The 226,960-nt window shown below is 40.2% G+C and overlaps 4 protein-coding genes and 1 long non-coding RNA gene across 12 annotated transcripts; 3 read left to right on the top strand and 2 right to left on the bottom strand.

The window, feature by feature from the left end:
- Positions 1 to 22,266: 22,266 nt before the first annotated feature.
- Positions 22,267 to 38,962, bottom strand: FRZB (frizzled related protein). Its single transcript, XM_057412215.1, has 6 exons — positions 38,462 to 38,962; positions 30,290 to 30,337; positions 27,440 to 27,505; positions 25,273 to 25,477; positions 24,977 to 25,040; positions 22,267 to 23,257 (listed from the first exon to the last, which is right to left on the bottom strand). Exons 1-6 carry the CDS (start codon positions 38,913 to 38,915, stop codon positions 23,147 to 23,149), a joined length of 948 nt encoding a protein of 315 aa, XP_057268198.1. The 5' UTR covers positions 38,916 to 38,962; the 3' UTR covers positions 22,267 to 23,146.
- Positions 38,963 to 53,606: 14,644 nt separating this feature from the next.
- Positions 53,607 to 114,844, bottom strand: NCKAP1 (NCK associated protein 1). Of its 7 annotated transcripts, none has more exons than XM_057412206.1 (32): positions 114,651 to 114,844; positions 103,335 to 103,352; positions 102,101 to 102,211; positions 91,581 to 91,673; positions 91,347 to 91,403; positions 90,259 to 90,401; positions 90,080 to 90,170; positions 88,100 to 88,237; positions 86,958 to 87,006; positions 86,329 to 86,485; positions 85,755 to 85,811; positions 85,129 to 85,225; positions 84,796 to 84,902; positions 83,528 to 83,660; positions 81,511 to 81,592; positions 81,013 to 81,071; positions 80,119 to 80,264; positions 79,497 to 79,629; positions 77,641 to 77,760; positions 77,212 to 77,351; positions 75,959 to 76,090; positions 73,680 to 73,898; positions 73,212 to 73,342; positions 72,726 to 72,823; positions 67,949 to 68,042; positions 67,108 to 67,190; positions 66,567 to 66,647; positions 62,887 to 62,980; positions 61,263 to 61,379; positions 57,778 to 57,887; positions 55,252 to 55,341; positions 53,607 to 54,673 (listed from the first exon to the last, which is right to left on the bottom strand). In XM_057412206.1, the coding sequence occupies exons 1-32, from the start codon at positions 114,756 to 114,758 to the stop codon at positions 54,557 to 54,559; spliced, it is 3,405 nt and encodes a 1,134-aa protein (XP_057268189.1). In that variant the 5' UTR covers positions 114,759 to 114,844; the 3' UTR covers positions 53,607 to 54,556. The 7 variants fall into 7 exon arrangements, with proteins under 7 accessions (XP_057268189.1, XP_057268190.1, XP_057268196.1 ...); XM_057412207.1 differs by having other exon boundaries at positions 91,581 to 91,667; XM_057412213.1 differs by lacking the exon at positions 75,959 to 76,090.
- Positions 70,376 to 136,596, top strand: LOC130600699 (uncharacterized). Its single transcript, XR_008972517.1, has 2 exons — positions 70,376 to 70,621; positions 136,282 to 136,596. It is a non-coding gene; the product is annotated as an uncharacterized LOC130600699 (long non-coding RNA).
- DUSP19 (dual specificity phosphatase 19) lies at positions 128,800 to 135,710 on the top strand. Its single transcript, XM_057412226.1, has 4 exons — positions 128,800 to 129,072; positions 129,240 to 129,286; positions 130,293 to 130,445; positions 135,193 to 135,710. The coding sequence occupies exons 1-4, from the start codon at positions 128,847 to 128,849 to the stop codon at positions 135,412 to 135,414; spliced, it is 648 nt and encodes a 215-aa protein (XP_057268209.1). The 5' UTR covers positions 128,800 to 128,846; the 3' UTR covers positions 135,415 to 135,710.
- Positions 136,597 to 138,826: 2,230 nt separating the features above from the next.
- NUP35 (nucleoporin 35) lies at positions 138,827 to 161,281 on the top strand. Of its 2 annotated transcripts, XR_008972514.1 has the most exons (10): positions 138,827 to 139,018; positions 141,065 to 141,192; positions 142,782 to 142,842; positions 143,406 to 143,547; positions 143,917 to 143,986; positions 144,077 to 144,205; positions 145,675 to 145,842; positions 146,171 to 146,310; positions 154,821 to 154,936; positions 161,156 to 161,281. XR_008972514.1 is itself a non-coding variant. In XM_057412214.1 (8 exons), exons 1-8 carry the CDS (start codon positions 138,859 to 138,861, stop codon positions 146,246 to 146,248), a joined length of 936 nt encoding a protein of 311 aa, XP_057268197.1. In that variant the 5' UTR covers positions 138,827 to 138,858; the 3' UTR covers positions 146,249 to 146,810. The 2 variants fall into 2 exon arrangements, 1 of the variants encoding a protein (XP_057268197.1); XM_057412214.1 differs by lacking the exons at positions 154,821 to 154,936; positions 161,156 to 161,281 and having other exon boundaries at positions 146,171 to 146,810.
- The last annotated feature ends 65,679 nt before the right edge of the window (positions 161,282 to 226,960 follow it).

Genomic DNA, 226,960 nt, shown 5'->3' with positions numbered 1-226,960 from the left:
CCCTTGATGTGCTTGGGATGGGTCTGGGATCTGGGAAAGCTGGAGATGTTTCTCCCTTGTACCCACAGGGATTATTTTAAATGGGTCTTTCTTGTTTCAGCTGTTTTGAGTTGATTTGAAGGGCAGTAGGAAATCAAGTAGTAAATGTTCAGTTCATAGTCTGTGCCCATGATTTTCCTGTTCTAATGAGAACACAAAGGTGTGAACTCCGCACACAAACACTCAGATCTGATGCCACAAATCCCAAAGACTATGGTGTGTGAGGTGACTCTGGGCACCCCACAGACGCTGCTCACCACTAGCCCTCCCTGTGTATCGCTGCTGAGGAGACACTTTGAAATGCTGTTTCTGCTCCCTTTTGCTCCAAGGGTGCTGAGGGCCTGACTGAGAAGGCAGCCCTGGAGATGGCAGTTGCTCGGTTCCAGCTGCAGCTGATTGTAGGTTTCAGAGTGCCCAGCAGGTCCTTATCACCCCTATGGTGTCACCTGAAGCCTCCCCAGCCACACACCTTTCTCCATTGTCCCTACCTCTGTATTTAAGCTCAGGTCAGGGTCTGCTTTTCATTTCCCTGACAGCTGTGTTATACATCTTTTGTTTTTGTATTTAATTGGTGTATTCATTTTCTGTCTTTATTGCAAGAGTGCTGTTGGGCTGCCTTTAACTCCTGTTTAGGTACTGTGGGGTTGTGAATATGGGGGACAGTCTCTGTTTTCCTGCTGTCCTTTAGTTTAAGGTTTTTTGTTTTCTGATTTCATTGCCATTTGCCTGCATTGCTGAGCTGGTACCAGTATGTGATTTCATAGGGGTTTTGATTCTATTGCCTAATACAAGAAGGCTGGAGCATCGTTTTTTTTAACACATGCTGGTTAACTTTTGCCATACTGATTGCACCTAGAAATGCGCAGTTTGCTCACAGCACAATGGCAGAGCTTCTTGTTATCCTATCTCTGGTAAGCTACTTATCTTTTTAAGCCTAGTTCAGATTAAAGGGGCTCTTCTGGTGACCTACCTGTACCTATGGAGGGGATGATAGGAGACGTCCTGAGAGTAAGGACATTTTTTCCAGTTGAAGTCAGAGTTGAAGCTTGTGTTCTTGCTCTGTATGTGGAGATGTAAGTAGGGTCTGGAGCACTCACTGTCATTCCTGAGATTCCTTTCCTCTACCCATAATCTGTATGAGGAGGGAGAAAGCGTGCAGTGATAATGGTGGGATGACTATTACCAATTCTGATACGAGGTCTGGATTTTGGGGGAGGCAGGAACAGGAAAGGCAAAACCTGCCATCCCAGATACAAAGGCCACCTACACCTAGTTTAACCTGGGCTATACAGACTATTCTTTCACCTTCTGCCTCCTGCCATGGAATTTTAGGTGGCAAAGCAAGGGTGGATTGCCATGTTGGTGGCACTGTTCCAGAGCTCACCATGTGTAGGTGATGCCCAGTACTAGCTTTCTGTCCTGGCACTTTAGGCTTAGCATCAGGGTCTGGACATTCACACTTAGGGAGCTGGTTTCTGGGGCACCTGAGTGCACTCAGTGTAGGCAGTACACAGATAGACTTTAACGTGCCTAAGCAAGGGTGGATTCCCGTGTCGGTGGCACTGTTCTGGTGGTCACCATGTGTAGGTGATGCCCCACACCAGCTTTCTGTCCAGATACAGGCACTTTAGGCTTAGGAGCCAGGGCTGAACATTTGCACTTTGGGAGTTCTGCACCCTTTCTACAGGTCAACAACCTGATGCCGATTGCAAGTGACCAGTTGTGTCCTTTTGCAACTGGTGGTATTCTTCATGAGTCTGCGCAACTCACTGTGAATTATGTGAACATCCCAAACTTCATGGGCTCCTTACAGTTTTTTTTAGGCTTGCCTGTTCAATCTGGCAGGCTGCAGATTGCAGTTACATGCATGTTATTGCTGCATATATCTAACCTTTCCCTAGAAGACCCCCAGGTAAACTCTGCAACTCCATAGCAAGTAGCCTGCTACTCTCACTTTGGATTACTGGAGCCAGTTATGTTGGCTTCAAAGGATGGGGAAAATACAGTTCCTGCAAAGGAATCGATAATATTGAGGGCTAAAGGGCAACCAGTGTTTGAGTATTAGAGAAAAAGAGGGAATAGGGTGGATTTCATAAAATTTCCAGAAATTTTACCAGGCTAATAAGAATTTCACAGAAAACAAACCAAAACAAACCCCACCAAGTAATATTTTAATATTTCAATGGAAATAGAGCAAGTATCTGCTATTTCAAGTTCAGGAAACAATCTTGCAGTTGAACAAACAAGAAAATGATCATTTACACACATAGACCTAAGCATCTGTTGGCTATAGATAAACTACAGTGGGACTAGAAGTTTCCCTGCATCATCTTCTTGAGCAACAGGAAAGTGTGAGCTTGCAGAGGAAAGCAGTCATGTTTCCTGGGTTGTGAAAATAACATAATGGAAAGGGATACATAGCCCACTACAAAGAGAGAGGGGACATCTCAGAAGGGGACAAAATAGCAGTAAGGTTATAGTGGTCTGACTTGAATAGTAGGCAGGAACTGAAGGTCTGTTTTCCCACTATTAGGAGAACTATAAATAAGGAAGTTCGGAGCATTAGCACACCAGAGCAGGCAGAGTACTTGAAAGAGAGTTGGGTTTGTGGAGGTACAGGAAATATTCACATTTCAAGCTATTACAAACTTATTAATTAAATACCATAACATATACTTATGTCTCTTCATTTATATCCACCACCTTAGATTATAGATGTAGCTACAGGTAAGCAAGTAAAGGAAATTTGTAACATTAACAACAGAAGTAGATATTTCAAGCAAACTTCCGAATGGCCTGTGCTCAGTATGTAGCTTTTTTTCCCTGTATCTGTATCCTATTTCAAGGGTGAATCTGTTCCAGCAGTCTGGTACAGAATTCATCTGGGAAATGCTGGAGGAAAGTCTAATATTGCAAGTATTTTTGTTCACCCATCCTCTTTAGTTCCTGTTACTTGCCTGCAGAATTGGGTCTTAAGTTATGTTAAAAGTATTAATAACCCCAATGTATCTTCTCTTGCTGCTTAAATAACTGGAATTCCAAACAATGGTCACATCAGAAAGTTTGCCCCTTTCTTGCCTGGATAAATAAGGAAAACTGTTGATTTTCAGCAACTGCACAGTGTCACACCCCTGCCGCATGTCATTTCTCAGCGCTAAGGAAAATGCAGAATAAGGCTGCATTGACTGCTGCTGCCCTTGAGCCATCACATGTTATCTCAGGCTGTATTTAAGGATAAAGCAGGAGGAGGAGCCTACGTGCTGCTTTCACAGCTCTGTAGTGCACTGAAGGTAACTGCTTATATTGAATCGTAGCGATGGACCCCATCACCTCACTGCTTTGGAAGATCAGTCCAGTTTCATGTTTGCTTTACTTTTTTCTGGGGGGTAGGACAGCATTAAGGTTTGAATGCAATGTTAGAAACTAAAAAATTATTTTTTTCTTCATGTGACTTTTAGCCTGAAATAAAGTATTTCTTTCAACTTCACTTGTTATACAAAGATATTCACAAATATATTTTACCTGCACTGTTTATTACAAATCCAGTTACACCATAACATTAGATGAGATATAGCATTTGGCAGGCTTTAGAAGACCACAGATGACAGATACAATAAACTGTTGTCACTATGAGGATGGTCAGACACTGGAGCAGACTGCAGAATCTCCATCCTTGGAAATGTGCAAAACTCTAGCGGACAAACTCTTGAACAACCTGATCTAACCAGATTTAGATGACTTCCAGTGGTCCCTTCATTCCTATTATTCTACTTTTCTGTTGATTTCAGACATTGGTAGGAGTTCCCCAAAAACATAAGAGAAAGTTTCACAAAGGCTGAGCTCATTGATAACTTCCTGAGAGTAAGAAAAAGCCAAAATATGGGATGGCACTTAGTTACTAGGAGGCTCCCCTTTGTTAGAAGGTGAACTAAGTGCTGGCACGTAGTCCTTTATGTACCACACTTCCTGCAGGAAAGCAAATCATAATCATAGATGTTCTCATGCACAAGGATAGTTCCTGCATCTCTGTTTGGACCCTATCATGTAAATACTCTTACTACCCTAAGAAGATAATTAAGCATAAAAGAGGTCATAACTGCCAATTCAGATACCTGAGCCTACCTAGTAGAACACATTGGAAAAGAAGATGCTTTGTATGGCAAGGTGTCTCCAAATTTCTAAATTCATCCTATTTATGTACTTGAGAGTGGTTTTCCTGCACTGTTTACAAGCTGCCAATGGGAACTTACCTGCATTATTTTTGAAAGAATGAAAGGAATTAAGAATAAGAAGCTTTTGGGGCTTGGAATTTCCCTGTTCTTGGGACCGCTCAAAAATCCTTGGCTTCCAGTCAATTCCTGCTCTTATGGTGAAACCAGGAAAGTAAAATTTAAAAATTGATTTCTAACACAGATGTAACAAAAAAAAAAAAACAGAAACAAACAAACAAACAAAACCCCAAACAAACAACGCACAAAAAAAAAGGAAAGAAAGTTCTAATAGAAAAAAGCACTTGGCTATATTTTTGTAGTGTTGCTCTGAAACACTGATCTTCTGGACTCATAATTCACTTGAGAAAGGCTATTTTGTGTTTGCTGTGTCTCCATCAGTAACTTATCAATAATGTTACAGTAGTAGAACAATACTATAACTTGGCAGGAAACACTTATTAGCCAATACATTTCCTCAAAACTACAAAAGTTCCCTTTTTCCATGTTGGAACAACCCCCTATTGTGACTTTTTTCATTCCATGACAAGCAGCAAAGGCAGGGAAGACCTTGCTGGAGGTTCATAGCAGGGCCAATTAGGTGAAGAGCTTTCAGCTTGGGTCTTTCTTCTCCCTTCCATACCTCATTCAAGTTGTGAGCCAGAAGTCTGTCTGCCCAATGAAATATTACCATTTGGATGGCCCAGGAAAGATGACCTGGCTGTACTCCCATTGAGTTAGTCCAATAATATGGCTCTGACATCTTCTCTGGAGAAAGAATCACACATGTAGGAACAGGCAGCCATTCAGACATGTAAAAGGAAACACAAAGCTAGGCATTCTCCTTGAAAACTCAGGTTAAAAAAGAGAAATTTGCCTCCCAGCTAAGCCTTTAACTTGTAGCGTATCCCACAGTCTTCCCCAGCTATCTAAAGGGCAGAACTTCTAATGAGGTCATTTGGGAATGCATAGTTAGAATATTTTTTAATCTCTGTGCTTAAAAGTAGATTTGTTTTCTTAACAAGTGCTCTTTCATCAACCTGATGTGCAACATCCATAAAGACTGACCTATTTTCAAACCCAATTTGAGTCGATCAGAGTCTCTATACAAGTTAGATCAAGTAATCTTCCAAAATATAGTTAACAGAAGTAAGATAAACAGCATCTCCCAAGTCTTTGGAAAGTATGATGCATCTCTGGTTTATGCACTTATTTCCCTCTAAAGAGATTACAACACAGAATGAATAGTTAATATGGATTCTTAACCAATATATTACTCAGTTTGTTTGAAAGGTTCATTTTCTATTATGATGTATCCTGCTGACAAATTTCAAGTAGGCAGAATTCAGGAATGTTTTTGGGAGTTAGGAAAGGGTAAACGTGTGTCCTTTCTGTGCATCCAAGAGTCTGGATATTTTCATTCTGCCCAGCTTTATTAAAGGAGAAAAAAACCACTGACAAACACCACCACCAAAACACAAAAAACCAGCACCAAAACCCAACATCAACAATAAAACTAAACAAAAAACCCACCCCAAAAATCCCACTGCAACACACATGGGACACTGTATTAAAAACCCCAAAGAAACAACAAAAAAACCTTAGTAGGAAAAACACACTGAAAACCCCAACCCCTCCTATTCCAAGAATATCAAGACTGTTAATAAGTGGCAACATTAAACAAGAAGATTATTATTATTAACAGAAATGTCATCTTCTTGGCTCATATGGACCTTATTTACCATGTAGTATCTACATTAAGTGTAGCATAGACATTAGGCATCCTGAGAAATGTGAACAAGGTGACACTGGGTAGAACTGGAGAACTTTGTGTTGTCTCCTTTCTTTCACTAAATTCTGAATGTTATTACTGATGCTTTGTATTAAACAGATAAAGAGAATAAAATTCTCAGTGCTAGACACCAAGACTCACCATGAAACAGCTAAGGCATTCTTAACTTCCTCACATTAAGATTCAGAGCAGAGTAGGAAATGGTGAAGAACCTACAGACAGCATAAAGACTTTTTTGCCTTTACAAACATAACTGAGAACCAAGAGTTAAGTTTTCTACTCTATTTCACCAGACAGTCGTTATCATTAGTTTTGGCATGGCTCCTTCCCACAACTTTACTTTTTCCAATAAATAAATATATTTTACCACAGTGCTGTCACTGTATTTATCATATCACTAGGATGTACCACTTCAAAATTAAATAGAAAGCAACTGTAAATAAAGCTACAATTATAACAAGAGCTCCTAGCACTTACTTAGGTCCTTTAGACCCTGGTCTGAAACCCACCTCAGTAATGAGAGTCTTAAGGAACCTTAAGCTTCATCTTCTGGAGCACAGTGTCAGTATCAGTTGTGGTAGTGCAATGTCAACCATAGAATCATAGAATAGTTAGGGTTAGAAAGGACCTTAACATCACCTAGTTCCAGCCCCCCTGCCATGGGCAGGGACACCTCACACTAAAACCATGTTAGAGAATTAAATATTCCCATCACTTCCCATAATGAATCCTCACAGTAATTAACCACTTTCAATACTATTTATCCGTGTTCACTCTGGAGAGAGAAAAGAACTTGCTATTGTTTAATAGAAGCTATGGATCAAGACCAGATTTTTCTACAATTATTTCATATTGTCTTTAATTTTTTGAGGTTTTAGCTTATAAGCATCTGAGATGCTGGGAATTAGGTATGACCTATATGAACTATACCATATATACCATATATGAGTTAGATATAGTCTTGCTCAGCCTACTTTGCATTAACTTTGTACACCAGTTTCACTGCACAGCCATCTTCAACGTTGCCCTCCAAAATGCACCTTACAAAGTGTCCAGTTTTCATCAGTTCACACTGAATTAGCATCCTACTTTCCACCCTACACCTTAAAACTCATCCTTCCTCTTAAAAAAAAACACCCAACCAACAAATTCCTGTGTGAAAATCTCCACAGAAGAATTCTACTATCAGCAAGCTTCTACATGAAAACCTCCAGCATAATTCCCTACCATCAACACATTCTTATCAGACAACTTCACATTACCACAAAGATTCCCACTCGAAAAACATCTGGAAACAACGCTCCACTGTCCCAATAAAAGCTAACCCAACCCCAATGCTGAGTGCAAACTTAAAACCAGGAGCACACTGTGATTATGTTGGCATGTGTTAACGCAGAGCTGGGTTTGAAAGCTGCCAGTTGTGTGCCTTACAGCTTCACATGGCATTCGGTATAACATCAGTATTTGCACTATATCAGCATTTGTGGCTCCTACCAGAACTTCTGCTTGCATTACAAGCCTGTAGACCCATACCCCAAGCAGAGAAATGTCCCTGCGCATCTGAAAAGGTGCAAGTAACATGCAAATTCAGCATATTCAGAACTTCATAGCCACAGTCGCAAAAATTATCATCATCATCATCATGAAATTAGAGCAAAACCGTCAGTTCACCCTGTTAAGGTTCCCTGGCTCTGGTGCTCACACACAGACCCTCCAACACTGAATACTGCTCTCACTGCAGAAGGTGAGAATTGCAGAAATATAGTTAAAAAAACATAACCACTCCATGATTCTATGAAAAAACCCAAACCAAACAAGAAGTGACACAGCTGTGAGCCAAACCTGATGCTGTTTTACGAGACTAGAACTGGCAGTAATTTCTGGGTCACTTTCAGGAACAACATTTGCAAGCTTGATAAAACATTTATAGCTTCTCTAGCAGAGGATTCTCATTCCTACAGACCTTTACCACTGATGAAAGCACATGGCCCAAACACACCATCATAAAGCAAACAAAAAAACCCTAATCAGTATACTCCATTCTAAGGTACTCACTTTTTGTTACTGCAGGAGGCAAAACACAGCTGTGCCCTAACAGCTTCATTTTACCAAACTCTATAACGACTTTCCCCTTTTTCTTTCCCTGAACTACTGGGAGGGCCAGTAATGGGCCACAGCTTGTGGCATTTAATTTTATGCTGCTTCTGGCATAACAGGGCAGCTGCAGCCCTTGCTTCACTTTGGGCACAATTTAATTAGCTCTGATGCTTTGGGTGTAATTACAGCTTACAGTTGATTTTTCTGTTTTTTTTTAAGGAATTATTAACAAACAACAAATTCTCTCTCACTGTGAAAGGAGATGTGAATATTAAAGTTGTTTAGTCTGGAGAAGTTGTTTAGTCTGGAGAAGTTGTTTAGTCTAGCTTGGGGGACACCTTATTGCTCTCTACAAGAAGGGTGGAGCCAGGAGGTGCCTGGTCTCTTCTCCCAAGAAACAAGTGATGGGACAAGAAGAATCAGCCTCAAGCTGCACCAGAGGAAGTTTAGACTGGAGACTAGGAAAAATTTCTTCGCTGAAAGGGCTGTCAAGCATTGGAACAGGCTGTCCAGGGTCGTGGTAGAATTCCATCCCTGGAGGTATTTATAAGAAGTGTAGATGCCCTTAGTGACATGGTTTAGTGGTGGACTTGGTAGTCCTGGGGGAACAGTTGGACTTGATAATCTTAAAGATCTTTTCCAGCCTAGTTGATTTTGTGGTTCATTAAAAAGGGTACACTGGTAACCTAAAGAAAGCTTATACTTCAGGAAGATACTGCTCATCATCATATGATGCTATGCAGGCAAATATCCCTGGTAAGCTCACTGGGGCTTGTCCCTTCCTTGGGGAATGGTGCAAGCAGTAAGACACAAGCCTAGAGGCCCACAGTGTAGATACAGAGTTGGAGTTTTCTATATCCCTTTGGTTTACAGGCTTGCCAGACAAGGAAATGCACAGTACTGGTCATAACTTTAAAAAATCATGCTTGTAATTTTCAAGAGAGCCTGAAAATACTGAAAAATAGCATTTCAGTGGCTCTGTTATCATTGTAGAGGTATGGAAAACACTTCCCATGCTAATAATGCTCACCATTCAAAGCACTTTGCTATTTAACTGAGAATTTCAAGTATGCTCAAGATACTGCAGCCTAAACCTCTTCCTTTAGGCAGAGCTGACTGCTATCTCTGAGGACACATCCTTCTGTGATTAAATATATCAGTGTACAGGAAAACCTCCCACCTTGTTACTGCTCTGGCTTTTGTGAATGGAGCAGAAAACGCTGTTTGCCTACCCTGAAGTCACAAAGCCCCATTGTGTGGCATGGATAAATGAAACTCTTGAGAGGGAATGAGCTGTTTCTTATTTTACTGACAGCTGCTAAGAGTCCCAGTTAACAGCACAATGCTGGCACAAGCTAGCACACATCCTAAAATCCACATTATAATAAAAATTTGAAATGAATATTGTAGCAAAATGCTGTCTTACATTTTTAATACATGTAAGCTGTCTTACATTTTTAATACATGTAAGCTAAAAAAAAAGTGTTGTTTTTTTTTTCTTTCTGAGGCAAATTGTTAATTAATAATCACTAAAATTAATACTTACATTAATAAATAGCACTGAACCTTGAGGTTCCTAAATAGGCATCTGGGAAGCCACTGTTTGAAATACCTATTTCCAGGCTGCCAGTCCATTTGGGAGACAGTGGGTGAAGTTTGCCAACCAGAAAGCTCACCTCCACACAGAAAAAGTGTGCAGTTTATTGGCATTTCAATGTAATGCTCTCTCATTATCCAATTATACTTTATTTTGAGACAATCTTCCGTGACAATAGTTCATTGTGAAAACTTCACTGCCTGGACACACTTCCATTTGGTCAACATTTTTGCTAGAAGTGATAGAATCATTTAGGTTAGAAGGGACCTTTAATATCATAAATGATTGTAGATATTGTAAAAACAGGATTAGGAAAAAAAAATCTCTTCTCTTTATACGGAGACTTGTTAGCATGTGGCCTTTTCAGATGCAAGCAGTTCCATTGTGATAAACTGGCATTAACATCTAACAACACTACTAGCTTCTGCTTCTGTTTTTCACTTTGGATGCCCATCAAAGTGATATTACTGATTTGAAACAGCACTGCCTCATTTTGAGGCTGGTAGCTATGTTATGTTAGGCATTTTTTGTCGTATCACATCATTACCACAGAAATCAATTTTTAAAAAAATCATATTTTTTACATGATAAATCCAGTCTTCATCATGAAGGTATAGTCCTCATCAGAGTTCAGCTGCTTTACACTTCCAGATACCACTTTTGAACTGTGTGAGATCTTTCTTCTTCATTCAAAGTGACATTCAGCTAATATTTATTAACTTTTCCACTGAAAACAGAAACTCTTCACTTGCAGACACTGCAAACTTTATATATACGTATGTATGCATAAAAGACCCTGCATGTATATAGCTTAAAGCTTGATTCCCTGTTACTCCAGTTTTACATTTGCCTTCATTTTGCTCAGCATCCAGCAAATTCAAAGGAAGCCAAAGAAAACCAGTAATACTTGTATCAAGATTTTAATTTTTTTATTTAATTTATCCAACCTTTTTGCCATGAAATGAACCATTGTACCTGTGGGCAACGTACAACCCAAAGCAGCTTTAACAGTCTGTAACATGTCATGTGGGAATGTAATAAACTTTTTTACTTACCCAGGTAAGCAATACCGCAGAGACATATGCATTGATTTAATATATATCCTTAATACCTGGCACAGCAATGGTAACTCCTGTTAGATTTCTGCCTTGGTTAAACAAGCAGGCAGACATGAGATTCCTAAGATGAGCCTTCAGGTCGTGCAGCAGAATGTAAGGAGACAGTTTAACTCTCTAGCAAGTGATTTTCCATTCTTGGCACCAGGCACTGTTCCAGGAATAACCCTGTGGTTTCTCCCCAGAATCTTTGCAAAGATGTGCATCTTTTGGTGATTCACAAGCTAGTTTTTTCCTGGATTTTGCTGCCTGCAGGGTTATGAAGGCATTTTCCTAATTGGTTCTCTGGCATCCTTGGGAGAGACAGCAGGTAGCCCACAACTAAGTTTGTGTAGCTTAAGACGATAGTTTTAGCTGTCTGTTTTGCTTTGGTTAGCATTGACTTTGCAATGGCCAAGCACAGAAAGCCTGCAAGATGGAAATGGCTTAGCAGTAGAGGAGCAGGCATGCATATGGATAAGACTAACTAGGATATTTCAGAAGTATTGCAGGGTCCTACTAAACCTCGTATTCTTTAGATCCAGCTCATTGCATAAGACAAACCCCAACACATCATTAGCTGGATGCACCAGTCAAAAAGTCAACTAGAATTCATTAAGTTCTGCTATTTAAAACTAGCTTTCTTATTTAAATGAGATAGGTCAGCACACATTTGTTCGGATTGCTCCATTAGTTTCCTATAAAACTACAACTGCTACAACTAAATTTTGAATGTAGGTTGGTATTTGACTGTAAAGTCCTTGATGCTGAAGGTGTCACTTTAACTGTGCCTGGTACTACAGGATGTTGTCTGGGGTCCACTGCAAGGTAAGTAAGGGGTTTGATAAATAAATTTCTTCTCTATATTAGTTTGACACCTGAATGTGGAAAAAGACAAACAGTTCATAGTAAAGAGATCTGGAAATAGGGAGATCATTTCCTTCTTCCAGCAGAGGCTGTGCTCATACTTTAACTGCTTTCTTATGGAAGCTTCTTGGACCCCTGCCAGTGGTTTATTAAGGGTATTAGGACTTCTGGCAACAGTCCTTGCAGAATCTAAGTGAAGTCTGAGGCAGTGAGGTTTGGCTGTAGTGCCAGTGTTGATTATCTTGTTGACTTACTTTGCCTTCCTGGAAAGGAGCATGATACAGTGAGACACTGATGTAATAAACCCCTACCTTATTATGGCTGGGATTTTATCCCACCCAGAGCTCACTGCCATTTATCTTCAAGTTGCCTGCATAGTGCATCACTCATGCTAAGTGATTCTGCCCCGAGATATATATCCACCTCTTTCCCAACTCCCTTAGTCCCCCAGCCATCAGCTTTTGTGAGCCTTGAAGTCCCAAAGGAGACCTGTGCTAAACATTAACCCTTCCCTTTCCACAAAACATAAAACCCAACAACTTTACCGCATGTCAAAGTCCTTATAAAACACACACCTGACATACAGCAGCACTGGGGCCAGTTTTGGATGTGCTTCAATGATGAAACTTACTTTTTATTACACATCAGTGTAAGTAATAGATTGGCAAAATTCAAACTAACCTCACAGGTCTGAATCTGATTTGTTGGAGTTGCACACATCCCTGGGTTAATGTATTACCATGTAATTTCTTACCCCAGTTTCAGACTGGGCTACACCATTTCAAGCCACATCACAATTTTCTTCTATTTTCAAAAAAGCATGTTTTCCAAAATTAATGGACTTTTCATCTGAAAGATATGCTTTACTCTCAAAGCTCTGTGGCTAATACATAGAGCTTTCACAGAATGATTCACAGTTTGTTCTTTAACTGACTGTTGGAGATAGGTCTTTAAAGGTTTTGCATAATTTTTTTGTCTAAAAAGCTAAAATCTATCCTCAAAAGTATGGAATTTAAGGGGATTTTAACCTGAACCATGTAACTTACAACAACATGAAGCGAATCTACATCAGTTGTGTTTATAGGTGGAAGTGTCTTCCACATACCACCAAAGCATATCAAATAACCCGTTATGAAACAGTTTCAGAATCAGCCACAGTCCAAATAAACATTCTTAGAATATGATCAGCTTAAGCTGTTTAAAATACTGGGCATGTGGAAGTCATCAAACACTGACATCAGATGGAAATCAAGCTTCTCTTCTGAAAGAGCGAAACACAGGGTAGGTCTTAGTGTAAGATCAGCAACTTTTCTGGGCTGTTTCCTGCTCTGAAATGATTTAGAAAATGCTTTTAAAAAGCGTCATAGACATCCAGAAGGGTTCTATAAAGTGTTGTCAAACTGTTTGTATCATTTTGTCACATACTAGGGTGGCTACTTTAAAAAGAACAATGCAAATAGGAAAAACCCCCACTGTCAAACAGAAATCAGCCCTAAAACATACATGAGACTCAACAGAATAGGTCAGCATGGAAAGCCCACTACAAGCATGCCAGCAGACCCCAAAGGACCTCTCTAGCATTTTGCTGGACAGAATACCTGGCAAAAGCATGTCTTTGACAATGATGCACATTTCTCTTCCTGCAGAAATTTAATTAGATGTGTTTTCCATGAGTGACAATGTGATATTTGAGGATACCTGTGGATAATAGAAGCAGTGAATACCCTTTACAGGCATACCCTGCATCTCTTAAGAAGCTGTAAGGGGAAGAAATTTAGAAACATTTGGGACATAAAAATATTTGTAATAAATTAGTTTAAGGTGATTAGAAACACAACAGTGATGATGACCTCCTCTGTAGCGTCTGATGCTCAATGATACGATTCCTTTGATGCCCATGCAAAAAGTCCACTGCGGGATGATTTTTTTCCTAATCAGAAAAGTGAAAGGAAATATTTATTCATCTTCTTAATGGCAACACACAAAAACCTCTTAGTTGAGTTACAGAGGAAGGCAATATGCCCTTCAGCTCTTCTAGAAGATAGTATGCTACCAGGCTTTTCCTCCGAGCCACAGATGATATTCCGAGCCTGAGGACATGCCTGCCTCTGCCTCCCTGACACATTTGTGCCATTCAGCTCCATTCAGTGCAGCATTTACTGGGCTGAACAACATTGGAAAGACAGGACATCACACAGCAGAAGTGGATTTATATATCTAGTCCCCAGCTTTATTAGTCCCCTCCCCACCACATCCTCCTTCACCCTGGCTTGCAGATGAAGCCTGGGGTGTTACTCCTGCAGCTGTTAATGGCCATGAGCAGAGCAGAGGAGCAGAAGCCAGGATCCAGCTGTGGGTTGCAGCTGTGCAGGGCAGAGGAGGATTCCTGTGTGGCCTAGGAATAACCATAGAGGGAATTGCCCAGGAGAGGATGAGAGGTGCAATATGGAAGATGCATTGCTGAAAAAAAATGTAGTGGAGCACATGGAACTAAGGGGAGAGATATGAAGTGCTGGTGGAGGGTAGGGATGGCAAAAAAGGAGAGGGAAAACTGCTTCAAAGCCTGCAATGCTTTGGTGAACAGTGCATTAAGAGATCCCCAAGGGGTTGAATGAGATCCTTGACTGGGGAGGGAGCACCAACTAAGAGCAGTGACAGGGAAAGCGGTTTGTTAAATAGGTTTTCCATGAACATACCAGCAAAGACAGAAATAACCTGACATTTACCTTCTCAGCCTTCCAGGAACAAAGTACTCTGAAATCCAGCTGAAGGCAGAGATATGTCTCCTGTCTCCTCTGGATGGCAAATCTGTTAGCAAAGATGTGTATCTTTCTTCTAGCACATGGAGGCTATGAATTAATTCTCCATGGTTGATTCAACCCTCTAACTCTGCAAAAATGCCTGCGCTAAAACTAAGAATTTCCTTGCTCCCAGGCAGAAAAGGTTAACTCCTTCCTTGCTGAAACTGCAACCTTTAAAAACCAACATTGAGTTTCAGATAGATTCAGGCCAATCAGCAGGAGCAGAAAAAAAGCTTTGGACAGACTTTAAAGCATGTGTTGAATTTGATTTTTGGAACAGAGGAGTTCTTCAAAGTTACTTGCTGGTTACACAGAATGCTGCAGGACTTGGTATCACTTGTAAACTATTCTACAGCAGTAGGGGAGGAAGAGTTTCCTCTGTAATAGAGGGTGGTTTCAGACATGCCCAAGTGGTGGCTCAAACAAGCAACAAATTCCATCCTTTTTTTCTTGCAAATGCCTGAAATCACATAGGATGCCCAACTGTCTTGTGTGGCTGATGCTTGGATATTTCCCATTATTTCTATTCATCCCATTCACAGATCACTGGAGAAACTTCCTCCTATCTGACAAGTGGTGCCTGAAGAAAACAAATGAACTCTCCTGGAGCCAAACATCTGACTGGTCTCAGAAGGACAGGGAATGGCAAGAAAACCCCTACCTCCAAGCACATGGGCTGGCACAGTAAAGCAGTGTGAAACCTATTCACCATTGGGTTCATCCTGCATATTCTCCAGGAGCCCTCACAAAGCCTTAATTACAAACGTAAATCTAAATTCTCAAAAAGATGGGGAAGCAAATCATGAGGAAGGACATCAAAAGTGGAAAAGAATTTTAGCTTAAGGGAGACAAACAGCCTTCTGGGAATTAACAGAGACTTTACAGTGGATAAGAGAGGGTTACCCGGGATTCAACATGAAAAGTCAAGGATTAAAGGACTTTGAGTTAACCTTTTTTCAGGAATGTGGGCATCAGCACTTGCTTCTCATTTATTGTGTGATTTTAAGTAGGGAAGGACCAAAAGCCTGACCTTCAGGGCCATTTAAGGTAAACCAGCACGTTTTGGCTGTACATGGAAGGCGTGAGAACATTTTGGGCTCCAGCTGATGCCAGGCGGTTGTCACAGCAGCCACGTGCTGGATGGATGGGAACTTCTCTGCAGCAGAACTTGTAGCCTGAAGAGCCTCCCCAACCCCATCCAGAGCTGGCCCTCCTGACAGCTGCAGATGCATAGTGACATTAAACAAGAATGAATGTGCTAAAACCATGGATTGAAATTCAACCGGCAAACGCTAGCTTTTTTTTTTTTTTTTTTTTTTTTTGTCTTTTTTCTTTTTCCTTAGTGGTATGTTAAGAACATCCTGTGCTGTGTTTTGTACTGGAGAAGAAACTGTCCATGCTGAGCAATGGTACTCAGTACTTACTCATCAGCTGAAAGGCTTCTTCTCACACTGTGGTATTTAAGGCTGCCCAATACTTCTAATAACACCCAGCTCTCCATTGCCAAGATGTAAGCCCTGAGCTGAAATATTTAGCAACTGAATAGCTGCACAGACTGAAACATTAAATATCATCTGGTTTTGGGCTGGGGTTGTTTTGTTTTGCTCTGGTTTCAGACACAGTCATTTCCAGGGGCAAAGCTAGGGAAGAATGCTTTGTCCACCCACACAGGCAAGGAGAAGCCAGACCTCTCTCAGCAGCTCCAGCACTTTCATTCCTTTGCAGTCTGGAGTGGGGGGAGAAATCTGACATTAAATCCTGAGGGCTGCCGCAAGGTCAGTGATATACCAAGAGCTGCTGAGCATTTTTGTTTAAATTCTCCAAAGATCAAGCAGATTTCCCTGTAACTGATACACTTTCAAACCACCTTGAAAGGAGACAGAAGGCAATGGAAGGAAGCAAATGTCCCTGGTATGCATCAGCCTGCGGCAGGAGGCTTGACTCCAGCCGCAGGGATGGGGGACAATGAACGGAAGAAAGGGAGATAAGCAGCCAGGAAACAGCAGGGAAGAGTGAGTCAGAAAGACACACAGTGCAGAAAGGGAGAGGTGAGAGAGGAAAAGCAAGACCAGCATCCAGCGGTGAACAGGAGGGAAGCCCACATCAGAGAGGAAGCCCTCAGGAAACATTGGATAGGATGTAGGAGCAAGGCTGCTGGGATAAAGGCTCCAGGAGGCCAGGGGGAGCAGGAAAACAACACTGGGAAAGGGGAGCAGAGGGACTAGAAGCTTCTCTGTGTAGTCCCTGGAGCATGGGATGGAGAAGCCTGGTTATCCCTTCACTCAGACAAACAACCTCCCAGAAGGAAAAGCTGGAACAAGCCGGGATTATGGATGGAAGACCTGCTGACCAGTGTCCATTTAGGGATACTCAGTCTGGGACAAATAAAAATAGGTGGTGCAGATTTGCCTGTCTCAGCAAAGAAAGGGCCATAAGAAGTCACACCACCTGAGCCAGAAATGGGTCCATACTGAGGACAAAGATGTTCAGTCTTTCCACTGGACCATATAGGATCACATAACCAAAATCTCTCCAAGTCTCCTATTTTAAACCCTAGATAGCCACACACAAATCTTTGTATGGGGAGGACAGATTTGCTATGTTAAGTGTTCAACATTTAGGAAGTCCTAATGTTAGAGCTGTTGATGGTTTGTGCATTCAGTCCCACTATATTCACTTGTGATGGCATGATGCTGTCTTACAGTAACATTATCTCATCTGTGGAAACCTGAATTTTTTAACTACTCGGCACCTCCTGAGGCTGCTGAAAACCCACCCATTGCACAGCATTTTGGTGGCATTCTCAGTGGCAAAATTACTCACAGGAATGAACAACTTTATCTTCCGTGAGAAATTATCATCCAGAAAGCTAAACTGAAACCCCCAGAAATACCCCATAGCTGCAGGGACCCAGTTTGAGGCAGAATGTTTCAGAGTCTCACATTTTTACTGCATTTCACATATAGGATGTGGAAGGTTACTCCTTTATTCTTGCAAGCATATGGCATCTTCTGCCCAGGAATGGAGATGTGGTGCATCACTTGCCGTTCACAGTGCATTGCTTGGGAAAGGTGCTCAAGAGCAGAGCCACATCTCACCCCCGTCTCCCTTCAGTATCGCCCATTAAAGTGAGTGAGGTGGCAGCTGACTGGCCTGAAGCACCATATCTGCCAGCACAGGATTACTCTAAATGAATAATCTCTCCTGCACGACAAGGCTTATTTGGGCCTTGTGTAGGCATTAAGAGCTGCTCTGTGAAGTAGTTATTCGGTTTTCCATGACCAACCTTGGATTGCAACGGCGGGTTTAGTTGGTGCTGACATGGAGTCTTTCCCCTGGGTTTTACTGCATAACCTGGGCTCATTCATAGGGAATTGCTGAGGGAGTCATTCAGCCTCAGAATTTCCTATGTCCTCACCTGCCCTATTTCATAACCATAGAGAAGCTGCCCATCAAAATAGCTACGGCTCCTAACGTGGTGCGGCTGATTCTGCATCTATAACATTCCACCAGGATGAGCTGAAAAATCGGGGTGTACTTTACGTCCAGGAAGAATTGTGCAAGGCAGCTCCAGGTTTGGAGCATGGGCTGATGCTCTTCAGAGGTTAGGAAGTATGGAAAGAACTAGACACTGATTAATCCAGCGCTCAGGGGAGTGGGGTTGCCATCCCCAGGGTGACGGGTCAGAGGGGCTATCAACTGCTGCAGACGATGCGGTTACAAACAGCTTTCTGGATGTGTTACTATTTGGTGTTGTCCTTGTTAATACTCTGATGCAGTAACCATTCAGGAATGCATCTTATGCATTATCTCTATTCTATATCCTCAGGAAAGGGCAACTGTATTGCAGGGATGGTATCACTTTGTTCTTCTTCTGTTCATTCATTTTATGTTGAAGGCTTGCAAAGCACCGGTGTGAAGAAAAAGGTAGACATGGCTTATATGCAGCAGGACAGCAATTGTCACCAGAGCCTGCATCTACCCGTGCTTCAGCATCACTGTCCAAAGGAAATAATAATCAAGTAACCTGTACCATATGACGGTGAGAATGAAAATCCCCCTATATGGATTACAAAGCTCTCTCCTGCGGGACAGGGAGCTGTTGTACTGTCATACAGATGAAGCAAAGGACTTCTTTTAAGTTACACAGCAGCACTGCCAGAGTGGGAAGAAAAGCCCGGCATCCCAAGTCTATGTGCTCCACAGACTATCAGGACTGCACTGTGAGCAGACATGACCAGCTGACATGAAATTTATTTCATGTGAGGGAAGAGAAACAGCTAATAGCCAGTAAATCTCTCCCATACAGCTGGATTTAAGTGTCACCAGCTGTATTACTTCCACAGTGCATAATATTCATTTATTCATTCATTCTTACTATGTCGTTGACTTACCTGCCTAATTTATAATATACAAACCCTTTAAGGAGTGGATTTTGGTATCTTACAGGACAGCAGCAATGAGCAGGGGAACCAGACAATGGCACTGGCAGCCCTGCAGAGATGAGGACCCTTGCAGCCTGCTTTTTTCCAGCAGGCACTGGATTCACCCAGGGTGTAACTCAGAGCATACATATTTCATCCCATCATCAATGTTATGTTTGACTAACACTTTTCTCAAGCTTGATACACTAGAATCTTATAGCCCTCCCCAATTCCAGCTGAGTTCTATTACATGAGCTGTTTGATATCCTCCCTTTAAAACTGCTGACATCCTTCCCTTGCCCTCGCTCCCTGTCCCTTCCCCAGGGATGTTGATCTTGCATTTTTCTCTGAACAAAGGCTTTCTGAAAGCAGGAGCACCCCCGGCTGCCTCCTGATACTGGCTCCCCCTGCAACCCTGCTCAACTGAATTGTGCTCTTCTCATTAGCATCAATGTAAAAGTTGTTCTCACCCTATAGACTCTGCTTATTATTGGCTTTAACAGAAGGAATTGTACACCTAAATAACAACACCCAGGCTGAAATCAAGTTCTGTTGTTTCCTTCCTATTGCTAACATGTCCAGAGCAGATTTATTAAAACCAGGAGTCAACCCCTGGAGAAGCTAGAGACATTGCCTGTGAATACACAACTTTGGTGTTTGTTCCTCCTGCCTCCTCCTCTGCTGAGCTGCCTTCTGATAAGCAACTTGCCAGGGTAATTATCCACAGAGATTTTAAGCTGCATGTTTTTCTCTCTCTGGGCTAATATAACCCAGATGTGGGAAAGGCATGGTTTTAATCAGTCCTTCCATACATCCCATGACACTTGGTCACATGTGCACGTGTAGGTATTTGCATCACCCAGTAAAATAACTAGATTGTACACAATTAACAAGCTGGCTGTCACATACCATTTAGTTTGCCCTTCTTTTTTAGGAGTTTAGTACTGCCTTTGAACAAATTAGTTCTGCAATGAAACAAGTAAATACTCCTAATGATTATACAGTACTCTTTCCATAGCTACAAAAGTTTTTCTAATAGATTGACTATGACCTTCAAGTAGTTTCACTGCAGGTAAAAAGGGAAGGTTAAAAGCTATATAAACGTATACAGACAACATATAAGAGCTTGGGAAACAGGTAAACCAGCGTTCTTCCAGCACTTGGACAGTCATTTAAGGGAGACACACTGTCAGAGCCCATATTAGAAGTGCTCTATAACCATCCAGGGTCTTTTTTTCCCGAAGCCAGTGATGAAGCCAGACTCTACGGAGAACAGAGCCCTGCATGAACTGCAGGGTCACTTACTAGCACCACACTGAACAGCACAGGAATGACAGCTGCTTCTCTTCCCTGGTAACACCCATGGCCAGATGATGTTTTGGCAGGTTTGCTCCCAGACGACTCCTCCTCCAGTACAAATACTCTCAATATCAAACTCAGATCCAGAAAGTTAAAGGAATCAGCTCAATACACATGGGTTCACATGGATTCCCATGGATTCCCAGCCATTCCAGCACTTGCTGCATGGGAAACCCCTACACGTAACAGCCCCAGACAAGATGTTCCTCACCCACCATCCATCTCAGGCGACTGCTGCCAAGACCTTGACCTTACAGAAGTGAATGCATCTCAGCAAGCTACCCTTACCTCTTCAACTGCTCCCTTAGCTGAGGGAAGAGTCAGGTAACCAAGCCTCCTGGCTGACATAGTGCAGAGAGGAGCAAACCCACCACTAGCACCACTGCTGTCCTTCAGAGGAAGCCACATCACCCTCTCCTCCTCACTGGGGATGCAAAAGACCAGCAGTCAGTGACATCAAAAACACCTGCTTCATCTTCTGGTCAGCAGCTTGTTGATCACATGAAGAACGGGCACGAGTTTCAGCCTAGCAAATAAAACATTAAGGACTTGCAGATGATCAGAAACCAGTTCACATCAGGAGATAAAGTAGATCTATTTCTTTCCTTTAACCCTAGCAAGGGGAAAAAAAATATGAAGCAAGAGTATTTTACTTTAAGAGAGGACTGAAGTAGATTCTGAATGGGAAGCAGGACCTTTACAAATAATTTGAGTAAAACATTACCTGTTAGCAGAAACTGATGTGCCTTGAGTGCACGACTGGGGTGACAGAGAGGGGAGGCAAAAAGCAAAGCTCAGCACAACTTGGGGAAGATAAAAAGGATAACATTTACACCATAGACTCCAATTCTAAATTAGGTCTTGGGTCGAGAATTGAGTCTTGACCTAAAACCTAATTAAGCGAGATGTAAAATAACAACCTGCTTTCTTCAGAAGGATCAGAAAATGGGGACAGGAGGACAGCAGTAAACAAGATTAATCAGAAGTTTGGTTTTCTTGGCTTTTTGTACAGCAGATTTTCCTTCTCTCATTAAATGTCTGCTATTCACTGATTTCTCAAAAAGAGAATAACTAAGTCCAAAGCTCAATAATTAAATATCCTTGACTATTGGCTTCATAGGACTTGCTGCTTCAGGGATGATCCTGACCTTGCCATGCCTACTGTGACCATCACAGGCCTGCTTGCTGCTAGTGTGGCTGGAAAACAAAGGAACCAGGAAAGAGAGCAGATGAAAACAGAAACACCAAGCCACAAAGCTCAAGATGCATCACAATGATGTTTCTAAATGCCAATAGCTTTGTTGTTGTTGTTTAAATAATTTTCATTCTTCTAATTCAGCTTCTGCTTTGAAGTCCTTCTGCTGCTTCCAAGCCAGCTTGTTGCAGCACCCTAAGCAAACACTGAACTAGGCAGAGGATTAATATTCCACTGCTAGCCTTTAGAGCCATCTTTCCCCTAAGTTACCTCCTCATTTTTAATTACCAAAAATAAAATAAAATTTAAAAAAATCAGTATTGCAGGAAACAGTTCTATGCTTCAACTTGTTTGGTTGACAGCCCAGTGGAAAACTTGTGGTTATTAACTGAAATATTAAACCAGCATGATTCTAAATATTCCCAGATATTTCTGTGTTTACTTATTATCATCATATTTTCAAAATACCTAACAATTCAATACTGTCTTCTTAATGAAAGGCAGCCCTAATGCACCTGAGACAATACTGACAGGTAGAACCCAACAGCCATTTACATCTTGGAGTGGGTTCCCCTCTGTAGATAGACTGCAGCAAAGAGGGCTGCTCTTTTACTTACCTGATTTTGATTTCTTTTAAACATGGGAAAATAGGAAAACAGATTATTTCCAATATGTTGACTCTGCAAAAAAAAAATCTATAAAAGCACAAGAATTAAGTTTTTTTCCGCTTTTTTATATTTTCAACTGTAATATAAAAATATGATGTTGATTCAAAAGTCAGAGAAGGTCCATGTTGATAACTACAATTCTTTTATTGGACATATTTTACTGAGCATTGAACACTTGTTTATGTAGGCACAGATTTAAGAATAAACCACAAAATCGAAAGGATAAAGTGCAGACCTGTACTGATAAGCAGGCCTGGTAAAGTCAGTATACTCTTTCAACTCAGCAGAGAAAAGAAAGAAAAAGGGGGAAAAAACTGCCATTATAAGAGAAGTATATTATAAATTACATTCTGTGGTAGGAGAACTATACAACCTTTCCTGTGAGGTCCACAGCACTGGAAGACTCAAGTCCCCTGTGTACAAGCACACTGAGTTTGTCACAGGAAATATCTTAAGACTCTGACTTACACAAGTCGTTCCTTTATATGAAAACTTAAAAGGATATTGATTAAAACAGTTCTCTTAACATCATTTCTTTATATATTTCAGAATAGAAAATTATGCACTCGAACAACCTCCCCCCAACAAAATGTTTCAGCAAATAGTGATTAAGAATGAATGAAAGCAGAAGTGAGTGCAAGCCATGACTTTAAGCGATGGTCTTTGCTAGATTTCATTCCTGCTTACATCTGAATTTTCTCATTAAGAAGATTCAGAAATAAAATGGTAAATTGGACATATCCTTGTCTTTCCCCATCTCATAAGGGCAGTTTTCTACAGCTATTAGTAACAGCAAAAAAAATATATATTTCCAGAGCTTGCACAAATAAAAAAAAAATAAAAATGCAGAAAACAAGAGGGAGAATAAAAACTAATATAACCTAAAACATTATTTTGTAGTAAACAATAGAATATAACGTGCAATAGTGCAATTTCTCCTTTGCTGCTCCAACAATGAAGTCTTGGTAGATAGTCCACTGCAAGTCAAGGTACGGCATTCCACATCTAACTACGTGCTTGTCGGGCACTGCTGGGTTTGCCAGGCTTTGGAGCCAAGTCACTGTGTCCAGGCTCTCCCTTCCCCTTCCCGAGGTGGTGGAGTTTCTGATCCCAGCGCTGCATATTGAAAGGCAAAGAAATTACTAAAGAGATTGCAAAAGAAAAACTAAGTAAGTAACTTGTATGTAAATCAACTTCATGTCTTTACAACAGCAGCAACAAAACATAAACCTTTGCTGTTTCCACTGTGTTAGCCTGGAGGAATGCGAGGTCACTGGTAAATAGAAAAACCAACTCCTCGCTTTCTTGTACCCTCTGTGAATGAAAGGTTCTGGTGTCCCCAACATAAGAAGAACATGGAGCTGTGGGAGCAAGTCAAGAGAAGGCCACGAGGATGATCACTGGAGAAGCTCCCATATGAAGACAGGCTGAGAAAGTTGGGGCTCTCCAGCCTGGAGAAGAGAAGGCTGCGTGGAGACCTCATAGCAGCCTTCCAGTATCTGAAGGGGGCTACAAAGATACCAGAGGGGGACTCTTCATCAGGAACTGTAGCAATCGGACAAGGGGTGATAGGTTCAAACTTAAGCAGGGGAGATTTAGGTTAGATATAAGGAAAGAAGTTCTTCCATGTGAGGGTGCTGAGGTGCTGGCACAGGGTGCCCAGAGAAGCTGTGGCTGCCCCATCCCTGGCAGTGTTCAAGGCCAAGTTGGACACAGGGGCTTGGAGCAACCTGGTCTAGTGGAAGGTGTCCTTGCCTGTAGCAGGGGCTTGGAACTGGATGATCTTAAGGTCCCTTCCAACCTGAATGATTCTATGATTCTCCAAGTGAGAAAATAACTGAGTTCCAGAAAAAAAAAAAAAAGTAACCAACAAACGACACTGCCACTTGAGACCTAAAACTAAACAGAAGTCAGCCCACAGTGGTAATGTAGTACTCTGCGGCCCTGGATTTTGTGAGGTTCTGCCAAATCAAACAACAATTTGAGTAAGATCTTCATATCTTTTCACTCATGTCATCTCTGTTGATGTGACAAATTCGCACACAGAGAAAATCCTGCATTTGTAATCAGAACAGTATTTTCCTGCCAGTCACCATTATCGCTCTTGAAAAAAGTGTTGAGTGGAAGAGGAGACTGGTTTGCACTGGCACAACCATTAGGTCAAATCAACAGCAGAGCAGTTAGGTCAAAGTAAGAATATTCTGTGTAAAGTGACAATCCTAACAACATTGAAGTCATCTGCTGTTCATCAAAACATAAAAAGGAAATCCTTCCAGATCTTGCAAGGCATTAGAATACATTTAAATTAGAAAACATTAAAATACATTTTCATATATTGCTTGCATTTGAGCTCATTGCTTCCAATTCACCATGACATGACTACCTTACCATGAACCTCATTCATCTAAGCCAGGAAAGTAAATTTAAAATAGCTGCTAATCCACACAATTTGGTAAATGTACTGTATTTAAATAAATTACACTAAAAAGTGTAATTTTGTCTTGTTCTGGGAAACACTTGTAAAGCCCTTTTTTAATTAATCAGTATCACAATCCCAATGAAACAGGCCTGTGTTGCAGAATTCACAGCTTGCCTACAGAGATAAAACACTCCCACTGTTTGTTTTTTGAGACAGGTTTTGATTGCTGATGCACTAGTGTATTTTGGATAATTCAGTGTATCTCTTCAGTTCATTCAGCACACATTTCTACATAATATAGCAAATAACACACAAAGTTAACTTTTAATGTGTACTTTGTTCCCTCATTTTGAAAAGATTAGGTAAATGGTTCACGGTATCTGCTACAATTGACTTTTGGTGAGGTATTTTCTTACCTTTACTTTTTTACCAAGACGATCCTTCCATTTCTCAGCTATGGAGCCTTCCACCAAGAGTAACCTACACAACAGAGACAACCAGTTACTCCATCAACAGGCACACACAAGCTATACAACCCAATATATGCAAGACTAAGATCTGTGTACCTGAAGAGACCCCTGTGCCCCACTGAATACCATTAAGGAGATGTAAAGAGTCTCACCAAGTTTCCCTTTCCTGGTGGCTCGGAAGTTCAGCTTTATTGGCAAGGAAACAAACAACAAATATGCTCCAAGGACAATCAGAAAGTTACCTGGAGCGCTCCTCGTCTTCATAGCCCATAATGATGTACTCTTCGTTGGCACTGAGTGGTGGGCACAGGCAGCCGGAGTTTGTGTGGAGGTTTACAGTGTCCTTTGGGATATTCACCAGCGAAGATTTTAGGATCTCCTTTACTTCCACTACTGCAGTGACGTCGTGACATTTAGTCTTCACCTCCTTCACTTTAGCCCGAATGACTGGGAAAAAGTCACAAAGAGTGTAGTTAGCAGCAGCAGATAATGCAGGTCACCCCTAAGCCATTCTTGGTGATCTCTAGGATTAGTCTTTTGCATGGTCTATTATCTAAAGCTCAGCTGAACTCCAGCAATGTCCCTGCCCCCATCACTTTATTACTTCATCCTCTACTAATACAGTCCAGGTAGCTTAGTATATCTCATAATAGTACTCCCATGAGCAAGAGTTACATATCAGTTGAATTATGTCCTGGTTAAGTTGGGCTTTAACTTTAGCATCCCTTCTTCTTTGCCATTTCCCTTTTAAATATATTTTATTCATTCCTTATAGAATCTCCTTCTCCCTCAGGCTGTCACTGCTCCTTCTTGACTGCTTGCAGTACAAGGGACCAAACTTTATTTGTCACTCTCAGCCTTTCATGAAACATGAATGTGCATTAAAACTTCCCACATCTCATCCAACTACTGCTGGATGACAAGCCCTTACCTTTTTTTTCTCTCTCCAGTGACCCAGCACCAATCTGCTCTGCTCTTTATGAGCTCCAAATGCTCCTGATCTTGACCTGATGACCTGTCTAATTGTTTCCTCCCTCACCCTTTCTTTTTGCCTTAAGTTGCATAGAAAGAAAGTTGCCTTTCACAGGGAACACTTTTCATTCTTTCATGGTCACCAAGTGAACTGATACTACATGCAAATGCAAAGCCAATCCAGAGGTCATGCTCTAGAGAATGCCACATCTTTCACAAATAGCAGATTCCCTGGATACCAAATTTCTTCCAATCTATGTGAAAAAGGTATTATGGGAGAAAACCATGGACTTACACATCTTCTTTCTTCACATGCATTGCCCATAAAGACCATCAACTACCATGTATTGCAACCACATTAAATATAGCTGTCAACAATTAATTAGTTGTGCATTTAATATACACAATTTATCCCAAGTGATTCACTTCCTTAAAGCCTTTTAAGATTTTGAAACAAAGTCTTGCTGTGGTTCACAGTAATTTCAAATGCATTTTGAAGCCTCTTTAATTTCAAGAGCTTGACAAGATGGGCAGTAGCATTGTCAGTGACTTTGTACCGTGTGCGGGTACTAGTCAATTTGTAATAAAACAACATAAAACCAACTAGTCATCTAAAAAAACCATTGATGTCTGAATAATATCATAATATTTTTAGCTTTTAATAGGATCTATTTTTAAAAGAAGTTTATCTGACCATAGTTGCATAAATGCATAATCTTAATAAATATTACATAATCTCTACCATTTAAATGAAGTCTTTAAGTTCACTGAGCTTAAGGGTATTCACATCATTAATGGGAAAAAGGATGGGCCTGATTGTTCAGTTCCTGCAACATGTATTCATTGGCTTCATTGACTTAATTGACTTAAAATAGTATGAAGAAAAGTAGCAGCCTGGACCTTTCATATGCCTGAAGACCAGGACAGTCTGGACAACAAAAGATATAATATGCACTTTTACAGATGTTACTGACAGCACAACAGGTGCTTGCTGCTGGCTCTGATATGCAAGAAAGAAAGAACCTTGTATGCCTGTTAGATCCCATGGTGAGTTTGCAGGCACACAAGTGAGTAAAAACATCCTTTCCTGCAAAAGCAGGGCATACAGGAGCTGGAAATCAAAGAGACAGTTCAGACACAGCAGCCCACAATGTCATTTTTGTCATATCCCCTTTCACACTAAAGAAGTGCATGAATCCCAGCTGCCTGTGCTGACACTGAAATAACACTCAACGTCAACAAAGATACTCTTTCACTAACACTAAGCTAATCCCCTCCAACCTTCTTACTTGGACATGTTTTGGGCCACATCCTCCATCTGTAATAAGTGCCATTGGATTTGCTATCAGTAACTGGGACCAGAGGCTTTTTTAATGAGAATCTTCCCCTTACTGTAGCCTTAAAAATGTTGGGAGCTGGCCATGCAGCTGTTCTTACCGTAGTTATAGTTGTTGCGTAGGTAGGTCTTCTGGGTCGCTTTTATAGGCTTGCATTTGCAGCGCTCTGCAAAATCAGACAGTTTCGTTCAGCATGAAAAGAGCACATGTTCAGTGACCATCCCTCTCAAGCTCACTCCTAACAAAACAACTTCTTTATTACAGGAAAGTGAAATATTAAAAACCACAGGGCATTCCTGAGCTGTTCTGTTGGAAGATGTTGTGGAACTCATGATTGGAAGATGTTGAGGTCTCATGTACCTCAAAGGTTTCCAGGAGAAAACTTGACATGCTGAAATTTAAGAAACCAAACTAAACTACTTCAACCAACTAACCCTGTAACACAAAGACAAAAAGACTTGGGAGTATGAAGGGACAAAATCTTCCACTTTAGGGCAATTCAAGGTTCAGTCTTGGTCTCTTCTGTGCTTGCAGGAGCTGCAGCTCTACATCCTTCTCTCTTCAGTATTGCACTTACTGAATGCCCTCCTTTCTGCATTTTTAATTGCACAGGCTGTAATACAGACACAGAAAGCAAATACTATGACAAAGCATGACTCGACATTTGATTGGAGACTACATAGCTCAGCTCAGTTTAGCAAACTGGGATATTCTGGCCAGCAGGCCTTCACTGTAAGGAACAGGACTTTTGTGGCTAATTCTCAACATACATTCCATCTTTGGAGTTGTATACTGTAAGATTTCCTACAGTGGCACAGCCCCTTTATAAGTTGTCCAAGAACTACAGTCAACAGATGAAGCATGTTGGAGCATAGTGGGACCAAGTGGCTCCCTGCTCCGAACACTTCTGGGATGGTCCCAACTAAATGGAACCTCAACTATGTCCCTTCAGCAGTGTCTGGCAGGAGGTTCAAGACAGACTGAGTTTAAGAGGTTGAACAGCTTCACTTTACTATTTCAGGTGTTTGGTGTCACCTTTGATCCTGCTCTGGACTCTTCCTCAATTTTTGTGTAAATTTTACACAGTTTTATTATCACCCAGAACCTCAGGTTGAATTAAAATAGAAGCATTATTAGGCCATCCCTATGGTGGTAAGGATGGCCTTCAAAAGGTAAATCAAATGAGCACTGTTGAAGCAGCATTTCCAGTGGTGCAGCTTCCAGACAGCTGGGAACTATAATGGAGGTAAAAACATTTTCATTAGTGCCCAGGGAGTGCTCATGCTGAAGCTCCAGGCTCATGTGTTCATTAACACCACCAATACTGCATGGCTATTGTTCTAAAGCAAATATTTACTTATTTCAACCTAGTGTCTAAGTGGAGTTTGGCGGAGCCATTTCAAACAGCAGGCCCCAGTATTACTTGATCATCTATTTTGACATTTGACTTAATATTTAATTGGAAGTAGACGTAATGCAGCCTATTTCTATACACCATCATGCTAAAATACCAATGCATATAAGCTAGTGATTTAGTTAAATCTCAATGCATATAAGCTAGTGATTTAGTTAAATCTAACATGAAGAGTCTGAAAAAGAACTTTTTTTTGCTACATAAGATTCTTGCATATTAAAAAAAAAATAAATGAATCTTGGTTATGGACTTCTCAAATCATTATTTTCTATTGAAAGAATTTTTGTAGCTGAAAATACAAAAAGAAGAAAACAAAACAGGAAAAGAGAAGAACATTTCTGAAGAAGAGTGTATTGTTTCCTTGAATTTCAAACACATCCTCAGGAATCTACATATAGAGTCCTACAGACTTCAGCTTTTGTATGAGTCTTTATTACAATAACAAAGGCAACGAACGGAAGTGATTTTTGGCTTCCCTTCTGCCTCTGGGAGCTCATGCATACTTTAGGCCAAAGTATGCCCTGTTTTATAAGCTGCCTTGAAACAGACCATAAAAGATGTGCTCCTATGACCTACACTTCCACAGGCATCTCAGCATTCAAGTCCAACAAGTCGTACATTTCAATGTTCTCCTGCTCTACAGTACTTTGCTCTATGGCACAAGTAGTATAAACCAGTCTAAATTACAAGCCAAGAATACACAGCCTGAAATTTCCCTTAATTTTAAGATTACCCTCAAATTTCCCTTAATTTTAAGATGGCATTGGAGTATTTTTATTAATTTTTTTTAGTCTTGTTATAGAAACAAATTGTAGACCTGCCTGTGTTTTTAAAGAAGGGTAACTCCTAGCTGCCCCAATGCTTTTCAAATTTACACTTCAAAGAACTTTACAAAACGCTGCATTATATCTAATTACTATCTAGACATACAGAAACTAACACAGAGTCACTTGCCAAGGTCAGTTATAAAGTCAATTTTAGAGGTAGAACCAGCTCCTCTCTCCCAGTTTCTGTTTCAGTGACGTTCAAAGAAAGCACAATGTGAGTATTAGAGAACATATATTTGATCAGTGCCTGTTTCTGGCAAAGCTGACTTTTTCTCAGGTTAATGGGAGTTTTGCCATTAGCTACAGAGTGTCAAACTTAACCCACAAGTTTTAAGTCAGAATTAGCCATTATCTTCTCTGGTTTTGCCCAGTGAAAATCCATTTAGTGATTATTCTCACTGTTCAGTACAAAATGTTTCATGAAATCAGCACAGCCCTCTTGATTTGTTGTAGATTTTGCCCTGACAAAAGCAGAAGAGAAAAGCACTAAACGGTGGGCTAAAGAGTTAACTGAGTTGTGGACCTCTTGGTCCACAGGATGAGAAGCCCCAACTCTCACCTGCCCATGGGATACACAAAAGAACAATGTATAGGATTCCCAGACAAGATAGAGTATTTAAACAACACCCAATACCCCTCTTACTTAATCAAATATTAAAGAGATGGAAAAACTATAGCTTGTTATGCAGCTTTATTAATGTCTACTTACCAATGCCGGCGCCTCTACAATTGCCATTATTGGAATCCATAGGGAAATCTGGCATGTATATAAAGAAATGTTAGTATTTTTAATTTGGTATTACTTCAATATACCCACATTGTCATCTTTTCTTATTCTCCAATATTTTGTATATTAAAACGTCATCACTTAATTAATAAACAGATTGTAACGATCTACAGGCCAGCCTGTTAAAGTTGACATGTTATCTTATCTGAACTTCACCCAAATCCAGCACATGATGTTAAATGCTTTCGCAAATTAAATATCCCATTTCTACTAGGGGAGGATGAGGATGGAAATTTATAGCATGTCTACAAAAAGTATGTGTACTGTTTGCATTTAATTAGATGATGAAGGAGAAATTACTTTTGGTTTGTTTTTTGGGTTACTGAGGAAATCAAACCAACCAACCACAATCACATCATTGAAGCAACTGCCAAGGCAAATGTTTCAGACCTTTCCCTTCCCCTCAGTTTAAAAACATGCTGATTAGTTTGAAGGACAGATAAGGAACAGAAGGAAAAAAAGGCACTATGTCCAAAGCACTGCTTTTAGACACATTCGTAAGTGGAATGTGTCCCACATTAGTAAAATGCCCCATTTCAAACCTATTGTTTATTAAATCATACAATTTAATGGATTTATACATACACTTAATGATAAAAACCAAGTATGTTAATGCATAGAATGTTGTACAAGTTAAGGGGAAAAAAATTCAAGAGAAACAAGATTTGAGAGAGCCAGTATACTTTATTAAAATGATACATAAAATGGGAAAACAAATGAGCTTGCAAAGGAAGAGCATTTCTTTAAGTTTGCATGCCCAAATGTTTATGCAGGCTTTTTGCAGTTCTGGAAGCTGGTATCGTACAAACATCATGTTTATTATATCCTTATATGATCCCTCACACAACACCACTGCTTTTACAATACAGGACAAATGAATACCTGACCGTGCAACAAAAGCTCCTCTCTTGCAGCTTGAGCTGTAAGGATCTGGCCGTAAGACAGCCCAGGACACTGATAATACTTGGTATAGGTGAAGGTATAGGTTTAGATGTGTGAGCTAAGTTTTAAGGGCTGAGGCCATCATTTAATCACAAATTCTGTAAATATATATTTAAAATACCTGCTTACAAGAAATCTACTATTACTTACTTAATCTTCTAATTTGGCCAAACTTCTTTTTTAAAAAAATATTAAAAACCTCCACCGTAATACATATAAAACTACTCACAGCATCATGAAACTTCCTTTACATAAATGGGGATATGACTAAATGACAGGGCAAGAGAAAATCTGAAAAACAACTAATTCCCTCACTAACATAATAATTAACTTCAGAAAAATTCAGACCTCAAGCATAACTATTCATACCAACATAAAGAACAAAGGATATAGAAAATAGCATAGAATAGATGCTCTTATGTCCAATATCCTGTTGCTAATAAAAAAATTCACATCAATTTTCTTCCAAAGAAAGTTCCAAACTACCACAAGATTTTAGTTTATAGAACAAGCCCAACATTTTCATGAAGCCGGCTTGGTCTTTGGTTAGCAGGTACTTCCATGGCAGCTGTAAGGCTTCCCCATGCTGCCTTGTACCAAACCAAATTACACACGCTAATTCCTACTTACTGCACCTAAGCTATTCTCACATTAAAATATCCCTGTTGTTATCACTGCTATTTAAAAATTGTGACCTCTACCATTATTATAAGATTGAAAAAAAGAGGTCTTCATCAAATTTAAATGTTTTTTATGCTGCATCAGGTGCTTTCTGGTATTCCAGGACATGAAGAGAGTAGAATTTAAACGGTTTTCCTCTTGCAAATGGTAACTAAAAGGATGACCACAATTATTCTCATTCTTCCTCTCCTGGACCAATCCTCTGTTGCCCTGTTCATTTAGACAAATTGTAGCTTTAAACCTGCAATTCCTTTTGACATAGTAAAAGCACAAGAGAGCGCTTGGGTCCATACACTGACCATCCTCCCATCTGCTCCCACTGCAGACAGAAGCCTGTAAAACCTCCAAGCCACCAACCAGGAGAGGTGCCTCTACCTCTCCATGTGCCTAAAACTGTCCTGAGATGTTTCATCACTCCCTGGGCATTCAAGACCCCTGCAGAGAAAGCTCTCCACATTCACTGCTCGCCTCATTTGGTTGTCTTAGCCAGCTTCTCAGGTTGCCTTCAAGGCTGCCTGATTTTGCATATGGACAAGGCAACCCTTTCTGGTGCTTCGTGTGGCCCAGCAAGCTACAATTCCTACCAAAACAGATACTTCAGTTATGAACAAAAGGATGGTTTGTTCACACCTTCAAGGCATATTCCCAATGTAAATAAAATGGTTACTGGGGTGTCCTGGTTTCGGTGCAGAAAAAATCTTCATCAGCAGAGGAGCCATGGGAAAGTATCATATTAAATGTTTTACATCTTTACATCCACAGAGAGAACATGGAAGGATAAAGAAGCCCTGAAGTGAACTCTCCCCTCCTAAATCATGGCTGATCGAAGTAGTCACGGCTTTACGATATTCAAGCAAACCAAGTCAAGTCACTCTGGAAGTACAACTCAAAATCAACCAGAGCCCAGTAAGGGGGTCACAGTCTTCCCTGGCCACACCTGGATGTACGATACCCATGTGTCTTGGCTGAAGAACTGTCCTTCAAACTCACACCAATGCAAGGAGGACTGGTAAACACTTAACACACCCAATATAAACCTGGTCCTGCAAACAAACACAGAACTAAACTGCTTTCCACCAGAAGCTGATTTCCACTCCTAGGTACACCACTCATTGTATTTGTACCAAATTACAACATGCCAGAACCTCAACCCATTCCTAATTCTGCAGTAATTCATTCATTCACCAGGTCACTCATCCTGCCCCAAACCAGAGGTTGCAGATATCTGATGAAGCAGCTGGTTGTGCAACAGGAGCAATTCAGACATGGTGTTCAGAACAGCTTTTAATGGAAACAGCTGCCACTTCAGATCCTGTATGTAGGCTATGGTATACAAGATGCTGTGCTCTGCAACTGTGGCAGGGTGTCTGTCAATGACGAAGGAGTAAACAGGTACTGATACGTTGTGTCATGATTCATTTCCCTGCTTATGAGGGCTTGGGCGAGTCAAGCACTGACCTTGCCTTGATGCTTACCTTTCCTAGCACATTCATCCTTATTTAGGGAGCAGTTTCTGCTGATAAAAGAGTGAGCTTGTGGAGGGGACCGGTGACCTCCACCACTGTACGACACGTCTTGGGAAAGGCTTCCCATCTCCCTGATCCTTCCCCTAGTCAAGCTCATACCAGCTGGTCCCTTCTCAGAGGGAACAGATGGGAAAAGGGTCTTGGGCCAGTACCGCCACCACAAAATCCCACTCCGTGACCCCAGCAGGCTAAGGGGCAGAGACCTCTCTCCATCAGGAGATGCACACTGCTCATTCTTCCAGTTGTAATGCAGATGGGGGTAAGGAGGGAGGAAAGAAAGCTATTTTTAAAGATAAACCACTGACTTCCTATTGTTCCACTTCTCCTCAGAGGCGACCTCTGTGCCAAGTCTTGTCTGTGCAAAACAATCTTTCTGAAAGAAGTATCTGTCACTGATGATCAGCAGGATTGCCAAAGAGGAAGTATTATCCAGAGTTGCAATCCAAAGGCTTCCTATTAAATGTTGTTTAAGAGGAGGGGGAAAAATCCGAACTGTTTTTTTCCAATAAGCCATTTTCATTAACTGCTTTTCAGAGGGATGCTATGTAAAACACCGTAATCAACCAAGCAAAAAACCCAAAGAAACCACTAACTCATCCAGGCAGACAGGCAGGTACGGAGGACTTGAACTACACAGAGTAATCACGGATTAATATGATTCTATAAATATTTATATGATTATGGGTTTATATAGGTTTATTTTACCTTAAAATAAGATTTCAGAAAAAATGTCTCCATCACTAGAATAATATTTCATTTTCTTTAATGTTTAAGGGTAGCTTTTATTTTTTTTCCAAGAAATCCAAGAGTTCTCCTCAGCCATCCTATGACAGTCACCCTAAATGGCTCAGACACTATCTATACATGGTTGATACCTTGTGATGCTGCTTCTCCTTTCTCCAACATCTCGCTGATGTGTCTTCAAGCTATTTTTCTACCTAAATAAGATATGGTGGCACAGACCCAACAGACAGATTTGTTCTCCAGTATACATGGTACCGATCACACTGCTCTGGTCTTACTGATAGTTGCCTCTTCAGAACAGAAATAAACATGTTGCTTGAGTTATAAACACTCTGATAGACAGTATAGCCAAGCACACGTGCTTAAGTGCTTTCCTGAATCAGCATTCCAACACCAATGATGGCTGTGGTCAGGCTGGTCATTTATTATGTGTAATATCACAGACGGGTCCCAGTGCTGAAATTTTAGATTCAAGACAGTATTTCTATCTGCACTTCTTGCTGCTTTACAGACTAAAGATCTGACAGGACCCTGAACAAAGGAAGCAGATAACCTGATAGATGTAAGGAGTCGTCAGCTTACGCACACAGAGGCTGAAATATATGGAGCAAGCAAACGGGACATCTTGCAGATGAAGACAGCTTGAACCAATGTCTGCTAGCAGAACTGCTTTCATCCTCAAAAGCATGGGACAGAGATGCAGGATCAAAGCTATAGGAGACATCAGACATCAGCATGCAGCAATCTGACATTTGGGATGTTAACGTATTGTCAAGAGACATTTTCAGCCTCCATCCTGGCCTATGATTTGTTGGATCCTCCACAAAAAGCCACAACAATCAGTGTTACCTGCCTCCAGCACATTCATACCAAACCTGGAGCATCCCTCTGCTGCCTGGCTGTAAAGGAACCTGGGTGTTTCCCAGAGATAATGAAAAGTCAAGCTTCCCACATGACATTTGAAGGTGGTCTCTGTAACTTGAGGAACTTCAGCCCCCCAGATCCCTGTTGCAGTACACCAGCTCACACTCGTTCTGGAAACCAGCACAAGCTATCCCTCTAACCAAGCCTTAAATAAGCAGTGGCTTGTTTAGACACAGCAGAGGCCACTCATCCCTTTCAATGAGTGAGCAGCCCTGAAGAACACTATAGAATGTCATTTGTTCCTGCAAAGAGGAAGTCTTAGATCTTAACACCCAGGCTGCACTTGGGAAGAGGTTCCAGAGGATGTTTGTGGAGGAATCACAACCTGTGCCCCAATAGCCAAAAGGAAATCTCTTGCTGGGATTTGCCACAGATTTTATAAACCACAGTTTCTCCACATTTTGCAACAATCTATTGGGCACGGGGAATGCACCTCACCAGAGGGGAGCTTCTCATCTTTTACTGCAACGTTAGCCAAAAAAGTCAAATGAACTTCAAACAATCTTCAACTTGGCATCACTGAAATAAGAGTCAAGAGCAATTACTTTAATTTTCATGAGCATCTGTACAACCTCTTCCTGGGCACAGAGGAGCAGATGGCAACTGACCCAGCATGATGTCCACCCATTGCAGCTTCCAGCAGGCCACTCAACCTGACTCTGCATACAGCTAAACCATGCACCTGGAAAGACGTATAGTCTAATATTGGAAAGGGAATGGAAACTGGGCTTCCTAAACCCCTGCACCTGCTCCAACAAGGACAAACATCTGGCAAACATCCTTCAGGCTGCTGCCTTACGGAAGGGACTAGATAAATGCATTAACTCTCACCAGTACTAATGTACAGACCTCAAAAGGAAAGGAAACAGTAGACTCCTGTTAACTTTGCAGGTAGCTAAAAATTGAAGAAAAATTGAGGTTTCACTTCTGAAGAATAAAAGGACTCTCTTCTACAACAGAAACCCATGAAACAATGGATTTGTAGTTCTGCCTGCTCTGTGAGATGGCGTTTACAGACAGCACGAGGAGCAGGAGTGCTCAGGAGATAAAACAAGAGCAGGTATTCTGTACGCTCCCCATTAGGCAGCTGGTTATTCGTGTCTTCTACTTGGCTGTAATCCTTTATTTGTAGAATTGAATTTGGAAGTGTTCACCTTACTTCTTCCTAGAACAGGAATCCTTCACTCTTCTTTCTAAGGAGCAGTTTTAGTCCCTCAAGAAGGATTCTTTCAGTCTGGTGCATAATGCAACAGTTCAAAATTTTCAGCCCAGAAATGAGAATGTCATCAGGTTCTCATTCACTGAAAGAGAGTTTTCATGGATCCAGCCCTGGAATCCCTCAAAGAGGGTATTGTACGGCTGAGGTCCTCAGAAATAGGTAACTTGGGGGCAATTTTAGCCAAACTTCCTCCCTCCAGATTTGAATGTGATTGCTTTCAGATCGCTGAAGACCTGCCAAGCCTCGCACAGTCTGGAGCCATTTTTAAGGTGGTTTTGAAAGCACCTCAATGCTGTGGAGAAAGGTGCTCCGTGTTCAAAGCCACACTGCCCCAAAACATCACAGCAGGTCTGCTTCCCCCAGAGAGCAGCAACAGCAGTGAGGGAGCTGCAGGCAAAAATAGCTGGTTGGGTTCACAGGCTGGGGACAACTGTGGGGGAAGGAAGGATGGAAAGGTGTGAGGAGAGCAGTTAGAAGAGTTAAGAGAGAAACAGTAGTAACCACTGGAGATACCAGCGTGTATAGTCACCAAGATGACCGGAGATACCAGCGTGTATAGTCACCGAGATGAGACCTCAAGAGGTAGAGAGGTGAACTTGATAGAGTCAGAGAAGGAATGGGGTTAGTCTGGCCTACAAATAAATGAGGAAGAGTGGAAAGAGCAGCTTACCTGGGAAGGCTGAGCTGGGGAGCACAGTCAGGAAATTGAAGCGTGAGGTTTCGTTAGGAAAGGAAAACAGGAATTACAGTGTTTGGCACTGCTGGCAGTGGGATACATAAAGCATTTGGTAATGGGACAGAAGCACAGTCAAATACTGTGCTGTGCATAACATGGTAAAAAACCCCTTTCATTCACAGGCCACTGCTGGGGAAGGATAGAGAGGTGGGATGGTGGGATCCACTGCCCAGAGTTCCCACAGCCTGGCAGCACAAGGAGCCTGCAGGGTGTGTGGGTGCTGCTCTGCCTCAGGCTCCAGCCCCCCATGCGCCAGTTTTGCTCACCCACTCCTGTGACGGAGAGGTCCAGCAGACCCACCAACACTACAGCTTTGCAGCATGGAAATGGAGCTTGGTTCCACCAGCAGCAAATGCTTTCCTCGAGTAAGACAGGAACTGTGGTCATTTTGTAAAGGTCAAAGCTCACTCGGGATAACAGCAGATGCTCCTGGCTCCTAGTACCCATAGACGGCAGCTGGACACCTGGCATCAGCCAGCCTGTGGGACCACAATGAGTGCAGCCAGTGAGACAGACGCAGAAAAAATGCCATGGGGCTCCAACAGCCCCTTGGAGGCTGCAGGGGTCAGGTACCACCAGAGCTGCCTCAGTGCTGGAGGCAGCTAAGAATGAGTAGTAGTGGAAGGCTGCATCTCAGCTGGCTTCCTCTTTAGACTGTAACTTGTGAGCCCAGGGACCTAATGGGGAACCTGTGCTGTAACTGTGCCTCCAACGCCGACCCCAAAGATGAGCTTGTTTTCTGCCCATCAGCTGTGCACCTCCAGCACTGGCACGGGAGGAGGCTGAGGGGACCATGTCCTTCACTGGACACGGCTCCTTCCAACAACCCGCCTGCTGCGCCCAGGGCGTGATGGCCGGGGGGGAGCAGCCCCTCTGGGGTGGTGAGTGGCCGGGGATGCGCCAGGGGCTGCTGTGAAGGCCATCACACCGCTCCCGGGCGGCTCTGTCTTCCGAACAGGCACCGCTGCCGGCGGAACAGCAGCACGGGGCATCGAGACACTTCCCGTTTGCACGGAACGAGGGTTGCCGCTCCCGCACTTTTAAGGGTTCCCCGCCACGACGGCAGGGCTGTCACCTGACACACACCCTCCATCCCAAGAGCAAAACTTTTCCAGCAGCGATGAGGCTGGTGAAAGCGGAGAGAGAAGAGAGAAGCGTATGTGCGTGGGCAGAACACAGGCTCGGAGAAAGCCTGAAAGAGCGGAGAGGACAGGACCCCCCGGGCGGGCTCCCCTCCCTCCCTCCCTCCCTCCCTCCCTCCCTCCCACTCGCCGGCGCCCATTGTCCGGACTGGCGGGCACAGAGCGGTCCTGTGAACTCACCGGCGCCCTCGGCGGTGACGATGGCCTCAGGGGAGATGCAGACGCCGCGGTCGTAGAGCGGGAGCTCGTCGCAGGCCAGGCTCTCGGGCCAGGCGTGGCGGTACCGGACGAGGACGGGCTCGCAGCCAGCGCGGGCGCGCTCGCACACTGACTTGCAGGGCTTGATGGGCTCGTGTTGGAAGTCGATGGTGCAGATGGGCGCGTACATGGCGCAGAGAAAGAAGAGGAGGTCGGGACTGCAGTTGGTGCCCAGCAGCCCCTCGAACTGCTCCATGGCCAGCACGGCATTGGCCTGCGTGCTGTGGTGCAGGTGGTTCGGCATCTTGGTCATGTTCCAGGGCAGCGGCTTGCACAGCGGGATGCGCACCGGCTCGCAGGCCGCCGCCCGCCCCGCCGGCGCCCGGCCCAGCACCAGCAGCCCGGCCAGGGCTAGCACCGGCAGACCCTGCCACATGCCCCCGCCGCGCCGCGCCGCGCCCAGCGCAGCGGAGGGGCCGAGCGGCCAGACCTCGGCGCGGGGGGCGGCTCCTCCGGCCGCGGCGCCCGCGCTGCCCCCGGCGCCCCGCCCGCAGACCGGCCCCTCCGCGCCGGGCGGGACGGGACGGGACGGGGGGGGGTGCTGCCGGGCCCGCCTCTGCCCTCCGGCCGCGCCGGGCAGCCCTGCGCCGACCCGCAGCCTGGCACCGAACAAAGGAGAGGTGCTCGGCGCCGGGCATGGACGGGAAAGAGTCCCTGTGCGGTGTGAATGGGCTAGCGGGTTTACACTGAAACAGGGGAAGTTCAGGTTAGGTATAAGGCAGAAGCTTTTTACTGTGAGGGTGGTGAGGCACTGGCGCAGGCTGCTCAAAGAAATGGTAAATACTCCATCCCTGGCAGTGTTCAAGGCCAGCCTGGACAGAGCCAGTCTGGTGTGAGGCATCCCTGCCCGTAGCAGGGGGTTGGAACTGGATAATCTTCCCTTTTTTTCCAACCCTAAACATTCTATGGTCATACATCCCTCTAAGGCAGACATACCTCCCATCCTCTTGGAACAGTAAGCACTTGCTTCAAGAAAACGCTAAAAACGTTGCTGAGAACATAGACACAAACACAGTGATTTCAGATCAGTCTCCCATATTCACATATTATTTGGAAGTGCTGAATACAGTTCTGGGGTCACTGGCGTAAGAAGAACATGGAGCTCTTGGAGCAAGTCCAGACAAGGCCACGAGGACGATCAGGGGTTGGAGCAGCTCCCATACAAAGACAGGTTGAGAGCACTGGGGCTGTTGAGCCTGGAGAAGAGAAGCTGCACGGAGACTTCATAGCAGCCTATGGGCATGAGAGATGGGGCAGCCACGGTTTTTCTGGGCAACCTGTGCCTCACCCCCATCACAGGAAGTTTCTTCCTTATATCTAGTCTATATCTACAACTGCAAATACTTTCTCAGTACAGCAAATGCTGACATCCCACAAACTCATGAGCACTAACGTATGTTCCAATGAGATCTGCCTTTAAATCTTTCAGCATCAGTGTGAAGGTACCTCCTGTGCATTTAGCTGGCAAATTATTACCTACCTGGTGCCAAAATTTCACCTCTGACTGAAACTTGGCAAATGCAATCTGGCTACTGACCTGGAACACTGTCGTTTTTACCAAATACCTATACTTCAATGTCTGCTGAGTTATCTGCTGTTACACAGAAGCACTACAGTCAGCCTCGACACCTTTTTAAACTGGTGAGAAGGCTGGTAAAGAAAGAAAAGGGGCAATGAAGAGGAGAGCCTGTGGTTCCATGCTATAAATACATGGTTGTAGTGCTTTGGAGAGGTTACCTTAGGGAAAATGAAGTGGCTGGAGCAAAAGAGCAAAGAAAGAACCTGCTCTCTGCCTTCACATGCAGTTGCTGCAAAAACACTGGAACTGTTAACCGGAGCTAAAATGAGGAACATGGAGTTCATTTGATAGCTGAGCTGCGTGCTGCAGCATCTAGAATTTGGCATCAGCCTCAAAATACTGTATGGGAGAGGTCAAACCCACCACCCCCATTTGGCAGAGGGAGAGGGGAAAAGTTTTGCTCCCCACTGTCCAGGCTGCCTGCTCCTGTACCATGCAGCCCTGGGGGTGCACGCTATCCAGATGACCACAGGTGGTACGCAGGTTCGCACCCAAAGTTCATATACAGGCACAAAGGTTGGCAGGAAAGTAGCTTTTACTGTGGATGCCCCCACACTGCTGATAGGAATTGCATCCCCTTGGAAAAGGCTACCCAAAGAAGTGGTAAATCCCTGGCAGTGCTCAAGGCCAGGTTGGACAGAGCCTTGGGTGACATGGCAGGGGGGCTGGAACTGGGTGATCTTAAGGTCCTTTACAGCCCAAACCATTCTGCGATTTTCTGATTTCGGAGGAAAACAAAATCTCTTTCTACAGCTTGCATCAGCAAGGGCAATGTTAAACTGATAACGATCAGATCCCTAATCTGGTACACCTCCAACAGGGGTTAGTCAAATTATTGTATTATCATTGTATAAGCTTGATGTCCTGTAAGACTAGCAAGAATGTCTTCATAAAAGCATGCCCAAACAGCATTTTGGGATGAGCACTGCCTGCCTGCAAGTTTCCTGGTGGGCTTTGAGGGGGTGGTACCGACCTATACATTTAAAGAATAATAATATAACCAATACTATCACACAGACTCATTTCCTAGAACAATCAAGTCCTTGGTGGAGCTGAGGAAGCAGGCAAGGATTTATCCCTCATATGAAAGTTACAGAAAGAGTTTGTTGTTGTTATTATGCCCCACAAGAATCACAGTAACCCACAGCAGTGCAGACCACAGCCCGGAGCCACGCTGCCTCAGTTGCTCATCTATAACCCACTGGAAAAACAACTCAGTGGCTTTGCAGCGGCACAAGGATGGATTTCTGTGGGACGTGGCTGGATAACACTCACAGCCGGGGGGTGTCCAAGTGACTTTATTTGGGAACAGAAACAGAGCAGCATGAGGAGGGCTCCAGAGAACATATAATGGGATTGAGGACTTTGTTCTTTGTACCCTTCCCCAAAAGGAGACAGAGTAAGGAGCTACTTCCAGACAGCTGTCATTAATTAATTCCTTCACTGTTTTTTCCTTAAGGAGTGTCTACTCTCTCCCCACCCCACTTGTTTTTCTCTCGGGGAACTTGGGTAAACAGCAAGGGGCTTTAGAAGCTGGAGCTGGTTTTATGAGATGCTCTGATGCCCAGCTCAGCTGGTAGAACTGTGCATTACCAAAGCTTCACCACTTAAAATACAGAAATGCGCATATTTTAAATTTAAGCTGGAAGAACTACATTCTGAACAGAAATATTACCTTGTTAAAACTGAAATTCAAACCCTTCCTTGTACCAGTAAGAAACACATACAGGTTTGGCCAAGAGAAATGGGTTGTAGCCAGGGCATGCACCTGTGTGTGTTTGTTGGCATAAGTTCTGTCTTCAAGTGCCTCAGTATCCCTTCAGGTATATGAAACATCCCCATATATACATCCCAGCAGCTTACTCTCTGGGGCAGGAGGTGTTCATAGGCCAGAGAAGGCACAGGGATGACAAGAGCCCAGCATCTACTCTGGCTTGGGGCACAGTTCAGCAGATCAACAAATCTGTAGTTACATTTCAAAGGGGAATGATGCTTAGTAGATACCGTGGATGTTCTAAACCCTACTGGCACCATAGCGCAGAGCCTGTGATAGGCTGCAAGCTCTAGGTGACATTATTGTCAGTCACCTTTTCCCTTTCAGTTTCTTGTTCTGCCAGACCCTTCAGACCAGCAACCAGAGTTCAGAGAAGACACAGGCTCATCCTATGTTTGGTGAGCTTCCTGTCATCTTCCTGCTTTGGGCTGCACAGGGGGCTGCTGTTTATAAACCAGGCACTGTTTTATGGTCTGCTCCTGCCCATTCCAAATGGAAAATGAAAACATGACCATAGCTATTCAGACTGTTCCTAAGGAGAAAACTAGCTGAGATAAAAATACTACTTCAGAACAGGTTTGTGCTTTCCTGAACCTTTCTATAGCAATCTCAGGATTACATAGAGTTTAATTTGCTTACATGCACTGCTTTGAAAAAACAAACACAAAGCCACAAACAAAAAAAAAAACCAAGAAACTCACCAAAACCAACCCCTAAAATAGTTTGTGCACAGCTGTTACTAAAACCATAAAATCATTGACTTACAGAGTCATAAAAATGGGATTTATTGTACATTTCTTGTTCCAGCCCAGGTCTTGTTCCAGCTCTCTCAGGTAGAGAAAACACATGGGACTATTAACTTACTTAATCATCTTTCAGGCTTCTCAGTGGATGACTTGGAAGTAGAGGGGAAGAAGAAGAGGTTCTTTTAATGCAGCCTTTCAGACTTGTAATTTTGGGGGGCTGTTTTGATTAGACAGCTCATTATTAACTAGCCCATGCCCTCAGGGGCTGCATACCTCGTAGAATGATACATTCATATTAATATTGCTCACATTACCTACCTCTTGAAGTCCCAGCAAAAAACAAGCCAACCATATTCACCCAGTATTTTGCATCCTATGTAAAATTAATAGTATGGCTAGGAAAATATGTTGGTTTACCTTTAAGTACAAAGAAGTCCAACTCACATGCATTTCAAAGACAAAATGATGCCAACAGCAATTCCATTTCATATTACCTATTACAGGCATTCAGTCTGCCGACACAAACTCACTTGTGTTTCACTTGTACACATCTCCCACGGCAGCCTCATTTTGCAGGGTGAATTAGTTTGCTGCTTGGGTTTCTCCCAGATTTTTGAGGCCATGGCAGGGTTTACAGCATCTTGATACTGAAGTCTGGTACCTGCAATGCTGATTTCCCACCTGGATGTTGGAACTTGTATTGGTGATCCTGGAGGAAGGCACAGCCCTGTTTATTGAAAGTGGTTTGTGCTTCTCAAAGCACTCAGGCATAGTTAAAAGCAAAGGACAAAAAGCTGAACCTCCTGACATGCCTTTGCAATCCTCCTTTGAGTCCTCCCAGCTCATTTTCTCTGCAATATATTGTGCAAATCTGAGCACAAGTGATGATAGTGGAAGAGAAACGCTCCTGTTTCTTGTTTAGCTGAGATCAGGATGTCCACAACTTTCCTCATCCCTTGGTTTAGCATGCATTAAGTGCACAATCAAGCAAAAGCCATGGATGGAACTTCCATCTTTTCCTCTGGGAGAGCACATCTTAAATTCAGAGGAAATATTTCTATCTATAGTTGCTAAATCCATGAGCATTGCACCAAAGTCAGAATTCATACCAGAGAGCTTTTTATTGTTACTAATCTTTAATTCATCTGATTATCACATCCCCTGTAATTCTCTCTTCTTTGTAGAGAAATTGCCTACAACCTGTGATCCCATTCAGAACTACGTTTTCACATTTCAAAATGCAGAAAAGCAGAAGTACTTCTGCATAGCATCATCTATGCAGCTCTGTTTCCATTTAAGTCAGAAGCTGTGCATAAAGCCATGCTGGAGCCAAGCGTGTGATCACGGATAAGCTCAGGAGAGAGCAGGACCTAAGACTGGGAAAGCATTTGCCTGTGTTTCAGAGCAAAGTAGCTCCATTTCCACTTAATTCCACCATTCCTCTGTGTTAATATAGCAATTCCCCAGTGCAGAGATGAAGAACAACCATCTACAGTCACTCAACTGTACTGACTGAAATGTAATTGATGTCCTGATGGCAGTTCTGGTGCTTGTAGGGGCAGACCTGCTGCTGCATCGCAGTATTGATGCTCAAGTATTGCTGACTGGGAGCTAGCCTCCATGGTAGTACTATGTACAGGTGTTCAATTTAAGCAGGCATTCAATTTGTTATTCTAATGCGACAAATTATTACACTGTATTGGGGTGACCATGCAGATAATGAAAATGACGTCATTTGCTCTCACTGTGGGCCATTCAGGTCCAACAGAATCCACTGAACCCTGAGTTACAGTTGCCTCCAGATGGAGCATTTAAGGCAAAAGAAACCCACAACCCCTGCAAAGCTCTATAATACCGTATACATTATGCAGCATTTCTAATCTGACCTCTGCAGAAAAAATTTGAGATGCCCAGCTTAGAGGCCATAATGACTCCGAATTTAGTTACACCATAAATCAACTATTTCAGATTTACAGCCTCTCCCATTGCATGGCCCAAGTCTGCCCTTGCTCCCACTTACCCAGATTTATTAGCAGTATTAAGCACCAAATCACACCCATGCCTAAAAATAAGCCCTGCACAAGCAGCTGAGTTTTACAGGGACAGCTAGTATCGCCAGGTGCTGAAACTCAGTCTCACCCCTGATTGTGGTGGGAGCTGATTGGGTTTGACATGCTCTAGGATCAAGCATTACCTATAAACAGACGCCAACACAGTTCATGTGTTTTTTACTTCTGTTTTTAGCAGTTACTGGTGAGATCACAAAGGGCTCTAGGGGAACCTCAGCAAATTCAGGAAGAGAAACATCACCTTTCCTGAGGGCTTTTGCTCCCACCTGCAAGCCACACAAACAGCAGATGCTGCAAGCAGCTGAAAACTCTGAAATCAAATCCTGTAAAAACAATTCCACTTGAAGTCAACACACACATTTAACTCTTCCCAGTCCAGATTCCCAGCTGCTTGAGGTGCGTGCCTCACTTGCTCCATCAGACCCATGCAGCAGGAACCACACAGAGTCAGTGGTGCTTTCCAGATGAGGAGCTCCTCAATGCTAATTTTTAACCTCAAAGCTCAGGTTCTTGCCTTGTTTCTGATTTACTGGAAAGCTTTAAATTTGGGCAGAGTTGCTGAGGCTGCAGCTGTGACTTTGTATTTCACCAATTCATTCTTCTGTAAGGTATCACAGTATGCTAGAGATTGGAAGGGACCTCAAAAGATCATCTAGTCCAATACCCCTGCCGGAGCAGGAACACCTAGATAATGTTACACAGGAATGTGTCCAGGCGGGTTTTGAACGTCTCCAGGGAAGGAGACTCCACAACCTCCCTGGGCAGCCTGTTCCAGTGTTCCGTCACCCTCACTGAGAAGAAGTTTCTTCTCAAGTTTAAGCGGAACCTCTTGTGTTCCAGTTTGTGCCCATTACCCCTTGTCCTATCATTGTTTGGCACTGAGTAGAGCCTGGCTCCATCCTCGTGACACTCCCCCTTTATATATCTATAGACACTTATAAGGTCACCCCTCAGTCTCCTCTTCTCCAAACTATAGAGACCCAGCTCCCTCAGTCTTTCCTCATAAGGGAGATGCTCCACTCCCTTAATCACCTTAGTTGCCCTGCGCTGGACTCTCTCCAGCAGCTCCCTGTCCTTCTTGAACTGAGGGGCCCAGAACTGGACACAATATTCCAGATGCGGTCTCACCAGGGCAGAGTAGAGGGGAAGGAGGACCTCTCTCGACCTACTAACCACCCCCCTTCTAATACACCCCAGGATGCCACTGGCCTTCTTGGCCACAAGGGCACAGTGTTGGCTCATGGGCATCCTGGCGTCCACTAGGACCCCCAGGTCCCTCTCCCCCACACTGCTCTCTAACAGGTCGTTCCCCAACCTATACTGGAACCTGGGGTTGTTCCTGCCCAGATGCAGGACTCTACACTTTCCCTTGTTATATTTCACCAAGTTATTCCCTGCTCAACTCTCCAGCCTGTCCAGGTCTCGCTGGATGGCAGCACAGCCTTCTGGCGTGTCAGCCACTCCTCCCAGCTTAGTGTCATCAGCAAACTTGCTGATAGTACACTCAATTCCCTCATCTAAATCATTGATGAATATATTAAATAATACCAGTCCCAGTACTGACCCTTGAGGCACTCCACTAGTTACAGGCCTCCAACTAGACTCAGCCCTATAGACTACAACTCTCTGGCTTCTCTCCTTCAGCCAGTTCGCAGTCCACCTCACTACCTGATCATCCAGTCCACACTTCCTCAATTTAGCTGTGAGGATGCTGTTGGGAGACTGTGTCAAATGCTTTGCTGGAGTCAAGGGAGACCACATCCACTGCTCTGCCATCATCCATCCACCGTGTTATTTCCTCATAAAAGGCTAAGAGATTGGTCAAACATGATTTCCCCTTGGTGAAGCCATGTTGACTGCCCCTCGTAACCCTCTTATCCTTGATATGCCTTAAGATGGCACCAAGGATAAGGTGTTCCATCACTTTCCCAGGGATGGAGGTGAGGCTGACCGGTCTATAGTTACCCAGGTCCTCCTTCTTGCCCTTTTTGAAGACTGGAGTGACATTTGCTTTCCTCCAGTCCTCAGGCACCTCTCCCGTTTCCCAAGACTTGGTAAAGATGATGGAGAGTGGGTATAGAAATGTATATATATAAAAATAGGTACAGAAAGACTCCTCAAAATTAAGGAAGAGCTGGTGGTCTATAAGCACGTAGAATCATAAAATAATTAGGTTTGGAAAGGACCTTAAGATCATCTAGTTCCAACCCCCTGCCATGGCCAGGGACACCTCACACTAAACCATGTCACCCAAGGCTCTGGCCAACCTGGCCTTGAACACCTCCAGGGTTGGAGCATTCACAACTTCCTTGGGCAACCCATTCCAGTGCCTCACCACCCTAACAGGAAAGAACTTCTTCCTCATATCCAATCAAAAGTTCCTCTGCTTAAGTTTGAACCTGTTACCCCTTGTCCTATCACTACACTCCCTAATGAAGAGTCCCTCCCCAGCATCCCTGTAGGCCCCCTTCAGATAATGGAAGGCTGCTAGGAGGTCTCCACGCAGCCTTCTCTTCTCCAGGCTGAACAGCCCCAACTTTCTCAGCCTATCTTCATACAGGAGGTGCTCCAGTCCCCTTACCATCCTCGTGGCCTCCTCTGGACTTGTTCCAGCAGTTCCATGTCCCTTTTATGCTGAGGACACCAGAACTGCACACAATACTCCAAGTGAGGTCTCATAAGAGCAAAGTAGAGGGGCAGGATCACCTCCTTTGACCTGCTGGTCACGCTCCTTTTGATGCATCCCAGGATACGGTTGGCTTTCTGGGCTGCGAGCGCACACTGAATCTGGCTCATGTTCATTTTCTCATCAACCAACACCCCCAAGTCCTTCTCCTCAGGGCTGCTCTGAATCTCTTCTCTGCCCAACCTGTAGCTGTGCCTGGGATTGCTCCAACCCAGGTGTAGGACCTTGCACTTGGCATGGTTAAACTTCATAAGATTGGCATCAGCCCACCTCACAAGCATGTCAATGTCCCTCTGGATGGCATTCCTTCCCTCCAGTGTATCAACCAAACCACACAGCTTGGTGTCATCGGCAAACTTGCTGAGGGCGCACTCAATCCCACTGTCCATGTCAGTGACGAAGATGTTAAACAAGACCGGTCCCAACACCGATCCCTGAGGGGCGCCACTCGTTACTGGTCTCCAGCCGGACACTGAGCCATTGACCACAACTCTTTGTGTGTGGCCATCCAGCCAGTTCTTTATCCACCGAGTGGTCCATCCATCAAATTGATGTCTCTCCAGTTTAGAGACAAGGATGTTGTGGGGGACAGTGTCAAACGCTTTGCACAAGTCCAGGTAGATGACGTCAACTGCTCTACCCCTGTCCATTAGTTCTGTAGCCCCATCGTAGAAGGCCACCAAATTGGTCAGGCAGGATTTCCCCTTAGTGAAGCCATGCTGGCTGTCACCAAGCACCTTGTTGATTTTCATGTGCCTTAGCATGCCTTCCAGGAGAATCTGCTCCAAGATTTTGCCAGGCACAGAGGTGAGACTGACTGGTCTGTAGTACCCTAGGTCACCCATTTTCCCCTTCTTGAAAATGGGGGTTGTATTTCCCTTTTTCCAGTTGTCGGGAACTTCACCTGACTGCCATGATTTTTTAAATGTGATGGACAGTGGCTTAGCAACTTCATTCGCCAGCTCCTTCAGGACCCGCGGATGGATTTCATCAGGTCCCATGGACTTGTCCACATTCAGGTTCCTAAGATGGTCTCGAACCAGATCCTCTCCTACGGTGGGACTAGAGTTAAGTGTGAAGTCATTACATAATAACATAATCCACAGCCCAGCTTAAAGTAAGTGCCCAGCCTCTCCCCAGAACCTTATTTTTCTGCAGAACCTTTTCATTGCTCACCAGATCTTTTATCCCTTGGCTGCAGTCTACAGCATTCAGCACAACCAGTGATTTACAGTCACTTCCAGGTATGCAGTGGGCCATGCTAAAGCTCTTCCTCCCCAGAAAGAAGTTATTTAGGGGATATTTTGGGAGCCTTGGGACTTTCTGATCATAGTTCATAATCTCCACAACGTTTTAGCTGAGGCGGAATAAAAATCATGCCCTAAAAATTATTAATGTGTTTATCTTCATCCAGTTCCCTGATGATTTAAAAAAAATAAAAATGGGGGGGTGGTGTTGAGAACTGAACGTGTTGAAGTTACTTCTCAACAAACTTCCGTATCTCAACTAATACCAAGGCAAAAAGCTAGTAGCATTTTCTCAGCAAGTATTTATAAGATTTGAAGCGTGGCCATTTCTCTGTCCCTGCCCTAGCATTGATTTCACAGGATCCATAAAACTAACCTCTCAACAAGCTTTTCTCAAGCCAGGCTGTTGTTTTGTTTCCCACGTTTACAGACTGTCCATTCAACAATGCTGCTCTTCTCCTCTCCCCAAAACCATAGGCTCACTTACTAATACTGGAAGCACAACTCCTTTAGCAGTAGAGCTCACAAACATACACACAAGAATCTGCAAGTTTGACTGGACAGGAACAAACCTCATCAAGGTTTTGTGACTTAGAAAAGCTTACTTATTTTACCTGCTTGCCAAGAACTAATTTAACACCTGGTGAGTTCCTCCTCTGATGCCAGGGGTGTCTGTCACCACACTGGTATCATTCGAACACAAGTTTAGAGGAAGACATTTTCCAGTACCGCAAGATGGTTTATTGGTAGCTTTCCTCAGGGAGAAGGCAGCATGTTTTCCCTGCTTTGCTTCTCAGCTCCAGTGCTTTTGCAACTACCCACATGCTCCAGCATCCAGCAGCATGTATCATGGTTTAGAGATGGTCCTCAGGGGTTATCAGTGGCTTTAGTTTCATGCAGATCTAGAAGTTGAGGTCCAGGTACCTAAGCACCACGCCAGAGGCTATGTCTACTCACTGTTCTCCACCCCCATCACCTTCCTGAAAAATTAGAACATTGAGACACAACTTTTCCTTTTTGCTGCTTGGATCTGGGATTTTGAGCAGCTCTAACGTGATGTTGGTTTGAAATGCCCCAGGATCCTTCTTCAAAGGCATCTGATACCTACTGCAGCTATGCTAGTGTCAGCTTGGCCAGTGCAATCCACACGGGATGGTGTCTTATCTCCACCAGCTGAAGTGATCAATTAAACCCCGATGAACTCTGATCCCACACAGCCCTTAGCAAATGGTTGTGACAACTTTCAACCAGTGCCTGTGCCAGCACAGGTTAGCCAGCAAACAATTAGTATTATATGACAAATGCAATATTACAGTCTTGTCACTATGGTTTCCCTCTGAACTTTAACTAGGTGCAAATTCATCTATTGTCTTGGCATTCAGAACAGAATTGTTATGAGAACAGAGGTACAATTATTTCCTGAAGAAAGTCACCTCTAAAGCAAGTGTCAGAGGCTCAGCCCATTTTCTCAGCTGCTTTTTGGCTATTTGAAGTACTTTGTTATCCAAATTAACTGCTGAGATGAACTATTTCACCTACCTGGTCTCATTGTAACACTAAACATCATTCTTCCATTTCGAAGACATAAACAGAACCAAATCCAAACAGCACAGACCATCTTCAGTATTTCACAGTAACAAGCATGAGATGTTCATGACCAGCCTTGCTGACTCCCATCTTAGCAAACACATACTCACACTAAGGTGCCTTACTCAAAGTTTTATACTTTCAGGCATCCTTTGTCCTTATTTAAATGATCTTAAAGCTGAATGCCTTTTGTACAGAGTGGAAAACAGATGACACCCAAGAATTTTAAATGCAATTCTGACATCTGGGATTTCAATATAGACTGAATCCATGAAGCGTCAAAGACAAGTTCAGAATTACTAAATGGACTGAGAGTCACTGAGCATCTTCCCCAACTTTTCTGAGCATGCTTAGCACCACTTTCCACTCTCCCATTACTTCCCTTTTCACTCCTCTTTTCTATTGCCATAATTAGCACAAAAGTAATTTACAGTACATTCTTGGTTTTACTTCTCTTGCGCAAGGAATGGTTTCCTTGTTAGTCTGCTGTGTCCTAATTATACATTATAATTCAATTTTTATTTAGAAATAATGCTGCTCTTTCCAAGTCTTCTGCTCTCCGCATTGGCTCCATCGAGTTCACCTCAAACAACTTAAATCCCTTTGTGTTATGGCAAGTTCAACACAGGCTTTTCATTCCAATACCAATATTTTCTATTACAGAACTGTGCAAGACACACTGACACTATATCCAGGGAGCAAGTCATTTTGACCTAGTAACACTAGGAACAGCACAACTAACAGCAAATGAATATGGTTTTGCACACAGGTCAGGGGGCCATTTTCATTTTGTTTTGTGATAGTACAAATACTTACAGACTTTATAGCATGATGAAGAACAAAAGCTTACAAGAATGGGTCAGTTGAAGTGAAAACTTGTTATTTCAGGGGAGGATTTACCTTTATCAGAAATTATTAAAAAATTGTACTTGAAATGAAGAAAACCAGAATTTCAGTGTTTTTGAAAACTGGTTATTTGACAACATGGAAAAGTGTGGTCCTTATCCATGAAACCAAACATGTGGCTGTCTTTTAAGTTACGTTGCTCTGCACAGCCAGCTGTATTGGTGTTTCAGGGCTAGCCACGAGGACTGACATGAAAGCAGTTTCCCTGTATTCATTCAGTCCTTAAGTGAATGCAACTACCATAAATTACTTCTGTAGTATTTGAAGTGTATTAGAGTTAAAAGCTGTTTGCTCTGAGTTTGCTTCTGCTTGATGGAGCCATTCACCAAAAAACATTATAGCGCTAGTTCAGACAAAGCCAAACTTACAGAGCTTTAAAAGTTACTGGTAAGTAACTCAGAGCATTTTAGTCTGAAACACAAATGCTACATCACAGGACCAGGGAAACTTTTGGCAAAAATACAGTTCAGAGGCAAGGCGTACTTACTGTCAAGAATTCTTGACTCTGGAATGGATAAGCTCCGAAGTCATACAAGTCCACGATGACCTGCTGAAGAAGACTCCTATCTTTCCTCAAATCATCAGCCTCATGTCAACATTTTCTGGGGAGAATGCCATTCCCCAGTACATCAAAGCCAGTCTAATCCAAGTGTCTCCACTCTGGTTACCAACTCCTTTTCATATCTACAGAACAAATAGCTACAGCAACAAAATATTAAGAGTAGCCCTTGTTTTCATTGGCAATGTTTTGTCCCAATGCACACATCTTTTTAAGTTATAAAAACAGCATTCTGGGCAGCAACAGGACATTCTTCTTCCATGCTCTCTCTCAGATGAGGCAGAGCTCTCCCCCATGGGTAGACATTTGATCCAAAGTGTCTCCGTATGGGCCCAGCTCAGCCATCTTAGCTTCATGCTCCAGAAATTACAAACACTTCTGGAAAGGCACCAAAGGCCACCTGAGATGACTCAATGTACTATGCCAGCAGTTGAACTTACCAAGTTGTGGACATGGTGTTGCTGGCTCTGGAAGAAGAATTCCTTCTCTACCTTCTTCCCCAACAAACTTGGTTTAGAAGACCGTTTCTGTCGGGCATGGACACAGGTTTGACCTGAGGACTATGCCTGATGGGCTGAACGCTAAATAGCTCTGGAGTAGCTCAGCTGAAACCAGAAATAACAAAAATACAGCAGAGAATAAGAAGCAAGGACACCCTTCCAACTCACCCCCTTCTAAAACCCAACCAAGACATGGAGGAGTCCACACAATTCTCCCCCAGTTTCCCTCCCCATTTTCTGGTTCGGTGCTGAGAGCGCTCCCAGTTCTTGCAGGAAGGGTGGTTTAGAAAGGCATCATCTTAGGCATTTGTGTGCCAGGCAGCATAGCAAAAATCATGTCAGAGATCCCGCAGGAACTACTGAATCTAAAAGGTTCATGACTAATCTCATCTCTGTTAGAAGCAGCTTCTTGCAGAGATTCTGCACTTGCTACCTGTTTGTCAGAGATCACCTATTTTCTAGGCTTAGTTCAGTGATACCTTAGACAGTGGAAAGCTGACAGGGCCCTGAGGTCAATGACCAAATACAACTGCTTTGTACTTAGAAAGATTAAAGACACAAAGAAGGCTATTTCTTAAAGCTGAGTTTTTCAAGAGTCAGTCCTGAAACAGGCATTATTTTTCCACAAAAGGATACATTACAATCAAAATCTTAATTAAAATCAAGACATTTGAACGTATTAGATCATAAATATTACAGAATAGAACTCTCAAGTCTTGCTTTTGACCCAAGTTCTTTATAAGCAAACTTATTTGTTATGGTACAAAATTATCAATTTAAAAACTCCATGGTTATAACATAAAATGCATTAATTAGAAAAAATATAGATGTACTGTCTTACTTCCTCAGGACAATTTTATTCCAGTGCTTTCTTCCTCTGGACAGAGGAAGCTATTGTAACTGAGCACACTACAGCTCTTTCATAACAGAAAAAGTTACCAGCATGCACAGAAACTGCATCAAAAACAGGAGCTCTATACAACTGTCCAGAGCCTGTTGAGAAACACACTGCTTTTATATGCTGGGGACTGAAGAGCACAACCATCTGTCAGCTTTCAGGCTAAATGAGCCAATGCTCTCCTGCATGCCAATTTGCACCACTGACAGAAAAAGGCCTATTGTAGATCTGCTTCAGGAATGCCTGATGTTACACTTTTAGCAACACTCTCCTGTTTTGTGATCAATTTAAGTTTTATACTTTAACAATACACTTATTTCTATGGGTACAACTGGCATCACTATGTACTGTATAAAGCTTTTTCTCACTTTATTATGCAAAATTAAGATTCAAAGAACAACGGCACTAAACTGACACTTTTTACATTGTTTTTAGTTCCTTCTTCCAACTTTTTGCAAGATTCACTATCGCAGAAGCCAAAAGGGGAAGGATTAAAAGAAGCCTTTGCATAAAAGCTCTAAGAGTTGATATTTAATGAGCTGTGAGATATAAATCAATGAACAGTATAGTTTAAGCTTAAAATACCAGGATAACATTTATATTAAAAATAATTCACCTACAGATAATACAGTCTAGTGTTTATTGTATGTTATGGAAGGTACACCTGAATTTCAAAAATTTAAAACATATAAAAAGTGGTTAAGGGCTAACATTTTATCAACATGTGATAACTGTGTAAGAATGTTTATTATACAGCAGGGTACAATGGTAGTGTTAATGCCAACAGGGCACCACAGAAGTTAGTTAAAAAAAAAATTCCACTATGCTTTATACAAACAACATCACTTGCTGTTGTTTAAGAGTATTGGGAGAGGATCTGTTGGGTGGATAAGCAGGTCCTAGAGCATTTGTAATGTTAGATAGTGTCAGTATGTAGATTGGTGAATGTTTCAAAATAAAGCTAGAAATGCTGTAATTACTTCACAGAAATACACATCCAATATTTGTTTTCAAGAAGAACAATAGGTACAAGATTATAACTCTCCCTATATGAAATAATTTACACACAGATGAAAGCTACACTATCCAAAATAATCACTAAATACATTTTTCTTCTGGGAAATAAACAAGCAATTTTTGTTTTGCATGATCAATATCAAAAAACATATAGCAGAAGTAGTATCTTTTAAACATAACTGATGCTCTAAAGTTAAAAAAAAATAGAACAAAATAAAAGTAGTGAGAAAAGAGATTTTCCATGAATGTGCAACCTAAAATCAACCAAGCTTATATTTTGCAGTACAACCATAATAAGAAACCACTGATCAGAAATACAACTTTATGGAAAAAAGTTTATAATCCACAAAACTGTTCATCAGGCCATGAAGTAAAATAGCTCCACAGTTTACAGATAAAACTGAGGCCACACAGACGCGTGCTATGTCTTATCTCCACTAAGTAGATCCTTAGGCAGAGGATGTGACGCTTTGTTTGTAGACAGCATGGTATGCATTTCTCAGCAAGACGTAAGGGAAACAAGACTCCAAGAGATCCATTGTTAGGAAGGGAGACTCCTGCACAATCTGAAACACACCAGAAATACAAGGTTTTGCAGAACACCTTCCACTGCCTGTTGCTGATAATCTATTTCATGCAGATACTTCTGGTCTGCACCACACCACCACTCATGTTTCACAGCAAAAAGAAATAACACAAAGTTTAAATGCTGGGGAAAAACACAGTGCTACAAACTCACTGCTTCTCAAAGCTAGTCATCAAGCTTTCCTGCATATACAGCACTTCTGCCATTCCCAGAAGATACAGAATACTGAAAGGAAAACAGAGAGGTTTCTCTCCCACACACTCTGAACAGTGCTTCCTGTGTGTGAAATTTCATTTTAACATTGTATGTCGTAAGTGAACAATGAAAATGGTCTGAACAATGTCATACAATGTTCTAGGCAACAAAGGTACAAATGTGTGTCTGTGGTGGGGGAATGAAAAATATTAATTCCTGACATTAGAATGCTGGGAAGAACGACATAATTATTTCTACTGGTTCATGAGCTACAACCAAGGTGACACCTAATCCCCCCTTGTTAAATGATGCAATGCAGAGCCTGCTCCTTCAGTTAGTAACACAGGCAGAACAAACACTTACCATGTCTAGTAGTAGGTAAACAGATTCTCTGTTCCTCGTAGTAGTTTTGTCCGTCTCCTGGCCAATCTTCAGTAGACTAGAGGATGCAAGCTACATGAAATGCATATTTTAAAGGAATAAAACAATGTGTTGATCAGTTTCTGTTGTTTTGTTACACACACACACACACACACACACACACACACACACACACACACACACACACACACACACACACACACACACTACCTTTCTAAAGAAACCAATACCCCAGCCAGTGGATGCCAAGTTGTACTAGCAACAACCAAGGACAGTAAGCCTGAGCACACAAACAATCACCAAGCTTTAGTCTCAGTGAGCCATTTTTGTTTATTTCTAGTAGTGCTATCATTACAAGTATATGCTATTCTAATAGAAAAAGTGACAGAATTAATTGTGAAGAACTGTTCACTGTAATCACTGGTTGACCATTACAAAGTCTACTGAAATCAATGACAGAACTCCCACAGGATCAGGATCTTGCTTCTTCTGTCATTCCCAATATGCAGGTAAACTTACTGCATTTTCGTAAGTTTTGAAGAGACTCAAGTTTCTAACTGTTTGAAGTTAAACTCATTTTGCAATAGAAGATTGACTTCTACTTCCTAAGCTGTATTTTCAACTGAGGAAATGTCATCCTAAATGTAAACGGATAGTATTTTATCAGACCATGAGCAACCCCACAGCTACTAGTTTTAGGAGATATCCTAGAAACTCTAACATGTACTTAGGTATTTACAAGTTCAGGGTGACAGAATATGGTAAACTAGGTAATTTGCAGATGTTTTTTTTCTATATTTAATTAACTTTGATAGGAAGGTGGATCATTTCCTGCTGTACATTTTCCTCCTGAGACACGTTTTATTTCAGACTAACAGTAAGTGATACATAAAAGGTGCTAGAAAAGAAAGATTAACAAAATATCTGAAGGATCAAGTCATGGTCTGTACAGTAAAAGCAGTGGTCTGAAACCAGTTCGTAAACACTGAAAAAATGCAAACCTTATACCAGAAGTGTTTAAATCACATGGAACTATACTGGTTTTCTTCACTTGTCAAATGCATGCAACTTGACACAACCATTTGTCCTTCATCCTTTAAAGCCAGCAGTTGTATTAGACAAGGTGAACAGCAAAAGGTTTTTTCTTTTTTTACAAAAATGCAATGAGCGAAAGAACCTTTTAAGTAGAATTAAAGAAAAGGAAAAAAATGTCTTTCTGTGGACTTCTAGGGACAGACAGTTGCCATTATCCCACCCTCTTAAGTGTGTAAGGCATCTAAAATGAAGAGGTGATATTTTTTCACATTTCAAGGCCAAACAGCAAAAATCAAGAATCACTCAAGATCAGTAGTAATTTTTAGAAATTCAAGTGAAGCTGCTGTTTTAGCCTTTAGTGTCCCTTTGAGTACTGACTAATTAAGAGCCACTTGAAAAATTCTGTTTCTGCCAGCACACAAAAAAAATATTGCAAATGCATCACCACCACCTAAAGGGTTTTGATTTTTTTTTTTCTAAGGATTCCAGCAGCTTTCATTTTTAACCTTCTCTGAAGCATACAAATTCCTCTTCCCAAGTATCCCCATAACATCCTGCTATCAGAGAGTTACTGTTTCAGAAGGGCAGACATGTCAAAAGGTACAAACTCAAGAGCCACTCTGGAGTTACCATCCTTGAAAAAGTGAGCTAGAGTCCAACCCATCATGCAAAAAAGTCTGCTAGACAGAATCTTGATTTTATATGCACTGTACATTTCTTTTTCCAATCAAGGACCACATAATGTAAGAGCCAGTATATGCTAAAATACTAAAGATTATATTAAAATAAAAATTGTGACACTTGTACTGATTTGCTGCTGTTACCTTCCAATACCCCACAGAGCTGACTATTGCTAAAGGACTGCTACTCAATTTAATCTACATATTGATCTGCATTAATAATAATTATGTTGTTTTGTTACACACACACACACAATATTAATAATAATTAATAATGATTATCTCTTGTGCACCAAACCCAGATTTATATGAAATCACCTACACTGTGTCCTAAATTAGCATTACATTTTCTACTTGAATTTCAAATACTTCCTGAAGTCAACAGATATTTTTCTTGTTAAGATATGAATTTTACCCTATTGTCAGACCAAAAGCTTACTCACACCTGATTTTCTCCTAGTCAAAAATCAACACTTTATTATACAATAACTTTAGTTTCTCTGCCATCTGTAACAACAGGAAACTAAGTAACATGACAGACATTATGAAGCAGTACTGTTATTGGAGCAAATGCTGGTAAATTAATAATCATTCATGCTAATCTAAACCTTTATAGTATGCCTCTGTGATTAAGATTACTCATGGCTGATTGCCACTGTAAAGCTAACATTTGCCATGACAAACACATGCAAAATTTCATGACAGATTATGTATGGATTGAGGGGCATTAGGGGGCAAGAGTTTGTTCCCCTCTTTTTGGACAGGGTAGCTCTAGAAATGAAATTATACATACGGCCAAAAATTCTTTCAGACGGTCTTCAATGCTTCCCTTGTGGATGGTAAATAATGCTGCAGCAATCTGGTTGATAGCTTTTGCCAAGCAATGAATGTTGTTGCAATGCCCTGAACAAAAACATACAAATCACCTCAGCATTATGCTTGAAAGTAACAGTATGCTTTGGAAAACATCATGGAAAAGTAAATGAACTTGTCACAATGAAAAATAAATGTTTAGCATCTTACACAACGGGAGCAAAGCACTCTTTCACACTGAACTTGGCAACAGTTAAGCTACTAGAAGTACAGATCTCCCTTCTGAATGCTGTAATGGTCACAACAACCTGACAAAGATCTCTGTGGTTTTTAGAAATTAGGAAACATAGTATCTAGGAGGTTTATTTGTTTTCTACAAAACTTGAGAGTATTACCACTTGACTAGGCTAAAACGCCAAGTGGCAAGCAGGACTTTTTCAAGCTAAATTGGCTATTTTTCTTTCCTCTGTGTAGATGAACATGGCATGATGCCCAGACAGCATTCACCCAAGACACCTACAAGAACTGGAGAACAAAATTGTTGAATTGCTCATTGCCATGCATAACATCTTGCCTAAAATTCACCCAGGCTTCAGACGCCTGGGGTATGATTAGATTATACCAGTTTTCAAAGACAGCAGAACAACTGCTCCTCAGTAAGTATCTCTTCCAGGCAAAGTTAAGTCAAATCTACCACTTTAAAACAAAACTAATAAACACCTGGGCAAGTACCTTGTGATAGTGCTAGCGTATGGAAAAAAGGTGGTCTCTGAAGGAGCTAACAAGTATTCATGCACTCAAGCATTGCTGGTTTTTACCAGTTTTTTCTGACCACTGCTGAGCACTGAACTCTTTTTCATTCAGTCATTTATCTTAACTCCAAAATCCCACTTAAACAACAAGGTCAGTAGACCCCATCACTCTACACATGAAAAATGATCACTATTGTTACTGAAAATGAATTTTTTCTGTCATTTTATTGCCCAGTTTACTCAGCATCATAATAATATCTACCTGCAGCTCTTCACTCCTCTAACACTCTCAATAACTTTATATGACACCAACATTTTCTCACCTCACTGTTCAGCCCCTGTTCCGGCTGCCTATGAATATGCTGATTAGTAGGTCCCAATGAGCATCTCTGTGGATCTCCACCAGCAGTCCCCCTTGTTCCCCCCTCCCTCCCAGCTGATACTCCTATTCCATCTCCTATTTTTAATTAAATATTGCTGCATGAATATACTAGTCCAAAAAAGAATCACAGAATCCCTTTCCTTCTACATCAGTCAAGAACACCTGTAGTGCTTGATTCTGCTGATACAAATTTGAATTTGTTTTTTGAGTGGCTGGCTTTTTTTAAGTGACTTCATTTTTTATGTCACAGACTGTAGTCTGCAAGGGAATTCAGCTGAGGAACTGTTGTCTTCCAACAGCTTTCAAGTCTTTCAACAACTATGTCTCTTGCAGACCAAGGTCATATTCTAGCCTCTAGACAACAAATTAGTTCTCTAGCCTGACATTTGACTAGCAGTTCAGACTTCTTACAGGGAACAAAAGAGTCTGAGCCTTTATCTGGAGTTAGTAGAAGAAACAGGCTTAATCTTGAAGTAGGCAGAGAGAACACAGACATTGCTGAAACTGTCTAAGAACTGTTTGTATTCGGGAGGTATGCTTGCCAGATTAGAAGGCTGAAACTCCTTCAAATCCGTGACTTGTTCATGGATAAATTCAGGATTTCTCCAGGGAATTTTACTTCATAAAAAGCAGCATTTATGAAGTTCTCATTCTGGAAACAGCATCTATATTAAGTATCTAAAGCCAAGTGTTCTACAGTAACGGCAAAACACAAGAAAAAGTAGTCTCATGCAAGGCAGCCAGGACTGACAAGGTCTATCCCACTGGTTCAGTTAGTTTTGTAGAGTTAACAGATTTTATGCATTCCTTTTGCCAGACTCTTTCCTCTCAATAGATAAGAGCCCACTCAGGAAAGAATTCCATAGTACAGAGGCCACATGTCATAAAACCAGTAGCAACTCCTAACACAGGCTTATTTGAGTTCTAGATGTTACTTCTCTCCAGTCACAGTTTTGAGATCTTAACAACTGTACTTTTAGAACCCACTTGAAAACAAGGCTTTACCTGACTTCATGTTAAGTTACTGCATGTAAATAAAATCACAGAAACTGGAATATTTAAGCTACATGAAACAAAACAGACAGAAGATAAGAATTATATGTTGTTTCAGCCTGCTAAGAACCTGAGGGCTAAGATGGTCTTTGGAAGAGAGGAAGCCTGAGGAAGATGAGCCTGCATGAGTTCTTACCTGCTGGAGAACCTTACTCATGTGAGGTGCTGAGGGCTGAATGTGAAAATGTAATCACTGTTAAAAACCTTTAGTACTGTCCCCCTGGGCCATTTTTGAGACCCTGCAGTAGGTAAGATGCTTTTGAAGGAGAAACTGGTGCCACAAAGTGCTTCCAGGGGATTTATTTTACAAAACTATGAAGCAGTAGTATTTAAGAGATGCGCTCTTGAATCAAGTTCATTTGGAGTTAACAGATTCCTAATCTCTCAAAGTGAAGAATACAATTAACCCCCATTTAAGAAAACAATCTTGGGTCTCTCAAAAAAAGTGTTTTTAATATTACACTAAGTGACACAGAAGGCTTTCGGAAGTTCTGGTACTTTAAATTTTCAGAAGTTCAGACATTCTTTGAGAGCTAAATTTTGACTGGATTAAAAATAATGCAACCTGAAAGAAAAAAAAAAAAAGTAGTAGAAAAAAACATGCTGTACCCAGTAAATGGCTGCAGAATAAACATGGTCTTTTATGCAAGCCGTGATACACATCACAAAGAAAATAGCTTGGACATCTCAAAGGTGACTTTTGTATGTGTTGGAACAGCTTTGTCAGTCCTTTTTTTCAACTTAGTCTGTGGATTACATGCAAAGAATTTCCTTGAGGCAAAGATTTTATTTTTAATAAGGAAGTTGACCTACTCTTAGGATATAATCCTGTTATATACAGCTTTCACCTTCCAGATTCTGTTTTAAAAAAATTATGCTTACTAATATGAACAGTTTTAAATATAGGAAAGATTCCTTGTATGACTGGCCCAAAGCCAATGTAAAGATTATTCAAACATCTACACTAACTAGTCTCACACTAACTAGTGTGGAATGTATACTCTAGCAATTCCACACACTAGGATGAGACTGCCCCCTACAGTTTTTTGACTGTTCTTATAATTTCAAGTGGAAGACTTGTTTTTCATATAAAGTTACCTTAAATAAGAGTTGAGTAAATGCTTTTTAAAGTAACTTTCAGACAAACTTTCCTGGATAAGGGCTAATTTAACTGGGTGTTGCATTTTATTCACTACAAAACATAATATTTAAAGCAAACGTATTCAAGAAACTACCAGGACTATTATGAAGGAACCATCACAGCTGAATCCACATTACCTTCAATGGCGGGGCTATACTGAGACATCACATTACTAGCCAAAGTCGGCAAGGAGACTGCCACAAAGACCATGAGAAGGCAAGCAATCTTATATTCTTCTTCTGGACTAATGTTTTCTAAAAACACAAAAACAATAAAGCTCTTTTAATTAAAAAAGTAACTTGCAGTATTTCCTTTCAACTGCAGGAAGTTCAGAATGTAAAATTTTGACAAAACTGAAATGTAAACCCAAGAACAACAAACTCAGTGTTTGTATTGTGAAAGGAGGAATATTATGTCAGTCTTGCCAAAAGACACAGGGTAGACACCTTTAAAAATTTTCCAGTTTGTTATCTATAAGAATGAAGGCAAGCTGCTACCACCCTAGCACTTCTAACAATTTAGTTACTAAGATTTTAATAGGCTGAGCAGAATGGTATTTTTTCATGTGCTTTGAGGTGAGCATTACTCTGGCAGTCTCTCTTTGGTGAATGAGCAGGTGATATGCACTCACCTCAATTCACACTAAAACCTTGTTTTCAAGAACAGCAGCATCACCATGCACAAGAATGAGATTACTTTCAGAAAAAGTAAACAGTTGGTGAAATACAGTACTCTTATCTGTGTAAACTGAATTACTAAAAACCAAGTATCTCAAACTGCAAAGGTAAGAATCAAAATATGAACTCATAACCCATCATGAAAATACACAGAAATTCCCTTTTTCACCCAGCTTAAACATTTCACAGCTAAACCACAGTGAAAATAATCTATTTTAAATGGTATTTCAGATTCTAGTTATCTTACAAAGAGACACCTACTTATATTATGCACATAATCGATATAAAATACACTTTTTTTGAGGTACACAAAGAAATTGTGCTTGACATTCAAGTTTGAATATTAAAATGCTGCTTGAAATTAGCAGTGTTTTCTGCTCCCAAAAGATCTACTACTAAAGCAAGAAAAAACATTCATGATCTGATAACATTAACTTTCCATTACACACAGTGGGAAAAACAAACAATAAAGTAAAAAAAGCTGAAGACTGTCAGAGAGCACTTAAGAGTCTTAATTCATGCCTTCAAACCTGCCAGAGTAAACAAAACTGAAAAATTTAGACAGTGGTGCTTTAAAGTGAGAGGAAGCACTATACATGTCAGAACATTAATATGTTTATTTTAACATGTTTCCCCTTGTCAGCTCCATGTTAACACTTGCATAACACAGTGCACGAAGAGCAGCACTCTGGCATTTCAGATCCCAATATCTACTTACCTGACACAGACCTATTACACATCTGTAACAAAACTAATCATGTCCATAACTATTTACAATAGCGTCCTATTTTCATTGTCCTTAGATTACAGCAGTTTCCACCATTAGCTATCGAACAACTTCAACATGTACCCATCATGTATTTCTGGGTCAACAAGTTGATTTGGATGTGGTTGAGAAGATCCTCAAGCTAACACATCAGTAAGCAGCAGGCTTACATGTTCTTCTGCCATTTATAAAGTCTAAAGGAATATAAAGGACTCAAGATACAGATGTCTCCTCCCAGCATCTGAAACTTCTATGCCTTAGTGCATTTTTTTTTTCCTCCCTCTATTCTAACATGTTTTTTAATTTGGAACTTCCTACCTGATTTTTGGGAAGACAGTGCTACGACCAAGGCAGGATCAATCTCACAAGGCAATCCAGCAGCTGATGACAGTTCATATACATTCATTGCCACCTGAGGACCAGAAGAAAGGTAAGTACAACACTGAATGCTTTTGTGTAAACGTGATCAATCTGTCATGTTTAAAACGTTCATGTTAGTGTCTGAGGCACGGAGGAATTGCAGATACTTGGCTATATAAAGGTAAAGAGACTCTAGATTTTGGTTGTTTCTAACCTACACTGAACAGCTGGGTCAGTACTTTGAGTATTTTGTACTTTGAGTAGTTTTTACTTTTGAGTATTTTTTAGTACTTTGAGTATTAGATTTTCTTTTTGTCAAGCCAAACAAAGCTTGTATAATTTTCAACACTACCTCTAAAGCAAACATCCTGACTTTGAATCAGCCATTTCTACATATTTCTTTACTGTTCAAAAGAAACTAACATTTTCTTTACTAGATCTAAAGTATCAGCTAACCTCTGCAAATACAGCATTTTTAGACAAAAACCAAAAGTCAATCTAGTGAAAAAGTGAGGCAGAAATCTTACAACAGTCAAATTTCATATACATTCAGTGTCCAGGAATTCCAAGTGCCAAGAATTAGACTCTACGTGGCCCCAACAATAACATCTTGAAATGTATTCCATTTTCCACAGCGCATCCCAGGCTGTATCTTTCATTGCTATTAACAAATGTTCCACAGTTCTCTTTTCCCAATTTACATCTTGGACAATATATCTGAAGCTGTAGCTCAGCAGAATCTCTGAAAAAGCAACTTTACACCAATTACAAAAGACTACAGGGAATGTAAGCAATGTGTCTTATATGTGAGACGTGTTACACTTTGCCCATAAATCCTCACATATAGCTCTATCAGTTGCACATAGGAGATACTGTGCAGACTAACCTTATCCGTGTGCTTTAGCCTGGCTACTCAAGGACAAGTTCTGATATGAAAAGCACACAATATGAAAAGTATTGTTTAGTAAATGCTATGCCACCAGCAGGGCTTATCATATTAGCCTGGGTACAGTCCTGCATTAAAAGAATTACAGAGCATCCGGACAGGAGCTAATTCACAATGAAGTGGCTAATGAGCAAGAGTGGAACAAATGCAAGCCTGCTTCTAAAAGCCTGTGTAGACATCCCAATAATTTAATATTAAAAACCCCAAGTAAACAAAAGGAGAAGAAACCCCCATTTCACCAGTTACCCCAAATCGTAAGTTTCAGGGACACCAAAATAGGAATAAGACTTCATAAAATACATTCATTGGATATGAAAATAAAAATAACATTTCGTAACAAGTATTTATTCCATCAACAGCTTTAAAGCTATTCACGCTCTGCTTGGTAAATTCAGTACATAGGAAATTACTAAGTCCTAAAATATGCCCAATTACAACTTATTGGGCAATTATCCCAGTAAGCTGTATATTGTACAAAGCCTTATAAAGATCTGTCTGTTGACATGCTTTCATTTAAGTGAAAAAACCCAACCCTGACTTATTGTCCTAAAAGAAGCCTTTGTTGCCTACAACTGTACTGCTGTATGAGAAAAGGCCAGGAGAAAGCTCAATGAACTGCCGATTGTCCACAGGGCTTAATTGTTAGCAGGCTCATAGCACAGCTCTGGCCCTTCCAACAGGATGTTTTCAAGACAAAGCTTGGGCAGAGTGGCTGGGTAGCACATGTCAGAGTTCCCAGTATTCCCAGCAGGCACTACGGACAAGATTACATAGGTTTGGCTCCTTCTCCATGCACAGTCCTCCAATGTTATCCAGCAAGCTATGTACTCTCAAACAAGCTTACATGGCATCATGCCACACCACAAGACATGACATCTGTGTTGGTATCATGCAACCAGCCTGGTGGACTGTACGACAGCACTCATTTGTTTGAGACACTTGGAGCTAGGAAACATACACACACAAAGTATATTCAGAAATCACAGCAGAACTACAGCAGACTCAGAGAGGGCCAACAGCCAGATACTACATGAAGCAGACAACTAGGTGGTGCTACGAAGCAGAGAACAGTCCTCAGCATGGTTTCATTTACAATTAGATAGCTTTTTTTCCCATCCAATTGTTTCAGTGACTTCCCCAAAGAGAAGCAGCAAATACTATACTTTTTCATACCTGCTGACACAAATGAGTTCAGTGGTATCTTTAGAGATCCACTGAGATGTTTCAAGTTATCTGTTGGCATCAGCTTAAAAATATTAATGGTAAAATACTGCCTTCAATGATTAGTATTGCAGCCTTTACCCCACCGTATCTTTCAGCACCCCTTTGATACCACAGGGTGTCTAGTAGGAGGTATGGAGGTCTTTCTAAAAATATCAAGCAAAGCAAGCAGTGAATTTCCCTTCTCATTTCTTTTGCATACTGATTCCTCAAGTTCAATAACGGAACAGGATGTTTTGGTGATCAGTGATTTTCCCTGTAACTAAAGGCGAGAATTACAAAAAGGCTGAGAAGTGGAAAGGAACTTACATAATTTAGATACAATTTTTATCATGAGCCAGTATCCTCTAAGTTTAATTTTCCATTGCATTTCCACAGAATTCCTCTACTATTATATGAAATCCAGTCTTTTCTGGGACATCAAACATTTATGGCCGATTTATCAGCATTGTGAGTTTCAAAGAGCACACGATAATATTTGGGAATGAAATAGCACACATGAAGTTTCAGTAACTTATATTTTTCATGCAATCTCTGACTCATTTTCAAGACAGACTGCCAAACCCTCTTCTGAAATCATGAGGCCTACAATAATGGACTTGAACTTTTACAGAGGGGAAAGATGTTTTCTATTTAGTGAATCTTCATACCCAAGAGAACTGTAGTTTCTTTCCTCAAGAGTAAACTGCAACACGTAAACCTGAACTTCAGGAATAACAATATATTCCGTTGCTCAAAACCCATACTTCGTTCAAGAGCAGACTTTTGAAACTTGTTTCTGTGGAAGTGAATCAAGAGTTGCACAACGTATATCCCACTACCCATTTTCCGCAAATCAAACTGCCATGATACCATTACCATTAAGAACCCTGCAAATCTTCATAGGCCATATGACAATAACAGATTAAAAATCAGCTAGGCTTCAGGTACCGTGCGTACCTCTCCAAGAGCCATGTGATGTAATGGCACAGGTTTCTGGATTGAAACATGCTACCATTCAGAAGCAAAGCACCTGATTTAGGCTGCTAACTTTTTTTCCCAAACATTTTAGACAGTGAGCTCATACATATTTTTAATTTAATGTCAAAATCAGACTTGCAGCTTTACACGCATAGAGCTCCAACCACAGAGTCCTTGAAACATCTAGTTTTACCAGTTATGCTGCTCACAGTAAGAAGCAGCTCAGTGTTGTTCTATCACTTAGTCATAATAAATTTCTGTTCTTAGTTCTTTCCATCAGAGTTTTCAAATGTGGTCACAACCAGAGACTCGTGCTTACCCTATCAGTTATTTGTTGGGTTTTATTCCCCAGAACAGTAGGAGGCTGCAGATGCAGGACTACTTAGCAGTTTGTAAGAAAAGGGTGTTCTTTGTTTTTTTGATTTTTCACACCAAGCATGGAAGTCTTGCCCCTTAAGTATTTTCAGTAAGCTCCAAAAATGACTCCATCACCCTCTAGGCCAAACATTACCTTCATGTCAGTCTCTCTTGGAATGTGATCTTTAAAGTCCTCGATGGAACTTACAAGGAAAGGAATGTGGTACGATAAGACCTAAGAGAGACAAACACAAAATGAGAAAAAATACTTCCCATGTTAATGGTCAATTAGACACTACCATTACCTTACTGGACTAGAATTTTTTTGAGTTTTTATTTTACACATTAATTTGGTTTTAGATTTAAGACATTAAAGCCTAATAAACACAAAATCAAGCTGTTTGCAAACAAAGGGAAATGAAAGCTTTTAAAAGGTACTAAAGACAGAAAACACTGAGGCATGCTCAAACTAAAACCTGTATGTTTTAACGTAACATTTCTCTGAACAGTACTCAAAAAATAGATTCTCCCATCCCCAACTTCCAGTTTAGAGTTCAGTTATGACTGAGTATTGCCATTTTACCCACATACCAACCTCTTAAGAGGTAGAGTTTCTAAACAGTGAAGCTTCAAATACCCTGTAATTCCATTAAACCCAATGAAACTTATTCAGAACGTATTCAGTTATTTCTTACATCTCTAAGTGCTTCCTGTGCCAAGGACCGAAAAGACAAGATAACACCAATAATTGTCATTCTCTTCAGAACACTGTCAACAGCTGAAAAGAGAACAACAGTGAACAAGAACATGTTGATCTTTACAAGCTCAATAATTCAAAAACCAGAAAGAAAACATTCACCGAAATACTGAAAAAGGAAAGGTACTTAAACAATGGCATTCCTTAAAAGTGCTAAAATAAACAGTGCTAAAGCACGTTTTTATAGCTGAGTTGACAATGGGATTTTCAGAATACCACTGTTAACCACTTACTGGAATAAGCCTCCTTAACATGCAGCTGACAATACTGGATGCTAACATTAGTTCTGTGTTTTCTTGAGGCCAAAAATGTCTACAATAATTATTTTCATTTAAAATGTTTATGTTAATTACCTGTTAAAGCCCTTAAAAATAATGCAGTAATTTACACTGTGTTGCAATCAGAACAGAAACCTGTGTCAAAAAAACCTGTTTTATATTTGTTTTCTACAGCCATACACCTCATTTGCAGATCACTGCTGTTACAGCTACGTGTTATCATTCCTGAAAAGCCACTCAAAGCTCACCACTACTATAATGCCCTAATTAACACTAAATCTCATTAACTAAATTAGCACTAATTAACACTAAATCTCATTTTGCCTGTATATGAAAAGACTAGAAAATTTTTAAAAGATGAACTGGTTTATATGACTGCGCTTTTTTTTTTTGGTGTTTTAGTATACCTGATACAGAAAAGCAATTTTTCTTATTTTCTTTACAAAGGGCAAGATAAAAACACAATTCTGTATCCTTATTAGGACCCTGCTAGTTACCCACATGATAATCTTTTAAAGAGTGCTGCCATCTGGTCTGGCTTGTCGAAGCTGGTCCTCATTTGTGTGAGAACTTCAACATTCTCCACCACAAGTTTCTAAAAAGAAGAAAGGATTCAGGTCAGCTATACATTTGAGCATGTTAAAAGGATAAATAAACTGTGTCGGATGTTTCAGTCTGGCACAGAGACAACCAAACTCATGGAATACAGATGTTTTCTAATGGGACTACAATATCAGTATTATCACCAGGCACTACTCAACACAAAAGCAAGCTCTGAAATAAAATGCAGAGGATTAGATACCCCTTGGAACATGATATTTATATTCAACAATGTGTAGAACTTCTTAAAGCAAGGGATTGAAGCTCAGTGAAACAAGTCAACATCTCCTCACGCTATTCAGCTTTTTATAAGAAGAGTATACATATATCAAGAAATATAGAGATTCACAAAATAATCCATTCTTCTGGATTGCTCTTTCCACTAGTTATGCTGTAAGGATTAGAAATTTAATGGTAGTAAAGTTGAAAAATGGCATTAAGAATGTAAGAGTCAGATTGTTACATCTTAGTGCAGTTTACTTGAAATTTTCTTCCACTAAAATGTAAAATAAAAACAAAGACATTCATTCAAGTTCCAACACCTTAGCCTGAAACAGTTAAATTCAAGTGCAATATTCTTCATGTCAGTTTGACCGAAAGAGAATGCATGTCTGTTTCCAATTTGTAACTGCTCTCATTCATGCCACTTGGGGTAAATTCGGTAACTTTCCTAAGATCATTCTCCAAATATGTATCAGATTTAAATTTAAATTACAGAGATTGAATAATCACATCTATAAAATGTCAGATCCAAAATGGGTTTCTTGCTAACTGAGGAATTTACGTTGTGCCAAGTAGTATTTCTAAATCTCTTGAAGCAAGAAACAGTACTTTATTCTTACATAAAAATATTTTTTAGTTTGAATGCAAAGTATTCTATTTCAGAAGTGGAAAACATTATCTCTGTTTAGGTAGAGGACAACCAGCAGTCAAGAAAATGTAGGTATCTTGCGTGTTTTTAAGCATTAAATGAAGTGTTTCCTTTCATTTTAGTGCTTTGTATACTAAACAGTATCAACAGAAAAGAACTGAAAGATAGAGGAAGAAAACAAGATATTCTGGATTGGGGAGGATCCTCCAAAGTGATTATTAATAGTTTTCTTTTTCAAGTAGGTGGGTTCCCATATATCTTAATTACCAGGCAGCACAAAGGGAGCAATGAAAAGGGATCAGGAAGAATCTCATGTACATCAAACATATAGGCCACTATAAGCATGGCACATAAGATATATCATATAAAAATCTAATAGAAGACATAGCTGCACAAACCTACTACTAAGGATCCAAGAGTGTCTGATATGTGATAGTTCTACCTGCTTTAATAGTTTTATTTTACTTCACTTCAACCCACGCTGAAAACAGGGCAGAACATAGCAACTGGCAAGCAGGGAAATTAATTTTAGATTAAGTATTCCTATGACTACAGAAAGAGTAAAAAACAATGCAACTTCAATTATAATGCTGCTGTGAAAGCAGTGGTGGTCTATGTTTACCCCCATCTCCCAGTCAAGCAGCCTGCGCAAAGCAAATCTGTCCAACAGCACAGACCTCTCGGATTCATTGTGTCATGGTCGTGCTATTACCATATGCTCAAATGTACTCATAATCCACCCTGTCTTCCCACTTTTATCTTTCTTGTCTTCAGTAAGAAGCAAGGATAGAAGTAACCTATACAAGATGTAGCAAACTAGCCACCTCCAAGAACGTGTGCACATGTGCACGCAGACACAAAAGATGTACTTCTATGCTGAAAGCTAAAGTGATACTGGTGTGCACTGAAATAAAGATGGTCAATTTTAAACCAACTGATGTATCGGAAGTTGGCAGAAGTGCCACATTTAATTTAAATCCCACAAAGCTCTCCAGAATGCAAGACTGAAGGCAACAGCCCACGCACATTGTTACTGAGTCAAGCTTTCAGCTTTACCAGCGTATTAGTTTAAGGTTTAAAAGGAATGGGCTGAATACAGTTTGAGTAGTTACTTAAATGAGGCAAACTTTCTCTCCTTGCCCCAGTCTTAAAACTTCAGAAATAAAACCAACACCTGGTCCCACAGCAGGAAGCAAAGCAAGCATGTTGAACCCTACTCTTAATAAACTCCTTATTCTATCCTCTTGTTGCTTCCTTCTCCCAAACACAGATGTTTCTCAGTGCTCTTTTGCTAAGCCAAATGCATCTCAGCCAAACAGACGAACATTTTATTACTTAATTTTTTCTCTCCAAATATGTAGTCATGTGCATGGGGATCTACATTATGTTCTGCTTATCCTTAGCAGCACCAGAAAAAAAGCACAAAAATACTACTTAAAGTTGCTTTTTTAAAAAAAGAAAAAAAATCTACAGTATCAGTCGTGCTGGTTTTGAGGATGTATGACAACTCCACAGGGAGTGAACAAACACTTGCCTTCAAAAGTAAACAGGGGAGATTTACATTAGATGTAAGGAAGAAGTTCTTCCCTGTGAGGGTGCTGAGGCGCTGGCACAGGGTGCCCAGAGAAGCTGTGGCTGCTCCATCCCTGGCAGTGCTCAAGGCCAGGTTGGACGGGGCTTGGAGCAACCTGCTCTAGTGGAAGGTGTCCCTGCCCATGGCAGGGGGTTAGAACTGGGTGAGCTTTAAGGTCCCTTCCAATTCAAACTGGTCTGTGGTTCTATGAAACACAGCAGCAGCCAACTAACAGCTACCCAATGGCTTTGTGTTCTACTTGAAATGCAACAGATATCAATTTATGCATGACCGGGAGTTACAAAATTTAACTGTAAAAACAGTGTTGTCACCTGGAGAGTCTTATCCTGAAACTCAAAAATTGGACTGTAATCAACTGCCCTGGCTGGCTGGTCATTCAGGTATCTGCACACTCTTCTGCAGTGGCTTGGAAAACATGAGCAGCCCCTTTCCTTGAGCTGTGACACTGAATAAAGGCTTCAAATCATTTAGGGCATCCTACATCCTAGCAACTCAGCAGCACTGAAATTCACAGTGTTTACAGAGAAAACAAGATCTTTGAAACTATAAAATTGGATATATTAAAACCACACACCTTTAAAGGCCCAGTATGTTAGTAATAATAAATTGTTGAAGAAAAAAAAGAAAGAGAAGGTTCATTAGATCTCTTAAGCATTCTGAACTGAACATGAGCCAGCAGTGTTTGCTCACAGCCCAGAAAGCCAACCGTATCCTGAGCTGCATCAAAACAAGCATGACCAGCAGGTCGAAGGAGGCGATCCTGCCCCTCTGCTCTTGTGAGACCTCACTTGGAGTACTGTGTACAGTTCTGGTGTCCTCAACATAGGGACATGGAGCTGTTGGAGCAAGCCAGTGGAGGCCATGAGCATGATAAGGGGACTCAAGCACATCTCATATGAAGACAGGCTGAGAGAGTTGGAGCTGTTCAGCCTGGAAGAGGGAAGGCTGGATGGAGACCTCATAGCAGCCTTCGAATATCTGAAGGGGGCCTACAAGGATGCTGGAGAAGGACTCTTCATCAGGCATTGTAGTGACCAAGCAAGGGGTTTAAACTTAAACAGAGGAAATTCAGGTTAGACATTAGGAACAAGCTCTTTACTGTGAAGGTGGTGAGGCACTGGAATGGGTTGCCCAAGGAAGCTGTGAATGCTCCATCCACTGCAGAGATCAAGGCCAGATTGGGCGGAGCCCTGGGTGTTTTTAGTGTGAGGTGTGCCTTCCCATTGCAGGGGGGTTGGAACTGGAAGAGCTTTAAGGTCCCTTCCAAACCAACCATTCTGTGATTTATGTGTATTTTTTAAACAGCGTGTATGAATCATTACAAAAATGCCCTTATTGTAATAAGGGTTTAAATAAATTAAAAATTATGAGCTGTAATACCATCTTGGAATTTAATTCAGAACTGGCACTAAAGTCAGCCAAAAGCAAATACGTGCTTAGTGACATTTTTATAGTATGACTATCCAGGGATAGTAGTACACGTTATTAAATCTATTAAAACCTCTTTCCAAAAAAAGTTAAAGAGGCACCAAGTGCTTCCTTTGTCATTATTTGCTGTTCTGAGTATACATGCAACTAGCTTCCCTGACATGTCCATACTTCCCGTATTTTTTCATAGCACCAAGTTTATCATTTGTTGGTGTTGCTGAGACAATCAGGTTATTATTTATCAGAATACAGACAATTATAATAAATTGATACACCTCAGCCAGAGCAAAAGATGTATCTAAACCCAAGGAAAAATAACAAAGAAAAAAGACCTGAAGTCTCCCATCCATGCAAACTGAACAGCAGGTGCTAACACGCATGGTAAAGAAAGTAAGTCCTTATAGATGACTGACACATGAGATTTTCATGCTGATTTTTGAGAATCAACAACTTGAGCAGGTGCTTCACAAGTGCCTGGAGATATTGAAAAGCCTATCTCTTCCCACTGGTGATACAAAGAGACTTGACTCCTAACTTAGGGTATCCAAGGTAGAAATCAACAGAGCTTGCATGATGTCCTGTCCATTCACCTGCTGAAGACTCTGGGATACACACATACACATGCAAGTGTACTACAAAGTAAGAGTAAAATTCACAGTTTTATCCGTTTGCTTGATGCAGTCATTTCACAAAGATGGACTGCAGAAACACAGCTATGGAATATCCTAAAGGAAGCTTAAACGGACAACTACTCGCCTTCCCACCCACCAACTTCTCAAGGTTACCTTAAGCTCAGCAACCTGTGAAGAAATGTGCCACATCAGACTTTCACTTAGGAACTTCATGCCATATGGTCCCAGAAGTTCAGAAAGGGCTCTCATTTCTGAGAAATAAACAAAATGTTCTACTTCAAACATTCCTTCAATTATTTGATGCTTATCATTTATCTAGCACTTATATTTTAACTGCAAAAGTATTTTACCACAAAATAGAACTTCAGATATGAGAACCTGTAACATAACTGAAGCAGCAGCCAACAACACATCGTAGGCCTATCTCTGTAAAATAAATGCAACAACCATATTTTGATCAAAAACAGGAAAAGCAAACTCCCTTGAGACATTGAGGCAGCATGAATAGAAAGTATTTTAAATACTACTGAAGGTTACGAAATACTCTCTGTAATAGAATGCTCTAGCAGTAGCTGTTATTCCAAATACTCAAGCACAGGGTAACTATCCCTCACATGCAGTGGAAATATCAAAGTTTACCTGATATGTCAGAGTACTCCTCAGCATTAAATGTCAGCTCATTTTCTGTAGGCAAATTCACAAATGCTTTCATGGCTGGAAAATAGGCTATGTGACCATTGCTGACTTGCCGTAGCAAAGTTTCCAAATACCTTGGCAGAAAGGGAAGAAGTTTTAGATGAAAAGACACATGCTCACCAATACTGTATAGAGGTGAAGTGTGTTCGTTTGAAAATGGACAGCAAAGCCTGTAAACTAAAGTTTTACTTTCATAGTTCAACTGTTATCTGTATCTTACTCTACATTTCCCCCCTATAAAACATACATTTCACAACATGCAAACCCGGAAGTGCTTTATAAGGTAATGGGAGAAGTAAACTCAAGTTGCAAACTTAAGAACATTTCTAACTCCACTTCTCCAATTGCAGACATTTTATTAAATAAAAATAATATAAAAATATGTTACAAGTGTTCATATAAATTACTTACCAATTTGTGTACAGACTGGTAATGGTTGGCTCACCATGACTATCTAAATGCTGGGTTTGCTGAAGCAGAACATTGTTAAATACTCGTGTGATGTCGATCTGTACATAATTTTCTATTGACTGGAGGACTGTCATATAGGCTCTTACACTGGTTAACAGCTCTGAAGGCTTTGCAATCTCTTGTGTTGCTTGATTATACATAGTCATTCCAACAATTGACCTTAGAGAAACAAATTGCATTTATTAAAATTCAGAGACAAAGATGCAGCTATAAAAACGATTTTGTATTCAAAGCTTTTACCTGAAAACATACTACACCAGCACTTTTAAAATTAGCTCTAGATGCTGAAGACAAGTGTATTTGTGGTTCCAGCAAAAATTTCATGACACTGAGATATTCACCAAGCATTTTTTAAATAAAACTTTACCCATATATGTAAGGGCAATCCACAACATGGAAGACCTATTTATCAAAGTAGTTGTTAATATAGTAAAGGTCTTTTTAAATGCAAAACTTCCAGGAAATGTAAAATCAATGACGTATTAAAGTGTTCAAAGCATAGTAACTAATGCAAAAATTCTTTGACCACAGTTGCTGTCGTAGTTTTAGTTTGAAGTATCTGTCAAAAAATCATATAATTACGTACTGAAAACATTCAAAGCAAATCTAGCTTGTGTTGCTTTGCGCAAGTATTTAGAGGCATGTCTTACTATTTCGTAATAATAACTGTGCCTACTGTATTTGGGCACCTAAACAAAGGCACAGACCATACCACCGAATCTCCTTTCTGCCCCAGCTCACACAGTATTAAAAAAAACCAAAACAACAAAAAAAAAAAAAAACCCTTGAAAGATCCCTCGAAAGATCCCTTCTGCAATACAGATAAGCTTTCCTAGAGCATCCTTTTTTCTCGTTTTAATTACATTTTAACTGTTCTAAATAACTTTTCGGAAACAATACTTGTAGCATTCATTTTAGGGTTATAATGGTCTCAGACTTTCAGAACTAAGCTCCTGAATGGTGTGTACTTTTCTAAGGCAGAACAGCAACTACAACAACAAAAAGAAATCAGTACCTTCATCAGAGGTGAACAGAAGAGTTATTCTAGAGGAGGAGATGAGCTTATTTAATTAAATTTTTGTTTGGAAATGCGTATTTTCACAAGTTTCTCTTGTTTTAAAATCAATTCAAAATTGTTACAATTACAAGATCAAGTAGCATAATAATAATCTCTAGTCCTATCATACATAAAAGAGCAGGTTAAAACAGGAAACAAAAAAAACCTCCTAACACTAAACCACAATTTATTCAAAAGTCAACTGTAAACCTCTGGAAGAAATGACACTTAAATAGCTGAAAATAATTATAAAGGAACATTTACTCTGTTTGGCTTGTGAGTCAGGGCTGAAGCCACAGGCTTCAGATTTTCAGAGACTGCTTTCCTTTTCCTTGCCTCATGAACAAAATGAGATTTTTCAGCCAACCTCCCCCTCAAATTAAAAAAATACGCACAAGTGACCACCACTGGTTTAAATTCACAAATCTGAAGATTACAGCTGACTTCTTCTAAAGCCGTGAAGTTATCTTCATTTTATGCCACCCTGTCTTATGCGAAAGATGAAGTGCTCTAATGACCTAATACTATGTCTTGATAATTAAAACTTATGTCTCATGCTCTGCTCGAAAAATATATGCCTAGCAATCCTTGGCGTAAAATACAACTATTTGATTGTTGGCTGTTTTAATATGAAATCCTCTCCAGAAATTGCCATTTGTCTATTTCTGTAAGTAGCAATGGGAAGATCAAGGTAAAAACACAGGAATATCAACTGGCAACACTTTTTTATTTTAAGAAAAAAGGTAATTAAAATATCCTTTAATTTGGCCTTGCCAGGTCTTGGGTTCTCATTTTTAGATATCCTTTCTGCAAGCCAGTAAACTCAAACACTTAAGACAACCCAGCACTGTGCAAAAGAATAGTGGGAAGAGAGTCCTTACACATGCCTAAAAATAGGCATCACCAAATCCTACAAAATACTCAGGACAAGGAATGCAGGATCAGACTGTTAAACAGGTGACATGTATTTCAACATATTTTGTTTTACAATAGGAACTATTGCATGTGTGCACATACAACTTAACTCATATAGCTGGGATTTCACTTCCAAGTTTCACTATCCACCTTTAAAAACTAGTTTTATGTAGTAAGTATACAACACTTCCAACAGCAAATCAGTAAAGACTTATCTTGTATAGGAATACTTCACAATATTTCTTACTTGGTAAAGCGGATTTCCAGGTGAGATGTTAAATACTCTCTTGGTGTAAACGTGTGTTCCCAAACCACCATGTTGGGTACGTAATTGATAGAGAAGCAGAGCTCAGAAAGTGCAGTGTGCAGTTTGTCCAGGCTTTAAGAACAGGCAACAAGAAATCAAATATTTAAAGAAACATTATGGAAAGTACATGCTGGATGTAGGACACCAAAGAGCAGGTACGGCTCTAACTCCTCCTTTCAGTATCTTTTTCTGCTTTCAGACACTTTTCTAGCTTACTTAAAAAACAGCATTTTGGGTAAGAATGCATCCTACAGCTGCATACTGATTTGCATCACATAGAGTGATGCCAGATATATATACATATTTTTCCCCTCAAAAAACAACAGTCTGCAAAGGTGTTTTTTCCTAAGTGAGCTGAGCAATACAGTAATTATTGCTACTAGCTACTAAGAACGTAAAAATATCGGGGAAGGAATCTTAAGCTACAGTAAATTCTTTTCCCTCAACTTCTCCAGTCTTCACAGCTCACTGATGGTTGGCTGTTGCAACTGAGCAAAATCACTTCCTTTTCAGCAGTGTGTGTGCTTAGGCACTGCCAGCCACAGCACTAAATGTTTATTGCTTCCTTTTCTTAGATTCCTTCCTCTTCATACTTTTATAACTCTGATCTCTTCTAACAATTATCTTCTACCTTTTCCTCCCCTATCATCTCTTACACCCCAAACTGTAGGAATTAATCTTTCCTCTTATCTCTTTCAGGTGGTTTTTTTTTCTGGTTCTGTTATCAATTTGCTGGTGTTTTCAATTCTTCTCTAGCCACCAAAAAGGAAACCTCCAGCTGGTACAGGCACTGGAGCCCAAATGCATCCCAGCAGCTGAAGGCAGCAAACAGCCTTTTGGCAGCACTTCCAGCCCAGAGTGTGCATTACCTGGTTAACCCAGTTAAAGCAAGGCAGAAACCATCCACTCCTTGGACTCTCACAAAAATTAGTATGAATACACAGGAAACCTAGCTACAGCACTGGGATCCTTTCTGCTCAGGAAAGGAAACAGCCAAGGGATAAATTCAATGCATAATAGAATGCAGTCTCTATACAAGTAACAGACGCATCATATACTCACAAACTACAAAGCTGTTGTATTTACAGACAGTTAAACTCACCCAAATACATTAAGCAAGAAGCATTCAATATGCAGAACATACATATTTTGACTTGGTATTCAAGGTGAAAGGAACTGAAGAGGCAGCTTACTTTGTCACAACCAATCTATTTTTCCTCATGCTTTCTACTCCTGGTTTCTCCCTTTCGGGTTCTCCTTTCTTTCCGGTCTGTTTTTTTGACTTTTTGTTCACTGCTTGACTGATTGTTTTGGCACAATGCTTTGGCAGCAACTAGCAAACAAAAAGAAAGAGCCCCTCCAAATTAAAATCCATCTTTTCAGCAACCATGACATAGAAAATAAGCTTATGGTACAGGTGGAGATTTCACCACACAGGTAGCGCATTCTTCCTTGGACTAGTAACTAATTCTAGTACTAAAGTATTCCTCAAATCACCTATTTTATATACAGAAAAACTTCCCCAAAATGGGGGCAGGGAGGGAAGGCAAGCAGGAAGTAGAACCATAAAAATTCAGAAAGTTGAACAGAGAAAAATCTTAAAAGGAAACACAACTACTCACCTGATCACTCAGTGTACATTGTTCTGTGCAAATGTCTGTGATAAGATTTCGAGCTTGCTTAGCCATTTCATCCAAGAACATGTTGCACAAGGAAAGACTACGATCTCCAATATGATGTCGCTGTTAAAGAAGGAAACAAAAGGAAGCCTGATGGTCAGTTTCCCATTAGTCCTGGACTGAAAATAACAGTTCATTAAATCATATAACAATGGTATGAGAAATTATAAACTTATTAGCCCTCAATCTCAGCTCCAGGTTTTTTTTCTTTTGAAGTAACCATAGCATTTTCAAAGTCATGGACATGGCATATTATCACTAAAAATATTCTGCTTACTATATTTTGCAAAATACTTTCTGGAAAAGGGGCAAGTAAATTTTAAAAAGTAGGATTTCCTGGTTAATTTTGGACCAGATCTAGTTTAACGTATTCCATCCCCAAGGTTTCTGTTTAATCTCCTCTTCATTAATTTGTACCAGTACTAAATCTAGAAGAAAAAGAACATGAAACTTAAGTTGTAGTAAAAGCACAATGCCCTTCACACCACTGAAAAATAAGTAAATAAAATAAATAAAAATATCAATAATGAAGCCCTCCTGCATTCACTTCTGGATTTAGTTTGTCACTGGATCTGCACAAGCATAGTCTGTGCTTCACTAAAATCCTTCTTTCACCACCCAGGTTTGCTTTCTAACAGACACACCACCACACATGGTACACACTACAGCAAAGATTATTTTCCAGAATGATAATAATTACCAAGTTATACAATTCAGATATTGAATTCAAAGTTCTGCTGGCTGTGGCAGAATGTGCTTGCTGCAGCTGAATTCACAGTAACTAGTGTACGGGGCATTTTGGCTACTAATTCCTTACTGTTATTAGAATTGTTCTGAAAGACATTTCTTGTCCTGAAGGGAAGCTTTCCTGGAATCTTTTTAGGGTTTCTCTAGTATAAATAGAGTTTGCAGCTGTTTAAAGCAAAGTATACAGAGAAAATAATGATCTAGTCATACACTGAGATGGAGCTCAACAGAAGAGGATTTAATGTTTTAGTATGAAAAACCACATCATGCATATTACAATAGTTTTTATTCATCTAATTGAGATGAGCATTGCTAAGAATGAAACCACACTTTCATGAGCACTACACAAAACTGGTGAAGTTAACTCCCAGAGTAATTCCAAAGTCAATGGACATACAGGAAATGTACTAAAGGATCAATTTCATTACAACAAGAATAGAAAGAATTTCCTCAGAATTAAACTACTTCCTTTAACAAACAGTCCATTTCTTTCAGCAATACTCTGCATTTTTTCCTTTGTAGTTCTAACCAAGGAGGACTTGCATTACCTAGTTCTTACCAAAACAAGTGCCTGCATTACACCATATATCACTTGGGATTATTCTTTTTTGTTATAATTTTTTTAATCTTATTAAAGAAACGTTATTTAGAACAAGCCATACAGGACTCCCAACTTCCTATTTCCTTTTTCTAACTAGGAGCTTATAAACCACTTGAAAGCAAAACTGCTGCTTATAACTTTCAATAGGCATATGGGATTTATTAGCATCTAAGCCTGAATGACCCCAGAAAAGTCATCTAACCTTTGGACCTTAGCTTAATTTCTCTTTAGCGCAAAGATAATAATGCTTACTCATTTCAGAAAAGGATTTTGAGATCAGTGGATGGAGAACCACATAAGAAAGTATTGACTTATTTTACCTCCCTTTTTACCACTCTCCTCCCTTGAATCTTATCATACTGAAACAAATACCTTCTTGCAGTGTTCAGCTCTGGTCCTCTCTACTTTCAAAAGAGATGAAAATAACTAAGACAATATATTTAAAAATTACCTCTTCTGGGCACAGCTCATGGGTACAGCTCATAAAATGAGTACAAAGCAGTGGGAATGCAATTGAGTATCTTGACTGAGATGGAAGCTCCAAACACTGCTGAAACATCTTCTCAAAAGCACGACTATAAAAACTGATCAGAAATAGACATTTAAATGGAATATATACACACTTTTGCTGCAAACGAAGTCTGCTTCACATGCAAACATACTATTTGTGTCAAATTTGTGGTTATACCAAAAGCCATATCATGCTTTTGAAGTTGTTTATTATCTGCTTCTGCTTCTTACATATTTTACTTGCATTTCTCTATTACCATCATATTTTCACTCTGATGGTTGCCACACAAGCACTGCAAAAAAACTTGCACATTTTGCAAAAACATATTAAGGAACAATCTGCAAATGACTCCAGACAAATTATGTGACTGCTTGGAGAATCCCTGTGACAGTTCTTCAGAAATAGCTTCATTTGATAAAATTAATTCTAATGGAAACTAGAAAGTCTCATTGATTCTCCCACTGGCCTATCTTCCTACCAAGTCTGCTATTTAAAAATGACACTTGCAAGGACAAACCAAACAATAAATAATAAAAAGCTTCTAGTCAGATTAGTAACATACCAAAATATAGAAAGATCTGAGGTTTCGACCAACATCTCCACCAAAGAATCCACCATTTTTGTGTGGAAGATGATTGTGTTCATCATCTTTCCTAGTTCTCTATGGTCTGCAAGACCAAGTGAAGCTTTAGAAACACTGGTGTAGGCCTAGAAAGACACAAGAAAAATGTTAAGATTGCATCTACAGCTGCCTTTTTTGCAAATTCCTTGTTATTGCCCAATACAAATGTTAAATGTTGACTATGCTATGCATAGGACACCTGTGTACTTCAAGACCATGGACAGACTATTTTATCTTTCCACTACAGCTTAAGAGCAAATTGCCTTTCAGTTGAGTCTCTGAACGTCACCCGAATACGACACCAATTCACAGATAAACCGCGGAACAAATTTATTGACAAAGCACTAACATGCACTTGTGAGCCCCCACTTTAACCACCAGGTTTTGCGAGGCAAGAAAATGTGTATTTTGAAAATATAAGAATAACGTGTCTACCAAAACTTGATACACTTGCTTTACAGTCTCAACAGTACACATACACATATCCCCTCTTTATAAAGTGGGGATATTGTTACTGCAATACACAGGAGTGATCTCACTGAACAGCCTCTACCTTCCCCTGGCTGGGCACAGCCTGTACAGTGCGCAGTCATCAACTGCTCATCCTCAAAACAGAACTGTTACAAACACCTCAAAGAATGACTTATAAAAAGCACACAATGCAGACAGCTACAAAATGTAGCAAATTATCTGTTTAAGTAATTGCCTGATTTTAAATAAATAGGTTCTTAGCCTGTCACCCACTTGCAGTGAGAGTAATCTAGAAGAGCAGTAATTTATTAAACATTTTAGTTTTAAGTTAGGAAAGTGTCACACATACTTACAAAGACTTACCTGCAATCTAAACCAATCTAGTCTCATTCCTCTGAAGTCAAACACCTCTCCATCCTCAACTGCATCACAGAAAAAAATATAGAACATACAACCTTTAGAAAAACAAACTAAAAATTCCGATACGCTGTATCAGACCTTCTAAGAAACCCGAAAGTACTCAATCATTACTTGGGTGCTGAACCCCATGCATTTATCTACAAATTTCAGTCCAGCACAGCCATGCTAACAGAAGTCAAAATATTTAGATGAAGATGTGTGGGACATGCTTTCTAAATTAAAGGTAGGACTGCTTCCCAATAGCATTCTTCAAAAGCTCTGCCTATATAGAACTGCCCTGGGAAAGGGACACAACAAGCAGATATTGTCACAAACAAGAAACATGGGAACAAATTCAGTTTATGCAAGTTATCTCCTTCTACTGGTGGCATGAGACAAAAAGAGATGAAGCTTCCCAGAGGAATCTGCTATTCTGTTACCATTTTCCCAAGCTAAACTTACCTTGTTTCACACTTAGTGAAGTCATTGTGTTCACAAAAGACGACATGATAATTGATTCATCCTCTGGGCACACTGAAAGATTCTAAAATAAATGGTGTTGCTATTATTATTTAAAACTTGGTTTACAAAACAATGTCAATACCCATGCCCTATTTATCAGCTGTGCTCTGAAATGTACAAAAATTTACACAATTAAATTAATCCACAGAATATTTCAAATGGTGCTATTTAACAGCTTTCACTTTTCAACTCATTGCTTGATGACAGGAAAGCTTGCTTCCAAACCAATATCTGCTCAAAATTGAAATATCTGTCAGCAAACGTGCTCATGCACTTTTACACTGCTGTCACTTACAAACTGGACACCAAATATTTTCCTGTTACACAGCAGACACCAAACATTTTTCTGACCTCTACAGGCACCTGATTTGTCTGCAAAGAAAACTGGCTGTGGCAGGATATAGCGGAGCCCACATCAGCATTGCTTTGCTTCCCACAAGGCCCCCTCTCAGCAGTTTTATTACTAACCTTGACTTCAGTGACTGATACCACCTGAAATATTTTGTCAAAGTTTGCCACTTTTACAAAATGCAACAGTTCACAAAAAAGCAATTTCAGCAACTAATAATATCATATTTCTATTAAATAATATAATACAGAAATTTCTCATAATTCCAGCTGTGACCAATACTTTGATGTAAAGGCTGAAAAAAATCCAAGTTGTCACTCAACCATCTGTCTAGTCTTGTGTTGGATACATGTTATGAATTAATTACAACTAAAATTCAAGCCATCTTTTCCCCTCATTTTAGTGTGATCCTAAGGATTAGCCTATCAAGACAGAACACTTGTGTCACTTGTAAGCTTCTAGAAGTCATTGACTAAATCCAGAAAGTAATTTCCCCAGAAATCAATGGTAAGTGTAAAAAATACTTAATTCTGTCACTCAAACATCTATTAATATGTAAGTATTAAGAGTTATAAGGATAAAATACCAAGCCACTTTTTTTTTAGTATTGAAAGTAAACCCAAGAATTCAGCTACATTTTGTAATTTATACAGTGATACAAACTGGTATTTCAGCTGTTTAAACAGATTGTTTAACTGAACAGTAATTTAGTTCCACCTTCTAGTAATTGATGGAATGCCTAAAGTGAGAAATTGATTTCTGAACCCAACATAAAAAGCTTACAGGACACACTCGTCAAGTTTGAGTAGCTCAGCTAGGCGGGAAATTTGGGCTCCATCTGGTGGTCGCTACAGATTAAAACTAAAACAGGTCAGAAGGCCCATCATACGTTTGTCAGGCTAAGCAAGGAAAGTTTTCAAGTTCCTTTAGTGGCCATACCTGTTTCATTGTCTCTAAACATACATACATACATTGTCTCTAAACATACATACATACATACATACAATAGTTTGGGTTGGAAGGGACCCTAAAGATCATCCAGTTCCAACACCCTGCCAAAGGGCAGAGACGAGCCCCATACAACCTGGGCTTGAATACTGCCAGGGATGGGGCAGCCACAGCTTCTCTGGGCACCCTGTGCCAGCACCTCAGCACCCTCACAGGGAACAACTTCTGCCTGAAATCTCATCTCAATCTCCTCTCTGGCAGGTTAAAGCCAATCCCCCTTGTCCTGTCCCTACAGGCCCTTGTCCAAAGCCCCTCTCCAGGTTTCTTGTAGCCCTTTTAGACACTGGGAGCTGCCCTAAGGTCTTCTCGGAGCCTTCTCTTCTCCAGGCTGAACAAGCCCAGCTCTCTCTGCCTGTCTCCAGAGCAGAGGTGCCTCAGCCCTCTGGACTTGCTCAAGCAGGTCTGTGTCCCTCTTGTGTTATGTTTACAGCAATCAAAGGTACAACTCTCAATTCCAGCATTAAACAGGAAGTTAATTTGCCATATTCCATAGTGTTCATCAAAATCTACAAACCAGAATGTGTTTCATAAAGTCATTCTGGACAAAGAAAAACCTTTACAGTTTGCATTTGAGAACCCAAACCCCCAGTCTTGTCATACCTGAACAAGCTCATTCAAGACCACTGCATCAAAGCCAGAGAGATACTGCACATAGTATCTCTGCATCACAGGTCCATATTTTCGCACATGTGCTCTGAGCTCCTCCATGTAGAATATTAGCTCGGCTATGTGTCTAGGCAAGAAGACGAGGAAAACCTTACAAATATGAAACACCCAAAATATGAAAACCTATTTGTATCAGTGGAATACTTCTCAAGAGGATTTCCTCTTATACCTGGCTTTTAAAACTATTTATTAACAGGTAATTGCTGTATGAAAATACCTTTTAACATTGTAAAATAAGTTTTCATAGACAATTTTCTCTGCAAGGTAAAATCCACTCAACAGGAGGTAAGTTAACAGGATACTATCATGATAATCCTCAAAGGTTTGTATAACTATTCATATAATATTTTGAATAAGAAGTGCTTTTATAACACTCAATTTGAAAAAATTTGCAGTTTTTCCTCAAAAAGAAATTAAATCTGAAAATTACTACTGTAATAGCCACTTTTCAGGTTTTTATTTTCTTTTTTTTTTTAACCATGAGGATGGTTAAATACTTGCACAGGCTGGTTCAGAGCAGGTTTGGGACCTCCATCCCTCCCTACCACCTAAAGTCCAGTGAAGAAACCACAACGTTATTACAATCACAAATAGCCATGTGATTGTCACTTGTTTAAATTCCTGCCATCAATACAGCCATTCAGGCTGATCTTGTGTTCAATAACCTTGAGAACTCAAAGATAACCAAACAGGCTTTCTGTCTATCCATATTTGTAAGATCTCATCATCCCATTTTTTATTTTTAGCTTGTTTATGATGACACTAATGCTGTATTACATAAATCTTACCAGATTTAAAAGCCAGTTTTACTACAAGAGACATTTTACAAATCGACAAATCAAGCTTTTTGACAGTTTCCTTCCCTCCACCATTGACTTGCCCAAAGCAAAAATCACTGAAAACACATGATAAAGCTTTAATTTTGCTTATTCTGGGGAAAAAACACATTCAACTTTTATACAGTATTTTTATTTCATAATTAAATTTTCTGCAGAGAATGAATTTTCACTGATGTGCTCCATTTTCTAGTAGAATACTTGAAGTTTTCTGGTTTGATGGGAAGCTTAATATTTCCATATTAGGATTTTTTGAACAGTCCCAACTCTTCCATACAGGCAACCTTCTCTGAGATTTTCTCTTCAAATGCATTTTTTTCTGTGACTTCTCAAAAATTTAAGGTATCACACTAAAAATTAACATACTTATCTATGAAATCATCTGCGCTCTTCTTTGGCATATTATCTGCATGACGAAGAAGCCAAATAATTTCATCACGAGCAAAGGATAATGCCATAAATACAAAAAGTGCCTGAAAAAACAGAAATTGTTCAGAAGTTTATAGATCCATGCAACAGCTGGACAGCTTGTATACACTAAGAGTCAACCAGACTCTAAACCCAAATATCTTAAAACCTAGGTAGGTTTCTCAGAGTAAAGTGCATGTTTTCCCCTGCCCCCATACAGATTAAGTGGCATATTATCATTGACACACAGACTGTAGGATTGCATAAACGCAAAACAAAAACCACAATTACCTTGGGACCCAACAAGCCTGGCTGATCAGATAGGACAGTAGCCAGTTCTTTGAGTGCAGAACGTAAAAACTTGCGTCTCTCTCTATGCATTGAACCGCTGCATCAAAAGAGCAAACCGAGACATCATCCGATGTGCTAACAACAGAAGATTTGATTTTTTCCAAACATGTAAGCCCAAGCATAGGCAACTCATATTATACCAGCTTCTAAAGTTCACTATTTCAAAGGATGTGGCTCAATTAAAATTGGCACCCCCATCCCCAAGACCGTATATTCCTGAAGTCTGGTAACTTTAAAATCCAAGTTCTCTGCCCCTGCTCTGTGATGTGCATTTGACTCCACTAAAACATTTCTGTTTTAACTGCATTAAGTAATTAGATAAAAAGAAACTGGAGAAAAAAACTAAATGTATCCATCTGATAATTTGAAAAATAATCTAAAACTTTGTAAGTTAAATCAATAACATCATTAAGCAAATCCAGATTTAAAACATCAGTACATTATATCATTTGAAAATGGGCAACTAAGCACTCAAGAAACCATTCCTTATAGCTTCAGACATTCTTTACAGCTTTAAGAAAATCAACACTAAAATATGACAGAAAACTTTGTATAGAGACACTTACGCATGCGAAACAGCAGCTTCTTTGCATTCCCTGATGTCATTAATACGCTTGTTGTAGCTGCAAGTGAAAAACAATCCAATACCATAGTAAGTACCAGTAGCACAAGTTAGCAAGGGCCAATTGGGATGAACTGCAACGCCACAGCATGCAAGATACAGCAAAAAGCTCACAGGAGGCTTATTTCCCTGAACAGAGCACACTGGTAGAAGTCTCAGCTCTGTTTCTGAGTTTTCATATATTACAGCAACACGCAATTTTTCAAGCAAACTGTACATTCATTTCTCTTCACTAGATTAAGATTTGTGGACTTTTGCCATTTCAGACTGATTCTTCAGACTGCCTCATAACTGAGATTAAAAAAAAAAAAAAAAAAGACATGATCGTTATGAAATCAGGCTCCTGAAAGTTACACGTTGAAGAAACAATCAGGATATTAAGCAAAAACATTTGTGTGCTAACTATCCTTAAGCAGACTTTACATGAAGTCAAAGCAACATTTTCAAAACAGTTCTTCAAGGAATTTTTAATTTTTAACAGAAGTTCTGAAAGGTGAAAAAAAAAGAAAAGAACATACCCTCGTATGTTTACAAACAAGTCTTCAGCAGCTTTGTGAATATGGAATACTTCATCTCTAAACAGAGCCAAACAAGAGCTGCTTTGAAGTGCAAGTTTCCAAAGGTTCAAAGCTGTAGCATCACTATTTAGGATTCCATGGCACAAAATAAATCCAACTTCAGAAGTCACATTGATGTATGTCACAAACCAGATGCACAAAGACAGTGAGAGAACAGACATTGTTATGTGTTTTCTCTTGAACAGTTCAAACAGCTAATTAATAATCAGTTTAATGGATAACATCGTTTTATATATTAAAAAAACACCCCACACTGTTCTAGTGGAGGTATTTTTGTAATGTTTTTGTAAAATGAATTATTTCATGCTGATTCTACTTGGCTATTTTCATCAGGTTTACTAAAGCACTCACTTCTAGTGAAAGTCTGTACTAAACTGATGACAAACTTGGTTTCAGCAGCACTTGCTGAATTCTAAACTTTACTGCAGGTAAAAGTATGGTACATGAGATTTGATCAAGTTCTCTAGAATCTCAGTAAAACAGCTTTTGTACAGTACAGAAAAGTTATCTTTTCAATGTTAACTGATTTTTAAAAAAACAACCATGAGCTGTTTCAGAATGTTACTCACAAATGATCCATTTTTCCATTGCATCCAGAGAGAGGTATTCACATGGCATCTGTTGGAAAAGCAGTAATTTGTAGAAAACTGATTACGTAAAAGACAATACATTTCACAAGAAGTACTTTTTAGAAAAAAGGGACAAGTAAATCCTTAAATGCTAAGTAATCATGAAAGACTGCTGCTGATTACTAACAAGACTCTGTTTCGTCTCTTTAGAACTGAGGGTTTCAACATTAAATGAGCTTCCATACCTTGAAGTAGACAGTGAACTGATCTTGACAAATTAGTTTTGACAAACACTGTATTTAAGAGCAAAAGGCTTGTGATGTATACTAATCACAACCTGACAGCTATTAATGCTTGAATTCTTTCACAATGATTATACAAATATAGAATGATTAGGGGTGGAAAGGACCTTAAGACTTTTCATATCACAGCTGAAGCAGCAAATGCAAACAGTCAAAATTTAAAAGAATTAGCTCCATTTTCATCTGTTGGTCCACAGACATCTGAGACAGCACACATGGTCTCTTCCTTCACAACTGCAGAAGTTAACATCGTTTCCCTTCATCATTTGATCATCAAATACTGGAAATGAAGGCATGAGCTAAAGCAATAGAAGCTTTAATTAATGCAAGAAATTTTTTTCTCTGTATTCTCCAAAACAGCCTATTTACTTCTCTGATTAAAACCCACACAGAATCATAGGACCAACTAGGTTGGAAAAGACCTTTAAGATCAGCAAGTCCAGCCACTCCCCCAGGACTGCCAAGTCCACCACTAAACCATGTCACTATAAACACTGTCCTTTACTATTGTAGTGTTTCTAACGCATATATCATTTTACCCATATGGAGCTCTATAAATACCATTACACGGTAAATCATATCTGCATAAGATTAATCTTACGTTATTCTTGTAACAGAAGAGAATAATGGATGTTATTCAGAAGAGAATAACGGATGTTATTCTCATCACAGAAGAGAATAACGGATGTTATTCTCATCACAGAAGAGAATAATGGATCTGGGTTTTGGCTTTTCGTGGTTTACAGATAAAGGTAATGAAACGGAAAATTAAAACACCCCCACGTTATTTCACAGAAAACTGCCTAACTTTATCATACAGCGCAAATTAAAAGGCCATACTGTGTCAGACTGTGCAGGATTAAGCATTGTACTGGGGGCACTGATGAGGCTCAGTAGCTGTGCGTTTCTCCACTGGTCAGCTGAGAGATTTCTTCGAGGGTAAACCATCTGGAGTGAAATCAGAGCATCTGAAAGGGACTAAAAATAAGACCAATGTTGAGTTGAGGTCCAAAGGACATGGGAGGGCGGGAGGAATCAATCATGGAAACAAATCTGTGACACACAACTGCAAGTTGTTCATTATTTATTCAAGCATCCCAATTACTGTGTTATTCCCTTCTCTGCCACTTCATTTAGTATGTCCTTTCCTCTTTGCTAGCAAATTAGAATTATTTTGAGCAGATACTTCTTACAGGAGACCCTGGCAGCAGATTAAGCTTCTTATCTGAGTTAAGTGTGGTCCTACCTGTTTCCCTGCCTTTTGCATCAATACTGGTACATGTTTGAGTCCTCAGGGAGCCAGGTCTAAGTGCTAAGCCAGCAGAAAAGATCACCCAGGGAGGCGAGGGATTCATCTGCTGAAGCTAATTTAAAAGACTAAACAACTGTCATGTCTTCTGCAAACTAGTGAGATGGATGAAAAGGACAACTTCAGTGTGCAGTTCCATGAGAGTGCAGCCTAAGAATGTGTTTCTATAGCACAGTGCCTGAAGGTATCCCTGACCCCAATTTATACCTCCAGTACAGGATAAGCAGAAAAGCAAATGAAAATGACTGAAGAATGGCTTTACAAACATTAAGGGAATGGACTGGTCCACTATTAAACAAGAGCATAAACAAACAAAATGCTAAAAAGTAAAGCATCTTTCCTAACAGTGCAAAAGAAAAGATTAATTGCAAATGAGATCCTTAGCTGAGTAAGTCTTAAGGCAGGAATCATCCAGAGGAAAGTAAAAAAAATCTGATTATTTAGACAAATGAGATATATTCAAAACTGTTTGACTTCAGACGACTGAGAGAAGTAGCTGGGAATCTCTCTGAAGTTCTAGTTACTACCTTGAAAAATTTAAGGAAATTAAGAAAAAAATATCAAGACTAGAGAAGAAAAAACAACCAGTACCTAAACTTCAAAACAGGAACAAACAAACACAAACCTTAAAATCTTTAGGCAATAATTTAGCATTTAACTTCAATTCCTGCCAAAGATTCCAAAATAAGGTGTTAGGGAATCAATTTGCAAGCACCTAGAAAATAACACCACTATAAACAACAGTCAGTCAGTACTGATCAAACAAATCTGGTTTCCTCTGACAGACAGAGTAGCAAGCCTGGTGGACAAATGGGAAGTGATAAGCAGGATAAGCCTTGCCGAAGTCAACGAATGGATCAGTCTCTTTTCCAAGGTATTCTCATATGAAGATACAGTGTAGATATACCATCACAGAACTGCAGCACAATCAGCTGCGTAAGAGTGCAAGCTTAAAAGCATTTGTAAAGGCTAAAGGGATTGGGTTCATTTAACTTGGTGAAGTCAACTGAGCATGATACTCAGCTAAGCTTTTGAGTGTAGGAGCTATTATTCAAGAGGCAGAGGTGATATCTAGGATCCCCAGTTCAAGGAAAGCCGAAGCAAAAGCCCTCAGGTTACAAAGCAGAAAAACACATTCATCTAGGATGGTAAACTAGCAAAAATCTGGTTTCATAGAAACATTTGCAATCTCTTTCATTTCAAGCTACAAGCTAAAACAGAACATGCATGCAGGTATTCACAGATGATCCAGAACTAATTTTTAATCAATTGTTAATCCTTAGAAAATGAAACAGAATCTTACCAATGGGTCTTAACATTGCTGTGTTTCTATAGGTTCTGTTATTTAACAGGATATCAATCCCCAGCCTCAGACAACCATTATAAATAAGAATTTAAACTTTATACCTAATGGCCTTTGACAAAACACAGGATTATTATCTTGCTTATTCATATTTTTATCTCTGCTTCTCTCAGTTAAGGTTAAGTGCCTGTGAAAAGTTGTTACATACTTTACTGTGAGGTACAAATTCCTCCATCATTTTCTTTAAAGGATTTTCATAATCCACAATCATCTGGCCAAGGCGTGGATATTCTCTGTCACTAAAAGCAACAACAAACAATTCACTCAGGTGCAGCTGTTACTATTATTACTATCCCTATACACGTCACTTCTGTAACAGATTTTTACCTTGCTCCATGTGTCATTTCATGGGCATAGTTATACAATCCAATGATAGCCTTCCTTTCTTCAATTCGAGACAGCAATATCATCAGAGTTGTGTAGGTTATAATCAAATCTAGGTAGTTCTTTGTTAAATCAAAGTTTACAGTCTGGAGATAAAAAACAGTGAATCATAACTCCCAAACTTTTAGAAACAAGCACAAAACTTTTTCTTTACCTTATCGCTTATTTTCAGCATTTTTTAAATACAATGGACTGTCCTGGACAAAAGTTTTTTCCTGGTTGCATACAGACCTTCATATTGTCCTCATTTATTCACTCAGATCTTCAGAACTGTTTGCATTCATGAAAGCAAGCATGCACATAAATCCTTCCAGGCTTACATGTCACAGGTTAGCTGACAGATAGTAAAACTTCTTCTGGATGCAACTAAACAGTCATAAAGTGCCTTGCCTATGAATTATTTTTAAATATGACTTGATAACATAAAAAGCTAGCATATATCCCACCAGCATGGTAATATCATCCCATAGGATATATACTCGCTTCTCTTTCATATTATGAGCTTAAGTGAGCCAAATTTAGAATAATGGCTAAAAGTAACAAGGTGACATTATACATAATAAGAAAGCTAAACCCATGAGGAAAAGGTGTTTGAGGTGGTTTTTTGGTTTAGTGGCTTGTTTTGTTTTTTTTTTTTAAATGTATATAGCTACTCTTGTATGTATTTTAGCCAATGCCAGAAGTGACATCCTCACACAGCTTAGGTGGACACCAGTAATATTACTGCCTTGTGGCTTAAGCATACATACAGCAGTAAACCCCCAAAATTAACTTGCAGATGCAACAAAGCAAAAATTACAGAAAGATATGTATGTCTGGTAACAGACAATGCTGTCCATAGCAGCTTGTTTCAGACAGTATCATCTGATTTCAAGCTGTTATACAAGTTAGAGATGTAATGATTACCGTGGTTTTATTTCTCCTGCATTTATAATTAGAGCCCAAGAAACTAAGTCCATTCAATTCTCCACACAGGGCTCTGATTCGAAGTGTTTTAAGAGACACTTGAAAATTTAAACCCAGAAACTTACAATATCAAAGAAGACTTGGCAAGCATCAATAGTGTTCAGCAGCTCACAAACATGGTCCTTGAAAAACAAAGGAATAACCTCAGTTTAAAACGATCTAAGTAAATCACTTTACTATGCTTAGTGATGGAGATCGATTTTTTATTTTAAGAACTGAGCTACAAGTTCAACTATTTTACCAATAAAAAGACAGAAAACTGATGTGACAGAACAACTGCTGTATTTCTAACACCTTACCTTAAATTCCATAACATCAACAAAGGTGAAGTAGTATAATGCCAGGTTCTTCAGAATCTCTGATTTTTCTTTCTGGAGCTGAGCAAGCTGTTGCTAAAAGAAAAACATAAACATGCACACTGTTCTTAGAAGACCTGGAGAAGCCTGCTGAAAAATAATACCTGTGAAGCGCAGAGTAACCACCAGGCTATGCAAAGAAGCCTTAACATGGTTTTCTAAGGCTGAGGTTCTGTGTCTCAAATCCACACAGAGTTCTCAGAACAGATCATTTTAACAGCTGCCAACTACGCTTGGAGATAAAAGTCAAATTAGTACACATTAGTACCAAAGTCATACTGTTTAGCTCTGCAAGAGATGAAAATGGGTTGTTAGGAAAACAGTGCTACCATATGTAGAATTAGCCAAAGCAGAACAGTACATGAGCACAAATCAGCATGACAAGAAAAAAAAAAAAAAATAGTGACAATGTTACTTGAGGTGGGAGAAAAGGTGGCAGGTTACAAACTTGACTACAGAAAAACATTATGCTTTTAAATTCTGAACTTACCAAAAAGAATATCCAGGCAAAGCCACGTTAAGCATGCAAAATAAAATGTAGATACAAACGTAAAATACAGTAACGGTTCTTTGACCAGTTCCATATAAACACAATAATACATTCAAACAAAAGCAACAAAATAAAGAAACAAAAGAAGCAGCAAAACACTAGCATTAGACACTGGTGGATAAAATGGAAAAGGCAAATGTGAATACAAAGGCATTAAGATAGTTCACGTGGATTGCTTTATATGACTGAATTTCCATATTTATCAAAATTTGCTGCAGGAACCAGAGATCACTGAATCACAATTAATAACACACAAAAAGCAGCTGTTACTCAACAGCCATTCTGTTTATGTATGCATTAGTCTCGCAGCACTGCAAGAATACAGTTATTTAACTTGAAATATACAGCTACAAATTAAAGTCTCTTTCCTGATAAATGAACTGGGTTAAAGCAGTCGTAACACTGGCAAGAAAAAGTGCTCTCCGAAAAGCAGCAAGACTTTAAATTAAAGACCAATCAAGTTAAACAGGATTTCCTTCTCAGTGAGAGAAATCAATTACAATTAAGATTAAGATGTTTCAAATTGGTTAGCTTGTTTTCAGGAGAGGTTAGAAGGGAATACGCTTCTTCATCTCTCACTCCTTGTAAAGCTGTGCTCTTGCTTTTATGTGAAGCACTAAAATGACTCTAAATTAAAAAAGACTGCCTGGACCACTACTGCATATCGTATATAAGATAATTTTTGCTTATTTCCTCTGATTTTTTTAAAGGTGATAATGATTTTTAGAAGCCTTGAGCCATAAGATTTCCATTATAGCCAAGGAAGACCAGCATACAGAGTTATGAATTAGAATGATCACATCACGAAATACTCCTGCTTTCTCTTAAACCAGTACAAAGGATTTTACTCTCAACACCGACTTCAAATGCCTACCCTATATAATATTAAGTTTCCCTCACACAGTCATCAGCTGTGGCTTAAATGAAAAATGGGTGCACGTATACGTTTATTTTGTAACTTCTCCTGATAACCACATGCACTAGGAAATAGGATATTTCCACGTAAACTGCTGCTGTGCAAAACCTGTCTTCAAACGTTAAATGCCTCGTGTTCAGAGAGCGGAGCACCCAGCATCATCATGTGCAGAGCCTGGAGCTCCTGCAGCTCTGCACAGCTCTGGTACACTTCCAGGTAAACTGGTGTCTACACTTGGGAGCTCCCCACAGCAAAGAGCATTTTGTACCTTCAGAGCTGCTTCGGCAGTCAACAGTTCTTACACAATGAACATTCATTAACTAAGATGCTTTGTTTTAATCTTCACCCTGGTCCTATGGCTTAAAGGGTTTCTTGCAGCTGGTTTGTTTTCAGAACAGTTGAGCAGAAATAACAATTTGTTTCTGTGCAACCAACACAAGTGGGAATGGGATGAATTTGAGAAGTCATCTCACGAATTTTCAGGAGCAGACCACATGGCATTATTCAGAAATAACACTAATTCTAGTGTAGAGTAGAAGACAAAACCAGAGCTCACATTACAACTGCACATAATGCCTTAACTTTTTTCCTACTGCAATCCTAACTCATACTAAGCAAGGTGTAATGCTAAGTGAGACTATCAAGCCTTCTGCTGCTCTGGAGACAGGCTGAGAGAGCTGGGCTTGTTCAGCCTGGAGAAGAGAAGGCTCCAGGAGACCTTAGAGCAGCTCCCAGTGCCTAAAGGGGCTACAAGAAACCTGGAGAGGGACTTTGGACAAGGGCCTGCAGCAACAGGACAGGGAAGAATGGCTTTAAACTCACAGAGGGTAGATTTAGGTTAGATTTAAGGAAGAAATTCTTCCCTGTGAAAGCAGTGAGATGCTGGCACAGGGTGCCCTGAGAGGCTGTGGCTGCCCCATGTATAGAGTTAAGGTGGTCATTCTTGGGGTGCTAAGGTGTCAGTGAACTTTGATATTAATATTTTAAATAGAACACATCAATTCTCATGACAAATCAGCACAGACCAAATAGCTCAATTCATACAGGACAGCCTGTATGTGACGTTTAAAAGTGCAGCTTACAGCATGTAGTGTCTTGGATGTTTGCATTTTATCACTCAAGAATGTGGGTGTAGCTCTTTCCACAGCCACTGCAACAAAACTTTAGATTACTAATTTCCTAACAGCTGTTTAGAAATAGCTGGTGCTATTGAGGCTTTTTTCCTTACCTTGCAATTCATTATGAGCAAACATTTCTGCTTTCAGTATTCAACAAGTTTTAAAATAGGATAAGCGGAAGAAACAACTCTTATAACATTACTACCATCAAAACATTATTTTCCCTATAGCTAACCATGCCTTGCTGATGGGTCAGACCGAAGTGTTTTAACTGTTCTTAAAGAAACTGAAGTGAATTCACCAAGAAGGCCAATGATATTTTTGTTGAATGAAGTGAATCAGATTTAAGACATATGAAAAGCTGTAGAAATTTCAGAATAGTGCAAGATTTAAAAAAAAATAAAAATTATTTTGTCTATTAAATACCACATCTCTGATCACATAAATACTATATATAAATCAGGACTTTAAATACCAGAGAGCAAAGCTGACACTTTGCCAAGCAGGTTATCTACAAGAGAAGGAACTGATTTTTACTAAGCTGTCTTGTGCCCTATCTTCTTCACATGAAGTCCCCAAAATTTTTACACAACTGGTTAGGTACACAAAGTACATTAGAAGAAGTACGTTAATAGAAGCCCAAACCAAGTAAGAAAATGCAAGACAGCCTCAACTTAAAGCTTACATGAACACAATGGCTTGGAGACAAGCAAGCAATGGCTCAAAGACAAGAAAACAATGAAAATGTTACCAGTGTTAATCAACTTATTTAGTATGAATGTTCAGGAAAAGTATGAGATAACTAGAAATGGTTGTTCAGAGGATTTTAATGTGTGGCAAACCAGATGGTAACTGCAGCTGCATAACTATTTTATCAAAATTATTAGACTGATAGCAGTAGTATGTAAACAAATATCTTATTTCATGGTCCAGGAACAGACTGTAGGTATCGGAATTTTCTCCTTGTATCACTGTGATTTTTTTCCCAGCAAGTATATGATTATTAAACACTTGCATTTGATTTCTACAAACCAACACCATATATATCACCATGTCCTCGGAGAAGACACCATCAACCTCATCTTACTAGCTGTAATACAAGACCCCAAAAGCAATACTACAAACTGACTGTTAAAATTCTGGGAATAGGGGTAAATAATCACTGCCAACTATTCTTACTGTCATTTATTATCCTCACTATGCTTGCCACCTGTAGATTCTTCAAATGAAGATTTTTTTAAATTCAACTCATCTGAACAAAGCTCTGTGCCTACAAAATCCATAGCAGAACAAAAGGGAGAGAGATGGATCTAATTAAATAAAGAGAATTAGGTTGAAGTTCAGTAAAGTAACTGTACAATGATGTCCTTGGTTTCTTACTTCCAATTAAAAGCAGCTTCTGAAGTGACATGCTGCATATGAAAAGATGTAATAGAATATTTAACTAACTGATGTATTTCTACAGCATGATCTACTTTTGGTTTGTTTTCAGGTTTCTAGCACTAAGTTAACTATTCTGAAAAGGAAATTGCCACTCAGGTCTCTCCGCAACTGTTCCTAGGGTGGTCCAGGTTATTAATCATGGCAGACAACTGGAACACTGATCGACCTGTCAGTCATAAGCAACAGCTCCTCCATTCTCTTTCTTTTGCATTAATTCATACAGCAATTCCTACATTAGGCTCATCACATATGATCATATCATACAAGCTTTGGTCACAGGTCTTGACATGTTCCAGGTGACTATTCAGAGAATGAAAGTCTCATCTGCGCTACTCTATAAATAAAAATGTTTTGGACATACTTTTGTAGCTGCCTGCATTCTTACATTTCTGTCATGAAATCATGAAAGAACTATTCATTTAAAATGCACAAAAACTAACTTTGGAATGGCATCTTAGAAACACTGCTTAACTAAAACACTGTTCAGGTATTAATGAGCGGGGTTTGTTTCTTTGTTTTTTAATGGCCTAAAGCTGTCAATCATCAAATCAAAAAGTCTTCATGGATGAAGCGAAGAGGTTAAGTATTACACACATTCATTCCTTTGCAGGTATTGCTTATACTATTAAGCAACAAGAGTGAGTACGTGACCGGTATGCCTTGGCGAGTAATTCACATGGGCTGATCCAATTTATAGAGGTGTACTACGATGATTTATTACAAATAATTATGAAAATTAAATGGTATTTCGATGCTACTCCATCTCACATTCATACACAATCATGGTTTAAGCCATGAATATAAACATCACTGTTGACAGCATTTAGGATTTTGAAAAAATGTATGTTACATTAATTACTTATAAGTTACATTATGAGTTTTGTTTGGCAAAACATTTTAAAGAGGTCTCATGCTTTCACATTACCATTTGGAATCGCAGTGAAAAAATGCTCACTTTCAAATGACTATAGGCTGAAAACGTTTACATACTACTCTCTGATTATATTACAGTGCAAGTCATTTTAGGCTGCAAAGTCATTCTTATGCAGAAGACTGAAGACATACGTGCTACTGCATAGGAAATCAAAACAGCAGGTGTGATTGTATCCGGACACAGCATTAGCAGAGCAATTTCAATTCTGAGTGACTTTTTAGTAAAAAAGTAGATAAAATTTTATTTATTGCAGATATCTTGCAGTTTCTTCTCAGGCACAACTGCTTGTACAAAGCTGAACAGGGACTAATTTCTCATCAGATGGCTCTACTTATGTAGGGGTTAACTCCCATAACCTAAATCAGTGCCCCAGTAAGTTTTGGAAAAATCAACCTCATTTGTGGTTCCTTCAGCACTGTAAATTCCTTGAGCAGCAGCAGAGTTGAACAGGCAGCTATGCACAAAAAGCATGGCATACTCTTACCTGATCAGGATTTTAGTCTTCATGGCCAGGAGGCCAGTTTGTTTTATGGCGGAATATGGGTTTTTATTGCTTAAGCAAGCAGTAAGTTATCTGAAAAATCAAGTCTCCCATACAAGAAACATAGCACTCTAGAAATCTGGAGAAAAATATTAACAGTTCACTGATTTGGGGGATTTAAGTGACTTAAGTCACTCTTAAGAAACCAGCTACCACAGTAGTAATCACCACATAATTTCCTCAAAAATAAAACTATCATGTCCTAGCGAAAAAGTTTTACCAATGCATGAGGCAGAACAGTCAAGACTCCAATGCTATTTTTCCCCTGAAGAGAATTCCCCCTGAAGAGAATTCCCCCTGAAGAGAATTCCCCCTGAAGAGAATTCCCCCTGAAGAGAATTCCCCCTGAAGAGAATTCCCCCTGAAGAGAATTCCCCCTGAAGAGAATTCCCCCTGAAGAGAATTCCCCCTGAAGAGAATTCCCCCTGAAGAGAATTCCCCCTGAAGAGAATTCCCCCTGAAGAGAATTCCCCCTGAAGAGAATTCCCCCTGAAGAGAATTCCCCCTGAAGAGAATTCCCCCTGAAGAGAATTCCCCCTGAAGAGAATTCCCCCTGAAGAGAATTCCCCCTGAAGAGAATTCCCCCTGAAGAGAATTCCCCCTGAAGAGAATTCCCCCTGAAGAGAATTTCTGTATCTTTACAAACACCGAGCAAATTCCAAAATTAAAAGCTTCATTAGAAACAAGCAAAGGAAGAGCATTTTCCTTTAGGCACTGGACCCCTTGCAGGGGCTGAAAGGAGTACTTTTAAAGGTAAGTTACTTGTATTTAGTTAAGTGCTTTGAAAAAGAATAATTACTGCAACCACCTATCCCAAATTAAAATCGAGATTGGTTATAAAGTGTGCATTTCAGACATTTTATTATAAAAGAAAGCGTTTAATAAAAGCATGCTTTAATGCGTTCCGATAAAGCTTGGGCCAAGGTGGTCCAGCCACTCTGTGCCCACAATGCCTCTCCCACACTCAGCTCATTTGCTATGCAACCAGCTCACTGTGGAAGACAGTAAGCAGACCAGGCATACATACTTGCATCTTAAAGGAAAAAGCTAACACTCTCAAGAAGTAAAAATGTAAAAGTGAACTAATTCATATCTACAGATATAAGCCAGGCAGGCTGGAGACACTTGCACTGCTTCTATGTACTTTACTCCCATATGATCTTATTTCCAGTCTCCCTTGACACAATATAGCAGAAAAATGTTGCAGTTAAATCAGGTAACTAAACCCTCAAAATATTAACTCCTAAGAAACTGAATGTGCAGTCAATGCATTAACACAAAAGTACTGGGAAGACAGCTACTAGAAAGAAGATGAAGATTAGTAGTATCTGGAAAACACAGATACTTCTCCCACTAAGCACTGACTTAGAAACTTCTGAGTGACGCTTCACTTGCCTGCTCACCACCAAGCAATGACTAAGCCTCAACTTCTCCAAGAGACATTTAAAAATATAGCAAGTTTTCCTACAGGAAAACTCCTGAGGAGCAAGCCGACTGAAAGAAAAACATACGTTCAAGAAAGAAGGCAGAAATTCTCACTACTTCCTACCTGTGGTGTTTTAGAAACACAAAGACACAGAGCTTGACCTGTGCATGCAGCAGATTTTCAAGACCCTACCCACTATCAAAAAACAATCTACTACTTTTCTCTCAGCATCTCCAATGCTCCATTGTGAAGTATTATTCTGGTTTTGCAATGGCATTAAATAGTTGGATTGACTAAGAAGAGAGAACCTTTTAGCTCACTTTTTCGTTGTTGTTTGGTATGTGCTCTTTAGATTTCCGTGGTGATAACCTTGCCTGTATGGCTTAAAGGAGGATGAGGTCTACAAATCCTTCAGAAAAATCAGGCTGCTTTCACGTCCCTTACTTTGGAACTTTACTTCTGAAGATAGTGAAGGAAACTCAGTAAAAATAAGCGTTACCCTGAGTACTAGCACAATCGGATCACTGATATGACCAAGAACAAAGGCACTATAAAGCTTTTTGGAAGGCTTTTCCAGCTTGGAAGGCTTTTTCAAAACAAAGTTTTAGTCAGTTTAAAATAATTATAAATACTAAAGTTTCCCAGACACTGAAGATGGGAACTGTATAATAATAAAAAGTTATCTTTTCCAAACAGGACTTTAAAATGTTGGTTTCTCACTTTGTCAATCCTTCCATTATTTTTCTATACATACATACCATATCCTCTGCAAGTTATTTCATACACTATTAAGCAATACTGTATTGCTGGCCAACATTGTTAACAGTTGATTTAAGAGCTCAGTCATCAAACTGCACATTTTCAAGGTTATATGGTACATAATGGTGATTGGAGAAGAAAGGGCAAGTGTAAGACCACATGGACTGCTCTCAGACAACAGGAGAGAGCGAGTTATGAACTGATGAGGTCCAGAGTTATCTATAATCGACTCTTTGGAAGATGAACTACTCTATATTATTTTTCAGCCTCATCAACAAGGATTCATCAGGCACATCATTGTTTGAACTGCTCATAAACTTGAACTCTTGGTACAATTTTGAAGCCCAGCGATTGCCAGACATTGCTCTAGTTTGACTCAGCATGCCAAATTCTGAAGGAGGAACAAAAAACCAGGAGCTGTATTTTTTTGTGAATAAAGATGTAAAAGCCGTCATCAGCAAACATCACAAAATCACTTGTCTTAAAGGAATAAAAATGCAGGCTTTTCAAGATAACTGATTACAGAAAACACTGCTCATACTCTTCGATAAAACCTGTTATTCACCTCCAAGACAAAACACTGTAAATGCCCATACCTGAGAAAAAAAACAAACAGCTAAAAGTGGGTTAAAAGTAAAAATCAAGAAAGCAGGCACAGCCTATTCTCTAACTGAATGCAAGCTTGTTTGGTAACATCACCTACGGACATGTCAATAGGTCCTACTAACTGCATAAATGCATAATGCTAAGCAATGATGACTGCTGCAGTTGAATGCACAAAAGCCAAAGCCTCTCACAGAAAGGCTGTCCTGGAATTTTCACTGCAAGGAGGAAACAGGTTATGATTTCTCAACAACTTCCCCATCTGTAATCTCCCATAATAGCTCATTAACTGATGTGCCCTGTCCCAGTAAGCTTCTTGTCCTTTTAAGTCTCAGATCCACTGTTTCCTTACTGAAGGAACTCCTTGGTGTGCCCTAATACATGGAGGGCTGGTTGTTTGCAAGTGGTAGGAGGAAGACAAGGGAAGGGCAAGGAGGGGAACATATTCCTGACCAGGAGCTAGATGCTTACAACTTCTTGAAGCTAAGGTTTACAAATGAAAATCGATCTGAGATCAAACTAGAACTTTCTCTGCATATGGTATCGCTTGTCTCATCAGGAATATGTTCTGGGTAAAGGTTTCTTTTAGGAGATACAACTAAGACAAGCGAACTGCCACCAGCTCTCACTCCATGGAGGGAAACCCCAGCTGCTTATTGCTAGAACTCAAAATCCCTACTTTTAAGCTGTGACCATACATGAGGAGGGTAGGCTTTTGATAATTTTAATAAATGCAAGCCTGGCTGGCTCATGGTAAATAAACACAAAGGAATGACAAAACATTACGAGCATAAGCTTTTCCATAATTTTCACAGTACCAAATCCTTAAGTATCTGTCATTAGTTTAGCTCCAAATTCATAATCAACAACCAAAACACATATAGAGCATACATGCAACTGCATTAAATAAATTTTATGTCTATAATTTTTCATTAATAGATCTGCCACTGAAGCTTACAGAATGTAAGCTTCTGTAGAAGCATTTACCAAACATAGAAGTATTTACCAAATGTAGAAGTATTTACCAAACGCTACTTAAGGATTGACTATTTTTACATAAATTTTATAAGGAATTTGCCATCTTTGTTTACTAACACAATCAAATCCAATACAAAGATGGGCAACATCAAACATGTACCAGTTTTAAAGTGCACTGTCACTGAAACTGTTTCCTCCATAAGGGAAGGTTTTTCTCTTCTTTTTTTCCCCCACTGGCATTACTGAAGACATTGCATAAAAATTCTAGTTGGTATTGTAAAATAAATTAATTATTTCAGCTACCATTCAGCAGAAACCTGAATGCTTAAAGCATGCCTAAACCTCTCAAGCACACATGCAAGTAGCTGCATGCAGGGAACATGCAAACCCAACACCTACCTCCACTTTCCACCTTTGGAATAAAATGTGATCAGGTAAAACAAACATCTTTTTCCCTTGACTTCCAAATTGAAATAGAGAAACAAGCGTGTACCACCTGCCAAAATGCCTGCCTGTAATCCAGTAATTGCCTCTAAAGGATACATGTCAAATTCAGCAATACTGAATCCCTCAGAGGGTGAAAAATAATTTCCTATTGCAACTGAACTCGCTACACCTGAAGAAGAAACCATTATATTCCTGTATTGTTGTACTTCAACAAGGTTTCTCCTTATGTACTAAAGCATTCTCTATTCCCACAGGGACTGACCCCATACACAAGGGCACCTGTAAGGCACATGCACCTCTGAAGTACTAACACATTTTTCCACTTTGCCGTCAGGTGTCTTTTCTTGATCTGCTGGACAGGTCTCTTCACTAATCAAGTTACGCCACTTCCCTCTTCTGCAATCAGTCTGGTCACCAAGGATTTCTGCTATCTAAGTGAGGCATGACTTTTACAAGGATTAAATTCATTTCACAGTTCTTTGACATGGAACAGAAGAGAGCAGGCAAAGAGAAAATGAGAAAGTGTCCTAAGGTAAAAGAAAATGACTCAGACTTACAGTATACTACACTCTCTTTGGAGACAGCTCTTTCTGAAGTACCCTGTCAAGACATTTTATTCAACTACTATACTCCAAACGCAACTGTTGACATCAGATACTTCATAAGAACACATAAACCCTCACAGATTTGAGCACCAAGTGCCAAAGGACATTGAGAAAAATATGTATATAGCCATTTGGTTACTTACATTGTTGTTGCGTGTTTCTACTGCTGGGAACTTCCTGACTATGAATTTGACAGCAGATTCCAGGTTTTTGTCAATAAGATAGGATGGTTTAGCTTTGGGGTCACCGCATGCCTATAAAAAAATACAATAAAAAAATGAAGTAAAACCAGAGTCATTCATCTAAAGCTAAGTGAAAGTTGCAAGTCTGAAGACAAAATAGAAAGATTCTTTTTTTGTTTGATTTTAGTGAGCAGGTGATAAAATGGAAGGCAAAGTGCAGGGACTGTCACAGCTGAAATATGCAATGGGAAACAGTACAGAGATGCTCTTCTACTGAAAAAGATGCATGGAAGTATCAAAGCAGTTAGTGCAGAACAGCAGTGAGGGAAAACACTCAATCCTAAAAGAAGGAGGAAAAAAAAAGGTTTCCTTTTAATGCTATTCCTGGTTTGAGGTAGTGTTGTATTCATCTGGAGTTAAACTGTTAGAAAATTCAATCATGTCATCATCTGTGGAGGACAGTGCTGGGCACAGTAAATGATTCAAATATCCTTTGTGAAACAAAGCTAAGAGCCCCACCACCAATCTGCATTTAGTTTCTCTTTAAATTGTTAACTGCAAGACAATTTTCCATCTCACAATAAAACCACCAGTACTTCCTAAAGTATCCTAGTTCCTTGGATTAAGAAGTCAGGGTTTGCCGATTTTCTTTACTCCTACTGTAGCATAGCATAGGCTGCGTTTTAAAAGCAGCAATCACTAAATTTCATTAAATTCTGATTTGAACAGAAGTCACAACTAAGTGTCAGGACTCTTAAATAACTTATATAGACACATCAGAACAGCTGCTGTGGACAAAGGACCGAGGAAGCACCTACTTTTGCCAGCTATAGTGCATGGTGTCAGACACACTACTCAACTACGCTGACCAGCGAGCCATGCTATACCATTTAGTTTGGAGAAACATATTAAAAGCAGTGCTACTTACATGACAAGATTTGTGTTCAAATCGTATTTTCTCTCAAAGATTCATTTAGTTTTATAGTCCTCAGGGATTTGCAAAAGAGTTAAGTGTCTCATGCAAAACTAAATTACATCCTAGGCACTTCTACGCTCAAATGACAGCTCGTTAAAGAACTTTTCCACACTGATTTCTATGACCAAGTTGTGGACCGTAGAGACAGAAGTCATGGAGTATGAGACCGATTCTGAAAGCGGGCAAGCGGGCAAAGGGAAGGTGAAAAGCTTTGCAAACCTTCCAAACTTGTCCTTGCTGGGAAAGCAGTGCAATAAAAAGAGAGAAAAATTACATATAAACAAATTACTCTTAACTTCTAAAATATGTTACATTTAAGTGAACTAATAGACTACTACCTACATCCAAGAGAACATAATGACCATCTGTTACCTAAGCAGAATACTTTCTACAGGGTGGTGATTATTCTGACACAATCAACTCTGCACAACAGTAAAATTCTAGTAAGTGCTATGTATATACTGAGACATGTAACTTCGAATAGTACTTCCAAACTAAGTTCACGTAGGGAGAGGAAAAAAAAATAAAATAATGTTTTAACAGACACCACATGCAACTACAGGGGGGAAAAACGGAGAGAAACTCAGTGAAGTTTTTACATACCTGAAAAAGAAACGGTAGCCAAGAAAAAAAAAAACAAAAACACAAAAGTCATTATTTTAATTTTCTAAAATTCCTACTGGCAGTACATGACCATCATGATGTATGCTAATGTACTACTCTAATAGCAGAACTTCCCCATTTGCTTATTTCCCCACAAAAAAAATACTGTATTTATAATGAAAATAAACTCAGCAACATCCACAGTATCAGTTAGATATTAAATAGTTGCTTTGATATTCTTACAGCAGCAAACAACGTGTGCCACAAAAGATCTGTTCTTTACACACTTTAGTCTTCACACAGTTTCAAAACTAAAAAATTATACTGTAAATAGGCATCAGAAAATTAAACAGTGTGCTTCAAACTGATGAAGTCTTAATTTAACCAGACATCATGGGTTTGTCAGAATCTGTCAGATTAATTTGTTGTCCAAAAGAAAGATTACAAACTAAGAAAACACCCTTATAAAAAACATAGATTTGTGGCCTGTTAAATTCCAAAATGGTTGCTGCTAGGAGGCAAGAAATCTGTCACTGCTGACTTCCTGAATTTTTCAGGCTGAATTCAAACACTAGCAAATAAACTCCTTACTCTTCCTAGCAACGGATGGTTTTCCTCCTATAAATCAGCTTTTCAATATGTTTACTAAAAATTATGCTCTCCCCAAGCCCTTACACATAGATCATTCACACAGACATCTGAAAACACAAACATGCACATCCTCTTGTGCCTTCAGGGGCTCACTTCCCATAGATGATGAATATTATTACCAGTCTAACTGGCAATCCCCTCAATACATCTGAATATGCAAGACAGTGCTTTGCTCCTTCCCCTTGTTTGTTTGCTAACATTACACTTAAAGCAACCATAATTCTTCCCACTAATAAACTACTACATATTGTTCCATACATAAGAAAGAAAACTGCTGCAAGATGTAAAAGGTTAAAGGTATCCTTCATACATTTCAAAGAAAGCTGTACAAGCCTACCTATGTGGAATAGAAAGAAGAAAAGTCACCACTAAATTAGTGGGTTAATTCTTTTTCCATTCCTCTCCCATATTCCACAGCAGCTCAGCTCCTTTCTAAGAACCAATATTATTTGATTACCAGCTGTTGCAGCATCAGTACCATTTTCATCCATGCTGTTACCTGCATTTAGTATAACATATGAAACACTCTACATAAGCTAAACCTTTCCTACATGGCAAACAGACCTATGAAGCTCTAGCTCACTATGGCTTACTCCAGAAAGCATAAAAGAATGAAAATAAAAACCCCAACCCCTGCACTTTCACACAAATGTTGTAAGGCACATAACCAGATTTTGCACTGTAGAAAGAACAAAGACATTGAGGGCAATAGTCTTAGAATACAGGCAAGAAAGGTAGCTTTTGCTTTTAATAGCTGTATTAGTCAATAAAAAACCCTCTTGTCACTACTGTAATACATTATATTGTGTATATTTATAACATACATGTATATGCATAATATATATGTGCGTGTATATATATAATATAACGTAATACATTGCGGTACAGCATACGAAGATAACTTTGCCATATACAGCTCCCTAGTATTCACACAAGTCTTTGGAATCAGCCAAATGCAGTAGCCTTTTCACAATCAGCCTCAAATATCACTGCTTCCCCTAAGTGGGCTGCAGCAACTTTCTTCATTTCTTACCTTTTTAAAATAAAACCAGAATGGCCATATTTTTTGAGCATTAGGAAGAAAACCAATGTTCTTATTAATGCAGCATTCATGAAATACAGCTCTGAAGCTATGGAATTCCATCTGCTTCAGCCCTGAAATATTATACTGGAAGAATCTCTCAGCAGTCATCTCTAAATTCCTTTGTATATTACTGAACAGCTGTCAACCAGTTATGCTGATGATGCAAAGCTACTGTTGGAGACTAACCTAAGTAATTAAAATAACAAAAAAAGACTCAATCACTGGTTTTCTATCAGGTTACACAGCATTTTTTCCCACAGCACTTTAGAATGGAAGTTGAATAAGCTCTCAACTAAGAGAGCATATATAATTCTGTGTATTCAACTCTTAACAAGAACAATACAATTTCTATGGCTAAGAGATTCGTTGTCCAGAATATTCACTTGCAATCATATGTACAGGTCATCAAACTTCAGAGAGATCAGACTACATGTACTGTTTAGAGATGCTTCACTATCCCATATGTTTTGAACTAAAGCAGCATTTTCCTAACCTCTCTAATAATCTAGATAACTACATTAAATAAAACATTTAACATTTTACTCCCTACTTGAGGGCAGAGGATGTTGGAGGAGAACAACCACCCCCAAAAAATCCATCACCAAAATTACTACATATATCCAGCTGATGTGACATGAATAAAAAGCAAGCTTATGTCCAGGTACAGTTGTTGAAAGTCAGAACCACAGTACAGCATACAGGGTGCAAACTTGCCTTTACAACACCTAAATTGCTTTCTTTTACTTAAACATGACACATGTCCTTGAGTAAGAACACTGGAAAGTACTGGCCAAGTTACATGGTATAGTATGATTAAAAAAAAATCACCAACAAAATAACAACCTAAATGTGTTACTACATTATGGAAATACAGTAATATAATTAAGTCCAACCTATTCCAAATTATTAGCAGGGCTGCTTCCCAATAAAGGGGAGACAAGGCCACTTGACTCAATAATGTCCTATTTTCATCCCCCAAAACTCCTACATCAGCAGATGATCACAAAACATGTCATATTTTGCAGCAATGTAACTTGACTGCAGAGTCAAGATAAAACACTGCTGAGTACAGTTCCACTGGACAGTATCAACATATACTGAAATAGTGAACAAATCCCCTTATCTTCAAATTTCATTTACAAATGAGTCTGCACTAAAAAAAACATGAATTTAACCAGTAAATTGATAGAAGTTCAATAACAATAAAATGTATGCCATCCCCGAGCTGGTAATTTTCAGCTGTAAATGGAAACACACTAAGACTTCTCAAATTAAAAAAAAATGAGAAAAGCTTCTTTATGTACCATTTATAGTTTACTACAGCATATTCTCTTAACACTCAAAAAAGACACACAGAGTAAAACTGCTCTTCTTCTCTTGTAGTAGCTGCTGGCATAAAAGACTTCACCCTAAAATGCAGCTGTAAGTTTGCCTGGTTTGAGGGTATGCATCTTATAAATTATACTAAATAATACATGGCAAACAAACATTCAAAGAGACAGGTTCATTATTAGCTCTAGATTTCTGCAGGATAAACCGCATTATTTATTCTCTTTCCATTGTGCATTTAAAATAATGAGATTACCAACTGACAATCTCTAATTTTTAGAAAGCAAAAACTACAGAGAGAGAAAGGTGAGTAATCAGTGAAGACTGAATTCTTTGAATAGTGAATATGTAAGGAAACTGTTCAAACTGTATTTGTCTTAATATCTCTGACCAAGCCTAAAGTAATGGCTTTGCTGTATTTTAGGTTTTGAGGAAGCTTAAGTTTATTATTAACAGGCTAGTCCCAGATAAGCTTTGTGAATGAAGCCTTGTCCCTTCCTAATAGTTATGTAAGCAGATGCAACTCAGTCAGTCACACATGGACAAATTACTAGAGTACAGTTTAATACTTTTGACAGCTAAAATTTAATGTTCCTATACCAGTATCACTTGGATAATCTTGTACTAACTACATAACTTTACTGATGTATGCAGTTACATAAACAATATTTGTACAAAAAGTAAACCTGTATTTTGATAGATAAACTGTAATATTAAAATTCAACCAGAACTGTATTGCTCCCATGATCCAAGAAGGATCTGGAATCAGAAGAAAGTCTCTAACTAATTTTCATAGTCTCTATAGGCATTGGACATATCAAAAATATAGCTCAAAATTATTATAAATTTAATAGCTATTGCATTTTACATGCACTAAGGTTCAAAAGTGTGAAAGATTTCATATTAATTCAAAATTACAATTAAAGGTGTTAAAAGTTAGTCCAGTGTCTCCTAGAGCTAAGCAAGCCATCTTCTCCACCATTACTCGTTATTTGGTGTGTCCTGAACCCCAAAGTATATACTTTTTTTTAAATTCTAGTGTATCTCTACTCCAAGATCAAACCCATTACAATGTAAATTCACGTGAAATCAGAAGATAACAACAGAAAGAACCTTGAGAAACTGCCTACCCTACTTTCCAGTTCCAAGGCAGCCTTGACTGTATCTGTGTCACTCCTGGGAGATGCCTGCCAACTCGTTACTTGCAGGTCTCCAATAGGCTACATTCAAAAACATTCTCACAGTCTTGTACTGTATCTAAAAATCTTTTCCATTAGAAAGTTCTCAGATCTAACCAACTTGTTCCACTACAATTTAATCCACCACTTCTTTACATCTGTGGCCATAAGGAATTGCAAGAACTATACAGCAGTCCTTAACTACTTAAGAACTTGTACCACTTATTAATTTACTTTAAAAAAAGTTTTCCATATTCTTAACAGGTAAAATTTTCTGCTCCACTGGTCTTTCTTATTATTATGCTCTGGACTTTCTCCACATCTCTCTCGAAAAGTGCATCAGATCAGCTTCATTGCGGATGAGTCTCAACACATACCATACAGAAGAAAAGGATTACTCTCCTCTGTCTTCAGACTACCTTGCTGACACATCTATAAAACCTCATGTCATCCCTGGTATTTTGCAGTGACACTTAGCTGGCTCACCTTTGCCCTGGCAGGTGAAATGCAAAGGTGTCCTGGGTTCAGCAGTAGCAGGCATTTTTCTCCTTCTTAGTAACTGGTGCACTGCTGTGGTTTTGACTTTCAGCCTGGAAACAGTGCTGATAACACCGATGTTTTTAGTTGCTGCTTAGTAATGTTTGCGTTGACCAAGGACTTTGTGAGTCTCGTGCTCTGCCAGGGAGGAGGGGAAGCTGGGAGGAAGCAGAGACAGGACACCGGACCAAGGAGGTATTCCATACCACAGCACATCATGCCCGCTATATAAACTGGGGGCAGTTACCCAGAAGGGTTAGATCACTGCTTGGTCACACTGGGTATCAGTTGGCGGGTGGTGAGTGGTTGTATTCTCTTCCCTTGTTATTTCCCTTATCATTATTATTACTGGTGGTAGCAGCAGTGATTTGTGTTATACCTCAGTTACTGGACTGTTCTTACCTCAACCCGTGGGAGTTAAATTCTTTCGATTCTCCTCCCCATCCCTCCGGGATCAGGGGGAGGAAGCAAGGGGAAGTGAGGAAGTGAGAGAGCGGCTGTGTGGTTTCTGAGTGACAGGCTGGGCTTAAACCACGACAAAACAAAAAATGAAGGTTTCACCACCACAAAACTTTCCCTAAAGAAACTCCTTAATAAAATAAACCAAGGCAATGCCCTCTCTATTCTGAATCTAAAATGGGAACTGAATTCAGATGCATCTCCTGTGCATATGATCTTAAAAACCTAAAATTGGATTTAGTTTTGTGTCAACATAAGACAGGGCAAAGAGTAGTAACTGGGGGGTGGGGAGGAGGTAATTCCTGTAAATGAAGAAACAATGAAAAAGAATTCTGGCCATCTACACTCGATGCAAAAGGATAAATCCACCTGGTTTTCTCTCTGTGTATTTTAGAAGGTATCATGGGACACTTTTATATTATATGAAAAAGCCATATTGTTTCTTTACAAAATTAGTTTCTCTTCCAAGTTAAAAATATAATGTAACCTGGTATCATCAATGTGACATGGTACTTGTGTTTGCTTCCTGAGTCAAGGAATTTGTTTCATTTTTAGTTGACAGCACTTACTGTGACTTTGTTTAGGACTTTCTCCTCCTACCAGTGGGACACTATTCTCAGCCATTCCTCCAAGATCACAGGCACAAACAGATGAACATAGACTGTCATCTTAATCTTTCAAGAACTGCTAACATGTATCAAGCACTGGAAGCAATACTGCCCCACCCTAAGATGCTTCCTGATAACCTGAAGACATCATCTGTTCTTTCCAATACCAACCATCCAATTCAAAAGGTATTTGTGAGCTTTACCCCCCAGCTCAAAGCTCTGCACTCCAGCTCAGAGTCAAGAGGGTGATCTAATCCTACACCCTTCCAAACTTCAGAGCTCTGCAGATCAGAAACTTCCCCTCCTTCTGCCAGCCACCTAAAATCTCTCCTACTTTCTCCTGAAGAACCACTTTGGTGCCTGAGCAGAACAGTGCATTTCATCCACTGGTTCTATTCAAACCACTAATCAAACCACCAACTGGCTTTTACAACTGTCCCTGCAATGTTTAGGCTTTGTCAAGTCTTCTCCAGCCCAGTATCAGAATCTTTGGAAGCTTTTTTTCTTCATCCTTATCTCAGAAGCAGCATAAAAGACTAGTGAATTAAGATGTGACTTCTATTCAGCCTTGGCTGGTCAACTTACCATTTACCACAGCAAACTCGATGCAGGCCCTTTTTCCCCTCACAGCATATGCCCTCCCTTGTTCTTTTGAAAAGGGCATGTACTTTAACTGTGTCCTGGGTTCAGCAATAGCAGTCATTTTTCTCCTTCTTGGTAGCTGGTGCAGTGCTGTGTTTTTGACTTTCGGCTCGGGAACAGAGCTGATAACAAGGATGTTTTGGTTTGGCCAAGGACTTTGTGAGCCTCATGCTCTGCCAGGGAGGAGGGGAAGCCAGGAGGAAGCAGAGACAGGACACCTGACCCAAACTGACCAAAGAGGTATTCCACACCACAGCACATCATGCCCAGGATGTAACTGAGAGTTAGCTGGAAGGACTGGGAGACTGCGGGGTTGGAGGAGGTATCGGTTGGAACTTGGTCGGGCTCGGGGGGGGGGGGGGGCAAGGTATCAGTTGGCTGGTGGTGAGGTGATGTATTCTCTTCTCTTGTTATTTCCTTTATCATTATTATTATTGGTGGTAGCAGTAGTGATTTATGTTATACCTTAGTTACTAAACTGTTCTTATCTCAATCCATGGGAGTTGCATTCTTTTCGATTCTCCTCTTGTCCCTCCGGGAGTAGGGAGAGGGAAAGAAGGGGGAGAGTGAGTGAAGGAGCCCTCTGCCTGGTTTTAAACCACGACAAACTGATACAGAAGAGAAAGTAAACAGGGAAAATGAGAAGTGCTCAGTCTTTACAATGGCCAACAGTAACATCCTCAATACATGTAAAAATCCAATATTCCCACTACTGCATCTTTAAAGAACTAACTGGCAACTAATCACCTGCTAAATGATTTTAAATGTGGCTTCATACAAAGTTATGTGGTGCTCACAATAGGTTTTGGGACAACATTTTTTGTTTGGAAAGATAAAGATCAAGTCAGCTAAAGCCCCTGCAAATACTTACTCTGCTCCTTATCTATGACTTCTGTTTTGTTATGCAGTTTATATCTAAGAATTAGTTTAAGTTTCTCATTCTCCAGATTCCATATAATCATCAGAATTTTGAAAGTCAAAAGAATTTATGACATTTTAAGAAAAAAATTTTCACAAAACCATAAAACCTGCACCGTGAAGAACAGCAGGACATTGCTAACAAAGCAATTAATGCTAAATACAGACTCACCGTGTCTGAATAACGTATAATCTAAATAATTCAAAACCTCAACTTTCACCCCTAGCAGTTGTGTTTACAATAGCAGTACTCTGACATTCAGCAAAAGCGCACTCTTGGTTTGCTCCAGCTAAATCTCTACTTCTGGTATTTTAAGATGAAATCTTTTATTGTAAATACTTCCCAGTGTGCAAGTGCTTTATAAACAAACAGAAGACAGGCCCACAGAAAACAAGATTATTTCTCTGCCACCACTCTTGAACAATACTTATTTGACAGTACTGACAATGTTACACAAAGCTTACCAACACCATCTCGGTCTGCTCTGAAAGCTAACGACAAAATCCAACCTTCATCTGAGCCAGGATATCATTAAAAGATCCTGCTGTCTTTGATTTATACAAGTTTAGTCATAGGCAAGTGATGACAGAAGAGTTACACGGTAAATTATAATACAGTTGCTAGCCTGAGTAACCAAGGATGAATTCTTTAAAAGTAGAAGGTACAAACCAGGAGAGAAACCACAATGGCAGGATTCCCAAGTTTGGGACTAATACAGTACAAAAGACAGCCGAAAGCAGACAGCAAACAATCATCCTTCAAAACAACAGCAGCAACAAAAATTCTACCTACAATGAATTTTGTCTCAACATCCACCATTACCTTAGTAACTCTACTTTTCACGTTTTCCGTGTCACTCTCTCAGGAAAAACTCTATCCATTCATATACTCTAGCTTAAAGCCAGCAAGCTTTAAACTATTTCAGAAGGCAGCAACATCATAGAATTTCAGTAAACAGGAAATGATGAACAATGTACAGCTATAAGCACAATGACATCAAACCTCAAACTTATACAGGAAGACAAAGTATAAGTTTCTAACTGCTTTTAACAACTTCAGCAATTCCTTGGGAAGTAAAGTTTTCCTGTTTGGATTTTAACAGTCAACAAAATTCTTGCTCCATTAAAATCTCTACTCCCTAGATAGTATGTAGAGCAATCTGTAAGGCAGCCTACAAATACTTCACTTCTCATTTCCTCTTATTAAAAATAGTCTTAACCATTTCCTTTAACCGCAATACCACATATTGTGCGGTTATCTCTAGTTTCGAGATCATCTTCAATGGAGGAAGCTATGTAAACCTTCAACAGCAGTTTTGGAATTGACTTTTTAGAGGGGGAAGAAGTATGTATATGGCGAAATAAAGAAAACCAAAGTGTTCCAAGCAGCCAGCTATGCTGCTGCTTGGCTGAAAAGAGATTCCCAAAAAAACACAGTGATCAATCGCAAGACATCGAGGGTTTACCATCAGACCTAGCCAGTTACCACTGGCAAGCAATGCTGACTGCAGCTTAAGAAAACAACTATTTGAATCACAAATCACTACATAGATACACAGAGCTGTGGCTGGGACACCTCCAGGTTTGTAAAACTGTATGCTACACAATAATCAAGCTGCTTGGCCACGCCTCTTTTTTCTCTGTAAGAACTATGCAATTTCGGATTCACGTCATAGCATCTGCAGGAATACTGGTAACACTTCCAATGCTGATGCTCCCCTACTGAGAACCTATCCATTTGAAGCACTTCACTGGCACACGTAACAGCAGAAGCAGCTACCACCATATGCGCAAATTTGCCCAGGACTCTGCCATCTAAGCATGCCAGCAAAAATGTATGTGTAGGCACTGGACCACTCAACACAAGTGTTCCCAAATCAGAACACTGGTTATGAAAATAAGAGCCCAAAATGGGTAAGACACAGCTGTATATCAAGACGAGGTATGATTCTTCCTGTCTCGTTTCCTGCCTTCTCCCCCCCAAACCCTGCTGTGCTCAGCCTGTTCTTCATCTGGGGTATTTTTCTCAAAGCAGAACAAGCGCACACACAAATGACTCTCCTGATTTTACTTCCTCCATAAATAAGGAATTTGTTTTATGTAACAAGAGAATCTCACTTTTAACAATTATTAAGCATACAAAACCACAAACTAAAAGGGACCTCGCTTCTATTTCAGAAAGACAGGAATTAGAAATAATTTAGTTTAAATAATTTATTTCTGTCAGTGAAGATTTGCAAAATACCTCAAGTGTACATGAACTACTGACATTGCTTTGGATCAACACTGACTTCTGAATACTTCAATCATTTCTTTTATTTCCTGTAAACACCACCTTAATTAAAATCAACACTGCACCTGGTACAGCTAAGTAGCTCTTACTGCTTCTGGAGTGCCAGTCTCCCATATGAGCAAAGCAACCTGACAAAGCACATCCTTGAGGTCAGATCTGTTTGGCAGGATGACCCCTGGCAGAAGCCTGGCTTCAGAAGTAATCAGGTAAACACCTAAGCCTCCTCTCTCTGCTATTGCTACAAGTGCAGCATGTGAATGGAACAAAAATTGTAACAGGCTAAACCTGCTCACTGCTTGAGTGGAATAACTAATATTTTCTTTAAATTAATAAACTCTCAGAAATAACTGCGTTCAAATCAAACCAATAAAATCCTAACCTATCCATTGCTGTAAGTGGATTGAGCAGCTGTACACATTCAGATGACGGATAGCACGTTAGGAAAATTAAGCCTGTAAGGATGTATGAAGGACCTGGAGCAGGGGCTGGCCATGAACTACGTTCTTCCCTATGGGAAAGCACACCGATTACCCTCCGGAAGAGAAATCAACCAAGCTGGGAGGCGTACCCCGTCCTCCCCGTCACTACCGAGACCCGCCGAACCACCTCACCTAGGCTAACTCCGATATTCTCCATTTCGTGAAAGGGGGGAGCAGCTCTGGCACCCACGGCAGCTTCAAACATCTGCTCCATCTCACGCCAGGAGCTGCTAAGCAACCGCGCGCCTCGAACTTATTGAAATTAAACTTACTAATTTTACCCCAAATCCTTCCCTTCGGTGTCTCAACGCGGCGTGGGAAAGCCCGTGCCGAGCAGCCCACTCCCACCTCCCGTGACTCACGCTTGGCGGGGCGGGAGCGGCTCCGGGCGGCACCGGCTGTCTCGGGGAACAGGCCTGGCTTAGGCCCCGCAGCGGGGGGAGCCAGGCCTGCGGGCGCTCCGCAGCACCGGGCCTCCCTTCCTACAGCCCGCCAAGTAGGGAAGCCCCGGCCGTGCCCCTCGCCGCCCCACAGGCGGCGCAGCGTCGTGCCGGGTCGGAGCTCCCGACCGCCCCGGCAGCTCCCCGCCCTGCCCGTCGGGCCCCGCCGCTAGGCCGCAGCCCGGCCGGGTCAGCCGCAAGCGGCGCAATGCCGGTGGAGCGCCGGGCTGGCTAGGGCCCGGCGGGGAGGCAGCGGCGGCGGAGATCGCGCCGGAGCGGTTCCACCCCCCGCCTCCCCGCCGGGGCCCCCGCACCTTCTTGATGTTGTAGAGGCGGGTGAGCATGCCGACGCCCCTGTCGTTCAGGATGGTGAGCTTCTCCGCCAGCTTTTGCTGGCTCGGCTGCAGCACGGACCGCGACATCCTGCCCCGGAGCACTCCGCGCCGCAGCCAGCCCGGGACCCGCCGCTCGCAGCCCCGCCGTGGCGCGGCCGCCGGCCCGGCGCTACCGCCTCGCCGCCACCGGCCTCCCTCGCTGCGGCCTCCGCGGGGCGTGGCCACGGCGGGGCGGCACAAGTCACGTGAGAGGTTCTCGGGCGCCCTCTGCCGGCGCCGCCCGGGATGTCAGCGCTCCGTGCCCCCGGAAGCGCCTCCACAGCGGGCAACCACCGAGCGCCGACGAGGGGGTCCCTACAGGTGGTGGCGAGTCATAGATCCATAGAATCAACCGGGTTGGAAAATACCTTTAAGATCATCAAGCCCAACCGTTCCCCAGCACTGCCAAGGCCACCACTAACCCATGGCACTGAGGCCGTGTCTCCACGGTGTGTGAACACTTGCAGGGACGGTGACTCCAGCCCTCCCCTGGGCAGCCTGTTCCAATGCCTGAGCACCCTGTGGGGAAGCAATTGTTCCTAATATCTAGTCTGAACCTCCTGGTGCAGCTTAAAGCCATTACCCTCTTGTCCTAAAGTCCACGGCTGGCTGCTTTAGCTGTGGTTTTTAACAGCAGACCCATTGAGCTGCGTTGCAGGTGGAGCCCCAAGGTGTGTGTGAAGAATATCCATTTTTCTTCAAGGTTAATTACAGAACCTCTCTGTAGGATTTTTTTTTTTTTAATCAACTGCAATCGAGATCTGAAGCTCAGAAAAGCATTGCACAACTATCATCATTCAGCGACCTTCCACCACTTGTGCAGCCAGACAGGGGCTCTTCACCAGGTGACTGTAGCGACAGGACAAGGGGTAATGGGTTCAAACTTAAACAAGGGAAGTTCAGGTGAGCTCTTAGGCAGAAGCTCTTCCCTGTGAGGCTGCTGAGGTGCTGGCACAGGGTGCCCAAAGAAGCTGTGGCTGCCCCATCCCTGGCAGTGTTCAAGGCCAGGTTGAACACAGGGGCTTGCAGTAACCTGCTCTAGTGGAAGGTGTCCCTGCCCATGGCAGGGAGTTTGGACTGGATGAGCTTTAAGGTCCCTTCCAACCCAAACCAGTCTGTGGTTCTATGAAATACCATTTCATCAATTAGATGAGTCACTTTTCTTTTTTTTTCTCTTGAAGCCACAGGAGCAAAAGCATAGATCTTTAAGAAACAGTGGTTATTTCCATGCTCTGAATGTCAATGAAAGGCTTCCATGAGAGCTACTCGTCACCACAACCTGGTACTGAAACAGTTGCATTGCTGAGCTGCCAGCACAGCCAGCTGGCATGCAGGGCTCCTGACTGCAGTTACTGGGAGATAGGCTTCAGAATCAACCTTCTAATCTCTTTTATTTTTTTCTATAGTGGCACTACCATCTGTGCCTTTTCTTGCATGTTAATACTTTTATTTAATTTTCAGGTTGCATTTTCACGTTAGAAATCAGAATCAGAGGATATCCATCCTTTAGTGTTTTTAAACTAATAGATTTTTAGAAACCATAGAAATGAATGTGAGAAGCCTAACTGTAATTAAATTACTAGCCTCCTCCATTTTTAGCAGTTACAAGATAATTTATGATTAAGAATGAAACCAGGAAGCAAGAACTTGGGAGTTTCAATCTGAAGTCTGCTATTGACTCATTCTTTGGCCTTTATCAGATGATTTTCTGCCTCAGCTTTGTGTCCAAGAGTCAGGAATACCTGTCAACAATGCTGTAATGCTTGATTAGGTTAGACCTGACCTTTCACTACTGGAGTCAATGGAAAACATTAGAAGCATTCAGATAGCTGTTTAAATTTATAAAGCATAAAATGTTATGTAATGTCACAGTATTTAATGTATAATATCTATAGTAATATTTTTTACATAAAACATCTTCCATTATTATTTTTTTTAAATATCAAATATAATCTTTCTAGTTGCAATTTAGATGTTTCCCATGGAGTTGCACTGCAAACTAAGAACAAATACTACTACTGAGAGCAATTTTTTTGTTTCTCACCTACAGCTAAAACAACAGCAGCCAATTCTTAATTCCACATCCAATTATTTCTTTAGCCATACTGAATCTTCTAGAAGTTTCAAACATTAACAATCACAGAATTTGTAATTTACATAGAGCCAAGCACATGGAATATCAGCATTGTGACATTGTATTGGGCATTTTTGTGCATCATATTAAATCATCTATGATCTAATATCCCAATCTTCCTTCCTCTGGATTTAGTAGAAAGACTATGGATTACAGTGGAGTCAAAGTAACTTGGTTTTGATTAAGTTTGGGCTTACAGAGCTCACTGGAGGCCCTTCAAGCTCTCTGTAGCTACTAATATAGTTTTCAATGTGAAAACAATCACAGTTGCTCTCTGCTCTGCACAGATGACAGGTTGAGGCACAGAAGGGAAAAACGACTCTCTCTTTTGTAGTAATGACAGAGCATCCTGTTTTTAACTCCCACGCTATTCATAAGGCTGTTTACAAGATCTTATAATAAGGAGCACCTCTGGTTGCTATAATTTTTTAATCAAATGGTGGGTGCTGAGTTAGCTGCCTTTCTTGAAAACATATTGAATATTGGAATAGGGAAAGGATCAGTATCAGTAAACAAGAACTTCTGATACTAGCAATTTTTGCTCCTATGCAGCCATACGGACCTAATGCTAAATAGATTATCTGAATCGCCACTGTAATGTGGTTAGCCAGAGTATTAACAGTAGTCTTCTAACATGCAAGCAGACACATTAAGACAAAAAATAATCCGTTTATATACAGCCTGACCAGTAGACCAGATGTTTTCAAGTACAGAGTTTCCCCTACCACACTTTATGAAGTGAGGGCTTTTCAGCAAAGGTATCAGCAAGGTACCAAGACCTGATTAGGAATGGAAGGCACACCACATCTCAACTCCAATAAGGACATGGAAAGAGAGTTCAAAACTCAGCATCAGAAGATGCTACTGCTCATGGGGACACAAGATACTGCTGATGAATTAACTGGCAGCATCTTGCACATCTAAACGTAAGGACTGGTGTCAAGCTTGGAACTACAAAGCATGTGTTTTTTTCCTCTTGCTTTTAAACACTTAATGCTTATTAGAAGGAGAAAATGTGCACATCTAGAGAAGATACAGTATAGCTGAAATTAGGTTTCATAGAAAGCACATCAAAAACACTTGGAAACCTTTGCTAAATATGAAAAGAGAAATCTCAGTAACAGAAAACAGACATCACCCAGACAAATTTTGTTAACATGAACGCATGTATTTAAGCAGTCAACAGTTTTGTCATCATTTTAATGGTGGTTGGGTAAAGCCCATGCTGTCATACTACTTCTGCTGCTACAACTTTATGTAGAAACTGCAAGAGTACATACAGGTTTTTGGCAGGAAGATTTATTTAGATTATAAAAACATCTGCATTGTATAATCTGGGCTCACCAGTCTAGCAGCAAGCCTAACAACCAAGTGGAAATACAAGCTTTGTCAGTAACAGCATAGCTCTTACAGGTGTGGCAAAATTAAATGAAGGGAAGAATTAGGCTGACAATTATCTTTAAAAGACATGACTACTATTGGCTTGAGGATTTATTAATGATTAACATTTAAACAGCTTTCTATATTTATTCCAGACATATGAGTTTAGGGCAAGTTCCAAACAGCACTTAGATTGGGGTGGAGCTCAGGTCTGGTCCTTTTAAAGTTAACTTTCTGGTCCATTTGGGGTTTAATTGTGCTATTCGCTATGGGGCTTTCAGACAGTAACGAAAATGCTATTTGAGAAGCTTCAATAGAATAATCACCAAGTTGCTACACATGTATCAACACTACTGGGTGTTCAGTGAAGCACACGAACAGTATATAAAGTTTTTTAGCATTGCGACCTTGTGTAATGGACAATTTACTTCTGCAGAGTAGACTGTATTGCAACTTAAGTATTTACCACACATCAAGCTTACATTTCTGTAGAAGTATTTCTCTTATATGCATTACTTTTCCTGTGTGCATTTTTTCCTGCATTGGTTTAACTTCTTCTGTTCTGGGGACTATTGAAAACTCCATGACCAGTCAGTGAAATGGCAGCTATCAGGACCTGCACTCTCCGTAAGTGATATAGCACAGTCCACTGCATAACTTCCGCCCCTTTGGCCAACAGAAGCAATTTTTACACACTCATTTTGTTTAGTATTTCCTTTTCAGGTAGAAACAATTCAAAACACAAAGCCAAACTGTTACTTGAACAGATCTGACTTTTTAAATGGTCATCATAATCACAATTATTTGGCTCATGCCATAGTATTTATTGTTAATAATTCATAAATATTTTTTACATTGTTAAACTTGTATGTAAAAGCACAGAATCTGAAAACTTTACCACACAAAGTCTGTAATATTGCTTAGATCACCTGTAAAACTAATAAATAGGATTGAACAAACACAGTTGCCTTTCTCAGGCAGACTTTTAATCTTATCTGAAGCAGCAACAGGTTCAAAAGACCTATTATCCCCACTAAACCTAGCTGACAGATTCATTATATTTTAATCTATAATTTTCTTGATTAATCCAAACCTTTTTCATTATTTAATCTGTCATGAAGCCAGTAGGTCTGCCATTTCCCATGTTCTCCTTTTTCCCCTCTCTAAAGGTATTTTAATCTATTGTCTCATTAGCATGCAAGTTCATATGTGTGCCACCTCCCTGTTCAATTTTGTGCAAGTCCTTCTAGCTGAGGCTGTATACGACATACAGCAGTTGCTCAGAGATACCAGGCCTTTGAACTTAAAAGAACATGAACATTGGAGAGAGGTAACATAAAAGAGCTGTGCAAAGCCAGGCTGAAACAGAAGGTGACTACTACAGCGGTGATTTTCTCATGCGCTGCAGAAACCTGCTCATTTGAGAATGCATGAGCACTTTTGCTCATACTGGAGGGACAAGTATGATAAGCATGTTCCAGAACTTCTAGTCTGACACTGTGCAAATGAGCCTTGATCAGTAGAGAAGGAGGTTGCTAGCAACACTTAAGAGCTAGCTTTCTCCATGTGTCCCAGGTTCATGACTAACCAGTAATCAAATGTCAGTCTGGTGGCTATGGAAGTTTGTGACAGCAGGAAGAAAGTTGGTTACCTGTGAGCTATCAGCATGGGTAAACAGAGTAAACTTAGAAAAGTATTGGTGGGCTAAGAGTTGTCTTGTTTCAGCCTGGAGCAGTGATTACTTTTCACACAGAGGTGGAAGCAAGATAGCAGATTAGATCCAGTTGTGTAGTTCCAGAGTCAGGATTGCAGTTAGCTCTTGCAGAGACCATTAAGCAAATGGATTAAAGTTTTCTTGTTGGCTATGAAACAAAGCTTAGGAGGGCTGGCAGAATGAGTCACCCAACTCAAATTAAGGTCTTGACCTGGTATGGGTGTTGACCTTAAATTAGGGATTACATCACCAGCTTTAAGAACATCCTGGTAAATACTGAAATCAGAAAAGGCACTGGATTAGGAGTCCACCTAGATTAGAAATCACATTTTAATTGCAGTTTCCTTACAGGCTGAAGAGTCAAGAAGAACTAACAGTGATCTTCAAGATGTCTGTGAGGCCCCTAGATAGAGACAGGATGCCTAATGTGGTTACAAATCTTTATCATACAGATGAGTTAGCCTATGCTAACTGCCCACTGACCAGACTAAATCATGAGTGATCAGTGTGCAAAGAATGATCTCTGCTGTCTTTGAAAGGGGGATGTGGTCAGAAACTGATGTGTTGATGCTGGAATAAAGATGACAGCTAGTCGAACAAGACCTATCAAGGTGGTCCTGCACACAGAAAAATTGTGGGGCTTCTGTTGGCCATGCATCTTCATCTATCTACAGAGCCTTCTCTGGCAGTCACATACAAGCTCACGTGTCCTGACCTAATTTAGCCTTTGTTAAACTTCTCGGATAAATGGGGTAACACCATGGACTAATGATTGGCTATAGTTATGAATGTACAAAAATAACCTATTAGAGGTTTCTTTGTCTCCTCTCTTCCTCTCAGCAGAAACCAGGGGAATAGCATGTACCTCTTTAAATGCAATAGCCTTACAGTCCATCCAGCAAAGATTAAGAAAGAAGTCCTCTGCCTTAAACTCACCCTATATTTAGGGGAGGAAAATTTTATCCAAGGAACACCCATAGAATAAAAGGTTTTCCCCTGCACTGTTTCTAGGAATTAATTTACCAGTCAGTGGGGATCCTGAATAGTGATTACAGCAAAAATCAAGCTAAAATGTTCCCTTTAAAAGTCTGAGGTTTACATTTGACAGAAAAGGCCAGCTGTAGATTTCTATAGATAAAATATCCCCCAAATAATGATAGATGCATCTGTCTCAGTCCTCACAGCAAAAATAAATGCCAGCAGTATTGCTTTCTTTGATGACACATGCAGTATCACATTACAAACTTAGTTACAATGGTAGTATCATCAATAATATTGACTAATAAGGCTTTACTCTCTCACCTCTAATTTGTATTCTCTTACAGTTCACAAATACAGCCTCTTTGGTCAGGGATTTTATGTAATTAAATATGAAGTGATTTTATGTAATTTTTAAAGTTTATAATGCTAAGTTTACTCATTTTTATTACTCACTAGACCAGAAAGAAAATAAAACCAAGAACTTGGTCAGACCAAAAGCCCACCCAGCTCAGCACCCTGTCTCTATCCAGTGGCCAAAGAACAGAGCACTAAGGAAGAGTGTCAGAACAGGGAAGCACATTCCACTGCTTCTGCAGAATGTACTCCCAGACACCAACGGTTTTGTGGCTCAGGGGCTTTATGAGCCAGAGACACTGTCTTGCATTTAGTACCTGTTGATCTACTTCTCTTCTGTAAATATGCCCATTGCCTTTTGAACCCATTAAAGCTTTTAGGATTCTGTAAGCAAAGGCTCACTTAGCTTAACTGTATCTTGTATATAGGAATTTGAAGAAATAACCTAGGTCAGCTCCTGCCTGCTAGATTGGTATTTTGAGAGGCAAAGGAAAATTAGATCTCACCTTGTTAGTGAGAGGGAAGTTATTAGAGAGCCATGCGCTGGCTGGATCTGGCTATAGACGCCGAATGAGATAGGGCACAAATAGCTTAATTTTCTTTCCCTGCCTGCAGGGAATTTCTTCCCACACACAAGCAAGTAAGTAAATGCAATACTAGCAGTGTGCTAAGGCAAAAGAAAGGGCATGCAGAGGAACTGTATTCTCCAATATTATTATTTTTTCGGGAAATGAAGTGCTATGCTGATGCATGTTCCACATCACCTTAATCCCTACTTACAGAAGGTATCTCTTCAGGGTAAACAGTAAGAATAGGTCCTACTTGCAGGTCAGGCTAGGCTCATATACAAAATAATTCTCCTACTGCCTTGGGTTTATGATCCTGACTAGAAGGTCTAATGGCTTCCTTCTGGAACTCTGTGAAGCTAGAAAAACTTACTATGCATTCTGGTAAAAATTGTAACAATATTTTGTTATGCCTGTGGAAGCTACACATAAGCAAAATGTACACATAAGACGCTATGAGAACTCTGAAATAAACTTTGAATTTACCTTCTTTATTTTTAACTTTCCAGGTTGTAGGCTTGGTCTTTGCTGCAAGAGAAACTTCTGGGGACTTTTGCTCTAAAGTAGCTTTCATGTCTTTGACCACTGAAATAAATCTATAGAGAAACAGGAAGTTTGGGAGGCAGATTAATTTCGTTTGTGCAGAAGTAGGCACAACTTTGCAGAAGCTGCACTGCAAAATGGAAATTGCTCTTTTGAGTGTTCAGATAAAAAGCCAAATCATGAGTAGTCATAATGGTGAGCCATTGAAAAATCATAATTTTACCTTTAACTTCACCCCTGCCCCTTAAAAAAGGAGAAAGAAAAACATACTTTGCATTTCAAAGGACTTGAAGAGATAATAGAAGCTCACCTGTTTCTCTTGAAAAGCTCAGATTTTTCTGTTATCTTTTTAAAGGTCCTGACCTTTACAGGTTCTTTTCAGGCTGTACTGCAATGTTCATCTTAAGTAGTATTTTTTCTGAAGTGAAGGTAATCTGAAAATGAAATAACACAGAAATGATGGACAACAACTGCCTGGGTGACTGATGGTCTATGCTATCTGTTGAATTACCCATCACTCCTTCACAGAGCAGCTGGCCTGACTGGAAGGTGTTTTGGATGTGTACATTTGTGTTAAAATGGGTCATATTTTTATAGTCTCTTACTAGACTGTTCCGTTCCCTGATTAACTTTGCCTGTGTTCCTACTACTGAGCTGACATACCTGGTTTTACACCTAGGTTCATGAGCACATTAACATTATGCATATATATATATATATATAATTTTATAGAGAGATATATATATTTGCTCAGACATGGCTGCACTGGAGAAGAGAAACCTGAGTGCAAACAGGAGTGGAATTCAGATCCTATTTACATAACACAAACATAAGTTGTGCCAGATCTTCCTCACACCAACAGATCCCCAGGGATACTCCCTATGTCTATTTGTTAAACATTTCAGGTTTGCCTTCTACCCTGTTCCTCAATGCTCATTATTCAACATAATCCGTGACGCACTATAAAAAGATACATCTTTAGATCAGTGAATCAGCCTGCTTATTTGCATGGATTACTCACGAAGTGTGGTGAGAGCAGAGAGGAATGTCCTGATAAGTGTTTGTAGGGCCATGGCTTTGGTTATGGGCAGGGGTTTGCCTCTGGGGAGATTTCCCTGCAGCAATATGAGATGATATGCCAGTGGAAATACCACTGTTTCAGGCTAGCTTTGTAAGAACAAGCTAACAATGCTGCCTGAAATAAATAAATAAATAAATAAATAAATAAATAAATAAATAAATAAATAAATAAATAAATAAGAGAAGCTGCCTACCCTTCAGGCCAGGGATAGAAGACAGTGTTTGGAAGATGTAAGTGGCGAGGAGAAGCAGACAGGCCAACCCAATATGGGTGATAAGCAACTTCTACTTTATTTGTGACGCAGTTCACACATATATAGGAGTGGTATTCAGCCACTCCTTCTTGGCACAACAGTATTGGTTAGCCCCCCACAGCTTCCTCCACATTCTCCTCCCAGGTCTGGTCTCCGGCTACCTGTGGGGGCCACCCCCTGCCTTGCTTGCACAGTCCTCCAGAACTCTATGGTCCTGCTCTTAGAGTCATTCTGCAACAGGAAGAGGTCCACATACTTACCAATATTCTTAGGAGCAACCACTGGGCCTCTGTTCACAGCCTTTTGCAGCATGGACTGGGTTTTCTTACGCATGTTGTCAGACGCAGATCACCAACTCAGTCTCTCAGGCTACAGACTCAAAGGCTTGAGGAACTGTCTTTATTTCCAGGCTTGGCCAAGATGCATCCTTTGCTCTTAGCTGAAGAAACACGACATAGGTAAAACCAGTAAGAATGATGCAGCATACATTAGAATATTATACATATATTAGAAGCATAGCATTAATGGATGTTTCAATTTGTATGTTAAAGGGGTATAGGAAGAGAGAATATGTAAATGTGTACTTAGGATATATACTACTTCTTACAATGGGAAATCTTCTGCAGCAGTAAATGAGCACCACAATTATGCAGAACTAAAGCACTCCAAAAATTCAAGATGACTCCTACCACCTCTGGTCTCATCCTGTTCTCACACACAAGGAAAGGTGAGTTGTTCAGTGAATGTGTCTAGAACATCTCATGTTACAAACTGGCAGTGACAGAAACCCAGCAACAAACCAACACCTTACACTGAAGCTGGGCTCACTAACAAACAGGTCACAATACGTGTAACTACAGCAGTGCATATAGGAATGCGCTGTCAACTTTTTGTTTTGGTAACTTCTGTACACAGCCTTCATCATGATCCTGCTTCCCATAACTTTCTCCATTTGGACCAGCTACTATGCCAACACTTTTTAAATGCCATGTGCTTAACAATTTACCCCTGCCTTCACCCCTACTTTCTGCTATCCTAGAAGACAAAAACCTCAGTGATGTAGTGGTTTCAGCACACATAACTGAGAACCCTTGTGGACTTTTTGCTCTTCACTATATTCAGTTCCAGAAGAGGCCTTGCTACAAACTCATCCTTACCCATAAAAAGATATTCCAAGATTTTGTCTAGACTTTGGTAGCTTTTTAAGGTCATAAGTTTCACTTTCCAGTTAGGGTGCCACTTAAGACAGATTTTCCAGGCACGTTACTGGTATCAGGATGAAAGAGGTAGTATCTGCAGTCTTGTTGAGGATATGAGATGAAGGTACAGAACCAAGCGGAAAAGAGGGTAAGTCATTCTCCATCAATGTAACTCTTGCTTTGCTTTGACTCTAGAACATTTCCTTCTGTGCCCATCAGAAGCCTAAAGACAAGCAGACAAGCCTAAAGGGTGGAAAACACAAGGATGAGAACAAATGCATGGTTGTCTTTCAGCTGAAACCTCTCTACACGGGTGAAATGGCATGGAGCACAGGCACATGCCAAGAAAATGCCTGTGAAGGGAAATGTGAGCATGTCATGCACCAGCCATGCTTCTGTGTACCATCTTGCTCTGTTGCTTAGGGTGTGAATGATCCTGAGCTTGTGCCTCCAAACTGCTTGCTTTTTCAGAAACAGAAAAGACAGGAAGAGTAGGCACCACATCTTGACAGCTTTGCAAAGCTGGAGCTTAGACTCTGTCAGGTAGGGGCTTCCATGCTGTGTGCGGGACATTCTGGAGTGTGTAAGGCAGACTAGTCGTTGCTAGAAGTGCTTATTTGTGTGCTGGCATAAATGGTGGAGAACTAGTTACTAAGTCAGGAGGCTACTCCCACTCAAGTCAGAATGGACAGGAGCTGCCTGTCCCAAGGGGACCAAGTACCACGGAGTGCTTTGAGAAGAGTTGAACAATTTAAGCTTTAAGCTATTCTTTGTCCTTGTTTCAAGTATGACATCATCTTCCTTAGATACTGTCATCCCCAAAGAGCACAATGCACTTCCAAAAAGGCTTACTGGAATTTTATACAATAGCATTATTTCTATTTTAAATACCTCTTGATGCATGCTATGGTCACGCCTGCCTTTCTCATCACCAACACTATATTCATGATTCATTGTCACCCTGTGACCAACTGCTGCACACAATTATTTTAACCTCAGTTATTTTCAGCTAATGAACATACAGTCTGGAGCAGAGGCTTGTATTATTAGTTAGATATTAACTGACAGTATTTTGATTTTTGCCCCATTTCTCTTATTCCTCAAAATAATCTGGTTACTTCAGTTTGAAATGTGAAGTAATTAGTATACTAATTAGGGTCTGAGTCTGTTTCAGTCAAATTACTGACATAAGCCATTGACTCAATTTTTGGTGCATTTTGCAATCAAGTTCAACCCTTCAGCATGCATTTTTCAGAGTGCAAGGCTGGTTTCTCTAAGTCAGCTATCTGGAATGTCTGGTTATCATTTCTCTCATAAAAGCTAGCTCTTTTGCACTGATGATTACAGGCAGTAGCTGGACCAAAATGAATAGTGGAAGGAAACAAAGGCAACAGAAAGATAATATATCATCATATGAGCTAAGTGTGTATGAGCTGCTTTCTGTAATAATTAGCGCCCATGTTAGTTTTTGCCCACTAGAACAGGTTCTGCTGAATTTCTTGGCAGATGAAACAGAAGAACCTTGAACTTAAAAATGACTTAAACTCTACTGCGTTTGCATTGGTAGATAGCTTATTCAAACCCTGAAGATCCAGCAATACCATAAATGCATTCAGCTAATGAAGAGGAGACAGCACCTGGCTCCTGCTGTATCTTTGGAAGTATCTTCTACCCTCAGCAAAGCACGCAAGAAGAAGCATTTATCTGTGAACTGAGATCCCAGTTTTAAACTCTACTCTCATTATTATCTTCTCTTCCATCTTGTGATGGAAAGTATGAACAATTTAACAGTAGCATATAAATGCCTGTATCACAAAAAAAGTGTCTGAATATTCAGGCTAGATCTAATACTTGTGATATGGACACACTAATAATAATGTACTAACTCTGCATATATACATCTACAGAATACTTGGATTTCAGGGATAACAGTAGTACAGATTTCATGTCCAGCAGGGACCCCTGGCTTTTAAGGTAGTTGTAACAATGATAAACATTCCTAACAGAGAATTGAATCTACTACTTCGGGATCAGCTGCCTTTCTCTGTCCACACATATTGCAGACTCTTCCTCAGAGGTTAAGGAACAACAGATAATTGTATTATTACCTTCAATGGTAAGCATTTTACAGATCTGTCACAGCTTAGTCTTGCAAACACTCACACATATCCCCATTCTTGTACAGGACAGAAGCTGGTTAAAAAGCACATCCCACAGCCTTGCTACTCTAGACAGCCTCCTGGGCCTGGACTGCAAGCCAGTTCTGCTCAGGCCTTGCCAGTTTCCTGGCACATGAGGCTCCCTGCATTCCCACAGGATACCAGCTTTTCTTGTTTTTTCCTACAGGCAGCAGTAGCAAGCCAATGCAGGCTGAAAACCAGCCATAAAATTCTATGCAGTTGCTGTCTTAACATGGACCTAAAGCTCTCTGTTGCTTTCTTGGGATCAACTACATCAAAATTATTGATTAGACATTTCCAAAAACTTCTTAAACTTGGTTTAACTTTACATTGTTTTAACTGCTAAGAGCCACAGTCCACTTTCATAAAGGCTACTGAGTACACATCTACCATAAAGAAAGTTACAAGAATGCCTACTTGTATTTAAAATTTCATTTTTGTTGCAGACAGTGATTACTGAGAATCACGTTTTGTCCTGGAGCTTCTGTCTTGCACCTTTGCTACTTCAATCTCTGATTCAGCCAACATCTCTGTTCTGTTCCTCCCCCTGCCCTAAGCATCTTCCTTGATTTTATCTCTTGGTTTAGACTCCTGCTTTTCCAGGCAGTGTGTAAGGTATTCTGCCTTTTTCGTTTGAACTTGATTTTTTGTCTAATTCCCATCAGAAGACTGTCTCTGGCATTCCTGGAAAAACTTTTGTTCTTGCCGTTTCTAACATCGCTGCTTCTAAAATTGACAATGCATCTGCAGACCTCTTTACATGGAACTAAGGTGCCTTTGTTCTGTACTGCGTTCTAGCAATTATCACAAGATCTTTTCACAGTCATCATACCCTGCCAGCACAGCTTTGAGGAATATTATAACATCAGAGGGGATGTACTGTAGTAACACATCTTTATTCCAAAACCAGCATGAAGGAATCTAAATCCCCCAACATGTATTTGTTACAATTTGTATTTAATTCAGATTATATTTAAGGCATGATTTAACAGCATTACCTTTCTACTCCACAAACAAAAATTTTCCATACTCATATGCTAGCTGCATTAACACTACAAACAGCACTTTATAGACAACACATGTAAACGTGGACATTCAGTGGCTGGGGAATAAAGGAAAAACAAGCTCACCTTGCCTCCTTTTTATTCCTATGCTGCTTTAATGGTATCTGCTACGTTCTTCGCTGGCACACCAAACCCCTAGAAATAATAATTTAAAAATATAAATTTACCCCCTCCCAAAGCTTTAGCTGAACCCAAAACTTTCTCCCAGGCTTGTAAGTGCTAAACAAAAATCAGTGACAAATCTGCGACTGACCTCACCACAAACAAGACCGCACTCGAGGGCGGCCCCAGCGCCTCGCAGGGAGTTCTGTGGCACACCGGCAGCTCCGAGGGCATGAGCAAATGCGGACGGGACAGGGACCGGGACAGGGACAGGGACCGGGACGGGGACCGGGACGGGGACCGGGACGGGGACCGGGACGGGGGCCGGGACGGAGACCGGGACGGGGACCGGGACAGGGTCTGCCACTGGCACCGACAGACCTATACCTACACCCCCGCCACTGCCCCTTCACTGCCCTCCCAGCCCCTGCGCACCGAGGCACCGCCCCCGAGAGGCCGGCAGCCAATGGGGGCTGCCCGCGCTCTACCAATCGCGGCTCGCCTGGCAGGGGGGCTGGAGGCTGGTTCTGCTCGGCCTATGCGGTAACGTGCGGTCAGTCGCGGGTGACCGGCTGTGTCTGGGCTATGCACTCCCTTGCCCAGGAAATCCGCAGCTTCTCCAGAGACAACCTGCGTAAGCAACGCACCCGCGTAACGACGCTAACCGGCAGGAGGATCATCGAGACGTGGCGTGGAGCCTGCTTACACGTGGAGGAGGAGGAGGCGGCGGCGGCGCCCGGCGGTAGCGGCTATGTGCAGGACCTCAGCGCCGACCTGCAGGTCGGCGTCGTAAAGCCCTGGCTGCTGCTGGGTGAGTGCGGCCGGGGGGCGGTGGCTGCGCGCCTCGTCCCTCCTGACCGGGCCGCGGTCCGGGGCCCGCCGCTCGTTTGCCCCGACGAGCCAGCGCTCGCTGCGGGGAGCGAGCCCGAGGGCCTGCCGGTTTGGTTTGGCGTAGCGACCGGCGCGATTTCTTCCCAGGGTCGCAGGATGCTGCTCACGACCTGGAGACGATGAAAAAGCATAAGGTAACGTAACACGGAAGTCGAAACGCCTCTCGCGTAGTGCTTGTTGGTGCGTTTACGTTAAAAAGTCTGAAATATCCCTAAGAAAAATTATATTACATTTTAATTTTTAAAAGGCTGCTGCTTTGCAGGGATATGGATGCCTACGAGCTTCACCAGAAGCTGGAATACTTTGCTGCAAGAGTGTTGACTGTTCAGAGATGTTTAACGGCAGGCGTTTCAGCTCCGGACACCGAGCAGTGTCAGGCCTCCCTGCCTTGTGGGGCGGGGTGAAAGAAGGAAAACAAAGCAGCAGCTCTAAGTCTGTCCTGAACTTTGGACTTCTTACTCTTCTGTGTTACAGTAACGGGGTGATAAGGCCTTCGGACAGTGGTGCTTCTGCAGGACAGGGAGTGTGCACCAGTCTGGCATCTGGTGCCATCTAAGTGTCACTTCTTCATTGTAAGTTAAAATAACCCACGACCTGGCCGTAGCCTGAACAGGGCAAAGATGACAGGAGGCCAGAGGTGGTCTCACCTGACAAGCGCAGGTATAGTTTACTCTGAAATCCTTCTGCTGCACTGGCAAGTACTGGTTAGTTCCTCAGCAGAAAGCCTGAAGCTGATGGGTTAGGGCAGGCTTGAGATCTGGGGGATTGCTGGGTGGTCCGCGCTCTCATTCCTGTTGCTTTCTATTTTCCACCTGTGTGTTGAGAACTCCCTTTTCTGTTGAAAATCCGTACTTTAGTCTGTGTTTGGGTGAGGGCAAATCTTTTAATTTCCTCTCAAAACCCCAAAGAAACTGAAATTTATCATAGTATATGTTAACGTGCATTAAAACTTTGCATGGAGAAAAGCATACCATAGACAGCATATGTATGTAAAACTGAACATTGCAGTTGCGTAAGGTACAGTCTATGTATGCCTTAAGAAGAATTCATCTCTGCTATTGCTCATTTTGCCTGCTATCATCAGAAAATGCCCATTTCTGTTTTTTTTTTTTTTTTTTTTTTTTTCCTTTTTTGACTCAGGTTACTCATGTTCTAAATGTGGCATATGGAGTGCAAAATGCCTTCCTTGATGACTTTATATACAAGACCATTTCTATTCTGGACCTCCCAGAAACTGATATTATCTCTTATTTCCCAGAGTGTTTTGAGTTTATTGAGAAAGCCAAGATACAGGTACGGTATATCAATTATTGATGTTAGTAGTTATCGTGTTTGGATTATTTATTACACTGTTTAAAATCTAAAGCAGCTTCTTTTGTCAAAAAAAAAGTATGGTACCAAAATCATAGTTTTGCCACTGCCTTTTTAAATTTTAAATTGAGAATCTAAGCAATTTCTAAGCATTTGTAGAGATGTGGCACTGCTTTAACCCCCATTCTCTCCAGCACTGTTTTTTCAGGATGACTGTCTTACATGTTTTAGAGAAATGCTTCCTTAATACAGTAGTACCAATGGCTGACTTTAGATAAAGAAATCACAATCTAAGTCCAAGTCACTGCATCTGACAGAGGAAAAAGATGAAACGTGACTTTCTATCTGTCCATCGGGGATGTTGTTTTGAAGTAGAAGCAAGCCTGACAGGGCTTTTACATATCTGTGTGGTTTGTCAGCAGTAGTCTGCCATTCTTGTGCTTTCCCCTGGATCATCCATCGAGTTGTGAATCCACATACAATTACATACCAAGACTGTCAGAGAATGTTAAGTAGTCTTGGAGCCAGTCTGGGATTTAACTGCTAACAAAAGACATGACCTAGGGAATGGGGTGAAGGAACTCCTTCTGGGGTTGCTTGGCAGACTTGTCTATTCCTAAGACCATCCCTGACTTCTATTTGTTAAATTCCAGCTCACTGTGTAATTTGTGACAACTGTTGCTTTGGTATCAAAACTATGACTTGACAACCAAACCTTATTGCATGTTATTCCACCATATCTACCATATTCATTATTTATGTAGGTGTGGATAAAAGCAGATAATCTTGCCCCAGCTTTCTTGGTGTCACACAATGTTCTTTCCTTCTTTCATTTATTATTTACAAGCTATGTGATCCACATTGTCACTTAATGACCTCTTCAAGGTTTCTAGTTACGGTTTCAACTTCATTTCAAAATGGGACTTGCCATTCATAACTGCGTAGTGTTGCCTTCTGCCTCTGATGCTTGTTTTCCAGTTACTATTTTGTAAGCTATGTAGTTTTCCTGAAAAGTTTTATAGCAATGTTATTAGTTTTCTAATGGGAGAGTTGGGTGAAAGAGCAGGTAATTGATGGAATAGATGGCTTCCAGGATCACTTTACAAAGCATGTAACAGTAGTATGTGGATATGGATTTCTGGATGGTTTGAATCACTTTATTTGCTTTGTTAAAATAGTGTTAAAAGATCTTATGAGAAATTATATCATGAAGTGCTCTTCAAGTAATCATGAGCTACTACTGTTTCATTTCCTTATATGGGGGAGGGAGAGGTGCTCACTGATGAGTATGTGAGCACTTGAATTTGAGAATGCAAATATAGACTGTACTGTTGAGTAAGTCACTGCCAGCTGGTAGTTGTAATAGGATTGACTTTTACTAAAATGGTAACTGCTAAAGTATGTGCACATCATGGTAAAATTCTGATACTGATCAGAGCTCACCTTCTAGGCTCCAAACTGGCAGGCAGATTTTCCATTACCCATGTCAGATCACAGTGCTGTGAATAAAGGATTTCTTTTTTATCTTTCTGTTTAATATCAAATAATAAAACCTCTAAAATCTTGTTCTTCCAGGGAAGAGATCTTGGCTCATTCATGAACATCTCTCCTTATTGCTCCCTCTCTTCCTCCTAAAGAAAAAGCCCTAGCACCACTGTAAAGTGGATCCCTAAGGAACTACATTAGTTTATGGCTCTTCACCAAAAGCTTTATCCTTTTTTTTTAATTTCTTTCCTTGGTGAGGCTTTTTGCTCACTGTGTATAATCACTGTATAATAACTTTTCTCTTGGTGGAAGGTGATTTTGCTTCCCTCTGTATAAAAATTGTTAAAAAAACCCTTGGTCTTGAATCTTCAGAAGTTCTTGCAAGACCATGGACAATTTCTGGGTAGGCAAAGATTAGGCTAAATGGATCACAGCAAGGAGTTCCCAGTAAATAGATTGATGACATACTTTCAATCTGTTTTTCAATTTTATATTGTATTAACATCTAATACAAAATTAGTTAAGAATTACATGCCAAATTAATCTTTGTATAAAGAAACAACAGAGTTTATCAAAGGAAGATAAATGTTCTCAGTATTAAATTTGATTTTGTTGTTGCCCATGTTCATTCATGTTCAGTAATTTTGAGGTCTGTTGCATGGATATCACTATATAATTTTTGGCAATTTTCATGTTTTAAGCCAAGCTGGTAACTCAGAACCACGCAGCTGCTTGCTCATTCTCCCCCTTTTTCCCCCTCCTGCTCCCAGAGGGATGGGGAGAAGAATCCAAAGAATGTAAATCCCACTGGTTGAGACAAGAACAGTCCAGTAACTAAGGTACAATAAAAATCTACTACTGCTACCACCAATAATAATAATGACAAGGGGAATAACAAGGGGAGAGAATATAAAACTAAAAGGGAAAAAGGAAAAGAAACCAGTAAACACAAGCAGTGCACAACACAGTTGCTCACCACCCACTGACCGATACCCAGCCCAACGCGAGCAGTGATCTGGGCCTTCCAGTAACTCCCCCCAGTTTATATACTGGGCTTGATGTGCTGTGGTATGGAATACTTTGGCTAGTTTTGGTCTCTGCTTCCTCCTGGCTTCCTGTGCCCCTCCTCACTGGCAGAACATGAGACTGAAAAGTCCTTGATTGCAGTAAACATTACTTAGCAACAAGTAAAAACATAGGTGTATTTGTCAGCATTGTTTTCAGGCTAAAGTTGAAAAACAGAGCACTGCCCCAGCTACTAAGGAGAAAATTGACTACTGCTGCTGAACCCAGGATGGCAATGTACAACAGAACAGTCAAAAAAAACCCAAACAAAACAACCTTAAAAGAAATGTGAAAGAGGAGAATAGAGCATGAACTGTGAAATGAGAAATAATCACTTTTGGTGCTTATTTTTTACCCTGAGTGCCGCTGGTAGATAATTGATTTTGATTATGGTATGTCTGAAATAACTTCCATTAGATCAGTAAAAACTACTCCAGACCTACAGTGGATAAGCCTCATAATTTGCTTCATTAGCAGTGGCATAAATACAATTTTTAATGTCATCATTTTCATGTCCTTATTATAAAGGAGATAGTAGATTTACACATCACCACCAGCACTTCCTCAGGTAGTTGAAATAACATGTATGAGTCTGTTGTCTGCTCTGCTGTAGTCTCTGACTGGGAAGCATGCCCCTGTGAATGTAAGAAGGGGAATGATTGTTAACAGTTTCCAGCAGGCAGTGCAAACGGGATGTGATTTCCATTGCAAAAAAGGGTGGTACTGTCATTCATTGTGCTGGGGTGCAGGAGTTTAAATTCAGCTCCTAGCTCTGCCATAATCTTATAGTGTTAACTTGAGCAAGTCATTCTTCTAGTCTCAGCTTGGCATTCCTTCAACAAGGATATTAACACTCAATTTCTTACATTTTTTTGTGTTAGTATTTAAATGGAAAAAATTTTGGAGCAGGAATTATTTTCTGCTCTGTGTGTTTGTTAATATACCAGATAATTGCAACTCCTCAGTCTGTAACATAACCCATCAAGTTCCTAGAGAGAAACCCTGGTGGTTATAAGGTCTCTTTTACCGCTGGGTAAAATGCCCTATGAATAATTTCTGCCTGTTAGGGCAGACAGAGCAGGCTATTTGTATCTTGAATATATATGTTTAGCCTCAAGTTTCTGAGCACATTTTGTCATGTTTCAGTATCTTTCTTCAGAATATGGATGTGCTAGGGGCTTGGGGGAATTTTATTGTGAGAGAGGCATTTGCAGACAGTTTGGGCCAGGCCTTTTCCAGGACACAATCTGATGTACAGACATGAAGCCTGGGCATTGGACATGTCACCTAAGCCACACTAGGTCAGTCTTATTGTCTTTGGGTTAACTCAGACCCATTATTTCTTAATGAAGACACTTTCAGTGTCTTTCTAGAGTCATTCAGCTGTCTCAAAGATTGTGTGAGAAATGCTGAAGATAAATCCATTAATTTTATAGATAATTCATGAGAAGCCTGAATAATTCATGGTGATTCATGAGAACCCCAGGAGAAACATTTCTGAATTTGTGGGAGGTTCAGTAGTTTTGGATTCTGCACCTTGGCCCTCAGTTAAAAGGACCCTAGTTGTACCGGTTGCTACAGTGTACCAGCAGTGTGACTGGACAGTAGATATTTGTTGCAAGTTACACCCTGTCTTTTCTGATATTTCTGTTCCTATGCATGATCCTGTTTATCCAGAACCTTCACTGAAGAGCTTCAGAGTATTCAAGAAGCATGAAACTACAAGATGTTCTAAAATCTGCCTCTGTTCCTAGCTATTTGCTGCCTTGCCATGTTTTTAACCTGGTAACAAAAAAGTCAAGTTTCTTTCCTTATTGCTAATGGCATTATTTTAAAATTGGCAGTCAGTTACATCAGGTATCTTAGTATCCCAGCTGTCTGCAGTTTGCCTTTTACATGAGGGGGCTGCTGCAAGGTCTTGGGGAAAGGCACAGAGGAATGTTTTTTTAGTTCTAAGTTATGAATTAGATTTGAAGTATTGGGTAATTATAAAGTGGCTTTGGTTAGAAAAATACTTATTTTGGGGCTTGTATATTTGTGTTTGGTGTGTGTAAATATTTGCTCTGAGCTCAGCCAGGAGCTTTTAGTAGGTCTAAATAGACCTTTAAATATTGTTTCTAATACTTGTTGCTATCTGTTTAATGAATATTCCAGCTTATGTTTCATTTGTTTCTTGAAGGATGGTGTGGTGCTGGTCCACTGTAATGCAGGAGTCTCCCGTGCAGCAGCAGTAGTCATTGGTTTCCTAATGAATTCAGAAAGACTGAGTTTTGCTAGAGCCTTTTCCTTGGTGAAAAGTGCAAGACCTGTGGCTTGTCCAAATCCCGGCTTCATGGAGCAGCTACACAAGTACCAGGAACAGAATATAAAGGCAAATGGAAGCATAAATGATCACAACTGATCAAAAGGGAGAAGCAAAACAATCTGCTTTGACTATACAGTAACATATGTTGGATGTACTTTAATATGTCATTTTGCAGTTCACTTTCACATATGGATTTTAAAGTCTTTACATACTTAGGTTTTTTTCTTACCCCGCTTTGACCCCTTTTTTTTCACCATGTAGTCTGAAGGCCAAATGGTATTCCACTGACTTCAGAGGTGATTTTGGGCAAGAACAAGCTCTGCATTGAGTACTAATAAAAAGACAAAGTTCAATTTTCCTCGAAATATTAGAAAAAAAACAACCCAGAATTATGGTTTTGGTTGTTTTGTTTTTTTTGTTGTTGTTGTTGTTTTTGTTTTTTTATTTGACCATAGAATCATAGAACAATTTGGGTTGGAAAGGACCTTAAGATCATCTAGTTCCAACCCCATCATAAAATGCAAGAAATAGAGAAAGGAAATAAAATAACTGAGATAAGTTGTCCTGTTCACTTTAATACTAAACCAAATGTCTGCATTGTAGTTGGTTGTAAAAGCTAGATAATAAAATGCTGATACTATAAAGTACCTTGATACTGGATTTTAAATTTATACTGCAACTAAAGAGTATTTAATTAAATTTTGTGTAACCATTAAATGTTTTTAGAAATTAAAACAGATGGCCTTTTGAGGATGCTCAAAATATGTAGGATGCTTTAATGCTTCATGTCTTTTTCTCATCAGTGCCCGCACCAGGCTATCAGGGATTTTTAGTGGATTATTTTGGTGGAGATACAAAATGTGTTTATAATGACCTATCTCTGACTCACTGCTACTACCTTTTCTTTGCATTTGATCTTCATGCCAGGTTGGATGGGCTTGGAGCAACCTGGTCTAATGGAAGGTGTCCCTGCCCATGGCAGGGGTTGGAACTGGATGAGCTTTAAGGTCCCTTCCAACCCAAACCAGTCTGGATTCTGTAATGCTGTGATTAATTTGCATTCCCTCACTCCATTTTATATCCAATATAAAGAACAGACATCATAGCATTGGTACTGTTGATCCTCCTGACAGGTCTTGGGCTGGAATTACTGTATTAAGATGGCATGGTTTTATTTTGTTTTAATGTATCTGTAAAAGATGCTAATATTTTTATGGCCTTTATGCCAGTTCCAAATTATTTGATATATTAATATGCAATAAATTAAAAAGAACACTGTGTCTGGATTTTTTTTGTACTGAAGTGATTTGTTAAGCATGCTTTCATTATGTGAAATACAAACTCACTCCTCTAAACAAGATAACAAGGTTTGGTTTTATTGAGGGACAAAGTCAATAAAGCAGAAGCAACAGCGCTGGGCGCATGACCGTAGCCAGAGGCACAAATGATTAGTATTTGTTAAGGTTAATATACTTTCACTATTGCATTAGTCACGTACATATTCCTAATTCCCACGTATAGGCGGGGGGGGGGGGGGGGGGATATCATAACTAGCTCCAGGAACTTATTGTCATAAGTCTCCTCCTCTTCTCACTTGCTCTGCGGTGATTGTGGGCAGGGGTCTTGCGGATGAAGTAAGCAGTCTTCCTCTTGTGAGTAGGGGGTCTTCAGGATGAAGTAAGCAGTCTTCCTCACAGTATACTTTTCACCTTTTAGTTTACTTAGGTTGTAGAAAGAAAACGTTTATGTTGTAAGTCTGTGGAATGTAGTGGCCCCACTAAACACGAGTTAATTGCTTCACACCATCCTTCTAAAGTACCTTTAGCTTTAAAGAACAATGTTTGTGTTATTAAGTCCATATCCTGTGAGATAACAGGATTTAGTGGCCCCACTAAATGAGTTATTTCACACCATCCTTCTACTTATCAGTTAGAGGCAGAGCCTCCCAGACATCTGCTAGCTTGGGAGACTCCTTGTCTCCCCATCCTGCAATAAATTTTGCAGGAAGAGCACACAGTTCTAAATCTTTGCTAGTTATCAGAATAATGACAGATATGGTTGTGTGATTACTGGGGGGTCCAACTGTGCCAAAGGTGAAAAGTACACTGTGAAGAAGACTGCTTACTTCATCCTCAAGACGCCTACTCACAAGAGGAAGACTCTTCATCCTCAAGACCCCTGCCCACAATCACCAGAGAGCAGTGCGCAGACGCCAAGGAGGCTTATGATAATAAATTCCGGGAGTTAGTTATAATAGTCCCCGCCTACATGAGGGAATTATGAATATGTATGTGACTAATGTAATAGTGAAAGTATATAAACCTGTAACAAATGCTAATCACTTGCGCCTCTGGCTACGGTCATGCGCCCAGCGTTGTTGCTTTGTTGACTTTGTCCCTCAATAAAACCTTGTTATCTTGTTTAGAGGAGTGAGTTCGTATTTCACACTTAGAACTGATAACATTTTGTGCTTTTGTGCCTCCTTGGCTCTGTGCATGGCTCTCTGCTGTCAACCATGGATGTGGCTGACGGTCCTTTCCCTGGCACGTAAGCTTTCCCGCCTCGCCTTAGCGGCAGGTTTGTGAGTTCTCAGCCCGTAGGAATAACCAAAGAGAAGCGCTTGTAACGACTGCTACGACTGTGTTCAGCTGTGTAACTACCACCGCATGGCCCACCCCCGCCCGCCAGGCGCCTGCCTGCAAAGAAGTAAAACCTTTCCCGCCCGCGGCGCCGCTCATAAGATGGCGGGGGGGCGGGTCGGAAGTGCCGGCGGGCGGAAGTTCCGTCGCGTTTGAAAGCGCCTGGCGGAGCAGCTGCTACTCGTTTCTCATCGTCTTGGGTGTACGGTGGTTTCCTTCACCATGGAGCTGCCGCCGGCAGGTGAGTGGGGCCGCCCCTCCGTTCCCCCTTCCCGCCGCCGTGCTATGCTTTCGGCTGTTGGGCGGCGCGAGGCGCCTCAGGTGGCCGTTGCCCGTCTCTTCCTGTTAGGGGTGCCTGTGCCCCTGCGGCCTGATGAGGTGGTGAGGGCCAGACGCTGCTGGGCTGACGTGGGTCATGGGGGACGGGACCAGGGTGCTCTTCTTCCTCGAAGGGAACGCGAAAAGGGGGCGTGAGGTTTAACCATGCAGCCGGGGCCGGGTGGCGGCAGGGCTGCGGGGAAGCCGCGGTGCCGTGTCGGAGCACGTTTTGCCGGGCGGGGACGGAGCAGGACCCGGCCGTGCCCTCATTGCTTTTACATTGGAAGCCCTCCTGAAGCAACGCCAAACCCGCAATTTTTCTCAGCCCAGAAATCCAGCCGTAACCAAAATAGCATATTTTAAGAACAAAGCTCTCGCCGTATCAGTTCTTGTAGTTGGAAACAGCGTGGGGTTGTTATAAACTTTGCTCGCTTGGAAAATAAATGTTTAGAACTTAGTCATTTACTGCGTATTGTTTTACATTTCTTTAATAAAACCATTGTTGAAGCAGTGGAAAAGGCTAAGTGACTTGGCGCCATCCATGCTTCTCATCTTTGCTTTCATTAACACAGGAGCTGAGCCGATGACTCTCGGCTCCCCGACATCTCCAAAACCTGGAACTAGTGCTCAGTTTCTTCCTGGATTCCTGATGGGTGATTTACCTGCGCCAGTGACTCCGCAGCCACGTGCTTTAGCCGGCCCTTCAGCCGGGATGATGGAAATGAGGTCTCCACTACTCACAGGTCAGAATTCGCTGATTCCTGAGAAATTGTCCTGAAAGTAAAATTTGGTTTGTCTTATTGCTGTATGTGACTGTTGCAGACTTGAATTATTGTAAGTTTATAACTTGCTGTAAATGATCTCGTTAAAAAAAGTGGTAAACTCAAGTGTATTCAGTGCAGTTTGGCTAAATTTTTCAAAGTAGGCTTAAGTTTAATAACTTTTTTTAAACGTGGGATTTTGGGTATCAAGAAAGGTTGTTTTTACAGGCAATATGCACCTCGCCTAGTATGAAATCAGTTTATACAGCTCTTGACAAGTTGATTGTACATACAACCATTAGTGTTTTCTCGTGGTTTTAAAGGGAGATGTCTGCTGGCAAACTAAATGCAGCTTGTGCCAGCTGCAGATTTATTTGCAGTGTATTCTAACAAGTAACCAAGACTGTCAGACTTCTAAAAACCAGATAGAGAAAAACTGAAACTATTAACTAATTACTATCTCATGGTTGTATTTGCAGTCTTGATGTCTGCGATAATTGGGATGGAGTAGTGACATTTCCTAGCTGTAGTTGCTTATCTCTTTCAAACCACCCAACTGATACAACTAGAAAAAGTTCTTACCCATGTTTCTGAATTGTGGAATTACATGCCTTTTTTTTCTTCTCTGAGAAGTATGAGTGAGTAGGTGTCCTGGGTTGAACTGGGCTTAAACCATGACAGTAGGTAATAGCTTCATTGATTTATTTCACGTGATGGGTGATCTTGGCTTTTGTATTGAATCAGTTGATATAATGTATATATCTTGTGGTTTTAGTGTGCTAGTCATTTTGAAGGAGAAATTGAAAATTAAAGTACTGCAAGATAACTTAGATATTATTTTCATTCAATTTCAAGCAGAATTGGACTTGCTGATCTTTCTGCATCCCTTTCAGCCTGAATTATTCTATGATTGATGGTGTGTTCCTGCTTCTTGTTCTTGTTAATTTCCCCTGTTGTCCCCCTATTGTTTGCTCCACTCCACTTCCTCCTCCCCTCCAAGCCTCTAAAGTAAATATTTATGAAATTAAAAATAGTTATGTGAATTTCACCTGTTTTTGAAAGGCTTCATTACAGCCTTAGAGTATCAGTTCTAGAAAAGGGAGAACCAGTACAATACTAGCACAGGTCTCCCAAAATGAGTGATTAAGTATGTCCCTTAAACTGGAAACCTTGAGTGTGTGCTTTCTGATATGCTGTAACAGTTTCTGGGTATGTTAAAACATCCAAGGGGAGTCTTGAAGCTCAGAATTTAGATTTGAGAAGTACTGTGGAAAAGTTTTAATTTCAAATGCTTTGCAAGTGAAAACTGTTAAGCCAGACTACTTCCCCTCCCTCCCCCCTTCGTTTTTTCCTGGGGGAACCCACACAAGGAGTTCAGAGGTATGTCAGTTTAATTCCCTGTTATATTGGAAGTCCCAAAGTTTGTGAAATGGGAGACCTGGTTTAACTTCATCCTGTCACTGCTCTTAAGATCCTGTGTTTTTATTTACCATGAAATCACATGGGAAGGAGAGGAATTTGGACAGTTGGAATGTGACAGCATGTGCAATGTCTGTGTGCATTTTGATATGGTTCTTCAGCATGTGGAAGCTCTGAAAAACCTTGCTTTTCCTTGCTTTTCCTTGCTTTTGCATCTCTGCTCCAGAGAACTTAGTCTCTGAAGCAATTAAAATGGATTACTAACCTGCCTTGAAACAGGAAGATGTAGCTATGCTCAGAGCTTCGTAAAAATAACAAGTGCATGTAAGTAATCACAAGCGCATTTACTACTACTGTAAATGTACTGGGTTGCTAAGAGGTATAAAAATTTTAGATGATACTGAGTAAGGAGGCAGTTTGACACAAACATGATGTTCTGATGTAGAACATTCAAACCTGAACAATTCGGTATGCCAGATAGTTTTGCAAAGCCCCAGTGAAACAACTAACAGCTTTCAGTTGAATTTACTTTTGAAGTTTCAAAGCAAGTAGCAGTGTAGTAAAATTACAAGTTTTCTCATGCTCCTAATTTGTTTCTTTTGACTGCAGGAGGATCTCCCCCACACCCAGTGGTACCTACGCATAAAGATAAAAGTGGTGCTCCACCAGTTAGAAGTATATATGATGAATTATCTAGTCCTGGACTTGGATCAACACCTCTGACCTCAAGAAGAACAGTAAGTGGGTTGGGTATTGGCCTATTCTTAGCAGAAGATGTGACATACCTTAATGCTTCAGAGAATTCTTTAACTCAGTTGTATAAGCTGCTGTAGCAAAATGACTGGTGAGTCTTCAGATCATGAAATTGCTTAGTCTGGGTGTTTGGTGTACCTGTTCTATGCAGTCTGAATGAGAACTGCAGTTGTGAAGCTGTCTCCTGTTATTACTGATTTTTGATAGTATAGAGAATCAAAAATGCAAATCATGCCTCTGCTGTGTTTTCTACATAGCAAGTACAGACTTGTTGCAGCTTTTTGCATTCTTATAAATTTATTGGGCTGCTAATTGCCAGAAGGATCCAAGTATGTGTTATCTTTTTGTTTACTGGGCAATAGAGGCATTTACTGAAATAGAAGGAATTTTGTGCTGAGTAAAATATCTAATAAAAGTTTGGGTAGAGAGGTGGGGTTGATTTTGAAATTGTAACAATAAAATTTCCAAAAGGTCAGTCTAATAATAAGCTTCTCTGCTTACTTCAGCCAGGCAGTCAACCAACTGTTAGTAGGTTCTTTTTCAGTGAACATGATTCTTCTGATGCAAGGAGGAGGCCTTTCACTGAATGAGCAGTCTTTTTATTGAATGTTGCCTTCTGAAAAGTTTATTCTGAAAGTTCAAGTCCTCTGTGAAGGACAGGATCCACTACTGTCTTAAAGGACTGGATACTTGAAAAGGAAAAAAAGAGCAGCTATTGGAATGCCTGTTGCTATGTCTACAGGTGCTCCAGTTTGATCTTGTGTCTGGGAAATGCCATGATTCAGACTAAAAGTACACAAAAAGTATTCTGAATATTGAAATCCTATCTTAAAAAGAAAATAACTTGTAGTAGCTAAAGCTGAAAGCATACTTTCCTTCAGTGCACTAAGTGGCTGAGAGGGAAAGTAAGTCCTAGTGATGAGGAATACAAGTGGAGGCTATGCTCCCAGGACTTGTAAGTCCTTTAGGCAATTGAAAATCAGATGCTGGTAACTGATGATACCAGCATGCTTTCCATCAGGATGCATGTGAATGTGTGAATTGCTGTATTACTGCAATAATAAGATGCCTATTTTGAAAAGGTTAAACTATCAAGTTTCTAGGTATTGATACCTAAAGCTACTTGGTTTCGTGAAGTATATGTGATTAGTGTTAGTTAATGGATTTTTTCAGTTCCTGAAGGTTGCCCTAAGCCTAAACAAGCTTTCTTCTTGTATACTATAGCTCTTTTTTGTTAGGTGATAAATGTTAGAGACAGACCCTGAATCCTGTTGCTTGTGGTGCTTCCCTTCTGTAGTTTGGTTTACACTCCCATGCTGTCTCAGTTAACTTGCATTTTAAGCCTGTTTAAGCTAGAATGTAAAAATGTTGTCAAGTGATTTTTCATCAATAACTTAATAATCTTGTACTAAATATACATGTAAATGGCTATTCTTACCCTTAAAAGTTACTCCTAACTTAAAGCAAAAAGTTAATTTTCTTCCCTGATGCTTAAGTTACCTGAAAATGATTTCTTCTGATCTGAGACGTGTACATGTAAGAATGATTTTTTACTTTATGTATTTTAATACAGGCTGGCTTTTCTCTAACACAGAGCCCATTGGTTGGAACTATGCCATCAACCCCTGGAACAGGTAGATGTCCTGTCACAATGTACCATCTACTGTTGTAATGCTTTCCTTCATACACAAAAAAAAATCACTGTTCTAATACATCAACTCCTTGCTAATTTTTGAAGGAGTTGCATATTTATTAGCTTTTCAAAAGGAATATGCATGTGACTGAATTTCAGTCATCTTATTACTTATTCTAAATTTGTTTTTGAACTGAGCCTAGAGGTGATTGTATTTGAGCGAAGCAACTGAGATTGATGGGTTGTCTTCCATCTTCGTAAGATTTCCTGTCTTGTGCATGAAACTGTGGCTTCTTGCTAAACTTAATTCTGCTGGTTTATTCCTATTTGGCTTATGTATTAAGTTGCTAGTGTTCAGAGGTCAAGGAAAAGCTATGGTTCTGGTCATAAAACTGACTAGCATGCCTGCAAATGTGAAGTTTGGCTGACTTACTGCTTGTCTGCAGTATATCTCCACCAAACTTGTATACAAGAAAAGTGCTTGATGCTAAATTTCTTCACTATAGTCTCTTGAGCTTATCTGTCTTGCAAAAATAATTTGTTAATGCCATTTCAATTTAACAGGTTCAAGTGTGTTCAGTCCTGCAAGTATTGGGCAGCCTAGGAAGACTACTCTATCTCCTGCTCAGCTAGATCCTTTTTACACTCAGGGTGATTCCCTGACTTCAGAAGATCAACTTGATGACACATGGGTAACTGTATTTGGGTAAGTTGATTTTCAAAGTGTTAAAAAAAACATGGGTGAAGTCTTTATTACATATGGAAAGTACAGGGATGTTGCTGTTTGGCATTCTTAGGTTCTGCATGAAATATAGCTGTGGTTAAAGCCAGCGAATGCATATGTTTTAGTAAAGCACTCTAACTTATGCTATGTTAGCCTTTTCAAGTTAGAAAGGCACCATTCTACTGTTGAGGTATGTGAAGTAAAAATTCCTGAAAGATGATATTCCTCAAGTTACTGTTTCTAAAATGGCATTAACACTGGTCTTTTTTTGATTTCTAAAACCCTTCATAGGGTTACATTTTAGAACCAGAATTCTTAAACTATTCATTTTTAACTATTTTTGTCTTTCAGATTTCCTCAAGCATCAGCTTCATATATTCTTCTACAGTTTGCTCAGTATGGAAACATATTAAAGCATGTGGTATGTCTTAGTTTGGGACAGATTTCTGAAACCATTCTGGCTCTTTCTTTAAAAAGCTAAATTTCAAAATTTTCACTTAATCTCATGCAGATGTCCAACACAGGAAACTGGATGCATATTCGATACCAGTCTAAGCTTCAAGCCCGGAAAGCCTTAAGCAAAGATGGAAGAATTTTTGGTGAATCTATCATGATTGGGGTCAAGCCATGTATAGATAAAGTAAGTTAACATCTGCCTTCATTTAAAAATAAAGCACTCTCCTTTTGGACTTCCTCTTTGGTTTTTTTTTTTCCTGGCCTTTTTTAATTTTTGAACTACAAAAATAAGTATTTCAGTTTTATACAGGTATACTCTGTTATACCTTACATGAGGTTTTTCTGAAGTAGTTGGCAAGGTTTCCTGCTGAGAAGAATCATTATTCTAAATCTCTGTGTTCCTTAGAAGTTACTGTGCTCATAATTACACTGTTGTAGAAGATACAAAGTGAAAATGTAACATAGGAGACAATTGAGAGAGTTTTCCAGACTGTAATTTATATCATTTAGGGGCTGGAATAGGTACGTGATGGCAGATTGTTACTGCTCCTAACTGTCCCTCTGCTTTTATGTGACTATCTGATTCTGGCTTTTCAGTTTATCTTAGTACATCAGACTGAAAATTTGTTAGCAAGGCAGTCCTGATCCTATTCTCCCACCTGCCCCCACAAAAAAAAATGTCCTTTTTTGCAAGTAGTGGTTTGGGTAGACATTTTATTATGAGCTATTAGTTTCCAGGCATTGGCAATGCCCTGACCTTTAATTCTTGCAAGCACTTTATATTGGGTAATGTACATGAGCTTAAGCAAGTGACAGTCACTTACAGTTCTCAGATTATATGGTGTCCTGTCCTATATTTTGGATAGCTGTCTCCTGCCAGATGTGCTTCTGAATTTCTGCTGTCTTTAGGCTGAATGCTGTGCTCCACTGAGTCAAAATGTAGTGAATTGAGTCTCCACAGGCTGGTTGTCATTTCCCACCTTGTTTTCTCTGGGTTCTTGTGGAACTTTCAGTTTCCATCAAGTTGCTTGCTGCTTCTCGCATTCTACATGCATTCCTTTCTAAACATAACTTTACAAAATGAAGCATTTTGACTCCTTTTTCTAGCATTTGATAAGGGGACTGGGTGACAGTCGTTGGCAAGTTGAGCCTGAACAAAAACCTGTAAGTTGGTAAAGGCTTGGAGACTGTCCTGTGTGCATCAGATGAAATATTTTGGAAGTATTTAGAAAGAGGATGTTACATTACTTAGTTAAACTGGGCCTGAAAAATGTTACTACTTGAAGTTTGTTGCAAGTCTTGCAATTTATTTTCTCTAAACTCTTTCAAACTTGGCTGACATTTAGTACAGGCAGTGAACAGATTGTGGACTTTCACTACTTTGAAATGGCATAATCCAATATATAAATGGTTGCAGCAAGGAAGATGCTTAGTGTGGTGTATACTTGTGTGCTCTGTACTCACAGGCAATTTACCTGTGGTTTTTGCTTGGTTTGAGATGTGAACATATTCTATCAAACAATTCGACAGAATAGATAATTCTAGATAATGAAGGTGAAATAGTGTGTGTGTGTGTGTGTGGGGGGGGGGTTGAGTTGTGTTGGTTTATTTTTTTTAGTATTTGTTTATATTGAGTTATCTCTCTCTTTTAAGAGTGTGATGGAAAACTTGGAAAGAAGCTTTATATCCTCAACATCTTCAGTTTTCACTTCACCTACAAAATCTGTTGGCACACCAGTACAACTTGCAAATAATACTACAAGGATTTCTACAATGAGACCTCTTGCAACAGCATATAAAGCTTCCACTAGTGACTATCAGGTATTTTAAGGGAAATGGAAACGTGTTTTTGTTCTGTCTCCTCTAAAGTTGTATGAGGCTGTACACACATGACCTTAGCGTTCTCCTGTCATTTCCTTAAAGATGTGGTTCAAGTACAAACTCAGTCTGTTTAGTCTCTAAAATAATTATACATTAATGACTTGTCACTCTTCCAGTGTTTAGGTCCTGGTTTTGAAAATCTTTTGGACATACTTTGTCAAAATATAGAAGCACTTAGGAATAGAAAAAAAACAACCTGGTTAGTATAAAAAGAATTAATTATATGTTGACTGATTTTTCCCTCCCCCCCCCCCCCCCTGTCTTCTAGGTGGTTTCTGACAGACAAACTCCTAGGAAAGATGAAAGTATTGTGTCTAAAGCAATGGAATATGTGTTCGGCTGGTAACATACAAGAGGAAGTAACACACTAAGTTGGTCAGGGTTTCAAATATGCTACTGGCATCCATGGTTAGTTGTATAACTGTTGGTGGCAGTATTTTAACTTGCATCTCACCTGATATGCCTTCAGTTGATTCGGCAGACATGTAGCTTGCACTTTAAATGATGGCAATTTACACATGGTTTTAAACACCAAGTAAGTGTAAATATAAGTGCTTTTTTTCCCATCTGTGCTCTGATTGCATGGTTTTAGAAACAAATGTCAGCACTGACTTTTCCTCTGATTACTTCTGTAAATAACTTCCCAGGAAGTTGGAAATGTTAAAGTGGCAGCTCTGTTTACTGACACCTGTAATTTTGTTGGGGTTTTCTTTCTGAAAAGACAATGGGCTACTTACAGGATGAACACTGTGCGCAGCTGGCTCCCAGGGACAGGGACTGTTCTTAGTACCTGTGATTTAAATGTTTTTATTTGGATTCATTGCTGGTTTATAATTATCTTTGGCATAATGTTCTAAATGTCATAGCAACCTTTTCACTGTTTTATTAATAAAGCTAAATAAAGTTAAGTTTTTCTTAGGCTGTTTTTTAAATTGGTATGAATTCTATTAGGAAAACTATTCACCATACTCTTAAGTATGAAATTGCCTAATGTTAGTGTTATCAGCAGAGCAGATGCTGCTGATTTTTCCTGAAGTAATATCAACGGGTGTTAAAACTAGCTTAAATGTCACCTTTGTGTGTATTTTATAGCAGTGTATACTTAGAATACTGCAGCTTGTTACCTGTTAAGACAGAAAACATTAACATATTGAAATAGGTGAATAGAAAGATTCAATATGTCAATGACAAGAGCTACTTTCATTTGAAGACTTCTAAGAATTTTTTTCCAAGGTCTTGTCTGAAGCTTATACCCTTTGAGATAAAGGTTTCTTTGTGATCTGGTAAGAGAGCAATTTTTTCCTCCAATACTTTGGAAACTACATGCAACTATTACTTTTTTTGTGACTATGTTAGTGTGGATCAACATTGGCATTTTAGTTGGGGTCAGTGGCGTGTTGGTCAGGTGGATTCGGTAGTATTCATATCCATGCTTTGCTTCACACTGCAATGTTCTCTCAAGGTTCGTCAACTGCACTACTGTGAAAGTGAGAGATTAGTCCAGGAACGTACCTGATGTCCTCACATGCTAATGAACATCCAGTTTTCAGAATTAAGCAACAGATGGTCCTGAGAAAAATCCCTGAAGCACTTAGAAGTCGGGTTTCTGCATCAGGGCAGTTGGCTAATTAAGCCAAGTATGCTTTAGAAGCAACCTATGTACAGGCAGATTCAGAGACTTGAGATGTGTTTTACTGTATTTGCTGACCAATGCTATTGAAATATTTCTTGCTACTCATCCATTTGCTTTTGATCAAAGGGAACTACCCAGGTCTCATTAATATCTGAATGTCTTTTCTCAGAATACATTTGGCTTTTTCTTGGTGAAAGATATTTCTCATGCAGAAGGCTTCAGAAAGAAAATAGGTAGTTCAGCTAAATTTTTTTTTTTGGTTAGTTGCTTTGCAAAATACACTTCTGGTGTGCTTTAGACTTGTAATGATGTGTGTTGGATTTAATTCAGTGATGAAGACTGATTGAAGTTGGATCGTGCAAGTCTGAAGCTAGCTGCATAAGGAAGGAGTTGGAGCCAAGTCAGTAGTTTGGCGGACATGTTTTACCAGTAAGTACCACAACTGTGCTAAGTTGTGGGATTTTTTCAATGTTTACTTTGGTTCTTGTTTCTTTTAGCTTTAGGAATGATTTTACTAATAGGTCATTGCAGCTTCCTGTAGAGTAGAAACACTCGAGAGTAATGAATATTTATTTTGCTCTGGAGGTATTAGGAGAAGAAAGTTTAGAACAAATAAAACTTTACTCCTGAGCAGTATCATTAAGCAATTATCTTCATATGGCTTCTGCTGGTAAAGACTGCTGGTACGACTTCATATCTTGTCTTAGTGCTGAGCACTAAACCCTGGTGTTGATGGTTTGAGTTTACAAAGTGTGAGAATATTACAGTCCCGCACTGCACAAGCCACTGCCCAGCTTTGTTGTAATGTATTCCTGTGATTTATAACAACCTGTTATTATATGAACGTACAGGGGCCATGTGTGAAAGGACAGAGGATATTGAGAAGCACATGTGTGAAGAATCTCTGAAACTCTTGAAAGATGTTCAGCTAAACCTTTTCAAGGTTTCTACTGTTGTTAGCATTGCATTTAAAAATCCAATTCTTCCTAATGGTTAACTATGTACATGTTGCTTTTCAGTAAGGAAGGATTCCCCTCTAGCTGTAGCTAGATGTGATCTACATTAAAACCAAAGTTAAGGACTTCAGCTAGTGAAGTAATGAACTCGTGAAACTGTTCTGGTTTCAGTTGTATGGGGTTTCTTGTAAGACTGTGGACAATATTTTTCATGGGATTATAGCTTTAGTTTAAAATAAAACACATAAATACTTTTTTTGCTGTTGTCTTAATCACAAGCATTTTACTCAGGGATCTAATTCACTTGGTATGCACAGTTTTAAATTCTATAAGGATTTGTTTTATTGTTTCAGTGGTAATTTCACTACAATTTTAATAGGGTTTGTTTTTTTCTCTGAGACTTTTTAACTTGGAGATGGTGAATATTTTTGTCCTCATTTTTCCCTCCCACCTATCCTCAATTTAGCTTTCTAGTAATTTTCAAAATTATATTTATTTGGGTAATTCATGTACACTGACATAAGGCAAAGATCAAATGTTAGTGTGTCATGTGTGCTTCTCATTGCAAGTTGTAGGTAACTACTTCCACCGTGTGGCAGTTCTTCAGATTTTTAATGGGAGGTTTAACTGATAAGGAATGGAATATAGTAACTTAATTGTGCTTTGGGAAGTTCATGAACAGTGAGAAAAAAGCAGTGCTCAGATGACTCCTAGTTGAAGTGTTCTTGTAATAAAAGAAAAGATGGAGATGAGTTTACTAAATATATGAATTGGGAGTAATGCAGAATTCTTAATATTCCTTCAGTTATAGTTCTTGTTTAAAGTATCATCTTGAGATGGAGAAATCGATCAAGTGATATTTTAGCAGATAATACCACAATATCCATTTTGGATGAACTTGATTGCCTTTTCTGATTGTCTGAGTACATGTGTAAAAAAACAAGACTTGCATCAATTTTCTTTAATTTAATAAAAGTAGGTGACTAGACCACTGAGTCTGCAAAAATGTACTGCTTAAAGCTGTTAGGTTGTTGAGTGAGAGAAAACAAACTTGCTTACACACGACTTGAAATCAGGAGTTGGTTTGCTGAAATCCAGACTGCAGGTGAGAAGGCTCTAGAATAAACATTCTATGTTTCTGCTAACATCAGTCCTCCAGCAGCTTTATGGCTATGTGTTAAGGCCTTTTTTTAATTGTTTGGACAAGAATAAAAGGTGTTCTGTTAATGTAGTGTGTCTCCTGGTAAGTATCAAAGTGCAAGCAGTAATGACTGTCAAACTTGTTAGAGTTTATAAGTTAGAGTTCAGTTGAAGTTACCTTGAAAAATAAATGTGTAATTAATAACTTTGTAAAATGTTTTTGGCCTTCTAATAAGGAATCATTTGACTCAAGTCTTTTTGTGTAATGTGTATAAGCTGTGCTATCAACAGAGTAATATTTTTCAATTTTCTGCAAGTAAAACTTGTATTAAAATTAAGAGTGTCTGAGAAGCTGTGAATTCTCATGTTCTATATAGTGGATATCTTGATTCTTCAAGGTTTTCAGTTCTTTAGGTGAACTTTCATTGTAAAGAGTTTATTTCTGATATAAGCAGATGCAGTTAAAGTGACCTGAGAGCTCTGGTTTCTCTAATGAAGTGCTGATTTTTGTTCATTAGAGTTCTTTTGTATGTTTAGTTGGAGAATCTTCTGATTAGAAACAGCATGAAAGTAAGGAATTGCTCTGAACAGTCATTGTTTTATTTTGCTCAATTGTTTATCGCATCAGATTTTGGTGTAGTTTACTGCAGAAATCAGTTTATGAGCATCTGTCATTGTAGGGATGGACTGAATCTTCAGTATGAAAACCTCTGTTTTTTTCAGTGAAAACCAGAGGTTTTAAATTATTTTTTTACTTTGTTTTGTATGTCAAATTATGTAGTCAGCGTCTTGTTCCACTGCCTTTGGAGCCCTGCGTATCCTGTGAGAATCCAGTCCCTTGAAGCAGAATTAAGTTCCAAAAAATACTCTTTAACTTTTCAAGGATATTTCAGCCTCCTGGTGTTAAGAAGATAACCTTGAATACATGAAGGAGGGATAACCTGACAAATTAATATCTCTCGATCTCGGAAATGGTAGTTCTGTAGTGTGGTTTATCCATTAGTTATTAACAGACTATTTAATAGAATCATGGAATGGGTTGTATGGGACCTTAAAGCTCATCTAGTTCCAACCCCCTGCAATGGGTGGAGATACCTCCCACTAGAGCAAGCCTGAAGATAGTCCAAACTGATTATCAGAGAGAGTAGCTGAAAATTTCAGTTGTAACCCAAGGCTTTTTTGGTTTGGTGGGTTTGTTTTTTGGGTTTGGGGGGGGGTGTGGGGTGTGTTTGTTTTTTTTTGTTGTTTTGTTTTGGTTGGTTTTTTTTTTTTAGTTTTTAGTTTTTAACCCAGATTTTGAGTGCCAGCATGCTTGCTTAACTGGCAGTTGTTTTTTTGCCAAAACTCCTTTGTTCTCCTGGCAACTAAATATATAGCTGGTTTGAAAGAATCATGGTTGCAGCAGTGGCTGTCATAACAAAGGACTATAAAATTCAGCTAGTGTCAGTTTCCAGTCTCCTGCTCGGCAGTCCAGACTGCAACAGAAGTCAGATCTTGCTTCCATAAAGTCATAAAACTTTACTTGCACAAAATGCTTTCTCAGCTGGCAAGTTCTCTGACTTACTGGGCTTTCTCACTGAGTGCTCTTACCTCTCCTTTTAAATGTGTTTACTGTGTAGGATTGCATTGGTGGATAAGATCATGCTTCTGACTTCAGTGAAATAGACCGAAGGCCTGCAGTATTTTCCGAACATGCCATATGATAGCATGTGGTATCATATTTCAATAGATTAAATTATCATAGGATACTATAATGGGCTATTGATTTTTAGGTGCCACAGTTTCTCATTCTTTGTAATTGAATTGTGATTGCGAACATATGAGAATGTTCATTTGCTGATTGAAGGTCATAAAGTAAGATTTGTGTAGAGGTCAACCTTATACATGAGCTGGAAAACAGACTAGTATTACATTATCTTTTCCAGATGACTGCGTTAACAACGGAACTTGCATAATATAGGTTTTGTTCTTGATAATGATAAATTGAAGAGTGACATTGTTATTCCTCTGCTCTCACTTAGGCTTGCCAGCTTTCCGGTTTCTAGCAAATGTGGGGAATCTTTAGAATGAAAACTTTGTAACAGCTTTAACTCCAGGTACATTGTAGGAGTGGGGCAGGGTGAATGTACATCTTGATTATAAAGGCTTAAAGCATCTTTCTAACAACTGATTTGATGTTGTTCACAGACACTTGCGTAATTGTTTAAAATGCACTTTTCATTATTTTGTTAGAGACAGCTATCCTAGTATACATATAATGATTAACTGGAAAATTACTATTTTAATGGAGTAGGCAATGGTAATGATTGTCTTTTCACCTTTATCCATTTAGTCATCCCTGAGCATTTTACTAGTTGAGTTCTGAAATGTGTTTCAGTTTTGTTTTGTGCTTTTTCCAAGCTGTATGTGGAGTTGCCACTGGAAAAGGTCCTGAAAGGTATAAAATCATAGAATACCTCACTGGAAGGGACTTGTAAGGATCATAGAGTCCCAGTCCTGGCACTACAAGAATGACATTAGTATGTGTTACAACTTTTTACTAGTCACAGTCCAGTTAACGGCAGCTGGCATTCTGGGCCCCAGGAGATGAAAACAAGTTTATTTGGATGAATTAAAGCTGTAATAGCATATGAAAATCTGATACAGGAGCAGCTGCATGGCTTCTTCGTTTCAAGAAGACTTTGTGGCATCTGACTCTATGGGCTTATAATGAACCTTGAGAAATGTTATTTGTGTATGCCCGATACTGGGGGTGTCATCTGAATTCGTAATGTGACAGACTAGGCCAAGCATAGTTATTCAAAAATGGGTAACAAAATTTGTAAGGCATGAAGAATTGTCTGAAAAAGTGATTGGGAAACTTTTCTACTGTACAAATGTTTTATCACCAAATACTGTAAAGTGCACTAGATATTGGAAGCTTATGCTCTGATATGTTCCGCCATTGCAGATGCATTTGGAAAGTTTAAAACTGAATTTAAAACTGAATGTAACTTTGACATACAACTGTAACAACAGCGCACTTACCTCTGAACCCTAACACCTTGCATAAACAAAAGCGAGGTTAAATAGATTTGTCTTTTGCTTTCAAACCTGTCACAACATGAAAAGAGTAAGAAATGGTTTAGCAGCATTTTCTCAGAATTCTTCCTCTGACCTTATTCGGTACAATGAAAGTGCATGATAAAAATTGCCACCTTTGTTTCTGAAAAATCTGCCACCTCTGAACTCTATTAAGTGGGATGTGCATATGGTCACTGCTGTAAATGCTTGTAGTGAAAAAAATAGTGTTTTCTTCACCTAGCATGATTTTGATTGGCATTCTGTGCTAGGTCTTTATTTGATGGATGAATGATTTCTTTTTAATAGCTGGAAGCAGTTTTGTGAGTATCCTTCTCCGACCATCTGGAATTGCTGACATTTGAGTCCCCGTAGGATGGATTTGGAACCACTATACATACAGTTTGTGTGAACTCTTTGAGCTGGAAAAAAGTTCTGTGTAGGGATTGGATTCCACAGTTTCTGTGCTAGGTTCTGTTAGATTTTACCATCTCTCTCAAAAATTCTGCATTGTGAATTGGAAGAGGCTGGTTCCACTGAAAGCTGTGCCAGCATTGTTGGAGAACTAAAAGAAAGGGGACTGGTACCTGTTGTTTAGACATAAACCCCACTGTTTCTCTCCTAAAGAGAAACAGATACTGAATCTCTACAAGTTTCCTTGTAGCAGTATTGCTGCATCAGTACTTCAGCCCTCTGAAATTTGAGCTACCAGTGTAAATAACATCTGGCAGTTGCTTTGTTGGCTTCAGGTCAAATATTGTTACTGAACATGAACGATGATCCCCATAAGATGAGATTTTCCTTTCTATTTAAATGCGATATTGTTGAAAACTTGTACAATAATTTATGGATGTAATTTACATGATAGTTTTTATAATGCATGAAGGGCAGAAAAAAACGAAGATGGCAGGAATGAGTTATTGAAGATACAGTATTAAAAACCTGAGGAACACTACCACACAAGTCAGTCAGTAGGAGTGGAAAACTTATTCTTGAAAATAAACCCAAACCCCAAAACTTATTGCAAGTAGTCTATAGAGACTTTGATTTTTGGGTAGGATTGATCATTGACCGGATCATTTCCTGTTAACTGCACTTGAAATTTCAGGTACAGAGTGTATTGCAGTCATTCTCTGAAGCCCCCAAGAGCCTAAAAAGAATTTTACTTCAACTATAAATCTAATTGTTCTTTTCTGAAGTCTTACTGTATTTTATATAATGTTTTCTCAAACTTTTGTCTCCTAAAGTTAGTGGGCATCTTAAAGTTGAAATCTCCATCTGTGTAATGACGGGACTTAACTAGTTGGTGAATTTGACAGCATGTTAAAAGTTTTGGATGTATTTTATTATTTGAATAATAACTTCATAGAAACAAATGTACTAATGACATAAAAAGAAATTCAGGGTGAGTAGGGTGAACTTTTATGAAGTTCACAGGCTAATGGAAGAGGCCTCAAGTGTTCAGCACTACTTCTGAAGCTGTCTTAACATTTACATGAAATGCTTGGGGGATGAGGGAGTTGGTTGGGCTTTTTGTGGTTGGTTGGTGTTCTGTTGCTTTGCTCCCCCCCCCCCCCCCCCCCCTTCCCAGCTTTAGCCCAGCACTGTTAGAGCTGGTATTACAGACTTTGTGTTCAGTAATACAAGGAGAATATGAACCTAGCCATTTTAAAAGGAAAATAAATTAATATGGGTTACTGCAGCAAATTCAAACAGCAACCTGATCAGGCATATGAGGTCAGAGTGCTTGCTTAGACAGGATCTAGTGTTTCACATATATTGGGATTAAATATGAACATATTTTCCTTCGGCTAGTTGCAAAATAAAAGAACATCTATTGTATGCTATTATTATGAATGGCTGATTATGATTCTATTGATCAGTTTTGTATCCTATTCATTATTTTTGTCTAACAGTTTCCTTCCCAATTTATTTCATGCTGAAATTTTAAAAGGAATATTTTTGCTTTCTGTGGAATGCAAATAAATGTTCTGCAGTGAAAAAATGTAGCGCGCTGTTGCATTGCCTTTTTCCCTTAGCAGTACTTCAATAGGCATATAAAGCCTTTTCCTTTTGTGTTGTGTCAGTGTTCAGAGTCACTGATCACAGCTGTTCTCATTATATCCCAGATCGACCTTGGCACAGTGGGAAAAGCCTTCATCAGTATAAAGAGACACCAATACCTGACAATTCATATGATAAACCAGTATATTCTTTTTATACATCTTAACTGCCAAGATTCCAGGTAGGCAAAAAGCCACATGATCTTTACCGTGTGGGGAGAAAAATATTGGAATAGGAAATCATAAAAGATGATGGCCTCTAAGCTTTAGGTTACCACAGAAGTATATGTTTCCAGAGTTTCGCTATTATGTGATAAGCATCTTGCTCTTGCAGGAGGATCTTTGTCTAGAACCCAGGATTGTACTGATTTTTAAACTCCCATTCTTGTCATACTGCCTTTTGTAAGCACTATATATGCACTTTGGAAGGTAAATACTGCTCTGCACAACTGGAAATGTGTGATTGATGGAAATTGGGGTCTTCATTTTATACATATGGAAATAGATAAACTGGAAGATTAAATGACTGATTCCAGAGTTGTGTGGTAGATCTGGAGCAGCAGAACTTGTGGAGGCCAGATAACATGTAAAAGAAAGAGTTCTTCACTTTCTACTAATATTGCTATGAAACTAGCAATTTTCTTTTTTGAGAGAACTCGGTGCTGGGTAGCTTTTGCTAGAAACCTGTGGTTAAGGCTGTCTTAGTGCATCTTGTCTTTGGCTGTATAAGCAAACAGATATGGAAGGGCCTGCTCTCCTCTCCCCCTAGGTTTTGTACTTGCTCTGTATCTGCAAAGAGCCAAGATTGTTGAGAGGAGTAGAAATAACGCTCTTGTGCTATGTTTTTACCTTGTCATCTTAAAATGCTATAGCACCTCTTACCAGGTCAAAATTGAGAGCTGTACACAAGTGTCACTGCAGTGCAGCTGTTTTTTGTGGAATAATAGCAATGAAGAGAATAGAAACATCAGAGGGGGGTTAGTGTGTCCCAAAGCAGTAGCAAATATTAGGTACATCAATGTTAAATCCTACTCTCACGCAGAAACAATAGAAATCTCTCAATAAGAGAGCAAAGAAATCTTGTGTTACACAAAGGAGGGGAAAAATACTCCCGTATCTGAAATATTAAGTGCATAATACAGCTTCTGTAAGTGAGGGGAAAGAAAGCTTACTTTTTCCCTCCTAACAGACTGTCAGATTAAGATTTAAATGCCCATGCTACCCCACGAAATTGATGCATATCCCAATATTTGCATAAAAGATTTAGTAATGTTTTGAAAACAGAAGTTTGGTAGGAATGTTTTGGTGGATTGAGGTTTCAGTGACAAATAGAGGTAATACATCAAAATTTCCATTCCTTTTTCCTCAGTTTTTAATAATCTATATAAATCACTGTATATATTTTTTTCCAAAGGATAAGGGGTGTAAGCTTAAAGTCATCATTTTGGCAGTAGGAAAGAACCTGTCTTCTGTATAGCCTCAAAGGCAAAGGATGCATGTGTATCAGGAGCTTTGCAGGCCTTGACCTCTGAAGCGGCCACATGGGTTTGAAAGTTGGTGGAGATGATTGCAAAAAATAATGAACTGGTGCTTTGAAACAGTGCAAGACACTTTCTCAGGTATTGATCCAAATATGTCTATAATTAGAATTGTAGAGTTAGGGACTGGTTTGGGTTGGAAAGGACCTTAAGATCATCCAGTTCCAGCACCCTGCCACGGGCAAGGACACCTTACACTAGAACAGGTTTCTCCAAGTCCTATCCAAGCTGGCCATGAACACTGCCAGGGATGGGGCAGCCACAGCTTCTCTGGGCACCCTGTGCCAGTGCCTCAGCACCCTCACAGGGAAGAACTTCCTTATATCTAACCTGAACTTCCCCTGTTTCAGTTTAGACCCATTACCTCAAAAGTAGTGGCTGCAGCAAAGATCTTTGATAGACTTCATGTGGTCTCTACTGGCAACTTCGTTTTGAGCAAAGATCTCCAGAAAATTCCCAGGGTGAGAGAACTTTGTGCAGTGTAAAAAGGACACTAGGGCTTGAGTGACCATGCAGTTGGGGGTATTCTTACCAAATGAGTGCCTGTAGTTGCACATTTTTCTACCTGGAATTTTCTGGACAGACATATTAATCTTGCTTCTATCCACTAGAAATACGAGGGAGGAAAGAGTGTCAATTTGTCTCTCATAGTGGCTTCAAAAATCTAATTCACTGTACTCTAAAATTGCTGTATTGACTTCAAGATTTAGGTCCTATTAATAGCGGTGATACTAGATTGAGTTTTGGACTACAGGACCTACCTGTATCATTTAGGAGAGAGAAAAAATTGAATCAAACTGAATTTCACATTATGTTTTGGAACAAGGAGGCACAAAATCACAAAATGGAATATAGAAACCTTTAGAATTAGATTTAAGTAATGTTAAGTTTGATGGCTTTGTAACAGTAGCAATGGAAAATTACTGAGGTGCATGACGCATAGAGTACAGCTAGAGAACATACTGAGAATTCTCACAAGATAAATTGTTATAGTTAACATAGCTTAAGAAAAACAGTCTAGAAGAACAGGACACAGGGATAAGGAGTATCTGGGAGCCGCAGGTGTCCAGGATGGGCTACAGTTAAACTAACTGATAAATAGGAGGATAGGAGGATTATTATGTCTCTGGTGCTAACAAACCAATTAAACTGGTATGAGCATCTACTGCTTCAAAGGCTGCCAGAAGTGATGAAGATTGTTGGAAGAAGTAAACAACCCTCAGAGACCACCACCACAAATCTGTACGCATGCGGGGAACTTTCTGGAAAATTATGTAATCCATACGTAGCCTCATGAATATGTATGTATGCCCAGGGACTATAAGAGGACGGCTTGTGTGGCAGTGGGGAGACACGTGTTAGGAGGAGCTATCCCCTGTGTCTCCTGGCGCTGCAATAAAGAATACCTGCTTGTCAGCTTGAAAACTTTGTCGACAAGTTTGTCCCTGGAGTTTTCTCCGTATCAATTTGGCACCCCAGATGGGACCCTCTCTGCTCGGCTGCAGGACCCACTGAGGACAGGGCTCCCTAGGGCCCTTGGGAATTTTTCCCGGAGGGACCCCTTGACTCATTCGGATCGCTGCGGGAGCAGACAAGGACCATCTCATAAAAGGTATTCTTTTATATAGTTTGTAAGGTGCAGGGGGCATCTCGGTTTGGTAAATTGGTTTGGTAAATTGGCTTGGTAAGTGTACGCATGGTTTGGAAGCCTTCCATAAATCGAGAGAGGAAATCTCGTAGGTAAAGGCGTATACCTGGCTGCTAGCATCCGTTTGGTATACACCCACACGAAGCAGGGGGCATCTTGTGGTTTGGGTCCTGCAAGATGCAGGGGGTGTCTTGTAGAAAAGGTTTTGGATTTTACTGGCATACGCCCATAAGAAGCAGGGGTCTTCTTGTGGTTTGGGTCCTGCAAGACGCAGGGGGTGTCTTGTGGAAATGGTTTTGGATCTTGTTGGTATTCATTTTGTGGCTTGTTACATTAAGGATTTTGGTCTTGTGATTTTGATATCAGTGACAGACTGTTATAACTAAGCAGGGGGCATCTTGTGGTTTGGGTCCTACAAGACGCAGGGGGTGTCTTGTGGAAATGGTTTTGGGTCCAGTGTGCTATCAACAGCCCATAAGGGATTTGATTCGGTGATGCTGTCAGCGTGGGTCCCTGAATAGGTTAGTCGAATCACCCTCCGATACAGTGGGCTGTCCAGTATGTCCCACAGTGTGACTCAGACAGGCTGGTTGGGCACAAGGGTCTCGTCCTTCTTGGGACACTGACAGGCTGGTCAACTATAAAGGGTTCAAGGAAACCCCCCTATTAATGTTACAATATGGTCTGAGCCATAGCGGTTAGGATGTATTGCTTTTGATTCTACTGGTACTCGTCTTACTTTGTGGCTTTTTACAGTAATGATTTTGGTACTTGTGACAGGATGTTATAACTGTGTTATTAACTGTTCTTTATTTGGTTGAATTTTAGTCTCTGTCTTTGTCTCAAGTGTTGTAACTGTGTGGAGTGTGTCTGTGGGATCCCGTTTGTATATGTGTGTGTGTGAATGTGAGATTGATAATGGAAAATCAGCAGAGTGAAGAGATCTTGAAAAAGAGTCTTTTGGGTGCATTTTGGCACACTGGAAAGAACTTGGAGAGTCTCCTGGGGGCTCGGTAAATAAGAAAACATTGGTAAAATATTGTAACCGATGGTGGCCTTTGTATACTTTGGCAGATCAGGAAAAATGGCCTAAAAATGGAACTCCGAACTATAATACATTGTTACAATTAATGTTGTTTTGAGGGGGCAAGGAAAGTGGCATGAAGTAATGTATGCAGATATGTTTTTTCCCTTTAAGAAATCACGCGGAGTGACAGACTGAATGCAAAATTAATATAGCTCTGCTAGATCCCTTAATTTCGGCCTTGGAAAAGGACAGAGAAAAACTGAAAGTTAAGCTGAAGAGATGTTATTCAGCCTATGATATTGGGGGAAGATGTTTAAAGTTAAAAAAACAGTAATCAGGAAGATAGGTTGAAAATTATGTATCACAGGTACCTCCGAGAGAAGCAGCCTCTGTATCCATCCTATTTGATATTGATAAGGAGGAAGAGATTGCTGTTACTGGCAACAAGCAGCACATTCACATTCAGAGTTAAGAAGGGGTTAAACCAGAAATATTGTTGCAGAGGCAGGCATCTGCAGCCCCTGCAGAGCAGGGTGAGCAGCTGTGAAAAACAAAAAAAAAGGGAAAATCAAGGGGGGGAGCTCGGGCAGCTCCTGTGTTTGAACATGGAGAAGTGACGACGGGCAGAGTTTGGGGGAGCGGGCTCTTCTGTGGAAACGGATTGGTGTGCGTGCTATGGGGAGTTTGGACGTTGGAAGTGAGACTGCCCTGGGGCGGGGGCAGTGCCATGGGGTGGCTCCGGTGACTGAATTGGAGCTAGACTGAGAGGGACCTGGGGAATCTACCCTAGCAGATCCACTGGTTAAATTAAAACTACAGACTAGAGGAAATAAAGTGGAATTTTAGGAATTTTAGTGGATACAGGAGCAACTTATTTGGTGTTAACTCAGAGAGAAAAGAATTTGTTACAGATGTGGGAGCTACTGGCCACCAAGAAAAAGCAGGGAAAAAAAAGAAAAAAGGCATTCTTTCTGAAACCTTTAAAGTACAAACTGGGAAAACAAATAGGAATGCACAAATTTTTATGCACGCCAAATTCTCTAAAATCTTCATTAGGGCGAGAAGCAACATTTAAAGAAGGCAAAATGGAATTTAGAGTTAAAAAAAAAATCAATTAATTGCAGTTTTGAGTTTATCTTTAATTCAACAGAAAAGCAAAAAGGAGGACCTTCCTGAAATAGAAGAAATCCTTAATCAGGTATATGTGGGAGTACGGGCATCTGAAGTTCCAGGTAAGGCAAAAAATAATTTGCCTGTTAAAGTGGAAATAAAAGAGGGGGGCCTGCCCAATTAGAATAAAACAGTATCCCTTAAAATCAGAAGATCAAAGGGAATGAAAAAAAAATTGATAAATTTTAAAATATAGATTATTAATTGAATGTGAATTGGAATATAATACTTGTATCTGGACAATAAAGAAATATAATGGGAAAAGTTGCAGATTGGTTTACAATCTCAGGGTAATCAACAAAATTGCAGAGGATATTTGTCCAGTATTAGCTAATTCGTATGATTTATTGACTAAATTGAATAATAATCAGAAATGGTTTGCTGTCCTGGATTTAAAGGACACTTTCTTTTGCTTACCATTGGCCAAAGAAAGCCAAAATTATTTGCTTTCGAATGAGAAAATCCTGACGCAGAAAGAAAAATTCAGTTAACTTGGACAGTATTACCACAGGGGTTTAAAAACAGTCCAGTGATTTTTGGAAATCAGTTAGCACGAGAATTAGAATTATGAAAGCCACCTGCTCAGACGAGGACTCTGTTACAATATGTGGATGACCTGTTAAATGCTACAGAAACAAAGGAAGAATGTGTCCAGTGAATGGTGGGATTATTGAATTTCTGGGACCCAGTGGCTATAAGAGGACGGCTTATGTGGCAGTGGGGAGACACACGTTAGGAGGAGCTATCCCCTGTGTCTCCCGGCACCGCAATAAAGAATACCTGCTTGTTAGCTTGAAAACTTTGTTGGCAGGTTTGTTCCTGGAGTTTTCTCCATATCAGTTTAAAAAGAACTGGAAGTAGAGTGAAAGTGATATTTAGGATATCAGCTGTTGAAAAAATGGATTTTTTTTTTTTTTTTTACCAAATTAAGCCAAGTAATTAAACTGTATGTGCATTTACCCCTTTACAGTGTGATAAATTTAGTGGTGTAATTTTGATTTATATTGTCTTGCATCAGGTGGTGGTGGTGCAAGCTTTTGTTTTGTTTCTACATCACCATGAGGGCACACAGAACTTCATTACTTAACGGACTGAGTACTCTTACAGGATTGGTTCTTGGGCAAGGTATTAGTTAAAAAAAAAGGGGGGGGGGGGGGGGGAAATGCAAATAAAAAACCCTAGAGAGCAGCAGATGGTTTACCTGATGGTGACCTGCAAATTCTGTGTCAAGCTGACTTATAAGAAAGGAACGGTCAGTTTGTTTTTGTGGTTTTATTTTATGATGATAGTCTGTCTTCTTACATTAGCAAAATCATAGAATCACAGAATAGTCAGGGTTAGAAAGGACCTTAATATCATCAAGTTCCAACCCCCCTGTGTGGGCAGGGACACCTTGCACTAGACTGTGTCACCCCATTGACCACAAATCTTTGTGTGTGGCCATCCCACCAGTTCTTTATCCACCGAGTGGTCCATCCATCAAATTGATGTCTCTCCAATTTAGAGACATGGATGTTGTGTGGGACAGTGTCAAACGCTTTGCACAAGTCCAGGTAGATGATATCAACTGCTCTGCCCCTGCCCATCAGTTCTGTAGCCCCGTCTGAGAAGGCCACCAAATTGGTCAGGCAGGATTTCCCCTTAGTGAAGCCATGCTGGCTGTCACCAAGCACCTTGTTGTTTTTCATGTGCCTTAGCATGCCTTCCAGGAGAATCTGCTCCAAGGTTTTGCCAGGCACAGAGGTGAGACTGACTGGTCTGTAGTACCCTGGGTCATCCATTTTCCCCTTCTTGAAAATGGGGGTTATATTTCCCTTTTTCCAGTTGTCGGGAACTTCATGTGACTGCCATGATTTTTCAAATGTGATGGCCAGTGGCTTAGCAACTTCATTTGCCAGCTCCTTCAGAACCCGCGGATGGATTTCATCAGGTCTCATGGGCTTGTGCACGTTCAGATTTTTAAGATGGTCTCGAAGCAGATCTTCTTCTACAGTGGGCCTAAGGTCTTCATTCTCGCAGTCCCTGCATCTGCCTTCCAAGACTTGGGTGGTATGGTCAGAGCATTTGCCAGTGAAGACCGAGGCAAAGAAGGCATTAAGAATCTCAGCCTTCTCCAAATCCAGGGTAGCCACTTCTGATAGCTTCTGGAGAGGGCCCATGTTGTCCCTAGTCTGTCTTTTTTTCACAATGTACCTATAGAATCCTGCCTGTTACCTGACACATCCAAGTCAAGTTTAATTCTAACTGGGTCTTAGCTTTCCTAACCTGCTTCCTAGCTTCCCGCACAATATCCCTGTATCCTTCCCAGGCTGCCTGTCCTTGCTTCTACCTTTTATAAGCCTCTTTTTTCCCCTCTAAGTTTCCTCAGCAACTCCTTGTCCATTCAAGGAGGTCTCCTGGCCCTCCTGCTGCACCTCCTTCTGGTTGGGATGCAATACTCCTGAGCTTGGAGCAGGTGATCCTTCAACATCAATCGGCAATCTTGGGTCCCCCTGCCCTCTAGGGCTATATCCCATGGAACCTTACTAAGCAGGTTCCTGAAGAGGCCAAAGTCTGCCCTCTTGAAATCCAGGGCAGTGAGCTTGCTGCACGCTCTTCTCACTGTCCTGAGGATCTCAAATTCGACCATCTCATGATCGCTGCAACCAAGGCTGCCCTGGAGCGTCACATTTCCAACGAGCCCTTCCCTGTTGGTGAGCACGAGGTCAAGCACGGCACCTCTCCTTGTCGGCTCCCCTATTGCTTGCAAGAGGAAGTTGTCTTCCACACAATGGAGGAACCTCCTGGATTGCTTGTGCTGGGCCGTACCGTCCCTCCAACAGATATCAGGGTGGTTGAAGTCCCCCATGAGGACAAGGGCCTGCGAGTGTGAGGCTGTTCTGTCTGTCTATAGAGCACTTCATCCGCAGGTTCCTCTTGATCAGGCGGTCTGTAACCGATCCCCGCAGTAATGTCTCCCATAGCTGTATTCCCTTTAACCCTGACCCACAAACTCTCTGTGGACTGCTCACCTGTCCCCAGACAGAGTTCCATACTCTCCAGCCTATCCCTAACATAAAGGGCAAGTCCCCCTCCCCGCCTGCCAGGCCTGTCTTTTCTAAATAGCCTGTAACCTTCCATTCCAACACTCCAGTCATAGGAGCCATCCCACCATGTTTCTGTGATACCAATGATGTCATATCCCTGTAACCATGTACACATCTCTATTTGCTCTTGTTAAATCAAGGAAACTAACAGAATTATTAGTGTTTGAAATACAAAATGTATTACGTTGTTGTAAAATGGGAAGTCTCCTTTTGGCACAAATTCAAAGTCAGGTATTTGATTAATTCATAATTGATTTTAATTTCCACTTGTAAATCCTTCCCTACCAGAAACAGTCTTACCTAATGGTTTGTCAGGTTGTCCCATGTCTCGTAATGCAGTTGAACAGCTGCTTCTTTAATTTGCCATCCTTCTATGCTGGAAAGAGAACCCTTTTATTCATGAAAATACAAGGTAAGTTTATCAAAACAAAGTTTTAATTTATTATATTTTAAAATATCTTTATGTTCAAGAAAATAGAAAATATGTAATTCAAAATAGGATTTATGTTCTGTTATCTCATATCTGGCTTAACCGGTTTGCAAGTACTGGGACTATCAGACTGGTTTTGTGGGAATATCTTTGTCCACCAGGGATTACTAGTTCCAGCATCATATCGTGTTAATGGAACTCGGGGATGGCATTGGCTTCACATATTCATGCTGTGCTGAAACTAGAAAGTTTCCCTTACTGGGCTTGCAGAGGAGCAAGGCACAGAGGCACCCGTTCCTGTGTGAGCAGTGAAACTATCTAGATATGATTTATCTCAGTTGCCTACTACCCTTCATAATGGAAAACTAATTATATAGGTAAGGTTGAGTACTGCTCAACTGTTGCTTTATTCCTTGCTTAAACATATATGGAAGAACAGCCTGACAGCAGTCCTGGGTAATACTTTTTCTTGGCAATGATCAGTTCAGGTTCATGTTCAACCAGTCTGAGGATAAGGGTCCCAGTTGAAAAAAGGAATATGTAAGTTTTTATGATATCCCTATTTAGGAAATTATTTGGGGATATGTTCCGTTTAGAAGATGTGTTTAAATAGTATTGACTTAAGTGTAGGCTTCACAGGAAACTTCAACCTTACGTTATGCATCAGTGCTCTGCTGAACAGAAAAAAAAATCAAATATTTGATAAACTGAAATATATTTTTATAACAAGAAAGTACATAAAATATTTTTCATTATTTGTGCTTACTTCACTGTGCTAGTAATACAATGCAAAACTTGCATATAGTTACATGCATTCATGTGCAAAAATGACCTATTTTGTAGTTTCCAGATATGAAAATATTTGCAAAATGATGTACACAAAGCAGAGATTTGATTGCAGTTTTTAATGAAAAATAGTGAAAAGATAGTGGTTTCTGTTGAAATTCAAGTGTTTTTGCAATCTGACTGTAAGGTGACAAAGCCTACTTAAGCAATGCTATGACAATACCGAAACTGTATGGAACAGGATATGTTCTCAAGGAAATACTTTCTTAAATGCATCCAGCAACAGCTTAAACTAAGCAAAAAACTAAACTAAAAGCAAACTCTATCCTATCATTAGCTCTTTCTAGTTCATTAGTTTTAACATTTGGAGTTGGAATGCCACTTGGGTAAGAACGTATCGGATTACTTTCTGCAGTGCTGTCTGTCTTGATGTACTGCTGACTCTGTTATTCTTGCATCTAATGTATTTAAGTTGGCATGAAAGTGAAAGACATAATTCTCACTACATGTGCTAAGCCAGGCAGCGGGGGAAACAAGCTTGACTGAATGCTTGGATTTCAACCAATGATGCAGCAAACTGATGTTAGTTCTGAAAATGAAAACTGTTACTGAATATTCATCAGCTACAAACACTCTGAGCTTTAAGAATTAAAATCTAAAAAAAAAAGAAACTGAAGACACTGCTTGGTAAGTTAACCCTCTTCAGTTTAAAAGCATCAGAAGGAAAATTCCAGTGAATAATAAAGGTACTTGTTATTAATAACAATTACTGATTTTATGCTGAAGGACATATTGTGCAGCACTTTTATTTTGAGGTGATGCACTCCTTGGCAGCAGCAGACAATAAAAATGGATAGAAATTTTCAGTACTATGAGCTGCTTCAAGAACTCTTGTAGGTCAGTTTTTCAGACTATGCTTTGAAGATAAGAAAGTTGCATCAGCAGAGTTCCAGTTGTCCTTGAGAGCTTTATACCAACTTTGAACTCCTTGCTTTCACCACAGTAAGTAATTGTCCCACTGTGTTTGTGGGCTGGCAGTACTCTTATTTAGAGCACTGCCCTGCTCTTGAAAACAGGTTATTCCTATTTATGCAGCTCAGCTTTTATAGCTTAAAAGCATTTTCATCTTTTTTTTTTTTTTCTTTTCCAAATGCCTACAGAGTGCATGGCTATTTATTAGCATGTGTGACAGCTTAAATGGTTCTTGTCAACAATTACCCATTTAGAAAAGTGGCAGTCTTCATTTGTGATGTAACGAAAATGAACTTTAAACAAAAATCTTGTGTTTCTTAAAATATAAAGTGATACCTCTAAAATACATTCCATGAGGTTAAAAACAACTCAAAGAATAATTTGTGCTCTATAATGCAGCACTAAGGAATAAAATGTTGTTTTTTTTTTTAACTTCTCTTTTGAAGACCAATTTTTTCTTATGCTTACCAGCAAAGTTATGGCCCCACATAAATCCTACTGGTTATACCAATGCTGTTAGACAAAAGCAGTCATGATGTAGCATAAAGGGGGTAGCACCATAACAAGTAAAATGTGTCAAATGTAAAATGAAGGGAGAGGAAAAAGGGTTTTAATTTCCAGCTGTTCCAGCAATATTTCCTGGAACTCTTACAGAGTTTTTTAAATGGAGAAGAAATTCTGCTGCCACTGAAACTTAGAATTGATAAAACACTGGTTCCTGTGTGAGCAGGTTTGACCCCTTGGGTCCTCGTACACTGCTGATTGTGCCCTATGGGGAAGTCGGATCTGCAAACTCTAAAATGAAAGATTTACCATTGTTCTTGCTAAATAGCTTTGTGAATAACTAGTGAGATCCAGGAGAGATTTAAGATCACAAAGTGGTCAGTAAAACGGGGTGGCACGGAAATGAGTGGATCTGTTTCCAGAGTATTTGATACGGAACTTTAGTTGGGAAATATCTAGAACAAATCATGCTGTGTGGCAATCATATTGTTTGCTCTGTGCAGGTGAAATCATCCTCAAACCTATTCAATTGTTTCCTCATGCACTTGCCATTCTCTCACTCGACAATACAATTTCAAAGTGTTTATAGCTAATTCCAGAGCAGACAAATACTTTGCTTACATGGAGAGAGATCATGCATACTTAATAGCATATCTGTCTCTTTGAAGCAGATAGAGCAATTAAAAATATTTAATAATTATAATTTATGTGCATAATTACATGCATAATACGTGTATAATTTATGTGTAGACGAGGATGTGGGGGAGAGTCCTTTTACTGGGGGAGTAGGAGTTACAAAATGAAGAGCTGAGTTATCAAGATGTAACTGCAAATTTTAGTTTCATGCTTTCCCATTTTATATTCATTGTTGCTGGTTTATGAGTATTTCTTGTGGAAGGGTTAGTCCTACTCCAAAACTCGAGAAGAAAACAGAAAACTAGAGTGGAAATGTGATGGACTATGTGGAGAAGGAATTTGTGATGTTCTTTGCCTATGGTACATCTCACTGTCTATCATCTTCCTAGCACAACGGGGTTTACTTGATTTTTGTTTTCTTTCTTGTTTTTCAGAAGGCAGTGATAACATTCCTGACTGCTGTAGTGGTAGTTTGGTGTTAACAGTTCACCAACCAAATACATAAATCTAGGAGATCAAAAGGTCTTATGTCTCTGGAAGGATGTCCCTTTCTAGATATTTAGAAGTTTCTAGGTGCAAAACTACTGATAAAGAAAGCTTTCATAGGAGTCCAGAAATTGCCCTTTAACCTTTATCGCACTGGACAAAAAGGTGACCTGCTTCATGAATAAAGAATGGACCATGCTGAGCAGCCTGGAAACACGTCAAGGAAAGCTATAGCTGTTGTTTTTAACCATGTTAAAATACTGCCCTTCAGCACTTCTGTATGCTACTCTGTAGCCCAGAATTAGAGCAGTATAATGTACTATTTTACCCTATCCCATGCCCTTTTTCCTTTCTTAGGCGTGGTTTCTTTTTCTGAAACTATTATTCTGTTTTCCAGGGTCTTTCAAACAATGCAAAAATACATTGTGGGTAAATTGAGAATCCATACTTAAAGAACAAAGTATCTGAATGAAGGAAATACTCGAGGTAAATGTCTTTAATTTCCAAAATGACTTGTCTTTGGTCAAGATTATGGGCTATAAAGAATTTTATTTATTGTGCTTCTTGGTTTTCAAGTAACTTTGATTTAAAATAGGGCAGTTGTTTTCATTGTAGCTGTTCTCTGAAGGACACTGACATCCCAAAGTAGCTTCCTTAGGTTTAATAATTATACAGACAACCAGACTGTGAACATCCTTTAACTTTTATCTGTAGTAATAGTAAACAGTGTATATGTGGCATGTTAACACTTAAATTAGTCTTTCATGTTTCTGGCAATTTTGCTTCAATGAAATGTCAATTCACGTGGTATTTTTATGAACAACCACTATTTTTCTTTATTTCTAATGAAGCAAAATCTTACAGGGTTGCACTCTGCATTTTCCCCCTACTATTCTTGGGGTGCCATAGTGGCTTTGAAAAACGGTTTACTTCAAATTCCACTTCTATTGCCAGCTTGACTAAAAATGGCTGATGTACAAAAATGTAACAGGTGGAAATCGTATTAAAGAACATGCAGATTATGGTAGAGAGTAATACAACAGAGTGAGCAGAGGCTCTTGTCAGAGCTATAAAACTAGCTGTATTTAGATGTTTATAGTTGCAGTTTGGTACTTTGACTCTGTCTTTGGGGGGAAGTGAATTCTGGTATGAATATCTGCATTATTCTCTCGTAGTCCAGGGTTTCTCTCTTCCATTTTGAGATGTACTTGGTGGGGATGGCCTTGCAGAACTATTCAGGTTGGAGTTTGTGTCACTATTTTATGGCACTAATGGTAGTAAATTGGTTATGTAATTCCCAAGTATCTTGCTGTTAACAGGTAAGAAACAAACTTGTATGCATTGTAGATTTGGAAAAGGTAGAGCAATACAGCTTTCAGAGTTAATTTTCTGCTTTGGTAGAAAAGGATCAAAGAAACTGTATAAAAGACAACTTAGGCTTTTACACGTGGTATGCTAAAGACAATAGTATAACTTACAGTGTAAATATAGTATAAAATGTAATAGGAAAGCAGATGTGATGAAACTGGAGAATTTTTATCTGTCCCACTCAAGGCAGTTCCATTTCATTAAATAGAATGTGGATAACTTGTGATAAATAAGGCTTACCTTTGAGGTGTTTCTTGAAAATGTGACAAGCTTGTCAGCAAAGCTGTAGGGAGAACTGTCAAAACTAGAAATGGGAACTAAACATGGCTGTGAAAACTAGAAATAGAAACTAAACAATGCTGATTAGAACATCTCTACAAGGGCCTAGGGAACAATGTGAATTTATTTACAATGAAGGAAAGAAGTTCCTTAGCTTTTGCCCTATGCCTTTGCTTTAGGATCTGATTCTGTACAATTCAGACAAACTTCTAGAAGTGTTAACAAAACCTACCTCCTGCATGAAGTCTGTGCCTGAATCACCGTTTGAGAGTTTTCAGAAACAGTTCTGCAGCTTTTGCTATGAGTTTTAAACTGATCAGCTTCCTTCCTTCTTGAGAAGGAATCAAAGGCTTGGTTGGGTTATTATGAATGTTACTGATAATTGCACTGCACTGCGATTATCCTTTAGGTGCGTTGGCCAATGATACTTGAACTTCAGCACTGTAGTGGTAGTGACCTTGTCGTGGTTTAAACCCAGTCAGGTAACTTGTTCACTCACTCCCAGTGAGTGGTGCCGGGCTGACACCAATCGAGGTCTGTCCCCCCCCCTCCCCCACCGGGGCTCTCCCCTTCCCGGCTCCCGGAGGAACGGGGACAAGGATCGAAAGAGTGCAACTCCTACGGGTTGAGACAAGAACAGTCCAGCAACCAATGTACAACACAAATCACCACCGCTACCACCAACGACAACAATGATAAGGGAAAATAACAAGGGAAGAGAATACGATACCACCGGCCAAGAAAACGAGTCCCACCCGGAAGCCCGTGTCCTTCCAGGTAACTCCCAGTTACCCCCCACCCCGGGCATGATGTGCTGTGGTATGGAATACCTCCCTGGCTAGCCCGGGTCAGGCGCCCCATCTCTGCTTCCTCACAGCTTCCCCTCCTCCCTGGAAGAGCATGAGCCTCACAAAGTCCTTGGTCAGGGTAAACATCACTTAGCAACAACCGAAAACATCGGCTTCACCAACACTGTTCCCAGGCTGGAAGTCAAAACACAGCACTGCACCAGCTACCACAAAGGAGAAACATGACTGGTACTGCTGAACCCAGGACAGACCTTCAGGATGATTTTCCTAGACCTTATAGTGAAGCAAGTGCTTTACATGTAGTAGGCCAAAGATGCTGAATGTTACCAAAGACTAACCTGTGTGCTGCAGAACTTCCCTGTTCTTAGGTAATGTGGTTGCCTGTTTTTATGAACGCTGTACCCTGAAGAGCTGTGGAAACAAAACAAGTTACAGCAGAGTATCTAAGCTCAACAGGTGTAAGCGCTCATGTGTTTGAGAAGACCAAAGCCTTGCAAAAGCCTAGCCAGGAATTATGAGGTACTAAACTGGTAAACAGTCATACTTGTGTGACTTGCTTGTAGAGTGAAATTCTCATTTTATTGCAGTATGAGCCACAAAACTGAGCTTCCTGGTGTATCTGTGGTGAACTGCCTCTAGTCTTCACTTAGATCACTAGTAAAGAGCAGAATGCATATAGCCAGTTCAGTCAGTGTTGTGTCAGACAGTATCGAGGGTTATCAAGAATAGCGAAGCTGGAGAGATGTTTTTGCCAATAAAGATGGAACTCACACTACGTAGTTTCTGCCCAGTTACTCTGGAGGGTAGTAAATTCCAGCTACTTGGAATTTATTTGTAATGCTTGTAGATGCAGTAACACAGCCATTCTTCCCAATGCTCATTTCCCATCTTGTATGTGTGAGCAGACATCCAAATGCTTGCTCTGCATGAGCACAGGTACAGGAAACAGGCAGACAGATTTTAATTGAACTTTATTAAATGTTTAAATAGATGAGTACTGTAAGGCATTCTTGTTAAATTTTGATGTCTAATGATCTCATGTTTTTTTCAGAGTAGGAGTAACTAGTTTATAATAAGGCCAGGAAAAACAATCAGCTTTTAAATTGAGGTTATCTGCTCTTTTGTTCACTGCACTACCTACAATTTGATGAAGATGAATCAATTCACCCCATGTTCTGTGCTGCAAATATAGAGGCTATGAAAGCCTCTTAATCTAAGTCTAAAATACTCTTGCTATTACTGAAATTGAATCTGCTGTGGCCTGTCACCAAGTAGATGCACTATTCTTATTCTTTCTCACTTTATGCCATCTGTAGCTTTCCCATTAGCAAAACTGGCCAAATGGTTTGTGGTGTTAATTTGCTGAGTAAGGACTCTGTTTAAGTGTGTGAAGATGGAGTGAACTCCATTTCATGCAGACTCTCCCACCAGTCTGTACAGGAACTGGGACAGGTGGGATGTGTAGGGATAGCAGTTTGCGAAAGAGATTAAAGTTCCATTGGTGGGCATCTTTCCTTCACTGTACTAATCCACAGCAAAACCCAGTGTTCTAAGACTTGAAATATTTTGGCATAAGCTTACCCTGGAAAAGGTGGAACCTTCCTTAGTTTTAAGCTTTGAGATGGCTGTCTCTCATCTTCACAGTGTAGCTTAATCCCTCAATTCTCAAGAGGCAGAAATACAAAATCCAGCTTGCTTTTTCTCCAGTCAATGTAGATAAATAAGAACTTGGGTGCTGCTTGTTTCTTGGGCAGACTGAAGGTATTTCAGTCTTTTTTTTTATATATAGATAGATCAGAAATCTATAGCAGTTTCATCTGTTCTCCATGACAGGTTGTAATGCAGCTCATCCTTGTTATTCTATGAAAATGCAATTCATTGCTGGATCTGTAGTTTGCTGCTGTTATGGTTTCCTTTGAACTAAGAGAGAGTGGATAAAACCTCAGTGTGGGGACTCTTATTTTCGAAACAGCATTCAGAAGGGATATGGCACTGCCTGCATCTGTGGTCACACTGTGAAACCAAGAGCTTGTTAGAGCCCTGAAGCAGAGTGATTGCTTGGTCTATGGCCTCAGGCCTCTTTCAAACTGGAGAGGAGCCCTGAAGCAGCACAGCAGTCTGGCAAGAGAAATTTTTCCAACAGCAGTGGAAAAGCGTAAAGAATGAATTTTGAAACCATTTTAGCTAGCTGGTTAAAATTGGCACTAAAAGGTGGGCACAGTGGTTGTGGTGGTTGGAATGTATCAAAGCTGTCGGAGACCATGGGAAGGAGAAACTATAGCTGGCAATTAAGAGTGACCATGGGAAGGGGGAACTACAGCAGGCAATTAAGAGTGACCTGTCCCTGACTGGTACTTGGAAGATGTTGGAACTGGCAAGGAACAAGGACGTTGGAACTGGAAAGAGGATGTTGATAGGAAAATCAGATAGACCTTTCACCTGATGTAACCGCAAGGCAAACACAGATGTGCTTGGCTAATTGCTTGGAAGCATATAAATACCGTGTAATCTTTGCAATAAATGATCCAGCTTGCACTCTACCTCTGGGTCCGTGCCTCCATCCTCACAAATGGTGCCCGAACAGGGACAAGACAGAGAGCCGTGACTCGGCGACCGGTGAGGATGCCCAGCCGAACTCTGAAAGGCTGCAGCAATTAACCGATACCTCTGACTGAGGTAAGTGGCTGGGAACGGGAACATGGGAAACTCAGTATCCCCTGAGCACAAGTCGGTGTACAGAGTACTAATAAAATTCCTAGCAAAAAAGGGGGTTACTGTAAATGGAGATAAACTGAAAGACTTATTAATATGGGCCTCGGCCCATGCCACAGAGGTGACATCAACTAATATTTATCAGAAGGGAGTATGGAACAAGATTGGGGTCTACCTTTGGGGTGCAGCCACAAGAGATGATGAGGCAGCGCCCAAATTGCTGGCCATATGGCACTCAGTCTATGAGAACACTCCGGATCCTCTCGACCTGGGGCCAGTAGACCTAGAAACTGAGCCAGATCTATTCTCGCCTGATCCTGGCATTGGCTGTCATGAGACACAAGCGTTGCCAGTGCTCACACACCCTCCCGCGCCTATCGATCTGTGGGAAGATACCCGCCGACAGGCTGCAACAGCAAATGAGCCAGGCAAAGATGACCCTTTTGATCCCAGAGTAATCGACCCCCACCTCTACCCCCCTTACCTGCATGATATGTGGAAAAACATTAAAAAAGAAGCGGAAAATCAAGGTGCTGTGAACCTGCCCCACAACCTGAATGCTCCGCATCCCGTCCGTCACGAGGCTGGACGGCGGGGAGTAAAACGGCGCTCCTGCGGGAGCCGAGCGGAGGCTGCGGCGGGGGTTCACCTCCGGCAGAGGGGCTGCGCCTTGTGGCGGCGGGATAAGGAGCTGCGGAGCACGGGCGCGCCGCCTCCACCTCCCCGTTGCCGCGACCTCACTCACTCGCCCGGCGGCGGCAGCAGCAGGCTCCGGCGGGCTCTCGCCACTGCCTGCCCGCGGGCAGAGAGCTGTGATACTCGCCCGCCCCTCGCCTTTGTGTGCTCCGGCAGGCGCGGGTACGCGCTGCGCCCGCCAAGATGCGCGCTGCGGGGCGGTGCGGTGTCCACTCCCGGTGAGAAGCGGGAAGAAACCCAGCCTCTGCCCCAGAGGTTTTTCACCCACAGCAGTGGTCTGTTAACATCAGATAACGATTCAGTCAAACACGCTACCCTTTAAAATAGAGCTGCCATAGATTTTTTGCTATTAGCTCAAGGCCATGGTTGTAAAGACTTTGATAGAATGTGTTACATGAACCTGTCTGATCATTCTGAGTCTGTCCATGATGCAATTCAAAACCTAAAGGAGTTCATATATTGTGAGTGGAGACTAGCTGGAATTGGCTAGAAAGTTTACTGTCAGAATAGGGCATCAGTGCATGCTTGAAAAACATTATTAAAATCACATTAATCTGTGTAAAAATCCCTGTGTATTTCAATCAAACTTCCTTGTTTAATTGCTTCTGTAAATCGCTTCATCACTAAATCTATTAACAATGTTTTGTTAGTTTATAAAGAAGGGGTAGATGAGGGGAATGCTGCACAAGAAGCTGCACCAGTAGACCTGGACGAGAGCCCAGACATCTGGGCTCTTACCAGCCACAAACCTTGGGAGAAGTGAATGGGACAAGTCAGAAAGAACTCAAGAAAGAACATCGGGTGGAACCGAAGAAAGAGCATCAAAATAATTTCTGAGGACTGTAAATTTGGAAACAGGAGGATGCTTAAGACAAGATAAAGAAAGTGTAGTCAAGGGGAAGTGGAAGTGAGATTGTAATGAGTAGTGATAGCAGAGAACTATGTTTAGAAATAATTATTCAAGCAAAGGTGTGTGGACAGTAATGTGATTGGCTGAAAGAGTGCATGATCAATAAGATTGTTTTGTGATGGAAAAGTGCCAAAAGAAGTAACCGCTACTAACCGCTAAGCAGAATACTATAAAAGCCTGCAAGCTCACTCAATAATGGTTTTCATTTGTAGCCAGAAACAGAGTCCATGCCTCAGTTGCCACAAGATCGGGCCTGGCAAAGGGTGCTATCCCATATAAAAGGTGGCCTGTGTGCCTTAGGGACCCAAGGCATGTTCATCCCAATAATACCGTGATAGTGAATAAACGAGGATTGCGTTCTTGAAAGTCAACGCAGGCCTTTCAGCTGAGCTGCGATGACAAAGTAAATTTTTGGAACCCAGGTGAAATAATAGCTGCTTCATTTTTAGCTCCTGGAGTAGCTTTGCGCTCAAGCTTTAGCAACATTGAACAAGTTAGGATGTTGGCTTGCAAAACAAACTAATGCTACAGCATCTGCTCTCTGTCGGCACTGCTCACTAATGTTGACTCTATTAGGCATGCGACTTTCCAAAATAGAGCAGCAATCGATTTTCTCCTCTTAGCGCATGGACATGGGTGCGAAATTTTGGAAGGAATGTGTTGCATGAATTTGTCAGACCATTCAGAATCCATACATGAAAGTATCCGTAAATTAAAAGACAGTGTAATGAAGTTAAGGGAGGATGATGAAGATTGGTTATCATCACTCTTCTCTGATTGGGGCATAACTGGGTGGCTATTGACCTTGGTTAAGGGAGAAATGATCTTTTTTGCTTGCTCTCTTTGCCATTATATGTGTTGTACCTTGCTTACTACAATGTATGCAGCAAATGTTATCCCAAGCTTTTGAAAGACGTGTATACTGCATTGCAAAAACAAGAAGGGGGAATTGTGGGGGTTGGAATGTATCAAAGCTGTCAGAGGCCATGGGAAGGAGAAACTACAGCTGGCAATTAAGAGTGACCATGGGAAGGAGGAGCTACAGCAGGCAATTAAGAGTGACCTGTCCCTGACTGGTACTTGAAAGATGTTGGAACTGGCAAGGAACAAGGACATCGGAACTGGAAAGAGGATGTCGATAGGAAAATCAGATAGACCTTTCACCTGATGTAACCACAAGGCAAACACAGATGTGCTTGGCTAATTGCTTGGAAGCATATAAATATCATGTTATCTTTGCAATAAATGATCCAGCTTGCACTCTACCTCTGGGTCCTTGCCTCCATCCTTACAGGTGTTGGAGGCAAAAAGATATTTTGCTGTATATTTCTAACCACAATGAAAGTACCTATATGTGAGAGACTTGCCGGAAGGATTTTGTGTTTGTAAGCCTTGTGGTAGAGCTACTAGCTACAGAAAGACCTCAGGAGAGGGCTGATGGTATTTCCTGTTCCTTTTTGGTACTTATCAGAGGTTTTAGGTCCATCATTCTCCAACTCATGCTTCTCTCCTTCCAAAGAGACTGTAATCACTGGTAGCCCTTTGAGCTAATTGCTTGCTTGTTTGTTTTGAAACAACAAAATGAAAGAGAGAAATAGAAAGAGGCAGGCTGCTGCCTTAACAAAATCCCAGAAGTAACAGAGTAATTTTCTGTGTGTTAAAAAGGCCTGCAGCCCAAGTCTCTTATGTCTGAAAGTGACATATTAGTCTCAGAGTTCCTTAGAAAAGAGGAAAAGTACTGTCCAGTAGGGCCATTTATTTTTGTTTCTGTGTATGTAGGGAGAGAGAAACACAGGAGATATTGCCTGGATCAAAATGAGTAGTTGAGTAGGTATTGCCTCCTCCTCCCTGCCCCCGACTCAGAGAACAAATACCCATGGTGATATTTTTAATGATGCTTTTCTGAATTTTGTTGCCCTTTCAGTTAAAATATTAACTGTTTGTAACCACCAAGGAATTGGATATATATAACTCCATGAAATAACAGATTCATGGTTGAATTTCTCTCTTAGCTATTTCTTTAACACACTCTGGGACTCAGCTGCAGGAGTTCATAGGTAGTTTTTTTGACCAGTTTTCCTCCTTTCTACAAAGAAAAATGGAAGTAAACGAAGTAGATACCATTCATGTTGGGTAACAGAGGATTGACTCAGAAGGCACTAAACTACATTTTTAGTAATCTTGGAATAGTAAAATAAGAAAAAGACTGGCTGAGAAGGCTGCTCCTGCTCTCAGGTGGCTTCTTGTGGTACAAATCCACTTAAGGCAGGAGGTACCCTAAGTAGAGGGTCTGTGAGGATCACTTAATGTCCACTGACTGTTAGCTGCAATCCTGGCAACCAGATTACAAATATGTATACTTTCTGATTTTTGGCTGTGACCACTGTAATTTCTAAGCATTTTTTTTCTACTTAAAAGCACCAAACAAATATTCATATTGGGGTAATCACTCATTTTGCTGCCTCCATATTTGCTTCTGTGATAACTATCATTAAGAATTTTTAGTTATAGTAGGGGCTATAGGCCAAAACAGACTGAGGGATACACCATCCCTCTGCCAGTGGCAAAAATCAAAAATGCATGAGAGAAACAGAAGGGATGGGGGGAAAGAAAATGATATAAATAGGTGAATTAACCTGTCTCGGACAATATAGTGGTAAAGCTGGGCTAATCCTGAAGATACAGTCTGAAGATTCAGGGGTAATGCTCACTGAATGAACAGCTGTAGCCGTTTGAGACATTGCTACCCTTTAAGAAGAGTGTTTTCATCCCCACAGCAGACATATCTACCTCATAGTTCATTTTTTATTGTGAGCTGCTTCATCAGAGATGTACAAAAGTTCTGCTCTGAGAAAGGAACTGCACAGCCTCTGCCCTGGGGGCACTGCAGCCCACAGGGTGGGTAGCTGGAGTGGACCAGCTTGACCTCCCACAGCAGAGTTCACCACAGCTTGCCTTGCCTTTGATCACGTTTTTCTCTTTCCTGAGTATACACTTATTTTTGTGATGAAAAAATGCTGATGGTACATGCTGTGGGTGTTTTGTGTTGTTTTTTTTTAACGGTAAACTGAAGTGGGACATAATGATAAATGTTAAAATGAAAGTTACATACATGTATCTTACCTGTAGCATGCAGAGGTTGGTCTGTTACTCTGAACTTAGGTTTTAATTTTAAATGGTCATTTGGATTAGGCTTCATCAACTGCAGTTGTTCTTAAAGAAGTGGCAATTTGGAAGGGTTGCATTTTGTGTGCTGCTTGCTTGTCTTCTAATATTGATGATTTAAGAAAGGAGGGTAGAAGACCACAGCAGCATAGAAGTGTCAGTGTGCGCCAGCTGCAAATGCATCTTTGAGGCTCATCCTTCCTACTCCTGATATGCACATCTGTCTTAAATATATCTGTGATCTGGATATCTGTGAAATACCACAAGCAAATGAAAAGCTTCCTGCAAGTATCATTTCCTCAGTAGCGTAACTTTCATCTGCTTTGACTTACTGATGACTTGTAACTATCAGAAAAATCCTCCACTCAGTGTCGACATGAGGGCAGCATACAGGGGTCATATTCATCTATTTGAAAACCTGTTCTGAAGTCTCTGAACTTGTTTCACAAATCAGTGGAGCAAAATGGCTTTTGTGAATTATTGCTGCAAATAAGACAACAATCAAACCTGCTAATCTGGAGGATTATATCTCAGAACAGATTTTGCTCTGAACTTGCACTCTGTTTTGTAAAATCTGGTCTGAACATGGTTAAAACCCCTCAGTAAGGGCTGTTATCCTTCTAGGTATTTGTGAAAAGCTGTCAAAGCCAACAGTGTGTATGTATCTAAAGGCTGATTTAATTTTTAGGGAAGTTCCATCCAGTTTTGGATTTCAGGATGTTCTCAAAGGATTGTCTTCTGTTTTGTGAAAATACTGCAAAAAAGAAAGGAAAGATAGCATTTCCTAGTATTTCCTTCCAGGCTTCTCCTTGAATGATCGTGCTTGCTAGCAAGCTCTGCAATATGCCTGAATGCAAGCCTGTAATCTTTAAACATATTCAACACACAAAGCGAAGTGCTTTTCAGTGCAATCCTATGCAAGTAAGTACCTGCACTCGTCTGCATTTTGTATATCCTGTTTTATTGGTGTAGCTATGGCAAGTATGTTTTCAAAATCAAATTCAAACAAAAAGTGGGCAAAGCACTGTTCATATACAGAAACTTGCTGTCAGTGTTTTCTCACTGAAAGTGCTGTACCCAGCAGTGAGGCATAGTTAGATGTGGGCCATATCAGGGTGCTCAGTAAGGTGTTTGGAGTGTGATCAGCACAGACTTGTTTTGCAGGGCAGCCAATTTCCCAAGGTCCTACTGCATAGTCAGGAGGCTCATGGTGTTTAAAGGTGAAGATCAAAGCCCAGCTACTTCAGTTAAGGCTGTGTTTGCCTGTAATTCTCTATTGGACTTTCCCTGGAGGATTTACAGCAGGCTGCTCCTAATGCTCAGAATCCTCTATACATGCATGAACATACTGAAGACATCATCAAATTCTTCTATGCTCATTGTGTAATTTAAGGTGACTGGTGGGAGCAATAGCTTACAACATGGACTCTCTTTCACTGCTGAAGATCAAGAACACCATATGCCTTTCCTGAAGCTCATTGTGCACAGGAAGGTGAGGCAAGCTCCTGCTTGTGAAAAATCAGAGTGAAAACCAGGTCTTAACACATTGCCTTTGTGACGTACCTTTTTGGCTCTGTAGCAGCAACATTTTCTCTGATTACTAAACACCATACATTTGAAGAGCAGAAAGGGTTTGTTTCCAGCTGCTGTCTCTTGGGCTTCCTATTCTGTCTTCTCCTTCTCTGTGAGACTAGAGGAGAGGCAGCCTTCCGGAAATCAAAACAAACCAGATATTAAACTGCTGACGGAGTCACAGTTGTTGCCTCTTTGATATCAGTGGTTTGAGTGGAAAAGAGACTGAACGAGTGGTAGCCACTATGGATGTTCTGTTGGTTAAGATGTTACAAACACCTGGAGGGGTGTGGAACCACCTGTGATGTATATTAAAAATGTTATGTGCAAATCGGATGCTGGGTGTTCCAAGAGGAACGAATGGTAAGCATCAACAGAAAGGGCTTCTGTAGGAGAGATTACTTCTGAGTGGTTTTTTAGTGTGGTTGTTTCCTGATCTAAATATGGAACACATAGACTATACTAACCGTTTTCTGAAATGATTCAGAATTCTTTCCCACTTTTCTCCAAAACTGTAGAAAATTACACTGTCTTAAATCTGCAAGTTAATCCTGCCAGAGTTTCTGTTAAAGAAAAGCCTATCTGTTTACAAGACCTGTTTTGTTTTTTTTTTTGTGAGGATGGAAGTTTATACTTTGGAGAGTGGAGGGGGTTGGGTTCTGCTGCTCTTTTCCTTCTTTTATTTTTTTTTTTGTTTGTTTTTTGTTTTTTTTTTTGGCTTGAATCGGCAGCAAGGTTCTGTCCTTGTCCTTTGTGTTCGTGAGTCTCAGGAGAAGAGCACATACCATTTCTGTGCTATTCCTTCCTTCTGGTGATCTGTTGGTACTTTTAGCCTAAATCATGTAACCTTGAGGAATAAATAATGTCAGTATGGAAACCCATTCTGGAAGAAAGTCAGTTGTTTTGCTGGATGAGAAAAAGGAAGTTTTTGTTGTCCGGAGAGTATTCTTGAGTAGCTTTTTATCTTTGATGTTTTTAAGCTATTACATAAATGTCTGGGGCAGTGTTTTTCACACTAACAGAATAATTAACCTTAATTGCCTTGATTGTTTTGCTATACTTTAGTGGGTGATTAGAAATGGTTTTATATCTCGAAATGGAATAAGGTACTTATTCAAATGTCTGTGGGTTGGTGACATGGTTTAGTGTGAGATGTCCCTGCCCATGGCAGAGGGGTAGGACCTAGGTGATCTTGGGGTCCTTTCCAACCCTAACTATTCTATAATTCTGTGATTTGATGCATGGAAGATGGCACTGCATCACTGACACTGCTCTAGTGATACAACCTCCTCTCTGCATCATTCTTCAGCCTATTTGTGTGTAGAGATTCCCTCATGAAACAGTAGATGATTTATTGTAACTGCATCTTTATAGACCTGCTTTCCCTAGGTTAGAGACAGCCAAAGCATGACTGAAAGGGTTCTAACCGTGGTTCTGATTGTTTGCCATCTGTCGAGTGTGGCAGTGTACACATGACCTGGCAATGAAACAGGGTCCAAAGTTGCCATTCCCTCATGTGGACCAAGCACTTGGTAAATTTCCTTCTGGAACCACTTGGCGATTTTACATTATTTCAATGGTCTTTGGATGCCTTTGAGTATAACTTTACCTTTGGAAGAAGTCAGCTGATGAGCAACTCTGCTGCTGCTGTTGAGAATACCAGTTCTGTGTTTGAAAACAAATACATACATAATGTACACACATGTATGGTACATACATAAAATATATAAGTCCAATGGAGAATTACATCTAAATGCAGCTCTATCTTAAGATGGACTTCATTCTTTGTCTTTAAATGGCATGGATCATGGATCTCCTTTGCATGTATTGCAGCCTCTGGAAGCTGGCTTTCCTCCAGGTCTTTGCTGATTGCACCCACTGAGTGTATTGAGATTAGACACATATGTATAGATAAACATAGGAAGACTGGAAAGTCTGGAAACCCATGTGGAAATTGTGTGTGAACTGCTGGCAAGCAGCCAGGGCAAATATGTGAGAAAATTAATATCCTTTTTTCCAGATAGCTGGGCAGTGTTTGGCACTCGAGTCTCTCCTGGGCAGTTAGGGAGGCACTTGCGTGCAGTACAGCTGTAATTGTGTGTGTTTCCCCATTATTCTTAGCTCTAAATTTGTCTTCCACCAACAGCCCACATACTGAGAGTCAAATGGGGCTTTTTACACCTGTATCCACAGTGATATGTCTTCTAATGAAATTCATTGTGTACTTAATACTTTTGGTTTAGGGCATTAAGTCAGCAGGAATGGAGAGTCCAGTTCTCCTGTCTCCCAGCTGAGTACTTAGTAAGCCCAAACCGATGCTTTGTCAGCTCAGAGCAGCCAAAACTCCTTTGTATTTTATTCTGTCTGGCTATGATTTCTACCTGAATCATATTAGTGTCTAAGCTGTACCCAACGATTCTGATGTACATGTAAGGGATGTCAAGATAGAAGGTACTTTAAATGATAATCACTCATAGAATCCTAGAATGGTTTGGGTTGGAAGGGATGTTAAAGCTCACCCAGTTCCAACCCCCTGCCATGGGCAGGGACGCCTCCCACTAGAGCAGGTTGCTCCAAGCCCTGGCCAGCCTGCACTTGAACACTGCCAGGGATGGGGCAGCTACAGCTTCTTTGGGCAACGTGTGCAAGTGCCTTATATCCACTTATGTTTCTGTACAGTTTATTTCCTGAAGGTCCTGCACTTACTGACTGCTGATTAATTGCTGTACAATTTTGGTTGAATGTTTAAATCCCTCTCAAGCGCCTTCAGTCCTGTAAGCCCTGGAAGCTGTAGAACTTGTCTTTCTGCCTTTGGAGACCCCTCCATATACGTAGCTGGTGTCAGGATTAAATTACGGAGAAGGCAGTTAGGACTTACACCCAACAAATTCTCTGCTGAGATAAAGCAGTTGACAGAGAGGTCTTGTTTCTGCTTACATAGGTTTTTCTTAGTAAGCTCCAGCAGATCTATGAACTAAATTGTTACTATGGAGTTTCTCAAGGGTCCATTTGAAAAATTAAGGAAACTTGATTTTTCGGGATGATTTTCATGACTGCCTTGTCTGCATGTGGCAGAGTGAGCTAGGATTTCCATTTTTCCTGCATGGTTCTTTCTTTACCTTCTCTTTCTCTGCCTGAGAACTTTATGCAACTGAAGGAGGAGACACTCAGCAGGAATCAGTCAACTACTGAAAACTGAAAAATTGTTGTTTTAAAACTGCAGAAATGTTTTAAAGCTGGTTTTACTGCTGAGACTGGAGGGAGGAAAGGTTTTTAAAGTGTCATTAGGACATAAGAGCTATTGCAGAGTCCAACTGTCCCTGGGTTTTGAATTACCAGACAGATTTTTGAAATAGCATAGTCCATTTTATTCTCTAACAAGGAGGAGGAACCCAGGGCAACAGTGTCAGCTGAATTGTGAGTAAAATTACATGCTGTGGCTGGAAAAGATTATTTTCAGTGATACCTAGAATAGTCTGGGATTGCTAGGTAGGTTGTTGTTCTCCCTGTTCAGAGCTCCTTTCACCGAGAGCAAAGGAAATGTAGTTTTTGGGTACTATTGACAGTGAAAAATGGTGTAAGATACTACTTAGCAACATTCAATTATTTAGCCAGGAGTATACATAGCTATTGAAATGAACTGCTAACCAAAATATAAGACAGGTAAATTTAAATGTACAAGAATAATACTCCTCATTCTTCCCTGCTGTCCTTTTGAAAAGCAGATGTTTGGGCATTTGAGATAGATTGATGCAGTGCATCATGGTGTTGTTTCTGAGGCATATATGGCTTTTGTAGTTAAATGCAGCATCAAAATACGGACTATAAGTCGGCTGAAGTTTTCAGATGGGAAAACCCAAATAAACTCCCTGTCAGTAGTGGTTTTACTCCTGGTGTCAGTCTCTATAGCCAAATGGCCTATTTGGGATTCACATTGAGGATCCTGTTGAGAGTCAAGTTACACAAAGGTTTTAAGGGTTAATATTTTCTTGTTTTTAGGACCCAGCATTTTTTGTGGGGTAATCATACTAAAAATGTATCTAAATTGTCCCAGACCTGCCAGTGAACTTGTAAAATCCATTTCCTAAGCCATAATTTGGACACATTCAGACTTTAAAAACCTGTGTAAAAATGATTTATACCTGCTGTCTATACGATACACTGCCGGTTGGTAGCTGGCTATTACTGCATACAGTGCTTCTGCCAAGATCAGGATGTTAAATAAGCAGCCTGTCCCTGTGGACAGCGTTGTCGTTTTCACAGCTGTGGTTTAAGTGTCCAGCAGATGGTGCAATGGGCTTTTTTGTTGGGCTGGTTTTTTTTTTAAGCTACAGAATCTTGAGGTTTCCGTTGGGTTGAAATTAAATGATTTGTATGCTCTGATCTGAAGGTAACATTTTAAAAGAAATGAATTTTAGAAATATACAGGTTCTATATTATTTTTCTGAAGAAATCAGTTGAATTTGATACACATTTGTATAATACCTCCCCTGTCCTTATAAATACTTATGAAAACAGAACCAAATTTTTAGGGAAGCCATGACTTTACTTAATCCCTGTAAATGGAGAAGTGCAGACTTTATTGCAGCATCTGACAAAGTGGGATATAGCACCTGTACCTCCTGTAAGGTGCAAGAGTTGCTTGAAGCTGTGTCTGCAGAAGGTAGGTCAGTTCCCAGTATAGTATGTTTCCAGTTCGTAGTTTAAACCTAGTTACTTTCTACCTCTAGACAGCAGTTTCTTCATGTTAATAATTGGTGTCAGACAAGACATCGCTATATTTCCACTTAATAATGATTAATTATAATTAAATAGAAGACTGCTTTTTGCACAGATAGATAAAAAGTCTGCCTATTTGTTCTTGATGTTGCCCTTCACATACAAAATCAAAGGGTTTAATTTGATGCTGAAAATTGAAGGCCAAAATGCCATTGGCCAACTTTCTGCAGAATAGCCCAAGCTATCGCTACTGGTTTTGAGCAGTTGATGACATACACATTGTAATTCTTACACAAAAAATCTCTGAGCAGGCAAACCCCCCCCTCCCTCCGCAAATCTATGTATATGTATTTTGAGGTTACAGTTAGCAGAAATCACAGTAACAGTAACAGAAAATCTTAGTAACAGAGCAGTGCAAAGATGGTATGAACTTATTTTCCCCCTCTGATTCTCTTAAAATGTGCTCACCAATTTGTCAAAACTTCTGAGAAGCTGCGATTTGGAAAAATGCACACTGAGGAATCGAGAGTTGTTGAAGTTCTACAGAAGCTTAAATCCCTTGCAGCAGATGCTGCTTCAATATTCTCTTTTACTCCATTTCTGAGTAAGCTACACAAACTTAGCTTTAGAGCCAGACATGATGAGTACGGAGTGTACTCTTTAGAGGCAGAGTCAAACTGTATCTAGAAGAGCATACACAAATTCCTCCCAGGGTTATATGGGCTTGCTTCAGCAATTTGCTCACGGTGTTTATTTGTCAACCTCCTGTTAATAATGGAGAAGTCCTCATAGAGCTGAAGACCTGCACAACGGAGATGTGCTGAAAGTGCAATAAGCTTTATTGTAATCATGAAACCTCAGTCTATAAATATTTTACATCCTTAAAATTGCGTTTCTAACTCTCCCTTTTGTGGGCTCCTGAATGCAGTGTTAATGTGAATGAAATGCTATCAGATTCAATTTAATCCCAAGCTACCTACATTCTTGTGCCTGATGGATTTTGATGGTAAAACAACCATAGGCCACTTAGTATTTATTTTAACAGATGTGGGTACCAGGATCCAAGTTCACATCCAGAGTTCAAACACTAACTTTTTAGGCTGCTGTGGGGCTTCCATTCTAAGCTATTCAGATGTAGACCTGATCCAAACTGCAAACTGTAGTACATTAGCACAAGCTTTGTCTAAACTAACAATCCTTGGTGAGAAGCAAGAGTGCTACAGCAATACAGTTGAATGGGGTTTTGACTGGAGATGTTGAGAGCCTGCTTGATTTGGAGGACAAGCTCTTTCACAATTGTGGCCAAAAGGCAATAGGGTGGAATGCTGGAATTCTTACCAAAACTATAAAAATACTTTAAAAACCCAACTGATGCACTTCTGTCGTGGTTTAAACTCAGTCAGGTAACTCGTTCACTCACTCCCCCCCCTTCTTTCCCTCCCCCTACTCCCGGAGGGACGGAGAGGAGAATCGAAAAGAATGCAACTCCCACGAGTTGAGATAAGAACAGTTTAGTAACTAAGGTATAACACAAATCAATACTGCTACCACCAATAATAATAATGATAAAGGAAATAACAAGGGAAGAGAGTACAACACCTCAGCACCAGCCGACCGATAACTTGCCCCCCTCAGCCCGACCAAGCACCGACCGATACCTCCTCCAACCCTGCAGTCTCCCAGCCCTTCCGGCTAACTCCCAATTACCTCCTGGGCGTGACGTGCTGTGGTATGGAATACCTCTTTGGTCAGTTTGGGTCAGGTGTCCTGTCTCTGCTTCCTCCCGGCTTCCCCTCCTCCCTGGCAGAGCATGAGGCTCACAAGGTCCTTGGCCAAACCAAAACATCCTTGTTATCAGCTCTGTTCCCGAGCTGAAAGTCAAAACACTGCACTGCACCAGCTACCAAGAAGGAGAAAAAATGACTGCTACTGCTGAACCCAGGACAACTTCTCAATGTGTAATTGTTGCCAAGTCAGATCCTGAAGCCCATTGATTCTGTCTTGCCTACAGTAGAATCAATACCCAGTGCCTCTAGTAAACAGAAATTGAGAAGTCTTAAGTTAGTACTTCTATAATAAAAGACAAGTCACCATTTTCTTTCCTTCTATTTTATCTCCTAGAAGCAACACTAGAATTTGTGTCAAAGGGAATGACATGTGGCTGATCTGTGTGGTCTTTGTGAACAGAGAGAAGTGCTCCCATCATCCAAACATCTTGTTTTTAATCTCTTGGGAGACCTGCAAATAGATATTCAGTGTAGATGGAGCTTTAGCAATATTTAAACAGGTGAGCATCTTCCTCTCACACAGTATAAAAGGACAAATTTAATAAAGAATAATAAGGTGATGGTGAGTAAAACCAAGTCAGAGGCATGCAGAACTGTGGTTTTTGTTAAGAGCTCGTCTAATATTCAGAAATCATTTCTTTTAATCTTACATATTAAAGCCTCAGGCATTACTAAATTAAACAGATTATTTAGCTATTTGATTTTAAGATTTAGGAAGAGCACTGCTGATTTATCTGTGCAGCAAAGGAGAGAGGTGTATACAGCCTATGCACTAGTTGTATATAAAGCATCTTACATTTGTAATTTTAAGCCTGTCACTGTCACTCAAGCTCAACTTTCTACCACACCTCAGTTATGCTTAGGAAAACATACTCAAGATATCACTATAAACAGGAAGTAATGTAAGAGATAATAGAGTGCCAGAATTTTAAGTATGTTTTACATCTGTAGAAATCTGTAGAGCAAAGCTGGAAGCAGCGAACAAAAGTAATCACTGTTCATTATTCTTTATCCTTTTGCATTTAATAGTCTGATTTTAATTTTGAATGCTTTGCTAAGCAGCAGTGCTGCAGGACTAGGACACCTTCTGTCTCTTTTTCAGGATTTGATTTAGAATGCTAATTTTAAGAAACTTTTTTGATGGCAGCTGAGTTAGCCTAGAAATCATTTAAATAAATCTGACCTAACTTGCAGGGAAAATATTTTAAGATTTTTCCTTCTGAAAGTGTATTTTTTTTATATCTCTGTTTTCTTCCAACTGAAATATCTACTGTATTCGCAAATCCTTCCCCCTGCCCTTTTTCTTCCTTCCCAGGCAACAGAAAATAGACATTTTCCATATATCTTACAGCAATAAGTTATTAATGATCTCTGTAGGTTTTTCAAAGATGACTGTTGCTCTCTTCTCTCTTGAGTCAGGGTCTTTTCCTTTATATCATTTGTATGGCTTTCACCCGGTGTGGTAATGTGGCCTTGATTCAACCAGAGCTGGAGCCGGGATCGGATGGGAAAAGTGATCTCCCATTCTGGGTCTTGCTTGAGGTGCTATTACAGAACCTGGTAGAAACAAAGCTGAAGAGATTTATTGAAGAAGCTTTTACAGTTAGGGCTATGCAGATTATAGCAATCATCATAATGAATTTGGTATAATATGGAATTCAGAGAAATGGGGCAAGTATCTAATCAAAATAGCATTGAGTGCTAAAAAAAAAATAAAATCAGTGATGTTGGAGGTGTTGGAGATCCAACTTGATTTGATTATTTTTTTTTAATTTTTTTTTTAGGATTTATCACCCAGTTTATTCACTCTAATTCAGACAAGTTCAAGCATAAACCTCAGCTATCACCCTGCAAATATCAACAGGATTAAATAATATAATCTTTGGAGACAAGTGTTTACATCAAGTAATTTAGTCAATCAGTTAAACTTTTCCTTCCCAAGCATGTCTTTCACCTCCCTTACCTGCAGTGGAGATCACTTGCATTCAGTTTGGTTTGCATTAATAATTTCCAGTAAAAGTTCAGTGTGTGAAATGAGGTGAGAATGCTTATAGAGCTTTACAGTGGACTGAGGAAATCGGTATCTCTGTTTTGAAAAAGGGCACTTCTGTACCCGCACTGATCCTATATGGATAGCTATATGTAAACATTAACCCCCTGTATTTGTATTTTCACCGAGGAGCTGACCTCACCTGTTGCTGGCATTTGTTGAATTGGAGGATGGTTGGCCACTTCTTCCCCATTTCAGGACTCTGGCTGTTTCAGCTTGAAGAGAGGACGCCCAGAAACATCCTCCCTTACCAGTAGTTTATTAAAACCTTTGCCAAACTCAGAAAGAAAAAGTAGTTGTGGTAGAAACCAGGGGACAAGTGAAGCCTTTATGACCATCTGTAGCACATTCAGTCCCTTCCTTCTTGTCATTTTCTGCTTAAGGGACAAGTGATGCCACCTAGTGAGCCAACTAGCCAAGCTCTTTTACTCCCACTTTATTTTTTTTTGCCCCAGCAGGTCCCTTTGGCAACCTCTCTGCCGGGGAGGGAGCCCTAGGGGCTGGGTAAAGGTGGTGTTCTCTGTGCATGGTACCTTTACCGGGGCTAGGCCATGTGGTATGTGCAGGAAGCTCCTGGATTGGTACTTGCACCAGTTTTGTCTTGAGTGCAGATGTGTTTTGGTGTTTGGTTTCAAAGAATTCAAACCAGTTGCATCTTCTCATCCCAGAAGAGATGTGGAGAGGCAGCTCTTGTGGCTGCAGCCTTTCTATTTCCTTCTCCCTTTTTTCATCTCTCAGTAAACATCTTCCACTTTTCCAAAGAAACCAGAATCAGTCTTCTGAGTGTTGCAGGTTTTGTTTTTTCCTTTGTTGCTATTCACATTGCTGCTGCTCAGCTTGGTTTTGTCATTACAGCTGTTAATATTGCATGATAAAATGAATTGTTAATTGCTGAACCTCTGTGGAGCAGACAACAGGCTGCTTACTGCCTATGGTAGATGTGGGAATCTGTCAGGGACTGTTGGGACTCAGTGTCAGATCAATTGTGCACTGGAGGTTTGCATCAGAAGGTAGTTTTGCAAGTGAGGAAGCAGATATGGTATTAAGAATATTTTTCAAACTGAGCAGTTCCTCCCTCTTGCTGAAAGGTGCTCCTTGAAATGTCAGTCCGGCTTAGCTATAAATTACTTGCTGGGTTGTAAGTGGTACTAGCTCATGTTAGTACTGCCAGAAGCTGCTACAAGTCATATTTCTCTTGATGTAGGAAATGGAAATGTTTTTCTGTCATGGGTTTGTCTAAAACAGTGTCCAACATTGTAGGAGCTATTTAGAGACATTTGCAATTTACAAAATGAACCTTATCAGTACGCAAGAATGCTGATCTCTGTTTTTTTCCTCTTTCCCCTCCCTATTTCAATAAGGACCAGCTGTCTCTGCTGCCTGCCTTTGTGTGATTTGCTGTTATTTAAGGAGAGTTGATGTAGATTTGTTGTTTTCACTTTTTTTTTTTATGAACATGTGAGGATATTTTACCTCCTAGGCAACATACTTCCTTCCCTCCCCCAGCTCATTTTTAGCTCTTCCAGCAGTATTAGGGCATACTATTTAGAAATACAGAAGGCAAAAACTGGAGAACAGCTTGCTGAGTGGATCCTTTAATTTGAGACTAGACAAATCATTCCATATGAATTTATGATGCAATATGACAGCATAAAGAGCAAATGTAATTTCATGTTGCATTATTATTTACTCGATTTACAACAAAACTGCAATTACAGGGGAGCCTTGCTCATGGAAATGTGATGAGACATGATCAGCATGCACACTAGCAAGAGTTCATACTGTTGCAATGTAGCTGCTGCTAGCATGAAAATGTGTTCATTAGAGATAGTGGTGAGGTTTTATTTGGAAATAATGAATTTGTGACTTAAAAGTGCATGCATTAAGTTCCAAGAAGCACTTGTGGTGGCAGGGGCCCCAGAACAGTGGAGGTGGCACTGACCTTCGGCACAGTGACATTCCTCTAAATTTCTTCATGTCTGAGTGAAGGAAGCTGTCTACAGATTGATGTCCTATCTACCATTTCAGCCTCTGCTTATAAACAGAGTTGGTGAAATTTCAGACCCTTTTTTACCTCTGCCAGAAAAAAAACACCACTCTACAATGTGTGTGTGCTGGTATCACAGTTAGCAGAAGGGTAAAATATTAGTAGCAGGCCACCACTACAAAGGTGACATGAATTAGTTTTCTCCCCTGATTCTCTTAAAATATGTCTACCAGTTTTTCAAGAATTGAGATGCTACAGCGTTGGAAATTTTTTCCCCTTGAATATTAATCAATAGGTAATCACATAATCTCAGAGGAAGGATGGAGGGAACTGTGGAGAATGATCCTGGAGAAGATCAGTCCAGCAGCCTCCCTGCCCATCTTTTACCCTTTATTGATTTTATTTCAACTGCAATTATTCCAGCTACAGAAATTAAAATTGCACTGATCAAGTACAACAGTGCCATCTTTAAACTGACATTTGGGAAGATAGTCACATGCACAATAGGGGCACAAGTGTAAGGAAAGAAATCCTTGCTAGTCCACTGATTTTAGTTTGGATGGGCTGTAAGAGAAAGTGATGATACATTTTTTGTTTGCTTTGTGTGTCAGTTGGTTGGTTGTTGGTTTGTTTTTTGGTTTTTGTTTGGGTTTTTTTTAGAAATCGCACCTGAAGAATATTTTCACTTAGAAATCAAGAAAGTAAGAAATTCAAAGGAGCTTGCAGAAGGATAACAGAATGCTTTCAACACTAAAGTTATCCAGTTCTCCATTTTCTCTCAACATGTAGTGCTGTTGGTTAGCTGGAGCATGGACAAATGCAATGGATAGCAGATGTGTAGGAGCGTTCCTATGTTCAACTGACAGCTCGCTGGCAGAAGTGCAGTACTACTGGGTAGACCGCTGCAAACACTGGTGCATCTGATGAAGGTAGGGCCGCTGGCATATGCTGAAAGCATGGATTCACGCTTCTAGACTGGAGTGGATTCACATCGAGACAACTCAGAGCATGACTTGTGTCTGCAACCAGACCATGTAATACACTCTGGGCTTTCATTCTCTGTGGTTTTGTTCTTAATAAAAAAATCATCCCTCTGTATGTGTGTTCCTTCCATCAGTATGAAGGACGAGTGAGTGGGCTTTGCTGTAACTGGTCCATAAGTATAAGTTAGTGATCAAATGGGATTGTAGGGAAACTTATTTTCCTGAGAGCACACATTTAAAGAGATATTAACACTGTAGTGTGGTAACCAGACACTGCAATATCCCTGGTAAAATGCAATGTTCCAGAGATCTGACAATCCAGCATTTGTTATTTATCTATCCAAAATACTTGGCTTTGAAAAAGCAGCACTGAGTGCTAGAAGAAGGGTGTTCATTGCAAATTTAATGCAACATGCAGTCAACTTCAGCACAGAGCTAACTGTAGGGGGTTTCTTTGGCTCTACTTATAAGGTAGAAAGTATATTAATTGGTCTCTAATTCAAGCTGAAATAAAGAAAGGAGAAAGATGAGATGAGCTGTCAAGGGAAGCAGCTAAATTCTCTGGTGGTTTTTTGAGCAGCGAGTTGAGTGAAAGGAGCACTTACCCTTGAGAACTGCACAAAATCATTTGTAAAGTCATTAGTCTTATGAATTATTTTGACTGTTATTGTTGTTAATTATTTGAACAGAAATAGTACTCAGAGGAGTTTATACTAAAAATCCTATTCTACTGACTTCTGCAAGAGCATGCAATAAAAAGCAGCCTTTCCCCCAAAGACCTTTTAAACTTAATGGCACTCTTTATTCACACGGGTTTTGATTCTCATTTTCATCATTTAATTTGGTATTTCCATCCTCTCTTTCATTAAGGTCTTACTCAGAGCTCCGTTGGTGTTTGACAAATATTACATTCATGCGTCCTTTTTTATGTCTGTTGTCCTCTGGTTTTCCTCTTCTCAGCATGCGGTTCCTTTTCTCACATTTAACTTTCCTCCTCTTGTATTTTCTTGTCTTCTTTTCTGCCATTTCTTCTATTGTCTCAGTCTCAACTTTTCGATTTTTTTGACCATTCTCATGCTTCTCTTATCTTTTCCATGTACTCTTTTTGTCTGACATTTTCCCTCTTGGTTCTCTTTCCAGTTTTGGGGGGGGGGGGGGGGGGGGAATTGATCTGGGAAGAAGTAACTCTTGTCTTTATTCATCCTAGCTGTGCTTTTTCTGGTGTGTTGTTCTACCCTCCACCCTGTCCTCAATTTCTGTATCCAGCCAGACTCCACCAACAAGAAAGGATCTTTAGGGAAAGCATACCTTTAGTAGAGAAGATGATGCTGCAGCATGATGCATGGCAGTGCTGGGTGCCCCAGTTGCTGCAGGATCTTCAGTACAAGACAACCACACTACGTTTACTTGGAATATAGCCTGAATGTCGCAGAGCTTTATAAATTAGAGGTTTCCTTTGTGAGCTCCCTGGCAAAGTTTCAACACTGTCTATTGGATCATGGTAAAGAAACAGAAACTAGGCAAAAACGGCAAAGTTAACTCTTGACAGCTTGTCCTTGTGCTCTGCTGTTAATTATGGTGGCTTGCCATAGTTTATATTGGAAATAATTACAGCTATATTGCCGAAGTTGCCTTTAAACAGGATTGTTGTTGTTGTCATAGCTCTTTTTGTTCAAGAACTGCATTTTACAATTAGGCGAAATACACGAGATACATTATCTATAACAATCTCTTTTAATGATAACAATGGATATGGGAATTAGTCCAGAGTATAACATTAAAGATATTTGAATAATTATAGTGTAATCAAGGCAAAATTACTGATGCTTTTATTTGAGGCTAGACTATGTGAAAAACAGCACAAGAAAAATACGTGCTTTGAAATCTGAAAGGCACCAATATTTGCTAACACATATACTGCACCAAATAAGTTTGGTTTATGTCTGTCAAAGATGTAAAATAAAAATAAGCCACTAAGCTAGGTTTTAGAGGCTTTGGTATATTGACAGAAACTCCTTTGTGGTTGTTTGCTGGCATGTCTCAGCTGTTTTGGTATGGTGAATTAGCAGCATAAGGGTGAATTTAATGGTGCTCAACAAGGTGGCTTAGAACTGTCTGCATTATAAAGGCCTGTTTATTGGATTTCCTTGGAAAAATTTCCATTTTTGTAAGTTCGAGTCTCCCATTTCTTATTTGATGCTACATATACTCTTTAAATAAAGGTGAAAACCAAAAATACCAAGGAGCCCAAGAGAGGGCAGAGACATGACTTCAAGGGATAAAGATTCATTTTCTTACAGTGTGTTAAAAACAAGCACACCAAACCAACCAAACAGGAAAACCTCAATAAAACACCAAAGAAAGAAACAATCAAAAACCACAACAAAGAAACAACACCCCCTCAGCCCCACTCCAAAACAACCAAATACCTACACCCTCCCTCTTTTCAGCCTTTGAAGCAAACCACCTCTCTGTAATTCTTTACCTTCAATAGCAAGTGCTGAATCACCCAGGCAGGAGAAAAAGGAACAGTTCAAAGCTCTGGCAGACTTCCACTTTTAAGTCTCGGCCACTGCTTGTGTCAAAGGAGAGCTGGAAACAGAGCTGTGAACTCCAGTCTATTTATTTAGTTGTGCAAAAAGGATGACAATCAAAGTATTTATATTATTTGATTTCATTGCAGAAGGTGATAGTCTATTTTTTTTAAGGGATTTTGTTCCCAAAAGTATTATGAAATATTAACAGCAAATCCTTTAAGAATTTTAAATCCTTAAACCAACTGGAGATAATTCTGGGTTTTATATTAGTGGAGAGAAAGGCATTAGAGTTCAGCTACTTGTTAAGATTTAAAATAACAGGAGCAATAAGAAATCTTTAAGAAAGTTGCTGCTAAGTTCAAAGTGAGCCCTTAGATTTTTCATGCAATGAGCAAAGTTGTCCCAAACAACGAGAAGGGAAATAAATGAGACCTGGTGAGCTGGAAAACATTTTCAACAGTATTTCACCTGTTCTCTGTGGATTTCTTTCTGCCTTCCCACAGATTTTTTTTTGGAACATAAAGATGTTAGGCATCACAAGAGAAAAACCTCAGTAAATTCTGTCTAATCAGTAGGAGTATGAAGGGCATGAAACAGGGAAGCTATTTCAGTGATGTTTTTTGTAAGCGGCGAGGAGAAGCAGACAGGCCAACCCAATATGGGTGATAAGCAACTTCTACTTTATTTGTGACGCAGTTCACATATATATAGGAGTGGTGTTCAGCCACTCCTCCTTGGCACAACAGTATTGGTTAGCCCCACACCGCTTCCTCCACGTTCTCCTCCCATGTCCGGTCTCCGGTTACCTGTGGGGGCCACCCCCTGCCTTGCTTGCACAGTCCTCCAGAACTCTATGGTCCTGCTCTTAGAGTCATTCTGCAACAATTCCCCCCTTTTTCTTTGTGCGATCAAAGCACTGTGGGTTATTCTGTTCACCTGTTGTATCACACAACTATAAGCAAGTCTAATAGCTACGATGATTAACCTAACAATGATACATAAGTGCAATACTTTAAACAGCAGTGTTTGACTCAACCTGTAATGCCCCGTGAAGACAACCATCTAGTTATTCTTAGGATATTGCTCATTCACTATTGCTGGGTAAGCTGAGCCAGGGTTCTCAGCTGTGCATGCACCGAATTAGCATAATCAGAGAGACTCATACAACACATTCCATCAAACTCTTCACATCCATGTCCCTGTTCCAACAACAAAAGGTTCTGCAGTGTTGCATGTCTTACAGAGTCAAGATTAAAACAAATCAGAAATTGCCTTCGATGTAGAATTGTCTGCTTAGCAACTCAGCAACCCAGTCTGCTTAGTTGAGTCAAGGCCCCGGCTGAAGCACTTACAGTGATTTGGCATATTATGATTGGATACATGTTTTGAAGACCCTTAGTGACTAACATATAATTGGTTAAACACAGGTGTGAGAACTCAACCTTGAAAGCTTGCCAACAGTCCACAGTTCTCATTAACTTGGTGAATTCCAGCCTCTTATGTTGCTTGCTTAAGCTTCTTCAGGCCTCTCATGGCCTTGCTGTATCTTTCAGGACTATTCAAAGTTTATGTACCAATTATGCATTCTCCCATGAGAACACTGTCTCCACATCTTCCCCCTTTATGTTTTATATATGGTTTGGGTGACCCTACTTGAGCAGGGGATCTGGGCTAGATTATATCCCCAACATATGCCAACTAGAGGCTGCTGGGCCTGCCCCTTTTTTCTGCTGTATGGCTCTCTGATAACAGACTGTATAGCTCTCTGATCCTTCACATCAAGGTCTGGCATGGCATGTGTCCCCACTGCTCCACGCCTGCTGGGTTGCAGCCAACAGCGGAGCTAAAGGTTCTTCTTGGTGGCAAACACAGAAGCCAACCCAGTCTTGCCCTTGATTGTGGTAGCAGGCATTTGGTCAGCCTCAGTCCTTGCACCTTGCTGTCAATGCACAGTTTCACCTGCTTCATCCAGTGACAAGTCGCTACTACAGCAAGGCACACACAAATTTACATTAGCAGAGTAACTATTACAGGGTGCAGCAGCAGTTGAAGATGCTGATGGCAGTGAAGGACTAGCCAAAGAAATTTCTTACCAGTGGAATTCTCCCCCCTCTTAATTTGTTCCATCACCTGCTTTATAACACTACCATTGTATTAAAATTTTTCTAGCTTTTGCCTTAGCATTTTCTAGCAGCTACTGCAAATTTCCATACTCTAACATCTTTTTTACAAGTGACAAATCTATACAATACAAGGTGCAGTTTCTTATTAGCAACTAGCTAGTAAATACAGGTGGTTTTATACACAAAATTACAACCTCTAATAATAGCTACCTTACAAGCACACATATTCAGGATGTTACTTTTCATCTGCCCCCAAGTGATGTTTTGCAGTCATTCATTTTTCTCTTCCTCTATCTCAGTCTGCTTGGGGTATTCATGGTCAGCTCCTGTAGCTGAGGCATCAGGTTTATTCCATTTGTCTGTCCAGGTCATGGCAAGGCTTGACAAACTTTGCAGGCATTCACCATGGACCTGTAGGCAGGAGGACACAAATATACCCCCTCCCCCAGGTTATCAGTTCTTCAAATTCTTGAGAAGTAGACAGGTTAAAGAGGTTAAGTGCAGCATCATTATTCTCTCTCACCCTCCCTTTTTTTTCTTTTTTTTTTTTTGTCCCTGCAAAAGACAATCATTACTCCCACTACAGTCCCACGTACAGAACGTGGCACAAGGACCCTGTGGAGACTAACAGAAAAACGGCTCCGAGAAGCATCATTGCAGTGGGAGGTGGCAGGCTCAACCTTAGCGGGCGTCCCCGCAAAGGCTCTGCCTCCCCCACATCGTATGAGGCTTGGGCTTTTATACTGACCAAAATGCACACTCATTCCGACACAGGTGGCCAGCCTGTGCTGGAAGAAGTGGCCGGCAGTATCTACAAAGGTCTCCAAGGGTTGATAGAAACCTGGACATACTTATATTTACCAACTTCTAGTACATGAGTATCACAGAGAAACTGTATGGGCTCCCCCTGTCAATTGCAAGAAAAAATCATAACATATACAGCTTGAGTATAAGAGGATTTTAACGCATACGTGGTCACTGTTTGTCAGGCCTCCTTAACTATTTTGAGATCAAGAGCTTCCCACTCTTTAGCCCCCTGCTGTGTAGTAAACACAGGATATGCAAAGATGCCCATTGCAGAAAATTCCCCAGTAATGTTTGCAACCTTGGTTACCCATTGTTACAACTGAGCGTCTCCAGGCCCAGTAAGTCTGAGCAGACCGACCCGGGAGACGAAGAGTCAGGGTCTGGAAGCAGAGGATATGAATCTAGCTCGGATTCAGGGGATTCAGGGTCTGATTCTGCGCCGAACTCAGGGTCTCCGTTGCTCGCAGCTGTGTCTTTCTTATCAGATGTCTCTCTTTCGGTATGTAGCCATCTACAGACCTGGCTCCTCCGTAACTGAGTTAATTTTTTTTTTTTTTTTTTTTTTTTTTTTCACTCTAGGGCATAGTGGGTTGGAGAGGCTCGCGGTTCCTTTAAATCTCCCGCTAGCGCATGATCTCTATTTTCTACTGCGTGCTTCAAAATGACGCAGCAATCGATCCGGCGCCGAGGCACTGCCCTCTTTCTTTCGGATTCCTCGACATTTATCATGCGTATACCTTCTAATATACTTTCTCTGTCCTTTTCAAAGTCCCTACTTTCGGAACTGGGGTGGTGGGGGAGCAGGGGGTTACACCTCCTCCGCGGCACCTTCTGATGAAGAAGGAGGGGGAGAAAAGGAAGGGGGGTGGGGTGGGGGGTGGGGGTGGTGGGAAACCCTGTGCTCCCGCGAGCTGGGGAGAACGAGTTGTAATCTTCCCCCGGTTTCAACCGACCGGGGACGTCTGTTCCTAGTTTCTCCGTTGCTACCGCGGCAGTTTTCTTTTCTGCCTTGTATCTTTTTATACAGTTCATTACTTCCCTCCATGATTTACCGAGTTTCTTTGCCTTTTTATAATCATTAAGCACTGAGTCAAATAGTTCATCACCAAACTTTCGCCACTCACTCTCCTCAAATATTGTATTAGGATCTGCAAAAAATCCCTTAGCCTTCCCTACAGCCACTAGACCTGCTAGCTGCTTTAGAGTCTCAGGCTCAATTCCCCGCTTTTATAAAAAGCACTGTAAAAAGTTCAGGGCTCAGTTCCCTGCTTTTATAAAAAGCACTGTAATAAGTCCAGGGCTACCTCTCGGTCCATTTTCATGGCCAGCCTTCTCCGGATTGTCTTCTTCTGGGTCGTCCTGTAACCTCGGTCTCTGGATCGGCCTCCGACGGAGCAGTGTCTGGTTCACCCCAGCAGCAGATTCCTTTCAGTTAGTCCAAGCACCCGGGTCCGTCACACCACTGCAGCAGCATTGCCCGCGCTCCCTGGCCGCTGCCGCCGGCGCCGGTCACTCGCCGTTCCGGGTCCCCGTTAGCTGGGGCCCTGTATCCGGGTCCCCGTTAGCTGGGGCCCTGTATCCGGGTCCCCGTTAAACCGGGGCCCTGTATCCGGGTCCCCGCTAGTCGGGGCCCTGTAATCCGGGTCCCCGCTAGTCGGGGCCCTGTAATCCGGGTCCCCAGTGACCGGGGCCCTGTATCTGGGTCCCCAGTGACCGGGGCCCTGTATTGCGGGTCCCCGCTAGTTGGGGCCCTGTATTGCGGGTCCCCGCTAGTTGGGGCCCTGCATCCGGGTCCCCAGCGACCAGGGCCCTGTAGTCTGCGTCCCTGTTCGGGTGCCATTTGTAAGCGGTGAGGAGAAGCAGACAGACCAACCCAATATGGGTGATAAGCAACTTCTACTTTGTTTGTGACGCAGTTCACATATATATAGGAGTGGTATTCAGCCACTCCTTCTTGGCACAACAGTATTGGTTAGCCCCACACAGCTTCCTCCACGTTCTCCTCTCATGTCCGGTCTCAGGTTACCTGTGGGGGCCACCCCCTGCCTTGCTCGCACAGTCCTCCATGGCTCTAAGGTCCTGCTCTTAAGAGTCATTCTGCAACAGTTTTTGAGGAAAAGGAAGCAGAGATTTATTCTGTTAACAAATGTAGATAGGTAATATGATAGATAGTAGAGTGGTGTCCCTCAGGGGCCAGTGTTGGGACTGCTCTTCTGATCTTGTTCAACATCTTTGTCAGCAACATGGACAGTGGGATTGAGTGTGCCCTCAGTAAGTTTGCTGATGACACCAAACTGTGTGGTTTGGTTGATACACTGGAGGGAAAGAATGCCATCCAGAGGGACCTGGACGTGCTTGAGAGGTGGGCCAATGCCAACCTCATAAAGTTCAACTGTTAGTGTAAGAACTGACACATAACCACCGGAATGGTTATATGAGGTGCTTTATTGCAGCGCTGGGAAACCAGGGGCACGCGCCCAAATCTGGCTTCAACCCCGTTACATTGCGCTTGCAATTTATATACTAAAAATGTCGTCACTAATACATATTCAACACAGATTACATCATTGACTAATCCATATGCATCAAGGATTGCCACATCAGTCTATTATGACATCAGCCTCTTCTGCGCTTGCGCAGCCCCCCTCTGGTGGTCATCCTGATGAAGTAAGGAGTCTTCCTCGGATGAAGTAAGAAGTCTTCCTCAGGTCATCCTGTTCACTTTTCTGTTCCTTGGACATGTCCCAGTCATTATGTGGACGCCAGCATTCTCTTATTTTCACTTGACTACTCCTGGTACCTTCGTGAGTTCTGCTTCGGTGGAGTTTCACAATACTCCCCTGGATCCACCCATATACCCTTCCCCATATATGGCTATGTTAATTGCTTATCATTATAGCTACCATTGTACTATTCAGTTATAAAGTAACTAAGATACACAATAGCAGAATTTCAACTTGTTCTTAATACAAAAGAAACCCTCTACTGATTAATAGATTTTCAAATATAATCATCTTTTCTCTTTGTATTATTGTTTCAACACACAATTTCACCTGTTACTAACATTTCCCCCCTTTGAAAATACTTCATTTAACTTAAGCAAGTATTTTCATTTCCTTAGATGATTGTCTCCTGATAGGTAGGTGGAAGTGTAGGGTGCTTTGGATATTCCCTAGTTATTGCTCCTATAATTCGATGGGTCCATGCACTGTTTCGGGTTATTTCCTTCCAGATACAAAGATCCATCAGATATAGCATTAAAAATACAACCAGTATCACAATTACAGTTTGCACGAGGGAACGAATCCATCCTGTAAGGTGAAGGCTCAAACTATCGAAGAGTGCTCCAATCCAACTTTGCTCAATATGCTGCTTTTCTTTATCTGCTTCCTGTTCCATTTTAGTCAGTTGCGAATTATCGTATTCTATATTCGCAGTTACGTTAGGAATATGAATACAACAGTGATGTATTCTGTCTTTCAAATATTCACAAACACCATGTTCTTTAATCAATAACATATTCAGTGCCATTCTGTTCTGCAAGGTCATTTTCATTGTTGTAAGCCATTTTATTTTAGCCTCCTGACATATTTTACTGATCTCTTTATTGTCTGATTCATCTTTTCTACCTGTCCACTAGATTGGGGCCTCTAAGGAGTGTGTAAGTTCCATGATATTCCTAATAGTTTACTAACTTCTTGTACTATGGTTGCAATAAAATGTGGACCCCTATCTGCTGATATCCCTAAAGGGACTCCAAATCGTGGAATGATTTCTTTAAGCAACCACTTCACCACTTCTTTTGCCTGATTGGTGCGACAGGGAAAGGCCTCCGGCCATCCAGAAAAGTGTCAACCCCTACTAACAGATATTTGTATCCTTGTACCTTTGGTAGTTCCGCAAAATCAACCTGCCAATAATCTCCTGGTTCCATTCCTACTCTAATTCTTCCCATTCCAACTTGTCCTTTTACGACTGGATTGTTTTTCAAACAAATTTCACATTTTGATCCCACTGATTTTGCCATAGTTAACATCTGTGTGGAAATTATTCCTCGTTTTAAATAAGTTACCAATGCTTCTGCACCCCAATGACATTTCTGATGTTCAGTTTGTAGAATTTTCCACATTATTGTCGGTGGCACTATTACTTGTCCTGTTGTTGTTACATACCACCCTTCAGAGTTCTTTTGGGCTTTTAAGAGTCCTGCTAACTTTTCATCTTCTTTTAAATGTTTGGACTTTGGGGAAGATAGGTGTGGAGCGGGCTTACCTTCAGTGGTATCAAAGCCATCATGTTCCACACCCTCCGGGCTATTCATCGGGCCGTCCAATATGCCAAAGTATTTCCTTCAGATATCTTTGAAGTTCCTCCTTGATGCGCCTTGCAATGCATGATGGCTACCTGTTTAGGTCTTTGCACAACAATTATTTATTTCTAAAATTTCCTTTTGATACTTTATATCAGTCTCTTGTGAGGATAAAAGTCTCCGTTCTTTCCATAATGCTCCATGAATGTGTACCACACCAAATGCATATTTTGAGTCTGTCCATCCATTTACCTTTTTACCGTTGCTCAGTTCCAACGCTCTCGTGAGAGCTATTAATTTTGGGCCGATTTTCCAGAAGGTAGTGCTTTGGCTTCGACTTCCTCTTGTTGCGTTGTCACAGCATATCCTGCATATCGTGTCCCGTTCTCCACAAAGCTGCTTCCACCTGTGAAGAGTTCCCAGTCTGGTCGTTCAAGAGGTACATCCTTTAAGTCCGTTCTGGTTGCATATGTATGTTCGATGACTTCTATGCAGTCATGTTCAAGAGTTCCTTCTTCTAGGTCAGTTCCTAGAAAAGCTGCTGGGTTTAGCAGATTAGTAGTTCTCATCCTGTTCCATTAAGATTGCCTGATATTTCATCATCCGGCTAGGGGACAACCAATGCCCCCCTTTTGTTCTAGAACAACGGTTACCATATGTGGCACAAATAAATCGATATGCTTTCCCAAAGTTAATTTCCTAGCTTCTTGGATCAAAATGACAGCTGCTGCTACTGCCCTCAAGCATGAGGGCCATCCTGCACTCACCAGATCCAGTTGTTTTGAGAAATATCCCACCAGTCTTTTCCAGCTTCCGAGTTTCTGAGTTAATACTCCCAATGCCAACCTCTGTCTTTCGTGGACAAACAATTGAAAATCTTTTGTCAAATCTGGGAGTCCCAATGCCGGTGATTTTGTTAATGCCTCCTTCAGATTTTTGAAGGCCTCTTTCTGTGGTTTGTCCCAAACAAAGGCATGTAATTTTTGGGCTTCATACAAGGGTTTGGCAATAAGTCCATTATCCATAATCTGCACCACCCTGTCATGCCCAAAAATATTCTTAGTTCATGCAAGTTTCATGGTTCTGGGATGGCACAGATTGCCTTTATGCGATTTATTTCCAGTTTTCACTGCCCTTGTGAAATCTCACATCCCAGATACAGCACAGTCATGCGTGCAATTTGTGCCTTTTCTTTTGAGACTTTATAACCATTCAAGCCTAGCTGATTCAGGATTTCAATAGTCACCTTTATGCATAACGATTTTTGTTCTGTTGCAATAAAGATGTCATCTACGTATTGCAATAAGAGATATTGTGATCTCAGTACCTGTACCTTCCTTGTGGTAGTCTGGTCCATGTTAATTGTGTTTTCTGTCCATTCTGTGGATTTTCCCATTCAAATGCAAACAGTTTCCTGCTACTTTTGTCAAGGGGAATGCAGAAGAAGGAATCCTTTAAATCAATTACTGTAAACCATTTATGTTTTTCCTTCACAGATGCTAGCAATGTATAAGGGTTTGCCACCACCGGGTGGATGTCTTTATTGCCCTCAAGTCTTGTACTAACCTATATTCACCATTTAGTTTTCTTACTGGAAAAATTGGAGTGTTATATTGTGATTCACATTCTTCCAAAATTTGATATTTAAAAAAATTCTCAATTGTTTTTATAATTCCATATCTTGCTTCTAGCTTCAGTGGATATTGTTTAATTCTTACTGGCCTAACCCCATCCTTTAGCTCCACTATTACTGGTTGAGTTGCTTTTGATTTTCCCGGGATTTGTGTTTCCCAAACTACCGGTATTACAGCTTCTTCTACCTCCTTTGGGATTTGAGCAATAGGCTTTTCTGTAAGAACCAAAATCTGTCCTGCTTTTGATTCAGGGATTTGCATTATTAATTCACCATTCTCAAAAATGATCATTGCATCCAATTTGGCCAATAAGTCCCGTCCTAAAAGGGGAATGGGGCATTGTTGTGGTTTAAAACCAGGCAGACAGCTTGTTCACTCACTCAATCAACCCTTCTTCCAGTGGCTTAAAAGACAGCCTAATGGGGACGACTTACGGATCGCCAACATTTTACAAATACAAAGAGATCTCTAAAACAAGTTTCTTTCACACCACACACACACACCATTTTCTTTTTCTCCCCTTTTTTTTTTTTCCTCACCACTGAGTTACAATGTCTAGCTAGACAGATGCTGATCCTGCAGCACAAATACCAATACCAATACCAAACCACGTTTGCCGAACCTGTAGAGCTTTCGCTACTGTCTAATGGACGGTGCCTAGGCTTTTACCCCGAGAGCTCTCTAGCCCCAACCAAGCACAGCTTTCGCCGCATCTAACAGGCAGGCTTTACCACTAGCCTAGCCAAATGCAGCTTTTTCACTGCGTGTAACAGTCAGGCTTTACCACTAGCCTAGCCAAATGCAGCTTGTTCACTGCGTGTAACAGGCAGGCTTTTACCAGACCTTCACCAAAGGTCAATACCATACATTTACTAGAAATCGGTACCATAACCCAGATCAAAAGCACCTTTCTTACCGTATCAGAGGTCCGTCATGAGCAGCGGAGGTCGGTTGCGGACGATGGCTCCCCGAGAATTTCTCGGTGCCAGCTGGAGCAGGATCGAGACGCGATCCACCTCAGTAGTGCCCGCGAGGTCCCATCTGGGTTGCCAAAATGTTAGCGTAAGAACTGACACATAACCACCGGAATGGTTATATGAGGTGCTTTATTGCAGCGCTGGGAAACCAGGGGCACGCGCCCAAATCTGGCTTCAACCCCGTTACATTGCGCTCGCAATTTATACACTAAAAATGTCATCACTAATACATATTCAACACAGATTACATCATTGACTAATCCATATGCATCAAGGATTGCCACATCAGTCTATTATGACATCAGCCTCTTCTGCGCTTGCGCAGCCCCCCTCTGGTGGTTGTCCTGATGAAGTAAGGAGTCTTCCTCGGATGAAGTAAGAAGTCTTCCTCAGGTCATCCTGTTCACTTTTCTGTTCCTTGGACATATCCCAATCATTATGTGGATGCCAGCATTCTCTTATTTTCACTTGACTACTCCTGGTACCTTCGTGAGTTCTGCTTCGGTGGAGTTTCACAATACTCCCCTGGATCCACCCATATACCCTTCCCCATATATGGCTATGTTAATTGCTTATCATTATAGCTACCATTGTACTATTTAGTTATAAAGTAACTAAGATACACAATAGCAGAATTTCAACTTGTTCTTAATACAAAAGAAACCCTCTACTGATTAACAGATTTTCAAATATAATCATCTTTTCTCTTTGTATTATTGTTTCAACACACAATTTCACCTATTACTAACACAACCAAGCCAAGTGAAAGGTCCTACACCTGGGTCAGAACAATTCCAGGCACAGCTACAGGATGGGCAGAGAAGAGATTCAGAGCAGCCCTGCAGAGAAGGACTTGGGGGTGTTGGTTGATGAGAAAATGAACATCAGCTGGCTTCAGTGTGTGCTCACAGACCAGAAACCAGCCATGTCGTGGGCTGCATGAAGAGAAGCGTGACCAGCAGGTCAAAGGAGGTGATCCTGTCCCTCTACTCTGCTCTCATGAGACCTCACTTGGAGTATTGTGTGCAGTTCTGGTGTCCTCAACATAAAAAGGACATGGAACTGTTGGAACAAGTCCAGAGGAGGCCATGAGGATGATCAGGGGACTGTTGCATCTCCCATTTGAAGACAGGCTGAGAAAGTTGGGGCTGTTTAGCCTGTAGAAGAGAAGCTGTGTGGAGACCTCCTAGCAGCCTTCCAGTATCTGAAGGGCGCCTATAGGGATGCTGGGGAGGGACTCTTCATCAGGGATTGTAGCAATAGGACAAAGGTTAATGGGTTAAAACTTAAACAGGGAAAGTTTAGATTAGATATAAGGAAGAAGGTCTTTAAGGGTGGTGAGGCACTGGAGCAGGTTGCCCAGAGAGATGATAAATGCTCCATCCCTGGCAGTTTTCAAGGCCAGGCTGAATGGAGTCTTGAGTGACATAGTCGAGTGTGTGCTGTCCCTACCTATGGCAGGGGGTTGGAACAAGGTGATCTTAAGCTCCTTTCCAACCCAAACCATTCTATGATTCTATAATACAGGATTTTCCTGTTCATGACTGATTTCCATGGGAGATGGAAATTAGTAAAACAAAAAAAATACATAGAGAGCTCCCTCTTACCCATAAAACATTGCTGGTTCTAACAGTGTAGTTGTATCTGATGTCAGGCTTATGAAACTGGATACATCAGAACTGCAAAAGATAGGAAGAAATATGGAAGCCAATGGTCATGAGGTGTTTTGCTGACTCATAATAAAATCTTGCTACATTCACATAGAATTTTGAAACAAATGTGAATTTGGACTGGAATACCTAGCAAAAAGAAGATTTCTGGTTTAAATCCTTATTTAGTAAGGAAAGTTAGAGAATAAGGAAGATCCGGGGAGTCGGTTCTTGATGCTTGGCTCTGGTCCTGAAAGCGTAAGACTAATTTCTTTGGGGATGGCCAAGCGGAAATTCTTGGCAGTCTTGGGCCATACTGATGAGAGGTTTTAATTTGCAGTTAGAATTATTCTGAGCTGCAATAGTTCTTCCTATAGTGTTGTCTAATGAAATTTTCAGGAGTCCTGCACATTGACTCCATGCATGGTCTCTTGCTTCATGGAGGGTTCCATCATAGTGATGTTCATGACATGTAATGTAGGCTCAACTGCGAATCCCAAGAGTACTGAATTGAAAATAAGCAGGGAATATTATGCATTAACAAATTGTGTGACCTATTCTTAAAGCAATCAGAATAGTTGTCAGAAAACTAAGCAGCAAGCTTTTCAAAATGGCTAAGAAACTCAATAAAGCCAAGTGGTTCTTGGGTCTGGCTGAGGCAGCTAATGCTGCAGATGCATTATACACCTGAAGCTGATCCAAATGAGGCCCTTGGCATGTGCAGCTGATGAGCGGGAAGAAGTAAGTGGTACTTCCAAGTTTAAGAACTTGAAGTTCTTCTGATATTGTATGTATTTAATTTGCATGCTACTAATTTTAGGAATTACTTGTTTAAAATGTTGTTCATTGCCAGTTAAAATAATTCACTAATGACCTCAGCAGTCAGTCTACATTGGGCTGTATAGTCTTAAATCATGTTACGGTTTGAGAGTATCTGAACTAGTGGATATTTAGATAACGCCTTTGAAGAACAAGAAGAAAATAAGAAAATGGGAGGAAGTATAAAATATTTTCATTTAGCTTTTATTTAACTATTTTGGTTGTGTCTTCTAGTATCTACATGTGATTAGAGACAGCTGATAAGCATTTCAGAATTGTTTTGCAGAGTTCAAACTGTTGGTTTTTTTTTGAGGCAACAAAACCAGATTCTGTTGGAAAAGGGAAATACTGGAAAGGGAAAGTATTCTGTTGCAAAGGAAGTTTGTTATTGCTTTACTTACATTACCCAAATAATACTTCAATAAGCACTCTCTTTTTAAGTGTTTTGAGCTTTGTTCTTCCTTAGATCAAACCCCATTATTAATTTGAAACGCATGGTTCATTTTTATGGAATGTCAGTTAAGTGCTGGTTTATCCTGAGAGCATTGTCACTGCCACAGATGTAGACTTACGTGGAAAATAATGCTGAAGCACCTCATAGGCAGTGGTCTGCCAGATAGTCCTCAAGACCTCCTCATTCCTCATGCTGTAGCAACCACTGATGAGCATTTATGAACTAAATCAGAAATTACCAGTTCTATTAAAAATGCAGTTTTCTTCCTTATAGTGACTTATGCAAATAAGACATAATTATTGCATCCCAGAAAGAAAACAAAACAGAAAAATAATGAAATGGGCTGAAGAACTTGCTTCTCACAATGTTTGTGTGATTGTCAGAGTCAGAAATATAATTGACAGAGCAATTATACTTCCATTTCCTTGAACTATTCTTCCATGCCATTTCAAATCTAACTTAAGACAAGTTAAAGGTAATAACTCTGTGAGCCTATGTACTGCAATCAGGGGGGTTTCTTTTCCACTGTGTTTGGCAATAATGTGAATGAGAGCTTTGATTCCCTGTTGCCTTATGATGGTGAGCCGCTTAATTTTTCAGGTGGTTTCCTGTCAACAAAAGATTTACACCCCCAAACTTCCTACAAATTGCATAGAATAATGTTTATGTAAGAGAACTTGCTTATTTCAGAGGCTAATCATATGTCAAACATGAGATATTTTTTAAGCAATACCTAAATAATGAATTAATCTCTTTAAGCTTAAAGCTAGGTCATTTTTACTGCATTTCTCGTGCACAAAAATGCCTGCTTTGTATTGGCAGCTTGTCGTGGTTTAAACCGAACCAGGCAACTCGTTCACTCACTCCCCCCCTTCTTGCCCTCCCCCTACTCCCGGAGGGACGGAGAGGAGAATCGAAAGAATGCAACTCCCACGGGTTGAGATAAGAACAGTTTAGTAACTAAGGTATAACACAAATCACTACTGCTACCACCAATAATAATAATGATAGAGGAAATAACAAGGGAAGAGAATATAACACCTCATCACCAGCCAACTGATAACTCGCCCCCCTCAGCCCGACCAAGCACCGACCGATACCTCCTCCAACCCTGCAGTCCCCCAGCCCTTCCGGCTAACTCCCAGTTACATCCTGGGCATGACGTGCTGTGGTATGGAATACCTCTTTGGTCAGTTTGGGTCAGGTGTCCTGTCTTTGCTTCCTCCTGGCTTCCCCTCCTCCCTGGCAGAGCATGAGGCTCACAAAGTCCTTGGCCAAACCAAAACATCAGGCTGAAAGTCAAAACACAGCACTGCATTAGCTACCAAGAAGGAGAAAAGTGACTGCTACTGCTGAGCCCAGGACACAGCTGCAAAATACATCAAATGTCAGGTTTGAATCTTGCAAGCTTGTTTTACATAAAATTTCATATGCCCACATATGCTCACTGAAGGCGGTGGGGAACACACACGCAAATGAATCTGGGTCAGAACATTAAATCCATATTCCACTCTCCACTAGAGCTGAACATGTCTCAAACGTTAGAAGGATACAAAATCCAATCAGTACAGCTATGTAGTGCTACATATGTCCATCCATAACAGGAACGGTGGAGTTCTTCCCTCTTTGGGAATTCTTTTTTCTCCCTCAGAGACAGTCTTCAGCCTTCATCTCCAAGTACAGCAGACCAGTGTTAGTACAGGTAACTTCTAAGCAACCTGCTTCATGAAAAATGTGCTGAGATGCACTGGTACCATTATAAGAAATACAGACCCATGATGTGCTTAGTGACCTAGAGACACAGAGCAAGCTTTCTTTTATCAGAGCTTGGATGACTTCAGCAGTGTTACAATTGCAACAAAAAGATACTGGCAAGCAGTAAAGTTAATAAATGTTGTTTCTATTTAGACTGAACCAAATCCTGATAAGCTATACGCAACATCAGTGAAATGTAGGTGTTTATTTTGCTTATCAAAAATAATTGTCTTGTAAGTCCAGAAATAAAATTTGTTTTCTTTTCCCTTTTTATCCCTCATGACAAATGATACTTACAGAAAACACATAATTATTTTACATAAAATGAAATACAGTAGTAACTACAAATCACCTTTTTACTCTGTCATTTCTCACATATAACCATTAGAGATGTGATTTTGGTATATATCCTTAAAACTCCTCTCTGGGTTTACTTGAAATATGAATATCTATGCATACTTATGTTGCAGTTATACTGTCATTTAAAATGTAATGTATTGTATTTTTCCTCACTAAAACTGTCTAAATAATAAGGCAAAGTACTGTAATCATATCCTGAAGCCATGAAAGTTATAGTGATGGTTAACCAATCACAGGAAAAGATGGATCCAGAATTCATTCTTGTCATTAGGTTTCGATTTATGCTGAACATAAAATATTTGATGTGCTTCACTAATGATTGTGTTGCTTCTTGTCCCTTAGGTACTGATGCCTGTTTATAACAGACCCTGAATTTTGAAGGTACATTCTTCAAATTCCACTTTATCACAACAAATCACTTGCCATGTGGGTTTGTTGTACACAGAAAAATAAATGCTGCGATGGAGTAAATCATTTATGTTCAGATTTAGTAGAAGGTGTCTTAAAATGTATGTTATTTGCACTGTGTGAGGAAGGAATGAGCAAACTAGCAATAAGCAAACATACTAGCAGACTAAATTCTTTTTGTGGCTGTTTCCTCCTTGAGCATTGCCTTGAGGCACCGAACGCCTTTCTTCCTTCTCACCTAGCCAGGCTTTTCCCAAATTCATGATAGCACAACGTTTAGGTGGGTCAAGTAAGACTCCCACTAAAGGGTCCAGAGTTTGATGCTAATGCTTCCCTTTCTTCCAGACCCCTTCTGCTGGGGACGAGTGTGCCAACAGGGGGAACACAGACATCTCCCGGGCAGCTGCTGGCTAAGGAGTTGTCTCCATTTGGTTGTATGAAGCTTTTTCTTCAGCTCCCAAGAGTAACAGTGTGAAGAAAAGCATTTAGAGTATGCTTAAGTCTCTAAAAATTCAAGTAGAACTTTAAATGATGGCCACAATGAAGTCTGTGCTTTCTAAAGACACATGGTTTATTTTATACTTTAGGGACCTGTGGTATCAAAAGGCCAGCTAGCTTTCTGTAGAGTGTATTTTGAGTCTTTGTGTGCCTGCTAGGTATTACATTCCTCAGAGTCTTTCTGTAAGGACAACAGGAGAATTGTATTATGACAGTAAGAACTAGGTTGGTCATTACCTTTGTTGTGCATCATTCTCCACAGGATTATCTAATTGTTTGCTGAAGGATTCTAGTATTTTTTCTCCAACAACCTTGCCTGGGATGAGAGGCTTTCTCTAGACTGATGAATAATTGCATGAATAAGTTGATTTTTTTTTCACTGTATTTGCATCCTAGTTGAAATTTGTTTTAGGATCATTGCAGACTGTAATCACCTAAGTGACATGTAGAGAACTTAATTCCTATTACTTGTATCCGTTTTTACACTTCCTAGGCTTTCTGTAGCGACTTCCACTTGGAGGTTGGTTCTTTTTTAAAATTAGCGTAATTTCACTGACCACAGCGCTCTCATGCCAGACAATGAAGAGTAACTTTTCTGGAGTGTGTGAAACTATGCTGACGTAGCATTTGACCAGATTTACTTGTAATCAGGTCATGAGCAGGGCAGGGCGTTAATTGGAAGAGAATGTCAAACTTGAGAACAGAAGAAAAAGTAGATATATTTGCTCCTCTCAGGCTGAGGTGAGGTGTCTGTGACTGACATAGTAAGGTGTGATTACTGGACAGTAAGACGTGGTTTCCAGAGCAGTATTTATATGCAACTGCAAAAGAATGGAAACAAAAGGTAAGTCATAAGTGGAGCTGAGCAGAGTTTCTTGCCCTAGCCACTTGGATTCTGCTGTTAGAGCAGCTTAAATGTTGCTCTAAATGGCATACATCCTCCTCACAGATCCTGCAAGGCTGTGAGGACAAAGTTTGGTTACTAGGCTTTCAAAAATCCTAGGGAGGTCCCTGTCATCTCAACCATGTCCTTATGTCAGCCATAAAGGTGATGACTATGGTAAAGGTTATACCAATTGTGTGTTGCTTGTGATCTTCCAATGCTCATTCCTTCTATAGGAGGATTTCTCTCTTAGGATTGTTTTTCTGAGTTCAAGGAGAATCTGTCCCAGTATCCCTGTATCTAAATCCTTAGTCTGTAACTTTCTGGAAACAAAGGATTCTGAGATGACATCATGCTGGCAAAATAAGCTGCTTTTGATTGGAAGCTGTTTCTAGCTGGAATCTTTTCAGATGAGGAAAGTAATGATAGACCCTGTCCATAAAAGATTTAATAGGATAGCAGTGGTAGAAGGTTATCTCCAAGGACTAATCTAAGCAAAGTTATCTGCAATCAGATAGTTTCTATCAGTGGGTATCCAGAGTAACTCGGGGGTTCCTTAGCTCACACAAACTCATACAAAGATGTCTGTAGACCAGCCTAATACCCTGTTGATATCAGATCCTGCTTGTATGTGTGGTGAGAGTGAAAAAGCTTACAAAGTAGTTATGAAATACATACTTTTGATATAAAGGACAAGGTTCTGTTGTGCCCTACCCTGGCTGGATGAACTTGCAGTAAAGGCAACTCCTGCTTGTAAACTGCCACGCACTTGCAGAGTAAAATGCATCATGAATGCCTCCCTGACTGGAGAGCCTAGTGGGCAGGTGAGATGGCAGCCAACAGTGAGGTTGGCAGTTGGAAAGGCATGGGCACCAGATCCTTATGACAGTGAATGTGGGGTGAAAAGTGCTCGCAGCTCCTGGTTAATTGTGTAGGAGTGGTTTTGAGCTTGCTCTCCCAAGTCTTTCAGACAAGCCTGCCTTGACAAGGATAGCTTGGCAAAGCTATATCCTTCTACCCTGTATTGTTCACAGAGACACAATTTTGGCCATGAGCCTTCAAAGCTAGTTGTCCAAGTCCAGGAAATCTCTAGCAGCAAACTAAGAAAACTGTAGAAGGTAAGTTTTGGACAGATAGCTCTCCCCTGTCCCTGTCAAATATTTTTAAGGTCAAACAGTTTGATGTATGGCTTATGAGCAATGACTGGGAATAGGCAAGTATAACTCCCTTTTTAGAAGTGTGTTCTACTATTTCTTTGATCATCTGGATCTATTTAAGAGAGTTTTAATTCACTTTAATGCTGCTGAGTTGTTTTCAGCCTTTACCTGTCAAGTCATGGATTTCCCTTTTGCTTTGCCTATAGGTTGTAGTGGCACAGAGAAAAGGTCCTAAAAGCCTACCTCTGTTCTCTGTTACCTACACAAAGAAAATCAGCTTCAATCTTGGAAACACTAATGTCTTCACTTAATTATATGCATTCTTTGTTTCAGTGACTTCATTGAGAATACTTGTGTATTTAAAGTTGAGCATGTGCTTAATTACCTTACCAAATCAGGGTCTATACACATAAAATTAAGTGTATGTGTAAGTGCCTGCATATTCAGGGCCCTCACGGAAACCATAGTAAAATTGAGTCGCATTTTACATTCATTAACTGAGCAAAAACCTCATTGAAGTCAGCAGTCATTCTGCTGAGTAAGGCCAAGAGGCATCTGGCCCATACAGCTTGCATCCCCAGCTGTGACTCTTCATGTACAAGAGTTAAAATACAGCTCTGATGCACCAGGCTGCAAGTGAGGAAAGAGCCTTAATCAGCCTGCCACAAAAATCCTACAGCAATTTGCCATGTCTGCAAGAAAATTTCTAAAGTCTTGGTATAGAATGGAAAAGAAAATATTTATTCAGAAGAATAAAAGAAAGCGATTCAATTTGTGGGTTAAAATGAACTTCTAACATAGAGAGAGAGAGTCTGATGTTATTTCATTGTAAGCAATGAGTGTCCTGCTGAGAAACAGCTCAACTGACAAAATACATCTAACTTGCACATAAGCTAAAAAAATCCCGAATCTAAACATATAAAACAATATGGGACAACATAAAATCACACCTAGTAAACATGGTTAAAATATAAGCATTTGATTCACAGATTGAAACCCAGAAGAACACGTTATTTAGTTATAATTCACTGAGAAATCCCACCTTATTATATGGTCACAAAAGACTAGTGAGACTGTTCATAGTATATTTGATTGCAGAGAAATGATAAAAAGGACAGAACAGTGCTGCTTGAATCTTTGTTATAATATGGCACTACCCTGTGAGTATACAAAGTTGTAAAAGAGAAAAAATATGATGGTTATTGTGTATGTGGAATTAGAATGGCAAAATTGTTTGTGATTTGAAATGAGAGAATGATACTGTGCAAGTTGCAGCAGAAAGCAGCAACAGAGACTGGGGAGACAGATGAGGCAAAGGAGCTGCTTGTATCAGGAGTCTGAAGGAAATTAGTTATAGAAATATGGAAAATAGTCTTCAATGTTAGTTTAAATCACATGATAATAGTTTATATAGCATTATAGTTTTCCTATAGGGTTTTTTATATCACTTATGGTGCTAATAACCATTCAAGCATAATGTTTTTTTAAAAAGCTATTTTCAGCAATGCAAAAGGAGCTGTTGAAACACCAGCTCTAAACCAAAAGCAAATATTAATTTCAGAGTAGGCTATAGTAGTTGAAAGACATCAGTTACCTTGTTTATAGTCTCTTATTAACTTACTAAAAGACATTAATTCCCACTTTTTTGAACTGAAAACATCTCCATAAATTGTGGTATAGACAGATCTATTTTTTGAATGTGAACTTCTAGTAATTCTTGTAGTTTTATCTTATGTTTTCTAATCGTAGTATTAAATGAAAGTCACCATCTAGCTAACGTAGAACAGAGCAACAGCTAAAGGGCAAATGAAGTATCTATCAGAGATGTCACACAGACCACTGTCATAATCTCTACTTCCAACCTTAAACAAAAGGTTATAGTCTAGCATAGAAAAAGTCCAGCAGTTGTGACTCCCAACTATATTACTTTCTGTCATCTGGTCTGAGAAATAGATTTCTCAGTTTGACTTCAGGCTGGGAGCAGAAACTTCGCAATAATAGGAAGGAATGGTTGTGTTTCAGCCAGTAAAAGTTTTGGAGGGAAAAGGAGCAGCTAGTAGTGCCCACCTTTGGGTTGGACACAAGGAGGGATTGGTACAGAGCCTGTGCACCAGCCGAGGTCAAGCATAGCAGCAACAAAAGCACTGTCTGCAGTAGTAAGCTCAGAAAAGACTAGGCTTTAGGTGTAACTTGGTTAAATAAATACTAACTTTGGAAGGAAAAGGGAGGGTAGGATTTATCAATCAGTTAACTTACTGTTCTGGTTTTAGATGGGATAGAATTAGTTTTTTCCTAGTAGCTGGTGTTTTGGATTTGAGCTGGAAACAGCGTTGATAACCAGGAGTGTTTTAGTTATAGCTGAGCACTGCTTACACAGAACCAAGGTGTTTTCTGCTCCTCACACAAATAGCTGCATTAGCCTGAGCTGTTGGCTGGGGTTAAACCATGATATTATGCAAGCAGAAAATTAACACAGATGGAGACGGTGGCATAAGAAATAAAGCAAGAGGAGACAAAATGTGAAATGGAATATAAAGGAAGGAGATTATTGCTGGGCATTAGTTGATCAGGAGATGGAGACAGTGAGGAAGTAATAGGAAACAAAAAGAATCCTCCAGGGCACTAGCAAGAACTATGTGACATAAAATTGAAGAGTTAAGAAGCAATGACAGAGCTTTTTTTTTGCTTTTTTTTTTTTTCTTAAACTGTAATTACATTTCTCCTTCTGCATGTTTTTAATTGTGGCTGGCAGCAGTAAAATGCCAAAACTTGCAGTTTTGGCTTCTTTACTGCTCATGTGGTTATTTAGTGTGCAATGTATTGCACAGTTATTACTAAAAATAATTGCAAGATGGAACAAATACTGGTTTTATGGTAACCACAGTCAAAACAAACAGGAAGATATTCTTAGGAAATGAGGTAAGGTTTCAAAGTGAGTTGCTCCTGTGCTTAGACAATTTGACTTGTTTTACACCAGGGTCTTCTTTCTGAGGACACTTCCTCCACAGTCTTTGGAAAGCAAAATGAATGATGAGTTTTCTCACAAAGACACATGCTGCAGCTTTCTTCAGATGCAAGTAACTGGTGGAAACCCTTGAATTACTAAGAGGTAAATTGTAGAAAATGATCTTAAATGTCCCTTTCTGCAGGTTAGAAAATGTAGCCGCTGTTTTTGGTGTGTCACACAGAATGTTGGAAGACCTCATCTTTTAATAACTGTTTTCAATTCAGTTGAATAATTCCTACTCAGGGTTTATTTACTTCTGCAGCGTCTTGCTTAATTTGATTTGTGACTCTTTCTATTACTTTTTGTTTTGTTTTAAAGTCATGGGTTTTTAATGTCAGTTTTTCAAATGCTTCAGCAGTAACTTCTGTTATCCTTGACGTTTCTGTGTCACCATAATATGAACTGCTGGAGTGGGAAACTTAATCCTCTAATCTGGCCAGCTCAGATACAATGTCTCTATAGACATTTTCTAATTTGGTGTATTTATTAACAGCTCTGAGTACTCTGTTCATGCTGGCATCTGCGTTGGGAACAGTTTTATTAGTGGAAACTGTAGTCAAACGTGGGCTTATGCCCATGTTATTCCACTAACTGGAATAATAATGCTGGTTCATGTGATTGTAGAATTCAATGTTTTTCTTTTGTTTCAAGATGCTATAAGATATATGTGCATATACATATATTGGGGTCTGTGTGTATAAATGTGCTGGCTTAGACAGGGCAACCTGGTCTAATGAAAGGTGTACCTGCCTGTGGCAGGGAGTTGGAGCTGGATGAGCTTTAAGGTCCCTTCCGACCCAAACCATCCTGTGATTCTATGTGTGGGTGTATTCAGATTGCCAGTATTCAGATCTCCTTACTGAGATGGGAGATCTGACTATTAATCCAAACTTCCCTAAGTTTTCTGTGGAATTACTTTATTTCTTATCTGCTACCCCCAAAACTTTTCTGAGTTGCTCTCCCTGGGCCTAACCATGCCAGTTGATTATATTCAGGTCCAATATAAGCAGGCATCTGGAGTCTGAGTTTTGTCAATGTTTTGGTGGGCTGTGTTTATCAATAGCATCTTATTTTCAAAAGCATAATAATTTGTGCTTTTTCTGCCACTTTAGTAATACTGTATAAAGTACCTGCAGGAGGTACTTTTAGGTATGGTACCTGAGATACTACTCCATTAATGCACAGTTTGCTAATGTCCGCTGTTGAAGTCAGAAAACTGGTCTGTACGAGTTTGCAGGATAACCAATCTACCACTTAGGCATTCATTTGAACGCTAAAAAGGACTCAGCAAAGAGTGAATACATAATATATAGAAATACTGTTATAAATTTAAATAATATCTTGATGTACAGATACTTTTATTAAACTCAAAGGAAATTGTTTCTCAAGTATGTATAAAATACCACGATGAGCTGGAAGATCATTAGTGACATGAATTAATTCAGACAGTATACAGTCAAACTAAAGGAAAGTAGCAAGTAGTATCACGATTTTTGGAAGGAGTCTGAATAGTCAATATAGAAAATACAATACTGTATCTCCATGAAATCTTACTATGAGTGTTCTATGCTGGAAACTAATAGAAAAATGCCTTTATTCCTGCACAAGCAAAACTTTCTTCAGTCTCTCCTTCCCCTCAAAAAAAGCCAAAGGAAAGAAAGGCTTTATGCACAGTTTTCCAGAAAGCTGCAAAGCAAGAAGGTCCTCAGCACTACTGGTGTTTTCTATTACCAAATGCTCTGAAATCTAAAAATTAAAAACAAAAACAAATAATATTTGTGTTTATCTATCCGTATCTGCTATAGTATAAACAAATGTTCAAAGCTTTTGGAGAAATACTCAGTGACTATGACTCACTGTAAAAATAATATAAGCTGACTGGGGACAAGATAAATTTATAACATGCAATTATTTTGAAGAATGGAAATCTATTTTTCTTAGAAGTTGGCACACTTATTAGGAAGCCCTTTGATGTAACACCAAGCTCTTGGAGAAACAAAACAGTGCTAGCTGTTTTTATCCTATATTGACAATGGCATTTTGGATTTAGCTATGTATGAAAAACTGTTTCCAGATGAAGTTGTTGGCACAGTCACTGAATGATGCTACTCTTGTATAGAGAAAATAATTTCATTGGAAGGCTACTGAGGGTTGCACTGAAATCACAGAAGTAATATCTGTACATGTTGCAACATAACATGCTAAAAATCCCTGAGGAAATGACTGCAAAAAGGTACACTTTGACAATTTTGGAAAAAGGGAATCTTCATTTTTTCCATTGCACTGTTATGGGGTGCTCTTGTTCCCCAGTAACTTCGTGACATCCACCTTCTATCCTTGAATCTGTATGTTTCAAATTACTGTTTGTTGCTACCATGCTTCTTGAGCTTTCTCTCTTCTGCTCATGATTTCCCCTTAATTTTTCCCCAGTTTACCTACCTTTGTTTCTTTCTGTATGTCTATGCTATTCCTTCCAATTGCTAAAGACTGGCAATGCCAACCTTGCACATATCTATTCGTTACCATCTCATTATCTTCCCTACTTAAATTTTTTTGGATAGCTGCACATAAATGCTCCTAATAAAAATCACTGAGAGTCCTGTGACATCTGGACATGCCTGACTCCGGGAAGTGTTCAAGGCTTGTCCATTCTATTTATCATTTCTGTTCTCACTGACACTTTCTAGGGAGTCATTGAGCCTAGTGCAATAATTTACTGCAGATAGCCCTTATTCAGATGAGGAATTGTTAATGAGAATTATGAATGCATGTAGTGATAGCTCTTACAGGATTAGATCTAATAAAAGGTCACCTGATACAATTTCTTAGGTAAATGAGTTTTCCAGACCATTTCTCCCTTTCTGGTTGCACTATTACATTGATACTCTAATGTCTCTTTTTTTTTTTTTTTTGCAGGGCAAAGAGAATTGTGCAAGAACAATTCAGTGTATTGAGTTATTCACAGTCATTGTGTTTGACTGTGTCCTACTGACATGGTATTCTGTTCTGAAAAATATTGGAAATCATTTTTAATGATGGAACTGGAGGGAAACAATGAGTCGATCACATGAGACAGTGGATTGAGTAAGCTCAGTGCAAATCATTGTAGAAAGTTTTAAAAGTGCCTTTGTCTGTAAAATGTCAGTGCTTTTACTTTTTAACTCCTCAAGGTTACTTTGAAAGCAAATATTTGGAGGCTGCCAGTCTTGATTATTCTGAGAGCCAGTGAAGAAAGAAAACAAAAACATCTACAGTTAGAGACAAGCAAGCAGTAGGAATGATAAGAAAAAGTGACGAGAGGTGCAGTTGGTTTTGTGGATTTCAGGTAAGATGGTGTAGGAGTTTTAAGTGTGCTTCTGTAAAATGTGAGCTCTGGGTGTGGTGGGCCTTTTAGATAGAAGGCGAAACAAAAGTGTGCCAGTTTCTTGCTCGACAAGAGCAAATGTTTCATGCCAGTAAGCAGCAACTCTTGCAATTAAAATGCATCACTGTCATCCTGAGCTCTACTTGTTATGGTGTTAATGTCCTAAGGCCATGCCCGTCCTTCCATCCTAAAACCCTCTTCATGAATGCATGTCTCTCATTTATTTTGGCTAAAGTTTCTGTGTGGTCTCAGTCCATGAGAAACTTGCATTCCTCTGCTCTTCAGCAGTTTGATTCATTCAGGGCATAAAATCTGAAAAATGTTAATTTTTTTTTTCCTGGAATAGCATAGCATAAATTGCATAAAAGCATGCTAGCTATTAATTTTGAATGTTAGTTAGTTGTGCCTTGGTCTTTATTTTGCTAATGACTCATAAGTTAATGGACTACCTTTGTATCTTGATTTGAGAGCATTTAAAGACTGAGCTTTAAATGTAAACCACTGTTTTAGAGTCAGATTCCTTGATTACAGAATGGTTTTTATTTTAGTGAAGAGTCTATCCCTAAGGAAGCTGAAAAATAAAACGGAAGTGATGACAGTCAAACTACAGAATATGGGAAAAGCTGAAAGTAAGCTGCCATTCTACAAGTTTCCTGGCAAATGGGATGCTGTACTCCTGAGTCTTTATTTTTCAGTCAAAGGCTGTGAGAACAGCAAGTGGCAGGACGTGAATCTATTCTTATGTCAATTACTTTAGTAAAAATGGAAAACAGTGGTACTGCAGTCTGTGAGTACCCTTGAAGTGGTCAACACCTGCAAATATCCAAGGCTCTGCTCAGCACGGCTGGTTTAAGGATGCACACCATCTCCCGAAAACAGCTCTGCAGAGCTCTGTAATTTTCTCCCCACTGTGAGGGGATGTTATAGAGGATTGTTTATTATTAACTTTAATAGAATTGAAAGACAAAGTATATAGACACCTTGTATCAGGTATGGCCATATGATGAAAGTGCACAGTATGCCTTGTTCTTGGAATAGCTGAATATAGACTTCTACATTCTGTGATGAGCGTAACAAGGCTGAACCACAAGAAACACCACAGTTCTCCAGCCAGGAAAAAATACACAAAATGCATAAAACCCAGGTAATGTAACTCACCCTTCTGACTTCAGACCTCCTGCTATTCCTTTACAATAGCAGGCAGCATAATAATAAATGAAATTAACCTGCTGTTAAGCAATTCTTCATAGCTCAGAAGTGACACCAGTATTGACAGCTGTATGTGAAGCACAGGTACTGCTGCCTGCCTGCAAGTCTGTGATCATATGATTGTGTTGCATGACCATATAATTTTCTGTGGTTTGAGTTCCTTTTACTTGTCCTCTCACTTGAAGACCACAAGCACAACACTAAAAACTTGTTGGCAATTTTGTCTTTCAGGACAATCTGATCTTTCTTGCTCCACAGACTCTTTGTAGTCTTCTGAAACTGGTTATGAAACTCTTGCAGAAGTAAACCCTGACTCAGTGACAAAGCAATTATAATTATCCTGGTTTGTTGCTGAAGTCGAGTCACATAGTGCGAAATAGTCAGCTGAATAAACACTTGGGCTACTAGACCCAGAACTTAGAGTATTATTGAAAGAATAGTTTCTTAACGATCACTAAAAAAGCAATTCTGACAATGTTTCTGGCTTACTAAAAAGTAGGAGAGCAGATAGATTATGTTCTCAGAAAACTTTCCAGCACAGATTCCCCACAGATTCCAGATACCCCACCCTAAAGTTCACATGAAGTCCATGGGTGTTTCCAATGTTGTAGGTACTTAAACTCTGAAATCATAGATCCATTAAAGACAATTTTGGAATTTCCGTCACTGGAACCAAAATCTTCTCATCTTTCAAAGCTCAATCACGTTTGGCCTCAGCTTGATTCTTTTTTTCAAAGCTTTTTAAGTCTGATTCACGAGATGAAAAGCTGTAACTAGAAAATGCATAAGGAATGTGTACAATAGATAGAGTTACACAGTAGCTGAGTTTGAAAGATATGCTCAGTCTTTTTTAATCTATCTTCTTTCAGCCCTGTGAAAGACTATCCTGCACAATACTCTCTGAAGTGCTTTAGCTCACGCTGACACTCCATGTTTGCTGGTAAAGAGTGCTAATACCTTGGCTAAACTGATAGCTGACAAGTTCTGGAGAGTTCTCTGTTGTATATAGAGTGGAGGGTGCACCTGCCTCAAAATTGCTTATTTACACAAGAAATATTGGAGGAATCCAAAAAGTTCCTATTCTCAAACTAAAACAAACAAACAAACAAAACACAAAACAAACAAAAAACCCCACCACACACACACACACACACACACACACAAAATCCAAACAAAAAGCCCCAAAAAACCAAACAGAAATTTTGAACTGAACTCAAGTGTCATGTAGGTTTTTTGCAGACTATAACTGCTGGATACAGCTTTCACATCCTGAAGCAGGGCATAAATGCAATTAGAGAATTGTATACAGCCTTCTGGCTATGAAGAATGGATTTTCAGCATATGATTTCTGATCAGAAAGTTCTTATGAGGACTTCATTTATGGCAAAGAGGAATTTCAAAAATAAGAACTTCTTTTCGTCTCTAATAGGGCACATTTTGTTGTGCTGTTCTAAATAAAGACCATTCTGAAACAAATGGTGTTGGAATGGTTGAAAGAAGTTAGACTTTTTCCAACACAAAGCAACTCTGGATTTACAATATATAAGACGTGTTTATAAACTGCCAGCACCACTGAACTGTGGTAAATTCCTCTTTGTGATGATATTAGGCTAAATTCTCTGCTTGTATAAGGGAATTAAAGTTTCCTGAGAGCTTTGGCACATCATGGATTGTAATAAAGCTTTCTGAAGTTTATATATATGCTTTAAACCAGGAATTTTATTAGACCAGTGAGGATTTTGAAAATAGCAAAAATAAATTATATTCCTGAGGGTCTGGCTCATTCCCTCCTGAGGATATTATCTCAGTGGTACTTACTGATGTTTGAAAATAAAATGTGTTTTTAATAAACCATCAGAAATTCAGTTCTGAATAGAGACATGGGGGACACCCCATTGAATATGAAAATGTCTTTTCCTATAGTCAGTTTTCAGGGTAGCTAGTTTCACTGCATGACATGCAAGAGAGGGAAATGGTGTTAAATTAGACTTTCAGACATAGGTCCAGATCCAGACATTCCACTGTTTAGCTGAACTCAGATTTGAGGTTTATACAACCAGTAATGACCTGTACTTCATCTGAGACCTACACTGTATCTATTTGGAGAACTGGGATTTTTGTTCCATCTGTACTTGGTTGCATTTTACAGCTGTGTATCTTGAAAGTACTTATGTGGCTTTCAAATTGTCCTAATTGTAATAACAGTGAAATGGAACTCTGAAACAGAACAAGGATAACAGGTAGCTCAGACAGCTTTGTATTTTTGGAGCGTTTTATCCTTTTTATAACATTGTGTGCTTTCCTTTCTTTTCTCTACAGCTGACCCTAAAATGCCTGTTCTGCTTTCGTCTGTAATACATCCTCTGAGGCATAGTGTTCCAAAGAACTCCTTCTGCTGTATATACTTGAGATCAAAGTAAATACCTATTAAACATGCTAATGAAAACACCTTAAAAACAGTTTAGTACATAGGTACATTTTAGCATAAGAAAAATGTTACTCAGCTAACAGCAGTAGTTTTCATGTAGAATATGATGCAAGACAATCGGTAGATCTACAGCACAAATTAATTCACTTTATAAAGTGGACTGAGTTAAGTGACATAAAAAGAAATGCTACTGCAGTGAGTATAAAACAGCCCTTACAGGTTGTTTGCATTTGTAATTCTCCTTAGAATACTGGTAGTAGGAAGTGTTCCTATTGCTCAGTTACATTTAGTGTGCCAAATTAATTCAGGCAAAATATAGCTGCCCCATTCAATTCTGAAGTTAACTTTTCATAGAGTATTGAAGTACTGCTTAATCTAATGCGTAATTAAGAGTTGTAATGCTATGAATAAATAAACTGCTGAAATGTATACCATAACAAAGGTATAGCTTATTAGTGTTTGCCTAACTTTGTGTATATTGTAAAGATTAACAGCAATCTAAACAACATTGCAAACGCTGCAAAATCCCAAATATTTCTAAATGAGGATTGAGGAAAATATGACATGTACATCCTGGATAATCTGTGGATAAAATGTTATCTGCAAGTAGAAAATACAGCTTCTTTCATTTTCTCTCCTCTCTAATCTGTTCTCTGTTCCATGTATCTTTGTGCGCTGAGCTGGGCTGTATGCACCAGTGCAGGAGGAAAGCAAAGGACAGCTCATGAGAGGAAGGAAGAGCACGTGGTCTCCCTACTGTGTTGCTGTATCCTTACTGTATGTGTGAAGCACAGACAAATGAAAGAACTCCTAATAGCTCTTCCTGGATGATCATACAGCACTAGTTGAAATTCAGTCTAATGAAAGTGCTTCTCACAGTGCATAAGGAAGTGTGATCATCCCATCAAAACATGAGATAATATTACTAATCTGTATGAAAAAGACTGATGGAGTATGATATCCTGCCAGCTGTGGTTTAGAATTCTCCCTTCTTTCATTTGAATTACAAAGCAGGAAAAAACATCGTCAGTGCAGGGTATGGAAACGGTGAAGAAGGAAGGAATTTAAAAGTGTTTTTTTCACTTCTTAAATTGGAGGACCTGAGGGACCAGTTCAGTTCTTGGTTTAAACACGCGCAGCCATTTGACATGCTGTAGCTCTCCAAAAAATGCAAGTCAAAGAAGTCTGGGCTGTTGGAATGGAAAGCACATGATTTACTTCATTTTGATCTCTAATATGTAAGAATTTACTAGTGCAGGGACATTTCTTCCATGACTTATAGTGGAGAAGTTACAGGGGCACATCAAAGTTCTAATCCTGTATCTGTGAGTCTGTATGTTCAGATGCAACATTTTATATGTGCCATTTCGGTTGAGACACTTTGTGGTTCTTACTGTCTTCTGTGGCATTAAAACAGTTGAGAGATTTTAGTGATTCTGGACCTCAACTGTGTGCTTTACAATCAAATCAAAATGGCTTTCAGGAATGGCAGCCAATATGAAATGTTGATATAGAAACTGTTTCCTACATAAAAAGCCATAACACCACTCCTGAGCATATCTATGTTATGCATTTTGAAGTGTATTGACCAGATATTCCAAAGGGAAAGGGCAAATGTTATTGCAGTCCTGGGGCAACACCAGAGTTACAAGGTTTGGTATTTATTCAGCTATTCTGGATTAAGCATATCGTTATTCTGCAGCACTGCAAAATATGAACCCCTGATACTCCATATACTCTACCAAAATATACCTCAGTGAATAATAATATGCTGAAAATAAAGTCAAGATGTAATGACACCAGTCAGTTCAGCCTAATAAAATGCGCACCAACAAAATATTTTAGGATTCCTGAACACAATATTGTGAGTTTATTAGGTTTCATGTTTGTTACTCTCAAAGTTTAAGAAAGGTAATTTTTACCCCAGCCCATAGCTTTTCTTCTAACAGAAAAATTCCCCCTGAGATCCGTATAAATGCCTGGTTAATGCAAGTCAGTGAAGCTCACCAGGTTTTGTATGGACCACTGATGTGAAAAAACACTTCACAAAGCGTGCCATTGAGGTTATCAGTTGTACATCATTCATCTATGTGAAGTACTTGCAGAGCAAGGGACCTACCATTTCAGATGTTCAGTCTTTCTCTTTAAGTTAAATATCCATTAGTAATTAAAAGGGCAGTATAATTTTGTGGCAAAACCCCAGAGCAGGCAGGACAGGTGAGGGTGAAAGAAAACCTGGTGATCTTGCAAATATACCGGAATGGTATCTGCACATACCAAATTGTTGATAACCTCATAAAAAGCCACTAATGTTCTAGTATCATTTTACAGGTTAATGCAGTAGCTGTGTCTATACGAAAATGTGCACCTGTGAGTTTTTCAAGCTCTGTTAGAAATATCTTTGTACAAAGATACCAGGATTACTCTTGGTAAGGGAAGCAAGTACCTTTGAGACTCATTAAAAAAGAAATAAATTGCAGGTGAATGTTCCCCTTTCCTAATAAATTGAGCATCATGTTAATGCTCAGAACTAACAATTTCACTTTATCATCACAATGGAACACCAAATCAAGATTTTTGGATAAGTTCTTTATTTGTTTGTAATATGATGATGTGGAATTATGACAATTTTTATAGTTCAAATGACTAAAACATATGGGAGAAGACATCTATGAGCATTTGAAAAGAGTATGTGTTTCACTGGAAGGTTGAAACAGAATGTAGGAGCTGATTAGATGTGCCTGCTGCGTCGCCTGAGTGTGAACTTGAACCCAAGGAATTTGGGGACCTGTAATGCTACTGACATTATACATTGCAGTGTGTAACTCAGAAATACCCACCACTTGCTTTCAAGTTTGATTTCACAACTTTATCTAGAATATGACTAATAAAACCAAGAAGACCAACCCCCTCTCCCCCCCAGAAAACCACAACTATCCCTACAGCTGTATAAATTTAAAGGTAATTATCTTGAGCAAAGTATTTTCCCTGATGAGTAACTAGCGTAATCAGTTGTCTTTCATTTTAGTACGTTTTAATTTCACTCAAATCTGAGCTTCTGATATAAATTACTTAGTTCAAGTAGTAAACTTGCGTTTCTAACTGATTACTTGTGGAACAGAGCATGCAGTAAAATGAATAATGGAGGGGAATTTTTGAAACATGCGAACTGACCTTTGAAATGTCAGAATTTGGATGTTTCCTGTAATCAACACTGTGTGATGAATGAGAGCAGTAAATGTACAGATCCTTGGTTCAGAGTGTGTGTAATCGAAATCCAATCAGAGATCAATGGCCTTTTGTTGACCTTTTCTGAAAAGGTCAGATGACAACATTTATGGGAAACTTTTCTTTTGCTTGGAAGATGATTCTAAATGGATTTATTGCATTTGGGTGTTCTAGCTGTGGAGAAAAACTATAGCTGTGAGGTCAATATATTTATATGCATAGGCATGTAATTTTCTGTCATTCACCCTTGTAGGAGTGTCAATTCTACGCTTTAAAATATGTATACACATACTTTCATGTATATATATATTATTTGAAATTTTAAGTCAATATTGTTACTAATGTTCCTAAATCAGTGAAATGTCACTTCCAATGTATAAAATGTTATCTAGTTATTTTTTAGTTCTTAAGACAAAAGAAGGGCCTAGCATGGATTCAGTGGGAAATTATTTTCATTCTGACAACAGTGACAACATGTTGGAAATGAAATCAACAAGATGAAATCAACAAGAAAAGCTCATATCATATCATTAGAATCCACATCACACTTTGTGGGAAGCAGGAGTCTCAGAGGTACATGTTAGGAATAACTCCACTGAGGCATTTTGGTCTGAGTAACTGCTGGAAAATGTTTTTGTGTTGATGTTATGTAAAGTAGCACCAGAAAGTTAGAAATTACTCAAAATTGTAGATTAGACACAGACATCCCCAGGGTATCAGCTCTTTGATGCTTCCCCTGCATTTCAACTCCCAAACTCTCCTGCAGTTTGGTAGTTGAAATGATGAGAATATGCTATTCAGTTTTCTGAACGATTGAAAATACTTTTTTTTTTTTTTTTGTGGTAAAATTACATGCATGTGTCCATCTTTCAGTGAGGACCTGCACTGCTTGTTTTTTTTCTCCTTGGATTTTATTTCTTGAAAAAGATCTATTTTTCATGTTTCTGTGGAAAAGAATTGATTATGAGTTCTTAAACTTCATTGCAGTAGTCTCATATGCTTGTAGCTTAAACATAATTGCTTAGAAACCATTCAATTATTGTATCAGTCTTATCATGAATTACTGGGAAATCATGTAGACAACAGTAGCTTTGCCTGGACTGTGTTTTATAGTGTGTGAGAACTAAAATCATGTACCATAGTTGCAGGAAATTAAGTTTTATTGAAATGTGTAAGGAATTGATCAAACTGATTTGTTGAGTATCTGAATGCCCAAGGTATATGCTGTGATTTGTAATTCCATGCTGTGCCACATTTGTAAGTTTAAAATGTCTTCAAAATTTCTGACTGCCTGTGAAAGCATTTGACTTGTCTTATATTAAGTGTTATTTGGGAAAGAAATGGCAGGGGTGGGGGATTCTGCAGTGTAAAGCTTGTTCTTTTATGTAGTAGCAGCTATTGAAAGATAATTTGTAAGGCATGTTACAGTTCTGTAACTTTGATGTTGCCTCCAAATTGCAGCATGTTCAATGAAAATGGGCATCCAAATACAGGAGAGAGCTTATGGGCAGTTCAAGTCCTATTAGACACCAGACCATCCACACAGAAATACTCTTACCCCTGAGGAGCTCAATGAGAACTTGAACTTTTACACAACTTATAGTTGTAATAAATCCACAGGGACATGCTTTTGACAGTTTTACTGTTCACATAACTTTTTGCCTATTTTGTGGAAATTCAAGTGGAGATCTGAGAGCCCAACTCGGTCATTGTCTCCTTTGCATCATTCATTAATAAACTAACATGGCTAATAATATAATTACTCTGAGCATAATAAACAGGTTTGATGGCTCTGGTGATGAGTAACCTGCTTCCATGCTCCTTGCTCTACTGGTTCTGTGCTTGCTGTAAGAGTAAAAATGGGGTGAGTGTCCTCGGTTCAGCTGTAGCAGGCATTTTTCTCCTTCTTTGTGGCTGTGTTTTTGACGTTCAGCCTGGGAACAACGCTGATAACACTGATGTTTTTAGTTGCTGCTCAGTAATGTTTACTCTGACCAAGGACTTTCTGAGTCTCATGCTCTGCCAGGGAGGAGGAGAGGTTGGGAGGAAGCAGAGGCAGGACACCTGACCCAAACTAACCGAAGAAGTATTCCATACCGCAGCATGTCAAGCCCACTATATAAACTGGGGGCAGTTACCCAGTAGGCCCAGATCACTGCTTGGTTCGGGCTGGGTATGTATGGGTTGGTGGGTGGTGAGTGGTTGTATTCTCTTCCCTTGTTATTTCCCTTATCATTATTATTATTGGTGGTAGCAGCAGTGATTTGTGTTATACCTTAGTTACTGGACTGTTCTTATCTCAATCTGTGGGAGTTACATTCTTTTCTCTTCCCCATCCCTTCGGGAGCCGCGGGAGGAAGCTGGGGGGGGGAGTGAGTGAGCGGCTGCGTGGTTCCGGGTTGCTGGCTGGGCTTAAACCACGACAGTGAGGAATGAGAAAGAAGAGATTCAACAGTGTAAAATATAAGCTATAACTGGACGTAGAAATAAATCTGTAGAAAAGTAAGCAGTTTTTATTCAGGACCCCCTTAAGAGCTGAACTGCAGTTTAAATGAAAAAGACTGCTTCCATATGAGAAAACCAATGTGTCACAGGTGACATATATCATTGATATACAGGTATATATTGCCAAATTATAGTGATCAAAACACAGGTACTTTACTTAAGTGGTCTGTTCTATTAATATTTCTTTACAGTATGCAACATTAACTATTTTTAGAACTATTCTAAACTTAAATGTGTCAGTTGTTATTTCATCCCATTATTCTGCATCTGAAGTTTGAGCTACAAGTTGTGATGTATTGTGTTTTTATTTGCATTTGCATTTGCAGATAAATGGCAGTGGAGAGTCTGATTTTTCTAACATGTCTGACTGATGCGTTTTATGTTAAATACAGTCAGTAGAACCAGGCCAGGAATATTTAATCTCATGATTATTGTAACTGGCGGTTAAAAGATGTGTTATGTCAAGACAGCTTTGTCACAGCCTTCCTTTGAAAGGCAAACTGACTATCTTTAAATTCAGGCAGTGTACATGACATGTCAAGTTGTTGTCTTTCAAAGTAGTGGAAGGAATCATTTACTTTTTTAATAGTTTTGGTCTTCACTATGAGCTTTCAATAAATGACTCCTTCAGTAACAGCATAGATCAGAAAAATCAGATGTTTAAAAGTCAGTGAATAGATAAAAGAATGCAACCATTTATTCACATATTCTTGTACTTTGGGTAAATTTTCAGCACTTTGTTGCATTTTAATTCACTGTACATAACTAACCTTTG

Source organism: Pezoporus wallicus, unplaced genomic scaffold, assembly GCF_028554395.1.
Source record: "Pezoporus wallicus isolate ANWC-B61680 ecotype Strahan unplaced genomic scaffold, APGP_CSIRO_Pwel_v1 contig_6566, whole genome shotgun sequence".
Lineage (NCBI taxonomy): Eukaryota > Metazoa > Chordata > Aves > Psittaciformes > Psittacidae > Pezoporus > Pezoporus wallicus.
The sequence above is the reverse complement of the archived record's forward strand: the minus strand, read 5'-3'. Positions and strand labels throughout refer to the sequence as shown.

Bases quoted from the DNA above. Each gene is read 5' to 3' on its own strand.
- FRZB (XM_057412215.1), bottom strand. From the start codon at position 38,915: ATGTGGCAGGGTCTGCCGGTGCTAGCCCTGGCCGGGCTGCTGGTGCTG. The intron at 27,506-30,289 runs GTAAGTAGACAT...CTGATTTTGCAG, and splicing joins TTGTAGAGGCGCCGGCATTG to AGCGCTGCAAATGCAAGCCT. The intron at 23,258-24,976 runs GTAAGAAAATAC...TTCAATATGCAG, and splicing joins GTCTTGGTAAAAAAGTAAAG to CGCTGGGATCAGAAACTCCA.
- NCKAP1 (XM_057412206.1), bottom strand. From the start codon at position 114,758: ATGTCGCGGTCCGTGCTGCAGCCGAGCCAGCAAAAGCTGGCGGAGAAG. The intron at 80,265-81,012 runs GTAAGTCTTTGT...GTGTCTTTCTAG, and splicing joins TAGATTGGTTTAGATTGCAG to GCCTACACCAGTGTTTCTAA. The intron at 66,648-67,107 runs GTAAGAAATAAC...TGTCTCTCTTAG, and splicing joins CACAGGAAGCACTTAGAGAT to GTCTTATCGTACCACATTCC.
- DUSP19 (XM_057412226.1), top strand. From the start codon at position 128,847: ATGCACTCCCTTGCCCAGGAAATCCGCAGCTTCTCCAGAGACAACCTG. The intron at 129,073-129,239 runs GTGAGTGCGGCC...ATTTCTTCCCAG, and splicing joins AAAGCCCTGGCTGCTGCTGG to GGTCGCAGGATGCTGCTCAC. The intron at 130,446-135,192 runs GTACGGTATATC...TGTTTCTTGAAG, and splicing joins TTGAGAAAGCCAAGATACAG to GATGGTGTGGTGCTGGTCCA.
- NUP35 (XM_057412214.1), top strand. From the start codon at position 138,859: ATGACTCTCGGCTCCCCGACATCTCCAAAACCTGGAACTAGTGCTCAG. The intron at 141,193-142,781 runs GTAAGTGGGTTG...ATTTTAATACAG, and splicing joins CTCTGACCTCAAGAAGAACA to GCTGGCTTTTCTCTAACACA. The intron at 142,843-143,405 runs GTAGATGTCCTG...TCAATTTAACAG, and splicing joins GCCATCAACCCCTGGAACAG to GTTCAAGTGTGTTCAGTCCT.